Here is a 240,040-nt window from a genome sequence, read left to right as displayed (position 1 = left end):
TGACTCTTTCTTAGAAAAGGGAAGTGTGCTGAAAATTCTCCCCGCCCCAGTCTTTCTGCTTCCTCCCAAATGCAAACCATCCTTCCCTTTGCCAGGATCTGTTCCTGTTCTCTGTATGTATAAACACACACCCTCTGCATTCTTTCAGCAAAGATTATTTGATGCAGCCTTTTAGCTTGGGGTTCTGCCATCCAGCAGTTCGAAAGCACATCAGAGTGCAAGTAGATAAATAGGTACTGCTCCGGCGGGAAGGTAAACGGCGTTTCTGTGCCCTGCTCGGGTTCGCCAGAAGCGGCCACATGACCCGGAAGCTGTCCCTTGTCCAATAAAGTGAGATGAGCGCTGCAACCCCAGAGTTGGACACGACTGGACCTAATGGTCAGGGGTCCCTTTACCTTTACCTTTTAGCTTGGGGTTGTCAGTTGTGCTGCTGGCAGGGCTCCAATGCTTTTAGCTGTTGCACAGGTGGCAGAAATTCAACAGGTGAAGCATTCCCTGCATTATTTATTTTTCACTTTACTTAACTGATGCCCACCTTGATGTCTTTTAGGCACCAGGTAAAAATAATCTTTTCATTATTGAGCATTCATCCTGATTTGCTTGCACAAAAGCTGATGTGGAGGTTATAGGATTCTGCTCTTAATTGAGTGTTTGTTCTGATTTGTTTGTGGGGAGGTCATTCACCCAGGACATTTATCAATATTTATTAATTTTATTGATTGATTTGGGGCTGTAGTTATGTTTTGTGTGTGTATGTTTCATGGATGTGTTTTGCTGGATTTAATACTGGCCTTTAATTTACGATGATATGATAATTGTTTCAAATAATTTTTGTAAGCCATCTTGAAAACTACAGTCAAAAGGCAGGACAGAAATATTTTCAATTCATAAAAATTCACGCCCTACCTCTTGGGCGACAAGGGAAGGCTAAGATCAGACTGAGGTTGTTGGGGCCATGCCCCATTTGCTCTAGTGGACCAGCCGCCACCTCTTCACATCATTCTCTGGGACTTTGAACCACAGAGCACAGCAGCAATATAAATGACCCACTCAGAAGAAATTCCCTCACCTTCCAAACATTTGGTTGAATAGGTTGAACATTTGGTTGAGTAGGAACATGCTCACTTGATGCTTTATTCAGGTGGAATTCAATCACTTATCAGGTTGCACAATTAAAGTTGATCTTGCACAACAAATTTGCTTATCCAAAAAATCAGACTTTTTGTGATAAAGTGACATAAGGAAGCCCACTGGATAACTCGTGCTTTTACACAATATCTTATAACCTCCCCTCAAACAAAGCAGCATGCATGCTCATTAAATAACCAGTGTTATTTAATCTGCCTGGAAACAAATCAACCTTAATTCTCAATAAACAGGTTGTCTGGAAGCACCCACACCCCAACATTAAAGTGGGGGAAAGGAGTTTGGGTTTTTTAATAGAAAAAATGCCAATACACATATCATAATATCATACCTGTTTACTAGTGTTATAAACTAGGGAGTTGTAGTGAGGGGTGGTGCATAGAAAGCTGATTTATCTAACCTTGTCGTCTCATAGAATCAGTTTACAGGGTTCCCTGGAGAGAAGTAACTATGGTGAAATCTGTAGCATAAATGTTGATATGCACACACAAGACCAGAAATGTAAACACTATATACATTCAGCATTTCTAGTTTCTACCACTGGAGGGATCCATAACCACACTGGACTACTTGATCTGCCTTGGACGGTATCCAACACTCTATTAAAGAGTGCAGCTGTGATAGTTTGAGCCTATAAGGGTTCTTCTAGAATCATAGAATTGCATAGTTGGAAGGAACCCCAAGTGTCATCTAGTCCAACTCCCTGCATAGTATATTGTAAACGTATCCTTCAGATCCATTTCTTTTATGTGAACATTGGCATGTTGGCTTCCACCCATTCCCATTTTTCAGTCATGGATGTGGGTTGCTATTCTACCACTTGCCATCCACACGAATGGGTGAAGGCTGATGGAATGTGTCCAGGGGTTTCCCCTGCCCTCCATTTCCTTCTTCTGTTCTAGGCAGACGCAAAGGTATTTCTGTACCTTTAGACACACACCTTTAAATAATTCCCAGGAAGTATGAAGAGCGCAAGAGAAAGTTATACCAAACTTTGTTATCATGTTTCACAATGGGCAGAATGGAGGCAGGGTGTTGTTTTTTTATTAATACCTGTACCATAGTGGTATTTGCCTGACTTAAGCTTGCACATGAATAAGAAAGATGTTTTGTGCAATATTTCTGTATTAATTTGTTTAAAAAGAAAAAACCAGTGTATATACTGCACTTATAATCTATGATATAATCACTCACATGTACTGCATGGGGATAACTCCTACAAACTAGGTTTATATTTCAGGAGTACTTTCAGCATGCAGCAGTTGCTGGAAATGCTCATTTTGTCTGGGCCACCAGAAACAAAATGGCTAGTGTGTACTCAGGAGCAAACTGAAGTAGGAATGTGGTTGGGGGTGCTGGTAGGGCGCCCTGGACTTCAGTAGTGGCCTTCTGGCAGCAGCATCACTGCCACTTACCAGGGCTGGAAAGATGCTGTAGGGTGGAGCTGAGTTCAGAGCAGCATGGGCACACTATAGGAACACTCCCCCGCCCTCACCACCACCACCTCCCATCCCTGTCTAGTGTATGGTAGTGGCATCGCTGCAGGGAGGCCAGCTCCACACTGCCACCCTGATCTAGCTGGCGCTGCGTGTGGGGATAGAGACTACCCATCAAAATGTCACTGCACATGTGACAAGCCACACATCAAAAAAAGTGTGCTGGTGGTATTCAGCGGCGGCAGTGAGTGCAGATTTTAATGGGTTATTTTTATTTATTGGGTTTTCCATGGCAAACAGAAACCTGGATCAAAGGTTTTAAAAGTACAAGCTAGCATTTTGAGGATGGTATGTGGCTCTGGGAGGGTGTGTGTGTGAAAACATGAGCAACGCCAATTTCAGCACCAATCTCGCAATAAACTCCTATCTGGAAGCACCCAGCAATCTGGCTTTGTGGGGAATGGCTAAAAATTTTACAACCTGGAGAGATGCAAAAACTGCCTGCTTCAACAAGCCTCCCTCCTCCCTTCCCACTGCACCGTTTGTAGTTCCTCTCCATTATGTGGCTTTTGTGACTATACACAGTTCATAATAACCAGCCAAGCAAGATATTTCAGTTTCTGCTTTGTTATTATAGCAACAGCCTTCTTGATGATGAGAAGCAATTCCTGTTCATTTATTCCTTGGAGTTTAGCCTCCAAATACGTAGGCAAATGTGTGTACTCTGCCAGGAGAGACCCTGAGATTCCTTCTGTGTCTTAATCTAGACTTAGGTCAAGGAGAGGTCAGTTCCTGCCTTTGCCGCTATTGTTGTCAGACCGCAAGCAGGTTTTTCAAAACTATATTTTCAAGGCAGCTGCCCCTATGTTTACACAGAAGTGTTCTCCAGAGGGAAAGAGAGGAGCGGTGCTTATTAAGGGATTAACCCAGCAGGTGCCTGTTCTGCTGACTGTTTTGAGCATTTTTGCACATGACATTAAAAAAATGACCCTGAGCCTCTCCTGTACTGTTGGTTATGCATAAGTGTAAATGCAAAACACACATTAGAGTTCAAGGACATATTGCAGGAAAGCAAAACATTCAAGGTGGGCATGAAGCAGAGCGGATGAGAGGTGTGGTCTGGGATGAGTCCAGAGGGCAAGACAGGCCCCAAGCCTGAGGCTGGTCTAAGTATCACTTCTGATACCCATTTCTATTTCAGTGAAACTTAGGGCTGAACTCCACATGATGTTAATTGTGTCAAAGCAATTGATGTGCACAGTTTTTCATGCTTAAATACCTGCTGAGGTCCCGTACCCCTGAACAGTATTAGAAGAGTAGGGAAGGGTGCTTTTACGCTTTCCCCATCCTGACAAAAATAATTCCCACCCCGAAGCCCATATTAACCCAGGAGGGAAGCTCCAATCAGATTATTCACATATTGTAGATAAGATATTACTCAGAAAATAAAATAACTTCTCAGTTAGTGAACATTCGTATTAAGTCCCCCAAAAAACTCAACACCCCTGAAGGCAGGAAATATATTTTTTTTAATAATATTTTATTAAATTTTCTTTCAGATAGTCAGAGATTTACAGAATAAAAAGTAGAAAGTGAAGATAAGAAAAAGAAAGAATACATAAACTCCAACTTTCCAAAATACTTTAACCGTTCAAATCGGACTTCCCCACATCTTCCGAATCCTGCGTTCTTTGCAAATAAAACATCAGCAATTTGTTACCTTATTTCATGTCTTACTGTATCTTTCAAATACTATGTTTCTAAATTCAAAATACTGTATCTCAGTTATTTGTACCTTAAAAATAAACATAGTATGATTGTTTCATATTGTCCACCTCGTCTTTCTTATAACTTAGTTTCCAATTCACCTATTCAAGTTGCTGAAGCAAAAGTTTCCTAATTGTACACATTCTTAACATTCATACAACTTATATTGTTTTTGCAAATAGTCCTTAAATTTTTTCCAGTCCTCCTCCATTACTTCCTCTCCCAAATCTCGGATTCTGCCAGTCATTTCAGCCAGTTCCATGTAGTCCATCAACTGCGTCTGCCATTCTTCCAGCGTGGGTAAATCTGGTGTCTTCCAGTGCTTTGCGATGAGGATTCTTGCTGCTGTAGTAGCATACATAAACAAAGTTCTATCCTTCTTTAACACTTTCTGGTCTACCATGCCCAGGAGGAAGGCCTCTGGTTTCTTGGGAAAGGTATACCTAAGTACCTTTTTTAGCTCATTGTAAATCATTTCCCAGAAGGCCTTCACTTTTGGGCAGGTCCACCAGAGGTGAAAGAATGTCCCTTCAGCCTCCTTACATTTCCAGCATTTATTATCAGACAAGTGGTATATCTTAGCAAGCTTGACTGGGGTCATGTACCACCGGTATATCATTTTCATAATGTTTTCCTTCAAGGCATTACATGCCGTGAACTTCATTCCGGTGTTCCATAACCTTTCCCAGTCCTCAAACATAATGTTGTGCCCAATGTCCTGTGCCCACTTTATCATGGCGGATTTTACTGTCTCATCCTGTGTATTCCATTTAAGCAGCAAGTTGTACATTCTAGAGAGTATCTTAGTTTTTGGTTCTAACAGTTCCGTCTCTAATTTCGATTTTTCCACCTGGAAACCAACTTTTTATCTATTTTAAACACCTCTTGAATTTGAGCATAATGTAGCCAGTCTCGCACCTTATTTTTTATTTTCTCCTGGCTCTGCAACCTCCAATTGTCTCCAGTTTTTTCAATTATTTCCCAGTATTTCGGCCAGTAGGCCTCCATGTTGGGTCTTTTTCGAGCCTTGGCCTCCACCGGTGATAGCCACCTCGGGGTCTTGCCCTCTAGTAAGTCTTTGTATTTCATCCAGACCATAAATATTGCTCTTCTGACAATATGGTTTTTAAACAATTTATGAACTTTGACCTTGTCGTACCACAAATATGCATGCCAACCAAAAGCATTGTCAAACCCTTCCAGATCTAGGACATCAGTGTTCTCCAGCAAAAACCAATCCTTCAACCAACAGAAGGCTGCAGCTTCATAATACAACCTCAAATCTGGCAGGGCAAACCCCCCTCTTTCTTTCAAATCAGTTAATATCTTAAACTTTATTCGGGGCTTTTTGCCCTGCCAGACAAACTTGGAGATGTCCTTCTGCCACTTTCCAAAACATTCCACTCTGTCCACAATCTGTAGGGCTTGAAACAAAAATAACATTTTCGGCAATACATTCATTTTTATAGCTGCAATTCGACCCAACAAGGAAAGTTTCAGTCTTGACCAAGTTTCCAAATCTTTTTTGATTTCTACCCAACTTTTTTCATAGTTGTCTTTAAATAAATTCAAGTTTTTGGAAGACAAATGAACCCCCAGGTATTTCATTTTTTTAACAACACTTAATTCTGTCTCTTTCTGAAACCCATCCGTTTCTGTAGGTGTCAAATTTTTAGCCAAAACCTTGGTTTTTTGTTTGTTCAGCTTAAATCCCGCCACCCGACCAAATTCATGAATCAATTCTAAAACTCTTTTTGTACTTGGTTCTGGCTCCTGTAATGTTAAAACCAAGTCATCTGCAAATGCTTTCAGTTTGTATTGTTTCACTCCGACCTGTATTCCTTGTACCATCCGGTCCTCCCTAATCATGTTCAAAAGCACCTCCAGGACTGAAATAAATAACAGAGGGGATAAGGGGCACCCCTGTCGTGTCCCTTTTTCAATTTTAAACTCCTCTGTCACCACATTGTTGACTATCAATTTAGCTTTCTGCTCTGAATAGATTGCCTCTATTCCATTTTCAAACCCCCGTCCCACTCCCATCCCTTCCAAGTTTTTCTTCATGAACATCCAAGAAATGTTGTCAAAGGCTTTCTCCGCATCAATAAAAATTAACACTGCTCTTGTGTTGATGTTAGTTTGCAAAAGCTCCAAGATGTCAATAATATTCCTGGTATTATCAAACAAATGTCTTCCTAGGAGAAAGCCTGCCTGGTCTTTATGAATTACTTCATTCAGTACTTTTTTAAGTCTACTTGCCAGAATATCTGCAAAAATTTTGTAATCCACATTTAGGAGTGAGATGGGACGGTAGTTTTTAAGTTGAGTCTTTTCAGTTTCCACTTTGGGAATCAATGTTGATGAAAGCTTCTTTCCACGACTCCGGGGCCTTCTTCCCCTCCATAATCTGGTTACAAACCTCCATCAAAGGTTGTATCAGATAGTCTTTCAAAGTCTTATAATATTTGGAGGTAAGTCCATCAGGTCCTGGAGATTTGCCTAGTTGCATATTCTGAATGGCACCTTCAATTTCCTGTTGCGTTATTTTGCAATTCAGGATTGTTCTCTTCTCCTGTGTTATTTTTGATAGTCCATTGGTTTTTAAGAATTGATCTATTTCAAACTCTCTCTGTGGCCCCAGTGCATAAAGTTCTTTAAAATATCTCTGGAAACACTTTCTGATTTCTTCTGGTTTCTGAACAATTCTCCCTTCAATCTCTAGGTTTGTAACTGTATTCAAACACACATTAGAGTTCAAGGACATATTGCAGGAAAGCAAAACATTCAAGGTGGGCATGAAGCAGAGTGGATGAGAGGTGTGGTCTGGGATGAGTCCAGAGGGCAAGACAGGCCCCAAGCCTGAGGCTGGTCTAAGTATCACTTCTGATACCCATTTCTATTTCAGTGAAACTTAGGGCTGAACTCCACATGATGTTAATTGTGTCAAAGCAATTGATGTGCACAGTTTTTCATGCTTAAATACCTGCTGAGGTCCCGTACCCCTGAACAGTATTAGAAGAGTAGGGAAGGGTGCTTTTACGCTTTCCCCATCCTGACAAAAATAATTCCCACCCCGAAGCCCATATTAACCCAGGAGGGAAGCTCCAATCAGATTATTCACATATTGTAGATAAGATATTACTCAGAAAATAAAATAACTTCTCAGTTAGTGAACATTCGTATTAAGTCCCCAAAAAAACTCAACACCCCTGAAGGCAGGAAATAAATGAGGCAAACGAAAACTGTCATTATATAAGCTAAATGGGTGGTTAATTTGCAGGCACCTTACCTAGAGAAACAATTTAATTCAGTATCAGAGATAAGGTGTCAAGGAGAGAGAGGGGAAGAATAGCTTTGCCTGCCTGCTAGGGAAGTGGCCATTCAGAACATCTCCAGACTGGCAGTACTCTGCAGGATGAAATCAAATGCATACATGAAAATTTAGGTTTAATGTGATCTGTTGCCCTAGCACAACAAATCAACTTTTAAAAAGAAATTATTTTTATGGCTAGGAAAGTGATGTGGAGATGCATTGAAAAGTTGTGTAAACATCCCACAATCAATTCAGGGTAAATGCTCAATAAATAGGTTGCCTGCCGGAGCTCTTAGAAGGATTTTCAATTCTCCTCATTTTTCTCATATTTATGATTTTCTTAATTCATCCACTATGATTTGTTCTTCTAGATATTTAATGCTCTAACAGTGCTTTATTCCAGTTTACCTAAAACAAATGTTAGGCTAAGAGGCTTAATATTTTCTGTTCCTTCCCCTCTGCCCTTTTAAAAACATTGGTGTTAATTTGACTACCTTCCTCTTCTCTTATAGGAATGTCTATTTTAGTGACATGCCCCATCTTTTTGTTGGAAGATGAATTTTGCATTTGAGTTATTTAATAATTTGGATATATATTGTTTGAACTTGTTAATCTTTAACTGATTTGTCAATTACCCTGGACTTGAACAAAATCTCCTGTTGCTTGTATTTAACATCTGCAGATGCCCTCACAGAAAAAGCTTCAGATGGAATCTGTCCACCAACTTCTGAAGTGTACAGTAATGCAATGAACTCATTTAAATTTATTTGCAGTGCTGGCCCCAAGTTTTGGGGTTCCCTTAGGCAAGGTGCCTTCAGTGCACCGCCTCCCTGAGTGGGCCTGAGAAAGGTAATCTGAGATTGAGAGTTACCTTAATCTAAGATTTGTTAGTTAATATGTTAGTTAATATGTTATTTCCCCTTTCATTGAAAACCAGGTAGAACTTTGGGGACTCGGGGGGTAGTAGAGAAGGTGTTCTAAGACTTTTGAATAGTTTTGTAATGTAACCCTCTTCCTTAATGCTGTTGGCACCACCCATTTACTTGCTCTCTCCCATTGGACCCAATCCACACAAACACACATAGGAAGAAGGTAAGTGAAGGCAGATTGAACAGGCAGCAGCAATAAGAAGGAGGAAGGGGAGTAGAGCTAGGGGGTCTCCATGGGATGGCAGTGGGTTCCCTGTTGTGGTGTAGACCTTCTCAGGTGCCCAACAATACCAACCCATGACACATGGTGCATGTGCCTCCTTCTCCAGTTTTGAGGTATTTAAAGATGCTGCTTTTTTTTAAAAAAAAAAAAAAGGATGGTTCTTTTATCATCCACCAAATGCTATCAGATTTGACATGACCCTGCACCTATTCTGGTGTGCTTTCTGTATTGATCTCCAGTTCTGTGAACATAATAATCTTGCTTACTCATTAAGATTAATTACTTATCTTTAGCATCTCATCTACTTGGAAGGGCAAAAAAATCCATTGCAATCCAGTTTCTTTGTATTTCCTGATGTTTTTTCCTGTGTGCTGTTGACATTTTTTGTTTCAGGGAAGGAGTGCTTATTCTGATCACATCAGCAAGTTTAGACAGATTAGTTATCATAGTTCCTGTTTGTACTGTCTTTTTTGTTCTAAAAAACCTCATCTTGAATTGTTCAGAGACTGAAGGTGCTTCCAGACAGGGACTTGTTGGGGGATCAGTGCTCCTCATGCATGCAGGTTTTCTGCAGTGTCATATTGGGATGGAGAATGTCAAATTTGTTTCTCTTAGTTGCTGTTTTTCCAGTCTTAAATTCACTACTCCACATTTCCACTGCAATTTTCAATGAAAAAAAGTTATAAAAGTTTTCCAGCATTTTTAAACAAATTTATTCTAATAAACACATTTTGGGATGAAGTTTAGACTAATATATACAATTTCCCAAGCAATCCTTAGAATCCACATACTGTTGGCCTCAAAATGCCAGACTGTATTTCTTTCCCCATTTCATGTGGATTTACCCCTTCTAGACAAATTCTAATAAGTCAAAACAAAAAACAAAACAGTTGCCAGAAACCTGTTTGCAATATCTCACTGACACTTCCCATCTGGAAATACCCTCAATCCCAGTCCTCCTGCTTTGAACCTAAGGGTTTCTGTTTTAACTAAATACCTTCTAACTTTCAAATGCTACTTAGGCTACATGTTTATGCACACTATGCCCAGTGCCACAACCCTATGGCATTTATTCCCCAGGTAATCTTGCACTGGGGTGCAGTGGTGTAGCTAGCCACTTGGGTGCCCGGTGTGGCGCGTGCATCCTGCAGCCAGGGGTGCGGCGAGCTGCCCATGGGGGCGGGGCGAGCCAAGGCAGGGCGCGCTTGGAGCCTCTCTGCAGCCTCCTCCTCAGCCGTAGGGTGCAGTGGGCAGCCACAAGCCCTGTGCTACTCGAAAAAGCAGTGCAGCGCTTGCAGGCAGTCTGCCCACTGCTTTCCCTTCAGGAGAGACGCATGGCTCACGCACACTGCAGGCCCCACGGTGTGGCACCCAGTGCCCTCTGCCTCACCTAGCTACCAGTGGCGTAGGAAGAGGTGGAAGAGGTGGGTGGTGGGTGCGGGAGTTATTTTCCCCAAAAAAGTTGTGAGCCCAATTTTTAAAATTTTATTTTAAAAACACATATTTTTGCCATTTTGTCACCCCCCTCAGTGATTACACCTGGGGCGGACCGCACCCAGCACCCCCCCCCCTTCTTATGCCACTGCTGGAGTGTGCCTCATGTTAGGTACTGTCTCTCTCTCGCTGTTTGTTTTAGTTGCTTATTTCTCTTGGTCATGTGGCCCATTCTTCAAAGCGTGTGGTGCTATGCCCCATGCAGGGAGTTCAGCTGAGTTGTTTTGGCACTCCTCCCCAGGCAGCTGGCAACACTGGCTCTGGTGAGAGGGAGTCCAGGCCTGCTGTAATTCACCCACCCAGTGCTCTGCAGGGGTACCCGCTTTCCTGAGCTCCATGTCAATAGTCGGAAACAGTGAATGGCTTTCCTCTTCCTGGCCCGGCTTGCTTTAGATTATCAGCAGGATAAAGAGTGCTCTCAGACTTTTTGTCAGGCCTCCTAGCCCCTTCTCCCTTTCTTCCAAGTGGCCTTAAATTTTGTGTGGGAATTGTTCTGAACTATGGTCACACTTCTCAGCCTAGACTCAAGAGCTAGGTTTCACAGCCAACTCTAAGAAAGTGTCAGCCCTGAGGCACTGTGCACATGATGCAATGCAACATGGGAGCACTTCACATGTTTCACAGTTCCTCGGCACATGTGAGTTCACCACACACGAGAATGTACGTGATGGGATTCGTGCAATTTCTGATTTTACTGTAGGAACACGTGAATTGGTGCTTGCTTCCAGAACTTTTGAAAACTGAAGTCAGTAGGTTATATTAGCATATTTGCAATTCTGCATCCATGTACATTAACATTGTGTAACCCAGAGTGGGACACATCTTCTGGGCAACACTTGAAATAAGCTGTGTCCCTGACTGTGTTGCTGATTCATGGGCATTTTAAGTGAGGAGGTGGAAGGTGGGTAGAAATTGGCTAAGGAAAGGTGGTTTGGCAGCAGCATTGGACTTCCTCCTAAGCGCATTTATTTACCCAAACAGGCGACTGCTATTGTTCTCTGTCTAGCTCCTCCCACCCTCCTGGCCCAAACTTAATCCTGTGTAGACTAACAAAAAAAGGGGTCCCACAGAGCAACATTATGCACTAGGAGGGTAAACATAAGGAAGTAACCCTTCCTCAACCCTGTAAATGCAAGCAACCATGTTTAGGCTCCATGTAGCGTTTTACCAGCCCCAGGACACACGTGCAAACAAAGCTTCATCCCATTTTTCATGAACACATACATGAATCCAGCTGCATTCATGCACTATTTCACATGTTGTGATCTGTGTATATGTGCAGCTTTGAGAACAGCCTGAAGCAGTCATGTCACACGTGTAAGGGTTAAACAAAAGCAGAACTACAGGTCACAAAAGGGGAAAGTTAAGCTCAATATTATTTCACAAGATTACAGGTCTAGTAAGTTTGCCCACAAGGCTTCAATTATAAATGGGGATATTTACCAAATAATGGGCTCATCCACACTGGAGTTTATTCTGTATTCGAAGCTGCTTGTGTCTTTCTATTTTGTATGTGTGCTGCATCCACACAATAGCACCCTCACCCAAGTAGTAACCCTCACTTCCCTCCCCCTGTGAAATCCAGATTTTACTGTTCTGTGACTAATCCAATAAGGGAATAAAATTCAATATAGAATCATATGTTACCATATATATATATATTTTTACATGTGTGATGATGTTTCACTGGGTGCCATTCATTGCCCCACCCTTCCATTTTGTTTCCATCAGCCCAAAGAAAAGGATTCAGTCTGACTTTTCTCACCAGTGTGTTGCTGAACTCACAGTATGGAACATAGGTGGTCATATTAATTTCAGTTACTGCTTTACTTGAACCCAAGGTCATCTGGAGCAGTGTTTCCAGACTGTGGTAATATATGTTTTAAATATTTTTAGAGATTTTTATTTTATTTTATAATTTGCTATTGCTACCTTGGACCTCCTTCAGGAGGAAGGATGGGATGATGATGATGATTTATTATCTGCCCTTAACCAGCAGGTCCCAGAATGGGTTACAATAACTTAAAATTCAGTATTTTTGAAAGTTAAAAAAATTAGTCACGGAAACATCACAGGTTTCAAAGGTGTGTCTTCAGCATTTGCAGAAAGCTGTGTGGTGAAGTTACCAGACACATCTCTGTGAGGAGGGAATTCCACAAAATCATCACCACCATTATCATCATCCTATAAAACCTTCAGCAGGTACTGACCTCTGTTTAGATCATATTGACATCATAGTTATTTGGTCATGTGAATTGACCCACAGAATGTTGGGAAAGTACATCTTTAACAGGTTCATTTGACTTGGCACAGAAGAGGGTCATGCATCCCCCTTTCCCTTTTGATAACTCTGTGGTACATGAGTGAACCTGGCTGATCCACAAATGATGGTTGTGCACAACAAGACAGGCTAGAACTTAAGGCAATACTGCCCATCTGTTGTGATCTGCATGTCTCTTGTTTCCTGTAGTGTGTAAAAAAAGTTTCATAGGCCTGCTGTAATCACAGCCATGCACAACTTCCAGAGGCGGACAGCTTTCCCAGGCTGTAGATTAATCAACTTCAGGACTCCATGATGCCTTCTTTCCTCAGCAACAGTAAACTGTTGTTCCTGACTAGAATCTAAAGAGGCAGAAAGAAAATCACTTCTCTCCCAGACTGGGAGCAGTTTGTTCCTTAGCCTTGGATTTGGAAAACATGACTAAAGGGAGTTTCTTGAACCCTGAACACCAGTGGGGTGTCTCTTCATTTCAAGCCTCTCTCCGTTGGGAGCTCAGTCCAACAACCTCCCAGTGCATTGCTTCCTCCTGCAGGAGCAAGAGACAGGCAAGGAACAATGGGTGGAGAGCAGGAAATGGTGCATGGGAAACAGGATTTCATGTCATTGCTGTGCTGTCTGTGAGGGCCTCTAAGCATCCCTCCCCCAACAGACGCCATTCCTGCTCTGGCTGAATCCCAGCCAAGAAAGCTCTTCCCACTGACTCGCAGCTCTTGCTGTGCCCAGTCCATTCTCACTCTTAATCAGTTCCTGAACTCCCCAGAGGTTGCTTGTGCGTGCGTGTTTGTGTACCCCAGGCTGAAGCACCCCAGGAAGGCTCTACAAGCAAGCATGGAAGAAACAGGCAGGTCATAATCTCTTCTGCAACAACACGTGGCAGGGAACAAAGCGCTGGAATGGGTGGAAGGGCCTTGGAGGGGACAATCTGAACTCCCAAGCAGGTGGACCGAAACTCAGCCAGAGTTTCTTTTCCTGAGGCTCGTAACATACACTTCAGAAAGCAGGAGCGGGATTTTCTAACCGGAGAACCAGAATCTGTCTTCCTCATGGGGTGTGTGTAAACGTCCTTCGAGCTACTCTGACCCATTCAAAGCAATGGAAGACACAGGAGCATCAGGCATAGAGGACGCACTCTGCAAATGAAAAACAACTCAAATGCCCCCATCGTCTTTTCCTTTTCTGGATCCGTGATGTCTGAGCTCTCCTGACACTGTGTACACTCAGGAAAATGAGACTGGGCAGGCTTTGTGTTTTAACTCTCTTCTTGCATCTGGCAGGTAAAGTCCTCCCCCCCCCCCCTTAACAGGTTGGTGGGAGGTGGGTTGCTATTGGTTTTGGTGGCAGAAAGAATGGAACTTGGCGAAGTTTGCAGAGCTCTGTGCCAAGGTAGAACTTATGCTATTGGAGTCCAACAGACCGGGACATAGTGTCAGTAGAACGGTGCCACATAATACTTGTTCCGCATTTGCATGAAACCAGTCTTTTAGTGTGGCAGCACCCAATCTTTGGAACTCCCCGCCTATCGATATCAGGCATGTGCCTTCGCTGTACTCTTTTTTTGGTGTCTGTTAAATACATCATTTAGACTAGCCTGTCCAGACAGGTAGAAGGTTGATGTATTTTAATCTGCTTTTAGGTCATCATTGGTTTTAATTAATTTAATTTAAATGTTTTATTATCTTTTAAAAAACCGTTTTTACTGATAATTTTATTGTTTTATTCTTTTTGTAAACCACTTCAAGGTTTTTTTTTGTTTTCGTTTTCATAAATATTATGAAATTAAATAAATAAATAAAAAAGGGATGGCCATCCCATCTGGCAATTTCTGGACAGGAAGCCACAAACTACTCCTATCTAGAATTATACTGATATTCATTAGCGTATATCCAATTAAGGGTATACTACCGTCTGATGCGTCAGCCTGTTGTCTACTCAGCAAATTGGGGGACCACTATGAAAATACCCAACAATTACAGGCAGTACTGGGAGAAACCTTGAATGGCATGCAAAGGGGGAAATCTTGTTCTGAGCTCTCTGAACACCCACCTTTGTTGTGCTGCATTGCTTCATGTGTAGATGCTGCATTAGCTACCAACAGGACCAGTATTTGAATCAGGTTGACCACCCTCAGCAGTAGTCAGCCCTGGTTAATTGGGCTCTGGGTGAGGAACCCCTGGTGCCACCAGAATGGTAGGTCTGGGATTTAAACATTTTCAGAGATGCTGTTATTTGCAGACCCATGTGCTGTTTCTGCAACATCCTCTTTGTCTCTCCCAACTAAGAGTGGAAAATCTTAGCCATATGGTGAGCAATGGACAAATCATTCAATTTCTGATCTGTGTCATTTTTTTTGCATGAGTGCACTCATAAGTCTTTTCTATCCCATTTTCACATTAATCTCTTATATATGTGTGTGGTGTTGTTGTTTTAGTTTTAAAAAACTACATGGAGTTCCACATCTAGATACATATTTGAGGGCTCCTCCAATACTAGTGTTCCATCGTGAGTGTCTTCTGCAACATGTTCTGGACACAAAAATAGTGTGTTATTAGTGGATTATTTTTCCCCCTATTTCCTAGTTTGTTCTTTGTGATGCTTCCCCAGTGCTACCACATTATTGTTGTCCAGGAAGGTTATAGCGCAGGAAAAGCAGGTATAAATAGTTACACAATTTCAACAGGCAGTGGCAGGATATGCACTGATTGCAAATGAAGCTGGGTGACCACCCCAAAACTTCTGCAGGCCAAAACAGTATTGAAAGCAGAATTATGGTTGACAGTCCCAACAGCATCATGATCGCCAATAATCATGAATATGAAATAAAAAGGACATCTGCAGGGGTCCGTAGACATATTTTCTTTTAAAATTCACACTTTTAAACATATTTTAATGCTGTTGCTGAGATAAAGTCTGTGATGGAGCATTTGGGGAACGTGAAGAGCTGATGGGTAACTAAGTTCTGATCTGAAGATTGGTCTGGAAGGTGTAGATCAGGTTAGTCTGTATTCACAAAGACTGAATTCCATGGCCATCTCCAACCTTTTCCATCCAGGCATGGAATACAATGAATAGAGAATGGAAGAAAAGCAGTTTTGGTAATGCCCGTCAGTGGTATTCCATGGGCAGTGGGTGCTTTGATATCATTCTGACCGCCATTTGTGCTACAAACACACTCTTGGGTGATAGAAAGAACCACCATATGGCTGAACGCAGTTGTTACAGGAAAACTGGGTGATACAGACATTGTTGGCTTGGGTTTACATGCACATTTCTTTTGTCTCTGTTCAGATAAATCTTGCAGAGTTTCGAACCACTGCAATGCCCCGTGAATCCCTTTTCCTCATAAGAGAGATTGCAACGAGTGGACACATCATGTCTGTCTCATACCATCATAGCCTGGAAAAAGCTATTGTGTGTATCCAGTCCCAAAAGGCCACAAATGGATTATTTATAGCCCTGCTCTCTAGCTAAGTTTGTGCATTGAAGCTATACGCAAGCCTGTGTGCTCACATGTTTCTTACTAACACAGGAAATAGCTTCTGAGGTGGGTAGGGTGGATTTTCCATTGGGAAAATAGCACAGGTAAAAGGGTTAACCCATACTGTGAAATGAAACGAAATGAAACAGCAGAAGGGCAACGTCTTCTGTGTTTCATCAGAATATAATTAGCTGTTTTCTGAAAAGTGACATCAGAACATCATATCGAAGAAAGGTTAATAAGAGTTGCAAGCCTTCAGGGTCACACAAGCATAATGAGAGAGACAATCTGATCAATTCAAATATAAGGGTGGCATTCCAGAATATATAGTGTGTAATAGAAGTATTCTGGTAATAGCATCATTGTTATTCCTGAAAAGATTTCTGGATTTCTGTGCTGGAAATAATGTGTGACAAACACATTGATTGTCACATGGTGTGTTTACATTTGTGTATTGTGATGTATGTACATGTAGACAGAAGAAGGCATGCTTAACATGTAGGGATTTTGTCATAATTGACAAAATAATAGCCTATGTGCTATCTCATCATACAAGCGATCTCTATGTTCCTTTCCAAATTCAAACAAATACACGGATAAATATTTTAAGTGGTGGTATAATGATTTGTTTTCAGACCTGTACTGTATGTGTCCCGAGACGGAATAATAATATTGTTTTTAACATATTAGATAAGAACTTCCTGCTGTGTTGCTGAAATGGCAACAGAGGTTGAGCACCATCCACTGTACCTTTGTATTAAAAGAATTTGTGTGTGTGTGTGCGCGCACACACACAAAAATATAAAACAGTTCTACGCACAGTATCTGTTATTAGATGTAAGCAATTAAAAATGTATACATATTCAACTTATCAACAAAGATTCTACGTTCAGTGGCTCTTCCCAGAGGGATGGGATTTACTAGGGATTTACTAGAGAAAATGTCCCTGTTAAATAGGAACAACTGAAGTTTATATCCGTTGAAAGAAAGCACATAGCTTCAAATGTTACTTTCATGAAGAGGAAACACAAGTATGTCACAGATAAGCAGCCCCTGGCTACTTTCACCTGAGTGAAGCTGGCCCTCACAGTGGGAGAGTTCCCTGCTCTTCTTCTAGAGCCTAGGCAAGGCCTGGCTTCGATTGTGTGAATTATGCTGAGATCCTTTGCTCTCCCTGTCCTAAAATAACACCTTCTCTTGTTCTTCTGACGCAGGAGCAATTATGGATATCACCCTGATGGCCAACGTCTTGAGTCCCTCACACACCAACTTCTACCTCTTGTGTGTGACTGGTGAGCGAAATGCCAGCCTCCAGATTGACAGAGACAATAAAATTGTCATGACCCACCCCAGGTCCAGATTCCAGATGTACAAGAACAGCAGCCATGCAGTGCAAATGAGCGGCTTCTCCCGGTCAGACCTGGTGGGCATCACGTACTGCTTGGGGCAGACTGAGTCAGAACAAACCAGGGTGGTTTATGTGCACAACAATGTGGATGGTAAGCTTGAGAGAGATTCAGCATGACACTGGAAAAGATAATATGCAGATATGTGGTTTCTGAGAACTGGGAGCGATATGTACTTTGAAGTTATTCTTTCTCAATGTTAGGTCCTTACATCATTGTGATAAGACCAAGGCTAAGGTAATGGAGTCTTCTCTCTATACCCTCCTCAGACCCAGACCCTGGGGTCATTCTTTCCATTTGTTTGCATACCAGGACAAGGAAAAAGGAAAAATGAGTATTAATCAATCTAGGGAATTCATTTCATTTTAGGCCCAGCCAGATAAATGTGTGTTGGGGTGTGTGTGTGAAATTGATTGCAGCAGCAATGCAATGTATTTATTTATTTATTTATTTATTCATTCATTCATTCATACATACATACATACATACCCACCCTGCCCTCTGGCTGGGTTTTAAAAAGAGGAATGGATGAAAGAAGCTAGAGGAAAAACAGCAGGTCTCAGCAGTGAGTGGGAAAAGATGTTGTCTGTATGCCAGTCTACCCATAGATGAAAAGGAGATCCACAGCAAAGAGGAAGACCTGGAAATTTCTCTGAAGACGGGTCTACCTAGGTCTTGTCACCACTCGGTCACCAGCAGAAGCAGACCGACAGCAATAGCCTCATGGAAAGGGCACCATTGCCACTTACTGGCAGGGGGAAGATGGCTGTGAAGGCATGGCTGCATAGATGCACAAGAATGACTGCCAGTGATATCACTGCCAAAAGGCTATTGTTGTAGCTCCACCCCAATGGGTGAGCCACTCCTAGTCACTGGACTTACCAGAAATGGCAGACCTGTTCTCTAATACTAGGTTTGTTTATTTGTTTGTTTGTAGTATTTACTTTGTCCCCTTGCTGGAAAAAAAATTCCTGCCGACATCTGTGGAAGGGATTCTGGCATATTTTATTTGTTTATATACAGTGGTACCTTAGTTCTCAAACTTAATCCATTCCGGAAGTCCATTCCAAAACCAAGGCGCACTTTCCCATAGAAAGTAATGCAAAATGGATTAATCCGTTCCAGGCTTTTAAAACAACCCCTAAAACAGCAATTTAGCATGAATTTTACTATCTAACAAGACCATTGATCCATAAAAGCAATAAACAATGTGCTGCAGTCACACAATAAATCAATCAGTAGCTGAACTGGATTCCACACAGTCACAAAAACAAAACAAAACAAAAAAGCCGCAAAAACAGACAGACCTCAGCGCAACACTCAAAATGGAAGTGTGGCACTCAAAACGGAGCACATTTGGCTTCTGAAAAAGTTCGCAAACTGGAACACTTACTTCTGGGTTTGCAGTGTTTGGGTTCCAAGTTGTTTGAGTACCAAGGCATTTGAGAGCCAAGGTACCACTGTATATGATTTTCATAACTGTTGCCTACTAGTACTCATAGAATTGCATAGACAGATCTAAACATGCAGCAAATAGGGTATTTGTCTTGGATGCTTTAGTTGAGATTCCTGCATTTCTATAATTCTATGAACTTAAGGGCACACATTTTCCCTGGCATCCTACTACAAAAGAATTTCTGGATGCTATGGTGCTAGTCAGTCATTAGTCATTTGAGCGATTCTTATTGCCAGGAAAAGAGACATCAGTCAGATAATTTAAACAAAGAACCCAGGAAGAATATCTGAAAATTGACTAGATTTTCTTATCTTAGAAGGCCTTTGAAGTATGATAAACATTGATTTGGGTGAGGCAGAACAAAGACACCACTGGAAATCCAGGCTTTGTTACAGATACAATTTAAAGCATGACTTTGGGAGATATGCTCATAATGGAGGGTTTGGAAATAAGAATAAGGATGACGTTAACAATAAGATGCAGAACAATCCTAACCCTAACATTACCTAAAATGGGCACATCAACCTTCACCTCACTTGTTGTATTTTAATATTTTGTTGGAAGCTGCCCAGAGTGGCTGGGGAAACCCAGCCAGATGAGCGGGGTATAAACAATATATTATTATTATTATTATTATTATTATTATTATTATTATTATTATTATTATTATTATCAGGGAAGTTTTTAATAGACAGAGGGCCTTCTTGGTAGTGGCGCCCACCCTGTGGAACAGCCTTCCTTCACATGTGAAGGAAATAAGCAGCTATCCTATCTTTAAAAGACATCTGAAGGCAGCCCTGTTTAGGGAAATTTTAAATATTTAATGCTGTATTGTTTTTAACACTTGATTGGGAGCCGCCCAGAGTGGCTGGGGAAACTCAGCCAGATGGGTGGGGTATAAATATATTATTATTATTATTATTATTATTATTATTATTATTATTATTATTATTTTGTTCTGGACACTGTGAGTTAGTACCTGCACTAAGCCTACATGCTCACCTTTCCCCTTGCAATATGTGTAGAAAATGCCACACACAGTTTGTTCCACCCTTGTAAGGATTTGCTCTTTTAGCCTGGCGGCCTTTGCACTCTGGAACTCCCTGCCCATTGACATTAGGCAGGCATCTTAGCTGTGTTGTTTTCTGTAGCCATTAAAAACTTTTTTGTTTAGACAAGCCTACCCAGATTAGTGAAACTGACATGTATTTTATATATGACACGTGTATAATATTTTAACTTTATTTTATAATGTGTAGTTTTAACTGCTCCTTTATTATTATTTATTTATTTATTTATTTATTTATTTATTATAATAAATAATAATAATATTTATTATTATTTTTAAGATTAAATTGGCTTCAAATCTGACTTCTATCAATAATTTTAATGTATTTTTTATTTCAACTAAACCGTTTGGAGTCCCCCTCCTAATTAAGATTCCATTAAATAAATAGAGTAAAATAGGCAAATATACATGTTGAGCAGGATGAAGTGCTTAGGTGAGTTCTGGAAATCCCAGACAAAGATGGAATGACAGATCTGGGCAATCCAGAGCATGACCCTCTGATGATCAGGGAAGAGAAAATATTGCAGGTCCTGCTTCCTAACCCAGTCTCTGTTTCTGTCTGACCCTGCAGCCAACCTCGTCCCAGAGAAAGTGACCCAGACATTCAGCCTCTCCCAGCCAGCTGTACTTGTTGCCAAGATAAAGCACGGGAAGAACGCAGACATTTTGTGGAAAAGGAATGGCAAGTGCCCCCCTCTCCCAGCTGCACGGCTTTGGGGAGATCTGTCCCTGCTCCAATGCTTCCCCACCCCACCCCATTCCTGGAACAAGGGCCGCCCTCAGTCATCCTTGTCAATCGAAGCTGGCAGTCTAGGCCCAGACCTGCCAGTGGGCTTGCAGCTGGATGCCTTTGTGCTTCCTCAGTTCTTCTCCTACCCAGACTGCTCTGTCAGTGATGTCCTTAGAGGTTGCAGGAGCCTCTAAGCCCTGTCCAGGCCAGTCACAGGCTGGAGTGGATTAGCCTTAGTAGGGCTTATTCAGAGTTCAGTTGTCAGCTCTCATGCTTTTCTTCCTCCCTGCCACTTTCATTTGCAGGGACCTACTATGACACCAAGGACCAGGGGGAGGTGAAGGAGAGCCAGTCCACTCTGACCCTGTCGCCTGTCAGCGTGAGTGACGGTGGGATTTACAGCGCTACATTCATTGGGGACAGTCCTTTGTCAAGTGCCTTCTTCCGGCTGATTGTGCGAGGTAAGATAGTGCAGAACTGAAGAAATGCAGGTCAATAGGAGCCACGGACGTCCCCACTAACGTCTGTTTACATCCTTTGTTATGGGGTGGGTGTGATTCAGTGTCTCATCATTTAAAGACTCCCAGCTGAACATGTACAGCTTCTATTAAAAACTATTGTTTGAGATCATAAGAAGGCTTTCTCTGGTGCCTCTTTACCCATATGCCAGGCGTCACTTTAAGTTGCTGCCAGAGGGTAATGAACACATAGGTGTGAACTTGCCCTGAGCATAGTGGCTGTTGGAGACTGTTAATGACTGCACTGTGGTTAATGCTGCCTCGTGCTGTCCAGAGATCAGGCTTCCTTCCAAATCTTCTTTAAATTTTATTTTATTATTTTATGTTTCTGTCCTGCCTTTCTTCCGTCATGGCACTCAAGGCAGTGACCAGAACCAGACCTGCCTAGTTTCATTAAAGCAGTGGCCTCCTGTGCATCCAGGCAATAATTGTCTGTCTGTCTCTTCCCAACCTCCCAGGATGTGCGGCCAAGAAATGGGGCTCTTCTTGTGACAAGGACTGTCCCGACTGCCTGAATGGAGGCATCTGCCACCATATTGAGGGAGAATGCATCTGTCCACCAGGCTTCATGGGCACCCGCTGTGAAAAAGGTTAGAAGCAATGTGTACATGGTCTTGGTAGGAAGAGATTCCTCTGCTCCATGAACTGAACTTGTAAATCTTCACAAAGAGTATAGATGGTTGCCATTTGAAACCTGCCTTGAAGCCTCTGCCTTAGGCAATGAAGCGTGGGTAGAAGGCCATGGAGTCCCAAATAGCTTTGTTAGCCGCTTTGAGACTCCTGAAGGGGAGTGAAAGGCGGGATATCAAATCCAAACTCTTCTTCTTCTTCTTCTTTCACATCTCGAGTCCCAAGTCTCTTATCTCTGCAGAGGGATCAACTGGTGTTGTGTGAGAAAAGGTACAGAGATCACAGTGGAGAAACCTGGCATCACAATAAAGAGGAATTATGGATTCATTGTAGGATTCGTTCTGATTGTGTGCAGATAGGGACACAGGAAGGAACAAATGTGGTGCAGGGTTGGTGAACATGTGTGGCTTTGTCAGTACAGTGGCAGCAAATCCCTGACAAGAATCTTCTTGCCTTGCAGCTTGTAAGGAAGGCATGTTTGGGCGAAACTGCCAGGAGAAATGTCATAACAAGCAAGGCTGCAAGGGGCTGGCCTTCTGTCTGCCTGATCCTTATGGCTGTTCCTGTGCTACTGGATGGAGTGGTCTTCAGTGTGGCTCAGGTATGTTCCCTGCAGTCTCTTTCTCCCAACTCTATGGCACTTTTGGACACCAAGGTGATAAATGAGATGGGGCGGTGGGGGAAGCTGACCTACTTAGATGCAAGGCACAAGATGCAAGCGTATGGCGTCTGTTCCACAGAACCAAAGAAACTCTGTGCTTCCTTTCCCCTTGCTTTCCATGTTACATTTGGCAGCATAAAAACAAACCTCGTGTAATGCTTGGGGTGCAAGCTTGTAGGCCACCCTTCATTAGGGCAGTTTCCAGCAATACATAAAAACACACCGAGGAAAGAAAATTAAATGTTAAAATAATCCAATTAATAAAACAGTAACAGAGCAACCGAATGAGGCAAACTGGTGGCTACTAGTTAACATAAAAAACCAGGAGAATAAAATTGTTTTTACCTGTCAGCAGAAGCCAAATTTAGGGCACTCCCAGATTGTCACTATTTTCGGGTGGGATTCAATTCCATACCAGCAAATTCAGGTTGCGTAATTATAGTTTACCGGAAGCCCTCACCGTATTAGACTTTTTGCATTAAGGAAAGTGATGGAGAATGCACTGGGATTGCTTGATTCAAAGTTGTATAACCTCCCTGCAAATGAATCAGAACAAACGCTCATTAAATATTGGGCGTCATCTAATCTCCCCACAAACTTTGTGCAAACAAATCAGGATGAATGCTCAACAAGCAGGTTGTCTGAAAGCAACCAGAGTCTCTGCCGCCTGGGCTTCCAGGGAAAACAAACTCCAGAGTTGGGGAGGAAACGATAAAGACTCTCTCATGCACCACCATCAAATTTTCATGTAGTATTTTTAAATAGTAAAAATGGCTTAACTTTGGTCCATTAATTACAATAGGTCTATTCAGAGTAAAACATAGGTGAATAACACCCATGTCTTTCTTTAGAAGGGTGTGGTAGCTCCCCACCCACATGGCCATCATGTGATTGATTTCTTGCTAAACTGAAGCTTCTGACTTCTTCTATGTGTTCAGAGCAGCAATAAAGGTAAAGGTACCCCTGCCCGTACGGGCCAGTCTTGACAGACTCTAGGGTTGTGCGCCCATCTCACTCAAGAGGCCGGGGGCCAGCGCTGTCCGGAGACACTTCCGGGTCACGTGGCCAGCGTGACATCGCTGCTCTGGCGAGCCAGAGCCACACACGGAAACGCCGTTTACCTTCCCGCTAGTAAACGGTCCCTATCTATCTACTTGCACCCGGGGGTGCTTTCGAACTGCTAGGTTGGCAGGCGCTGGGACCGAGCAACGGGAGCGCACCCCGCCGCAGGGATTCGAACCGCCGACCTTTCGATCGGCAAGCCCTAGGCGCTGAGGCTTTTACCCACAGCGCCACCCGCCACCCCAGAGCAGCAATAGGGATACATATATATAAATGTAATGTGACATCAGATCTGATTAACATGTTACTTTTGGATAGGGTAATGTTACCATGAGGTGGTGTTTTTACCCTTGTCTGTTTCACATCGTAAAAATTACTTGTGAAAAGGCATTACCTTGAGAAACCTAATGTTTACCAAGTCTCATTCAAATCCTAGAATTTTTCTTGATACAACAAGTGCCAGTCCTCAGCACACAAGGGAGGGTTCAGGGTGGGGAAACAGTCCTTATGTGAAATCAACACTGTAATCATTGTGAAAAAGGTAATACTGTATGAGAATTGGGGTCATGTGATCTCTCAGAAAGTGAGACGTAATGAAGCCATGGGAAAGAAGAGCTCCTACAGGTGTGGCAAGGAGGAACCATGGATATTGGAACAGTACTGATGAAGGCAAATTTCATTAAATCGCGTAACCAGAGTGCAAGCTTGTGGTTTCATTGTTGTTACTACCAACAAACAGCATAGTCACATTGTTTCCTGAACATCTTTACATGGAAAAGATGTTCAAGAACCCTCCCTTCATCTCAGACTCACAGTATTCCTTAGTATTTTTATTCGGTTTTGGCTACTTTCTCTGCTGGGATTCTGTTTGGCTCGTATCCAGGAGAGAGCCACTTCCTCCCTTTGTTTCTTTAGAATCATTTCCCTCCTGCTTGGCTCCAACAAACCAAAAGAAAAAGGGGGTTCTCATGAGCAGGAAGTTCCATAGCAAAGAGAAATGGCTCCTCCAGACTGAGCTGTTCGTTTAGCATTCTTCCTGGTTTACTTCCACAAAGTACAATAAAGAACGGGCATCATATAACCAGTACAAAGTTCATATGATGCATACCCATTATTGAGCATTCATCCTGACATGTTTGTAGGGAGGATATATGACAGTGGGAATTGTTTGTGTGAAGGTTAGACGTCTTCCCATCCATCTATTGTTATGCACATTTTTCAGTGCATTCCGCTCCCCCTGCCCCGCCCCCGTCATTTTCCAAATCTCAAAAAGTCTCCTTTCTTGTTATGTGTAAAAGTGGGTTTGTTGCAACAGAGCACTTTAATCTACTTCAGTTCTGCAAACCTACATTTCTGGCATGCAATTGAATCTCCCTAGTAAAATCAATGACATTCTGGAGGTGACCAATCCATTTTTTAAAAAGGAAGCCAGCACATTTAAAACTGCTTTGTGGTCTTACGTGCCTGCAAACTTACAATGGGAGACGGGTTAAAAGCAGCATACATGAAATCTGCCAGACATCCTTGACCCAGGCACACACACTATGCCTTTAAAGCCCATTCAAAGCCTGTCCCTCCCCAAAGAATCTTAGGAATTAAAGTTTGCCCTTAACAGAGTTACTATTCCCAATTCAACTATAATTCCGAGTGTGTGTTTTGACTGTGCCTTAAACGCATTGCTTGTATGCAGCCCCAGTCTCTGGGAAATGCTCAGAGGAGATTGACCCGCGATCCCTGTGCTCTTTCCCCAGCTTGCTCCTCTGGGAGGTATGGCGCTGACTGTGCCTTGGAGTGTCATTGCCAGAATGGAGGCACCTGTAACCGGTTCAGTGGCTGCATTTGCCCATCTGGTTGGCATGGACAGCACTGTGAAAAGTCAGGTAAAAGCACTCTGGATTGTGTATCATGGGAATGGCAGGAGCCAGGCCCAGTGCCAGAGAACTGCCAAACGAGTACATGAATGGGGAGGGTGCTGCATAGTGGTTAGCCGTTGTCTGCCACCTAGAGATAAAGGGAGGCAAGGAATAAATATCATTTTGCCCTTTTAAAAAATGCTATTTTATTACAATTGTAATGATGTTTTATCCTTATTCTGGTGTTCTGTGCTAAGATCGGATCCCCCAGATCAAGAACTTGGTCTCTCACTTGGAGTTTAACTTAGGCTCCCAGCCTGTAATTACCTGCATGGCAACAGGCAATCCAATCCCTGTGCGTGAAAACATTGAACTGCGCAAGGCTGATGGAACAGTGATCATGGTAAGCTACCATCATGTCCTGGATCAGGCCCTGTACCATCCCAGAGACCTGGGCTTGCTCTTCCCTCTGCCTCTTTGGCCCCAACTTGCTCTCACCCTACTCATACCTTTCGGTCTTTTTCTCTCTGTAATCTCCCTTTCACCCAGATCAATCTATGAGCACAGGGTGTTAAATTGGGTTTCACCCAGATGTAGATAAGCACACGGTGTTAAATTGGGTTTCTTTGTGTGGGTTTGCAACCCTACCTCTGTTCACACGTGAGGAGGATAAATCATGATCAAACTAGAGGTTATGTTAATTATGCAAGTATTTGGGTGCTTTAGCATAGCAGTCCAATTGTCCTGACACCACTTTTTCTTCTGTTTATATAATTGCATGTGATCTATTCCCTTCCGTGTTGGTACTAGTAAGGATGGGGCTAGGTCAGTTGTCAACCCTACCTACATCCCATGGGACTGTGGTTCCCCACAAATACTCAGAAACAGAAGACTTGAGACAGGATATGACTCTACTCTTCTCACCTCTCCAGTCTCTGAAAGCCATCATGGAAAAAGACTTGACAACCTGTGAATTTCAAGTGCCACCGCTGGTCCTCTCTGACACTAGCCTCTGGGAATGCCGTGTCTCCACTACGGGTGGGCAGGACAGTGGCAAGTTCAAGGTCACTGTGAAAGGTGAGCAGGACAGTACAGGTGGTGAGATTTCAGGGTTAGAGATATTCATGCTCAGCTTCTGGGAATTACAAAATCATCACAGGAAGCATCTTTGGTTGTACAGAACTCGGTTACTGAAATGTTGCCACACAGTTTTTATTTTAGTACCCCTCCTAAGATATTCTGCAGTTCTTGTCTAGGCAAAATGAGGTTCTGATGTCTCTTTAAATGTGGTGCTAGTTTTCAAGCAAAGAAACCTAGAAGGAGAGCATAAATCAGAGACAGGAACTAGGATTGTGCCAGGTACCAATCAGGAAAATATCGCATGAGAAACATCTGGTGCAAATCTGTCCTAATAGTTGCAGTCATCTTTCTCTCAAGGGCAGAGGTAAAATGTGCAATCCCTTTGTCTACTTTCATGTTTGCCTGGCTTGTGATTGACGCTGTTCCCTTCCTTAGTGCCTCCCATGCCACTAAGCCCTCCCAGGCTTCTGGCCAAGCAGAGTCGGCAGCTTGTGATATCGCCTGTGGGGCGCGTCTCAGGTGATGGACCCATCATCTCCATCAAGGTTCTGTACAAGCCCCAAACTGGCACTTCTCAGTGGTCATCCATTGTAGGTAAGGGGTTTGCTGTAATCCAGATGGAGCTGTCGCTCTAATTTGTGTGCTCTCTTAAATCTGCAGGGCTCTCTCAAACCTGTGCCTGCTCTGGCTTCAGTTCTTTTCAACTATACAGACAGCGATCCAGACAGGAGTGTTGTGAGCAGGTGATCTAGGAGGCTGAGCTCTGGGTCTTTTGTGCTGGACCCCAGATCTCCTGCCCTTCCCCCTTCATTTCCTTTTTATAACAAGTTTTATATTTATAGAACAGCTGGGCACACCATGAAGTGCAGTGCCCGTGAGAACCCATTGCCCCGGCCATCTAACATCTTAGTTTGGCTAGGGACACGGTGCATTTATACACTTTTGAGTCATTTAAGTAACTAGCAATGCTTCTTGACCCAGGGGATTCTGCTCAACAGGGAAGCAAAGTATTTTCAGCTCAGCCAATCATGAAGAAACAAGGATTCTCTCAGGCATGTGCTACAACAGGAACAGGAGATCAGGCTCCAAAGTTAGGCACAACTCTTGATCCTGGGATTTGCAGACCACCACCACCCCAGCTACAATTCTCATCTGCCTTAATAAACTGCTGTTTCCAGGATTCTTTGGGGGAATTTTAATTAATTAATTGTACCCCACACATCTAACTGGGTTGCCCCAGTCATTCTAAGTGGCATACAGCAGAATATAACAAAACACAGCAATGTACCAGACATTAAAAACTTCCCAATATAGGGCTGCCTTCAGACGTCAACGGAAAGTTGTATAGTTGTTTATCTCTTTGACATCTGATGGGAGGGCTTTCCACAGGGCAGGCTCCACCACCGAGAAGGCCATGTATTCTGAATGTGCTTTAAATGTATTCTGTGGATATGAAGCAGTCCCTGTCCCTTATCTGTTCAGCAGATAATAGAAAATGGAGGGGACATTAGTCTGAAAGGGAAGGTCACAGAGCTGCAGATCCCAGTCAAAAGGCCCTCCCTGTGCAGTGGGCTCTCTGCAGTAAACAAAAATATGGAGCATAACCTTCAGCATGAGACTCTACAGTAACAGACCCATATTTGATCAACAGTTGACCATGCTCAGAACATCACCCTAATGAACCTGCGACCTGTCACAGCCTACCTTGTTAAGGCTCAGCTAACACGCCCTGGAGATGGAGGGGAAGGTGACCCAGGCCCTCACGCTGTCATGGTAACAGAGTGCCAAGGTGAGTACCTGAAGTTCAGTGAGCCAAATCTGGGAAGTGGGGAGATGAAGAATGCCCAAACCGAAAGAAGTAGATTCTGTAGTAGGCATATGAGTAGTGCTAAGGATGGCTACAGTTTCTGATATCCTGGTTCCCGTATGGGTCTTCTTCAGCCATCCTTCCAGTCAGTAGAGATTAACCAGTAGAGATTGTACAAATACCTACTCTGGTATTCTACAGAGACCAGCTAAGTGCCCTGTTTCTGCCATTACCTCCTCTGGTTGGAGAACAAAATTCCAGTGCCCTATAGATGAGTGGCCCAACCTCTTCCCACCTCAGGGATCCAACTGCCTTCTGTCACAGTATATGACTGTATAAAGTTTACTTTGAGGTGGGTGAGTGGGTGTTAATACCCTTAACATGTGGATAAACCAGGTTAACAACTTAACTTCGGTGCTGTTGGCAAGAGAATCAGGCTGATGGCTTCTTGTTTCTCTATTCCACACAGAGCCAACAGCCAAGCCTGTGATTGAACGCTCATTTGTTGAAGGGAGCAACACGTTGCATGTGAACTGGAACCTGCCCGGTGGTGACACTGTGGGCTCTGGGTTCCTCGTCCAGCTCTATGATGCAGCCAAGGAGCTCGTCCATCAGGAAAACATCACTTCCATGATTGTGCAGTCTGCCTACATTCCAAACCTTAAATTCAACAAGGAGTACAGTCTGGTGGTGCTGGTCTATCACTGCACCAGCCTCGGACCTCCATCTGACCTCTACAAGGTCAAGATTGACAGCAAAGGTGGGCAACGGGATGTACCACTTGGGAGAAATCTGCCACTCTCAGAAGGGAGCAGGGCTGGGGGATCAATGACTCTGGGGTGGGTGGCCTCTGAAAGGTTTTACTCCCAGGTGATCCCTTACAGAACAAGTACTATGTCAGAGATGTCCCAACCAGCTTGATGCTCTTGCCTTCTTTGTAGACAGGTCTAAAATCTAATTACCGTTTTTTTTGCTCTATAACACGCACCCAACCATAACACGCACATAGTTTTTAGAGGAGGAAAACAAGAAAAAAAATGTTCTAAACAAAACAGTAGATGTATGATTTTTGTGGTTCAGACATGTGATCTGACGGTGACTTTGGGGTAGCCCAATGCAAAATACCTGAGGATCCATGTGGATCCATGCTTTGTAACCACGTTTTAAGTGGGGAGGGAAGGAAAAGCACTCAAGGGACAAGGAACACGCGTGGGGTGGGTGGAGAAGGATGCTGTTAATAATGCAGAAGAGGGGTATAAGAGGAGAAGGCTCTCCCGCTTTGCTCCTTTAAAGGCTCTGCTTCTCTCCCTCCTCCCCGGCTCGCTGAAAAAAACAGCTCCGGACTCATGTAAGCGGCTCCTCTCCTCTCCCGCTTTGCTCCTTAAAAGCAAGCAGGCTCTTTGTCCCTCTCTCCTCCCCACTCAGCGGCTCTTCTTCCGCTTTGCTGTTTCAAAGCGAGCCACGGAGGAGGGAAGGAAGGGGAACCATGGATCCTCTGCTCACGACTGCAGCAGATCCCCCCGCCACCCGTAGGCATTCCCTCCATAACACGCACAGACATTTCCCCTTACTTTCTAGGAGGAAAAAAGTGAGTGTTATGGTGCAAAAAATACGGTAACTTGCCTTGGCATGGTGTTAGGTGTTGCGGGCTCTAAGGTGCCTCCTATTCTGCAGGGATTTCTATTTTCTTCCAAGAGGCTTTGAACCTCTGTAAACTCCTCAGGAAGCATTAGCACATGTGTTGCCCTGGAAGACTGAGGGGTGCCTCAGGGACAAACCTACGGCTTGCTCATTGTTTCTTGGCATCGTAGTAGCTGCTGACCAATGTCCTCTCATGCCTATGCCTAATAGGTCCACAACTGCACTGTCCGCCAAGCCACAGACTGCGTTCCTAGCAGTTGTGGAACAGGTCACAATTGCAGAGCCAACAGCTGTACCACTTGCCTCCCAGGTCCCTCATCCCCACGGTCTCTCTCAGCGGAGCCCCTTGCTGACAGCACTGTCAAGCTCACCTGGCTGCCCCCTGAGTACCCCAATGGTGGCATCAACAAGTACATTGTGGAGGTGCAACAGCTGGGGGGTACCAGTGAGCCACAGTGGATGGACACGGACAACGGCTGGGATACCACAAAGATCATTGCAGGGCTGAACACCAGCGCGTTCTACCAGTTCCGGGTGCGAGCCAGCTCCTTTGTGCCAGGCGAGTGGAGCAAGCCTGTGAGAGTTGAGATCGTGGGTGATGGTGAGTGGACCAGGGGCAAGTTTGGTTGGCTGTCCCAGTGGGTGGGGTCTGAGTGGGACAGGAGGCAAGTAATGTGCGTGAAGATGCCTCTGTGATTCCTACAGTCAAAATGCAGGCCAGCCAGGATGCAGGTGTAACTGGCTCCTGGCAAACCACAGCAGCAGCAGCCACCTTGGCCTGAAGCACTGATCTACCCTGGGAGGCAGAACAGTCATAGAGTCCACTCATGGCAGTGGTTCTGCATCTCTATCATGTTGTGCAGTTGCCTTCTCCTCCTTCATCGCAGAGCCAGGCCCTGTTACAAAACGCACTGCTTCCCTCTTTCCCGCAGGAGCCCTGAGCCAAGTGCCCACCTTGGGGAGCCAGAACTTGCCTCCATCCAACCTGGACCAGCAGTTGCTCTTGGCCATTGTGGGCTCTGTCTCCGTCACCTGTGTGACCATACTCTTTGCCCTGCTGGCCCTTTTCCTCATCAAGAAGAACTTCTTTCACCGGCGCCGCACATTCACCTACCAGTCAGGCTCTGTGAGTGATATTGCCCCACCTGCCTCTTCCCACTGATCTTGGCTCCCCACCCTCATAATTCTTATGCTCCACCATGCTTGTGACAGCAGACTGTTGACCCACTTGGTTTGTAGTGCTGCTGCCAACCTCCCCGCTTAACTGATCCTCTCACAGGGGGAAGAGACCATTTTGCAGTTCAACTCAGGCACGCTGACCCTGACTCGCCGGCCCAAGCCCCAGCCTGAGCCCCTCAGTTACCCTATCCTGGAGTGGGAAGACATCAAGTTTGAGGACATGATAGGGGAAGGGAACTTTGGGCAAGTCATCCGGGCCATGATCAAGAAAGATGGCCTGAGAATGAATGCAGCCATCAAGATGCTGAAAGGTGAGATGCCACACGAAGTCAGACTCCCATGCTTGACACAGGAAGACCATTACCTCTCCCTTGCTAGCCAGCCCTGCTTAGGGTGTAAATGATTGGCAGACCCGTTCTGATACTTGCCTCCTTCTTGGTGGTGGGGACTGCATTGACCATCAGACACATATGCATCTACTTTTTTCTGGTGCTCAAGCACCAAAGTATTCAGAGAATGAAGACAGCAGCCACTCCTTGCATATCCCTGTTCAGAAGGCAGGACAATGGGCCTCCTCATGGCACACAATCATAGAGAATATCTCCACCACATACTTAAAATGGTTTCATAGCAATTCCCAATCTCAGGTAGCTAGCACCATAGTGTGCAGGGAAACAGAGATACTTAGCAATTTTCAGCTCTAAAACTACAATTCACAGGATTCCAGGCCACAAGCTATAACCAAGGCCTGCCCTGTGCTTTGGAGCTTGTGATTTGCCTGGGGCAGCTAACATGCTAAGCCAAACCACAGTGTCACACAACACATCAGTAGAATGGCCAAGCAGGAGCAAAGTGTCCATTATCTCCTCTCTGGGAGCCTGCACAGTATTTGTTTGTTCGCACTGACTGATAGTTTTGCTTAGCATTACATGTGAACAAGGGCCTTATGTGTGGTTGTAAAACTGTGACATGTGCATGCAGGAATGTTCATTTCCAATCACATTCAGGATACAGATAGATTTGTAACATGCATGTAGCACACCAAAAAGCTGGGCTTGGCCACATGTACAACAAATGTTCTTGCCACCACAGAATTTGCCTCTGAGAATGACCACCGGGACTTTGCTGGAGAGCTGGAAGTTCTTTGCAAGCTGGGCCACCATCCCAATATCATCAACTTGCTGGGAGCCTGCGAGAACAAGGGTGAGACACCTTGCCAATAGGGCACCCTCCAGTGCTAACTACTTCTTCCCCTGCTCCTCCATCTTTGGGCTCATCTGCACCACCTTTTCCTTTATTCACTGAGGAGGGCTCGTCGTGAGGGAACAACAGACCCGCCCTGCTTCCAAACAACACACACACTAGCACGCAAAGCCCAAAAGCCCCATCCTCTCTTGCCACTCCTTCAACTTGCAAAATATTTCCTTACTCCATTTCCCCTTAATCTCTCCCTGTGGTTAGTATGGGGCAGTGACTGGAATCAGAGCCAACACTTGAGCTGCTTATTCTAGGGTGCCAAGTTTAGTGTTTGCTTGCTGTTGTGAGGGAGTGACAGACAGATACATACCCTTAAAACATATTGCGCCATCTGTGAGCAGGTGTCACAATCTGGCAAAAGTTTTACCACCAGAAAGCAAAGAATGGTAGATCCGCTGATGCCTGCTTCTGTAACTGCAAAGCAGCATAAACACCAAACCCAGAAGTGTTATTATCTTCCTCCTCCTTTAGAGGAGGAAATTATGTAGTTGAGTTTCTCACATTTGGGGAAATCACAGGGGTCAACGCACCCAGAATGCCAGGCATTAACCTCACCCTGGGGAAATCACCTTCAAGGTCACGATATCTTCCCTACCACGAGCTTCTGCCTTCTTTACAGCAGCAATGTACTGAGAGCAAACAACTTGCATGACTGATAGAGCTGATAGCAGGGTGAGATAATGATGGAGATCACTGAAACACGTTGTTAACCAGGCTTGGAAAATAAGTTTAGTTAGATCATAGTAGCAATCTAACAATACCCTTTAAGCACATGGAAGTGAGGGGAAGGAAGCAGAGCGCATGGGTTTTCCTTATTTCTGCTGGAAATAGTGATAGAAGGGGGTGTCGGAGGGTTTTATGGGCTGCTTTTGAAGGGTCCATGGGCAGGGTTTTAAAATGAGCAAGAGGACTTCAGATCTGAAATACAAATAGGCAGAGCATGAGGCCCTGGTACAATAGAATGTGAGAGCAGCAGACAACCCACCTAGGTACAGAACCACCAGAGGGCCACAGTGCACAAAACAGATTTGGAAAGGGGGTTTTCAGGAGCAGTGTGGATGAACCCTGTCAAAGCACTGGCACCACCTAGTGGTTGCAGTGACGCTATCTGGTCTACTATCTTTCATGACCATGCATATTTCTACATACACTCTCCATATTACAGTGGTGCCCCGCAAGACGAACGCCTCGCAAGACGGAAAACCCGCTAGACGAAAGGGTTTTCTGTCGCGGAGGCGCTTCGCAAAACAAATTTCCCTATGGGCTTCCTTCGCAAGACGAAAGCCCATAGGGAAATCTCCGGGACAGCGGGGAAGCGCAGCGCCTCTTCCCCACTGTCCTCGGACCTCCTCCCGCCGCCAGGCTTCGGAAGGCTGCTCCGAAGCCTGGCGGGGGGGCGGAGAGGTTTTTTAAAAACCCCGGGACAGCGGGGGACTTCTCCGCTGTCCGGGGCGATTTTAAAATGCTGCCGGGCGGCAGCGCTGACGCCCGGCAGCATTTAAAAAAACCCGGGACAGCGGGTTTAAAATCGCCCCTGGCGGCGCGTTTCTCCGCTGTCCCGGAGGGCTTTTGAAGGCAGGCGGGGGGAGCAAAGACTTTCGCCCCCCGCCCGCCTTCAGAAGAGGTCCAGGACCTCTTCTGAAGGCTGGCGGGGGCAAAAGTCTTTGTCCCCCCTGCCTGCCTTCCCGGGGGCTTTTAAATCGCCCCGGGACAGCGGAGAAGTCCTCCGCTGTCCCGGGTTTTTTTTAAAATGCTGGGGGTGGGAAGAAAAGCCCTTCGTCCCCCCCCAGCCTTCAGAAGAGGTCGGGGGACAGACTGTCCCCGGACCTGGTCTGAAGTCGGTTTCCCTAGGAACGCATTAATTGATTTTCAATGCATTCCTATGGGAAACCGTGCTTCGCAAGACGAAAAACTCGCAAGAAGAAAAAACTTGCGGAACGAATTAATTTCGTCTTGTGAGGCACCACTGTACTTCATACAGAGGAGGATCTTGTGTGTTATCGCAGGTTCATCTCTGATAATTTTTATGGTCTTTTCTTTCTCAACCCTGCTGCTTCTAACGGAGTAAGTTTCCTGACATGTTTGTCTGGGCCTGACTTGACAGTCTCTCCCCTAATTTTCCAGGTTACTTGTACATCGCCATTGAATATGCACCCTACGGAAACTTGCTAGATTTTCTGCGCAAGAGCCGAGTCCTGGAGACAGATCCTGCCTTTGCCAGGGAGCATGGGACAGCCTCGACCCTCACATCCCAACAGCTCTTGCAGTTTGCATCTGATGTGGCCAAAGGCATGCAGTATTTGAGTGAAAAACAGGTCTGTGTGTCCTCGCCACCTAGCCACCTTTTCCCACTAGTTGGGCTCATGTTGGGCTGAGCTGGCTCCACTAGTTGGGCTCGTGAACCAGTTCTGTTTTTGGGTGGGTGGGGAGAATTAGCAAGCAAAGTCAAGGAGGGGAAAGACAGAGCAGGCCTGTGTTTGTGCTTTCCATTTGTAATGTGTTTCACATACACAGGATGGCTGGTCCATCATCTGAGTGTCTGACTTCAAGCTTGCAATAGTAGACGTGTATTGGAATCATATGCCAATTATATCCTGTATTGCTTCAGCATTCTCTGGTCCTAACTAAGAGCTGTACTGACATGGATAGAACTGGGATAACTTCATGTCAGTACAGCTCTGAGTTAGGACCAGAGAATGCTGAAGCAATACAGGAGGTGAAATGTAAGGCAAGATTTTGAGATGCCTACAGCTTTAGTTTCACAAGATAGCTCATGAGATGCTGTTGTGTGCAGCTGTGGACTAGGATGAATGCCTGAATTCTCTACCACTGCCTATGTCACTCACTGCTGTTTCCTGCCCTCCCCTAGTTCATCCACAGAGACCTGGCTGCCAGGAACATCCTGGTAGGGGAAAACCTGACTTCCAAGATTGCCGACTTTGGTTTGTCCCGGGGGGAGGAAGTCTATGTAAAGAAGACTATGGTAAGTCTGGATAGAGACGATCATGTGGACCACTTCCTCATTCCTCAGGCTTCTCTTCTGCTCTGAGTGGAGCCCAGCTCCATCTCTTCTCTTTGTTCGCCGGTCTACTCAAAGTGGGCTTCTGTAACCCCAGTGATGCTTGTTTTCACAGGGCCGTTTGCCAGTTCGCTGGATGGCTATTGAGTCCCTGAATTACAGTGTGTACACAACCAAGAGTGATGTGTGAGTGATTTATGGGTGGGTGGGCAGGGTGGCAGGGTCAACCGCAGATTGGACGACAGTGATCAGGTGGCAGGTGGTACTTTCTTCAGTTCTTCTCACCAAAGTAGTGATGGCCGCCAACCTGGAAGGCTTTAAGAGAGGATTAGACAAATTTATGGAGGATAAATATTATGTTGTGCTCTGGTTCCGCCTGTGATCTTCCCATGGGCATCTGACCACCCACTGTGAGAACAGAGTGCTGGACTAGGTGGACCTTCACTTAGCCCCTTCGTTCCATTTCCTGGCTAGTAGAATTAGAAAATGTAATGAAGAGGAATGTCATGAGGAGGAGAATGTATGAATGATCCTCTGTCTTTTACTTCTTTAATCAATCCATTAAGTTGCAATACATTTGAATACTATACTACAAAAAAAAGCCTATTGGAAGAAAGTGTACAATAATTTACAATTAACGAAGGGGAAACTACTGGCTTCAGTATTTTCTTTTTTCTCTCTGTATTAGTAGCAGGCCAGAACAAAAATGATCTTAGAAAAGCAGCAAGTTTGCTACAGTAGAGTGGAAAACCTGGACGACCTCCGCCTACATCTTAACTTGTCTTTCTCTTGCAGGTGGTCGTTTGGGGTTCTCTTATGGGAAATAGTTAGCCTGGGTAAGTTTCTGTCTCTGTTGCCCTCACTGTCCTTTATGCTATGCATCCCATTTTGGCCCCATACTCTTCAATACAATTTCTTCATTTCATTTCTCCAACATCCTCTCTGTGAGTGACATCAGAGTGCCTTACCCTTACGTTGGTTGAGGAACATGGAAACAACCTTGAACCAATCTTCCTAACAGGACAGCCAGGATAAAAACCTTCACTTTGGGGAGAAACACAAAATGGGACCATGCCTAGTCTTAGCAGATCTCTCCCCAAATGGGCTGGCTAACCTTAGCAACATCATGGGAGAAAAACTCTTACTGACCTACATAATCTATTCACCTCACCATATAGTTGCTACTGTACCTCTTCCAATCTAGCTGCACTTTGCACTATGTATGGGTGAGGGCAGGACATACAGAGATGGGTGGTTTAGGAGAACTTTGTCCCAGTAGCACCCAGAAGGCTGTGTTACGTGTGCATTGCACCAAGCAGGAGTGGCTAGTGAGGTTGCACAGATGGAGCTATATTGCTTGTCTGGTTTTGCAACACTGTGTGTCGCTGGCAGTTACCAAGTGGGGCAGGGGAGGGGCAAGGCAGTGGAATGCTCAGCCCAGCTAATGCTCAGCACAGCAGCCGAGCTAATTCAGCACTCCCAGCACCGCACCCCTCCCTCCCCTCAACAATGGGAGCAGCAACGTTCAGTGTTAGGAAGCTAGGAGAGCAAATTAGCCCCACCCATAGAGCCCAACCGGCCACTAGTGGCCCCAAGATGCTGGTGAATATGGTGCCTCGTCTGATTTCCTAGGAGGGACGCCATACTGTGGCATGACATGTGCTGAACTCTATGAAAAGCTGCCCCAAGGGTACCGCATGGAGAAGCCTCTCAACTGTGATGACGAAGTGTAAGTGGAAACCCTTCCCCCTGCCCAACACACACATCCTATTTACTCAGTTATCTCCTGCCAGTGGTCACTGGCATACTAGGCCTCAGCCTCTACATCTCCTCACTGTCGCATGCTGATGGAGGAGCAGGAGAGAGAGATGCCCAGTAGATCAAGTGTCCAGTGAACTTGGCAGTTCCCCTTCCCTTGTGTATTTAGCTTCATTCTGATTCTTCACCTTCTCCTGCAGCTATGAGCTAATGCGGCAGTGCTGGCGGGACCGGCCATATGAACGTCCACCCTTTGCTCAGATATCGGTGCAGCTCATCCGCATGCTGGAAGCTCGGAAGGTATCACTATCTAGGGATATTCTTGCTGTGCTCTGAATAAAAACCTCCTGAGCTTTTAGCCTGTGTGCTCTAAAGATGTGGGTGAGCAGAGTTTACAGTCAGATGACAGAACCCAGTGTTCACCATTGGGGGACCCAGCACCCTTACCATACATTTCAACTAAGAATATCCTGTTGTTGTGGGGTCTCAGCTTCTTTCATCAAGGCAGGATGCAGGTGGTCCTTAGAACCGGGCCCTATATCAGGCAATTGTCCCAAGATATTGGGCTGGGGCTTGCTCTGAGCATGATTGCAGTGTAAGGTTAAAATATGAGTTATTGTATTGTCTTTTCTAGTCAGAACCTGGAGGAAAATGTACTCACAAAAGAAGGGGTAAAAGGGAGTAGCCCCCCAACTTGACTCTGTTTCTCCTTTGACAGGCCTACGTGAACATGGCTTTGTTTGAGAATTTTACTTATGCAGGGATCGATGTGACGGCTGAAGAAGCATGAGAGACTTGAGCACTGACCCCACCAACCTGTGGACCCAAACAGGGCAATAGAAGCCTCCTGTACATATGTCTCATGGTCGTGCCACCATCTTTTTACATAGAGCACAGAACATAGCTGAACTTGGCTGGTCCAGAGGATCCTTCATGAACCCATCCCTCATGCCATCTTCTTCCCTGACCAGAAGGGCATGGACAGCACACATCACAATCCAAGACTCTGCCAAACTTAAAGGAAATATGGAGTTCAGAGAAGTGACACACAGCTATAAATTGTGCTACGGGAGCATCTATGCTCAGTAGCGCTATATATCACAAACTCCATGTGCCGATTCCAGCCTGCCTCCAAGATGGACAATATGGGACCCATGCATGAATGGAGGACATGTGGAGCAGCCTTTGACTTGAAACAGAGTGCCTCTTGGTCTTGGAATTTGGCATGGGGAGGAAAGGAGAGGAGAAAAAGTCAAAGGATTACGAAAGAATCTGCATCATCTATATTCATGCATACATACACCACAACCATTATCTCATGCCTCGCAGGAAGGCGGAGGGCAGATCCTAGCCAAAGATTACCTGCTACCTGCATGGAAACACACTTCTTTACACTCCCTCCTCCAGGCTTCATTTCTGCAGAACAAGGCAGGAATGTGGAGATAGTAGCAATTTTCAAAGCCAGCCACTAGGAAGGAGTTTAAATGCTTTCACACTGACCCTTTTCATGTCATCTGCTGCTGCTGCTAAAAGCATTGGCCTGTGCCGTTTGCAGTTCATCTCATATCCTTTCCAAAATAGCCCACTTTTCCCGGGTTCTTTATCACAGCCTGCTGCTTTTCTTTGAACAGGTGCAAGTACTGCACAAACTTGTTAAGCAAGTCCTCCATAATGTTCTGAATTGTAACACCTTTGAACACCTGTCCCAGGAGCAAGTCCTCCTCCACTTCCCCTCTTTTTCTCCCGTTTTGGCAACTTCCTCCTGCTCCTTGTCTAGCAGGCCCGTGCGTGTGCTGATTCCAATTAAGCCTGCTTCTAAAACTAAGAGAATGCGTTCATGCAAAAGAAGCATTGCACAGGACTGGATATACCCTTGGTTTAATCTACCAAGGCCCTCCTTGTGTACAGCATTCAAGCGACACGTTATATGACAGGAGGGACCAAAGCTCAGAGCAGTCACATGCATACTAGAAAGTTCTACGTTCAATCCCTAGGCATTTCAGTTAGAAGGATCAGATAGCAGGCAATGGGAAATACATCTTCCTGAGACCCCGGGGAGCTGCTGTAATTTGAAAGAGAAAATACTGATCTAGATGAACAAATAATCAAATCTGGGTTGGCTTCAACACAGCTAGGTGGTTCTTTTTCTCAATTCAGATCAAAGCTGGTTTGGGGAAAAACTCATCAAAACACAGTATTATATTAAAAAAAAACCAGCAGGATAGATCTGGATTGTGGCTAATGTTGTGTGTACACCCCTTCCCAAATAAGCAGTGGGAGCTCAGTGGATGCAGAGTAAATGGAAGTGTGCACACAGCCTTAGTATAAGGCAGCTTCCTATGCATATAATGTCGCCTGGATGCTTCTCCAAACATTTGCTTTTCAACAAATACCATCAAATACCATGAGGAGTTTTTTTCACTGGGCAAAACAGTGTGGACAGGGATTGTTCATGGAAGCAGACACAACTGTCCCCTCAATGATCTGGCGCAATCCACATGTTGTGAGATCAGTTGCTGGCTGAGAACTGCAAGTCTCTTGTCATTATAGGATGCCAGTGAATAAGGTTTCCAAATCTTTTTATTGAGCCTTCATCCTGATTTGTTTACACAAAGTTTTCAGGGAGGTTTTATGATGTTGGCTGTTTATAGAGCATTCATTCTGATTTGTTTGCAGGGAGATTATATGATATTAGGTCAAGCAATTGTTATAACACATTTTCTAGTGCATTTTCATGCCACTTTCCTTACTGAAAAAAGTGAATGTGTTTTTGTGCAGGGGTGTGTGGTTTTGTTTGTTTTTTGAAATGAGTTTCTTGTGCAAGAGTGACGAATCCACTTTAATTCTTGAATCTTAACTTTGCCGATATGCAGTTAACTCTCACTCACAAAATAGTGATAGTCTGGAAATGCCCATGTATGAATGGCTTATGAAACAAAGGAAATTGGTAGGGAGAAAGGAGCTGAACTTCAAAGAGTTGCTTTGGAACTCTCCTAGAATCCCATGGAAGCAATTCTAGCATTGCATGAAAATGGGAATGTCAACGAGGAGAGCAATCAGTTTTGCTGTGTGGTGGATCTAACCCATGGAGCATATGCTTTCAGACAGGTGCAAAATTAGCAGTACATGATTGTATAGGCCTCTAGCAGTTCTATGCTGCCTCTGCATTAGATTTGTACATAATAAAGGATGCATAAAAAGGATGAAGTTGTGAAACGGGGTATGACAACCTTCCTTGTGTTTTAACAGAAATCAAGAGGTACTCTCTAGCCTCCATCCTCTTACAAATGAATATAAACTGTTTATTTTTGTATGTGCCTCTCAGTAACTTTGGCAGCCATTTTAACAGCCATAAAGAGCTGCTTCTCCCACTCTGCCGTAGGAGGCAGGTGCCCCCCCCCCTTCAAATACTAGCGGTCAGTACTGTTTGCATATTCTTTACCAGAGAATTCAGTGTAGGCCTTTGCCCTGCAGGGAATGCTGGCTCCACTCCAGACATTGCTGACAAACTGTTTTGGTAAGAACAGGGAAGGGAGTGAAAAAATGAGGCCCAACTGAATCAAGAAATAACTCATTGGCAAAGGTAATCAAATACCACTATAACTATTCTTAACTTGGATTTAACCCAGTTTGCCAGGGCGGTACAAATTCACAGAAATATGCCCAAAGGGTTCTGCGTCTGTAAGTGTTGCCAAGGCAACAAGCGAGTTATGGATCCCTGATCCCTTCCCCTTCAGGAAAAAATGTTACCATTCCAGGTGGTGTGTTTCAGTTTCCTGAGAGTAAACCACGAGGGCCCTTGTGAGGTCATGCCACCATTTCATTCAAGTCTCTTTTTATATTTCTTTATGCGACATCTTAGTTTAGCTACCATGTGTGTGACAGGTATTTCCACTTACAAATAAATACAATGGTGATTTCCTGAGTAGGTCATCTTCGGACTGTCAAATTCACAGCCATATTTGGCATATTCAGCTCCATGGGATTAGTATTTGGTATACTGGTGCTATCTACAAAATAGTGCTTTCTGCTCATGGGCAACCAGTTATAGGATATGGAAGGGAAAGTACAGAATATGAGAATTGAAACTTGAGACAGCAGATCCGCTATTCCACGCACATGCAGCAACAAAAAATCATGCAAAATGTTGCAGGGAAGGAAGATTCTCTTCAGCAATAAATTCATATTTCCGTAACTAAAAACTGTTATGGAGCACTAAATAAATAGTGTTCAGGCCAGGTTTTGGTACAAACTGCATCAGCATTTCCCAGCAGTATCAAGAGTGAGGCACTGCTACAAACATTTGCTTGATTGCTTGAGGGCACAGTTTTGTGTTTATCCATGTTTTGAACTCTGTGTGGAGAAAAGCCACAGGGAGGGAAGTTGAAGTAGAGAAATGGTCGCTGAGGGAAGGGTTGGGGCATCTTCCTCTTTGTCTATTAAAAAATTTCCCAAAGTTAGTTTTATGTTCTAAAAAAAAAGATGTTAGGGCTTCATAACATGAGTTTTCACTAAGGATGGCTGTGTTTTGGTTTGCATAAGTAAGCTCTCCTTTAGATGTGAACTAAATCAAATTCTCTGCTATTCCTAGTTTGCATATAATAATAATAATAATATAGTTAAGACCTTCATGGTATCATTTTAAGAATCTCTTTTAAATTGTGGAGAGTTTTTCTCTTGCATACATGTGCAGATTTTGAATGTTGTTATTATTTCATTTATGAATGTCCCAAAGTGATTACAATACAATAAAAACATGCACAGAACAGCTGCATATATAAAAGCAGCTGACATCTGCATACATAAAAATTATATATGCACATAATAATAATAATAATAATAATAATAATAATAATAATAATATCCTCTTACCCATCAGGCTGGGTTGCTCCAACCACTCTTAAAACAACAAGGCATATATAAAATCAATTCAGTTCTGATACTGATACTAAATGACACCAAAGATTTACACTCGGAAGGCTTGTTATAAAAGAGAAGCATCTTCGACAGGCACTAAGAGGGCAATGCCAAAGGTGCCTGCTTGTCAGTTTCTCCTTAGGTGCTCAGTAATGTATGATTCTTTTAGCCTTTACAGGCTTTTAGCCTTCACTGCTTGAATTGTTATCTGTTGCATACTTCCTCGTGCCTGAGAAATAAAATGAAAAGCACCTCTCTCTCACCCTCTCCACCACATTTGCACTCTCCCACATTTGACCTCTAGTTTGTTATCTTCGAGCCTTTGGTTAGCTGTAATCAACAATCTCTTCTGTGGTGTCCACTTTAGCGATGGTTGTCCCAGCAGCCATATCTATGGTAACAGGTGGACTTTACTCAGATCAAATGCATTGAGACGTGAGTGTATTCTGCTACTCATTTAGCCAGGGAGAGCAAACACTGTCTTTAACTTGGTACTTTGCCAAAGGAGTATCTTAAGTAGCTTTTATGGGTTGCTCCAAACCACCTGTTTATTCAGCATTCATCCTGATTTGCTTGCAAAAGCTTATGTGGTGGTTAGGCCACACTACCACACTATGCATTTATAGCACATGGCTTCCCCGCAAAGAATCCTGGAAACTATTTTGTAGCTCTGTGAGGACTAAACTACCAAATGCTGGCTTTATAGAGGATTAATTCTTATTTGTTTATTAGGCAGTTATATTATAATGAGCAGACATCCAGCAAGCATGCTGATTTGCTTGCGGGGTGTTTAGTCATCTTCCTGACTATTGTTTGTTCATCCCATACATTTCAATATCCTGTTATCCTATCACTTTCCTAAATCCAAAGAGTCCTTTGTTTTTAAAGTGTTATGGCAACAGTTTTTAAATCCACTTTAATTGCACAAACCTTTTGTGTGTGCTTGAATCTGTCCCACAAAATAGTGGCAGCCTGGAGGCACTTTTAGTGATCTGGTCCTTGAGTTACATGTTGTGGTGGAGCAAATGAGGGGTGGTCCCAGTACCCATCCGCTGCTTGAAGATTTGCTTGGGGCCTCATTCCCAGATGCTCCTCACAACTTGTGGATGTGAGTGCCTGTTGACTGTTTTCTCCCATTGGTTCCAACAAGAGTTGTTTTCTTAATGTTAACTGTCACACATGGAAGAGGGATATCACAGGAATTGTGGCTGAGAGGGCCACAGTCTTGATAACAGTTGCCACCCACCTCTCTCTGCACCTAGTGGTGTGTGTGTGTGTGTGTGTGTGTGTGTCTGTCTGTCTGACATAAACTTGCTAATCACATTATTGGCATCCCCTTGCTGGGTCTGAGAAAAAAAGGCACATCAAGTGTAGCATTCTGCTCTCTGTGTCCAACAGAATGTCTATGGGAAGGCTGCAAAGGACCCTGGACGGTTAAGGCCAGACAAAGGTGACTATATGGTTATGGCACTTATCTCGCTTTCAGGCCGAGGGAGCCGGCATTTGTCCACAGACAACTTTCTGGCTCATGTGGCCAGCATGGCTAAACCGCTTCTGGTACAACGGGACACCATGATGGAAACCAGAGTGCACGGAAAGGCCTTTTACCTTCCTGCCACAGTGGTACCGATTTATCTACTTGCACTGGTATGCTTTTGAACTGCTAGGTTGGCAGAAGCTGGGACAGAGGAACGGGAGCTCACCCCATCGTGTGGATTCGAACCGCTGACCTTCCAATCAGCAAGCCCAAGAGACTCTGTGGTTTAGACCACAGCATTACCCGCTCCCTTGGGAAGCCCACAAGCACCATGTGGGTGCAATACCACTCTCCCGTTTAGCAAGTGCAACCACAGAGCCATTTCTCCCTTACCCCACACTTGAATTTCCAGACCAGAGCCACCTTCATTTGCCTGGAGCACCCACCCCCCAATTCACAACATTCACAGACTATTCTTCTGAGAGCACTGCCATCTCCTGCCAGTCCTCTACGGCATCCAGTGCTTCCTGCCCAAAGGCCCTGTCCTTAAGAACCACCGCCACAAGGGCAAGCCATACTGCCTATCTGATCATAGCAGCCTCCAGCCAATGCTGCCACTCTTGCAGGCCATGGCGCAGTGGTTTCGGGCTGGGGAAGTGGTGGGGCCCAGGACTGGAAGAGGCCTTTACCCAGGCTTCCTGAGCAGCTGGCCTGGCACTTCCCAGATAAGCTTCCCTTGCACAGGTCCAGCAACAAAGGTTCAGAGCTTACATTCACTGGAACAAAAAGCCAAGCAGTCCCTGTCTGCTACCTCCGCAGGAGTGCGGGCCACTGATGTATCCATGTGTCCAGTGTTCTTCCAGAGCATATACTGTCGACACCAGTACAGAGGGACAAGATTTTGACTTGGGTCTGATCCTGGATGTACCTTCTAGTAGGATGGCAGTTCCTCTGTGCTTGGTGAGGACACTGCTTGCCATACTCCTGCTCATCTCTTTGCCTGTGCTGAACTGTGTCTACATCACAGATGAAGGTAAGATTACAAACTGCTATTACTGTCCATGGTTTAGAGCAGAGCTTTCCAAACTTTTCATGTTGGTAACATACTTTTTAGACATTCATCATTTCACAACACAGTCATTCAGTTTTACTAGCAAACCGGAGATTAAACTAGCCCCTTTCCTGCCCTGGGAGGAGCTTGGGGTACATTAGCAGAACACACCTACACGCTGCAGCTGACACACTAATGTGTCACGACACAGTTTGGAAAGCTCTGGTTTAGGGGAAATTGTGAGGATGAAGGTGAACCAGGCAGGTGAACATCCTTGTGGACAAAGGGCATCTGGGCAGAGGGGGTGGGATGGGGCTTTCTGGAAGCACCACAACAACCAGCTTCCCTGGATTAGGGTTTCCAATTTCTGATCAAAAATGCCCTTTGGGCTTTTGATCACTGTGGCATGCAGATGTCATCTGGCAAGGCTTCTCACAATGCAGTGATGAAAGAAGACACTCTCTTCAACCTATTCTCTACCATGCCCTTATTAAAACATAACTCTGGACTGTACCATGTGGGATCAGGAAACTTTGGAATAAATGAAGCTCTTCCATACTCGTGGATCAAGGTCCACCTTGGCTGCTGCAGAAGGAGGGTTAGGAGAAAACCCTTTCATGTCCTATGCCAGGATGAGGCCCAGCACAGAGAACTATAGATTCCAGAACTATAAGTGCTGAAAATTGTAGCTCTGTTGAGATAAACTACAGTCCCCGTGATCCTTTGGGGAAAGTCCTGTGCTTAACATGTATGGTATATTCACAGCCTCAGAGATCTACCTGCACACCTCCACCAAAGCGTTTCCTCTGTACGTTATTCAGGGCCACCAGTCAACAGAAGAGCACGGAACATTGGTATGCGGAAAGATGGAATAGGTTACGAAGGCTCAAAGTGAATGTGGGTACCGAGAGAGCCAAATTGTTTCCTGTCCAGATCAATGCAGTTCTTTACTAGGATCAGCTATTAAGTGCAGTCTTTCCTGATGATGAGAATTTTCCTCACCACAACTCTCAATTAGGGAGAAACAAGATCTAACTAGAATTCAGGTTTGTTTTTCCAACACCCGTTATTCTTCACTGTCCTTTGTATAGAGTGGTTGTGTTTCCTCCCTTCTTCTGTGGGGGCACCGGGGTGGGGGGACAGGGACATAAAAAAGACACTGACCAAGAGTTCTGTCTATGTTCAAAACTTGAATAGCTCAAAAGCAGATACACATAACCGCTTGATCAGTGAGCTTTTCAGCTTTTGCTGATGGATATGATACTGTTAGAAATACTACAAGGACAGAAACCAAAGTCTAAAGAAATTCTTCTTTGACTTAGCATGAATCATAAACCTTAAATTGTTTAAAGGTAAGATGTGAAATTATTGACTAAATATATACAGTGGTACCTCGGGATTACATACGCTTCAGGTTACATACGCTTCAGGTTACAGTCTCCGCTAACCCAGAAATAGTACTTCAGATAAAGATCTTTGCTTCAGCAGGAGGCCCCATTAGCTAAAGTGGTGCTTCAGGTTAAGAACGGACCTCCGGAACGAATTAAGTACTTAACCCGAGGTACCACTGTATAGTATTCAGATTTCACAGATATCCTATGTCCTGCAGTGTTACTTCCCGAACCCTTAATTCTGATGGTATAATTCATTTTACCTTCTTGCATTGTTTGTTCCTACAGAATGATTGATCCCCTTGATTTCTTTGTTTTCCTCTCAGATCTTTAAAATTAGGGCCCCCTCCAGATGTCCTTTTTATTGTGTATTTGTGATGATTTGTCATTACCCACAATTTTGCCTGCAAAAGTGTCACGGTGAACCTATACCGCTTTGTTTCTAGTCAGTGCATGTCCCATAGTCTCTTGCTTCCCTTTCTCACTGGGATTCTAGTTCTAGATAAAATATTAACCCTTACAAGACACTCCTGAAACACTGTGGGAGGGGAAAGCAGCTAGTGAATTATTTTCAATATGAAAATGGCTCGGGATGGGTTAACGAACCCTGTTACTTCTCCACTCAAAATCTTAGCGTCTTGAGACTACTTTTTTTTAGTCATTGTTTTCATTGCATTTGCGTATAATGTGTAGTTTGCTCCCTTATCTTGCTTCCTCCCACTCTCACTGGGAGTTCTATCTCCCTGGGACAGGAAGCTGCTCCCCCCACCCCAAGTTTGCCACAAAACCACATGGCTATTTTGGGATGTTTGTGAACACTTCCTGGCAGCAAATACTTTGGGGTGGTGGTAATCATTAGCTCCCCCTTTCCCTAATCCTTTCCGAACCCACTCAAACAACTGTGTTGCCAATATGGATGTTCACATAAAAAAACAGAAACAGAATGACAACATTTAGGGTCAGTACCGTTTGCATTTGTGGGTTATGAAAATCAGTACTGTTAGATGGATGTGTGGTGTATAAAAATACATTATAGAAGGGATGAGGAACCTATGGCCCTCCAGAGGTTGCTGGACTACAACTCCCATCAGCCCTCCACATTGGCCATGCTGGCTGAACTAATGGGAGGTGGAGTACAACAGGTCCACATTCTTGCATTATAGAGAAAATGAATACTGTTGGGGGGAGCATTTTAATGAGCCACTAAGCTGCATGGCAGAAGGGGGTCATAACAGGGCCAGTGACTGCAGGCTGCACCACCCACCCACCCCAAGATGCAGGGTGGCGTCTTTTCATGTTACCTGGTACGTACTTTTTCAGAGAACTGCACCCAAACATTCAGGTTGGTGCCAAAGAATGAGAGCGTGGAGGTGTACTTTGAATAACCACAGCCAGCCCCCCACCTTTATTGAGCAACTTCTTGAACCTCACCCCACACCCACTTAATTCAAAATTAACCAATGTTATTTGATCCCTTCATGTGGCTAACTTTTATCTAGATCATCAGCCATTCTCCTCAGCAGAAACTAGTTTGTCAGCTTCTAAGACTGTATGAACCCCCCCACCCCTCACCCCATTTGCTCTGCAGTCATCATTATACTCCCACTGCTTGTTTGGGAAGTGGCAAAGCCCACATTATTCACAGTCTGTATCTCTCTTGTGGTTTGTTATGAAATAAATACTGTGTTTTGGTGCATTTTCCCACACACCTGCTTTGAACCAAATTGAGAAAAAGAACCACCTAGTTGCATTTCAAGCCAGTGATGTGTACACAGCCTAACACACATTTCTCTCCACTGCGGTGTGTCTTCCGGAAATTCTATCAGGCATTTGATTAGGATATTTGATTTTATATCCCTTCCCTCCCCATTATCATAGCTACCTCACCCCCGTGTTGGCAAACAGGATCTCTGCCCCGCCCCCCCCAAGGCTAACTGTAGCATGGAGTGGGGGAAATTTTGTTGTAATCACTAAGGAGAGAAGGGTTCAATTCCCCCACCACCACCCCAGCATGCTGTGTTCCCAATGAACATTGCTGCTTGGCACTTGCAATTAAAAAAAAAAAAAAAATGTTAGAGAAACGATTAGCATCATGTGTAGTTACAGGTAGGTAGCTGTGTTAGTCTGCCGTAGTCAAAACAATTTTTTTTTGGTCTCTAAGGTGCTACTGGAAAGGGGGGGGGGGAATTATTCTGTTTCATCATGTGTAGTTAGGCTCCTAGAAACATAAGAAGCTTCATTAAAGTAGGCCAAACTATTGGTTTATCTGGCCTAGAACTGTCCAAAAGTGAAGAAGCATTTCACATCATGCACTACCTGATTTTCTTAGCACACTGAAGAAAGGCCCTACGGGAGTGGTGTCTTCTCCCCTTCTGAAACTTCCCCACCCCCCAAAGACTTGAGCATGGCTATAAAACTCTTATTCCAAGCTGAATGGAGCCCTGGAGAGAAGTACAACTCGTGACAGGCTGTGGTGACTTACTGGCCATTTGTTTCAGCTTGTGCTTGTACAAACACTTGTACTAATCTCTATGACCACAGTTCTATTTGCCATGCACTTGCTTCCTCTCATCTCACAGTCCAGATGACTTTGGGTATTTGTGGTTACAGTTGTCGCCCTATTCAGCTTGAAGACTTATGCAAGCTTCTTTCTTTCTTTCTTTCTTTCTTTCTTTCTTTCTTTCTTTCTTTCTTTCTTTCTTTCTTTCTTTCTTTCTTTTTCTCTCCCCACACAGAGGCTGATCTACTGGCCAAAACAGCTCAGGACATCTTCTGCTTTTCTCGCACCTTTGAGGATCTCACTTGCTTTTGGGATGAACCAGCACATGTGGATGGGGCATATCGGCGCTTCTTCTATACATACAAAGGGTGAGAGGTTTTTATACATGGCTATGATCCATAGTCCAGGCTGCCTGGAAGGTTTCCAGTAGAAGAATACTGCAGCTCCTTGAGGTTTTCCACTGCCCACTCTCTTCATCTCCACAGAGACAGAAGCCGAGAATGCACTCTGCGGTCAGCAAAGCACAGTGATGGAGGCTGGCGCCATGTCTGCATCTTCCCCAGGAACCATCAGGATATTCTGCTCTTTGCAGAACTCCACGTCGAGGTGTTAGACACCATTAGTAATCACACCACTCGCTCTCAGGATCTCTCAGTGGCGTCTGTTGGTAAGCCTTCCTTCGGATTTGAGAAGCAAGGAAATGTGGTGTGGGTCACGGCTCATCTTGGTCACACTGGGGATTGAACAGTATCCTGAAGTACAATAATCCTCTGCTACGTCTTAAGCCAAGGAGTGGCTAATCTATGGCTCTGTCAATGTGGTTGGTCCCCCAACTCTCACCATCCCCTTTGGCATCATGGCCAATGATCATAGATTAATTGCACTCCAGAAATATCTGGAGGGCCACAGGTTACCAAACAACTTCCTGTGCTGTCCTTCACTGGCATCTGGTGTTCGCTAAGATAATTTTGGTGTTTCTGGAGTTGGGGTGCCTTTACCTCAAACACAACTAAAAGTCAGAGCGGTTGCATTTCATTTACTCCATGATGGGTTTTCATGTGGCGATGTGCGGTTTTCCTGTACAGTAACAATGGGTTACACTGTGTACATGTTTTCTTTATTCATTTAGTGTCACCAGTGTTCATCTTATAGCATTAGACAAGTATTCATTTCTTTATTTGAAATATTTTGAATCCGTCTTTCATGGTGCATTGCCCTCACAAGGCACATAAAAACATGACAATGAGTATTACAATATTATAAATTTAACTTAACATAATTTGATTTATTACCAACCCTTCACGGTAATAACCATGGGTAATAACCCATGGTGGCATTGCAACAATTTAAAATACAAAGTGTGACATTAAAAACAATTTTTAAACGCTTAACAATCACAAAAAATGCAATCACAAAACATGTGAAGGCTCCTGAAAATATGCATCTCAGGTGTCATCCTTAGGACACAGTCCTAAATCCCACCCACCACTGGCAGGGCTTGTTGAGTGGTACAGCCATCACTGCATCAGGGTTTTCTCCTGGGCTCCACCACTCACAGATATACCATTAGCAAGCTTCCTGGCTGCACACACATTTGGATGGCAAAAGGGGGACAGCCGAGTGAAGGGACACCTCTGCCTAATCCAGCCCCCAGCCTGGCAAACAACAACAACAACCAACAGTACTGAGGATGAGGCCATATGTATCTCCCTGGGAAAGAAGTTCAAAGGGGTGGGGCACTGGCACCTGCCAGCCAAACAGTTCTTGCTGGTGGATCAGGGAGCAGAGCCTGCCCTAAGGATCTAACATTAACATCTGAGCATGAGGAGGAAAGCCAGAGGCAAAGGGAAGGATGGACAAAGTGGAGGTCACATAAATAAGAAATGAAGTTACACCTACTTAAGCTTCACACTTGAGGATGTGACACCAACAAATTCTTGCACACTTTCATTTCAACATTTGGCTCTGTCCATATGGCTGCCCTTTTCCTAGAGGCTAAGAAGTAGTGCATCCGGCCAGAATGTGGATGCCTTGATTAACATACCTGTCCCATACCACCAGAGCTTGCCCTTGCTAGCTGGAGAACTGCAGCCCACCTTTCTGCTGCTTTGTTGTTGCATGCTGCAGTCCCAATAAAGCAACCTTGCAGCAGACGCAGCCAAGTCCCCAGCATTCTTGCTTGCCTCTGCAGATTCCTGCACTCCCAGTTGTGACTACCACACAGAGAAGCATTCCACTGTAAATATACTGCATATACAGGAGAAATGTAACAAATCCGCATATTATGTATTTATTAGAACGCTACTTGGGGATTTACTGTTGCTTCAGAGATTGAAACAATGGTAATATTTACTGCACCACTTAAGTGTTGGAATTATATCTTCATCTGTCTTTGTTTGTAAATCCCATAGTTTTCTATCTACGTTTGTAAATCCCACAATTGTCTGTCTATGCTCAGGTCTGATTGCTCCACCAATGAATGTAACAGTGGCGTGGCCTGGAGTGGCACGACAGTTGCACGTAACCTGGACCCCCCCACCTTTCCACTATGCAGACTTCTTGGCCTATGAGGTTCTTTACAGTGCTGAAGGCTCCACGGAGCCACCATCCAGGGTATGCTTATATGGGGCAGGGGAGGTTGTGGTGTATGACACCTGCAGGGCAGCTGACTGTGTCTAAAACTCTAAGCAGGACACCAAGCTCTGTGGCTATCAAGTAGGGCTGAAGGAGCAGTTCAATGCGGTTTGCATTTATAGGTGAGCCTACTTATTCTGCAACACTACACGAACCTTTGAACTCTACAATTCTATGATCCTATGAAATCACAGACATCCTTCCAAATTCAGAATGCTCTGAATTTTGCAGTGCAGTTCTCCAGCCAAATTGTGTGTACGAAAAAACAAATACTAGGCTAAAATGTGCCTACAAATGCACATATTACTGAAAATAGCATACAAAAATGCATTAGATAAGGGAAAACATCTTTGCCAAAATGTGTGTATTATGCAAATGAAGCAGCGTAAAAGGGGAGAAATTTGCAGTAAAATGTTGCTAAATTTTCATGAGGACTTCAGATGAGCTATCGGGAGAAGCTGCTTCCACTAATCCTTACATGTGCCTGATTCCATCCCTCATAGATGGAAGTGAAGAACAGCCATACATGCTGCCTCAAAGACCTGCTCCCTGGGCACTGCTACCGCATCCAAGTGCGCACCAAGCCTGATGGCCTCTCTCTTGATGGGCTCTGGGGACCATGGTCTCCAGTAGTATTAGCAGAGACACCCCATCTCCCTGGTAAGTGTCCTGTTGTTTGGTAAACAGTTGTCATGGGGATCTCAGTTGCATTATTTCGAACAATACACTATGACTGCATACCTATTGTTGCACGCCACCCCAATCTCCAAGCAGTGTGAGTTTCGAGTTGTTTCAGGTGCTTACCCAGGATTTGGTTTCCTCAGAATGAGAGACATTGGAGACTGAAGTGTCTTTAGGATACAGTGGTACCTCGGGTTAAGAACTTAATTCGTTCTGGAGGTCCGTTCTTAACCTGAAACTGTTCTTAACCTGAAGCACCACTTTAGCTAATGGGGCCTCCTGCTGCTGCCGCCGTGCCGGAGCACGATTTCTGTTCTTATCCTGAAGCAAAGTTCTTAACCCAAGGTACTATTTCTGGGTTAGCGGAGTCTGTAACCTGAAGCATATGTAACCTGAAGCGTATGTAACCCAAGGTACCACTGTACATGGTTTAGTTATTCTTTCTATATACAGTGGTACCTCATGTTACATACACTTCAAGTTACATACGCTTCAGATTACAGACTCCGCTAACCCAGAAATAATGCTTCAGGTTAAGAACTTTGCTTCAGGATGAGAATAGAAATCGTGCTCCGGCGGCAGCAGGAGGCCCCATTAGCTAAAGTGGTGCTTCAGGTTAAGAACAGTTTCAGGTTAAGTACGGACCTCCGGAACGAATTAAGTACTTAACCTGAGGTACCACTGTAGCTCTATTTCTCCATATTAACTTATTTGGACTAGTGCCTAGATGTAGAGGTGAAACGGATGCAGGGCGAGGGGGAATTGAGGTTGAATCCTGGCAAGATGGAAGCACTGTGGGTGAGTGGTTCTCGTGTTAATTGCCTACCCTGGGTGGGGTTGCATTCCCCCTGGAGGAGCAAGTTCACAGTCTGTGGGTTCTTCTCAATCTAGCTTTGTCACGGGGAGTCCAGGTAGCCCCAATGGCTAGAAGTGCCTTTTATCAGCTGCAATTGGAATGGCAGGTGTGACCGTTCCTCGACTGGGAAAGCTTGGTCACAGTAGTTAATGTACTGGTTACTTCAAGACTGGGATTCCCCATTGCACTGTATGTGGGGCCTCCCGGGTGCTTAATTCAGAAGCTACAGTTACTACAGAGTGCTGTGGTACAATTGCTGGCAGGAGACTCTCCTCAGAGAGATCTGCACTGGTAGCCAATTTGCTGCGAGGCCAAGTCCAAAGCATTACTGTTAGTCTATAAAGCCCTTAGCAGCTTGGGATCAGTTTACTTGCAAGATTGCAATACCCCATACATGCCCACTCAACCACTTCGATCTGTGGAAATGGCATTTTTACAGGAGTTACATACCATATTTTTCCATGTATAACACCCCCCCCCCCGTGTATAAAACACCCCCTATTTTGGGAGACTCCAAATTAAGAAAATGGGGGGAGGTGGCACAGAGTCGTTTAAAGCAAACAAGCGTCTGTCTGCCTGCTCGCCAACAGCAGCCAGCAATCGTACACCCAATTGCCACGCAAAAGACAATCCAAAGCAACCTTTGCCGCAGCAACCAATCACATGCCCAATTGCCACAATGGCAGCCAACCCAAACAATTAAACTCACTTCCACAGGATGCAAGGGCGGCTTTAAAAGAGGATTAGGCAAATTAATGGCGGGTAAGGCTGTCAATGATGGCTGTGCTCTGCCTCCACAGTTGGAGGCAACAATGCTTCTGAATAGCAGTGGCTGGAAACCAGAGGAGGGGAGAGGTCTCTTTGGCCCAGGTCCTGCTTGTGGGTTCCCCACAGGCATCTGGCTGGCCACTATGGGAACAGGTTGCTGTGTTAGATGGAATACTGGCCTGATCCTGCAGACACTACCAGTTTTTATGTGGTAACACTAGGTAATATGAAATGCTTCCAAGAAGCACTTGTTAAATCTTCAAAGCTTTATTGCTTTACAACAAAGAGCAAACACCAGAATATGCCAATCACAAAAAAGAAATGCTTATTAAACTATGAAAGGTCATATATCAAATGCTTGTTCAATTATGAAAGGTAATAAGCACCTGGACTAATTAAAACAGCATACATCTCCCTGGCAAAATAAGAGATGAAGAGCAATAGGAGTATCTAATTGTATCTTCACTGACTTCCTCAGAGGAAGGTAAATCTCACTGCTGTTGTAATCTGTATTTTGACCCAATAAAGTTTTTCATTAGATTTCTATCCCACTCTTCCTCCCCAAGAAGATCTGGGCAGCTCCTTTTAAGAAAAAGAACCCCATAAAAAGAAGTGTCCAGGCACCAGAATTCCTAGGGGCATATATCTGAGCACCTGTTGCCATCAGGGTGGAACCTATGCCTTCCCCACCGTATTTTTGCCATTTCTTTGTATTGTAAATAGTTGTTTCACCAATGCTGACATAAATTGATATGTGCAGAAAGCAACAACCATTTATTTCCGTCAGGGAGGTGGTAGTGGCAGTAGTAGCTGATCTCTAGTAAGGCAAGGGGAGCTGAGGTGGCCTTGGTAGGAACAGGGGCCTGAGGAAAGAGGAGCAAACTGAGAGGGAGGAAAAGGCCATCCATCTTGGGTGTGCCACAGTGGTCAGGTGAAGGCCAGGATCTGTCTTTAATGTGAGGGTGCAGAGGATGTCCATGTCTTGTCTATGAAGGCAGGGTGGTGTGGAGGCAGAGGACTGGTTTGGGAGGAAATGGGTAGAGGCAGGAACCAGTAGCAAGCAAGCAAGCAAGATCTTCACTGTTGCAACAGAGTCCCCTACCCCTGTCCCGCTGCAGGAAGGTAAGGACCTAGAACAAAAGTGTATAACAGCTTATAAAGGCTTTAGAAATTGCACAACCCCTTAGCCAAAGACCACCCAAAAGCATCATACAACCGTCACAGAAACAGGCAGTCTACAACATAAATTTGAGAGTTTGGCTTGTCTCCCGTTTCTCAAGATACCTGATAATGCTTGCTGACGTGCATTATCTTGGCCAGTCGGGACCATCTTGTGAAATAGTATGTTTCTGAAACCATTGTCACAGACCTCCCTCTTTTGAGTGAATTTGAAGGATCTGTAAGTGAAAAGAACCATTGGGGAAGGTTTTTCCAAGGTATTTCCTTCTGCAGAGAAATATTTGGGGTCTGAAATATCTCGGGCATGTGGTTTATGTACTTAACTTTTATTTATGACACCTTAGAATTCTTATGACAATTCCACATTGTATTTAAAAGATGTTGTCTTACTCCTGATTCCTCTCACTTTCTGTTCTGCCAAGAGGAAATTGGCCTGCAGTGCTTCACTCCTGACCTACGCCACTTGCGCTGCTGGTGGAAGTGGGAGACCACAGAACCTGGCCCCTCTCAAAGCATATTGTACTGGGCAGAAGAGAACAGCAGAAATTCAAGGTGACGCAACAACACCCCTGCCCCAAATCCTGGGCTGTTCTGCTGCTGTAGTTCAGTTATGAATGCTGGTGTCCACCGTTCATCCTCCAAAACACCCCTGCCTCCCCCTCAACTCTCACATGTCCACAATAGGCAAAGCTCTGAATCAGCATCGCCTCTGAAGTCACCCAAGGCTGCCCCCAAATATCCATATCATCTAGTCCAACCCCATACCAAGCAGGGAAATGAGGCGGGTCACTTTTGCCAATGTGGTCTTGCAATGTGGACTTTCTGTTTTAAAGATGTGTGCGCAAGTACCTGTGTAAGAAGTAAAAAGGTAGTGGAGGCAGAGGAGGAAGAATGATTGAGAGGAGGGACAAAAAACAATCCTGGGCATTTTTCATCAGGCTCTGCCCATTAATGCATACAGCAAGCACCAAAATAGCAATGAATCTATTGACTGGGAAGAAACTGGAGTGTGCGGGCATTTGTGAGCCAACCATACATGCAAAAAGAAAACATGAGCTTCAAATGACCTGTTTGCAAGATAATGCCTGTGTGGACATAGCTTCTGTTGATATAGCTGACTCCATCCTCACTCTTGGTTTCCAGAATGCAAACCTGGCAGAAGTGTGAGGGGAAAGAGGAGGAGATTAAGCCCCACTCTGACCGCCATAACCAGACATGCACCTTCCAGCCTAGCAACACAAGTTATGTCTCTGTCCTGGTGATTCTCAGCCAGGGACAACAAGAAGTCAACTACTTGAAAGAGCCATTCCAACTGCACCATGTTGGTAAGAATCTCCAACATGTCTGGGCCACGGCACCACGGCTGCTGTCAGTCTGCATTTTGGGGGTAGCAAACTGTCCTGAAGAGCAGGGGCATCAGGCGGTGTATAGTGCTGTTTGCACTGCATTAGGCCTCTGCCGCTTCTGCAAACTGAGCTGACTTGACCAGCCATCTCTCTCCCTCTGATTACAGTACTCACTGCTCCGCCAAGCATCTTGCAAGTCACTGTAGACAGAGGTGTGCTAAAGCTGGAGTGGGCACCACCACTGGAAGAATTAGCTGAACATCTGGTGTATCAGATACAGTATGCAGTGCAAGACATCTCAAAATGGAAGGTAATATAAAAATGTATGAGGAATGCATGAGAGTATTAGGACCACACATCTATTGCATTAGATACCCTCCCCCTCCCCTTTCAGTACTAGAGCACAACTGGAAACATAGGATAAAAACACATAGCTTTTCCCAGGAAACACTCCCATGTCCTGGCAGCAGCTGAAAAAGGAAAGGAAAGAAAGGCTAATCCAGTTGCAGGCTGCATTAATAGAGCCATAGTTTCCAAAATGAGAAGCAATAGCTCCACTTTATTTTGCACCAGGACCTCATCTGGATTATTGTGTACAGTGCTGGGCTCCTCATTTTTAAGCTATAGACAAAATGTAATGAGTTCAGTGGAAGGCAATGAATCAGTGTCAACAGCATGAATTATGCTCCATCCCCAGCAATCACATTGGTCTAGGAGACAAGCACAAGCTGAAGGGATGTGTATCATTGTTGGAATGTTCAGTCACCAAACTGATCTCTGTTTATACATGTCCTGAGGCATGTGAGACCACAGAAAAGAGCTAAGGCTATAAAACAGCTTTTATAGAACATGTTATTTTTGCAGCTCAGCTACAGTGGCTATGGGGTTCTGACCCAGTTCTTCTGAAGTAGCCAATTATATATCAAGGAGCTCACCTGATCCTGCCTCACCCAACAGGGCCCAAACTTCCATCTTCCAGTCTATGGTGCCCCTGGTCTTTCACTCAGTTCCTCCAAACTGTTCAGTGTTTTGGGGTGAGATGCAATCACATACTGGCAAAATCAAGTTGCACAGTTCAAGTGGATTTCGCGCTCTTGTGCAACACACTTGTCAAAACCAGACTTTTACAATAACAAAAGTGATGCAGAATTGTGCTGGAAAGTGTGGGCTAACAGTTGTTTGACACAGTGTCATCTGACCTCTCTGCAAACAAATTGGGATGAATATTCAATAAATAGCTAATATCATCTAACCATGTAAATCACTGATTTTCAACTGGTGGGTCAGGACCCTGCAGTTCAGCCTTTCTCAACCTTGGGTCCCCAGATGTTCTTAAACTACAACTCCCCTCATCCCTGACCATTGGCCACACTGGCTAGGAATCATAGGAATTGTAGTTCAACAAAATTGGGGGACCTAAGGTTGAGAAAGGCTGCTCTAGTTGACAATGGACTAATCTAAGGTGGGTCACAACAAGAGCACTACCACCATGCAAATATATGGCAAAAGATTAAGAAATGGGTTCTCAAATGCATTTTGGGGTTAAAAGTTGATCCTGAGTCTGAAAAGGTTGAAGATACCTGCTGTAAACAATTCAGAGAGAATGCTAAATAAACAGGTTGTCTGGAAGCAACCCAGGTCAATTATCTTTTATAATTCCACTGCTCCATTTTGTCATTAAAAAGCCTTTGATCATCTTGCCAGGCTTCTCCAAAGAGGTCTATGAACTTTCTGATACAATTGCCCTCAACCCTTGTAGAGCTGTCTTCTGGCAGCAGGATTTCTGGCAAGTTCATGATAAAACCAAGAGATGCTGCCTTTTTTTTTTTTTTTACTAGTTGCAATTTGCGGACCATCTTCAAGGGCAGTGTCACATGCCATACTGCCATATCTGGCTTATGAATTCAAGGCAATCAGCCAGATGGGAAAAGTTTAAACAAAGGGACTTAAACATGCTACATCCTCCAGTTTTTCAAAACAAACAAAGCCTTTCACAAAGTGGGGGAGTGAGTGTGAGAAAGAGACCCATGTTAGAAGTTTGTACTGGGATCAGATGAGTGATGCTTGAGGACCAGCAAATACAGAGCAAAAGCAGTCTCACAGCTCTGACCCAGATAGCACAACTGCTCTAGGTTCTGGATGTGAATCTAACCAGCTAAGCACACCTAATGGGGCTATTCTCTGGGCAGACTCTGCAGGTGCAGTACTCAAACAGCAGTGAAATTCATCTGGCAACCGGGGGCCACTGCTGCCTTCAGCTTCGTGCTCAGCCAGATGGACAGAAGTTCCAAGGGAACTGGAGTGTGTGGTCAGAACATGTGTGCACTGATGTCCCACCTGATTCAGGTAAGAGACCACAAATAGAAATGTAGGGTTGGATACAGGCAGTGCTTTTTTCTAAAAAGAAACGTTTAGGGGTACTCTCATTTTCCTACTCATATTGAAATACTGCCCCTCATAGAGGCCAAACTTAAATTCACAAAATGTTTAGGGTTATGAGTACCTCTGCATCCCCTGAGGCCCAAATGGGCATTTAGAAAAGAGCTGACATAGTTTGGTAACACAGCTTCACTCTTTGTATCTTCCCTAGGTTCAACCATCTTAAATGTGACACCTGCTCTGTTGCTCTGTGCAGGGCTTGTATTGGGGCTGGGCTGCATCTTCCTGTCCATTCACAGGTAAATTTACATCATCTAGCATTCACCTTCAATACTTAGTTTTATTTTGGGAGCTAGTCGCAAATTGGAGAAACTGTTATGGACACCATGCACAGACAATAATCACAACCATGCATATGAATGTACAGTAAGCACACACACTCCCACCTTCACCAGCAATTAGGCTTGGAAAAAACCATTTTTGCTCCCCTGCCTCCCACATCAGAGATATCTTCCTAGAGTGCAGCTGGAAAGGAAGTTTGTACACATGCATCCAGGAAGTTCACTCACATACACATATCCTGCAACAATTAGGTTTGAGCAAAGTCTCCTATTGGAGCCAAGAGAGGACTTTTTCCATTCCTATTTGCAAAATGTCCCTCCCCTGATGCAATTAGGCATGAAAAAAGCCCTCTATTAGCTCTAGTCTAGTAGGAGACTTTGTTCAAACCTAATTGCAGAGGAGGTTCTACTGGGGGAGGAGGTTTAAAGCTGGGGAGAATTAACTCCCCTCCCCAGCTATCACCCTCAACATTGAAAGCTCACCTCACCCCACCGGTGGTGCCATGATTAGGCTACTATTAGCTACAATAGTAGGGTTCTTTCAAGTTTAATTGCTCAGGGTTGGGTGGGTTGGGGTAGATGTAAGACCAGGGGTAGGCAACCTAAGGCCTGGGGGGCGAATGTGGCCCAATCGCCTTCTCAATCCGGCCCGTGGATGGTCTGTGAATCAACGTGCTTATGAGTAGAATGTGCGCTTTTATTTAAAATGCATCTCTGGGTTATTTGTAGGACCTGCCTGGTGTTTTTACACGAGTAGAATGTTTGATTTTATTTAAAATGCATCTCTGGGTTATTTATGGGGCATAGGAATTCGTTCATCCCCCCCCCCCCAATATAGTCCGGCCCACCACATGGTCTGAGGGATGGTGGACCAGCCCACAGCTGAAAAAGGTTGCTGACCCCTGTGTAAGACCAAAACAAAAAACCACACTTTGGGATGGGGCTGTGATAGAGGCAGATTTGCTTCTATTGAGATCAGCTGGGTTCCCTGAATTTCACATGCTCATTGTTCCTTGTTAAGCAGTCTGAAACAAAAGCTCTGGCCGCCCATCCCAGACCTTCACCATGTCCTGGATGGATTCCTTGAGGACAATGGAAAGCACCAGGTGAGGCCTTCCTCTTCTATACAGGCACCAACACCAATGTTGTTGGTGGATAGGATAGGAGACCAGAGTAATCATTTTTAAAGGTGGTGAACAGTATGGCTGCCTTACTGTCTTCCAGTGTTGTTTTGATGGGAGCCTGCTTCAAGCTTGCAAGGCTTTAGTACTGACATGAAAACATCAGACATAAGTTTCATAACTCTAATTAGTCTTTTCCTTGATGCATAGATTTATAAACCCTGAATTGTGATTTGTAAATGTTCTCATAGTGGAAGTTTAAGAGACAGCATACTTTGTCTGAAGCAGCATTAAGAGTTGTTTTAACATGGCCACTCAGAATACACCAAAATAGGGTATCTAACAAAGAGGGCTATACAGAACCATAAAACTGACATTTCTCTCTGCCTTATTTCTTATAGTTTCCAGCAGAATTGTATTAATTCCCATAACAAAACCTCATGCTAATGTTGCTTCTGTCAGCTATCCTCTCCCCAGGGAGATTTTCTGTCTGAAGTTGGGATGGCAAATATGTGCCCCCAGGTATTAAGTTTTGAATAGGAGTGTTAACATGTACACAGAGATAAGTATGCATGTACACATTTACCTCCACACTGTGGATTGGAGAGGGTGAAGCCCAGGGACATTTTTGTGTTTCTGATGCTGCTTCCTTCCCATCTTCCAGGTGAATGCTTTCTTCTGCAACAAAACTTTAGAGGACACGCCTTTGACTTGCCTGCTGGAAGTCCTGTCTGAGATACCCCTGGAAATGCGTAGCAGTAGCCCTCTCCTAGATAGTACTCAGCTGCACCAGGCAGAAAGGGACACCCAGGCTTCTTCACACTTGTACTACATGGTGCCAAGTCCTAGCAATCCCCAAGGGAATAATAATGAAAATGAGTATTTTGGTGACACTGATGATGGACATGACACGCTCTCACTGCCCTTGGAACATGATCTACACATAACTTCGGAACTGAAGGTCCAGCTAAGTATCTTCACCTTGTTCAGCACGCCACTTTTGGCTCCTGACACAAAAGAGGAAAGAAGATGGGAAACTTCTGGGGACGAGTCTGTGTCTGCCACACACATATCAAACCAGTCTTACCTGCTTGTGGGCTGACTGTACATGCTCATTAGAGGGTGGCAACAAGAAATGATGTGGTTCTGTAGATTTTTGCAGAAGATATTCTCAGCTGCTGCAGGGAAGGCATTTTGCCAATTCCTGCACATTGAATCTGTTTCCTGTCCTTAGCAGCTGATTGCATTAGGCTGAGGGATAAGAGTAAAACCTGATTGGGAGATATACCCACATGGCAACTGGTACTCAAGGCCCATCATATATATTTCCAAATGCAGTGCAATTCCTAAGAAACTACACCCTACTGATTTACCCATTTGATTTTTATAGCATGAGAGCCAGAGATAGCTGCAAAAAGCCATTTAGGACTTTCCACAACATGGAGAAGTAAACTGGCCGTTGCATGGGATGTTATGCCGATTATGAGAGCCAATCACAGCAATACGTGGTGAGCATAGAAATGCATATAATCTGTGGCCACTTAGTCTTAATGTGGTAACTCACATCATGTTGATAGGCCACACTGTAAAAATCAACTTAATCTATTCTGCCTTTGACTTCATTTTACATCACGAGCCACAACTCTCCTACAGCAGGGGAATCACTATAATTACTGGCATTTGCATTGTGACCAGGTATTAGTGCATAGAATGTTTAGTAGTGCAACTTTTGTAAAAGCACACTCACTGTGGTCCCCTCACTGCAAAGCCACAGAAATATGTAGGAGGTGGAGTTTTTGCAAGAGTATTCAGGATGGGATGGTTTTGAAACATAACACACAGGGCTTTCCAAAGGTACTCATTGCTCAAACACCTTTTAAAATGTAAGGGTGTGGCTGAGCTTAGCATTTTGCCTTCAGACACATGTATATACTACCTTGTTCTTCATTGTTCTTCCCTGTATATTGCTTTGTACAGTCTGTGTTGGTGATTATAATATAGATAAAGAATAAAATCCCATTGGCTCTGAAGAGGTTTTACTTCATGAGATTACAAATTGCTTACACTGAAAATAACCAGCCTTGCGCTGCACAACACCTTAAAAAGCATTGGTCTGTTTGTGTCAAGCCTAACATTCTAGGAGCAATCTATCCTGGCCAATATTATCCCGCTTCCAACCATAGAGGCTAATTTAGAGCAAAGCAGAAGAGCTTACATTTATTCCCAGCAATTAACCATATCACTAATGCTCAAACTGACTTTCTTGCACTTCAGGTCTGTCTACTGTTAAAATCAACAGGCCTGTTAGTTTAAATGCAAACAGCTGGATTTAAGCAATTTTTGGATCACAGCATGCATTGCACAACTGGTTATCCAGATCTTCCTCAACAAGGCAGCCTGCAATCTCCCCCAGTCTACTCAAGGTTGGGGACAAGACTCTGTTTTTTTTGAGGTGTGGTGCCAGAGTTGGGTTCCCAGGCCAGAGCTGAAAGCGCAGCAGTCTTTGTTGTTTTTATTCCACAGGCATGGAACCCTCTAGTTACTAGAGTCTAGTACAGTGGTGCCTCGCAAGACGAAATTAATTCGTTCCGCAAGTTTTTTCGTCTTGCGATTTTTTCATCTTGCGAAGCACGGTTTCAGAAAAGCTTCAAAAATCACCAAAGTCTTCAAAAAACTCAAAAAAGGCTACCACACCACGTGCTATGAGTTGCTCCTCGAAGTCAAGTCGCAACTGTATTAACGGTTTTAAGAAAAAGGAAACAAACTTGCAAGACGTTTTCGTCTTGCGAAGCAACTCAAAAAACCAAAAACCCTTTCGTCTTGCGAGGCATTCATCTTGCGAGGTACCACTGTAGTTACTTGATGACATTTGAAGGTCAGAAGTCAAGCACATCTTGTACTAGAGATCAAATGCAGCATTTAACTCTCACTGCTACAGGGGAGATAAGGGGCAGACGGATTTATAAGTGCCAGGACTTGACAATCTTGGCTAAGCTCTGCTACTATCCTTGCAGCTTTGTCTTAATAGGTGGTGCAACTCAGAATTTGAGGGGTGGCACTGTAGGCATTCCCTGTTGAAAGTCGGAGCCTCTCCTGAGGATCTCTTAAGTAGCGAGCTCTCAGCACAGGAGCCAACTCCTAGGCGCTGAGGTCCCTTTGCACTCCTCCCAAGTTGATGGGCATTGCCATTCAAATGGTGGGCATGTGCTGCATCATGTGATCAATTGGGCGGGGCGGGGCTTACCTGAGCCCCCCACAATATTTTAGTCAAGTTGCCACCCCTGGCTCTCAGGAAGTGTTCCTGTGGTAGAGCACATGCTATGCATGCAAGAGGTCCCTGGTTCAATCGTTGCGAATTCACATTGGGCTGGGAAAACACTTCGTCCTCAAACTCTGAGGAGCCGCTGCCAGTAGTGTAGACCAGTACAGTGGTACCTCGGGTTACATACACTTCAGGTTACATACGCTTCAGGTTACAGAGTCCGCTAACCCAGAAATAGTACCTCGGGTTAAGAACTTTGCTTCAGCATGAGAACAGAAATCGCGCAGCAGTGGTGCAGCAGCAGTGGGAGGCCCCATTAGCTAAAGTGGTGCTTCAGGTTAAGAACAGAACTCCAGAACGAATTGAGTTCTTAACCCGAGGTACCACTGTACTGTGCAAGGTGGCCCAACGGCCTGAGTCAATACAAGGCCGCTTTCTCCTGTTGCATTTTTTTTCCTGGGGGAAAGAAGAGACGACCAAAGGCAATCCCTTTCCCGAATGGCCCTATATAAATTGGAGAGTTGGGCAGGATCCACCCTACGAATTCCACCACGTGGCTCAGAGTCCTCAGCAGGGGAAGCAGCGTCTTCGGAGAACTCTGACCGCACCACGCGCACCCGCCCGGGATGCCTCGGCGGGAGATGCGCACGCGCGAAACATTCCGCGGCCCTCTCGCGAATGAGCCGTAGCGGACGTGCGGTTCCAGGACTCGGTTGGAATTTTGGAACGTTATTGTGGCGTCCGGCGCCATGGCAACCCCGCTGCCCTCTTCTCTCCCCACTCCCCCTGCCGCCGCTAGGCATCATGGGAAGCGCCTGCACTCAGGAAAACGCCCCTGCTTTATCCATGGAGCCTCACGGCTCCCTCTCAGAGACCTGCCCTAGCGGAGCCCCGCCTCCTCGCCGTCGGAGAGCCAATGAGAGAGACGAAGGCTGCCCGTTGGCCTCGGCTTCCCGGCGGCCGGCGCGTTCGAAACGGCCAATCGCTGCTCGGAGAGGCGAATTTAAATCGTGAATGGCGGAAGGGCTCGGCAGAGTTTCCTCCAGATCGAGAAAAAAGGTGAGTCCGGTTTATTTGCCTCCAGGCGGCCCGCGGTGTCGCTGCTGTGGCCCCTGGAGCTTCTCCGCACCCGCCTGGCTTCCCTCGATCTCCTCGCCGCCCGTAGGGCTTTTTCCTGCCTCCCATCTCCGCGCGTGGCCCGGGTGGGGCTGCCCACCCTGCACGGGGAGCTTCCCGGGGCCGGCGGGCTGGGTGGTTGGGCGGTGCAGTACGCCGAGATAGAAAGAAGGTACCCCTGCCACTCTTTTTAGTGCTGCTGTTGAAAACGGCTGGGGTCGCAAGTCACCTTATAAAAGCAGTGCACCCTTTCAGGAAACCTCCAGGGGTCGTAAAGTACGAAGAAACTTCCTTATTGCTACGTCGTTTCCCCACTTAGATGCAGAACCTGTGTCTGGGCTGTTGTACTTCAGACTTCAGGTGGAGGCTCCCATGGGTCGATGCTGTTGCATGGGGCGCAGAGTCGGGGAGTTCCTTTGCATTTAGAAAAGTAAATTTTGATGGGAAGGGGGTGCAATATGGCCCTTCTTGAAAAACGCAGCTTTCTGTATAGAGGAGCATTCAAACGTGTGAGCCTCCTTCTGATCCAAATTTAGACTTGCTAGCTTAGGGCTAGGCCAAACTGACTGGGAATGGGGAGTAACACGCCTGCTCACCCAACCCTACTGCAGATGTGTATTGCATGGTCTCTGCTGGCCTTTTGTTTGCAGCTGCTAACTTGTTTTACGTCCCCTTTCTGGCTTTATCCTCACAGCGCCCTATTCATATGGCACAGTTCCTGTTTGAAAGTGACTTGCACGGGCTGTTGAAGCTAGATGCCCCTATTCCCAATGTCCCTCCTGCCCGATGGCAGCGCAAAGCCAAGGAGGCTGCTGCCGCCAGCTCTGGACATACCCCAGATGCTACAGCTCCTTCACCCATGAAGCCAGCTAACAGACCTCACAGCACAAGCAAGACCCCCTCCAAGACACCAGGTAAGGCTCCTGTTGTATCTTATGAGGGTGAGGACACATCTTAATGTTTGAGGCTATGGGTTGACCTAGCATATGTCGTCAGCTTGTCTTGTGGTTTTCTCCCAACTAGATCTTGGGAGTGGCAGATCCACTACATCCCTTGATGGCACTGTGGAATAGTCACAGAAGTACTCCTTTCTATGAATCAAATCTTATCTATCAATAGATGCAATAGATTTTTTGCTGTTTCTCCGTCTTGTAGGCAAGTCTGGTTCTAAAGCACAAAACACTCCAAACAAAACTGGAGGGGACAGATACATTCCTAATCGCAGTGCTATGCAAATGGATGTGGCCAGCTTCCTCTTGACAAAAGAGGAGTCTTCTGATGATACCCCCACCAAGAAGGTGAGTTTGTGATATTAAAGAACAACTGTTCCTCATGCAAGCCATATAGAAATGGTGCAGGGAGATATTGACATATAATAACTGGCCAAGAAGGCTTCCTGACAGTAGGTTAGTAGCTGTACAGAGGCAGCTGCTTAATGAGACATGGGATAATATAATACATGCTAGATTTCTGAAACCCAGCCATTATACAGGCCATTTTGCTCATATTAGCTACAAAATCAAGATGACCAGTACACAATCCTAGGCTGTCATTTATGGGTAGCTAAGTAAATAACTCAAGCTATGTGATACAGGGCAGGAGAGCCTATTTCAGCCCAAAGATTGGATTTGAACTTGCCCACATTTCCAGGGGTTGCTTTCTAGCAGTAGGAAGGGCAAACCAAACAAATTCCACAAGATGCATGTGCCTCTTCTCTCCCTTGTCACAGGCAGGTAGCACACATGTATGCTTGCACCTCTGCTAGCTCTTTAGATAGGATCTCTTAAGTTCATGCAGAGAGATTGTATATCCAATCTTAGTGTTAAGCATCACATCAAAGATCAGTTTTTAGGTAAAAGGTAGCATTTCTCCTCATCCTCCCCTCCAGTGCCAATGAGGGTGGATGGAAATGCTGCCCTTTACTCTTATCTCCAATCTTAGGATGGTGGTGTTTAGCTGATAAAATTACAGAAGATTGACAAATCTTCACCTGCTTCCTGCTTTACAGTATATTGGCTTGTGTGGGTGACGATGAGGTAAGAGGTTATGCCATACAAACCTTCCAGCTCTGATTTGGCTCTTGTTGCTCATGTCAGCCTGCAGGCATATAATTGCTTAGCTGTCTATACTGTAAGAGCAAGGGAGCTGGGAACCTTTGGCCTTCCAGATGTTATGGGATTCAAAACTCCCATAAGTCCCTGCCAGCATGGCATGTGGCTAGGGCTGATGGGAATTTGAGGTCAGCAACATCTGGAGGGATAATGTTTTCCATTCCTGTTGTATGACAGACTACTAATTCATTTTTATTTTTTTAATGGGACTGCTTTTCCAACCCAAGGAGCATCAGAAGGCCTGGGCAATGAACCTGAATGGCTTTGATGTAGAAGAGGCAAAGATCCTGCGACTGAGTGGAAAGCCTCAGAATGCCCCTGAAGGTAGGACCAGATGCTTTCCTTGTGGGTGAAAGACACTGAAGGTATTTTTGTTGCTTAGTCGTGTCCGACTCTTCGTGACCCCATGAACCAGAGCACGCCAGGCACTCCTGTCTTTCACTGCCTCCTGCAGTTTGGTCAAACTCATTTTAGTAGCTTCGAGAACACTGTCCAACCATCTCGTCCTCTGTTGTCCCCTTCTCCTTGTGCCTGCCCTCACTTTCCCAACATCAGGGTCTTTTTAGATGGTAGAAATAGCAAGGATTCAAAAGGGATGCCCTAAATGGCTTTGGCCCAGTATACCTAAAGGAGCGTCTCCACTGCCATCATTCTGCCCGGACACTGAGATCCAGCTCCCAGGGCCTTTTGGCAATTCCCTCCATGCAAGAAGTGAGGTTACAGGGAACCAGGTAGAGGGCCTTCTTGGTGGTGGCGCCCATCCCGTGGAAAGCCCTCCCACCAGATGTCAAGGAAATAAACAACTATCTGACTTTTAGAAGACATCTGAAGGCAACCCTGTTTAGGGAAGTTTTTAATGTTTGATGTTTTATTGTGTTTTTAATGTTCTGTTGGGAGCCACCCAGAGTAGCTGAGGAAACCCAGCCAGATGGATGGGATATAAAAAATATATATATTATTATTTTATTTTATTATGCTATGGTGGTGCTTCCTGATAATCCGGTTCATGCGGATGGCACCCTCGCCCTGCTATGCTGTGACTTCAGAGTGAGAATTGTTCAAGGCAATGATGCCTTCCTGAGTGGTAGGAAAGTAGTATTGCCAGTCTGCAGCCTAGCAGTGACTCTGGTTTATAGGCTGCCGCTTGTGTAATTCTGTATTATGCTAGTAAAACAAGGTGGTTTGCTTGCATTTTGTTCAAGCTATTAGGATTGTGCTGGTTTGGGTCATCAACCAGAGCCCATAGCCTTTTACATGAAACAGCAGCAGGGAAGTCCTTTCTTGAATTAGGGTTCTCCTTTTTAAAAAAAAATAAATAGAATTAACCTCCTTGATGCAGTGCGCTCTTGTACATGTTTATTTGGAGGTTTATTTGGAGCTTCTCAGTGGAGCTCTCTCCTACATATGTATGCAAAGGGTTGCACCCTTAGCTGAAAGAGCAGCATAACTCAAGTGCAGTGCCTGTGAGGAGGAAGCTTCTCTTGCGGATGGTTTGATCTGTTCATGGTGTGGTGGTGGCTTACCCCAGTTGCTTTGCATTTTGACAGAATTAGCTGAAAACCCAGATGTGTTAGAAGACTTATTAGGCCTTTCAGCAGCTGGGTAAATGAGCTGAAACTAGATCTATGTCAACTACAGTGGAAGCAAATACATGGCTGACTTTGGTTTGGGCTGCGTAATCATGGTCACTCTTCCCCACCCCAGGATACCAGAACAATCTCAAAGTGCTCTACAGCCAGAAGAACACACCAGGCTCCTCTCGGAAGAATGGTAGATACATAGCCTCCATGTCAGACCGGATTCTGGACGCCCCAGACATCCGCAACGACTACTGTAAGTAGCTACAGTGCTTGTATTTTATAGGATCCCTGTCAGTTCTGTGATGATGTAACACACTGCAGAAGACTTATGCCTCCATGTGTCCATGTGGTATTTGCCTTGGCTACTGTGGGTGGAGAGGGAGGGGTTGTTAGAGAAACTGGAGCCATGTCAGGCGTTACAATGGGGGATGGGGAGGTGTGCAGAGAGGAAAAGGAAGGGGCTAGTGGCGATTCATCTATTGTTTTAGATCTGAACCTCATTGACTGGAGCGCCCTCAACTTCCTGGCTGTGGCTCTGGATAAAACAGTGTATCTGTGGAACTATGAGTCCCGAGAAATAATCCAGCTCATGCAGATGGAACACCCAGATGACTACATCTCCTCCGTGTCTTGGATCAAAGAGGGAAACTACCTTGCAATTGGCACAAGTAACGCAGAGGTTCAGGTAGGGGTTATGTCTCTTTAATGACTTGATTAAGCTTTGTTGACTTTGACCACTTTCCAAGGGGCATGGTTTACAGAGATATTCATGATCTCTACCAGAAGTTCATAGAATCTTAAGAGTTGGGAGGGACCCAAGGGTCATCTAGTCCAACCCCCTGCAATGCAGAAATCTGCGTTATGTGGTTACTCTTTGGGGTCATGATTACCAGCAGGTACCTGGCAGGTTGTGGGAACTACTGAAGTGTGGGTATGTTCGTGGTTGAGACATGACTGAGCTAGTTCCTTTGAGGGCCATGGCTTGGTTGCATTTCTCCAATTGATTTTAAATGGTTTCGGCAAAGTGGGCTTGTCTTGGTATATACTCTTCTCCATTTCCAACCCCCCTGGCAGTACTCGAGTTTAGCCAGATGGCTGTACTAAATATTGTCTGTGGTGATTCTAGTTATGGGACATCCAGCAGAAGAAGCGTCTACGAAACATGGTCAGTCACTCATCCCGTGTGAGCTCCCTGAGCTGGAACAGCCATATTCTATCCAGGTATGGCCCAAATCCCAGACAAAGGGATTCATGAGAGCATTACTTGCTTAGGCTCAGGCTATCTGCAGGACTGTATTCTTCTATACAAACCTGGCTGTGCTCTGAGATCTTTGAGGGAGGCCCTTCTGTCACACCACCCTCACAAGCATGTTTGGTGGTGATGCAGGTGGGGCTTGCAGACTTTGGAGCCCCCTTCCTAGAGAGGCCAGACTGGCTCCCTCCTTGTCCTTCTGCTGGCAGGTGAAGACTTTTACTCCAGTAGGCTTCTGAGAACTGATTGTTTTTTAGGAAAGGGCTTTTAACACTATTGTTGTTTCTACTAGTTTTTAAAAAATATTTTTATGTAGTTTAATATTATTGATTAATTTCCATTTATTATCTGTATCACTTTATTGTCTTTATTCATGCTTGAGGCCTGGTTCTGGGGGGAAAGGCAGGATATAAATATAACAGCAGGAGTACAGCAAAACTGCCTTCTCTGGAACTTTTTTTTCTTTCCAAAGTGAAGAGGTGATATTGGTTGTCCTTAGCACTTGAGTTTGGGTTTATATACTAAATCTTATGCCTCTCTTAACAGCGGGTCACGGACCGGTCACATTCATCATCATGATGTTCGTGTGGCAGAGCACCATGTGGCAACACTTGCTGGCCATACGCAAGAAGTGTGTGGGCTCAAGTGGTCACCTGATGGTCGCTATCTGGCCAGTGGAGGAAATGATAACCTGGTAAATGTCTGGCCAAGCATCCAAGGGGATAGTGGATCATTTCAGCCTGTGCAGACTTTCACACAGCATCAAGGAGCTGTTAAGGTAAGTAGTTCTTTATGTAGGAGGCATTTGACATGTTGCTGGCAATAGGGAAGCTTAACCTAAGACACCTTTCTTCTAGGCTGTAGCTTGGAGTCCATGGCAGTCCAATGTGCTGGCAACGGGAGGTGGAACAAGTGACCGGCATATAAGGATCTGGAGTGTGTGCTCGGGTACCTGCCTCAATACAGTGGATGCACAGTCTCAGGTAGGTTCATCTAGTATTCTCAATGGAAAATAAAGAGCAGTTCAGCATTGGATACTAAGCTGATGCTCAGTCTCTTCAATTTATACATGAGGATGTATTTGGGCTCTTGGTACTCACTGTATTATGTCTGACAGGTGTGTGCAGTACTTTGGTCTACAAACTACAAAGAACTTGTGTCTGGTCATGGCTTTGCCCAGAACCAGCTCGTGGTATGGAAATACCCATCCATGTCCAAGGTCACAGAGTTAAAAGGTAAGTTCAGATAGATGGTATGGAAATGGCTGAAGTACCAGATTTAGCCAACTTCTAATTTGTGGCTATTGCTGCCTTCATATAATGGAAACAGCCACACATGCATTGTTCCTTCCACTTGTCTGCTGGAAATGGCACACCTTTGTTTTTAATATTCCCCAGGTCACACAGCTAGAGTGCTAAGCCTGACTATGAGTCCAGATGGGTCCACAGTGGCCTCAGCAGCAGCAGATGAAACACTGAGGCTCTGGCGGTGTTTCGAGCTGGACCCAGCCCGTAAGAAGGAGAAAGACAGCAGCACCAAGAGTAGCATTATCCATCAAGGCATCCGCTGAGCCCACACTCTAACCTATTGCTTTGTGTACAGAATTTTAAACAATTTAATAAATATTTCACTCTCACTTAAGAAATGGGGTTGGTACATGGGGTTGATATCTAGGATAGGATAAAAGCAACAGACTGATATATCAAAGTGGATTTAATTGTTGCTGGCTATCTGGCCTGTATCATTTGTAATAAACCAAATAAACTACTGATGGAAGACCAGAGTGCTTATCTTAAAGCTAGTGTTTCTGATGTTTCCCAAGAGAATATGCAGCCCTAGCCTATATAGACAACAGGTACACAAAGTATGAGGTGTGTTGAAAATGAGGCTTTTAATGTTTTGAAGTAAACAAATGATAAGGTATCTAGTACTGTGCATCAAGGTGTATGGAAATAGTAATGAGCAATAATCATCTTGGGTGTAGTAGCTAAGGTGCCCATCAGTAGCTGGGCTACTGACAGTGATACAACATGCACTTTCTACCAAGGGCTGTTTAATTCCTTATAGGGCTAAGAAGTGGCTACAAAAGCACTTATGGGGGCTGTAAGACCTTATTGTGGCAGAATAGTTGGATCAAGCTACTCTGATAATCTGGTTTCTAGATTGTATTCTTGTTCAAATGCTTGCAGTATATATTCTTTCTCCCATACGAATACTGTTCTTACCAATTAAAAAAGGATCCTTGCTGCTGTGTACTAAAACTTTGTAAGATTTGAGGCTAAACAGTGTATGGTGAAACGTATACATAGTGCTACATAATACTTGGTGATTGAATCCTATTGGATTCAATCACCATCTCTTTAGATTCCCCACCCACAACCAAAAGCTTAAAACTATTTAATAGCAGAGTAGCAGGAAGTAGAAACTGTTATGTGCACATAGCTGAAGATAGGAAGCGTGGGCCACTTAGCTAGAGTCAATATCAGAAAGTAGGGAGGGCAACAGGGGCTAACTTGGTTGTGCACTTTATCAGATTGGATATTGGAAGGAGGTTGTGCTTCTGGGCCTGGGATGATAGTAACTAAGAATGCCTGTATTTTACTGTGAAAAAGCTGGAGTTGAATTAGTGGAAGGCAGTTTACTACCAGGAACTGAGCTGTGGAGGCAGGCCCTGACAGTGAGGAATGTTTGTCTGCCTCATTCCCTTTACAATTTCCCCCCATCCCCAACTACAAACTGAGGAAGTAGATGCATCCATGAAGTTTTAAAGTCCTTGTGCATCTCTCTTTACAGCATATTTTAATACATGTAACCCGTCACTTCCAGCATATAAACAGATGAGGTAATGATTAAATCCAGAGAATGGGTTGCAGCTCCATGGTAGAGAATCTGTTTTGCATGCATTGGTGCTGGGTTCAATTGCTGCCATCTCTAGCTAGGGCCTGTCTGAAACCACAGAGAGCCACTGCTGGTCAGTGTATATCAGTGGTTCACAATTGGTGGCCTGTGGACGATAGAGGGTCCGCAGCTCCATTCGCATAACTAAAACTACCAGAGAGATCAAAATTTTCAATTGTAGGGGGTCCCTGACTTGGCTTTTGAAAAACAAGGGATCTGCAGTACTTGGCTATCACTGGTGTATATAATGGTTTGATTAAAATCTTCACAACTGGGTAGCTTCTTATACTTTAAAAGCTCATTTAGGTGCCCCCTCACAGTGTGATCCTATACACATCAGCTACACACAGCTCTTTTTAAATGGGACTTGCTGCCATAGCCTACCTACAAGCAGGAACACTTGCAGGATATCTGCTACTAAACTTCCTGTTGTATTTTAGGAGGCATATAGTATTTGAAAACTGTAGATTATCTCAAACAAGACATACTATCCCAAATGTTTACACTAGTCAAATTTGAATAAGCTGCTGTGAGCACTTGTGTCAAGATAGGATACATACCGTAGTTTTCGCTCCATTACACGCATTTTTTTCCTCCTAGAAAGTAAGGGGAAATGTCTGTGCGTGTTACGGAGCGAATGCTTCCCTCCTCTGTGGTTTCCAGCGGGAGAAGAGCCGCTGAATGGGGAGGAGAGAGGGACAGAGTGCCTGCTTCTTTAAAGGACCAAAGCGGGAGGGGAGGGGAGGAGCTTACACGAGTGTAAGCGGCTCCTGTCCGGTTGGCTCCTTTAAAGCAAGCAGGCTCTCTGTATCTTGTCCCGCTTTGCTGGAAATAGCAGGAAAGATTTTCAGCTCGCTAAGGGGGGGGGGGGGGAGGGAGAAAAGCAGAACCTGCTTGCTTTAAAGGAGCCTACCGGACAGGAGCTGCTTACACTCATGTAAGAGGCTCCTGTCCGGTAGCCTCCTTTAAAGCAAGCAGGCTCTCTGTCCCTCCAGCAAAGTTTTTCAGCTCGCTAAGGGGGGGGGGGGGGAGGGAGAGAAGCAGAGCTTGCTCCGCACGTGCTCCTTGTCTCGAGTGCTTTTCCTTCCCTCCCCACTTAAAACGTGGTTACAAAGCACAGATCCACATGGATCCTCAGGATTTTTGCATTGGGCTACCCCAAACTCACCGTCAGATCACATGTCTGTGGCCACAGCATGAACCACAAAAATCATACATCCACTGTTTCGTTTAGAATATTTTATCCTTGTTTTCCTCCTCTAAAAACTATGTGCGTGTTATGGTTGGGAGCGTATTATAGAGCGAAAAATACGGTATGTTGAGCAGTAAATGCTGTTGACTGTTCAGTAGGGAGCACATGAGAACAGCCTATAGTTTTTAATCATAAGACCACGGAGCTCATTATCCCATATTTGCGAATAGACTGGGCAAGGCCAACAGTTCCAATAGAAAGCCATACAGGTAAAGTCTCATTTGGAATGCACTGTCCCATCTTCATTTCATTAAAGTAAAGGGACCCCTGACTGCTAGGTCCAGTCGTGGACGACTCTGGGGTTGTGGCGCTCATCTTGCTTTATTGGCTGAGGGAGCCGGCATACAGCTTCCAGGTCATGTGGCCAGCATGACTAAGTTTCTTCTGGAGAACCAGAAGCATTATTATTTACCAGGTGTTAAACCATAGCAAAATAACAGCAAGAACAGGCATGCATAGTAGAATAAGCATCTTTTACTATTGCTGAGTAGTATATACCTAAATTCCCTTGCATCATAATAAAATATTAATTCAGAACAGTGGTGTAAATGTAGAATGCTGTCATAAGCATTAGTTGAAAGTTTCTCACACATGCACTGGAGGAAGGAGGCAGGACACAGCAAGGGATCAGCAGTGGAGAGATTTAAGTGTTACAAAACCTTGTAATTTAATCTAACAATAAACTTTGCTTAAAAGTTTTTAAAACAGGACCATCCTATCTGAAAACTGGCTAAAATAGCTGGTGGTAAAAGCTGTAGTAGTACATCTAGCATTGCTTATGGCACATAATCCAGGTTATGTGTTAGTCTAGCCCTAGCACTGAGGTAGAGAGAGACACCTACGTAACCAAGTCACTCTGCAAGATTTATTCCAACAAAATATGCATTCTGCCATGCCTTGGATTATTCTATCCAGCAACACTTGTAGCCACATTTAGAACTATCTATAGGATACTGCACAGATCAAAGATCTGCCATTGTTGGCCAATTCTAACACAGGCCTATTTGCAACAGCAGAGCCACTTTTCAGGCTACAGGCAAATAGCACCAAGGAATAGGGCTTCTTTGGGCACAGGATATTTCGCAGCAGCTGGAGCTTGGGCAAGAACATAAATCAGTAAAAAACAGAAAGGCAGCTGGCCTAAAACTTTCCATGTAAGGAAAGGAGAATAAGCATTCCGCCTGGCAGGGAGAAAAGAAAGGAAAGTTAGCTTTGCTCAAGTCGTGGTCCTCTAGCAGAAGGCATCTGAGGCACGACACTACACTGGGCAAGCCAGAACGTGGCCACTACAATACTTCATAGGTTTTTGATCTGAATTTTTAAGTTATCCCCACTCCTTAAACTAACCCCAACTAAGGCACAAGGTAACTGAAGGGGAGCACCTCATTGGAACTGAATGTCAACATCTGTTTTATAGTCAATATGGCCCATGGAAATGTTTGTTCTTCTCACCCAAGCCTGACCAGTCATGGGTCCAAAGCCTTGAAATCAAGAACATGAATCACTACTCTCTTTCTGTCCATTTATTTCTGTGAATACAAGTGAGAAACTCAGGTAGAAGGGAGGCACCTCTCCTGAGTCCTCCCCAAGGCTTAGAATACAGGGAGTGTCTGCCCCTTGGAGCAGATCAGGTAATAATAATAATAATAAAAAGGCACACAGAGCAACAGCATGCAAGCTGGAAAAAGGTCCTTCTCCCTGGGCTTCAGTGCAGCAAAAGTATCTGTGGTCATCAACCCATGGGGAGCAAGAGCCCAGAGTTATTGCTAAGGTTGTGGGATCAGAGCAACCAAAAACTGGGGAGTTATGTGGAGGGATGAACACTGAGGCCAGCCAAGGCAGCAAGAATGAAGCCCTTGGCCTATAGCACCCCACCTGCATACAGAGCAGGAATAGATCTCTCTGGGGGAGTCAGACCCACAGCAACAAGGGACCACTCACATTCAAGTATGAATGGCAGGGCTCCAATGGGGTAAAGAGAATGAACAGGGGGCAACACAAACTTAGGGAAAGCAGAGGAACAAAATTCCCACCTGGATCACATGGTGTACATAGAACTAAATGGAAAGGTGTGTCCCATCTGGCAGAGTTCTGCTTTGGTCCAGCTCTGGAGGGAGCCCAGCCCAGGGCAGACACAGGCACTTTGAAGACCTTAGGCTAAAACCAGCACCAACAGCCCAAGCAGCCTCTCTCCCCTGGGACAGCTGAAGGCCAGGTGTGAGGGATACAGAGCAGTTGGGAAGGTGGCTTGGAACTGCAAGACAACAGTCTTTAGGCACTTGGTCTTGCTAATGGGCCCAGACATGGGTTCGGTTGGTCCGAGACACCTTGATCCCACCCACCTCCTAGTTGGCTTTGGCTTTGCCGTTAGAAATGGCACCATTCTCATGAAAGCCATTCTGCTGAGGTTGTGTCATGACCTTGGGCAGACGCTTGCCTCTGGTGTACGAATGGTACCAGAAGTTGGAGAAGAGGAGGAAGAAGATAACGCCGTAAATCCAGATGAGGTGGATGAAGATTGGGTACTGGTAGCCACAGCTGGGCATGAAGTAGTACTGGGAGATGTGGATGGAGACGAGCACAAACTGCAACTGTGAGTGGAGGCAAGAGAAAGTTATGGAGTAAAGAAGGCAGCTATATCCCCTTCCCCTACCCACGGGAGGAAATAGACAGACCTAGGGACAGGTAGTTCAAGCTGGGAGAGGGAGAACACAGAAAGTCTAGCACAGGAAACAATTGCTAAATAAGTTCCTGTAGCTCTTGCCAAGAGAAAGGAAATAAGTCAGACCAATGTCCCAGGCTGGTTGTACCATCCAAAGCTGGGAGTTGTTGGCATGAGTGGCCTGGTCCTTTCCCTTTCCTACTCACCAGTTGAATGGCAGTGATGTGCTTCTTCCACCACAGGTACTTTTGATAGGCAGGCCCTGCAGCTGACAGCGCATAGTAAAAGTACATCACCACATGTACTATCGAGTTCACTAAAGCATGAAATGAGCCCATTCCTCCTGCAGGCCAACAAATAAGAAAAAGATTAAATTCAAATGGTAAAGGAAGAGCTGAGATATGACCAAGTCCTACATAAATATAAGCAAGACCAGAAAGGAATTCTTCTGGAACATCAGGGACCACAAATATGGTGGTAATAGTCAGAGTAAAAGAAGTCAGAAATGTTTGTTATTGTTGTCTTTGGGGGGTTGGGGTTGGGGGAGGGTTCCTAAGCATTTCCAGTTAGTATTCTGTGAAATGCTATTTTGAAGTGCCCACAACAAATTTAGATTTCCAAATGAGCCCCCAGGCCCCAAAAGTTGAGAATCCTTGATATAAAAATTATACAATATTAACTTTTACCATTCTAAAAGCTCTGTACTTTATTTTAAAAGTTAACAATTCATCACCATCATCTTTCACCATGCAGAGACTCAAGGTGGCTTACAGATAAAATAGAAACAGCTAAAAGCATAGATAGGCCCATTAAAAATCAATTAAATGTTAATCAAATTTACACACACACACACAGAGAGAGAGAGGGGGGGGAGAGAGAGAGAGAGAGAGAGAGAGAGAGAGAGAATGAATACATGCCTTCCCTAAATCTCACCTGGGCCAAATTTGGCACCCCACCACCAGCTCCAGGGAAGCACTGAATGGTGGAACACATGCAGGAAGGTCACCTGTTCATTCTTCTTTCTTAGTATGAAGATCACCTGGAAGCAAGAGATTAGAGAGAGATGGGCTTTTCATTTTGGCCAGTAGGCCATTACTCCAGAATGTATAAAAGAGAGGAAGCACCATTGCAGACTCCAAATAGTAACAATCCAATCATCTTCAGTGAGCTAATAAATATCAACTGTACATACTGCAAGAGAAAATGAACAAAAACCACCCTACCCCAATGAAATACCTACTTGTGTTAGTAGAATATAAAGGTTAGTCACCATTAATTTGCACAAATGATCCATGTCAGAATAAGTAGGAATGTCTGACCACATCCAGTAAGTGTTGTTAAGGCCAATACAAATGTGTAGCCATACCCATTTCTGCTCCAAACAAGATACTGTAGGCCTCAAAAAACAAGCACTTACTGTGTCAAGCAGTTCAATGTACTTGGAGAAGATGAAGACCCAGGCTACATGGACCATCTACCAAGAAAGAGCAATGTCAGAAATCCTAGTCATCAAAACATAAAGCTCCACCCTACTTTTCTACCCTCATTTTTTCTTCCTTCTGAACCCCCGTTTCTCCTCTTGGAGCAATCCCACCACAGAATTGCAACATTTGCCAAGCTTGTGCCTACATTAAAAACAACAACAACAACAACACTCTCACACATGGAGGAATGTGAGACGAGATATGGGGTTGAAAGAATGAAAGAACTTACCCGAAGGGCCATGGGATTCTGGGATTGGTCCACAGGGTCACACCTCCAAGTGTAACCAGTCAACCAGCCTGACATAAGGAACTGCAACAAGGAGCCACCATTCAGATATTTCTCAATGATACTACATTCACCAGCTCAGCTTTGTAAACATACCCACAAAAATTACAAGCCTAAAATTTGTGTTACTAGTTTTATAAGAGGCTAATCAGCTACGTTTCCATGCTCACTGAAGAGAAAGAGAAGCTTCTTCTCTATGGTCAACATTAAAATGCAGGCAATTATCCTATTAGCAGGAAAATTAAATTAAAATAAATAAAATAAAGTAGCTTGCTATCGCACAGGCTGGAGGAGGACAGACAAAGCTGAGGGACAAGCTTTCCTTCCTTAGCAGCCACCACAAATCAAGCAAACCAGCAGTCCATTCATTCATCTGCACAGAATTCCTAGGTCACCAATGGCTACCAAGCTAGTGCTGAAATGGAAAGTTGTACAAGGTACATGTCATACAGCTTCTCTGCCATGCAAATCTCTCTTCTAGGCACTTCTATGAGCAGCCATTGAAACAAAACCCTGTGGAATTTTCAGCTGTCACAGCAATCCAAATCCCTTTTGCGCTGTGTTGTGTGTGTGTGTGTGTGCGCACGCACACACATACATACTGGAGAGGTGTCCCTTCATCCAGGGCTGCCAGCCTCCATAAGCCACCACCTGCAGAGTAACACCAGTGTCACTGCTGACATGGCGTTCCTCTTTCTGCCCATTGAATGGGCAGGCAGAAGGGCTGCTGGCAGCAGTCTACAGAAAGCCCCCAAACAAGGCTTTGCAGGGATGGGGCTGAGACAGCCCTGCTCCTATCATGTGCTAACAGCACTGGGCCCAATCTGGGTCTGATTGCTGCACCAACTCCATGCTGCCACAATATCCTACCCCAACTTCTGTTGCAGCCACCATGCTCAACAATTAGGTGGATGGGGTGCTAGCTCTACTTCTTCAATAATCCCCACCTGGTTAGGTGGTGTTGTAAATAACTAACTCTGATGTAATTCTGCATACTGACTTAATATATACACACACTTAATCTCCCCATATTTATAGTTTTAAAATTCAGCTTATGTATGTAGTTTTGTCCAGCAATGCCCTTGTACATCCAGCTGCTACAATGCAAGTCCAATAGACTTAATTTGTAACTTAACACTTTTAAAGAAGAGGCACTTCTTAAGATAATTCTCCTGACTATTGACCTGAGCAGGTAATGCTACCCCTGCCAGCTTTAAGAAAATGGAATACCAGTAAGCATGATGTACTCCATCACATAAACACTGACAGAGAAAACATATTTACTGGGAAGGGGTTGTGCAATTCCCAAGTCACATGTATGTACCATTCTGTATAAAAAGCTACAATGGAGACACTAGACAACTGTTGCATGATTATGGCCAGCTGGTATATTTAAGTAAAATACAGCTAGTAGAAACTTCTACATTGTCTGTTAAGCATAGCCTTGCTACACTTCTAGGTCATCATGTGAACAATTCCTGATAGGAAGAGTGAAAGAGTTTATTCATGGAAATTAGCAGCCTCATAAAAAAACCACACCCTGCATGAACATTAACACCTTAATGTAACCAGACCAAAGGCCCATTGCACAAATGGTTTCCGTTGTCAGGATCCGTTAGGTGCATCCCACCCCAAAACCTCTTAACCCCATAAAGCTTTACATATGCCAGGGTAGGAGGGAGTTTGAAACAGACACTGGGGATGCACCACAAACAGTAACAGCCACATCCCACCAATGGCTGCTAGAACTAATCTATCTAGGAGATGCTTACCTCATAGACTATGTAGAGCGACAGAGCTACCATGGAGGAGTTATAGACAATCATGAACTTCCTGAGGTTCAGAGGTTTCCGGTTGGCCATGATGCGTGGCCCCAATGACAGTACAAAGTAGATATAACCCAGCAAGATGCCCGTCATAGGCAAAGGTGAGCCCATAAGTGGATACGAAGAAATCCGTGGGTCTGAAGGGAAAAGTGAACTGTTCAGAGGTATGCACTGTGCCCAACAACACTCCCTCTGTTCTTTTATCAGCAGCCCTATGCATCTAGGGCAGGATAAGTTAAGTGTTTGAGTCACACCGGGACCCTCAAGCTTTTGTTACCCCTGGGGCAGGGGAGGTAGCATCTGTAAGGCAGCCAGAAAGTTGACTACTTCTCTTCTTGAGGCCCCAGTGGGTCACTTTGGCTGAGTAAGCCAAACTCACCTGCTTTCTTTATGAAGTCTTGATACATGTTCACCAGTGAGTCCATGGCAACAGTAGTTCAGCTGTTCTGCACAAGAAAGAAAGAGTGAGTCACATCAATAGTACTTGAATTATCTGCAGGTCCAGTCATACAATGCTTCTACAGCACTGCTCCCAATCCTGCACAGAACTGTCAACTATTTTAATGAAGTAGGCAATCCAATCACTTCCTCTCAGAATCTTCCAACTGCCAACTTTGCCCTCCTCATATGACCAGCTACAGAGCTGAAAAATGAGAGATCACATGATCCTAAAGACTTCTTGCTATTAGGCAGTATGATTTTGGGAATTCTGTGCCTCTTGCCCATCTGAACTCTGCACAAAAAGCATTTGCAGCAAAATGCATGCCTATACAGATATAGGAATAAACTGTTTAATCAGGCACAAGCATCTCTCTATAACAGCCACTCTTCCCCATCTTACAATTGTAGTTTAGAATCACTCCAAGCACATGCTGTACAAGTCACAAGCACATCCCCAATACTGCTCTGCATGAATTGCAGCACAATGCACCTCCCCCCACTCGGTGCAAAATGACAGGCAGTCCTGAATTACCCAAGAAAAAGGAAACGCCTTTTTCAAAATGTTCTTTCACCAGCAGGTACAGAACAAACCTCCTCTGAAGTCGTAGATTAGGAAAGCAACACACATGCCAACTAGACTCAAATGGTGAAGGCCAGTTCTATCATAAAAGCCCTACTTGCCCAGCTTTTAAAAGAATTTAAGGAATTGGCTTGTTGTGCCGATTCACAGAACATCCTCTTGCTTCTGGCCCCATGTAAAAGATGCTTGATTCCTGCACCCCAAGATGGCTACAGGATATTTGCATGGCCAACAGCGCAGCCTCAGCAAAACCTATGTATCAGGTTGCAGAAGATCACATCTGTTATTTCAATTCAGGTCCACTAACACATGTGCACACACAAAGCTTGTTGCCCCTAAAGTCTGGAGTAGGTTCAAAGACAGCAAGGAAAGTTTAATGACCCAACTACAGAAGCTCTAAAAAGTTGAAAGTAGTACAACTGATTGTATGGAAAAAAGGAAGGTGATTGCCAAGAACAACTGTCCATGGCATAAGGTCAGTTGCCTGCATCATACAAGGGACTGCAAATTGGAGAGTTCAAAGAACAATTTAAAATAAAAGTGCATAAAGAATAAAAGAAACAAATGTAGGATTATCAAACAGCAATAGCACCTAGAGATTTTTAAAGGTTTTCATTAGAACTTCAGGCTCACTCTTCGCTTTGAGGTACCCCCACCAAAGAGGAAAAGAAAGGTTGAAAGTTTGCCTCTTGAAATTCCATTAGACCCTCTGATCTGCTTATTAGACCCCTATAACCATACAAAATCCAGATTCTACATATCATAATCCCTGCAGGATTATTACTGTCAAAGCTTGGAAAAATACCCATAAACCAAGTGAACAATCTATTGTTAGAAAGATATATGAATAGTTAAGACTGATTAAATTAACAATAATTGTAAAGACTTCCTTCTCTATTGCAAAGGAGGTCTGCAGACAGAGGGGGAGGTTCCTCACCAGTGTAGTGTGGCACAGCTCCACTGCCATTCCAGCAGTAGGAAGGTCAGAAATTAGGGGGCGGGGGGGAGTTGGGGAGAGACTTCAGACACCGAATCCCAGGCCTTCTCATTTCCCTGATGTAAAGCCAAAGTTACCTCAGCTTCTCCCACTGAAGTCAATAGGGAGAGAAAAGAAATCAAGAGCTCCTCCCACCCCACTTTCCACAGTGTTCGTAGTAAGCTGTCAGGGAATTAAAGGCAATAGTTTTTCCACCATGGACTCCCCACCCTGCCTAACAGAATCAGTGTATGAAGAAGTCAAGCTTATAAGCAGAATAAAATGGAAAAGTTAACCCAGGAAGGGCAGTAGCCAACCAGGAACACTCATGTTTACAAGGGGATCATAATAATTTATTTGTTTGTTTAGTCAAATATAAAATGATTGAATGACGCTAGATTTGATTAATCATCTCTAGCCATATTTTCCTATAGTTTCCAAGTTACACCCACAGATGTTCAAGCAGCTAGGGTTTGGTATCTTTTGCTTCTTCAATCCTATACAAATAGTCCAACCAAAGACTCAGGGGGCAAGAAGCAAGTGCTTCAGGAAGTCCAAAGGATACTGACAAGCCTCATAAGCGGGGTCAATAAATTAAGAAAAACTCTAATCAGTTCCTGAAAAATATGTCTCTCTCCCACTTTGCCAACTGACCCAAGTTTGAAAGGTGCTACGAAGGCCTAACACATGCCTGGTAAAACCTAGCTAATCCCCATAATCTTACTAGGTTTACCAAGAGTAAGCCCCAGACACTGGCTGCTAGTGCAGGAAGAGGGAAATAGTACTAAAGTGCACAAAAACCCATCATACAACAGGCATAGCAAGGGAATTAGGGATAACAATATTCTGAGGTAGCTGACCGATTGTTCCTTGCAGAAGCTGAGAGCTAGTGAGCAGGAAAAGCCCAGAGGTAAGAGAAACACATTCCAACAAGCCAAAGATTCTACTCTTCGCTCCCCTTAAATTGGGAAATCAACCAGGAAGATGAAAGAAAAGCCCTTAATTGCAGCACAGGTAGAAGAATTGTGGTAAGCAAACCATGCCTGATATTGGTAGTTGTTCTTTCCAATCTCCAACATGATAGTTGAGAAGATACTCTAATAGCTGGAAAACGTAGCCATAGAGGATGGACAAGGAGTTGCAGAGGTGCTTAAGGGGCATTTCTGAATATATTACCCTTACACATCATCTACATGGTTACAATTCAGCACAACCACCTTTATGAGAACCAGGAAGTTCACAGAGCAAAAAGGTCCTGGCTATTGTAGAATATGACTCTTGCCTAGGCAATCTAAGCATTCCTCTCAGCACCTGAAGCACACCTCTCAGTACAGTGGTACCTCGGCTTAAGAACTTAATTCGTTCTGGAGGTCCGTTCTTAACCTGAAACTGTTCTTAACCTGAGGTACCACTTTAGCTAATGGGGCCTCCCGCTGCTGCTGCGCCACCCCTGCACGATTTCTGTTCTCATCCTGAAGCAAAATTCTTAACCTGAGGTACTATTTCTGGGTTAGCGGAGTCTGTAACCTGAAGCGTCTGTAACCCAAGGTACCACTGTATTGTATTTCCCAGAGACAGGAGGTCACAACAACTACCCAGGCACAGTATATGGGCATTCCAAACTATAATCATTTAAAGCATTCCTCTCTCCACAGAGGCTTACATATGACTGTGATAAGGCAGACTCTGCCCCCAGGCATACAATCCAAAAGAAGTTGTGACACTAAAGGCTTACCCAGGGCAGGACGATTTGAGCATATTACGCCAATCCTGGCATGACTGCACAGGCTGCCAGTGAGTTTCCAGGCCCAGTTTCCAGTGAGTTTGAAAGTGCTGGTTTTGACCTACAGTATAAAGTCTTAAACGGTTCAGGATATCAATGCCTCTACGACTGCCTCTCTCCATATGAACTCACCCAGACCCTGAGATCATAATTCAGGGCCCTCCTTTGTGTGCCTACTCCATGAGAGGTCCGAAGGGAGGCAACATAGACCTTTTCTGCAGTGACTCTCCCATCCGTGGAATATTCTCCCAAGGGAAAGCATTCCTCTTCTCCCAGTTCTTTGACTAATTAAATTATACAGTCATACCTCAGGTTACAGATGCTTCAGGTTGCGCTTTTTCGGGTTACAAATTGCAACCTGTGCATGAGCAGACGTGCCACTGTGGGTTGCGGACGCTGCGGGTTGCGAACGTGCATCCCACTCGGATCACTTTTGCAACCCGAGCATCCACTGTATAAGGCCTTTTAAACTATGGGGGCAGGGTTATTGTTTTTGTTTGTTACTATGTTATGTATTTTTCTGTTTTTATATTGTAAACTGCCCTGTGATTCTCTGAAGAAGGATGGTATAGAAATTTAATAAATAAATAAAGGAAAAGAGACTAGAAGAGAAGAGACGAAAAATTCAAGCACCACTTCTTAGTTTTTTTAATTACCAGTCAGAATGGAAAGCTTTCAAGAGGAGGAACCAAACACTGCTTATATCTCAGCAGTGAATGAAGAGACCCTGAAGTACCTTTTAACTTTCTCTCCTTGATGAAATGGGCACTGCTCATTAATATGTTAAAATAGCTAGGTTCTCCTATGCCTTGATGATCGTATGATTGAAGGTTAAGTCCCAAGTCTGGGAGGTCCTAAGCATAGCACCAAGGCTACTGGCTTGCCAAATCAGCAACGCACAAAGATGCAGGAATTGCTGTTCTTCCTCTATCCTATATTGGCCCAACCTGCTCAGCCTGTTTGGGAGAAGGAGTGAATTCAGCTCGGCACCCGCTCACACAGCAGCAGCCCAGCCCCACTGTAGCCTTAAGAGCAGCTGTTTTGTATAGTCAGACAGAAAATACAGCACAGTCTTCCTTATCCCTTGAGTAAATGGGGAAATGCAGGGGAGACTGCAAAAATCTCAGAAGCCCGTTACCATTCAAAATATGGCCATATTGTATTGTCCAAGTACCATCCACCTCAGTCCACTACATAACCAAGTTATCAGGTCAGACTGGAAGGACAGCCAAGGTAGGAATCCGCCCCAACTGCATTCTGGCAGGTTGCTGTGAGGGGTCTTAAAACAGAATCCCAACCAGGGCCTGGGGGAGAGAAGTGCTTCAGTTGAGATAATCCTCCTACTCAGTAAAAAACGAGGTTCTCAAAAAACCAAAAAAACAAAGCAAGTGAGATGATCAAAGAGCAAGGGTCAGGCCACCATCAAGGAGGATGGGAATCATCCCTCTGAGCTGTGACTACAAATGCAAGGGATCATGGCTGTAATTCAACAGGAATTATATCCACCATGTGCTTCCCAGTGGGAATCCACAGAGATTAACTAGACACACACATTGGGATTAAGTTCATTTGTGTCTCTACTTGTACTACTGCAAATTTTCATATGTGGATTCCAGCTCCACCCACCTCTGCAAACAGGGGCCTGGCAACTCTCTGATACATCCTGTCAGGCCCATAGCTTTGTTGCATCTCCAACCCACAGACGTTCCATAGCCAACAACACAAAGCCCTGCACCCACATTAGTGTCTTGTATACAAGTGTTGTGCCTGGTACTGCCACCCACATGGGAGCAGGGAGGAATCTCTCAATAGCATATTGATGCAGAGATGGGGGAGGGAACTGGAATGCTCCTATGATTGGCCTGCCAAGGGGCTGCACAAATATTCAGAGCAATAGGGAAAAGGCAGCCCTGGAAAAGCAACACTGACACAGAGAGTTGTCAAAAGCCCACATATTACTCCTATAAATCCTAATGATCAATCTGGTCACTAAACACACGTCTGCCATTGAACAAGCCCAATCATATATCCCAAAGGCTGATACCTCTGTTTAATAGCAAGGCATTTCTTAGAATAAGCCCTTAAGAGACTTCCCTTAGTTCTCTAACGTGTTGCAGGCTGTGTTAAAAATCCTTACAGACTATAGAAAGGGGCCACAACAGGTCCAGACAGCCATAGTAAACTACAAAAATACTTTAAGGTCAAAAGATAACTGCAGTGGCCATTTGGGAGGCCTGAAGGTTGCAAGGCAGGAGTATGTGTGGCTCAGTTGTCTATTCAAGCCCCATGCCCCTTTGAGATTTAACATGCCACTACAGTGGACCCTCTGGATATGAATTTAATTTGTTCCGGGGGTCCGTGTGCACCCCAAAAAATCCATATCCAGAGGCGCCGCTTCTGCGCACACGCGCAGCGCGACAGAGCACTTCTGCACATGCGTGAGCGGCGAAACCCAGAAAAATACTTCCAGATTTGCCGCTTTCGCAACCCGAAGTTTATGTCGCTCAAGAGTAACATAACCCAAGGGTCTACTTATTAGCAAGACATGGCTCCCCACTATGTACACCAAAGGAGGCAGACAAACCTTATGACATTGGAAATATACACCTCCTTAAGCAGCTATCTGGCTCATATTAGTGGTTCCCAGATAGACACACTCAGGAACCAAGCCTACAAAAATTTATTTACGAAGGAGACAGAAATGCATTTACTGAAGACTTTCCAGACCCCAATTTCTCATACAACTCTCCCAATCTTCTTATTACTCTGAAAACCCCCCAACAGATTTACATCCCAAGGCTCAGGAGGTCATCCTAACCTCAAAATGTAACATATCCTATGGGAATCTTGAACTAAAATTAAAATTGATATATTTACTAAATAAATCAAAATTACTTCCAATGGAGGCCACCATTCAGCACTCCTGGGTCACGCCATGCATTTCTCCTTCACCATTTTCAGGCATGACTTTCCCTCTCCAGCCTGGTCATTATAATTTTGGCTAGTATTCACAGCCTTTTAGGAATAGGATACTATTATTTTGTATTCTCCAACTCAGTGAAAAGTTGCAAGGTCACACCTAAAGGAAAGTCATTGTTCTCATCAATTATCAGGGGGAATTCCCAAGCACAAACAGGAATAAGTAGCATTGGCTCTACCAGCAGAAGCCAATCAAGGTTGCTTTCACCTCAAGTGTCCTAGATAGGTACGGTACCTCCACTAGTTCTCCACCTTGATATGGCAGCCACTTGTAACTATACTCTCTCTCCTCCTCCCAGCTAGTACTCATGGACAATGTCAATAATTAAAGTCACATGCGTTTCCCGGGTGATAATCCAGGCTTGGTTTAGACAGAGATCTTGCCTGCCCTAAGGCAAAATTATTCAGAGAAACTAACTGCTGCTGAGCAGTTCAAACTCTTATAGCCTTGAGAGCCAAGCTGTACGTAAATAATACTTAATACTTCTTAATAAAAAATAATACCTAGTACGTAAATCTCTACTTAATAATGTTTCAGATAAGGAGCGAGAACAGGCAAATGCCACAAAACATGCCTCTTTCCCTCCATACACAAATATCCATTATGGAAGGGATGGGGAATCTGAGGCCCTCCAGTGCTGCAGCAGGAAACAGACTAGCTAGAATACTGTAGGCAGATGAAAGTTAACACACATCCAAAGTCAAACTCATTATAGACCTCCAGGTGAAATAAAGTAGGCCCATGACTCAGGGATAGCCTCTGATGGGATGATCTTGTAACATGAATCATCCATGAGTCTGCTTGATGAGAATGCATGATCATGGTAACCAGGCCCCAAAGCCACATATTAAGATTGCCATATGTCCTCTTTTTCCAGGACACATACTCTTTTATGGGTATGTAAAATGAGAGCCATCATAGCGATTGATAGTTAAAAGTAGAAGTCAGTAATGTGTCCCCTTTTTTGATCTTCAAAATATGGCAAGCCTAATAGCAGACTGGAGAGAGAGAAATCCCAGCCATCAATAAATTTTACACTAGCACAGAGAAAATATATTTTCGAGTCCTGCTTCCTAGTGTCCCCAGTCATGTTATGTTTCTTCTAGATAGCAATGCAGACATGGGCAGTAGCAAGACTGGCCCTAGACCAAATGGCACTACAGGAGCAACTCTGGCTCCTTTCCTTCTTATTCATTCATACCTTTCTATTGCATATGTAGCTCATTTCATGACTTTATAGTATACTTTACATGCATAAATTAGTCTCTAAAAAGATGCTAGAATCTGTAAATCATATTCATGTTATATGAACCATTTACTATTTGTTTCAGCCAGTGTTAAAAACTAAAGATATATAAGCTAGGTGCCAAATGGCTCCTTAAACCAAGCTTGCAACTGCCAAAATGGAATGTCTAGTTGCCATTTTGGGGCAAGAAGGCTCTAAAGTCTTATTTTTCAAAAAATGGACTGACTGTGATTGGTTCTTAAAGAAAACTTGCTTGATCCAGGGACAGTCCACATATATTGTCCTATTCCAAGTTCTTTTTCTTAATGGTGACTGCTTCTGCTCAGGCTGAACAGAAAAAGCATTTGGTTCCAGAAACTCATTCCGATTGTGCAGATAAAATGTAACTGATAGAATTCTAAAGGGGGGGGGTATTAGTGTGTGAAATAGTGTGCGAAGTCCAGATCCAATGATTCCCCAGGCATGCACCTCCAGATGGTGATGTCAGGTGCCACAGGGTGGGAAAGCTTCAGCTGCCCACTACTTTCTCTCCAAGTCCATTGCCACGGTGGGAGGGGGGAGGTATTTCAAAATCAAAGTCAGGCGTGGGCAAACTTGGCCCTCCAGATGTTTTGGGACTACAACTCCCATCATCCCTGATCTAACTGCACCACCACTATATACAGGTGAAACTCGGAAAATTAGAATATTGTGGAAAAGTGCATTTATTTCAGTAATTCAACTTAAAAGGTGAAACTAATATATGAGATAGACTTATGACATGCAAAGCGAGATATGTCAAGCCTTTATTTTTTATACTTGTGATGTTTATGGCGTACATCTGATGAAAACCCCAAATTAACAATCTCAGAAAATTAGAATATTAAATGAAATCAGCAAAACAAGGACTGCAAATAGAGCAATATTGGACCTCTGAGAAGTAGAAGCATGCACATGTACTCAGTACTTGGTTTGGGCCCCTTTTGCATCAATTACTGCCTCAATGCGGAGTGGCATGGATGCTATCAGCTTGTGGCACTGCTGAGGTGTTATGGAAGACCAGGAAGCTTCAATAGCAGCCTTCAGCTCTTCTGCATTGCTCGGTTTCATGTCTCTCATCTTTCTCTTGGCAATGCCCCATAGATTCTCTATGGGGTTCAGGTCAGGCGAGTTTCCTGGCCAATCAAGCACAGTAATCCCATTGGCATTGAACCAGGTTTTGGTGCTTTTGGCAGTGTGGGCGGGTGACAAAGTCCTGCTAGAAAATGAAATCAGCATCCCCATAAAGCCCATCTGCAGAAGGAAGCATGAAGTGCTCCAAAATCTCCTGGTAGATGGCTACGTTAACCCTGGACTTAATGAAGCACAGTGGACCAACACCCATGTTGATTACAATCCCATGGGATTACTGACCAACACCCATGTTGATTGCAATCCCATGGGATTACTGATTAAAGATGAGAGACATGAGACCGAGCAATGCAGAAGAGCTGAAGGCTGCTATTGAAGCTTAATGGTATTCCATAACACCTCAGCAGTGCCACAGGCTGATAGCATCCATGCCACGCCGCATTGAGGCAGTAATTGATGTATGCCATAAACATCAAGTATAACAAAGGCTTGACATATCTCGCTTTGCATGTCATGAGTCTATCTCATATATTAGTTTCACCTTTTAAGTTGAATTACTGAAATAAATGAACTTTTCCACAATATTCTAATTTTCCGAGTTTCACCTGTATACTGCTACTTTAATTTTATATACGTAATTTTACCCACCCAGCCTCAATTTAATCAGTTTCACCAGAGACTGCAGGTAGGGTGGGGACAGCAAATGGTGGCGGCCAAGTTAGATTGATACCTATGTGGTTGTGATTAGTGGTACTAAACATTAGATGAACCAGGGAAAGATTTGTGAATAATAATTATTTTAAATGCAAGCTTGATTTTGATTTAACTTCTCTTCCCAGCAGCAAAATTTGTTAATATGGCGCCCTGAGCAAGGACAAAATTTGGTCCCCCGGCCCCATATTTCATATTTTCACAATAATTCCTTCTGGTACAGTTGCTTTTTTAATGAATCTTCTCAGTTAAATACCCATATAAATAAATGTATTGCTATTAATATTATATTGTGCCCCCCTTGGCTTGGTGCCTTGTGCAGGGGAACTACATGCACTACTCTAAATCCAGTGCAGCTCTTTCCACAGAATTGGAGTTACGCTTCTCTGACCCAAGTACAGTGGTACCTCTAATTATGAACTTAATTCGTTCCGGAGCTCCGTTCTTAACCTGAAACCGTTCTTAACCTGAGGTACCACTTTAGCTCATGGGGCCTCCCGCTGCCACTGCCCAATTTCTGTTCTGATCCTAAGGTAAAGTTCTTAACCCGATGTACTACTTCCAGGTTAACAGAGTCTGTAACCCAAAGTGTTTGTAACCCGAGATGTTTGTAACCCAAGGTACTACTGTAAGGTGTTGGTCCAGCATGGCAGAGTGCCAGTAACAGCAGCATTTCCCACAAGTACATTCCATGCACTCACCTAGAACACTGAAGACAGGCAAGGCAGAAAGCCAATAAGGAAAGAATCGCCACGTCTGGAAGGAAGCTGCTACAGACATGTAGAGATAAAACCTATACCATACATGCAACACCAAACCTGCCTAGCTATGTAGCTAGCTGTGTTCTATTGTGAATCAGGGTGAGTGGCAGAAAGTCTAGTAACCCAAAAGAGATATCATATTCAGTGTGACATTTATAAGTATACAGCAAGTCATAATAAAGTCAATGGTAGGGTTTATATTACTGCACTTTGGATTTAGACATATTGTCTCTAATTGGCCTGGTGCAGTTACTGATATAATCACATTTTCATTTTTCTTGACAAATTAGGAAGAGGTGCTCCTTTAAGTCTTTAAATTCTGGCAGGTCATTACAAGAATTCTGTAACTAAGAAACACTGCCCAATTTTTAAATTTTTACCTTTACCTTTACCTAGTTTCTTTTAGATTGTAAGTCTGAGGGCAGAGACTGTTTTGTCACTTCTAAACTACTATCCAGGGAGTCTTTTTTTTATTACTAAAATGCAATATAAGAATGCTTTACATAAATAATTACTATCTACATAGTACAGTGGACCCTCAGGTTACGTTACCTTTGGGTAATGTAACTTTCGGGTTGTGAACGCAGCAAACCCAGAAGTGTATACTTCCGGGTTTCGCCTCGCATGTATTCGCGAAGCACTCCACGTGCCTCACACACAATTGCGCTGCGCGTGTTTTTGGGGTGCAAACGGACCTCCAGAACGAATTAAGTTTGTATCCGGAGGATCCACTGTAGTTCTAACTTTACATAATTTCTATTCTAAATATGCAAGATCTGACCAAGCCTTTGGAGCTGATGTGGCATTTATCTCTGGTCTCACCCATAGGTTTCCTGGAAATTGCCAATGCCATGTCAGCATTTTAACCCTACACAGCCAGAAACAAACCTAGAATCATATAACTGAAGAGTTGGAAGGTACACCAAGCGTCATCTAGTTCAGGCATAGGCAAACTTGGCCCTCCAGATGCTTTGGGACTACAACTCCCATTATCCCTAGCTAACAGGACCAGTGGTCAGGGATGATGGGAGTTGTAGTCCCAAAGCATCTGGAGGGCCGAGTTTGCCTATGCCTGTTCTGGTCCAACCCCTTGTGTTGCAGGAACAGAGTTTGGGCTCACAGGTAGGGTTTGAAGTAAGCTCTTCTCCCACCAACAGCCTCCCAGAGGTGTTGGGAAGGGCTGTAGGTCAGTGGTATTGAACAACTGTTTTGCATGCCAACTCCACCCAAGTGGTTCAAATCTCTACTCACTTCACTGGGTACCATTGGGCGAGTCACCATCTCTTAGCCTAATCAACCCTGCAGGGTTTTGTGAGAGTTAAAATGAGGACTATGCATTTCCTTCTCAGAGGAAAAGGTGGGCTATAAATCAATAAAATTAGTAAGTGTTGATGCTGCACCCACCTGTCTCATTCATACAGCACATTGTTCAAATGTGCCCATGAAACAATCTAGGGTGCCCACCTAAATCAGTGTCTTGAGTAAAGGTGTCCTGGGTGGCAAGCAAGTGGATGCCTCAGAATTGCTGCAGGCCACTAAGTTTACCAGCCAGTGTGTATGCATTTTATGAAATAATTAAAGGGGGGGGCTGCTAGGAGGTTTTGGAGGATTAGAAGGAAAAAATACATAGGATGCTCCCTCCTGAGTCAGACTACTGGTCCATCTAGCTCAGTACTGTCTACACTGACTGGCAGCAGCTCCTCAAGGTTTCAGATAGGGGCCTACCTGGAGATGCTGCCAGAGGTTGAATCTGGGACCTTCTGCATACAAAGCAGATGCTCTCCCACTGAGCTATGGCCCCTCCCTTAAAAATAATGCAAGATTCTGGTTCTTATGGCTTCAAATTAAAGGCTGGTTTAAATAGGGACACAGAAAGCTGCCTAATGCCTTATATATAGGATGAGCTCTACTGAGTCAGACACATTGATCCATCTAGCTCAGGAGTGTCAACACTGACAGGCAGCAATGGCTCTCCAGTTTCAGGCAAGGAGGGTGACACCTCTAGCCCTACCTGGACTGAACTTGGAACCATCTGGAAGCAGCTACTCTGCCAGGGAGCTACTTCCCTTCCCAAAAAAATCAAAGCTCCACCAGACAGGGAGAGAACAGACATCCTAGCAGGGCTCAGAAGCTCTCCTGGATGGGAGCAAGACATGGTGAAGAGGGTAGCCTAATGATGACACCTTTCTCTTCCAATTAGTATACAGGGTCTCCAACACCAGGCAGGGGTTATACCATATTTACTCGGATCTAATGCACCATCGAATCTAATACGCGCCTCATTTTTCAGAACCTTGAAATCATAAAAAGTACTTGCTGGCAAATGTAAATGAGTCATCTAATCTAATACACACCTTAATTTTCGCAACATACCGGTAATTTGGCCAACGAAGCTGAGCATTAGATTCAAGTACCGTAAATACTGTATTTTTACAGTGTATGCTAGGATAAAATATTTTAAGATACGCAATCGCAAAGCTTGCTTTTGAAATTCAACTCCAATCTAACAAGAGTTTCACATGTAGGCAGATCAGGGAGCTTGCATGCATTCTTCTAAACTAGATGCAACATGTTGTCTCGCACATCTTTCTCAAAAAAAAATTATTATCAAAAAGCACCTGTCTGGTGCTTTTAAATGCCTCCAGCTGCTTGGTAGCCACTGAAGAAGCCATCAGCCTTCCCCTGCAGATGTAAGAGGAAAGGGCTTGCTCAGCAGAGCATACATTTTGCATGCAAAATGTCTCAGGTCCAATTCCTGAAATCTCAAAGTAGGATTGAAGCCCTGAAAAGCCATTGTCAGTCAGTGTAGTGAACTAGATGGACCTATTAACTTGTGGCCTTTCCTTGCCAGAAGATCTAAGGCCTATACCCTGTGACACTCTGGAAGGGTTTAACAGGGGACAACCATTTATTTAACTGTGCATTTAAGTGGAATGGAGATCTTTAGCGCGTGCGTGTGTGTGTGCGCGCGCACACACAAAACCACTGCTGTCTTCTCTCATCTTCAGTCTTTTGTTGGACAACAAAAGAGGTTTAAAGACCTCAATGCAAATCTTTAAAAATGTAGCATAAGCACTAATAACTGGGAAACACTGGTCTGCGAGTTCTCCAGTTGAAGAACAGCCTTTACCAAAGGTGTCACGAACTTTGAAGAAGCACAAACTCAGGGCAAAACCGAGAAACGAGCTAAGAGGAAGGCAAATTTGGCAAACCCTCACCATGATTGCCTCCCACCCGGAAACCTATGTCCCCATTGTGGAAGGACGTGTGGATCCGGAATTTTCCTCCAGTCACTTACAGACTCACTGTAAGACTGTGTTCATGGAAGACAATCTTACTCAGCTACAAGTGGTCACCAAAGAAGAAGACATCTTCAGTATTCCTATTTTGCAAGTATAGGGCCTGTTTTGGAGCAGATGCTACTTGGCATGCACTAACTGAGCAGGAAAAGAGCTACCAGAGCCAGGGTTAAGCAGTCCACTATTTCTCTACTTACTACAAGGCATCCACTAACTGCTTTTCATTGTGTTTTAAATAATAGTTACAGGGAATGATGTAAGAGAGTAAGACACAAGATCTCAGGTGTTGCAGGACACAGCAGGAACATTTTTAAGCTACAAGGCAGGAAGAACTGTTATGCCTAAAAATAAGTTTGATTCTTTTTTTAAAAAAAGGCATGATTTTGAATACCATAGAATACATGTTAAAAATCACAATTGCCAAGATTCTTAGAAGGTTGATGCTGGCACCTAATCTTTGAAGCACCAATTTCATCAGATGATCACCTCCCCAAGATGGCATCCAAGGCACCAAGCTACTGAGTGACATCACACTGTGCGCCTGTGGCGTGACTTGTCAGATCTACGAAAAGTAACTAAAAGCAGTTAGTAATATCCTGGGTTTGAAAGATCTTCAGAATGCAATTTTTTGCTGTATAAACACAAATACTGTAAATGCTTATTTAATCCTGTTGCGCTTACTTCTTTGGAACAAGGTTTAGGTGGAGGCTGTATAGGGTAACTAGAAAACTACTCCATTGGAAGTAAGGGGAAGGGAAGGGTACGCTCACAAGTTATACCCATCACTTATCTTCCTCTCCTAAGTGAATGAGGGCTGTAAACTGCTCTACCTACACCTTATTCTTATTTCCATCCCCAATTTATGTAATTAGCTACATAGTACAATTTGTGCAATAGGATCACAAGAGGGGATTGATTTGTGGCGCAACTGGTTTCTCTTACAGAATCAGCTTAATTTCATTCTTGCAGGTGCAACTAGTTCCATCATCTCTGGAACCAAATTTGACAGCAAAGCATGAATGCTAAAAGGATAGGCAAATGTTTAAGAGAGAAGAAGCAGAAGTGACAGAGATTAGCAAAACTCAGCTACAGGAACCCCACACAGAAGTCTCGATTCCCACATTACGGTAACTTGCCTTGCCACTTTCACCCTGTACTACAGTTCCTGTGCTTTTTAGGTAAGCTAAAACCTCACCCTTCAGAGGCATCCGAAGCCTCGCTCAAACCTCGAGGCGACCTAAAGGCCTCCTTTTGGCCTCTACCACAGCAACCGACCCCAAGGTTTAGCCTTCCGCAAGAACGAGCGCGGAGCCCCTCGAAACTACCCTGCAGCGCTTACATCCCTCTCGCCGCTGAGCCTTGGCGGCCGCTCCTGGGAAAAATTATTTCCCCTCCTCGTTCTATCCCGAAGGCAGGCGCTGCTGTCTCTGGGGAAAGGCGGGAGGGAAGCTTCCTTGGCCCACGGCCGGGGGAGCTAAGCAAGCGGCGCTCCTGCCTCTCTTGAGGCCCAGGAGTTACTCCTGTCAAAAGTTGCCGAGACGCCCTGCGCGGCCTCTGTCAGGCGCCGCTAACCAAAAGGAAGCCACTTTCCCCGTCGGCTCTGCGAAACCGCAAAGAAAAGGGCTGCCGGGCGCGGCTCCCTACCGTCCCGACGCCTGGCAGGCGAAGCGCCGGGGCCCGAGCAAACAGGGCGTGGCTGGCTGGCAGGCAACGGAGGAAGGCAGAAGCGCGTGAAGCCGGACACCGGTCCCCGGCGCCTTCGGGACTCGGGAGATGCCCCCTCAGCGCCCTCCCTCAGCCTCCGTCGGAGAGCGGCCCGACGACTCACCCGCCTGAGGACGAGGAGAGAACCGGCGCGTCCCTGAGAGCTGCTTGCGCGGCTACTATTTCCTCCTCTGAAGACCCGCTTCGGAGTCACCCCAGAGTTAAAGGGGGCCGCCCCGAGCGCTCCGCTGCCGGTGATTGGCAGAGCGGCGCTGACTACAAGCTACCTCACTGAGGAGGAGCCAGTCGTCTTGCTCGCCCCGTAGGAAGGCGCGCTCGCCGGGTGGAGAGGCCGCCAAGCTGGAGGGCGGTGGTGGTTGGTTGGGGGGAGGGAGAGGGCTGTGAGGCCTCCCTCTCGCCCTCGGATTTGGCTGCAGGCGCTCCCCGAGGGCCACAGCGTGCTTAGTGCACTTGTTGCAGAACTACTGAGCGCTGCTGGCACGGCTGCTCCTCCTGCACCCGCTTCAAGGTCCTGGCGTCCGGTCTTAAAGACCTCTGCCGCTCCGTCCTGTTTATTCGCTTCCTTGGGGCGAGAGCAACGCTAGGTGTGACGCACGCTACTAAAGTGACTCGGGTTTTTTTGTTGTTTTTAATGTCAGGAAGGAAACGGAGGACTCTTAGAGCAGGGCGGCAAAAGAGGAGCGATTACCCCCGGCCCACCCGGCCACCAGGCCGTGGTCTCCTCCCAGTTGCTTCTCCCGGTAGAGAAGCTTTCTTTGGCAACATTTACTCCCACTAAAATGAGAGGCCCCAGCTATTTCCAGCTTCTGAGGATCCTAAGCTTTTATATATATAGTTTTATAGTTTTATATATATATAAAAACACACGAGTAAAACAAAAGAAGGCAACCCCCCCCCCCAAGAAGCGACACGATTTGATTTATTATTAATCAGTAACACTTTTCTAGCTGAGGAGATGTTTTGTGGCACATCATACCAAAACGTGATACAAGTTATGAAACTTTTTAAAATGCCTTAAAATCATCAAGGGTCTAAATCTGAGTAGCCCTGTTGAGCTCAACGTCCTTAGGACCCCCTCTGATCAGCCATGATCTGGATGGAGCTTGCTAACAAGTCCTGGGAATTATTATTTTTTTAAGGAACATTTTCATCATTATTTTAACTATTAAAGTTTTTTACCCCACCTTTCCATCTCTAAAGAATGTCCAGGGCGGTCAACATTCATACTTTAAGAATAAGTTTGATGAATCAACCAAGTAAAAAACAGTAGCGCTGCCCCAAATATTTGTTGTTTAGTCGTGTCCGACTCTTCGTGACCCATCACTAGAGCACACCAGGCACTCCTGACTTCGCCCCAAATATACCTTGGCACAAACCATTTATTGGCAAAGTGAAAAACCTGCAAGAACAAAAACATCTTCAAAGAATAATATCAAGGAGAAGGGCCAGTCAGATCTCATTGGGCAGAGTTCTACCAGCTGGGTATTTGCAATGGAAAAGACCCTTTCACACATATCAACTGTCAATCTACACAGGGAATGTCCAGTAGATTCCACAAAACTTACTTCAATAATTTGGCCAGTTAGAGGCACAGGAAAAAGAATCAAACAGCCTGTGTCTAACATATACAGATGCAAGTTCCAGCTCCCACATGAAGTATATGTTGACAGGTAATGTTCAGTTTTTGTCACAGGTGGCGCTGTGGGTTAAACAACAGAGCTTAGGACTTGCCGATCAGAAGGTCTGCGGTTCGAATCCCTGCGACGGGGTGAGCTCCTGTTGCTGGGTCCCTGTTTCTGCCAACCTAACAGTTCGAAAGCACATCAAAGTGCAAGTAGATAAATAGGTACCGCTCCGGCGGGAAGGTAAATGGCGTTTCCGTGCGCTGCTCTGGTTTGCCAGAAGCGGCTTAGTCATGCTGGCCACATGACCCGGAAACTGTACGCCGGCTCCCTCAGCCAATAAAGCGAGATGAGCACCGCAACCCCAGAGTCGGTCACGACTGGGCCTAATGGTCAGGGGTCCCTTTACCTTTTTAATGTTCAGTTTAAAAACATAGTTGACTCTGCAGTTGCTGAAAATACACAACTTGATTGCAAATTCCCTTTCTTTGCACTCATCTCTTTACGGGCCTAATGATGTTTGAATCCTCCTGTACAATATTGTTAATAGGAACACCATAGAAATAGAATCTTGCAGAACCTCCTTATAATCAAAACATGATAGCACAACAATAGAACTAATATTACAACAAAATAAGATCACATATTGGAGTATAAAAGGAAAAGGTAAAACCATTATCCAGCTAAAATAAACAAAAAAGAGTAGACAATCTTTTTGGCTTTGAGGGCCACATGCTGTTGTATACTGGGAACCATTCATTCACATCTACGTGAAAGAACAATTTCGCCTACATTGGGAACTCTGGGGAGTGGAGGCTTTAACTGCACTCCCAGTGCCGAAAAAATGTTGCCTCTGCACTGCTTGATAGACCGCACAGAAAGCAGCCAGGGCTGCATACGGCCTGCAGGCTGGCCAAATGTGAGCTAAAGACCAAAAACAATCATGCAGCAGAGTGAAAAATAATCAGCTGATTAGGTCAAAGTCCTGCCAGAAGAACAATGTATACTAGTGAAAAGCCATTAGAGGGGTTTAAATGGGCCTCCAAGAAGACAACCCTTAGCACATTCTTAAGAAATTTACCTAAGATGGTGGGATGCAGAGAAGATCATCTCCAGAAGAACTTAATATATGGGCAGGTTTATATCGGAGAAGATGGTTCTCCAAGTAACCTGGTCCTAAGCCACTTAGGACGTTAAAGGTAATTAGTACTTTGAACTGTTCCGAAAACAAATATTTTGTATTTTTATGTGGTGAACCGCCCTGTGATCTTCGAAGGAAGGGCGGTTTCCAAATTTAATCAAATGATTGAATAAATAAATAAATAAATAAATAAATAAATAAAAGAGATCCCACACATGGGTTCCCTTTTGAATGTTAAAGTTGAAACATCATTTATGCATCACATTGTCAGCATGTGCTGCACCAAAAGCCACGCTAAGTGGGGGACTTGGCTGATCATTCTCACCCTGTAAGGTAAACAATGCAAAGTTATAGTTATAAATTTTGAAGACTGAACTCATCTTCCTACTTATATGATGAAATATTGACTATCTTCCACTACCACCCCATATTAACTACAAGCAACTAGGCATAAAGCAGATCTAACAATAAAGATACATTGTCCTGCTAAATGGTGAAGATAACCGTACCATACTTCTGAAACTGATAAGATATTGAACAAGTGATTGATAAAACTCACTACTTGGCAGGACAGTACAAACAACCAGTGATAACGTCCACACTGGTACTACTTGGTAAATGATTATTTATATTCACTCACTATTTATTCTGAAGGCAATCTCAATGAAACACCATGTGAGTATACAAAGTTGTAAGTGGGACAGGGGGAGGAGAGGGGGAGAGGGGTTAAATATGCTCTCTGTTCCTGTTTTTGAAAATGCAAATAATAATAAACACATTTTAAAAAGTAAATAAACACAATGTAAGTAAACTGCCGGTCTCTGTCATAAATCCAGGGAACAACATAATTGATTCCTACACTCGGACACAGTCCCAGGGTCTGGGTTGCACAAGAGCAGGATTAAACTAACCAGCTTTCACACTGACACAATTCAGGATGCTATCTCTTCTGTCACGTATATTCTGACATTATGGACAAGAACTGAAAACTAAAAACATATTCTCATTTATCACTGTCACCAACCTTTTTTGGATCTGGGGGCACACATGGAATTTGAAAAAGATGCCAACAATGCCAGTCACAAAATGGCTGCTGCCAGGGGGTGTTGCCTAACACAAAATGGCTGCCATCTCCAAAAGCTTCAGGAACATAAAATGGTTCAAATAAAGAAAATCTATTCAATTGTGTTGTCGCTTACAATAAAAGTTTGAAAAAAGTATTGGTTATTATGTTGTCTATTGCTGGTGTGCTGCTATAGATTACAACTAAAAATAAAAGATAACTGAATCTAGAAATAATTTTGAATTACTATAGCTAGCCCATGGTCACTAATAAACAGACATAAATTATGATGGCTGGAAAGTTTCTTGGTTTGGTTTTTTTGTTTGTTTGCTTTGTTCTTTTTATGGAATAGAAAAGAACATAACTACAAGAAAAAACACAAACTTTAAAAAAAAAAAAAACTCACCAGAGTAGTAATTCATCAATATTAGCCCAGACTAGTGTGATGTCTCTGCCTTTGCACTATGGTCTCCCTGCCCCAAACAAATTGGGAGCAATCCCTGCTGTGGTCCAGGCAGGAGGAATAGGTGATAATAAAGAGGACACCTCTGAAATGGAACCTCCCCAATAAACAACTTGGACCAGCAAAGAAAAAGGTAATAATAATGATAATAGGTTGCATTTAGCTAACTTTCACCCTGAGTGGACTCACTTTAGTTAATGGCCATGGCTGAGATGGATTTCCATGCTTCCCCTACACACTCCCCCCCCCCAAAAAAAACTTCTTAAGTAGCTGTTTAAAAGAGTACCTGAACATTTTGTTTCATAATACACCCTCCTTCCATCCAGAAAATCTAAGTAATTACCAGCTAGCTGCCATGTTCCCCTTCTTGGGCAAGGCCATGTGTGGGTGGTCACAGATCAGATCCAGGTGCTCTTGGAAGAAACTGATGTTCTTGACCTTCTTGACCTTGACCTCACTTGATCTTCAACTGAGGGTTTAGGCCTGGTTTTGGCACAGAAACTGCTTTGGTCACACAGTATGATGACCTCTGTTGGGAGATAGGGAAAATATGTCCCTGTTAATTCTCATTGACCTCTCTCCTCAGTGCAAAAATTAGGAACATTGCCAAACATTTCTTCAAGATCTTTGCCTGGGGCAGGCAGAACTTTCACTCCTATACCACAGTTCCACAGTTCCACAAGAAGCAGGAATAGGGTTACCTATTTAAGTTGATGGTCACTCAAAATGGTTTGATCAAAATTGCTTCTATACATTGTGAAGCAAAATAATTATTTTATCAGCTTTCTTTAAAATTAAAAAGTGGAGCAAGCGCACATTATCTTGGCTTGGCCGTATTGCCAGAGTTAAAGTGATGCTACTGCTATGCCTCCTTGAAATTATCATAAAAATGACTCAAGCAATAGCCAACAATGATACTTATTCATTTATTCATCTAAATAGGAAGCCACAGCTACCTTGCCACCCATTGTACAGTGGTGCCTCGCAAGACGAAATTAATCCGTTCCGCGAGTCTCTTCATCTTGCGGTTTTTTCGTCTTGCGAAGCACGGCTATTAGCGGCTTAGCGGCTATTAGCAGCTTAGCGGCTATTAACTGCTTAGTGGCTTTAAGAAAAAGGAAACAAACTCACAAGAACTCGCAAGACGTTTCGTCTTGCGAAGCAAGCCCATAGGGAAATTCGTCTTGCGGAACGACTCAAAAAACAGAAAACTCTTTCGTCTTGCGCGTTTTTCGTCTTGTGAGGTACCACTGTACAGGCCCACAGCACAGGGAGGTGTGGCAGTAACCATTTTGAAATGATATTGTGATGTGACCAATCTATACCGCGCACATACCCCCCCCTTCTGTTGAATTCTTTAAAAAGTGTTCTGGATAACAATGGAACGTTAAATGGGCAGGGAATAGCTGAGGCTAACCATTCCAAAAATTATCTGTACCATCTCTAGACAATTTCTCAAATCCCTTTCGGAGCTCAAGGTCTGGAAAGAATGGGCAAACAAATTCACTCCTTTAATGTCACCCATGGTGACCCATTCTTGATCTTTCACCATGGAATTACTATGTGCTAACACTCCTGGGGCGTTAGTACAAAACCAAATAGCTCTTGACAAGCTCCAACTTGAAATTCATCATAAAGAACTCCTGAGGTCTCCCTGGCAACCTTATGAGATGCAATGAAGGCCTATATCAGAAGTAATAAAGCCTTATGACAGCTAAACAGGTGCTCCTAGGGTGAATGTGGACTTCCCTCTGGGTCTGCTGCCACCTTCACTCTTGAGGCTTGGGGAACAAAGGAGAAGAACTGGAGGTCAAAGCAGGGCTCAGGATGTGTCTGGAGGAGTCACTGGGGGGCTTCACTTTGCATTTGCCACCACTGATGCACACACAACAAGATCCAGCAGGAATAAGTTGGGTTAGAGCTCTAGTCCATGGGCACACTTGCCATGACAGTGAACATTTCAATATTATCCATCTCTCTGAGGCAGATGTGATTTCTGTAGTGTTCCAGCGTAGAAAGAGACTTGAAGCATTTCTCAAATTTTACAAGTCATGGACTATCATATGTTACAACATTCTTTACTGCTGACTTGTGACAGGGGCAGATTTTGGTAATATGGTGCCCTGAGCAAGGAAACCCGCCCCACCCCACCAAATATTTTTTTAATTTCACAGTAACTGTACAATGGTACAGTTGCTTTTTTATGGATCTTCTCGGTATTACTATTTTGCGCCCCCTTAGCTTGGTGCCCTGTGCGCAGGAACTGCCCACGCCACCCTAAATCTGGTGCTGTTTGTGATACTGTCTTTGAGAAAAGTAAAAGTAGGAATGTCTGAGCACTGCCTTCTGGGGAAATCATGAAGAGAAAGGGGTTTGTATTTTTTGCTGCTCTTAGACCTGGAACTGAAAAGGCTCCTGATTTGGAGGGTAGCTTGGAAGTACAGAGGAAGCATTGTCCTAGCAGTGATTTTTCTGGTTACACAATACACTGGCTGTTTCTTTGTGAAATCAAGCTTTGCCCTCATTTTCTGCTCTCACACAGAGTTGCCTGTAGCTCTGTCAGTGGCTGGGGGTGCTTAGGAAGTGACTGCTATTGTTTATTGCTGTGGCATTATTGTGAAGTATGGCATCACCACTCTGATTGACACAAGTCCAAAAAGCAAAAAGACAACAAGATAGTTAGTGCTTGGCCTGTGGGAACTGTGATAGCAATAGCAGAGCCAGCTGCCAAATATGTAGTCGTACATATGGTTTTCGAACGCCTTGTGCTTCAAACGTTTTGGCTCCCAAATGCCGTGTTCCGGTTTGCAAACTTTTTTTGGAAGCCAAATGTCCAACGTGGCTTACGCGGCTTCTGATTGAGTGTAGGAAGCCAATCGGAAGCCACACCTTGGTTTTCAAACGTTTTCGGAAGTCAAACAGAATGGATTCCGTTTGAGAACCAAGGTACGACTGTATTAGCATTTATATACCTACCAATTAAGTATTCAATGTGCTTTATATAGGGTATCCTGATGATCTTTGTAGTAATTATGTAATAAGGTTAGTACTCCTGCCCTCTTATTGCAACAATCCTTAAATATACACCAGTACTGCTGTTCTCATAATTCAGCTGGGAGTCTGAGAGAAAATGATTTAGTTAGTTTGGGGCTGTGTTGAGATTTATGAGTCGCATACCTCCTAAAGGAGGGGTGGGGAACCTGTGGTCCTCCAGATGTTGTGGACTAAAACACCCATCATCCCTGACCCCTGGCTATGCAGGTGAGACAGTTCAGTTACAGTCTAATAACATCTTGAGAGTGGCAGGTTCCCCATTTCTCCCCTGAAAGATCACGCCTGTGTCTTGGGGGTATTATTCGACCAGACTGTGCACAGATGCACAGGTGATATCTGTGGCCAGGAATGCTTTCCTCAGACTTGCCTTTCTATGCAAACTGCAACCTCTGGAAACAAGAACCTGGCGTCTGTGACCCAAGTACTGGTGAACTCAATGTTGGCCTACCACGATGTGTCCCACATAGGGCTTTATTTGAAGAGTATTCAGAAACTGCAATTGGTCTAGGGTGCGTCGCTGAGACTGCTGGCTGGCACTTGGCTACAAGACAATATAATATTTGTTCTCTAGGAACTATGCTGGTTACTAGTTAGTCGCTATGATCAATTCAAAGTGTTCTTTAATTTGTGATTTGACTGAACTCTTGTATAGATTGATGTTAATTGTGTGGGTGACTTTTGGAATAGGCTATAAATGAGAAGAAAATAAAAATGAAAGGAAAGCTGGAAACATCCCACCCTATAGCCCCCATTCAACCATTACATTATACCAGTTATTTCATGCAGCTTTAGAAACATGTAGATCGAGCCAAGGTAAGAAATTTATTCTGTGTGAAAACAATGAGGGGGCAAAGGTATCACCCAAAACATGTTTGTTAAAATAACTATGTCACACGCCGTAGAACCAGTTGTGAAACCACAAAAAAAGTATGTGATGTCTTGCTCAATACAAGAGGGCAATGCTTCAAATTACGGAGGCAGCATTATGCAGGATTACTTCCTTTGTAGTAATTTTGAAATAAAGATGTGGCAAAACATTGACCTGGAACTAGCAGCTAAGGCGTACCTAAATCCTAAAGCTCCAGAAAGGATGATGCTCAGGTCAGGTCAAGGCACCAAGAGAACAGAAGCTGGGCCCTGCTGTTTCCTTTCAACAATACCATTCAGTAAAAGCTGCAATGCCTGTAATAATGGAAGAACTAAGAAAGTATGGTAAAGTGGCCAGATTCAAAACCAATGAATCCAAATCAGAAATAATGTATATGGGTATTTCTCACTCTGATCAATCAACCACTCAAAACAGACCAGTTGTAAAATCTGCCACAAGGTAGATAGAGTGCCCATAACTAAAAATCTGTCAGCAAAGGAACTAAACTTCACACATTTACTTTTACAGGTACAATGGGATCATAGATCTTGGAAATACCGGTACCTGTATTCATCATGGTCAGGTCACATAGCTGCTGTAAAGATTGCTATCTATCATTCCAAAATTGTTGTTTATATTTCAAGTGCTGCCAATTATCATTACAACCAAATAATTCAAAATTTGGCAGTGCTTAATAATCAAGCTCATACACAAAGGGAGGGGAGCATGACTAGGCTACAGAATTATATCTGGAAGTGTTCCAACTGGTGGGGTTGGAATCCTACACCTGCAAACTTATTACAATGCCTTTCAACTAAAGGATTTGATGTCATTGATCCACAGATAATATGGTAAACAGTGGGTGGATATAGAAATTTTGGATCCAGTATGTAAAGCATGTCCTTTTCTACCCTCTTCACTTGCTAAAACCCATACCATTACAAATCCTTTCCTATACACCGCACTGAATATTTGGAAAACAAAGTTTAAAAAAATGGCTGCTCTGATATCTCTTTGCTTTTATCCATCTTACAATACGATACGATACGATATCTTTATTGTCATTGTCCCTTGTGGAACAATGAAATGAAAACTACATAAAACTACATAAAAACTACATAAAACTACCACAAAGTTACATAAAACTACATAAAAACTACATAAAACTACTACAAAAGTACATAAAACATTCAAAAACCCCTAAAAACTCTAAAACCTCATTTTAAAATACACTATACTACAGAGACCCCTTATGCTGCGTTTAGAACCAGAATTGCATTAGCATAGAAACTGTTTTTCAGGCGGCTAGTCCTGGCCTTTATAACCCTATACCTTCTTCCAGAAGGCAGAAGCTGAAAGAGATGCGTACTATCATGTGCTATCTCTGCCGCTTTCTTATGGCACCTGGCAGCATAGATTTGATCTAAGGTGGGAAGAGTGCACCCAATAATTCTCTCTGCAGTCTTTACAACCCTGGATAGCATTGTTTTTTCCCTGGCCGTGCAGCTCCCAAACCACACGCACAGACCATAAGTTAGTACGCTCTCCACAATGCAATGGTAGAATGCCATCAACAGGTCCTTTGAGAGATTGTTTTTCCGGAGGATTCTCAGAAAATATAACCTCTGCTGTGCTCTCTTCACCAGGTCTTTGCTGTTCTCTCCCCAGGTTAGGTCGTCTCTCAACTCCATTCCCAGAAATCGAAACACTGAGACCTGTTCCACGCACTTCCCCTCAATAATAAGTGGCTGAATATTCAATTTACATTTCCTAAAGTCCACAATGATCTCTTTTGTTTTCTTTAAGTTAAGCAGTAAGTTATTTTTCCTGCACCACTCCCCCAACTTCCTTCCTATAGGCCGTCTCCCCCTCTCCAGCCGTAATTAAACCAACCACCATTGTATCATCTGCGAACTTAATGATCTTATTACTGGGGTATTTGGGGGCACAGTCAGCTGTATAGAGCATGTATAAAAGTGGGCTCAACACACACCCCTGCAGCATCCCCGTATTCGTGATGAGATCCGCAGAGACGTGGGAACCCAACCTGACCCTTTGGGAACGGTTTGATAGAAAGTCTAATATCCACCTGCACAAACATGGTGGAAGTCCCAGGTCTAATAATTTGGGCACCAATCTATGCGGAAGAATAGTATTAAATGCAGAACTAAAGTCTACAAATAACAATCTCGCGTAGTTCCCTTGCTTCTCCAAATGAGTCAGGACAGCATGCAAAGCCATTGCCACAGCATCCTCTGTGGATCTCTTTGCCTTGTACGCAAACTGGTAAGGGTCAAGTCCCACTGGCAGACAAGATAAGAGGCGCTTCCTCACCAGTTTTTCGAAACATTTCATTATGGGTGTCAGCGCCACAGGGCGAAAATCATTCAGACTGTCTATCTTTGATGTTTTTGGCAGGGGTATAATGGTAGCGGATTTCAGACAGGGTGGAACAGTGGCTTGGGCCAGAGACTGGTTAAAAATCTTCGTAAAGATTCCTGCCAGTTGGTCCGAACAATCTCTTTTATTGAAGCGAGGCAATGTTTAGATTGGAATGGCTGGAAACAGACAGGCTTTTATAGACTTTTATGCAAATGGTATTCCTCTACGAAAAGAACAATTCACAGGGGACATACCAAATCTTAAATGGTTGTGGTACCATTTCAATCAGGCAGAGGGCCTTCTCAGTGGTGGCGCCCGCCCTGTGGAATGCCCTCCCATCAGATGTCAAGGAAATAAACAACTACCGTACCTGTCTTTTAGAAGACATCTGAAGGCAGCCCTGTTTAGGGAAGTTTTTAATGTTTGATTCTATTTTTAATATTCTGTTGGAAGCCGCCCAGAGTGGCTGGGGAAACCCAGCCAGATGGGCAGGATATAAATAATAAATGATGATGACAATGATGATGATGTTAAGTTTCTTGTTAAAGCCAGACACTTCCACTCAGGCAAGCACACGTTTTGCTAACCTCTTTCCATTCTCTAAGGGCATACCTTCCTTGATTTTTAAAGCTGTAATCAATCTAGAATATGGCAGTCCTTTGTACCCCAAAATGCCAAGGGAGATGGACCTAGAAGTGCATATACCAAATGAAATACGGACGGCTTTGTGGTCCAAGAGACCATTGAGATAGGTTTCTGCAAAAATCAGGGAATCCTCATTAAAACTTCTGCATAGGTGGCACTTTACACTGGTGAGGTTATCCTGAATATCTACTAGATTTGTCATCTCTTTAACTGTGCACAGGACCGGCCACCCGCCCAATGTCAATTCACCAGTTGCTCCTTCCTGCCCACCTGCTGTTGCTTCTCCTTCCCTCTTTTCTTCTCAGTCACTACTGACAAATCTAGTCCCTCTTCCAGAGCAACGTAGGGAGCTAGTGCCCAGGCCACTGCTGCTTTGTAAGCAGGGAGATGTGGGCGGCTGGCTAGGAGGGAGAAAGGGAGAAACGTGGTCCCAGTGCTTATCACAGCAGGCAGGTAGTAGGAAGTGGCAATGAGAAAGATGGCAGAAAGCAACAGTAAGGAGGCGGAAACATGGCTGGGCCAGTTTCTGGTTACAAAATGTTTTGTGCTGGCCCTGGCAATAGATTAGGTGTCTGATTAGATTATTATAATGTATGCTTTGTGAGGTTGCCAGCCTTGGCAATTGGACATTTAAGCTGCTTCAAAAGGTTTTAACTGGTGCCTATAGTTCTGATTTTAAAACCACAGCATTACATTGTCTATTTGGCTGCCAAATTCGTTCCTGGCCTAAATTCAAAGTACTGGTCCTTGTTATGTATTGAGGTTCTCACCCTGGCCACCAGGGGTATTGTGTATATAGTTTTCATTCAGGTCCACGTCAGTTACTTTAGGTGGGAAACCCTGGAGTGTTGTTGCTACAATGTTGATAGCCGGCTGCCTATAAAAGCAGGCCGGTTGAGCTGTTTGCTGTTCAGTTCTGTTCCAGCTTACAAATAAAGAGCTGCTTTGGAAGAATCGCTGTGTCGTCTGATATGTTCACCCACAACTTAACACTGGCAACGAAGGTGGGATCGACGCGGCCACCCTCTGAGATGAGCTGAATCATGGAGCTGAAACACTGAGCGAAATCACGGAGCAGAATCAATTCAGAGCTGACTGTTCTGGCTAGAGCACGGTGTTCCATCCATTGCCTCCACATCGGCATCGGAACCATGGCTTCACTCGTGCCTCTACCGTCATTTGCCCAAGCCTCGGAAGAATCGCTGTGTCGTCTGATATGTTCACCCACAACTTAACACCTTTAAAGCCCTTGTCTGTGGTAAGAAGACCTTAACCACTTTCTCCCCAATTTGAGCCTTAAGTTCAATATTACAGGCCCTGCTCTGTGTCCACTGGCATTAGATTTAAGAGTGGGCACAAGGGATACCTGTCTCTTTTCTTTAATGGTGCCTTGATTACAGAACAGCCCTCTCAGGGAAGATCCAATTGGCTTCCGCTTCGCTTGGCTCATTTATTCCTGCAGGGTTTTGTTTATCATATATTAATTCTGATCTGCAGTTGTTGCCGTTTGGTTTCTATTCTTATGCTGACAATTCTCTTTAATGAAATTTATTTTTGTATGTTTTAAATAATTCTTCTATGCAGTTTATTTATTGGTCCTGTTTAATACACAGGTCAGTGGCTGTCCGATTCCTGGGGGTTACTTTAAAGCTGCACATTTGGTAGGAGCAAGCTGGTAGACAATTTATGGGACTTCAGTTGGAGTAGGAGTAAAGAGGCATAACAGTTTTGGAAGTATAACGATCACACTTGAAATCTCTCCTAGGATTCCAGTAGAATACAGCGGTATTGTTATTTTTTAGTGTACTTCCCTCGCTGTGCAATGATCTATTTAGCTAAAAGGGGGGAGGGGAAATATCAGTGGATCAAAACAACACAAAGATGTCAATAGAATAATTATTGCCTGGACACTGCTCCTTCGTTCAAGTTTTTCCAACACCTTTGCTCTAATTGAGCTAAAATTGCTTGCAGTTAATAGTAGTACAACCCCTTCCTCCGTTATGTAAACAGGAGGAGATTTTCTATCTATTTGTGGCAACAGAACTTGAAGATATACTGGCATTAGGGATCCATGGAGGTATAGCATCAAACTTATGCTAGCATAACATTACTCTGCTATAACCGGACTTAGCTCCACCAGTACTTAGGCACTAAAAGGCAATAATTTGTACAAACACCCAAGGAGAATAACAAATATTGGTATATTGCTAATATTCATCTTCTCAGAATCCGTATCAATAGCCTTCCTCAGTATTCCAGATCCAAATCCCTCATAGGAATTTTGGTTCAACTCCAACATCTGGGGATGCAAGGATAAGGCACCTCCTTCAGATAAGCAAGAAATAACCCATGCTTTAAAGTATGGCTGCTGCAAATGTCTTCTGTTTTATTCCTCCCCTTTTATTCCTCGCAACATGGAGAAACCGTATTGGAAAAACAATCCTTCCCCTTCAACAACTAGTTGCAGTGTCAGGCTTAAGTATAAGGTGTGCAGAAAACAAGGGAGGTGTTGGCCTCAGACTCCAAAATGAAGATAAATTCCTACCATGCACAGATGAAGGTGACAGGGAAAAGCCACTTTTACAAAGAGCAGCAGGTATTCCACCCAGTTACTGCTGGTCAAACATTAAAGGCAAAAAGTGATAGCAAAGTTCATTTGGTTGGGTAGGAAGGCAAGCGTGAATAAAATAGGAAGAGAAATTTGTAAGAAAAGAGAACTGGAAATTGCTTGCTTGGAAATATATTATGAAACATGGGTGATGAAAGTATTTTAGAGCAATGGAAATCAGACAGTGCAAACAAATATAAGTAGACATGAGTGCCTAAATAGAACAGGGAAAATGGTGCAATGGAGAAAATTACATTGTTAATGTGGGCTTAAATATATGGGACAAGCATTGAAAAGTTTTGACACCTAGCACATTGGCAATAGCACCCATACTAAGAGGGTGAAATATGGACATTTAGAAGATTTAGAAGATTTCAGGATATGGCAATAAAGAGATATGAGTAAATGTGAGGAGTGGGAGAAAATAAAATGGGAAGATTTGTACGAGACAAGTGCCAATACTGCCTATTTTCCATTTTATTCAAATAAAAACCTTTTTAAATACGTTGAGACAAAAGGTTTACGCAATGTTAGTTCTACTCAGAGTAGACTAATGGAAATTAGTGTACATGACTCTGTTGACACCATTAATTTCAACAGGCCTATTCTTTGATTGGGTAGAATATTGCCTGCACATTTTCCTTCCCAGTAAGTCATTTGGTAAGAGCCTCCTTGTCTTCATACCTGAAAAACAAAAACAAGCACACCAGGAGATCTTAAAAAATCTTCCCGTTTGTCACTGGCTCACTGTGTGGTATTGGGAACACTGCTCTGGTATCTTTTCAATCAAAGGGGTAGCCATCTAGCCAGGATCATGAATTGCACTCTGCTTAAACCTAGGCAAGCTTGCCCCAGCAGGCAGTCAAAGACCTACATGCCAAGTCCATGTGTGTCATAGTCTTCTTTATAGTTTAGGATTTCTTTCACGATCCCAGATCTGGGCACCACATTGAAAATCAGGGGTGGGCAGGCTGGAGAGAGCCCTTTTCATTTCCTCACTCCTAAAACCATCCCCTACCAGTCTCCTTTTTCTGGCTGGTTGGTTCCATGAAGAGGGGCCCTCCTTTTATAGAGTAGGGATTAACTGCAATATTTTGTTGCCAGTCTCACACTTGTTCGTATCCTAACCCCTTGCCCAGGCTGTTCCATTGCACCCCTGCAGGCTATTTTAGTAAAGTCCTGCCCTTAATTATATTTCCACAGAGCCCAGTACAGTGATGTCCTGCACCTGTTCATCAAAAACAACAGGGAATGACATCACTGCTTCCACTACAGCAAGACACACACAGAGATTCAGACAGGCACATCAGTAATACACCAGAAAGAGGACTTATAGGCAGAAGGAAATGACAAAGATCAATTGTGGAGTCGCACGGTCCATGCAAGCTGTAGAGAGTGTTTAGAAATGCTACAACAAAGGTGCAGATTAAATGTGGTCTTCAGATAAACAGAAGGAAATAGCAAACTAACGTAGAATCCACAATTGCTCAGTACCATTGCTGCAATTTAGTACTACTAAGGTATTTCAAACTCTAGGTTAATTTTACTCACCATGGGGAAAAGCAACTGGCGAGTGAGGATTAAAGTGAAAGCAGCAAATGGGGAAAGGATTTTAAAAAACCCTCATGACCACTTATGTGCTGCACATAGTGCTTCCCCTTGCACCCTGCAACCCAGATTTCCCACTCCAGGTTTGCTACTGGACATTTAGCTTGGCACTCCTTCACTTCCACAACAGTTGTCTATTATTTTTCAGCTGTTCAACAGAGATAGCTCAGAACAGATCTGCAAAACCACCTTCCAACTCTGCCACCTTCCAACTTGGTGTAAGTCCCTGTTACGCCAGTTACATATGTGGATTGGGTCATAGGAACTTCAGAGACAAGGAGAAAAAAGATTTTCCTAAATCAGTAACAGTTTTGAAGAGATTATAGGGAAAATATAGAAATAAAGTAAATGTTCACAAATTGAAACAGTGTGGTATCTTAAGGTTTTATGTTGAAATCGGTGCTGCTTTCTCCACCCCCGTCCCATTTAAATAAAACTTTAAGCAGCCAGACAAGCAAAGATATCTGTATTCTTAGTGTAGTAATTAATGATTCACAGGAAGAAATTCATAACAAAGAAATCTGAAGCGGGTATATAATCATTTAACTCACTGAAGCAAAAGGTTTTAATAACAGTGAATGGATCTCAGTGTTACTAAATGCTGACATGTGTGAAGTAGTTCATCATGATAATAAATAGTAATTGTAGATGTAAGGCTGACTTCTAACTGAACTAGGACCACTCAGAATAGATGTCTTATACTGTAGTCAGCTATTTGCGTCAAAATTATATATTTGCATTAAAAAGTAGACAAATGAAGACCAGTATTATGGCCTTTTAGATCATAGAGACTCCAAAATTAGAACAGAGTGGTCTTTACTTCAAAATGCGGCAAACAGGATCACCTCTGCATAAAATTATCTATTAAAAAAAGTTTCTTTTTCATCTATCTTCAGGCATTTGTTCCATTTAACTAATCCTAATCCACTCATATTTCTTAGGCTTTTCTCATTATTCCACCCCTGTCTGAAATATGCAGCTCCGCGGTATGTTTTGATATTTAAGAGGCTTGGCAAATGACAACAGGACTTATGGTAATTGTTTCTTCCAATTAGGAGCTTTGGATGGGGGCGTTATGAAAGCCAAGTACATGAAGTTTACTTAATTGATCCTATGGACATTGGCATTCAAATGTTTCAAAACATTCTGCAAGGCTGGTAAAGCCAGAATACCTACAACTAATCTGGGAGATCTGTGACATGTAAACAAAGCAGACCTATACTTAACACAACCCTGTCATCTTAGGCTCTAATTCCCAATAAAGCTACACTGGCTTCTCTCTGATCTTTGCACTCCCTGGACCACCGTAACTTTACACTCAGTTTGTGCACTGGGAAGCATTCATATTGCTGCATTGTGAAAGCACTGAAATAGCAGTATGTCTTGATGGCGGCACACATGGAGTGGAGGAACAGTGTCCAGTCTGAGACAAAAAGTCTGCACAAACTAAGAAAAAGTTAGCACGTCTCAGATCAAGACCAAGTAATTCTTAGTGCAGGAAAATAGTGTATTATAAACCTGAAATTCTCCAAAATACTAAAACTAGCTAAGGAGGTAGGCAAAAGTCCAATAGCCATTGAAGAGCCATGTGTGATTTGCAGTACCTCTGGTGATAGTTTCAGAATAACATAAGGTGCAAACTTTTCTGAGAGATTTATGGGCAATGGTTAAGAGGCACAATACAAGGAGACAATAAGCATTAAAAAGAATTGTTGCAGAATGGTTGGTAACAGGTGGGTCTTTATAGATTGCAAGACTTTTATGCAAACAGTATTCCTCTACAAAAAAAATTAACATGTGACATAGCACACCTTAAATGGTTGTGGTACCATTTCAATCAGCTGCTAAGATTCATGTTAAACCCATTTCCACTCCAGCAAGCAGGAACCTAATAGCAGTAGAGCACATCTTTGTCACCCCGCTCTCCATTCTCTAAAGGCATAGTCAGTTTATAAAGCTGTAATAAACCTAGAATATGGCAATCTTTTGTACACAAAAATGCTGTGGGAGATGGACTTAGAGTTGCCAATACCAAATGAAATATGGGTGGCTTTGTTGTCCAACAGACCACTGAAATTAGTTTCCTCAAAAATCAGGGAATCCTCATTAAAACGTCTGCATAGGTGGCACTATACACCAGTGAGGCTACCCCAAATATCTACAGAAGTCAATCTTAATTGTTGGAGAGGGTGTGCTTTCAAAGATACATATTTCCATATGTGGTGGTTTTGTGACATCATCAAAGCTTTCTGGAGTGCTGTTCTCAAAGAATGAAGCTTGATAGATAACAAAACAATTGAAATGTCTCCTGCATTAGCACTACTTTTAGAAGACATCTGAAGGCAGCCCTGTTTAGGGAAGCTTTTAATGTTTGATGCATTACTATATTTTAATATTTTGTTGGAAGCTGCCCAGAGTGGCTGCGGAAGCCCAGCCAGATGGGCGGGGTATAAATAATAAATTATTATTATTGTTATTATTGTTATTATTATTACTTGGCCTTAAGATGCCACCTGCTCAAGATTACCCTAATGATGATCTGTTAGGCTTTCTACTGATAGCTGCCCATATGGAGATGACTGCATATTGGAAAGCTGATGTTGGGCTGAACATTTGATTCTTGGTGTACGAGTGTATGGTCTAATAGCATTGGCTGAGAAACTATCATGTCAGGTCAGAGCAGCAAAGGACAAACACAATCTCTATTCTTTTTAATCACATATGGCAAGTAGCTACTACTTAGTTTCCGGGCCCAATTCAAAGTGCTGGTTTTGACCGACAAAGCCTTAAACAGCTCAGGACCTCAAGGACTGCTTCTTTCCATATGAATCTACCCGGACCCTGAGATCATCCTCTGAGGCCCTCCTTCATGTGCCTCGTCCTCAAGAGGTCCGGAGGGTGGCAACATGAGAATGGGCCTTCTCTGCAGTGGCTCCGTCTGTGGAATGCTCTCCCCAAGGAAGTTCACCTGGCGCCTTCATTATACACCTTTAGGCGCCAGGCAAAAACATTCCTTTTTAACCAGGCCTTTGGTTGATTTGACATGACATCCTATGCCATTTTAAAATGTGGTGTTTTTTGAAGGGCAGTTATTGTTTTTATTTTGATGATATATTTTGATGTTATATATTTTGATTTTGTTCTGTGAACTGCCCAGAGACTTTTGTTCTGTGAACTTCCCAGAGGCAGATAATAAATAATAATAATAATAATTTATTTGTATCCTGCCCTCCCTGGCCGAGAGCGGCTAACATCATAAAATAATAATAATTTGTTGATTACATAAATTGCTCAGACTGTGGCAGGAATCCACCCAACATGGGTAGGAAAATGTGGCATTATCTTTTAGAGTAATCAAATTACACCTAATTACATAACTTGTCTTGATAAAATTTCAGGCTTGTCATGCTATCTGTTGTTTAGTGTTGCAACTATTATTTAATCAAAATAAATGAAAACATTATACAACCCCCCCCCCCAAAAAATATTGCAAAATACTCTCTACTGTAGGGATGGGTAACCTCAGGCCAGTGACAAAATGTGGCCTTCCATGCCCCTGTGTCTGGTCTTAAGGACTCTTCCCAGCCTACACCTGCTCCTCGGCCCTAGCCCCTCCCTCAGTGGACCTGCTTAGCACCTTCCTTGAGTATTGTTGCATGGCTACAATGTGTCCTTGAATTCTGATTATGTTTCTTGCTTGCCTGAATGGAAGATGGATGTGGGTGTGGGCGAGTGCATGCATGTAGAAACTAGCCTATTGTACAAGGGAAAAATTCACACTTTGTTCTGCCAATTGCCTAAAAGCAAATGAGGGCTGACAAAAGTTGCACACCCCTGCTCTACAGGGATGGGATCGTCACTCAAGCAGAGTGCATCTTCATGCACCAGCTTTAAGTCTTTAAGATGACTGGTAGAATAGATCATTGGGGTGTTTCTTCTATGAAAGTACCAAGCCTCTTGGGAGACTACAGGTGTAGAAAACTGTGCTGAAGTCAGCAAGCAAGGACCAACAGCTAAGAAATGTTTATAGAAAACTCTTTGAAATATTACATCTGTGCTGCAGCACCTCTCTTCCCCGAAAGCAGTGGCCAATGTTCTTTTGGATAAACCTACTTCTGGAACTTTTACCTGAGAGCTTCACTGGATAGCACCATGTTATAATGGAAACATGTATCACAGTAAGGTGTCAGAAAAAAACCAGGTAATCCACAGAGTTTGCAGCCACCTGAAAAGTTGCAGTACCGCACATTAAAGAGTTGTGCACAGGGGCTCTCAAAACCCACAACCACAAAACCAAAGTTCAGTAACTGGAATGAAATAAGCAAGTTGGATTATCTACACCTGGTGTTCCCAAACTGTGAGATCTGAAAGCATTCTGGTAGTCTGCTTTGTGTTTGTGAATTTGTGACTGAAGATCGGGGTGGACACATCCAGTGCAATAAATATTCATATTAATTGTGATTTGTATTTTTATTGCTTTTAAGTTCAAATAATTCAAAATGCAATACAATAATAAATGTATAATGGGGGAAATCCCCACTTATGTGAGGGTTCCAGTCTATGACACGCGCAAGTGGGGATTCCCCCACCCCCTTCCGCTGCTGTTTGCAGCGCATGTGTCAATGGGAATGTGGGTGCTAATGATGCTCAAGTGGGAAAACACCTCCATATAAGAAACAAAAGAAGCAATACAAATATAATGAAAAATATAGCATCTAGCACAGTGCATTACAATTGTTACAATAGGCAGAAAAATCATTAAGTGGTCCAGCAAGACCTCAGCAATTTTCAAGGGGTCTGGGGTAGGGGGAGTTTGGGAATCATTTTTGTACACAGCTATGTATATTATGGACCCAAATAGTTTCTATCAGACGGCTGATACTCTGGAAAAGTTAACCACTAGTGAAAGGAATGCAGGAGACTGCATCTGGTACACTGGTGGGAATTGGATGGAAGTAAACCACTGGGCAGACTGCACTCTATCAATGTACTGCAAAGAATTCATGAAGGCCAAAGAAGCATTTTTCCACACATCAAATTAGATGCACCTGGGATATTTTAAACTTCCCTTGCAGTGAAGAATAGTACAGTTCCTTCCTTTGAGTCAGCTTGGTTGCTCTCTGCATTACAGTGATTTCCAACGTTAAGTTTCTTGCATCCTCCCTGTGGAAGACACTGAATATTGGGCTTTATCTTATCAATGGCCAAGGATCAATACATCTGCAGACATCAAACTAGATAATAGCTTGATCCAATGTTACTGGACTTAGGCGATCTACAGAAAATACAAAGACAAATCCACATTGTTTTCCATGACCAGACCTAGGAACAAATGCAGGATTACCATCCATTCCATCTGGTTGCAGCAGAGAGAAGGAAAGCAAAGGTATTCAGTCTGCTCTACTGAAAAACCAGCTGCCTTTGGTTCTTCTGCCACCTAGTCTGCCACCTAGCAGTAGCAATTCTCTCAAACTACTTGAGAACTACATAATGGCCCAGCTGGCCATTATGACAACTGTAGCTTTTAAAAAATGATTCCTGAGTTTGCTTTCTCCCTACACACCTTTTTCCTTTTGTATCATGTTTTCAGATTGTAGGTTTGAGGGCAAAAAATATCTTACCTTCTTTCTTTTTTAAAAAATGTAAACTGGTCTAGGAGCACTTTCAGCTTAAGAGCAAGAGGTAATAGTTTAAATAAATATGTAAATGAATACACAAAGCAGAACATCTGATCTTTATTAAACAAAAAACCATAAAGAGTACATCTTGCATGTCTACTCCTCCACCATCCAATTCTAATCACAAAAGCACACTCCAAGACAATCAGGTTTCATATTTATATGTGTAGAAAAGAGTCAAGATCTGATCCTCATCCAGGCCTGGTTCATCGGCAGATGTGTTCTTCCCAAAGGAATGCCTATGCCATTCTGTATGAACACACTGAACACTTCTGAGTCCCAAGTGATAAATGCAGCCGTGTAAATAAATTATCTCAATGAGAAGGTAATTATCTCAGGAGACAGAACTTTAGTCAGTAATCTTGCTGTTGAGAGTGAGCTGAAGTCTGAAAGGCGGTCCAGAAGCAGCAACAAGCCAGAATATTTCCTACTCACCTTTGGTAGGGGTGCATTGAAGCTGATTTGATATTGGTTTTTATGCCGCTGGGCATTTTACCTGGAGAGAGGAAAGCAGCTGGGCTTAGCAATGTGTTAGAACAGTCTACATTTTAGGGGTGATAAACATATAAGTGGGAACATTCTCCCCACTTCTTCCCTGGGGTTCATGTCAGAATCTTCTTTGCACACACTTTCTAAGTGAGGTATAGCCTCTCTCACTGTTTAATTTCTTCTACTTCTGCATCCCCTCCCCATATTCACGGTGTGAAAATCTATCAGACTTGTTTTGATCGATAAAAACATAAGAAGAGCCTTGCTAGATCAGACCAAAGGCTGATCTAGTCCAGCATCCTGTTTCCCAAAGTGGCCAAACACCTACTTCTTGAGAAGCCCAAAGGAGAAAATAAGCTCAACAGTCTTCTCCTGCTGCTGTTCCCTAGCAACTGGAATGCAGTGGGAACTGGTATAGTAACCAATGGTAGTCTTGCACAATGCAAAATTCCTCTGCATCAGCATGCTCCATTTAAGAGCTCAATTCTTTGAAAATAATCATATGTATATAGGTTATCATACCTGCCCCTTCATCCCCACCCCCAGAGTGTGTGTAATGTAATCCTTCTGGACATCCTCATTAAAAAGTTGGCTGACATGAACCTTTCTCCTACCATCTGTGACTGGATTAAAGACTTTTTGATAGATCGGACACAAACAGTGAGGATTGGACATGTAACATCTAATTCCTTAAAAATCAGCATGGGCACACTACAGGGATGTGTGCTAAGTCCCTACCTGTATTCATTGTATACATATGATTGTGTATCATCTGACCTGTCTACTGCAGTTATTAAGTTTGCAGATGACACCACCATAATGGGTTTAATAACAGCTGGAGACGAATCAGTGTATAGAGGGGAGGTCCAAAAAATATCTACATGGTGCCTAGGGAACAACTTGCACCTTAATATCAGCAAAACAAAGGAGATGGTGTTGGACTTTCAGAGGAAGAGAGGAGAACTAGCCCCGCTGTACATCGGGGAGGGCTGTGTGGAGAGAGTCTCTTCCTTTAAATTCCTAGGAGTTTATCTCAGCGAAGACCTTACTTGGAAAATAAATACAACCCAGGTGGTTAAGAAAGCCCACAGAGACTCCATCTCCTCAGAGTAATGCGAAAGAACGATGTCAATCAACATTTGATGATCTCCTTCTACCGGTCAACAATAGAAAGTGTCCTTTCACACCACATCACAGTGTGGTACGCTGGTTTGACATCAACTGATAGGAAGTGTCTACAGAGGGTGGTGAATACAGCACAAGATATTATGGTCTGTCCCAGTTGTATTATGAGGTGGTTTGCCTCTGTTGGTTAAAGGAATGGATGTTGCTAAAAATACAGATTTGTTGGATTTAGAAGGTTATGATAATAGATTTGGTTGGCATGCATATTTATGGTATAACAAAACAAAAATCCATAAAGGATTTGGTAATCATATATTTCGAAGATCTTTATATGAAGTATGGGATAGGTACAAAAAATTATTAGAATGTAAAACACCGTGGTGGTTATCTCCATTGGAAGCAATGAGTGTGAAAAAGATAAATATGAGTAAAAACTGGGTTACCTATGAGAAATTGTTGGAGGGAAATGGAAATAAATGGAAAATGAAACCTTATGAGGTTAGAGACTATGTGAATGATTGGTTGCACTATTGCCAAGTCAATGAAATGTATAAACAAGATTTTAAAGAAAAAGGATTTGATGATAAAAAATCAAAATTTGAAATAGAAATATTAAACAATGAATGTAAAATAATATCTAAAATGTATAAAATACTGTTGGAATGGCATTTGAAAGATGATACATTGGGCAAAAGACTTTGGATATAATATACAGCTTGAAGAATGGGAAAGGTTGTGGAATGAAAGGATAAAATTTACAGTCTGGAATGCTTTGAGAGAGAATATGATGAAAATGATGTATAGATGGTATATTACACCAGGGAAATTAGCTAAAATATACAAGACAAATAATAAATGTTGGAAATGTAAAGAAAAAGAAGGAACATTTTATAATATGTGGTGGGAAAGTAAAAACGTAAAGAACTTCTGGGAAATGATATATAATGAGATGAAAAAGATGTTGAAATATACATTTTTTTTAAAAACCAGAAGCATTTTTACTTGGTATTATAGGTCAGGACATTAATAGGCAAGATGTTAAATTGTTTTTATATGCAACAACTGTGGCAAGAGTATTGTTAGCCCAGAAATGGAAGCAAGAAGAAATTCTGACGAAAGAAGAATGGCAGACGAAAATAATGGACTATGCAGAATTGGACAAAATGAAAGAAAGGATTCAAAGCAGCAGGAGGCCCCATTAGCTAAAGTGGTGCTTCAGGTTAAGAACAGTTTCAGGTTAAGAATGGGGGGCCGCTAGGGAGAGGGGCCACTAGGGGCGCCTTGGAAGATGGCCGACAATACCATCTCTCCAGCTCACACGAGGTAATTAAGAGGCTGATATGGGAGTAAATCAGCCTCCTGAAATTCTTCCCGGGGAAGGGAAGATGCAGCCTCGTCCGCGGTTGCCCATAACCCCCAAATTCGAAAGAAGGAGGGGGTGAGGGCACTGGACGGAAAGCCCTCGAGTGAGCTCTGGATCTCCCGGATGCTGCTTCTGAGAGCAACATTAGTTGCATTACTTAAGTTAAAATCTTCGATATAAAAGTAATTGCACATGCTTCGAGCGAAGAAAAGGGTTTATCAGCTGCTAATTAAGCCTGCCACTGAGAAATTAAGAGTGATGGAATGGACTGCACAGAAGATAACATCAAAGAATCACAGCTATGTCGGTATGTTGAACTGGAACGGAAAGGGGGGAAAGCTTCTTCTTTTTATTATGATATTACCTAACAACCCCTCCCCTAGAAGAACCGTCACATGACTGACAGCAAGTGAGATTAGAAAATAAACTGTGTGGAAATAAAAATAATAACTAAAGGTTATTACTAAGCTTTGTTTGTTTTTTGGAAGATCTGGAAAGAAAAATGAAAGGCTCTCCTGTGACGCAGTTCTTAATCGGGATCCGCCATTATGAGACAGACTATATTGCGAGATTAACAGTCAAAGGGGGAGGCGAGCCACTGCTTTGATGTTTGGATTGTAAATTTGATTTGGCAAAATCTCCCCTGGAAAGACTAATTTATGGTGCAACTGGTCTGGGAAAATTAATGAGCAGACGCTTAGAATTTATTTCATCGGAACTGACAAAAATGGCGCCTGCCGCCCGAGCAGGACTTTTGGATCAGCGTGTGATGATTTACTGTAAATAAAAGACTTACCAGCTTTAAAAAGAAAAGAAAGGGAGAGCCTTACAAAGTTCACACGGAAACATAATGATGCTTGCTTCAACTCGCTTGTGGAAACAACTCAGAGGTGATTAAAAAGAAAAACGATAACAACAAGAAGATCGGAAGATGGGACTTGTGAACACCAAAAGCAGGAGAAATATGAGATTATTGGACCCTTACTGAACTTGAAGCATGGGAACCCCCAACAAAAATTTAAAATTTGGCAAAATATTTGGACTTAATGATATGTATTGGTATAATTTGGAATAATTAATGTGATATGATTGGATTGTTAAATGGAAAATTTAATAAAAATTATTATATATTTTTTTAAAAAAGAACGGACCTCTGGAATGAATTAAGTACTTAACCTGAGGTACCACTGTATATGCATTTAAATTCCCCCAGGCACCGATTCCTCTTGTCTCAGCATAGCTCCCCACTCGCTACACCCGTACATTGCACTTCCTTTCCTTTTGCATTTGAGACACTCCAATATGACTGAATGCTTTTATTTACCTGGCTGTCCTGCTTGTGTCATCTGCACTCCTCCAAGCATGGACTGTGGCTGGCTTGATGCTCCAGACATTTGTACCTGCTGCATAGCAGAAGCACCTGCTATGATGGGGTTGGCACCTGGCTGACCGGACTGTACAGGCCCTGATACACCGGGTGGGCGTCTGTTTGACAGACCCTTTCCAAAGGCCACAGCTGCAACAAGTGCATTGGTATCAGCAGGGTTGAATGTCTGCTTGTTCTGCCGTAAACCTGCACAACAAAGGAAAATTTATAGGGCACAGTCTTAATACCATTATGCTAATCTTGGCTGCTGTTATTCTACTATTTCTGTTTCTAGGACTACTGGACTGTGTACCCCCTCTAACACCTCTGCTGTCCCTCCTGCTTCTCCAGTGCCATACCTCCACTCTCAGACTCTCGGTCTTCTTTGTTGATTTTCTCCAATAAGTTTGAGCACATTTTGTTTAAGCTTTGGATCTGTTTCTGCAATGATAAGATTTGCACAGTAAAACATGTAAAGGAATTTGTGTTGCCTTAAAAAAAATAATTACAACCTTTAATAGACTGCTCAATAAAAAAACTATTTGAGTATTTTACATAAAACAGTATAAAAGATTTATTAAAAATATTAATAAAACCAGCTTTTAAAGGTGCACTTAATAAAATTATCCAAAATTTAGATAAAATCTGCAGAATTTTGACTTTCAACAAAACCTCCCGTTATATTCTGGTGGAGAAGCTGGTAAAATGTGGCCTAGATGATGTTATTGATAGGTGGATTTGTAGCTGGTTGATTGACCAAACCCAAAGAGTGCTCACTAATTGTTCTTCATTTTCCGGGTGGGACGGAGACTGACCAGTGAGGTACTGCAGGATTCTGTCCTGAGCCCAGTGTTGTCAACATCTTTATAAGTGACTTGGATGAAGGAATTGAGGGTCTGCTAATCAAATTTGCAGAAGACATCAAACTGGGAAGGGTAGCTAATACTTCAGAAGACAGAATCAGGATTTAAGAAGACCTTAACGGATTGGAGAACTGAGCCCAAACAACTGCTACTGTTACTGCTGCTGCTGCTGCTGCTACTATTCCTATACCATCCTTCCTCCAAGAATCACAATAGAAAACTAACAAAATGAATTTCAGTAGGGACAAATGTAAGGCTCTGCACTTAGGCAGGAATAATCAGACACACAAATATAGGATGGGGGACAACAGACTTGACAGCAGCACATGTGAAAAGGATCTAGGGGTCTTAGTAGACTACAAGCTCAACATGAGTTAACAGCTTGATGCAGTAGCAAAAAAACAAAACAAAAAAAACCCCCCAACCAATGCAATTCTAGGCTGCACCAACAAAAGTATAGTGTTCAGATCAAGGGAAGTAATAATATCACTCTGTTCTGCCCTGCTGAGACTCCCACCTGAAAACTGCATCCAGTTCTGGGCACCATAGTTTAAGAAGTATATTGACAAGCTGGTGAGCCTTATGAGGAACAGGAGGGAGTTGGGTATGTTTAGCATGAGGAAGAGCAAACTGAGAGGTGATGTGATAGCTATCTTTAAATATCTGAAAGGCTGTCCCATGGAAGATGGAATAAACTTGTTTCCTGCTGCTTCAGAGAGTAGAACCCAAGCCAATAGATTCAAGTTACAAGAAATGAGATTCTGACAAAAAATTAGGAAAAACTTTCTGATAGAGCCGTTAAGCCGTGGGAAAGACTACCTCAGAAAGTGGGGGTCTCTCCTTCGTTATAACAGAGGTTGGATTGCCATCTGTCAGGGCTACTTTAAGCTGTGAGTCCTGCACTGTAGGGGATTCCAGTAAGTGAACTTTTGCAACTCTGATGCAGAATATTAAATGTGAGAATATGGTGGTAGAGAGAGATGCAAAAGACCACAGGATTCCTACATATAAATATTCAGCAAGAGATATTTAACAACAAAAACCTAGGAGTTGAGTATACTTAAGCAGCTGAAACCCTTACCAGTGCCGCATCGGTACCAATCCGAGCCGCGTCTGTGCTCAGCTGCTTCTCTTGCTCCTCTACTTCAGGATCAGGCTTGGTTCTCAGGTGATCAGGCACGACCTCATGGCTGAACACTGGCACTCGGCCTTCTGTCTGCCGCTGGAACATCCAGACCATCAGTGATCAAAGTCATACTTTGCCGCAAAGCTACAGAATACGAAGTTGGCTCTACAGACCTGATATAGGTTACAGAGACCCAGTTGTTCCTGGGAATTTAGGCCCAGGATACCCACCAGCAGGATTCTAGCAATTAAATTACTAATGAATAAAAAGTTTAAGCAATGAAGGTGAGCAGAAACTGTTACTTCTCTGTGTTGGCTTCTTTACCATCAGCTAGCAGCTGAGTACCTTGGTAGCTCCTTCTGACTATGAAGGAAGAGTCTAAAATTGGGACTGTATCACCAGCCAACAGGAGCCAGAACAGATTGCCATGTATACCCTTTATATTTTATCGTTCTGTGGATTTGAACTGTAAGCTGCTTTGGCGGCAATATTTTCTGAAAAGCAGGGCAAAAATAAAATGAATGTGTATTCTGTGAGAAACTTCAAACTATGGTCTTCATGTTTATCTGAAGACATGCGCTGCGTAACACTAGTTTTTGGAGAACTGATTGAGCAACATTGTTTAAGACATGACCTAGGAATGTCAAACAAGCCTCTGTAATCCAGGGGTTGTAATCAATGTAGAGCTAAGGAGAATGTTCTGTCAGCATTCTCCTTGTATAACAGAAGGTCCTCTCTTTTTCCTCCCACCCTCACCGGTATTGTGGGCAGCATGGGTGAGGAGAAGAGCGAATGTCCCATTGTGGCAATTTAGTTGCCCCATAAGCTAAGATGTGGCATACTTCCTTTCTAGGCTGCAGAGGCATGACACCCTCGTGTTTGGTGTACGGTATACACAAAGTCCTAGCTAAAAGATTCTTCCAGTAGCAAGGTTGGCAAGGTATGAGGCTGTGACAGAAATCAGGGAGAATGGGAGGAGATAGAGGCCAACACAGAATAGAGCATGAAGGAACTGAGGCTCAATTTGTTACATCCCTGCTTTCCTAAAGATCCTCTTTTCTCATTGGTTTCTGGCTTAGTCAACATTTGCAGCAAAGTGAAGTGATGTAATGAAGTGTACCACTTCAGCCTACAGGTAGGAAATGCCATTTTTAAAACTCCCCCAAATAAAAAACTGGAACGTGAGCAATCTAGTCTAATCCATTACGTGCTCTGCCATTTATAATACAGTAGTACCCCGCAAGACGAACGCCTCGCAAGACGGAAAACCCGCTAGACGAAAGGGTTTTCCGTTTTGGAGGCGCTTCGCAAAACGAATTTCCCTATGGGCTTGCTTCGCAAGACGAAAGCCCATAGGGAAATCTCCGGGGACCTCTTTTAAATGCTGGCGGTGGGGAGCAAAGCCTTTCCCCCCCCCTCTGGCCTTCAGAAGAGGTCCAGGAAGGCTGGCGGGGGCCGAAAGGCTTTGCTCCCCACCGCCAGCATTTTAAAAGCAGTCCGGGATAGCAGGGAAGCGCTTCCCGCTATCCCGGACGGCTTTTGAAGGCAGGAGAGGTCCGCGAAGCCTGGGCGCGCTGATCTCAGCGCGCGCAGGGTTCGGCATGCCGGCAACACTCAGCAAGCAGCGGCAGCGCTGCCGCTGCTTGCGGAGAGGTCCGCGAAGCCTGGGCGCGCTGATCTCAGCGCGCGCAGGGTTCGGCATGCCGGCAACACTCAGCAAGCAGCGGCAGCGCTGCCGCTGCTTGCGGAGAGGTCCGCGAAGCCTTGGCCGGACAGCTTTTGAAGGCAGGCGGGGGGGAGCAAAGACTTTCGCCCCCGCCAGCCTTCAGAAGAGGTCCTGGACCTCTTCTGAAGGAGGGCGGGGGGCAAATGTCTTTGTCCCCCCTGCCTGCCTTCCCGGGAGAGCGGAGAAACGCAGCGCGTTTCTCTGCTCTTCCGGGAGGGCTTTTAAAGGCAGGCAGGGGGGACAAAGACTTTTGCCCCCCGCCAGCCTTCAGAAGAGGTCCAGGACCTCTTCTGAAGGCTGGCGGGGGGCAAAAGTCTTTGTCCCCCCTGCCTGCCTTCCCAGGGGCTTTTAAATCGCCCCGGACAGCGGAGAAGTCCTCCGCTGTCCGGGGCGATTTTAAAATGCCGCCCGCCAGCATTTTAAGATCGCCCCGGACAGCGGAGAAGCCCTCCGCTGTCCCGGGGTTTTTTAAAATGCTGGGGGTCGGAAGAAAAGCCCTTGTCCCCCCCCCCAGCCTTCAGAAGAGGTCGGGGGACAGAGTGTCCCCGGACCTGGTCTGAAGTCGGTTTCCCTAGGAACGCATTAATTGATTTTCAATGCATTCCTATGGGAAACCGTGCATCGCAAGACGAAAAACTCGCAAGAAGAAAAAACTTGCGGAATGAATTAATTTCGTCTTGCGAGGCACCACTGTACTTAAGGATTGAAGGTGCTACTATTCTCATTTAACCAACCTGTCACTCAACTTTTTCACCAGCACTGGAGCCAAGAAATGACTTGTAGCTATAAAATAGATTGTAATAATCAGCCAAATCCTTACCATGATCTCCTCATCACGATCTGGAGACAGCACTAGTGGAATTATGACCTGATTGCGCAGCAGTGGAGTCTTCTCATGTTTTAGCACTTTATTCAGGGTATTCAGCTGACCTGAGAGCAGAGCGAAGCTGTCTAACACTGAGGGCCTGAAGCAGAGATGGGGAAATGAAAAGGACATGAGGCACACATAGAGCATCCCTACCTCTGGCTGTGGGAAGTTCAAATCTTCACTGTTGAATTATTTTATTACATTTACATCCCGCCTTTTTTCCAAGGAGCTCGAAGTGGCATTCATGGTTCCCGCCCCCTGCACCATTTTGTCTTCACAATAAATCTGCAAGGTAGTTTAGTGAGCTTCACGGCTGATTTGGGACTAGAACCCCAGTCTCCCAGGTCTTAGTCCAACACTCTTAGCACCACTATGTCACACTGGCTGTACAGTGGTACCTCGTGTTACAGACGCTTCAGGTTACAGACGCTTCAGGTTACAGACGCTTCAGGTTACAGACTCCGCTAACCCAGAAATAGTACCTCGGGTTAAGAACTGTGCTTCACAATGAGGGTATCTGGGTAGAGAAGAACTGTCTAGAGCAGGCATGGCCAAACTTGGCCCTCCAGCTGTTTTGAGACTACAACTCCCATCATCCCTAGCTAACAGGACCAGTGGTCAGGGATGATGGGAATTGTAGTCCCAAAGCAGCTGGAGGGCCAAGTTTGGCCATGCCTGGTCTAGAGGGATTCTGCCCCATGACAAGATGGGAGACTTGAAATGCATTCTTGTTCAGACTTCCGCTTGAGGCGCCATGGAAGGTGACTGAAAATTCCATCGCTCCGGCTCTCATGGGGTAATTAGAGGCTGAGATAGGAGTAATCAGCCTCCCAAAATCTTCCCAGGGGTACAGGAAGACACAGTCTCATCTGCGGATGCCCAACAAACTAGCCCCAAATTTGGAAAGAAGGAGGGGCTGGGGGCACTGGATGGAAAGCCCCCAAGAGAGTCTGGCTCTCCTGGATGCTGTCTCTGTGAGCGAATCAAGTTCGATTTCTTAAGATGAAAAATTGGATTTAAGTTTTGGGCATGCTTTGAGCGAGGAGGGAGAAATTACTCTGCTAATTAACCCAGCCACCGAGGTGCCAGAAAAGACTGAGTGGAAGAAGGACTAACATTTAAGTTGGTATGTTGGAATGGAACAAAAAGGGGTGGGAGCCTCTCTTAATACTGTACTATGCTTTATTATATTATTTGGCAAAAAAACCCCAGAAGAACCGTTTACATTAACTATAACAAGCGAGATTGGAAAGTTTTGTATTTGTTGATATAATATGGCTCTAAAAATATAAACTGTGTGGAAATAATAATACTATATAATTAAGGCTTTCGATCTTTGACTTGCTTGGAAGGGGATAAAAGATTCTCCAATGTGTGGACATCAGACAGAAGCAGAATCTCATTAGCCACTGGAGAGATGTTAAAAAAACTTGGACGGTTTCCTGGAATCTATGTGGGAGTTGTGTTGCACTTGAAATCCGCCAAGATTGGAAGTCAAGACCTGGCTGCAGAATTACAAATAGTCAAAGGGGGAGGTGAGCCTTTAATATGTCATTATACTTGTGTTTCCAGTTTGATTTGGTAAATCTTCTCTGGAAAGGCTAATGTTTGATGCAACCGGTCTGGGAAAAGGAGACGCTTAGATTTGATTTTATTGGAACTGAGTGAAGATGGTGGCTGCCAGCAGCGAAAAGACTTTCGGATTGGACTTCCGGGTTGGTGCCTCTGGGCAATGGCGGATTTCCTCTGACCGGGAGGAATCTGCTCCGTGGAAATTTGGGTCTGGCCGCTACGGCGAAAGCGGAGACCCGTTAAAATCACAGGCGGGAGAAGCCTGTGAACGTGGGATTCGACGGGCACCTTTTGCGCCTCCCCTACTCGCAGGGAAACCCAGTTTCGGGGATCCGGAGCGACGTGGGGTGAGTGGCGCGGTGCTTCGAATTGTCTGCTTCTTCCACGGAGTGAAGCCGCATAGCTGTTGCCGGAGAGCACTGACTTTTTCCTGTGGACAATTTGGACTCTAAAGTAATTACCTGTGAGTAGAGCTGATACGGGAGAATTGGATTTTAAACGTTTAATTTGGCATCGAAACGGGGAGGTTCAAAACAGGAAGTCTGCCTTCCCTATTTGTAAATAGAGTGAGGCAAGGAGTCTCTAAGCTGAAGTCTTGGAAAGCCTTTTGTAAAAGATTAAATTTCCATCGGCAAAGAGTATAAAACCCCCCTTGGAGGCAGGAGAAGAGGGGGGAAGTTGTGGACTAAGTATGCCTGCAGGAGAGAGTAAAGAGAGGTAAAGGACTGCCGCTCTGACCCTGGAAACGGGCTGCTAGTAGGACTGACGTTTTGGAATGTCCATTGACAGCACTTAGAACGTTCCTTGACAGCTAGCGAAATAAGAGAGATATATTGTTTCCACTGTCTCCCGCTGCTTCTAAAAAGGAGTAATAAAGTAACTGAAAACTGAAACTAACTTTGGATTGCGCTTAAAGGTGATATCGTTGATTATTATAAATAGAAACTGTTTCCCCCTAGTGGAAGTTTCTGAAATTGGTTACTTTTTAAGAGCTGGGCTAGGGGAGCTTCCAGCTGCAAGATAAGAACTGTGTGACTCAGGGACTGACCTTGAATCTTTTAAGTGTTATGGCAAACGGAAAGGAAAAAACAGATGAAATGTCAACAGAAGAGGCCTTTGTGGCCGCATTATTGAAAATAAATGATTTGCTGGAACAGCTTCATAAGAAAACAGATTTGATGAATGAAAGGCTGGTGAAAGTAAATGCTGCAAATATTAAAATTGATTTAATGGCAGAAAGTTTAAATAATCTGGGACAAAATGTGAATATCAACACAGAAGCCGCCCAGAAATGGACACAGGAATCTACTTTAACATGGCAAACTGCGGGTGAAGTCAGGGAAACCTTTGCTTTTCGCCCCTGGGCAATTTGGCTCCAGGGACCACGCATTCGCTCCATAAGACGCACAGACATTTCCCCGTACTTTTTAGAAAGAAAAAAGTCGTCTTATGGAGCGAAAAATACGGTAATTGCTCTCATCCTACATTTATGGAAAATATCACATCAAACAGAACTATAGGGATTTCACACAGTCTTCAACAGGGTACCACAAGCAAAGCTGGATGAAGGAAAACTGCTTCATAACTGTTTAACAGTCTGGATATACACATAATTACTCAGAAACAAGCACTATTGGGTTCAATTAGATTTTTCCCAGGTAAGTATGCACAGGGTTACCACATTTGACAAGGGATGCTCCAACAAACTGGCAAAGCTAACAGAGATGCTGCAATGACTGTCGGATCATAATCCGATTGTAATGGAATTAAAGAGAAGAGATGAATCATAGTTTACATGGAGAAGGAATGAACGATTACTAGATGATCAGAAGATTATGCAAAGGGCACAAGAGACTTTACCAAGAGTATTTTGAATTGAATTTGAATAAAGAGACAGAATAGATATGGTATGGAATGCAAGCAAAGTGGTAATGAGAGGTTTCTTTATACAACAAAATAGCCTTCAGAAAAGAGTAAGAGAAAAGAAGGAGGACATATTAAAGCGTATAATGGAAAATGAAAAGCAATTAATCAAAAAACCAAGAAGTACACAAATAAAACAAAATATTAAGATGCTGCAAACCCAATTTTCAATATTAATTAATCAAGAAGTCGAATGGAAAATAAAAATGCTAAGGCAGAGGAATTCTGAATTTGCCAATAAACCTGGAAAATTATTAGCTTGGCAACTGAAAAGGAAACAAGGACAAAATACTATTAATAAGCTAAAAATAGAAGATAAAATAATAGAAAACCCGAAAGAGATCAGGAAAAATCTCCTAAGATTTTATAAAGAATTATATAAAGCTGGAAAAGAAAATATAGAAAAAAATAGAAAACTATTTGAAACAGAACAAATTACTGAAGATTCTGAAAAATAAAAAAGACCAATTGAATACACCAATAACAATAATGGAAGTACAATCAGCAATAAAACAATTAAAAATAGGTAAAGTGCCAGGACTGGATGGACTCACTGCGAAATACAACAAAAAACTGTGTGAACAACTGATGTCACCCTTAAAGGATGTTATGAATAATATTTTGTGCAGGGTGGGGCACTTCAAAGAATGGTAAAAAGTATTATCAAAATTTATCTGGCAGGGGAAACAACCAAGAATTAAATACAAAATCCTAACAGATACAAAAGAGGTGGTTTCTCCCTGCCAGACTTGAGAATATATTGTGAAGTGTGCTGTCTATGTTGGTTGAGGAATTGGATTTTGTTAGAGAACACAGATCTTTTAGATTTGGAGGGCTATGACAACAGATATGGATGACATGCATATTTATGGCATGACAAAGTAAAAGAGCATAAAGGATTTCTGAACCACACAATAAGAAAATCAATTTATGAGGTGTGGAATAGATATAAAAATTTATTGGAACGTAAAACCACTTGGTGGCTCTCTCCAATAGAAGGAATAATGGTAAAAAAGTTAAATATGAAAGGAGAGTGGGCCACGCATAGAGATTTATTGACAGAGATAGCAAGTCAGTTAAAATTAAAAAACATTTGAAGAAATAAAAGAGTTATTGATGGATTGGTTGCAATATCATCAGGTAAATGATGTGTTTAAGGAGGATAAAAAGAAAAACGGTTTCAGTACACTAAGATCTAGGCTGGAGATAGACTTATTGGGTGATAAGAGGAAAATATTATCGAAAATGTATAAACTATTATTGGAATGGCATACTAAAGATGAAGAGGTTAAAGTGGTGATGATACAATGGGCTTAAAGATTTTGGATATAATATTCAGTTAGAATCTTGGGAAAGGTTGTGGAAGGAAGGTGTTAACTTTACTGCATGCAGTGCACTTAAAGAAAATGTTATGAAAATGATGTATAGATGGTATTTACCATCACTGGGGCCTGGTAGGTACCCCAAGATCTCCTGCAATGCTTTTGCAAAGTTTTTTGAAGATAAAGTCGTTCAGATTTGGAAGGAGGTAGACTCCACCGTGGGAGCAGGGCTGGGGCGGGAGAGTGCTAGAGTCATGTATAGTCATGTTACATGGGATCAATTCCAATCTGTTACCTACGAGGAAGTGGACAGGCTGCTTGGACGAGTGAACCGACCACCTGTCTCCTTGATCCTTGCCCATCCTGGCTAATAAAAGCGAGCCGGGAAGGGCTGGGCGATGGGCTCTGTGGGGTGGCAAATGCTTCCCTCTGCGAGGGAGGCTTCCGAGACCCACTGAAAGAGGCGATCATTAAACCGCTTCTTAAAAAAGCATCTTTGGACCCAGCCAATATGGCCAATTATCGCCCAGTCTCAAATCTACCATTCTTGGGCAAGCTGATTGAGTGAGTGGTTGCTGAACAACTCCAAGCACGCCTGGAGGATGCGGACCATTTGGATCCCTTCCAAGGCCTCACTATGGGACTGAAACTGCCTTGGTCGCACTGGTCGATTATCTCCAGTGGGCTAGGGACAAAGGTGAAAGCTGTTTCCTGGTTTTGCTGGATCTCTCAGCAGTCTTTGACACAATTGACCACAATATCCTTCTGGACTGTCTGGAGGGGCTGGGAGCTGGAAGCACTATTATACAGTGGTTCCGCTCCTTCCTCCTGGGCTGTGTCCAAAAAGTGGTTTTGGGGGATGAGTGTTCAGACCCCTGGGCTCTCACTTGTGGGGTGCCTCAGGGTTCTGTCTTCTCCCCCATGCTTTTCAACATCTACATGCAGCCGCTGGAAGAGATCATCAGGGGGTTTGGGTTGGGTGTTCATCAGTATGTGGATAATACCCAGCTCTCTTTTAAATCAGAACCAGTGAAGGCGGTGAATGTCCTGTGTGAGTACCTGGAGGCGGTTGGAGGATGGATGGCGGCTAACAGATTGAGGTTGAATCCTGATAAGACAGAAGTACTGTTTTTGGGGGACAGGGGGCAGGCGGGTGTGGGGGACTCCCTGGTCCTGAATGGGGTAACTGTGCCCCTGAAGGACCAGGTGCACAGCCTGGGAGTCATTCTGGACTCACAGCTTTGGACTCACAGGTTAATTCTGTGTCCAGGGCGGCTGTCTACCAGCTCCATCTGGTAAGCAGGCTGAGACCCTATCTGCCCACGGACTGTCTTGCAAGAGTGGTGCATGCTCTAGTTATCTCCTGCTTGGACTACTGCAATGCATTCTACATGGGGCTACCTTTGAAAGTGTGATGGCCTAGGACTTGGGCTCGGACTCGAAGGAGTCTCGGTCCGGACCAGAGCCTCTGCCTCAGGCGGCATCTGAACCAAGTCTGGGGACTGATTCTGAAGAGCCTCAGTCTGCACAGGTTCCCTTGCAACAAGCACCAGCTGAGCCGAGTCAGGGGCCTGAGCCTGCCCTGGCTCCAGATGTGGGGATTACTTCATTGCCCTCTGCTGGGCAATCACGTGCAGCTGCTCCACTACCAGTTGGGTCAGGAGAGGCTGTGGCGGCCTCTGGGTCTAGTAACCCACCGACATCTCCCGAGCTGCAGAGACTCAGGTCTGAGAGAAGGAGAGACCTGAGTACTCACAGCAGGAGTGATCGCCTTTGGGCAAAACGGGGAGGTGAGTCACTGGGGGATCAGGACCGGCCGTTACCCCGTCAGAGATAAAAGGCTGCCGGAACCCGCCCCAGGACCCCGGCCCTGTTGGACTGAGTCCTCATGGAATCCCTTGGATTCGGGATCGGACCTGGACCGCGTTGCTTGGGTTAACCCCCGGGCCAAGCACAGAAGGTGACTCGGAAACTGCAATTAGTCCAGAATGCGGCAGCTAGACTGGTGACTGGGAGAGGCCGCCAGGACCACATAACACCAGTCCTGAGAGATTTGCATTGGCTCCCAGTACGTTTCTGAGCACAATTCAAAGTGTTGGTGCTGACCTTTAAAGCCCTAAATGGCCTCAGTCCTGTATACCTGAAGGAGCGTCTCCACCTCCATTGTTCAGCCCGGACACGAAGATCCAGCACCAAGGGCCTTCTGGCGGTTCCCATTGTGAGAAGTGAGGTTACAGGGAACCAGACAGAGGGCCTTTTCGGTAATGGCGCCCACCCTGTGGAACGCCCTTCCATCAGATGTCAAGAAAATAAGCAGTTATCCTATTTTTAAAAGACATCTGAAGGCAGCCCTGTTTAGGGAAGTTTTAAATATTTAATGCTGTATTGTTTTTAACACTCGATTGGGAGTCACCCAGAGTGGCTGGGGAAACTCAGCCAGATGGGCGGGGTATTATTATTAATAATAATAATAATAATTATTATTATTATTATTATTTAACACCATCAAAACTTGCTAAAATGTATAGGACAAGAACTAATGAGTGTTGGAATTGCAAAGAAAAGGAAGGTATCTTTTACAATATGTGGTGGACTTGTGAAGAGGTAAAGGCTTTCTATGAAATGATATATGAGTTAAAGAAAATGTTTAAAAATACTTTTGTTAAAAAACCAGAAGCCTTTTTATTGGGTATAGTGAGTGAAGATATACCAATAGAAGTTAAAGGCTGTTTATGTATGCAAAAACAGCGGCAAGAATTATTTTAGCCCCAAAATGGAAACAACAAGAAGTACCAACGAAAGAAGAGTAGCAGATGAAAATTATGGACTGGTGAAGCTGATGGGGAAAATCCAAAACCAGCATGATCAAGTATTCCAAAAGGACTGGAGTAAATTTATACGATACGTGAAAGATCATTGTAAGCAATTAACATCACTAGTAGGGCTGTCTGAAGATTTGTAATGAGAAATTTCCCCCTTTTTTATATTTATTTAAATTTTGAGATATTTTGTAATGAGTGTACTGTAATTAGAATTGAAAAACGTATAAAATACTATGATATAAAGGTTAATTTTGAAAGCCATGAGGTGGGAGGGAAGGAAGTCGATAGGCTCTAGAGAGCCAGAGAGGTAAAGTAGATAATAATGTAATTATATATCGCTAAATGGAAAACTAATAATATATATATGTGTGTGTGTGTGTGTGTGTGTGTTTTTCCAAGATCAAAAAAGAAGTAGATGCTGCAATGACAGCTCCCACCAACAACCAAGAGTAGCCACACAATTTTCTTCAAAGCCTCTTACCAGGTAAGTCGGTCATATTCATTTTCCAGCTTGTAAATGAAACCGACTAAGGAATTCTTCAGGTCAGCCACTTGACTGATGAGAGCCTCAAGAGATAGTTCAAGCTGCTTCTCCTCTCTCTGGAAAGGATAGAGTAATAACCAATTTTCTAATTAATGAGTGTTCAGTTTACAGGGCCACTTTTGGCTTTATATACAGTGGTACCTCAGGTTACATACGCTTCAGGTTACATACGCTTCAGGTTACAGACTCCGCTAACCCAGAAATAGTACCTTGGGTTAAGAACTTTGCTTCAGGATGAGAAGAGAAATCGTGCTCTGGCAGCGCGGCAGCAGCGGGAGGCCCCATTAGCTAAAGTGGTGCTTCAGGTTAAGAACAGTTTCAGGTTAAGAACGGACCTCTGGAACAAATTAAGATCTTAACCCGAGGTACCACTGTAGTGAACATAGTAATTATTATAATTATTTTTAGTATAGAAAGATTATTGTCTCTGACAAAGCATTTGACAAATGCGTGGCAAGAGTAAGGAGTGCTAAAAGAAAACTTGCTAGACTGAAGTCATGCTAGATAGCAATGATGATATTCTGATTCAGCTGAGTCCAGAGGTTTAAGACATGGTGCCTGGTGCATGACCTTCCTTGTATTTCACTTGTGTTTGCGCCTTCTTTTTGGGTGCCTCTGTCTTAACCCTATGGGCTTAAAGATATGTGCACAAACATCGGGACTAGCATCGGGAAGGAGTTGATGAATTTCTGGATCTCTGCCATGATGTTGTATTCACTCTTAAGAGAAGCAACTCTTAAATATTGGCCACAGATATTTCCCCAACATTTCCTCTTTTCAGGGTTCCCTTTGGGTGCTGTTCAAACACTGCCTTTGCATTGTTCCTTGCTGGTGAATGCAAACACTGGGTATCCCTCTTGCTACATCATACTTGGTGCAAGTATGTCAATAGCATTCCCAATAAGCTTGTTTGCACTGACGAAATATCTTTGAAAGATTATCTGGGGAGGTAATCCTGCACTGATTACTTTTATTTGTAACCTATGCTGCTCTGGTATATGATCATTAATAGCTGTATCAGATGGTTGAAAGGAGGACAGTTGCACAAATCAAAGTTTGTAGGGTAGGTCAGGTTCTGACCGTTCCGGATTTATAGGGTTGTTCCCTACCTTTCCTAGTGTAGGGTTGTGCCTTTGATCCAAATTAGAGGCCTTCAACAAGCAAAAACTTACGGAGCTGTCATGGTGTGTCTCAAGCACTGTTATAAAAACAAGGGAAGCTGAGTGATGGGATAGATATAAAGGGTTTAAACTACATGATACTACAGTGGTACCTCAGGTTAAGTACTTAATTCGTTCCGGAGGTCCGAACTTAACCTGAAACTGTTCTTAACTTGAAGCACCACTTTAGCTAATGGGGCCTCCCGCTGCCGCCGCGCCGCCGGAGCACGATTTCTCTTCTCATCCTGAAGCAAAGTTCTTAACCCGAGGTACTATTTCTGGGTTAGCGGAGTCTGTAACCTGAAGCGTCTGTAACCCGAGGTACCACTGTACTGGGGTTCTTTAAAATACAGGTCACATTCCAGTAGCACATGCTTTCTGCCTTGCAAAGCAAACATTTCAAAGGAGTCAAGATTTGTTTTAACCACAGTTTTGACATCCATCATATCTGAATCAGCCATTCATGATGAAAGGTTTGGGTATAATTCTGTGTGTTCAGATAAGTGAAATTTTGGATAAACATTCCAGAAGCAGGAACTGCATGTAGTTATGTTGGAAAAAATTGTCCTCTGTAAGACAGTGGTGTAGTAAGTACTTGGTAGTGTAGTAAGTTTTCTGATGTCACAATTCTTACAACCAAGTTCACAGCCCCCTAGTATACCGTATTTACTAAAGTCTAATGCACCATCGAATGTAACGCGCTCCTCAATTTTCAGAAACCTTAAAAGAAAGAAAAAAGTATTTGCTGGCGAATGTAAATGTGCCATCGAATCTAATGCACACCTTAATTTTCGCAACATAATTTGGCTAGAAAAGGTGAGCATTAGATTTGAGTAAATACGGTATATCACAAAACATGCCCTTTGAAATTAGGCCAATACGTTTCACAACAATTAGCAATGTACACGTTTCCTCCAGACACTTAATTGTAAGCAGGAACATGTGATTTTACTTTATACTAGGAAGGTGAATAGGATAGGAAAAAAGTAAGGACCCAATGAAGTCTGGAACATTCTAGAAAAAAAATCTTTTGAACTACTATAAAGTTGTAGAGAAGAAAGGGTAGGAATAAAGGCAATTTCCAAAATGGAGAGAGAAGCTATGAGGTCTCATGAGATTCTATATCGATTTCCACCACCTCCCGTAAGATTTCACAAAAGCCTTTTCATAATACAATAAGATAGAAGAAACTAATCTAAACAACAACAGAGAAAGAAAGGGGGGGACACAGAATCCTCTCTCAAAGATAGCTCTAAAATATAATAATAATAATAGTAATAATAATAATAATAATAATAAATAAAAAAATAAAAATCCCACTCTGGGCGGCTTCCAACAAAACACTAAAATACAACAACAACAATAAATTAAACATTAAAAGCTTCCCTAAACAGGGCTGCCTTCAGATGTCTTCTGAAAGTTTGGTAGTTATTTTTCTCTTTGACATCTGGTAGGAGGGCGTTCCACAGGGCGGGTGCCACTACTGAGAAGGCCCTCTGCCTGGTACCCTGTAACTTGGCTTCTCGCAGCGAGGGAACCACTAGAAGGCCCTTGGCGCTGGATCTCAGTGAACAATGGGCTGAACAATGGAGGTGGAGACGCTCCTTCAGGTATACTGGACCGAAGCCGTTTAGGGCTTTAAAGGTCAGCACCAACACTTTGAATTGTGCTTGGAAATGTACTGGGAGCCAGTGTAGGTCTTTCAAGACCGGTGTTATATGGTCTTATCCAGTCACCAGTCTAGCTGCCGCATTCTGGATTAGTTGTAATTTCCAGATCACCTTCAAAGGTAGCCCCACACAGAGCACATTGCAGTAGTCCAAGCGAGAGATAACTAGAGCATGCACCACTCTGGCGAGACAGTCTGTGGGCAGGTAAGGTCTCAGCCTGCGTACCAGGTGGAGCTGATAAAGAGCTGCCCTGGACACAGAATTGACCTGCGCCTCCATGAACAGCTTTGAGTCCAGAATGACTCCCAGGCTGCGCGCCTGGTGCTTCAGGGGCACAATTACCCCATTTAGGACCAGGGAGTCCTCCACAGCTGCCCGCCTCCTGTCCCCCAAAAACAGTACTTCTGTCTTGTCAGGATTCAACTTCAATCTGTTAGCTGCCAACCATCCTCCAACCACCTCCAGAGACTCACACAGGACCTTCACCGCCTTCACTGGTTCCGATTTGAAAGAGAGGTAGAGCTGGGTATCATCCGCATACTGATGAACACCCAGCCCAAACCCCCTGGTGATCTCTCCCAACGGCTGCATGTAGATGCTGAAAAGCATGGGGGAGAGGACAGAACCCTGAGGCACCCCATAAGTGAGAGCCCAGGGGTCTGAACACTCATCCCCCCACCACCACTTTCTGAACACGGCCCAGGAAGGAGCGGAACCACTGTATAACAGTGCCCCCAGCTCCTCTAGACAAAAGGATGTTATGGTCTAACAAAAGGATGTTATGGTCAATGGTGTCAAAAGCCGCTGAGAGATCCAGCAGAAATAGGAAACAGCTCTCACCTTTGTCCCTAGCCAGCGGGAGATCATCAACCAGTGCAACCAAGGCAGTTTCAGTCCCATGATGAGGCCTGAATCCCGACTGGAAGGGAACCAAATGGTCCGGTTCTTCCAGGCGTGCCTGGAGTTGTTCAGCAACCACTTGCTCAATCACCTTGCCCAAGAATGGTAGATTTGAGACTGGGCGGTAGTTGGTCATATTGGCAGCATCTAAAGTTGGTTTTTTTAAGAAGCGGTTTGATAACCGCCTATTTCAGCGGGTCCGAGAAGGCTCCCTCACAGAGAGAAGCATTCACCACCCCGCAAAGCCCATCGCCCAGCTCTTCCCAGCTAGCTTTTATAAGCCACGTGATCACTGAGATCGGTTGTCCCAGTGCATCCTCCCCTGTAGAACCTGCCCCAGCCATTTTGTAAGATGATGTTGATCAGAAGGTGACATGGGTGGTATCCAAATTTGCCTGTGACATGGCAAGTATTCAGGATTGAGGGAACCAAAGCAAGCTATGAAGTAATCATCATTTTACTGTTATGATTTACAAACAGACACCCTTTATAGAATATCAGCTCAGAAGAGTGGCTTATTAAAACCAGTAGATGAAACCAGATTTATTACTAGCTCAGAAGAATTATGATTACAAAAGACAGATGTGTACAATAAGCCCTCACAAGCCTTCTGAGCTAGTATTACAGTAATGGTGCCTTTTTGTAAACCATTAACAGTTAATGATGATCTTTAATCCAGAGAAGGAACACTTTCCAATGTGAACTGAACATTAACTATGCAATTACATCTGTTTGGATATATAGAACTAAAACTGTTGTTCTGCAGTGGGGACAGCTCTTTACGGTCCTTGGCGTTAATTATGAACTGTATGATTTTTTAACTGCACATTTTTACCTGGAGCAGCCCACTAACATGCTTTTGTCTTTATTCAAATTTGCAGATGATTATTGAAGGTAACAGAGGGCGGCTAATTAGTTGGGTCCAGAGTGTGGTTAATGAGGGTGGTCCCTGCCACATTGAACGAGGCAGTGGTGCAACTGCTTCTAAAGAAACCGGCTCTGGGCCCTTTGGATTAGAACAACCAGTATTGACCAGTTGCAAATACAGTACCTCCTTTTTTAAGAGAAGCTGGTGAAGCGGGCTATGGTGGGGCAGCTGAAAGCATTCTTGGGAGGGCAGATTATTTAGATCCATTCCAACATGGATTCAGGCCTGGACACAGAACTGAGTCGGCCTTGGTCACCTTGATCTCTGCAGAATGGGATCGGGTGTGTGTGTGTGTGTGTGTGAAACTTTGCTCCTGCTTCTTGATCCTTATCTCCAGTGCTATTTAATATTTACATGAAGCCGTTGGAAGCCATCCCTATGAGTTTCTGGGATAGTGCTATCAGTTTGCTGATGACCCTAAGCTCTTATTCTTCAGTTGCCACCAGCTGCGAGGAGCAGCAACAGTGTTGACATCATGTGATGTCTCTGAGCGTGAGACAGGAAGTCTCAGCCAGTTCTCAGTGTAACCGGGTGGAGTTACTGAATGTTGTTTTTCTTTCGCTTCTGTACAGAAGTAGAGTCGAGTTGGAGACTCTTGAGTTCTGCTGCTCAGAGAGCAGTCATGATTGTACAGTCTTAATAAAGTAGCTGTTAGACTACGGACTGTCTCTTTCTTCTGTGATGAGATGCCAGGAGGAAGTGAGTGTGCTTCTCTCATGAAGGAGGGGTCGCTTATTACCGGTCTCTCTGGACTGAGAGAGAATTCCAGCCAGAGAGTGACCACCGGAGAGAAGCCCCGGCGTCTTGGGAAGCTTGGCATCTTTCCCCGGGGGCGTTTTCTCAGTGATTAGAAGTGCCTTGTACCAACAGCCATTGGTTCAACAGCTACAGCTGTTCCTGGAAAGCCTGGCTAGAGTAGTTCATGCATTCAAGAATGGATTATTGAAATAAGCTCTCTGTGGGGCTTCTATTGTATTCTATTGCTTCTATTGATCAGGAGGCTGCAGTTAGTGCAGAATGCTGCAGCAAAATTGCTGCCAGGAGTACAGGCCTCTGTGCTCAGAGATCTGTACTGGTTCCCTATTTGCTACTGGGCCAACCAAGTTCAAAGTATTAGTATATAAAGCCCTTAACAATTTGGGACTAGTTCACCTATGAGATTGCCTTATCCCTCATGTACTCAGTCAACAGCTTCAGTTCGTGGAACTAACAGTACTACAGGTGCCACATAATACCTATTCCACATTTGTAAGAAAATGATCATTTAGTGTGGCAGCACTCACAATTTGATAACCATAGGCAGGGATTTCCAAGCAGGTGCCTTCACTGTATTATTTTTGGCTCCTGTTTTATCTTTTATGTAAACCACTTGGAGGCTTTTAAATTTTTTTTACTACCACTCATATACATTTTATGACATAAACATCAGAAATAAGCCTGTAGTTCTATATACCGTATTTTTCTGTATATAAGACTAGGGGTTTTTTAACAAAAAAAATCAGGTTTAAAATTAGGGCTCATCTTATACACGGGTAGTGCTGAAGGGTGTTTTCTTAATTTGGAGTCCCCAAAAATAGGGTTGTCTTATACATGGAAAAATACAGCAATCTATGCAAATTTGGAAACTGTAGAAAAGCTGGAAATAAATTATGTCTTCACTTGAATAAAACAACTTTATTGCCAACTGTGTGTGGTGTTCCTTCTCTAAAGCAGTGTTTCCCAACCGGTGTTCCGCGGCACACGAGTGTGCCGTCAGACGTTGCCTCGTGTGCCGCGAGATGCCTGGAGGGAGGCGGGCGAGTCGGGCGGCGAGAGGCGGGGCGGCGGCGGCGAGGAGAGGCCGCGCCTCCTGCTGCTGCCTGGCGCTCCTCCTCGCAGCCGGCAGCGCTGCCTGGGCGCCTCCGCGCGACTCTGCCTCGCTGGGTTTGGTCTCCCAGCAGAGACGGGTCACACGCGCCCCTCCCTCCCTCCCTCAGCCTGCGCGGAGGGAGAGCCAGAGAGAGGCATCGCTCCTGCGCGGCGGGAGAAAACTTTCACTTTTGTGCGTCCCTCCCGGCGTGACGCTGCGCGCTGACGTCACGGGGCGGGGCTTTAATGGTGGTGTGCCGCGAGATTTTTTTTCAGTAAACAGGTGTGCCGTTGCCCAAAAACGTTTGGGAAACACTGCTCTAAAGAGTACTGCTTGTGCATGGCTCAAGGCAGAATCCAGTTTGATATAATCTTGTAATTCTTTTAGCACATGGAAAGGACACGTGAAGATTCCAGAAGAACTAAATGATTACAGAGAATGACAACATATTTCATATGGCTCATAAGTAATGGAAGATTAACTGTGGATGACTGGAGGGAGGGAGGACTTTTGATCTTTTCTATTATTTGTGAAAATGTACAAACAGAGTTATATCCAATGTTGTGGAACAAATGTTTCACTGATGCAATACAATTTCCATTTCCTCTCCTCTCCCATACACCCCCAAAATCTGCTCCAGATGGTTTTGAGGATGCACAGGGGTGGAAGGGGCAGGAGTGGGGAAGGAAGCTCTGTTGTGCTTGTGAAAGTATATTGTGCCAGGAGAACTGTGGTGTTGGATACTGCCCATATTTTTTCCTGGCCTTTCAATTCTGGTTTCAAATTCTAAGATGTGCTAAGCCTTAAGGATAGAGCCAGAGGAGAGAGAGAACACCCCATGGTTACTCTAGTTTTTGTGGAAAACGCATTCTGAATCGGACCAGACATGGGTTAGAGCTCAACATTGAGCCTACCAAGTGGAGATAGCAACGGCGAAGAGGACCTTCTTTACCGCCTCTATTGCATCTGCAGAAAACAGCAGGAGGAGACTCTTTCAAGTGGTTTGCAATCTAACAGAACCACCTCCACCACTGGGGCCTAGTGAGGACCCCAAGATCTCCTGCATTAGATGTCAAGGAAATAAACAACTATCTGACTTTTAGAAGACATCTGAAGGCAACCCTGTATCAGGAAATTTTTTAATGTGTAATGTTTTACCATTTTTAATGTGCTGTAAGCCACCCAGAGTGGCTGGGGAAACACAGCCAGCTGGATGGGGTATAAATAATAAAACTACTATTATTACTAATACTTTGACTAATAGGCTCTGGGACCCAAGGAACATGTAACATTTATTTATCTCCTTACCATGATTAAGAGATCTCCATTCCCTTTGAGTTCATATTTTCCTCTGTCTCTCTCCCCATATCCTATGAATTCTCCCTTTTCCTTTTTACTGCTAGACACTATTGGTCTTCTATCTATACCAGGGTTAACACTAACCATGGTTATATCAGGGAAGTTGGGATATAAATGAAAGACATGAATAATTTTAAGATGAATTAATGAGTTAGGGCATGCAGCTAATTATGAGGAAAATCTCAGCTCCTACAGGAGGCAAAGATACACCAACATATTTTACATTATGGCTGAACTGTAATTAGCTTTTAAAAATGCCATTTAAATCCACCCAAGAGTCCTATTGCAACTGCGAATACCACTCCACCAGTTTAGCACCCCAATCCTTAGCACATTTTAATGGAACTTTCATGTTAAAGTGTTGCTATCTGAATCTTAAGTTGGCAGATAGTCTGTTAGCTAAAGACGAATCAGTTGTAAAAGATAGCAAGGCTCCAACACTTTTTAATAACTTGCACAGAAGAGAATTTCAACTTTTCCCAACCCTTCACGAAAGGGTTGCATGCAACTTACTGAGATACCTTGCACACCTATTAAGTTATAAAAATGCAAGAACCCTATTCACCTTTGCAGCTGCTTTCCCCAGAGGAGGGGTGGGAAACTTCAGGCACCGCGACCATGTGTAGCCTTCCAACCTACCCTTGGGCCACACCCCCTCAGAAACCCTGCCCCCACGCCCTCCTGGCCACAACGAGTTAATGAATTCCCAATACTGGTTCTTGCTTGCCTGGATGGAGGACACACGAGGTACGTGTGCAGAAACTCCGACTTTCGTCCGGCTAGCACGCAGCTTCTAGTACGCACACAGTTAAGAATCACATCCATTTTCTCACCCGCCATTAGCACGCCCCCCCCCCCCCGGGAGGCCTGCAAAAGGGAACCGGGCCCTTGGGCTGAAAAGGGCTTGTTACGCCTGCCCAATCTCTGCAGAAGAGCATTCTCACTATTATTATAGTGAAAAGAGCATTTGTACCCCCCGTTCTTCAGCCAAAAAGGCAATGCATTAAAACAAGCCAGTCCCTACCCGCAGGCTTACAAAGGGGGGGGGGCAAGGGAAAAGGGGCAGGGAAGGAAGAGGAAAACAAGGTAAACTAAGGGAGGGAAAGGTTCCTCAGCTAGACTACTGAGCTAGAACTAGCCAGTTCCCAAGAAAGATGCGGTCCCAAAAGGCCCCCGCGCCGCCGACCCACTAACCCCGCCCGCTTATTTCACCTGCATAGTGACGGAGACCCGAGACCACGATATAAAGAAAGCCTCCCTCGGACGGCTGCTTATTCGCGCGCGCGCTGCTTCCTCTTCCGGGTTGGTGCGTCAGGAGGTCGGAGGTCACGGAGTTGGAAAGTGCTGGCCATGGCGGCCTCGGAGAGACCCGAAGCAGAGGTAGCGCGTCTGGCTTTCCTGTGCGCGCGGGGCTGGGGAGCGCGGGGGGGCCGGGCCGTGTGCAGCGGCACGCGCTCGCTCGCTTGCTTGAGAACGCTCGAGCTTCCTAAGGCAGGGCTGCGAAGGGGGCGAGAGGCTTTGCGGGGATGCAAAGGGAAGTCTCTGCCTCGGGGCGCTGTGTATATGTGTCGGTGGAGTGAGCGCGTGGATGCAAGGGAGCGTATTGCATTGCGTACAGACACGGGGCACAGCCCTATAACGGCTCACTGCCACTCCTAGATCTTGTTTACTATGTGTTTTTTATGTATCTGTTTTGCGCTTGCAGCCCGCCCTTCACCAAACGTTCCACAGGGCAGTTTGCAAACATGCCGTGAATGAAACAAGTCGCAACTTAACGTTGCAGTCACAAAAGCAAAACCGTCAAGCAGCCTATGATTTAAAAACAAACCCAGTAACACAGGAAAAAAACACCATGGTACAGTAGTGTTGGATAAGTGTCTGGCTGTATATTGCACCTAACCTGAAAGAGATTTCATGAGAACACGTGTATTCGATCAAAAGCTCATCCCTACTTTGACCAACAGTTTTGCAGTCGAGGGTGCCACAAGTACAGAGTCCCTTTGCTACGGAGAGGTGCCTTAGAGAACAACAGAGCCAAATGCCTCTGGCAGAGGAAATGTTTAGACGTAGGGAGATGTGCTGGACTCTGCATGCCCATTGTTGTTACTGCATCACCTACCCACACGCAGCCCTGGTATTTTTTGGGTACTATTAGTGCACATGTGGTAGCATGTTCAAGTCGACTTGCTACTCCTCCACTTGTCTACACAGCAGCCTTATGGATGCTTGCTCAGAATTAAGGCCTAATAGGTAAATAGAGCATATGTCTAAGGATAGCAGCCTTGATTTGCCATTAAGGGAGAAACAGGCTTTTTGAATAAGAATAACTGGCCATTTTTGCTCTTCCTATCTCTGTGACCAGGTATTCCAAGGGAAGTTGATATTAATGTAACAAACATAAAGTAGGCAATATTATATACTCATTGTATCACCTGTTGGCTGTAAAAATATGAAACCTTTCTAGTTCCAAAAAACTCTCATGCTGTAATCCTATGTGTTTTGTCCTCTGTAGTTTATGTAGAAATGCATTACAAACTCAGTTAGTTAATGGCATAGCAAACTTATTCTTGAAGAGCCCTGAAAGCCTGCGCAGATTAGTAACAAACTTTTCCAGCCAGGCCACACCTGAGTCAGCTCTCCAGGCTCCCGGGTCATAGCTGTTTCTCTTAAAGGGCCCACATGCCAGATAGTTAGATGATAATGCATTTGCACACAAATTTAAGAGTAAACTCAACTGAAGTAGTTAGAGCTTTTTTTTAGTATTAAAGAGAAATAAATCATTTACAACATTGTACACTGAACATACCACACAGACTTCAGTACTAATTCCAGTGATTTAACATACTCTTAACCAGCTGTTGAGAAAAAGGGAAATAATAAAGCAATTGATTACAGTTACAAAATCTTGAAAATATTATCATATATGTCCATGTGGAATTCTCACATGGTACTGGAATTTTCCATAAAAGAATGTCAGGTCTTATTCTTTCTCTAATTCTGTTGAAAATGTAAGCTTTAATTTTAGCAATCTGCCAGTGGGACTACCAACTAAACCCTCCTAGGATCACATTGTAAATTGCATAGTGGCAGTTCCTGTCAAATAGTAGTGGACATTGCTCCCTGGTTGTTGTGCTACATGGTTCTGTAGGGCGCTATTTTGTCCCACTGCTAATTAACACATACATGGAGTGGCCATTAAGAGTTTTGGAGCATGGTTTCACCAATACAGTTGTACCTTGGAAGTCAGACGGAATCCGTTCCGGAAATCCGTTCGACTTCCAAATCATGGCTTCTGATTGGCTTCAGGAAGCTCCTGCCATGAAAGCCCTGTCGGACGTTCGGCTTCCAAAAGAACGTTCGAAAACTGGAACAGTCACTTCTGGGTTTCAATCATTCGGGAGCCAAACCAATTGAGAACTAGGCTGTTCAAAAACCAAGGTATGACTGTATACTTATGGCACACAGCTCTGTTTCTTCATAACATCTGAATTGGGAGTGGCTTTTCAATCCCTGAACCAGTACATGAGTGCAGTGGTGGACTGAATGAAGGCCAATAAACTGAGTTTGAATTCTGGAAATATGGAAGCTCTGTGGGTAGGTCACATTGCTAATTGCCTGTTCTGAAGGTGCAAGTATGTAGCATGTGGGTATTTCTCTATATATACGAGGTGCAAGTGACTTCTATGGTTAGGATTTCCTTTCGCTGGCTTCATTTGTATGCTAGATACAGCCGTATCTGAATCAGGTTAGCTTGGCTTTTGTAGTCCATGCATTGGCAACCTCAGCACTGCAATGCACTTTGTGTGGGACTGACTTTCTGCTTGGTCCAGAAGTTTCAGCTAATGCAGAATGCAGCTACTAGATGGCAGACTCCATGTGACACCTCTGCTGAAACATCTGCAATGGCTGCCCATGTGCTAAATGGGCCAGTGTCAATATTATTTTGATAAAATACAAAGCCCATGACAACTTAAGGACCACCTGGGCCCTTATATTCCAGCCTGATCACTGAGATCATTCAGAGAACAGCTGTTTGTTGTCCCCTGTGTCTCAGGAGCCAGGCATCAGAGTCATGAGTCTCATTCTATGGATAGTGGGTGGGCCTTTTGGGATGTTATGTCTCTTGGGAACTGGACAGTTCTGGGTGGGGGCTCCGGTAGCCTCCTTGCCAAGCAGCAAAATAGACCCTAGGCTGCTCCTGCTCCTCTCCTCACAATCTGGTGTGATTCCCACCTGTCATGAGGAGGTCTCATAAAGTGTCCCTTGTCTGGTTGCAGAACAGCCACTGCCTCTTAAAGTTGTGCATGTGAGTGTCCCAATAATTTAGGGCAGGGCTGAAGAACCTCTCCCTTCCTTAATTTACTAGGAACCTTATTTCCCTCTTTCCTTCCTGCCCCTTTTCCCTAGTGTGTTGTGGTTTTTCCAGTTAGTAAGCCTGCAAGTAGGGACAGTCTTGTTTTAATGGATTGTATGTAAGTCACTCTGGGAGCCTTTTGGCGGAAGATCAGGAGTACAAATGCTCTTAATAATAATAGTAATAATGCTCTTCTGCAGAGATTTGGCAGGAATCTTTACTGGTAACTTTGGAACATCTCTTGAACACCTTTTTGTGCTGACAGGCCCATTCAGCTGTTTAATATCCACTACCCCCAAGCATAGGGACGCGGGTGGCGCTGTGGGTAAAACCTCAGTGCCTAGGACTTGCCGATCGCATGGTTGGCGGTTTGAATCCCCGCGGCGGGGTGCACTCCCGTCGTTCGGTCCCAGCGCCTGCCAACCTAGCAGTTCGAAAGCACCTCCGGGTGCAAGTAGATAAATAGGGACCGCTTACCAGCGGGAAGGTAAACTGCGTTCCTTGTGCTGCGCTGGCTCGCCTGAGCAGCAATGTCACGCTGGCCACATGACCTGGAAGTGTCTGCGGACAGCGCTGGCTCCCGGCCTATAGAGTGAGATGAGCGTACATCCCTAGAGTCTGGCAAGTCTGGCCCGTACGGGCAGGGGTACCTTTACCTTTACCCCCAAGCATAGCGTGGATTGCCAGTGCCCAGGGTCACATGGAGGGGTAGGGTGGGTGTCTGCATCACCCAGGAGATGACAGCCACATAGATAAGAAAATGAGAGATCAATTCCTGGTTCGCATGGAGAAGCCGTTTTCAACAGAGCCCAGTGATGGAAGCACGTAGCTGTATTGAGGCAGCACCAGGTGTTGAATTTTTGTGCCCCTAACAGTTTTACACCCGGAGCAACTGCCCCTGTGGCTGCCCACGCTATGCCACTGCCTCCAAGATTTGCCAGTCATTATGATTTTGTATTGCTTTATGCTATTTTATGTTTAATTGTATTTGTATGTACTGTTGTACACTGCCTTGATATTTTATGAGTGGGTGATGTATGTTTCTGTAGATAAAATAGAAAATAATAATTAATAAATAAATATACCATTTTATTTTATTTTTTGTACATCTTAATCTTTGGGCTCATGCAGCATCTTACGGCAATTGTTGAGTGATATAATCTTTGCCTGTTCTGGCGGTATAATGACAAAGAACAATTGGAGACAACATGTGAGTTTCTTACGAAATAATCAAGATGTGAGATTACAGTTCTTTTTTGTTGCTTGCAGGTAGAGGAGGCCGGGCAGGTCTTTCTCTTGATGAAAAAGGATTATCGAATTTCACGCAACGTGCGCCTGGCTTGGTTTCTCAGTCGTTTGCATCAGGTGATCTGGGCAGTGCCTGAATCTGAACTGGTAAGCAAGCTACACGTAAAGTTTACTTCTGTATGATGATCTCTTAGGCCAGTCAAAGTAGGAAAGCTTTGGACTGATGAACAACATTTAAATTTCTGTGATGTAGGTATGATGTATCTGAGGGGTGGTCTTAGGTTACACCCCTTCTGTGATGTATGTATGATGTTTCTGGGGGTGGTCTTGATCTACAGGATGGGAATTTCAAAAGTCTTTATAAGCCTTTGCACACCATTTTTCTGGGTCCTCCTACTTTCCTGCGTGTGAGGGGAGTACCCTGTGGCAACAGATCAATAAAGATCAAGCTTACTAGCTGCTTTGCTTCTCAATAGTCTCTGGTTGGCCTCTGTTATTTTCTCCTACCAATAGGGAACCTATGTAAGGACTCTATATGGGCTCTTGGATACCCCATAAGGGAAAAGGGCAATTTTTGTTTACAACAGCATCTAGGAAGGAAGATACATCTATAACCGAGCTTTACCCTTTCGTTGTGTCCTGCCTCCATTCCCCCCCCCCATTTTTTTTTTAAGGTACATTCAGATAATGAGTTGGATATTCTCAGCATCCTTCCAAATAGCTGGCAACCTGACGAGCCTGTTCAGCCCAGGCCATATCTCCTAGTGCCTTCTACACAAGTCACTTTCCTTGCGCGCCAGTACCGTTTTGTGATTGAATTGGATTTGAGCCCTTCTACGGGGATTGTGGTAAGTGTACTAGTTCCTCATCCTGTGTTCCCTGAGCATTTCTGTCATCCTTTTTCCTCATCCTTGCCCTAGAAGTGCTTCTTCATTAAAGCTTGTCTTGTCAGCGATAGCATATCTTTGTCTTGGAGAAGAGTCTCCCAGGCTCTATTTTCCTAGGAGTTTTGTCTGCTGGGTATCCTGACTTATTCCTAGTAGAGAGAGCACTTCATACATGTCTCCAGAATATTACATATGGAATGCTCCTATTATTTATTGAATTTATATACTGCCCTATACCCAGGGGTCTCAGGGCGATTCACAGAATAAAATCAAGATACAAAACCACAAAATACATAATAAAAATAAAAACAACAACCCAATAGCACCCCCCAAAAACACACACACATTTTAAAAGGGCATAGGATGTAAATCAGATCAACCAAAGGCCTGGCTAAAAAGGAACATTTTTGCCTGGCACCTAAAGATGTATAACGAAGGCACTAGGTGAACTTCCCTGGGGAGAGCATTCCACAGATGGGGAGCCACTGTAGAGAAGGCCCGTTCTTGTGTTGCCACCCTCTCAAGGAGAAGGCACACAAAGGAAAGTCTCAGATGATCTCAGGGTCCTGGTAAATTCATATGGAAAGAGGTGGTCCTTGAGGTATTGCGGTCCAGAGCTGTTAAAGGCTATATGGGTCAGAACCAGCACTTTGAATTGGGCCCAGAAACTAATTGGTAGCCAGTGCATTCAGACCAGGATCAGTGTGATATGCTCAAACCATCTTGCTCCGGTGAGCAACCTGGCCGCTGAATTCTGCACTAGCTGAAGTTTCTGAACCGTCTTCAGAGGCAGCCCTACGTATAATGCATTGCAGTAATCTAACCTTGAGGTTACCAGAGCATAGACAACAGTAGTTAGGCTATCCCTGTCCAGATAGGGGCGTAGCTGAGCCACCATCCAAAGCCAATGGAAGGCACTCCGGGCTACTGAGGCCACCTGAGGCTCCAGTGACAGCAAAGGATCCAGGAGTACCCCAAGCTACGAACCTGCTCCTTCAGAGCAAGTGTAACCACATCAAGAGCAGGTGACCTCCCAGCCATCTGGTCTAGGGAACCACCCACTAACAGTGCCCTCAGTCTTATCTGGATAGAGCTTCAGTTTGTTGTCTCTCATCCAGTCCATTACCAGTCCAAGACAAGACACTGGTTCAGCACTTCCACTGCCTCACCTGCAGGTGTAAAGGAGAAATATAGCTGAGTGTCATCAGCATACTACTGACAACATACTCGGAACCTCCAGATAAGCCCACCTAGCAGTTTCATGGAGATGTTAAACAACATAGGGGATAGGATTGAACCCTGCGGAACCCCACGTTGAAGGTTCCATGGAGATGAAAAGCATTCCCCAAGTAATACCCTCTGGGAACGACTATCCAAGTAGGACTGGAACCACTGCAAAGCGGTGCCACCCACCCCTAGTTCAGAGAGTCGCTCCAGAAGGATACCATGGTTGATGGTATCAAAAGCCGCTGAGAGGTCGAGAACAATTAACAGGGACATGTTTCCCTTGTCTCTCTCTTGAAAGAGGTCAGTGTTTGTGCCAAAACCAAGCCTAAACCCCAATTGAAATGGATCCAGAAAATCAGTTTCTTCCAAAAGTGCCTGGATCTGGTCTGTGACCACTCACTCCAGAACCTTGCCCAGGAAAGGGAAATTAGCAACTGGCCGGTAGTTAGCTAGCTGGAAACTCCTGTCTCTGGCACAACTTCAGTAGAAGCTTGATACTATGTCATTTTTCTTCTTCAGGATGACTCTACAGGGGAGATAATTTTTGATGAAGTGTTCTATGCCCTGTCCCGGTGTTTAGTGGGGTTGTTAAAGCCTTTTCGGATCCCAGGCTCGGACATTATCTACCAACCTGAGATCTTCATCACCATCCAAGTATATTCTTCCATCATTGGACTGCAGACACACCAGGTAGTTATTATGTCTTGTGTTTCACAAGGCTGTTAACATGAGAGACTGCTGATAATGAGAGGTTTCATTACATGTCTAAACAATTGAACATTTGAGCCAGACTCTCCTGTGACATAAATTAACACACTAGGGTGGAAGAATATCAGGAGCTCTAAGCAAGTGTCCTCCTGTTGGCAAACCTTTTTTAATTAAGTCATCATGTTCTGTAAATGAGATTGGTTTGCTAAGGATTAGATTAGTTCTGTGTCTTCTCATTTAATCCCACACCCATTCCACTGCAAAATCTGTTTCCAATGTCACATTATGTCCTACGGCATGGGTAAGGCTGCTCTTTCTACAAAGGTGCATTTCTGCAGCAAACAGGCAAAAATCCCATTGTTGATAAACTTTACCTGTGTTGAGTAGTGCATTCATATTGAATTACAGTGGTACTGGAGTTACAGATTGGTTAACTCTTTATTTTATACCGTGCACATCTTTTTTTAAAAAATGTCAAAATTGGCAATGCTTTTATGAACCCTGTATATACTATGCAAATTGAACAGGATCGCATGTTTTGTCATATTTTGCATAGCCTTTTAAATTTATTTCTTATTCATTTCCTATCCCACCTTTCCTCAAAGGTGGTGGCACACATGGTTTCCCCCTTCCCCATTTTATTCTCACAACAGCCCAATGAAGTAGGTTCGGCTAAGAGACAGTGACTGGACCATGGTCACTCAGTGAGCTTCCTGACTGAGAGGGGATTTGAACCCTGGTCTCCCAGGTCCTAGTCCAACACTCTAACCACTACAACCTGTTCTGCTTCTGCCAGTCATAAGGGGCATAAGGAGTTACTCAGGAGTGTAGAAATCCTTTAGAAATCCTTTGTAGCCTCTCCTTTACATACTGAGATCTCCCAGAATGGCCCACACATTTTCAAGCTTATTTTTCACAGCTATAAGGTTGGGGGGGAACCTGCCTTTTAAAACGAATATGGAGATTTTCAAGTTGATGAATTCTGTGCACACGATTGATTTGTGAATTTCTGTGTGCACAATCACAAAGCTTGAATATGCTTAACTCTGATTATTGTGAGGTGCTGAGTGTAGTTGGGCTTTGCCTCTCCTACTCCTGGCTGCTCTTATTAGAGCTGGGTGGCAATTGTAAGTGGTTCAGTTATTATGAACAGCATTTTTGTCCACATCCACAGCATTTAGTAAATGGTTAGTATTCATACATTCATTACTTGGAAATTATTATCAACAGTTTCTTACTCGTATATTCATGATTAATGGTGTTTGTGTGTTTGGTCTTCCTGCTTCGCCCTCTAGCTACCAGGATAGCTGTGTATGATTTAGAATATATATTTACTTTCACTTGTTTCCTTGATTTGTTTGATTTATGTATCAGGTTGTATGTATACTTGTTGCTAATTTTAGGAGCCTAAGGCAGACAGTGAAACCAAATAAAATGTGGGGGTGCTGCAAGTTTTTTGGTGCGTAGGTGTCAAAAGCTATTCTGTGAGTATATGCATAGTCCTGTGTATGCAGAATGCCAGAATAGCCAGCCAATATTAATGACTTTTCTTTTTAGTAATAGAGCTACTTCTTCATCCCGTTCAGTGATCTTTCTTTTGCATGGTGCCTGATATTTGTTTGGCTTCCTCATTTATTTACATACAAAATGCATGTGCCAGTTTTTCCACTGCGGTGTCCAAAGTAGTTCACAGTATAAAATTTATATTCCACAATAGTAACCAAAAGATAAGACCAATAAACATTTAACTCCTTTCCCCCCTTCCCTTCCTGACTGCCATTAGATTGGAGGATTTCCCCCCAGTGTTTTCCTTCTGTGCCAGGAAAGAGTGAACAAGAACCGCACACATTACAGACTTAGTGCTCCACTGTTCTTTCGACAACCCCATGAATCCATGGGAGCACCAATTATGCAACAAACCAGCATTCTCTGTCAGAAAACAAATGGGAAAATAGCTACAACAGGTCAGCCATCCATGTGTAGGCCCTGTTCACCTATGAAACAGAATGGGAGGAGGTTGCTATTTAAATGAAAAAGAGCATGGAGTGAACCCCTCCCTCTGCTTTACCACACCACCACTTTGTGTCATTTTTTCCTAGACCAATTCTAGTTCCAGAAGTACACTAGGTTGGGAGCAGGGTGGAAAGAAAATCAATGATTTTATATATCTATCTATCTCAGATTTTTTAAAATTTTAATCGGATTTATTTATTTTTTAAATCGTGTTTTTAAAATAAAATGCTTTTGGAGGAAAAATCTTTCATTAAGTTACATTATAGTCCAAATGCTATTCATCAGGAACTAAGGATTTGTTTTAAGTTTTTCATGTGTGCTAAAACTCAGTCTAAGTCTTTTTATTATTATTATTGTTTAACCCCATCAGTTAACAAACACGGATACATATGCTATAATGTTATTTTTTAGTTAAATAAATTGTTATTAAGGAAAGGATTATTTTTCTCTTTCCAGTAAAGTACAGCAGAAAAGTTGTCCAAATATAAACAGTTAACTTATGAAACCTTGCAGTAATTTCATAATTTTCTGTCTATGTATTTCTAATAGTATAACCAAATCAGTAATTTTTGATATAACTGTAAAAGCTCTGAAAATTTATTATTCCAAAAATGAAATCTTCATCTGGTTTTAAATATTAAGATTATACCAGCAAGAATGTCTTACTGTAAAAAAAATCAAGTCTTTAAATCAAGTCTTACTGACTAGTGATTTAAATCGTGATTTAAATCAAATCCACCTTGGTTGGGAGAAAGTTGCATATAGCAGCAGAACACAGCACACTTGCTTTCATCTAAGGAATAGTTCCCACATTTTATAGGCAAATGAGACAGTTGCATGAATGAAGCTTACATTATCAGTCCTGCAACACATTATATGTGGCTGCCCTTCCTTGTCTAGTTAGGTTCAGAGAGACTGGAGAGACAACCCTAATTTGTTGACTGCGCACAGTCCTAAGAATGCGTCTTAAGGTTCTTGAAATCCAAAGATTCTCACCCACAACAAGGAATCAGGTTGAAACAGTGGCGTAGCGTGGGGGGTGCAGGGGGGGCCGGCCGCACCGGGCGCAATACCTGGGGGTTAGGGTTAGGGGGCGCAAATCCACGGGTTAGGGGGCGCAAGTCCACGGGTTAGGAGGCGCAAATTACTTGCCTTGCCCCGGGTGCTGACAACCCACGCTACGCCACTGGGTTGAAATAGCAAAGCTTTTGTTAATTATGGGGGGGAGGGGTAGAAAAGATACTTAATTTTGAATTTATTCATGCAGTGCAGCTTATAAAGATTAAATCTCGGGTGTATTTGATCTAATACCCCATATGCATTTGTAACCTTAAAGACAAAAAATAAGTTCTTTCAAAGGAAAAGTTAATATTATATTAACAAAATATTTTTAAAAAGGATGGGGTGAAAGCACACCCATTTGATATGGAAATCCAGAAGACAGAACAGAGATTCAGTTATACATCCAGTGCTCAGATGATAATTCCTGCAGCTCTGTACGTGTGTTTGTAAGCCTGGACCAGAAGCTCGGTTCCAGAATCTATGCCTTTTAGGATGATACTCAGCTGTTTTGGTGGGATCGCAAGCCCTGCTCCTAGAAACACAAGAAGACAACAGAATCCTTTACCTAAGCTGTTTCATCAAGTGCTGCAATGAGATGCAGAGCATCCCGTAGTTAGGAGAAACGGGTATTACTGTAAGAGGCCAACATTTGCCCTTGCTCTAGGATTTTGGGTCTTATAGGTTTGTATAGAAGAGGGGGAGGGGTTTTGTGATGTTGGGGAATCAAGAAGAGCAAGGAGGGGTTTCTCTCAACCTTCTAAAAAAAGGGCAAGGTTCAAGAAGTTAAAAGGTAAAAACATCCCAGAATGCCCATGTGATATATTTGATGTTGATGCCTGGTTTATCAAGAAACTTGAAGTAACCTCTGTATGTATAGCCAGTTCTTACCAGTTCCTGCCTTGTTGCAACCCAAAGTCAGGCAGTTTGATTTTTAAACTTGTGTCACGTAACAAGAGTAAGGGTCAAAGAGGGAGTGATCCTAGCATGCTGCACTGGTCTTGCCAACTTCTCAGACTGTCTGTGAATCAAAGAGTAGGCTACCCAGACTACTGTGATAGTTCTCTGCCCATGATTCTCCACTTCTCTTGTCTATAGAATAGAATGTGGCGGCAGGCGATAGTGGAGGTGAGAATCTGATAGCTGGCTTGGATTCCTGGGTTATATTATTTCTGGCACATCTTCTAACTTAGTCATGCAGTGCTTTAGGGGTAGAATAATAGTGTTCTTTTAAAAGATTCCTTGAGGTTGTTAACATACCTAGTGCTTAATTCAGCTGGCACAGAATGTTGGTTCCTGGCATGGTGCAAAGTAGCCAAAGTGAGAAACTGCAAAAATGTGGAAGTCTTCGACGAGCAAAGGAAAGTCTTCAGCTTCATTTCCCATATCTGTCACCTGGTAACTCTGCTGAATGTTGAAACACCAAAATGAACCTTGGGAAAATTAGGTTGTAAAATGTACATGCTATTCTGAAACACGATGAACCCAATTTCTAAGGCAGCCAGCCAGCCAGAGGAGAGAAGTTGCAACACAATGGCTTGTTTGAAGACGGGGATATTTGAATGAAAATTGGCATTCATTTTCAGGACATAGCCATGCATTTCAAGTTCAGACATCAGGTTGACTCCCATGGCTATTTTAAGGAGAGGGAAGAGAGGCGCAAAATATAACATCGTCATCGTTCCGCCTTTCTCCTGTGTTCAGGCATGAGTGCCCTTGCTTGTGCATCTAAAGCAGCAGCAGCAGCATCCACACACAAGCAAATTTGAGGAAAACTCAATACTTGCAGGAGTACCCCCCCAAAAAAAATCTTTCAGAAAACCCCCAGCAAGGCAGACCTCTCAAGCAGCCTGAGGACTCAACATGCTTAGTTGCCAGGGAATGTGGATTGACTGGGTTGGGGATGTGGAAGAAGGAAAATAGGTAGCAGGGGGAATTAAAAAGAGTATCCTGGAATACAGCGTGACTGGCTTGCTGGAACACTGAACAAGAACATTCCACTCTGCAACGTTTTATGGCAGGTCCCACCTGCAGTGTTATATTTAAAGGAACAATTCTTGAAAACTGATTTGCTAGCATAATATACAATGTTGTAGATAGTTTATCTCGATGCTTTTTGAGCTGGAAATTATTTCCAGGAGATATAATTTACTGATTTGTCTTGGGAAACCTAGTTGAAATTTGCCTATATGCCATAGCAGCTTTTGTAGGAAGCTTTTATCTCCCTAAAATTTTGTGCATTTCTGGCTCAAAACATCATTTGAAATATTTGTAGAATTTGTAGAATTTCACCTTTTTAAAAAAGCAACAACAAAACCAACAACTGCTTGCTGGTGAATTGTTGCAGTCCACTGTTCAGATTTTCTGAGGTTTTGATGGTGTACCACTTGCCTCACTATGCAGCAGAGTACTTTAATTGGAACAAATAAGGATTTCCATTGTCTCTGGCCCAGGTACTGTTCCAGGGTTGTCTGTTGGATGAGACCAAAACAGAGACCTTCCTGCAACAGGTTTATACACGGCTGTGCACCTTTGAAAACAAAGTGGCTGAGATGCTCCAGCAGCAGTATGAGCCCAAAACTCAGGTGAGAAGACTACTTTCTGCTGCTTTGAACGAGTGGGAGTTTTTGTATTATTTGCTCATCCAGTCTATGAAGCCACCCATCCCAAGAGTAGCCAGCATGGTACACTCTGGATGTATGCCATTGGCTGTGCTGGCTGGGACTTGCATAAATGATGAAAGACCTGAACCAGTTATTTCCATAGAGAGAGTGGGTTGTTTCTTCTTCTATTCTTTTTTAAGGAAAATGCCCTTTGTGTAGGGTTCTTGTGCAGCCCTGCAGATAGGTATTACCATATTTTTCCATGTATAAGACGCCCCCTATTTTGGGGGCTGCAACCAATCACCCGGCCCCACAATGCACTGCCCATGTATAAGACGAGCCCCATTTTTAAACATTATCTTTGAGTAAAAAAACCCCTAGACTTATACACGGAAAAGTACAGTACTTATTTGTTTATTGTATTTACTAGCAGCTTTTCTGAGAATGATAAATGCATATAAATGACAAATACACATAAATGACTTAATTGAGTAGCTGAAAAAGAAGGGTTACGAACTAACTTGCTTGCTAGTATACATGATGCAAATCTCACCCTAGCCATGAACTAACTAGGTGCCTTTTATACAGGCTGCCATCTTTCAGCCTATGTTATTGCAATAATAGAAGCCTACCTTACAGGATGGTACTAAGGAAACTGAAGATGGCATTGTAAACTGCCCTGTAATCTTCAGAGGAAGGCCTGTAGAGAAATTTAATAAGCAGCAACCACAACCACAACAACAACCACAACCACAACATGTGGAAAAGGGTTTAAACACATTTAAAAGTACTTTGTAAATGCTATGTAACAGTAACTCTCTTCCAGTTTACAACTGTTTCCCTGCTTGGTCACCTGTAGGTGATTATTGCATCCCCATAACCAACCAAATAACTGCCCTGCCCTGTATAAGCATAAAGTTTGGAGATGCCTGGGCAAGTGCTGGTGTCGCCCTCACTTTCCCTTGCAGCTTAGGCATTAAATTTTACATAATTGAATGTCATTGCAGCAAAAATTGCTTCCTGTTAGGAGCAAGACACATGCTCATCAGAGATGCTCCATAGAAATGCTGACTAGATTACTGTGAAATCAAATTGTTGGCTGGAGAATAGGAAAGTTCTTCAAGCTCCTGTTGAGAATTAGAATGAGCTTGTTCGGAGAAGAGTTTTGTTTGGGAGGCACAGCACTGCACCTGAAACAAATGATTTAGCTGCATGTGTGTGAAGAGGAATTAAAAAGCAAGAAGGGATTTTTGATAAGATCCTGAGAGCAACCGCAAAGGTTTTTTTTTTTATTAAAGGTACCTTGAATCCTCTACACGAGCACATGACTTAACTGTCCTTTCATTTTTCTGTGCTGCAGACAGATGCAACACCTCTATCCACTCTCATTTTTGGAGCTGGCTTACAAGTTGTTGTATGGAGAGGTAGCTTCCCCTGTGGCTTCTGGGGCAATTGCTTTGAAAGCAGAGTCTTCCTAAGCACAGGATCAACATAACTGAAACTTAGTAGGATGGGATGTGGAGTTGTTGGCCTCAGGCAGAGGCTGTGCCTGAAACTGTTGAAGCATGTGCTGACACCAGCAACCGGCAAAAGTAGATGACTCTATTATTTCCCAAATGAAAAAGCTTGTGTGTCTGTCTGAGGGCTGTCATGTGTGCTGGGGTGGGTTTTCAGGTTTTTGCTGATGCTATTGTTTCCCTGCAGAAATCTTGCAATAAAAAACCTGAAGGTAACTGTGGATACTAACAATACAGGTTGGGGCTGTCAGAAGTTGCTCAGAACAATCCCGCTGTGAACAATCCCACTTGATTGATTTGATTAAAAACTTGCTTCTCCCTACAACTACCCTTGGGTACACTTTGGTATAGACCCAACTCCCCTCTGTTTTGGGGACTGTGGATTAGAACACCAGGGAATGTCACTTCATACGGTTCTAAGCAAAGGTGGTCCTGAAAATTCTTTCCCATTCACTTTATAAACCTGACTTTGGAGTCTACCAGATGTGCAAGAGGCACTTGTTGAGCCTGGGTGTGTGGAGAGCAGGGGGAAATGGGCTTTACTTGGAGGAGAGGCCTTTGGGCACTTGCAGGTGAGCGAAGGGAAGGCTCACAGTTTTAGCTCATAAGAACGTGTCTTGTTGCAGGTGGACCTGTCCTCCCTTAACCAGGAACGTCTTTGTGACCCCCAGGAGCCCTCCGGGAGGAAACTGGGCGTCTCTATGGTCACTGCTGACATCGGACTTGTCACTATGATTCGGCAGGGGATTCTGGCACTTCAGCTCCTGCCATCCAACTCCAGTGCAGGTTAGTTTAAAGGTCTTCCTGAAGGTGGGATTGCTAGGGAAAGCAGGGGGGGGAGTTGCAGAAGTTTCAAAGCCATCCGTTACATGTGAATGACCCAAGGGAGCTGAGAGGAGCCTTAGCCTGGCTCTGCCCAAGAGTATACAAGACTGAAAAGGTGATCCACTTTTCGAGGGTTAACAAATCATGAGGTTTTGAGTCTTGGCCTTTCTCTGAAAGTCAAGGTTGTTTCCACTACATCGGACTTTACCGCTTAATCGTCTTGCCTCGGGCTGCTCCCTAGGTGCTATCTAAACAACGTAGCAAAACTTTTCTTAGAGCTTTCAGTCTACCTGGGGAAAGGTAGAACTTTTCCTTTCTTTTTTCAGAATTGTCACATATGCATTTTGTGGGTCTTTCTTGGAATGATTATGTGTGTGTGTGTGTGTGTGTGTGTGTGTGTGTGTGTGTGTGTATACATACATACATACACACACACACACACACACACACACACACACATGCACACACACAGAGAGAATACATCCTCTTGTGAATCTGAGGAAGCTACTGCATGCCTCCTCTAGAATTAAAGTAACCATTCTCTAACCCCTATCCATCAATTGTACGTCTCCCTTGGGATTTAACTCTTAGATTCCTTTTAGAATGCCTGCCCTCTCCCACTGCTAATATTTGTTTGTTTGCAGGGATTATCGTGATCACAGATGGTGTCACCAGTGTCCCAGATGTAGCAGTCTGTGAGACTCTGCTCAACCAACTGCGCAGTGGGACTGTGGCTTGTTCCTTTGTTCAGGTACTGTGGAAGTGTGCTGGTGACAGGCACATTACTTCTTTATTGTGCATGCACTGTGATCAGAGCTGACCCAGCCAGCCTTCAGGGGAAAACAAGGCTGTTGCCTGTGGTGCCCAGCATTCCAGAAATCTCCACCTTTGCTACATAACTCTTGGCAACAGTTTCCTCTTGCATTTCTGGATTTACCTGCTTTCCCAATGCCTGCTAGGAGCTGAACTGGGACTTCTCGTAATGCTGCCTAGGAATCTGGCGGGAACACTTATTCCAGATGGATTTTTGTGGCACACAATTGTGTGATAGCTGAGGCTGAAATTCTATAATCCTTACCTAGGATTAAGTCCCAGTTGCAGCCCTGCACTTGCCTGCAAGTAGATCCCATTTGAAATTCTGTATATCGGGCTTGCTTTTGAGCAGGCATATATAGGATTGCACACCTAGCTACTGAAAAGAAAAGCCTAAGTAAGAAAACAGTTTTTTTTGTCAAGTCTTGATTTTTTAATATGCTGTTAATCTTACCCAATATATGGTAGAACATGGGGAGACCAGTGCTCCCCCCCTCCCAGAAAAATAGCTGCCGGTAATCACTGTGAAGTTGTTGCAGTAAGTGCCACACTTTTTAGCAAGGAAAAAAAGAGGCGCTGGGCCTGCGTACACTTGAGTACCCCCGGGGGGGTGGGGGGAAGCACTGAGAAGAGGAATTTCTGTTTGCTTACAGCGGGGGGGGGGATTAAGAATGGATGGGGCAGTCGCCTGACAGCTATGTAGATGTTGCTTACTAGTGCAGGGCTGCATCAAGGTTTAGACCTCCACAGACACCCCAGATAACTTTGCAGGTGTGTCCATGAAGCTTCAACCACACTGCCGCCTTGACACTGCCATGTCCCAGTAAGTGGCAGGAACACCAGTCTTGGAAGGGCAGTGGCACAGCACAGCTCCTCCACAGCAGCCAGTCTTGGCATCAATTGTTCAGCCTATGTACTGTTGAAGAATGAGTGAGTTCACCTATACGCCTTTCTCCTGTATCCTTCAGAACATTGTCTTGAATAATCAGTGAAATTTAGAAATTTGAATTTGTGCATTGCCTATTACTGAGGTAATGACGCCTTCGGTTTTAAATACCTAAGCTTTTTTTTATTAAAAAAAATCAAACCCAACTACTCAGATGTGACATGTGTCAGCACCTGAACTATCCTCCCTAAAGCAGTTCATATTTTAAGCAGCCCACTAAATAAATTCCTAACCGTTTAAAACAGCAGCCTGCACCCTGTTCCAGGTGAATTAGTGAACTGCTTAAAGGTAAAGGACCCCTGACAGTTAAGTCCAGTCGCAGACGACTCTGGGGTTGCGGCGCTCAGCTTGCTTTACTGGCCAAGGGAGCCAGCGTTTGTCCACAGACAGTTTTTCCGGGTCAAGTGGCCAGCATGACTAAGCTGCTTCTGGCACAACAGAACACCGAAACCAGACCAGCGCACGGAAACACCGTTTACCTTCCCGCCGGAGTGGCACCTATTTATCTACTTGCACTTTTTGCCATGCTTTTGAACAGCTAGGCTGGCAGGAGCTGGGATCGAGCGACAGGAGCTCACCCCGTCATGGGGATTCGAACTGCCGACCTCCTGATCAGCAAGCCCAGGAGGCTGTGGTTTAGACCACAGCGCCACCCCGCTGTTCTAGACATTTAAAATTTTATTCTCATGCCCAACTCCCTGGATCATTGCTCCAAGGTATCCACTAAGCAGGGGCCTATAGTACCTTACTTTTCAGGCCTTCGTCTAAAGGCAAGAAGAAATACCTACAGAAGGAGCTAGGAGTTGCAATGCTCATTGTCACATATAAAGCCAATCCTCTTCCTGTAATTTGGGAGACAGGATGATTGCGTATATGTAGACTAATGTGAAATGGGCTTGATGAGAAAATTGCTTTGTGTGTTGCAAACAGGAAGGTGCTGTCGTCTTCACTTCTGGAGCACAAAGTGAAATAATTGCATGGGTTGAAGCTGTAGAATTTTATTTTTATTTTTTGCATTGTGCACCCAGCAGTTTGACATACACTTCGGCAGGATGGGTTGAAATTGAGTTCATTACAATATAGGTGGCAGGAGCTGTTTCAAGGGGAAAGTGTCATGTGATTTTCTTTCCCCAGGTGGGTGGAGTCTACTCTTACGATTGCAGTTTTGGTCATGTTCCCAATGTGGAGCTCATGAAGTTCATTGCCATGGCAACGTTTGGTACATACCTCTCCACATGTCCTGAGGTGGAGCCTTCTAGTTTGGACCTGAATGTCTACCACAAAGCTTTTCTGCTGTACTCCTTTCTGCGCAGCGGGGAATCACTGAACCCTGAGTATTACTGTGGTGAGCTTATTCTGCATGGAATTCAGAAATACTCCCCATCTTACCCACCCTGTCTTCACTAGTGCAAAAGGCCCAAGAACCTTGAACATGTTTGAGATGTGTGAATGCATAGTAGGCCACCTTTGCAAGATAGTGGGTGTGATGGATGTTGCATGAGATTGAAGGATGAATAAGCAGGACTGTGGAAGCTCTCAGCTATTCTTGGCCTCATTTTTAAAATAACAGTTGGCCTAGAACCAAACAAAATCAAACAAAACAGCACGGTTTTGTTTCATAGACCTTTTTTCAGTTTTATACATTTATATACCACTTAATATTTAATATATTATTTTGTGTGTGTGTGTGTATAAACCATAGCTGTATCATATCTGAAATGCAACAGCACCATATACAGTGGTACCTCAGGTTAAGTACTTAATTCGTTCCAGAAGTCCGTGCTTAACCTGAAATTGTTCTTAACCTGAAGCACCACTTTAGCTAATGGGGCCTCCCGCTGCTGCTGCGCCGCCGGAGCACGATTTCTGTTCTCATCCTGAAACAAAGTACTTAACCTGAAGCACTATTTCTGGGTTAGCGGAGTCTGTAACCTGAAGCGTATGTAACCTGAAGCGTATGTAACCTGAGCTACCACTGTAATATAGTGAAATCTTAGTAAAGCAGCACACTTTTAAAAACATATTGAGGGTTAAGGAAAGCTTGTCAGAACAGATGTATCCTCATTTGAAGCTCATCAAATGTGCCTGCCATACTGGGAGGGAAATCCAGAGGGTCAGTGCTGTCACAGGGAACACCCGCTTCTGATAAATTATTAGATGACAATCTGTTGGTGACCAAGTTGTTGGCAGGCCCTCCACTAAATATCCTAAGGTTCAGCTGATGAAGAGGTCTGCATTACAGCAGTAGTTCAGGGCTTCTCCGTTCTGCTCCTTTTAAAGAAGAATGTGGTCAATTCTGAGCATGTTATTTTAAGCATCCTACCAAGTACAGTTTGTCTCCGTCCTAGACTTCTAGCCTTAGCATTTCAGTTGTGTGGTTGACTCTTCGTAGTAGCTGCTGGAGGCCCTTGCAAAGTGCCTTGGGACCTTCTGTTAAGGGTGGGAATAACTGGCATAATTGTCTACTGTCGTTGCAGTGTCCCAGCACAGGCTGTTCAATGAACACCTTGTTTCCGCAAGCAGCAACCCTGCCTTGGCTATGAGGCGGAAGAAGCATACGGAGAAGGAAGTACATGCTGATCTTATCAGTATCATCTCTGTCCGGCTGCGAGAGGGTTATAGTATCCGCGAGGTCAACGTCACAAAAGGTGACTTCCAGTAATCTTACTCTGCTTTGTGAAGTGTGGCCAGTGTTCATCTGATGCCCACTCAGACAATACCCAGAGCTGGTTCTGGGGGCCAAATGGAGTCCTCCAATCCCCTCAGTTTGGTCCTCAGGACTTTCCTCTGGCCACATCCCTTGATAGCCTTGCATTGCACAGCTGAGTGTTTTTCGAGTTTTGCCTGGCTGCAATGTGTCCTTCGACTCTGATTGTGCCTCCTGCTTACTGGGATGAAGGATAGGGCAGGGGTGTACGCATGTGTGTAGGAACTATCCTCCTGTACAAAGGTAAAATTCGCATTTGCTGCTTTTGCTTCTGTCCCCACCCACCACTAGTGTGTGATCCCTGGAAAGCTCCCCCGAAGGTAATGTGGCCCTTGGGCTGAAATGTTCCCCATCCCTAATCCAGAATATAGCTCAAGCCCACTTACTGCCCCCTAAGAGCTAGGGTGCTGGGACGGAGCTGGGTCTGAATGTGGTGACCTCAGGTTCACATTCTAGCTCATCGGTGAAGCTTGCCAGAATGTCTTGGCTCTGTTTGTCTATCCATGTATCCAAGAAGTTCATATAAATCAGCATAAATATTGGGCACTCATGGACTATGGGCCAGTTTAACACACCATCAGTGCGCAAAAGCTTGTAACAAGCAAAAGCTTGTAAGCATGATGGAACAGTATATATATCTTCTCCCCATCCCTCCCACATTGTACTCAGCTTAAAGCTGCTGTGGGAACCTGTGGCCCTAAAGATGACTGTAGATTCCAGATCCCATCAACCCCAGTGGTCAAGGGTGATAGGAGTTGTATTAGAACAACATCTGGGTGGCTGCAGATTCACTATCCCTTTCTTAATCCCATTTTCTAGGTTGTTTTTTTTGGGGGGGAGGGTTCTGTTAAGAAAAAGATCTTGTCTCCATAGAAGCTAAAAATATCTTTTTTAAAAGAAAAGGGAAAGGGGGCAAGGAGCTGAGTTTTTCATCATCAAATCTTGTGCCATGCCATATTCTGACTAATATATTATGTATATGGACACAATGGAGCTTTTTGGGCTGTTAGTGTGTGAATAAAAAGTAGAAAGCTAGAAAAGAGACCAGAAACCTGATGCAACGGAGGCCACACAGTGCATAGAAACTTCTTTTTCCAGAGTCCCAGCACATTTTGTGCTGTGAGGCCAAGTATTCTTCAAGGGAATACTTGCTGCCAAATGTAGCTGCATGAATAAGAAATTCAAGCATGCACAGCAGATAAGTGGATGTTTCTGTGTTAGAGTCAGAAACATGCAATTTGTCTCAAATGCACTGGGATTGTTAGTCTGTTGAAATAATAAATATTATACTCTTCCTATGTGGTGCATGGTCCATGGGGTCTAAAAACGAGATAGTTGCTATCATCTGGGGTGAATGAGCCAAGTAAAATTATTGACCATGTTATCTTTCACGGAAAAGCACTTTAATTGTGTGTTCCTGATCTTAGTCGGCTCTGTTAAAGGTCCTGAATCTGTGCCTCTTCAAGCAATGATGCATGTACATCCATCTCAAGGTGTAGTGCAGTGGGGGTGGGGCAAGATGGGATGCTGACTATAACCCGTTTCTCCCAATCTTACTGCATGCTTATAGGTGGCACTCATCTAGAAGTGAAGTTAGTTCTGTTGTGGAAGCACAATATGAGAATTGAATACTTGGCAGTGGCCCCATGGCCCTTGGACCCTTCGAAACGTAGTACATGGGTGGAAGTGACTATGGAGGGCAGCTATGACATTTTGCACGACATCAGCTGCACCATGCGGAAACCTATCACCAGCCTGTACCGCACAACTGTGATACGCCGCTTCTGGAACACTTTGCAAAGGTAAGTCTGCTAGCGCCTGCCCCTTTACTGGGGTGGTGGGCCTCCATATTTCCTTCCCAAAGGCATCATGGGCAGTATGCATCTTCTTCTTCTTTGAAGCTGTGTATTCACTCTTAAGGAGCAGTGCTTCTACTGCTGCTCTTAAACATACCGTATTTTTCGCCCTATAGGACGCACTTTTCCCCCTCCAAAAATGAAGAGGAAATGTGTGTGCGTCCTATGAGGCGAATGCAGGCTTTTGCTAAAGCCTGGAGAGCGAGAGGCGTCGGTGCGCACCGACCCCTCTCGCTCTCCAGGCTTCAGGAAGCTATCCACAAGCCTTGCAAGCCCAGCGGGAGTTCCCGCGGGCTCGCAAGGCTTGCGGGCAGCAGCCTGCAGCCCGAAGCACGGGGTGCCCTCCGGAGGGCGCCCCGTGCTTCGCGCAGATGTCCACAAGCAAGCCCTACGGGAGTTGCCGCCGGGCTTGCAAGGCTTGCGGATAGCAGCCTGTTCTGGGGGCTGGGGTCGGGGGAAGCTCGGGGTTCCCCCGCCCAAGCCCCGCGGCTAGGGGAGGAAAAAATAATTTTTATTTATTTATTTCCCACCAAAAAACGAGGTGCGCCCTATGGGCCAGTGCGCCCTATACGGCGAAAAATACGGTATTGTTTTCCATCTCTGGTGCTGGACAGTGGCTGGGCACAGAAGACAATTTCACTACATGAGCAAAAGAGTTGTCGCTGCTTGTAAGGAAAGTATGAGTAGGATATGGTAATTGTCTCTGGTAGATCAGCATTGACAATGCACTGGTGTAATGTAAATGTCACTGGTGGGGGTTATGTTGTCTTTTCAGCATCAACCAAACAGATCAGATGCTGGTTCACCTACAGTCGTTTGACAGTGTGCCAGAACACTTCACAATCCCTGAAAGCACTAGAAATGGAGTGCCTCTCTTCTACATTCCTCCAGGATCCACAACACCGGTATGTTGTTTGCTGTCTCTGATCCTTGACTGAGATAATAGAGGCACAGCTCTTATATCTAATATAGCTGCCTGCCTGCCTGCCGAGCTCTTAGAGTTGGCTTCCTTATGCTGATTTGCATGTCGAGGGGGAGAGGGAAGTATGGGTATTTTGTTCATCCTACTTTCAGGGGTGGATGATATTCTGCAGCTTTGTATTTCAATTATGTTGTATCTCTTTGGTAGGGTACTGCATGAACCCGTTCTGTTCTACTGTGTCTAAAGTCATACTGTTTCTTAGGTATTCCCTTCTGAGTTATCCCAAGTCAACCTGTATAGATGTGTATTTTTTAAGACCATCAATTAAAGATGGTGTGTGTGTGTGTGTGTGTGTAGGTTCTTGACTATATAGAGTCATTGCTTCGTATGCAACAGTAGGTTGCAAGCAGTAGACCAAGGGTCACCAACATCTGGCCTGGGGGCCGGATAAGGCCTGAAACCCTCGTTTATCCAGCCCGTGGCGACCCCCCCCCCTGTTACCGGTGCGGTGCGGGGACCCACTTCCGGGTCGGAGGAGCACTGGAAACAGCTTGTGTGCATGCGCAGGGGCCTCCTACGTGTGCGCAAACGCTATTTCCAGTGCTCCTCTGACCCGGAAGTGATGACCCAGGAGCCTGCCTGGCGAAGCAACTGGGCTGTGTACGTGACTTGTGAAGAAAGAGAAATGGAACAGGGATGCAGAGGGGTGGATTGATCAAGAATCATATCAAAATAGTTTAAACCCAGTCAACCCAATGCTTTCATTGCTGACACAGATGGCTTACTCTGTATTTGTTATAATTCCTCATAGTAATCCCACCTGACCCCACACTCTGGATATTTGCACTCCTAGATCGGAGCTGGCATGATTCATAATAAAACTGAAGGTTTGGGATCCCCCTTCCACCCCATTCCTTGTTTGATACGTAATGATTTTGCTCACTAGGGGCCTCTGTCTTCCCTTAATAAAGCCATTAAGCAACTTTTGCCATTGTCTAATCACTCCATCATCCAACCAGATGGGGGGAGCATGTGGAATAAGAACAAGAATCAAGGTAACAAAGATGCTTTTACCGCTGAGATTCTCTCTAACTAGGTGAGATTGAGAGCTCCATCTGTGTAAGTCGGTTTTGACATCTTTCACTAGTGAGTAATAATTTTTCCTTTTGAGTTGCTGAAGCAGTTAGATGATCACTGTCCCCAGATACTTTAAGCACCTGGGCTGCAAAGTAAAACTGCAAGTGCTTTGTAGTTGATCAGCTAGTGGTATGCCTATACATAACATAACATACTTACCACAGTTCACTTCAAGACCAGTTGCAGAGTGAAAGGGGTCCAAGACTGTTTGGATCTCAGGTCAGACTTTGATCGGATCTTTCAGAAAAAGGAGGCTATTGTCAGCAAACAGGCTGAGTACATGCTCTCTGCCATTTACACCTAGGCCTTCCACGTTGTTATTGTTGCATGTTAAAATTAGTCAGAGTTTCCATAAACAGCAAGGGCGAAAGGGGGCATTCCTGTTGAGTGGCTCTGCAGAGGTAGAAGAAAGGAGAATCCAGGCTGCTCCCCCTCATTGCCACTTGTGATTCAAAAACAGAGTTCCAAAGTTAACTTAGTCAGCTGAAAGGGCTACTATATCCATTTCCTTGAACGCAACTTAGGAGACTAACACCACCTATGTCTCTTGGTGTTGATTAATCTCTGTCAAATTAAGAACCCCATAGATCAGGTCAGACATCTGTCTCTGAGGCACAAGCCCCTTTTGATCTGCCCCAATGTAATGGCCAAAAACAAGTTCAGTCAGGATGCCAAGACCACAGAGGAGTAAAGGCGTCCTGATTAAGCAGTACAAGCTAATCTTTATTTGATCTTCTTGAGGCCCCAAGGCAGCTGTCTTGAGTTTCTGAGCCGTTGTTCATCTCTCATATTAATGCTAGCCATCTGTCTCCACATGCCCTCTCTTCCAGCTTCCCCTATAGGTTTTACCTCGCAGCCCATTCTTAGCACTTATTCTTCTGTTTATATGTAGCATTTTCTTTGAGTAAGTACACTTGTTGATTTCCTGCACCATGCATTGACAATCTAGCTTGTTGCAGTTCATTTTGACCATTGCATATATAATGTCAGGCTCTCATGTGGTCTGTCTTAGGTGAACAGTCAGAGCTGCTCTTTTCGTTGCTGGTTAAAAACAAATGGGGTGCTAGATATTCTCTCAGTAGGAAATTTTGGGTGGTATTCTACTATTTCCATCAGCACAAGGATTACAGTTAACTGAATACGGCTTCCACCTCTCCTCTCTGCACATATGCCCTCCCCAGATCTGCTCCAGAGAGTTGGAGGAACCCTTAGGGCAGATTTGGGGGGAGGAGAGGGAGGTAGTTTCATTATGGCACCCAGGCACAGCGATGGCAGCAATTTGTGAGTTTGTCCTTGGTGTCTGTAACTTCTGATGAAGATGATTTTGAACTGTTTCAGGGGAATGGCATAATTTGACCAACCTTGTGCTTAACCACCTAGCACGATGGCTTTGGGGGGCAGAATGTGCTGCACTCCACCGTAGAACCAAAGGCAAAGGCACCAACAGAGTACTATTTTCCTCCCTTTTAGGTACTGTCGTTGCAGCACAGCAGCTCGGACTCCTGCCACTCGCAGTTTGCAGCCTATTGGAAGCCCATTCTGTCTATGGATGCCAACTTCTGGCAGAGGTGGCTGCACATGCACCGCATCGTAATCCTCTTGGAGCATGACATGTATGTGCACGCTGGGTTGCTGGGTGTCTCATGGTTGGGGGAGCATGCATAGAGATAGCTGAAGTACCCCAGCCACAGTGCAAATCTTGCTAAGTGGCTTAGCCTGTGGTTTTGCTTGTTCTTACCGATAGCATCCAAATGGCTGAGGGAGAGCTCTCACATGTGTGTTTTGCCCAAGAGTAGAAGGATGAGGAACCAGCAGTCTATCCTGGACCATGAGTAGTAACCCTTTGATGTACTTCCCAGGCCAGTCCCAAAGCATTTGCACACCCCAGGCAACAATGGCCGCTACAGCACTATTCAGTGCCGCATCTCGCACTCGGCGCTGACTTCCTTGCTGCGTGACTGGAGTAGCTTTGTGCTTGTGGAAGGCTACTCCTACGTCAAGCTCATGCGCAGGTAAGGCACTTAATAAAGAGCTGGGGATGAGACGTTGTATAAGGTCCGCACCTTAGATTGGGGGTTAAGGTAGAAAAAGTTGTCAGTTCTTGTGTTGATGCTTCTTCCACCTGCTGTTTGTCGTTCTCAATTCTGCAGTTCTGAGGATCAGCCTCCTTTTTCATTCTATGTGGTGCGGATCATTTCCAAAGCTCCATGCATGGTCCTTCGTCTGGGGTTCCCCATTGGGACACTTGCTAAGATCAGGAACAAAGTGAGTACTGGATTTCCTCAGGTCATAGTAAGCATTTAGCAAAACTGCATTTACACAGCAAGAATCGGTTCAGTGGGTATTTTGGGGGTAAGTAAAAGCCTTCAGCACTACCAAGCAGCAGTATGTTCTCCTGTACATTCAACAGCATCTGAAGTCCTCCTTGGGCTTCATAGACTAGAAGCCTTGTTTCTAGGCCTAAATAATATTGCAGTTGGTGGGCAAAGCTAGCTGGAGGGCCCATCCCTCCCACTCTCCTCCAGTAATGCAGCAAACTTGTCTAAAATTGCCTAGGCATATGGTATTTCTGGAACTGATCCAGGTCTTGATGGACATCTAAAAGGCAGGCTGTAGTCTCTTTCTGGGCTGCTTTAAGTAAGGAGGCTTCCATGGGGAATTCCCTCGTGGGGCTGATGTCTTAGTTTTTGGGACATCAGGTAACATTGCTGACAAAGACAGACCAGTATGCCTGGGGGATTTTGGAGCCAGAGTTGCAGCTTCTACAGAGAGAACAGCAGGGTCCAAGGAGCTATGAGGGATTCAGGTTCCACAACAGCAGCTGTTCGTATGTAAGGGGCAGCCAAACGTTCTGCTCCAGTGTTTGTGCCCATATACTTTTCTCCCAACAGATAGTAGAAGAATTAAGAGATCGTATCCTTCAGCTGCGCTTCCCCCACAGAGTCCAGAGCAAAGAGGCAACGCCAAAAGTGAAGCGGAAGGCCCTGGGCAGCAGCTCCCCATCAAAATCTCCTCCTGTGCCTGGGGCCCAGCCAGCCCTCTCAGACAGGCCTTGCCTTATTGTGCTGCACAAGCCTCTGGAGAAGCTCCTGATTAGGTAACGGGGACAGGACATGCAGAACATTTGGTACCTTAGAGCTTCAGTAGGCCTGGAACAGGCAGACCCTGGCATATGATTTGGCCACTGTGGAGGTTGTAAGTATCAGAAGTTGGACTGGACCCCAAAAGCCTTCAGGGGTAGCTAACCTGGTGTTTGGGGCTACAGCTCCCATCACCCCTTCCCTCAGTCAGTATGCCCAATGGTCAGGAGTCATTGGAGTTGTAGTCCAAAACCTCTGGAGGACGACATGTTAACTACTTGTTGGTCTAGGTCAGCAAGCTAGCGCCTACAGGGAAAAGCACAAGCAGGGTATGAGGACATCAGTGCTCTCTCACTGTTGTGGCCCAGCCGCCGCTATGCAGAGGCATGCTGCCTCTGATCCTGTGGTTTAGTACTAAATAGCTGTTATCCCCCATTAATTAACCATCTTTTGAAGCCAACCAATTTTGTGGCCAGTCCCACATTATGGGGCAGCAGATTATGTAACTTAATTGTCAGTTGTGTGTAAAGGTACTGAATCTCTCGCCCTTCAGGCTTGGTGGAGAGCCCTGGATTCTTTAACATTATGAGAGAGGGCGACTAACCGGCTTGGGCTGTGGGAATTTGACACCCTTCCTGCTTAGGGGCTGCAAAGGTTGCAGGCAGGTGTGGTAAACAAAGCAGAGTATGCTTTGTAATTCTGGGAATCTTTTCACTTTAAAAAGATTCCCCCCCCCCCACAATTAATTTTTGGTGGGAAAGCTGAAATGTTTAATGGAAGTTGAGCATGAAAGGCTCATCGGATTAGGCTTCTGGGCTTGTTTTCAATCCTTCCTCAAAAAAACCCACCACTTCTGCTTTCCCATATTTGCCAATCCTTTTCCTACAGGTTCCACAGTCCTATTATCCCTGCCTGCCCTCTCCTGTGTTATGCAATCTGTGGTTTTTAATTTGTTTTTACTTTTTAAAAAACTCCAATTCTTTGTGGAATTTAAGAAGCACTGCTGATTATATGCCCCTCCAATAAGCCTACATAAATTAAAATGGAAATTAATTAAAAAGGAAGTTTTGTGCCTGCAGGAAATTCTCTTAATATATGGTGTGTTCTTTTGTGATGTCTTTGCCATTGTGTACACATGCCTTTTTTTCTGCACACTGGGGTGGGCTTGTGTGGTGGGCCTCAGGCTGAGAAGGCGTAGAGATGACTCACTGGCGTCTCAAAAGTGTTCTCCATGGGGCCAGTATGAACGCGACAGCCTCCCAGCTGTAGTCCTGTTCACTTCCTCTCTCCACTTCCTAGATATGAGAAGTTGCCCTCTGACTATCGTGTTCCATGCCTCCTGCCTCTGGAGAATCCCCCCATGTCCGGCCCTCTCACCATGGTGGCCAACCGCACAGCTTCCTCCACCCTGGCTTCCTTGTCTCGCTACTTCTACCACCAGCGCTGGATCTGGTGTGTGCAGTCGGGGCTGGTACCCACAGTGCCCATCACAGCCGTGGCGCAACTGCTGTCCACTCTCACAGAGTAAGTGACCATTTCATTGCAAAGCCTGAATCTGAGCCCACCCAAAGAGCTGCGGAGGTGAAGGATAGTTGTCACACTTAGGTTATTTCTGTCAGTGTCAGATAGATGGGTGTGACTGAGCTCTTGATGATGGGGGGGGGGGTTGCATTATTTTGAGAGAGACTATGAAGTGTTAGAGTGTGAGGGTGAGGGTGTTGTAAGAACCTGGTAACCTGCCATAGTTTTCCTCTGGGATGTGCAGGGTTCGTCTGTCCGAGGGCTTTCACTTTGCGTCCAGCGGCGATGGAATTATCAGTATGGTGCTGGAGTTGCCCATGAAGGTAAACACCGTTTGCTCTTCCCCTTTGGTTTGATACCCTTCCTCTTGCCTCCAGTGTTGCCACATCATCGTGCTCCCAGTAAGGGCTGATCTCAATCTGTGGGTGGCATGGGGCGGATGCAGAGACACCTGTGGCCAGGCCTAATGCACCTGTGTTAACTCCCTGACCCTGACATGTCAAAACCTATTTTGTGTGCCATTCTCTCAGGAGTTTTCCTGATGGTCCTGTTTACAAGGGTGCCTGCCTTGTGACCTGCAGGCCACATCTGGCCCACCGCCCACCCCGATATTTTTCATGGTGCTTCAATTTGGTGCTTTAATTTGTCATTAAAAACATGGACTGCTTCTGTGGGCTATGATGCCATGGCCCTCAGCCCCCAAAAGGCTAGTCCACCCATAATAAAGAAGGTCAGCAGGTGGAAATGGCATCCAGCTGATGCTCCTCCCATGGCCTCTGAGGAAGGGAATGAGAAGTTTCCCAATGTTACAGCCCAGGGAGGGGCAGGATAAGATTTGCCTGATGAACATCCTCCCAGTTCTGTTCTGTCTAGCCCCCTCCTCCATGGAAAGCCAACACCAAAAGAAACATTGAGCCCAGAGTGTGTGCGGGCTGGGCCAGATGTTGTACTGCTTGGCTGCTTCTCTCCAAGCCTCAGACGTGCCTTAGGAGAGAGGTGATGCAGCAGCAGGATAGGCTCACGTAGATTGTTCTTCCACAGAGTGACTCCTCAAGAGAGAGCGGCAGTGAGAAGCACAGCTGCATTGTCCAATACGTGCTGTTCCCTCCACATTCCACTTCAACCAAAGACAGGTGAGGGTAAGGGATCGCCAACCCTGGGGTCATGCAAGAAGTCCTGCCACTACAGGAAGCTTGCAGGAACAGGGACTTCTGGGTGCAGCTGGAGGGTCCCCAGGAAACGTCGGGGTTGTGGATTAAACTGCCAAATATCAAACATTAACCCTTGCTTCTGGTCTGCCGCTGCTTACAGCGACAAGGGGGCTTCTGGTTGGGAGTGCCTGGGTGTCCTTCCTACCCAGACAGGTTGCAAGCATCACGTTGTGAGAGCTCAAAGTCTTTCTCTGCTAAGTGCCTTGCTGGCACCCCAGATTGTGCTCCCCAAAATAAGTACTGTATGTATGTGTGAACACTGCCCCAGTCTATCTGGGCTGGAAGCCAGTTCTTCCAGGGCCTTTATTGGCAGTGCTTGTCCAGAACCCAGAGTTCTCCAAAGTACATGTAAAGAACCAGGGGAAAGAATCACTGGTTCTGTCGTAACTGGAAGTTGATTAGCTTGCCCCAGTTTCCCTTTGCACAGCACTCAATGCCTTATAGTTGTTCAGCAAAAATGTGGGGGTGGAAGTCAGCTGAACAGACTAAGAGGAATGCATAACAGCTGCACAACAAGTACAAAGCGGATGTGTCAAACCACTGAGTGTTCCCTTGGTGTGGTATTTCTTGTATTAATACCTCATCACTCCAAGGCTACGGAGGCTTTAAAAATATTTGAGGCTTACTTGTTTTCATGGCCCTGATGCCAAGCCAAAGAATGTGGAAGTGGCCTCCTTTTTGTGGGTGCCTAGTCTAGGATCTGGGACGCGGGTGGCACTGGGTTAAACCACAGAGCACAGGACTTGCCAATCAGAAGGTTGGCGGTTCGAATCCCCGCAACGGGGTGAGCTCCCATTGCTCGGTCCCTGCTCCTGCCAACCTAGCAGTTCAAAAGCATGTCAAAGTGCAAGTAGATAAATAGGTACCGCTCTGGCGGGAAGGTAAATGGCGTTTCCATGTGCTGCTCTGGTTCACCAGAAGCGGCTTAGTCATGCTGGCCACATGACCTGGAAGCAGCACGCCGACTCCCTCGGCCAATAAAGCGAGATGAGCGCCGCAACCCCAGAGTCGGTCACGACTAGACCTAATGGTCAGGGGTCCCTTTAGTCTAGGATCCAGAGAGAGCTGGGAAACTTGTGAGGCATTTACCTCGATGAGGCATTTTGAGAAATGTAGACTCCATGCATCTATCCTTAACGTTAAAGATTATTCCATCTGGGTGTATAGCTCCCTTTCGGCTACCTAGGAAGAAAAACTTTGTCAGCCCTTCGCACAACCTAGTTCAGCCTAGTTTCCTTTCCACAAAGGCCCAAGGCCCATTTATGCCCCTTAAGAACCTAAGAGCTCTGAAGGATCAGGCTAAAGGCCATCCTGTTCTTACAGTGACCAACCAGATGCCTATGGGAAGGCATACAAGGGCAGTAGTGCTCACCCCACTTGTGGTTCTCCACAGCTGGTACTCAGTGACATACCGTGTCTGGCACTGGAAGCAGATCACGGCCGTTGTGGCTAGTAGCGTCACAAGACAGGCTAAACGATGACTTTGCTTATGCGCAGTGGCCTGGCCAGGTATGCTCATCAGATGATGGGAAAGACTAGTCCCTGGACAATTCAATACTTTGGGGATTCAGGCAAATAATAAGCAGAAGCCAAGGAAGTGTGAGGAGCACTCACTGATGCCCAAGCCATGCTTACAATGTTTCACTTGCTCTCCAGTTTCTCCACAGATGATGACAACGATACAGAGGTGGAAGCTATTGAGGTGGACATGGAGCTGAACCTTGTTACAGAGTGCTGGGTGGAGCCACAAAGTGGCTGTGTGAATAGTGCGTCAGACAGCTGGCGGCACTTACATGGCCTGCCTTACCAGAAAATTCCCAAAGCGGTATGTTCCTTTGGTGGTGAGGGAAAGGGAAGGCAGCCTCTGGGACCATTACCTTGCAGGGACCATGACTGACAGCTGGTATTTCCTGGCTTTTGGTCTTGGGGGGCCAGAATGGGGGCTGTCAAAATGCTTTATAGGTGAGGAGCCTCTGTCATGATGCTCTCTCCAGCCACCATTATTGTTTGTTGTGAAGACGCTACTTGCTTCTCCTTGGGGAGGAGTTGCTTTTTCCCCACTAGGATTTTTCTCATCAAATAATTATCTGAACATGAATTTTACTCCCATTGGAGTATATATGGACAAGATTTGTATACCTGGTCCAAGTTTATCCTTGGCATCTCTGTGTCTTAACGGAGTGGTATTTCTGAAATGGTAAAGTCTTTGTGTTGCCAAGCCCTGCGTCTTACTTCAGATCCCTCTTCCAGCTTTACCCTCGAGATCTAATGTGCATCCATACCATGCTTGCCTTTGAGTATATCAGCCAGCTGTGCCAGAACAAGGACTGGGTCTTCCCAGCATGTGATCCAAGGCCCACTACTGCCGAAGGTGATTCTCCTAGCATGTGCTTTCTGGGCATTTTGAGATGGGGCTGTTTCTGTGGCTTGACCGAGATTATACTCCTACTTTTTGCCGTAGGTTGTGGTGCTGGAAGCGGCTCCCGGGTACATGAAATTCCATTCCAGTTTGACCTCATGAAGCTATTGCCAAAGTGTCAGCAGATTGAAATGTCCTTCCTGATGCTGACAGGAGGTAAGTCAACTTAGGCCTGAAACTTTTGCACATTTCTCCGGGGGAAGGGCATGACTGGGGCTCAGTGCTTCTTGTCTCCAGAATAGCCAAAGTGCGTTAACCAAGAGCGCCTCTGGGCAATGCAGGCTATGTGTGCCTTTCTTCTGAATTACCACAGTCTACACTTCTGGCTTTGTAAACCACTTTGACGGTATTTTCCTTACAAACAACAGTATATACATTTTTTACATATATGTATGACACAACATAATAATATGTATAAGTATATACACTTATATATAGGCAACCCCCAGTTTGCGTGGGGGTTGCATTCAGGGTCATTGTGCATGATGGCAGAGCACGTCTAAGCCTGCCCTGTTATGCCCCCGCCCTTGCCCTATTCTGCCTCCTTTTCCTGCCGCCTCCGGGCTCACAGTGATGCATGCATGCTTTGAATACGTGCAAAATGGTTGTTGCCTGTATACGCCTTCCAGTCAGATGGTGCAGGAGACCTGGTCCCTCTTTTAAAAAAACTAGGAAAAATAAGATGAAATAGTGAAACCAGTAGAATTGGAAATAAACCTCATAACGGGAAAGATTAAGGAAAGTGATGGATAATGTAAATAATAAGAAGCAAAATGTATAAGGAGATTAATATAACAGTAGTTGTAAATGAATACAGACAGACGACAAGAATTGTATAAACAGGAGGATTTATTTGTTTATGGATATACTATGGACAAATATGGAAAATGAATAACAATATACAAAATGGATGAAAATAATGCGATAAAATTATATGTGATATAAAAAATCAGAAGAAGGAAGGAGGAAAGTCAGCGCTTAGGAGCAAGTATAAATGTCAAATGGAACACATTATGCGTATGTGGAGCATGCAACCGGAAAGCTAATAAAGATTATTGGGCGAGGGGGGGGGGGCGGACTTCTTGCCATATCTGTCATTGAACATGAGATGTAATGAAGCAGTAGGAAGGGATCTTCTTTTTGAATCACTGGAACTCCTTACAGACCCCATTCCTATTGCTTTAAGCTGGGCCAGGGAGGTTGGGTGCTCTTGTCTGACTTGGTCCCATGAAGCTGTCAGACCTGCATGCACAGTGGGTGGGTGTGCTAGGCTGGGGCGACAGAAAAATCGGTTTGCTCGAATTTTTGGTTTTCCACCTATAGAGGATGATGGGATCCCAAAGGACTCTTCCTTCTTGCCCAATGAAATGCTCCTCAGCCTCTTCCATGGCTGCCTCCAGCATGACCTCAGCGACAGGGAGATCATGCTATCTGGCACAGATCATACAACCTTCATGGAGCAGGTGCTGCAGCGGGACAGAGATGGCCACCCAGCCCCATTTATGCTCCCAGTGGTCCAAGGTAAGAGGACATGCATGCAGCTGTTTCTGCCTTTCTCCATTCCCCTGATGGCTTCTGACCATTTTACGTCCCTCTCAACAGAGCTTCCCAAGGCCTCTGTGCTCCCTGAACATCGGGATCCAGCCAGCACCTACCATTCTGTTGGCAGCAAAGACAGGACTACCTCTGCAATTACACAACAGGTACAGCATCCCCTTGACCTCTGTATCAAACTTCCAAGGATGCCTTACCCCAGAGAGCCCCCTGAACTTGGGAGCTTCCATCTGCTATTCTCTTCTGAAGGAGATCTTTCTAGGGGTGATCTCAGTGCACATGGGCAACAGTGAGTAGGCAACCAAATCCGCTCCAGTAGCTTGACTGAGTTGTAACAGTTCTGTCTCAATCGGTCATTATGTTTTTGGATCTAAAGGGCTATGTGAATGACTGGCGAGAGAGTTATCTACCTTTGCTAGCAAAAATGTGTGTCAACACACTTTGCTTGTTAAATCTGGGTGAGGAGCAGGGTTCCTATGTCAAAATGCCGTGGCCACGTTCAATTTGACTTTACTGTCTTAGGCTCCCAACAATGCAGAGGGGTCAAGAGATGAGATCTTACCAGCACCTGAGGACCTCTTCCCCCAGTGGCGATGCTATGCCAAGCTGGTAAATCCACAGCATCTTTTCCTCACCTTCCTACCAGCTACATTTCCAGGTAAGGGAAACTGTATCAGAAAGGGAATTGGACACCTGCCTGAGGAAATGAAGTCGTACAGAGATGAGACAGGTGCTCGCCAGTATTCTGTAGACTGTAGGCTGTGCCAAGGGATGCTGAATCCTGCTACAGGTTTAAATTCTCACTCTTTAAGGACTAGAAGCTTGTTGCTTTGTTTTCTTTAAGAGAACCACCTGATTGCTTTCTTGTGTGGTACAGTAGGAAGATTACGGCAGATGCGATGTTCTGACCACATATCCCATGAATGAAGCCGGGTGTGATGACAGCAAATAATGTGCAATAAACTCTTACCATCTTTTCCAGACATACAGAGGTTGATGGCTCATGGGACAGATAAATCTTCCAAAGAGCAGGAACCAAGACTTTCCCAAGGAGAAAAGGAGCTGGAGACTGCAGGGGTGCTTCCAACCGTCAGTGTTACGCCAGCCAATGGTACTAACCTTGTTTTGGGCTTCCTTGCACCACAGCCAGTCTCCTGTGTTTGGAATCAGACGGGAGATGAAGGAGATAATGGAGGTTGCATTAGGTTCTGGTTATAGATGTTTGGGATCATACACTTTTAGCCAAGGGCGCAAACTTGAATAGGGTATACTTAATAATTTAAGATCCATACACAAGCGTATCATTGGGAAGATGTGCATGTTTATGTCAATCTCTCTTGAACCCTGACAAAGGCTTGCTGGAGTGGGTTGGGTGAAGACCCTACTGTACCCCAGAGGACATTGGGGATGTTTACACATGCTGGGTGGGGCTGATTGTAGTCAAACAACACCTGCAGGCTGGGGAATGTCAGTCTATGTTTCTTGTGACTGCCAGCAGCTCTCTAGCAAGTCACCAGCAAAAGTCTTTCCTACTACCTGCCCACAAGATCATTTTAAAACTGGGAATCCATTAATACCTTCTGCAGGCAGAGCACATGCAAAAGGGCAGGGGGAAGTAAAGCACTAACTGAAGTGCCTTGAGGCAGAGGAAAGGCTGTGCTGCTCTGAGTCATGCAAGGTGCTCTGTGTCCCATGTCAAGGTGCATAGAAAGGGCATCATTTCCTTCTTGTTTGAGCTGTGAGCTTGAGGCTGCTTCTCATCCTCCAAGATGTATCCCGTCTACAGAAATTGGCCAGGACTCGGGAGATCCAGACACAGTGCCGAGAAGAGAAGGGCGTATCTCCTTCAGCCGCCAGACATCTCAGCTTGACCTGGGCGAGAGCTGCCGAGCCCGCTGCCCTGTCTATGTCTACAGCTGCTCCTTGGAGCTGTTGCGGGAGCAGATGATCAGTCCCAGGCTAGATAAGCCTCTGCGGGACATCTTTTTCAGGTGAGTTTAGGGGTAGAGGAAACTCGACAGCACCTCTGCACTTGTTGGGCAGATCTTGGCCTTCGCGGTTGTACAGAGACAATCGCTACTCAGTTTCCAGCCATTTGGGCAGGGATATGTATAAACTCATGTATATTAGGCCAAGCGCTAGTATTGCGGGCAGAGCCTTAGGAGAGTGTGCGATCTGGAGGGAGAACTAAGGTGAGGGAGGAATGTGGGCCTTGTCCTAGAATCTAGATGGTCAATGTTGGATGATTTTGTCTTCCAGAAGCCAGTCAGTGGAGCGCCCCACCAGCGCTCCCTGGCTAGATGCCAAGCACAAGGAATTGCTGAGTTTCTGTACCTTGCTGCAAGAGCATTCCCATCAGTGCTATGTGAAAGGTAAAGGATAGATATACCCAGGTTGGGCTGCTGTCTCCAGAGTGGGAGGAAGCTGGCTTTTCTGTTACCCCTCTGGGCCTGACTTCCTTCTGGAACACCAGGAGAAGCCCATGCAGCTGTGGCAAACTTGCAATTCCCCATATTTAGAGTGAACCTGATTGGTGGCTTGGTGGTATTTAAATGGGCCACAGCCTCCGCTAGCAAAACCTGCTGTGTTATTCTGCTCCCCACCCCCCACGTTCATCATTTCTGCTGCTTGCCATGTTGCTGTTTCTGGGTGAATCTGCAGGGCCAGCTAACTCTCTGATCCTCTGATTCTTTGCAGGGCTGTTCCAGAGCCTACAACAGGGCCACAGCATTAGCTGCCCTGATCTGCTCATAGCCATGGATTATTGTGAGGAGCTCTTGCAGGAGATAGACATCACGAGCTTTCTGCTGACTCTGTGCAACCACGTGCGATCCTTCTGTGAGCGCCACCAGCACCTGCCCACCAACTTGGAAGGGGAATTGGCGCAGGCCCCCCGTGCGCGGGGTGTGCTAGTCTCTGTTTCCAGGTGGGATGGCTGCTTCCATATAGAGAGATCAGAATGAATTGTAGCTCTGGGGTGGCCTCGGCAGTGTTGGAAGAAGAATGTATCTTGCGGGGCTTCCCTCTGCTGGTCTTGTATGTAGTGGATTATAGCCTAATAGGTTCCTTCATCCATGGCCCCTAAATGTCAGAAGTTTGCCAGAGTCCCACTCTGCGCACTAAAATGGTGCTCTCTCTAATGTTCCAAGCGGGATTCTGATTCTGGAGCCATACAAGGCTCTGTATGGGGAAGGGAAAAACACAACCAAGTCAAATGCACATAAGCAACAAAGAGGGCTTGCGGACACTTTAGATCAGAGATGGGTTTAAGCTTTTTCAGAGCTGTTTTTAATAGGGTTCCTTACAGTGGTGCCCCGCAAGACGAAAAACTTGCTAGACGAAAGGGTTTTCCGTTTTTTGAGTCGTTCCGCAAGACGAATTTCCCTATGGGCTTGCTTCGCAAGACGAAACGTCTTGCGAGTTCTTGCGAGTTTGTTTCCTTTTTCTTAAAGCCGGTAAGCCACTAAGCCGTTAATAGCCGCTAAGCCACTAATAGCCGCTAAGCCGCTAATAGCCGTGCTTCGCAAGACGAAAAAACCGCAAGACGAAGAGACTCGCGGAACGGATTAATTTCGTCTTGCAAGGCACCACTGTATTTGTTTTTTAAATATTTCTATTTATTGCATGTTTTTAGTTGTGTCTGTTTTAATTTATGTTATGAGCCTTGTGGGCTGCATTGGAGAAAGGCAGGACTATACATAAAATAAATAAATAAAATTAATTAGGTAGGTGTCAGTCTATAATGTCAATGGTCCTTGGTTGAATTATTGAATATCCAGCCTTCTGTTTTCCATCAAATAAGCAGTCAAATAAGGATCAAGATTGAAGCTGGGCAAGGAGTCAGATTACCAGGTCACCCAGTTCATGTGCATTTTTGTAATTGCTATACTCAAGGAATCTCTCATTCTGTCATTTAAAGAATTTCACCTCCTTCCCCACCTTCTTTTAATTAAAAAAACACACACAGCTTTTAAGCTTTTTCTTTTTTGCCTGTGGAAAATGAGCTTGCAAAAAAGAAGTGTAAACAGTGCAGGATAAAATCTCACAGGGCACAGTTGGGCTGCGTGGAATTTCCAGCAGTCAAGGAGCAGCATTTAAAAGCTTTGCATAGCTTGCAGGAATAGAATAAATTATGCAAAATAAGCAAATAATTGCAGAGTCTCTTAACATTTGAATGATCTCAATATATAGTGTGGATATATTTATGCAGATCAGATGGTCCTTGTGTATTTCCTTAACCTATCAAGGGCAAAGATTACTTACAGTCATAACTTGGTGCAGAAAAACTGATTCTTTGAACAGCAATCTCATATTTTTTCCCCGTGGGCAACAGCTATTCCTGTTGTTTTCACTGAGTGGCATGTAAAAGCAAATGCAGTAAATGTCACTGCAAAAAATGAGGAAGGACATATATTTTGTAGGAAAACGAGATTCTGTAACCTGAAGTATAAATGATCCCAGGCTGACTGCCACATCCCTCTGCACATGGAGAAGATAACTCAAGCAAACCTGTAGAAATGAAGGAATTTGTGCCTCTGTAGTGCAATAGAGGAGAGCAGGAAGGTTTGGCTTGCAAACTGAAAATGGGGCAGCGAAATGGAACTAGAATGAGAAAGGAGAGGCACTGCACCAGTTTAAAACAGTACAACTAATAAAACCGATATAGGAACACAATATCACAGGTGTAGCTGATATTTATAATCTGTGGAAAAGGACAAGCCATATGCCAACCATGAATACGATCTATGAACGCAGGTGCCACAAACTAACATAAACACCACCACCCCTTTTCACCAAAGAACCCCCAAGTGAGATGGATTGATTGATGGCCTGTCTGTCTTTTCCCCAGAACCTAATGCAAGGCGGCTCACAAAAATTAAAACAAAAACAGCTTTACACTCTCATGTTCTCTATGGGTTCTTAGAAAGCCTTGTAGTGCAGCAAGCCACTCCAACTTTCTGGTTTGTGGATGCATAAATCAGTAGGAAGGCTGAGCACATCTAGCTACAGTAGAGATTTATTAAACCACTCTTCTCCAAGTGCCCTAAACTGGAAAACTGTGCTTTTAAGGATTCCCTAGAACAGACATGTCCAAAGTCCATTTCAGGGGGCTAATCTGGCCTGCCGGTAGGTTTAATCCAAACCCTGTGGCAGTTTAAAAGGTCAACAACTTTGGTCGGCCCTCACAGCCCTTCACTTCATCAAATCTGGCCCCCTTTGAAAAAGGTTTGGACACCACTGCCCTAGAAGTTAGGGTTGGATTAGATCATGATTTGTAGGGAGCCCTTAAACCAGAGGTTCCCAGTTCAAGCATAATGGGAAAGAGTGTCTGCATCCTTTTCCCCACTCACTCTTTCAACATTTTATATTTCCAACTCCAGGTAAATTACATATGAAACTGAACAAATCAATAAAGTTACAATGACTAAGTTTAATTACAATAAACATAGTTTTATTAGTCAGCTTATTAAAACATATTTAAGTGATTGCATATTAAGCACAACAACTCACCTTCCTTCACTATTTGCGTTACTGTCTTCCGCCAGTTATTCTTCCTCACACTTTCTATTTGGCTGAATCAATAAATGCGCATTGATCTGCATTTAAGGCGTTTATCCATTAATCCTCCCCTAATCCCTTCATAGCACATAGGTTCTTTTAAAAATCAATCAACTAAACTTCCATCAAATTAGTTTTAGACAGGTTTGATATAACCGTAGTTTAGATAATTTTTGAGATTTTTCTCCCATCTCTAAATGCTATAAAATGGCTCTCTGAAAAGTGTGGCCTGAAGGAAGCATTGAGGGGAGACGTATATATGTAATTATTTTGTTTTGTTAGTTTGTTCATTCATTTTGACAGGAGGAGAGGATTGGAATGCCCATGCAGGTGAACCAAGAGCATGCACTATTTATTGGCCACACTTAAGGCTGAGCAAAGCTGATTCAAACACAGTATTTTATGCCCGTGTGTTCATGGTCAGAACTGGCTATCCTTGTGGAGTGAATCTGTGAGCAGGGCCCTAGATTTCTGCTGAGGTTCAGTTCACAGACCCAGCTCCAATAATTCCAATATATATTTTTTTGCACATGAAGCAGTTCTATGTGCTCCTGTGCATAACTCTTTACAGTGGTACCTCGGGTTAAGTACTTAATTCGTTCCGGAGGTCCGTTCTTAACCTGAAACTGTTCTTAACCTGAAGCACCACTTTAGCTAATGGGGCCTCCCGCTGCCGCCGTGCTGCCGGTGCACGATTTCTGTTCTCATCCTGAAGCAAAGGTCTTAACCCGAGGTACTATTTCTGGGTTAGTGGAGTCTGTAACCTGAAGCGTATGTAACCTGAAGCATATGTAACCCGAGGTACCACATATGTGACCCATTGGTGATCTTAGGATGTATGGGGGAATAGAGGCACGTAGGCTGCTTCTGACTGAGGAACCGGGGGAGTTAAGGTTCCATTATTGGGAGCACAAGTAGACAGAGCTGCTTGTGACTGACTTCACTCTTCCTTGAACCTGCTGTGCAGTGCTGAGACGGAGGATTTTAGTGAGCCAGAGTCCCATGTTTCGGCCTGCCCTCCCCAAGAACCCAACCCCAGCTGCTGTTCAGAGTTCCCCCTCTCTCTGCTAAAGAGCAGCCAGCCTTGCCAGGAGCAACCGGACTTGCACAGGATCATCCAGGTAAGGAGCAAAGTGCTTCCTCTGGGTGAGGTGAGAGGGTAGCTTTGATGGCCCAAGTATGTTTCCCACTGTTCCTTCTTCCCGTTCTAGGAAAAGTTCTTGGAGATTGGCAGCTTGCATTTCAAGCCAGTGCCGTCCAATCCTCACTATTACTTCTACTGCCCTCCTTCTGCCAAAAAAGAGGTAGGAGGATATGCTTGTATCTTTGCCTCCTTGCCCAGGGAGGCTCCTTTAAGAGGGTCTGGAAGGCTGTGAAAGAGCCAAACTTGGAAGGATGCGGCACCCAGACTTGATGCACGTTGCACATATGGCGGCTTGTCCCTGTTTTAGGAGGAGGCCTCTCGGGACCATACAGATAGGAAAGGCAGTGAAGACGTGGAAAGTTCAGAAACTGAACTGGCGGCGGATGAAGGTAAGGGAAACTCTTCCTCACCCCGCTGTTCTCAGGATTGCTGTAACGATTGGAGATGCCATGGCATTTGTAATCTAGTGACATTGGATTTCTGTTTTTTAAACCCTTAAGTGGACTAAGGAAATTTTATGTTGGGGAGAGTGCAAGAGTCCTTGAGGACCAGTGCACTGTTTCCCCCTGGAGCTCAGCAAACCATAGAGCAGGTATGTGGTCATACAGATATTCCTGGCCCCCACAGTGCAGCATCCATGGCCAAGGGGTGTTCATGAGGTTTGTTGGGAGTCCATCAACATCTACAGATCCCTGCTATCAATGCAGGGGAGAGAAGCGTGGAGGATCCTAGCTTTGAGCTTTCTGGAAGGGTTGAGACGAAGGAACTGCTAAGATTAGGTCCCTCCTTTTGGCTCAGAGGCACCCCAGTTCTCCCAAGCTGCAAATATTTTGCATAGATTTCTAATCAATGGTGCTAGCTGTATAGTTTCAGCTTTCCTAGAATTGCTTGTTTCTAATTTAAGAGGTGAACTCGATTCATAGAATATGTCCCACAGTCCATGATGAGGACCATGCAATGTCCTCTTTAGCAGCCAGCCAGCTAGAGCCCAGGTACCTTACGTTGCCTGGGCCTGAGTTTTTATCAGCATTCTTGCAACCAAGAGAGGGGACGTTGTCAGAAGAGGGTGCAGGATTGTCTAGAGGGAGGTTTTCACAACGCTTCATAGAATTGGAAGGGACCATGAGGGTCATGTAGTCTAACCCCCTGCAATGCAGGAATCTTTTTGCCCAACATGGGGGTTTGAACCCATGTCCCACGACCCTGAAATTAAGAATCTTGTGCTCTTACCCACCGAGCTGTCCTGCTTGCAGCCTGTTGTACTGCCAGGCCTTTACTGTTCCACTGAAAGCTACAAAGGCCAGCTTTGCCTTCTGCATGGGAGAATGCACAGAGATAATTCCAAGCTCGGACTAATATTCATTACCACCTCTCTTAAAAAAATTAAAATCAATCCATTTACTTATATCTGACCACCCAGTCGTATTATCAGTGCATATTAAAGTAGTTACCCAATATTTTGTCTCAATGTTTTTCCTCCTTATGCCCATAAATCATGTTTGGTGATAGTTTGACACTCCTGATATATTACTGAACATATATCTCTGTATATGTTTATTTTATATACTCTAATTAAACCACTTAATATATTCCTGACAAAAGACTCACACATTTTACAACGCACATTTCACAAGGCTTTTCAGTCTAGCTTCAGGCATTTCAGGAACTTGGCCAGCCAGCAGTGCCAGCCTCTTGTGCATTCCGCTGGCAGGGCTTCCCGTAACATCCAACGCCAGTCTGTCTCCCTATTCACAGAGTGAGTGCGATTGTAGTTAACCCTTTCAGGATAAACATTCTTGAGGCCTGGTGCCTTTCACCAAAGCTCCATCGCTCCTTGAAAGCACTTTGGCTTTTTTCAATCTTGCCCGTAGGCAATGCATCCGCCTGTGGCATTGGAACGGAGAGTGACCCCGAACTGGAAGTAGAGTATCGGGAACGGCTGGACCACGAATTTCTAGAAGCCGACTCTCTGTCTGACTCCAACACTGTTAACCAGGACGAGGACTCCTTCAGCGTGCTGGGAGACTCTCTGGCAGAGCAAGAGCTGCTGGAACAGGACATGCCACCGCTCTTTGTGCACATGACATGCTCTGTGAAGCTGCGCAGCCAGCACAGTTCCATGCCTGTTCGCTCGCTGCCCACCTGCCTAGGTGAATGGAAATGAGCCCTGGGGTTTGAGGTGGGGGGGGGGAGGGGTGGCAAGGCTAGGGTGGATGGGCTGCCGGAGGGAAGATTGGTTTCAGCCTTCAAGCAAGGAGTGGTGGGTGCTGGGGAGGGAGGGATCATATGCTGAGGCCCAACCTCCTTGGGCGCTTGGCAAGGAAGGCTTAAATTAGCACTGTCTAACTCAAGTAATATCTGTTGCTTTCACTAGGGGAGGTACTGGGCTGCTTTGAGAGCTGCAAGGCGCTGCACACCATTGACCTCTCGGACCTGTGTGTGACCCTCGACATTTTTGTTCTGACCCTCCCCCTGGAAATCGAAACGGTGAACGATCTGCATCACAATAGGTGGGACTCCAGGGTTGCAGTGTGGGCAGGGGAGTTTGGAAACCACAACATGCATGTGGCCTTGGCAAGACACAAGGGCTGAGCCTAGTAACTCTTTCCCTGTCCTCGCTACAGGTACACCTCTGAGAGTAGCGTCTCCTTCACCCGTTCCCCAGGGCGGCCCTCCTCCTTCCGCTCCGATGAGGAGCTTATGCACACCTTGGACAGGTTGCCCTCCACTGTGGATGATGGGTATTTATCCTCTCCATCATGTTGTTATGCTGGGGTGCAGAAATAGCGAGCCACTGTTCTTGACCGTTGCATTCTTTTTTTCTCAAGGCACCCAGCACTTTCCAATCTTCCTGGAGTGCACAGACAAGCCGTTGAAGCTACCATGACAGAGGTGAGTTCATGTGGCCCTTGGAAAAAGAGACTTGCTCTGAGACTAGATTAATATCCCTCCCACTCCTCAGCACCCAGCACTGTGTCCTGACCAAGCACCAGCATTGTGTACCTTGCTCAAAGCAAGGCCGCAACAGGGTTTGCACTTTACTTAGGATCTAGACCCCACCATGGCTGCTGTCTTTACTGTCACAGATCCGCTGGCTTTTGGATGACGAGATTGTGTCTGCCTTGCGCCATTCACGGACAATTACCTCTGGCACTTTGAGCAGGGTGGCTACCCATGTTTACAGTTCTCAAGGCCGTCCAAGCTGCCACTGCGAAACTGTCCCTTTGCAGTTCGTGTTTGGGCCTGAGAGCTCTCTGGAAAAGTTTCGTGAGGTAAGTGATGTTTCAAGCTATTGGTATATGAAGCACTTAACTTGGGGCCAGTTTACTTGAGCAGCCACCACTGATATTTTATGGGAGGATGCTGTATATAAATACATTTATAAATATATTTTGCTGCGCCATACTTAGTCATTTACATTTGTGGAACTTGCACTTTCACAGGCGTCATATAATGTAAATCTTTAGCATGCCTTGGAACTTCCTGGCTATTAATATTAGACTCACACCCTGTCTATATTACTGTACATTCCTGGTGAAAGCTTTTTTATTTCAGCAAACCTACTGAAACCATATACTTCTTTTAAAAAAAGTTTAACTCATCACCAAACTGGGAGGGGTGGCTAATTCTGCAGAAGACAGAATCAGAATTAAAAATGACCTTAACAGATTGGAGAACTGGGTGCAAGCTAACAAAATTAATTTCAGTAGGCACAAATGTAAGGTTCTACACTTAGGCAGGAAGAACCAGATGCACAAATATAGGATGGGGAACACCTGGCTTACTAGCAGTATATGTGAAAAGGATCTTGGGGTCTTGGGGGACCACGAGCTTAACATGAGTCAACAGTATGATGCAGGAGCAAAAGAAAAAAAGAAAAAGCAAAAAAGCTAATGCTATTCTAGGCTGCATGAACAGAGGTATAGTGTCCAACTCAAGGGAAATTATAGTACCACTCTATTCTGCCTTAGCCAGACCACACTTGGAATACTGTGTCCAATTATGGGCACCACAATTTAAGAAGGATGTTGATAAGCTGGAACATGTGCAAGCTGATCAAGGGTCTGGAAGCTAATCCTTATGATGAGCGCTTGAAGGAGCTGGGTATGTTTAGCCTAGAAAAGAGGAGACTGAGAGGAGATATGATAGCCATCTTCAAATATCTTAAGGGCTGTCACATGGAGAAGGGAGCATGCTTGTTTTTTCCTGCTCTGGAGGGTAGGACTCGAACCAATGGCTTCAAATTGCAAGAAAGGAGATTACGACTAAACATTCGGAAAAACTTTCTGACAGTAAGAGCTGTTCGGCAGTGGAACAGACTCCCACGAGAGATGGTGGACTCTCCTTCCTTGGAGATTTTTAAGCAGAGGTTGGATGGCCATCTGTCATGGATGCTTTAGCTGAGGTTCCTGCATTGCAGGGGGTTGGACTCCTTGACCCTTGGGGTCCCTTCCAAGATTCTATGATATCTATCTATCTATGTCTTTAGTGATGATTTTACTATGTGGGCCTTTTGTAGTTTTCAGACTAAGCCGTCTATAAATCTTTATAAATTTGTTTCCCCCCCATATGACTTCAGTTTTCCACAGTCATTTGACCTTCAGCTCATAAACCCTAAACAACACCCCCCAGCAACACACACACACACACACACACACACACACACACGAGCTACCTTGATGCTTCTCCATTCTCGGCCATTCTGTCTTGCTTTATGCCTAAGAAACACGCACCTGCCTTTTGCTTGTTTCTAGACAGTCACCCTGTTCTTCTTTTTTTCCATGCAGGAGTTCCAAAGAATAGCCCTACCAGGCTATGTGCTCAACGCTGAAGACAGTGATTTCTACTATGTTTCCATCAGTCGCCTACATGCCCCCAAAGATGGGCCTAGCCCCACAGTAACGCTTGAGAGCACCATGACTGGAGGCAGGTGTGAAAGCAGCATCAAAACAGAAGGCTCTTTGCCCTGCTCCACTCCCCCTGAGGAGGCTCATGGTCTCTGGGCATGGCCAGCGAGTGAGAACAAGCAGGAGACAGAAGAATTCCTGGACGTAAGTAGCCATGCGCATGCTGAGCTGGTAGGGTGACCTGGAGATGTGTTGTTTTTTTCTTAGGTGGATTATTGATGCTGTTTGGTAAGGGTGATTATTGGGAACTTCACGTTATGGATTGCATTCTGGTGATCTCTGCCACTTCTTTGCTGTGATGCAGTTGTCAGATGAAGTTCCACAGCCGGATCAAGCCCATACTTTGGAGTGTGGCTCCTTGGATGAGGAATCTGCAGTGACCCAGCCACAGCCTCTCCCATGCTCCTTGGAGAAGTGGAACAGTGAGAAATCTCCCTTAGCAACACCATCTGTGGCGAGCCTGGCAGACTCTGTGACTCCAGGTAGGGAAAATGAGCAGGCATCTCCACCTGAATTTGGGAGCAGGGGCTGGGGAGTTCAGCCGTGTGGGGCTGCTTTAGCTTATCCTGCCCCAAACTGGTGCCCTCCGAGGAGATTTGGACTTCAACTGCCATAACTCCAGCCCACATGGCCAATGGAAATTGTAATCCACAACATCTGGAGCGCATTGTGCCATAGAAGGCTGATTTAGACAAACACTACCTTGCTAAGCAGTTCCTTTTTAATAAATAAATAAATATACTTTTCAGTTTATACATGTCACTAATTTTGTACATTTCACCAATTTTAACAATCATTTTAACATTTCAAACCTTGACTTTCTTCCCCCTCTTTCTGCAGTTCCTTAAATTTATTTTTAATATCCTCTGCCTATCCAAATTAACTGAATTTGCTCATTTATTCATCTACTTTAAATATATACTCTTATAAAACTGCAGGTTAGTACAATAATCCTGGCAATGGTCTTATCTGTTTATAATTTATCTTCATTTCTTATTCTTCTGGTAAGTTTCACCATTTCTGCGTATTCTATAAGTTTTTGTATCCTTTTGTGGGACTTCTGCTTCTTTCTGTTTTGGGGCGAGTAACATTCTAGCCACTGTAGTAGCATACATGAATAAGTTTCTATACATTTCAGGTAGTTCTGTCCCTATAATTCCCCAAAGAAAAGCTTCTGGGTTTGTTTTTTTACAAAAGTTATTTTATAATAATAATAATTTATTATTTATACCCCACCAGTTTGGGCGGCTTCCAACAGAATATTAAAATACAATAGTCTATTAAACATTAAAAGCTTCCCTATATAATAATAATTTATTATTTTAAACATCCTTTTCATTTCATTATATATCATTTCCTAGTTAAGCTTTAATCTTACTACAAGACCACCATATATGATAAAAAGAACCTTCTTTCTTTTAAGCAGTTCTGTTTAGCTGAGCTATAATTGGTAGGATTCCACAATTCAAAGTGCTGGTTATGACCTATAAAACCCTATATGGCTTGAGCCCAGGCTACCTGAAAGTTCGTATCTCTCTATAGGAACCTGCCCAATGTTTGAATCCTCAGGTGAGCACCTTCTCTTGGTCCCATCAACATCAGGGCACCAGAGAGAGACATATCTGTGGCTGCTCCCACACTGTGGAATTATCTGCCAAGAGAGGCTCCCTCTTTGTTATCCTGCTGGCAGGCTGAGACCTTATTCAGAAAGGCCTTTGAAAACTAAGATGCAGATGGTGCTGACCCCTGGACAAAACTGTACTTTGATTTTAAATGTGCTTCATTGTCTTTTAAACTATTGTTTTAGCTGGTCGGGGTGTTTTTTTTATTAATGCATTTTAGAATGATTTTTAATGTTGTGAGCTACCTTGAATCCCCTTCTAGGAGAAAGATGGGATATAGATATAATAAATAATGATGAATAATACTTGGGAGAGGCAAATAAAGGAAAGTGCCCTCATGTATCTGGGGCCAGGTAATAGTCCTTTGTGCTCCATGCGTAAGCATGTGTGTTGCTGGGGCCATAACCCTTATTTCGCCCTAATAGCTCATGGCCCTCACCCCAAGGTGTTCTAGGTCTGCTTCTCTAGGTTATATGGGCATAACAAGTTACTCATGCTTCCCCCTGCCCCCTTTCCGATTTCAACAAGGATTCTAAAAATCCTGCGGTTTACCAGTGCTGTCCAAAATTTGCAGAAATTCAGGAAAAGCACATTCTATAATGTTACAAGAAGCCATGCAAAACCAGTCTGTGAAACTGGTCGAAAAGGAGAATTCCTGGGGCAAAGTTTCCTCAAGCTCTTCATGTTTCAATCCTAGATATATGAAACTAACTGTAATAATTTTGTACACCCAATCTGCTAGCGTTTAAAAAAGGTGTGTGTGTGTGTGTGTGTGTGTGTGTGTGTGTGTAAAAACCGAAAGGCACTTCAGAACCTAGAGGCTGGCTGGGTGCTTCTTCTTCAAGGGACAAGTGCTTCCATCAGTCTCTGAGGCTGCAGTTGATTGTCATTGCCGTTATGCTGTCAGTCCAAGATGGATTCTCCATACTTCTGCTGCCACTGGGAAGCTGTAGGAAGGTGGTTATATTTGTTGAAACATCGGAAGAGTATTGCCGAGGTTTCGTGTGGAATTTGGCTCATGATGATCCTCTGAAAGCGATTAAGCGACTGCCTTTTAACGCCATATAATGGAACTTCTCTGCCTTACCAGTTCATTAAGCTGGCTTTATTGCCACTCTGTTAGGTTTTGTTTCAGTATTCTGTTGTGTGCAGGTCAATCAGCCTCTCTTCAGAGGAAAAACGCTTTTCAGGTCTCCCTTTTGTGGAAATAGGATTAGAAATGTAAGGATTACATGGGGAAGTGCCAAGTACTTGTCCATGCTCCTTTTTAATATGCAAATGCCTTCCTCGTTCCAAGGAGTGTGTTGGTTTCACCTACTTCATCATTCTTGAGAGGCCTTTTACTTAAATACACCATTTGCTCCCTCATATTTTCAATTGTGCATTGAGATTGAACAAAAATATGCCATTTCACACTTGCGAGAGAACGGCTGTTTATTCAAGTTAGCATTTTCACCCCAGGCCTGACTGTAATAGCAAAGTCTCTCCCTCTCTTAGGGGTGTCCATTAAAGTGCCTTTCTTTGTAACTATGCTCCAATATTGATTTTTCTGTAATCAAAACCACTTTAGTGCTGTTGGGCTCATGAGATTGTAAGCTCTAAAAGGCTGCCATGTGTCTTGCTGTCGGGCTTCTTTATGAAGTCAATCTTGCTTTGTTTCTTACATCAAACAACCCATGCAGCAGACGGGGTGAAAAAAAGAAGCCAACCGCTTTGTGACACGCTGATCCCCTTTTTCTTCCTGGGTTTGTTTCTTGTTGCCTGGGCTTGTGCATGCACAGTTTGGGGGGGAAAGGCCGGTGCTTAGATTGAAATCTGGCCCCAGAGCAAGGAGAGAATTGGGGGGACCTAGGAGACCTCAGAGCATTCTCTCAATACCTCTCCTTCCTTTATAGGCTGTGGGAAGCAGCGTCCCAGTCGGGTACAGAGCCTGGTATCGAGCCAGGGCAGTATGGATTCCGATCTCCTAGGTGAGTGGATGAGCCAGGCCATCTTTTTGTGTGGAAGAGACGGATAAGTCAGTTCTCAGGTGGAGGCAGGTTTGTGGCAGAGTGACAAGTTGCTCAGCTGGGATTATTTTGCCTTGAGGTCCAGGTGCATCCACTTTGTGGAGATGGGACTGCAAGGGAACCACCATGAGCCTCTCTCTGCCCTTGGCTGCTTCTTGTCAAAGATGGATTGGCCGAGCCACTCAGCAGAGGCGGTGCATTTTCATTTCTCAGGCTATGATGGCGGGAGCAGTGATTCCGAATGTGAGGAGGCAATAATGAGTGACCTGGAACCCAAGTGCCCTCTCATGCCTGACTTCTGGCTGATTGTCAAAATCCACCAGGACCGGGTGGAAGTCTATTCCCACACACGGTAACGTCCCCTTTCCCATGCCCTGCTCCCCCGGGGATTCTGGTTCCCGAAATGGCAACTGTGGCTTTTACCCCAAGCTCTGCATCCAGTTTCTCCCAATCCCCCTGATCTTAGCCTTGTGTTGTATAGCTGGCTTCTGACTTCTCCAGGCTTCACGTGTGCAATCTGTCTTGCTTTTTCCAACATGAAGCAAGCTGCCCTTGTTCCTCTGCCAGTTTTGTGCTAATCCTGGGAAAGGGCGAAGAGCTCAGGCCATGCCAGTCATAGATCCCTCCCCCCAGTACTCATACATTTTTAAGCACTTGCCAGTGATGTTTTTTCTCCACCCAGTTTTTCATTGTTGACTGTGTTCAGTTCATTACTAAATATTGAGCAGGAAAATATATTGTGCATATCGTCTGCTGTTGTGGGAGCTCTCTCAAAAGTTCTTCTGAGCAGTCTCCCTTTTCCTTTCTGTACAGCAGCTTGAGTGCGGTGAAAGCAACGCAGAATGAGGAAGGGGAATGTGTGCATCTTCACCGTACAGTGGTGAAGAAAGTTGGTGAGATCTGCCGCCTTGTTAATCAGGTAACTCTGGCACATTCTGTCTCTCTACACTGACTCCTTGGTAGCAGGACTATCTCCCTACTAAGTTCCAAAAGTTGAATTTGGCAAGGTCACTCATTAGCCAACGTGTTACGAAATATTTGACAGCTACAGCTTTGGCCACTGGAAAAACCACCCAGATCTTTTCTGCTTGTGGAGCCTTTAAAGAGAAACTTCATACATATATATCTATGCACTTTTAGATATCTTTTCACCTTAAACATGAGGACTGAGATACTGACATTTTAAATGAGGAAGCTGGGATGTACCAGCTTCATCACATTCTGGTATGATTACAATTGTGCAGACAAATATTGCCCTTGAATTTCACCAGTTTCTTCTACAGCCAGGCCTCCTGTTGTGAGGAAGCATTAAGTCCATCTCTGCGGCCCTTTTTTGTCCACAGCGGCTGCTGCTACAGGATCTGCACGACAGTCATAATTGCAATTCCCTGCTCGTTGCTGAGAGCGAAGAGGATATCTGGAAAAGTGAAACGCCGTACACCTACCGGCAGCGCACTGGGCCTGATGGTAGGAGTGCAAAGCGGTATCCTTATCCACAATAATGTTGTGCTGAGCCTTAGAGCCTAGAGCAGGTGTAGGAAATCTTTGGCCTTACAAAAATTACAACATCCCTTAAGTGGGGCTGATGGCAGCTGTAGTTCAGCAACCCCTGCAGGGCCAAGGGTTCTCTACACCTGACTTAGAGACTCTGCTTTCCCACTAGTTTGGCTGTGCCCTAGTTATATTAGAGGCAGGCTTCCTACAGACCACAGGATGAGATTCCTCTCTTACTCTGCCCGTTGTGGCAGGGCAGTACTTGGGGAAGTGACAGCTGATGAATCCTTTTCATTTGCCGTTTTGTCGCCACTTTGGTGGTGATGCACCGTCCTGCTTTTCAGGGCAAGCTCTGTAGGTTCCCTGTTTAAGGGTATGTGTGTTTGCCTTTTAATCTTGTGGCACAACTGTACATGAAGGAGGGAAGTGGGGGTTGATAGTCTCTGTGTTGTATAGATGGCTTTCAGAGAACTCTGTGGAGGGCTGGCCTGCTGAATTGCCTTTCCCGCTTGCAGACTACCCTGGAGAGGAGAGCTACCAGCCCCATGACTATCTGGCAGCCACCATGCAGTTCATACCTGGACACTTTGCTTGCGACGCAGTCTGGAGCACCACCATCCATGTACATTCACGACTCAAGATGGGGCCCAATATGGGTGTTGCACGCGGTGGGTATATGGATGCAGAGAGCTCTGGCTGTTGGGGAGGCGTGTGCGGAGCTATCCCCAGACTCCCCGTCCCTGGGCAATGAGTTCTGTCCTGTCATGGTGAACTTTCGCCCCCAGCTGTGGCACACTGATGATACAAATTAATTGTTAGGATTGGTTGTGAGGGCTGGATTAGCCAAATAATGTGGAGGGCGGCCTGAGTTAGGCTACAAACAAGGTAGTTCTGCCACAAGCTCCTTACAGGAAGAAGGAGCCACAAATACGGTGATGATAAAATGCACAGAAGGGGGAACTTGTGTAACAAGTGGGAGAATTTTTCAGGAAGTGACTTTGTGTTGGGGGGGAAAGGGAAGCTTTTAGTATAAAAATCTGAGCAAGTTCATTTATTAGAAGAGAGCCAAGCGTTTCATCACGGAATGAGCTGTATTAGAAATAGCTCCCTTTTTAACTCTGTTATAAAACCCTAATACAGGTTAGCTACGATCTAAAAGAAGCTCAAGTGTTTGAAACAATAAAGAGACTTTTTCCCCTCCCAAATATGCCCTGATAAGGAACACCTTAGCTTGAAACATACAAGGATTTGATATTTCTCCATTGGATATGCTTAGTACATATTTATCACAGCCACCAAATTGCAGTGATCTTTTTCAAAAAGTGGGTATGTTGAGAATGGGCAGTAGTTATGAGGATTAGGCTGGATTAATATTTGGGGAATAAAATTGAAGAGGGCGTGTGCTGTGCTGGTTTTTGAAGATAGCAGTGGGTGGTACATTTGGGTCAGACTTTTCAACTTGTAAGCCATCTCTCTCCCCCCTGCAGCCATCCAGGCTCTGCGTTCTGTGCTCAATGCTTTCTCAGTTGTGAACAGGAAAAATATGTTTGTTTACCAGGAGCGCTCAACCAAGTCTGTTTTCTATTTACGGTAAGTTCGCCATCCTGTCATACGGCACCCCACAAGCAAGGGGACCGCCTTGACCTGTGGTGTCTTCATCTCCTCTGCTGGTATCTCCTTTTGGAATGTCCTTCAAGCCCTTGGTGGTGTGGTGTAGTGGTTAAGAGCTGTAGACTCGTAATCTGGTGAACTGGGTTCGATTCCCCGCTCCTCCACATGCAGCTGCTGGGTGACCTTGGGCTAGTCACATTCTCTGAAGTCTCTCAGCCCCACTCACCTCCCAGAGTGTTTGTTATGGGGGAGGAAGGGAAAAGAGAATGTTGGCCGCTTTGAGACTCCTTCGGGTATTGATAAAGCGGGATATCAAATCCAAACTCTTCTTCTTCTACTACTACTTTACCCTCTCCTCTTTGTTACTCTCCTCCAGACTCTCTGAGACCACTTCCAGTGGGAAGGGTGGGGAAGCTGAAACCCAGAGCCTTCCATGCCGTTCACTGGCCCTTTCGCGCAGCCAGGAGCCCATATACATGGAGGACCTGAGCGTGAGTCTCTTTTCCTCCCAGGGAACCCCTGCACCCTTGCTGCCGAGAGCACAAGAGCGAGCATGCCAACTGCACACAGCGTGCTCTCTGCTGTCTTTCCAGGAGTGTTGGGAGGCAGCTCCATCTTCTCAATTTCTTCCATTCTCCTTTGATAGGGCTCTCGCTCCTCTTTGGAGACAGCCTCTTTCCGCAGTGTGGACTCGGCCCGCCCGGTGAGCCAAGTGGACAGGCATATCCAGCTGGTGGTTCATGGAGTTGCACCGGCAGGTAAGTTGCACATTCATTCAACATAAAGTCAGAGGTGGGAGGCTTATTGAGATCTTGTTGCTCCTATCAAGCTACCTGTCCCCTGAGGTGTTTAAAGACCAAACGTTAGATTTAGTAACTTTGTCTCCTTTAAGGTGTGCTTTCCCAACCTGGTGCCTCCCAAATGTTGTGTCGTTGGACTACAATTTCTACCATCTACTTTGCTGCCTGGGGCTGATGGGATTATAGTCAAAAACATCTGGAGGGCACCCGGTTGGGAAAGCCCACCTTAACAGGATTTTTAAAATATATGTTGCATTGTAGCCCTTTCTGCAACAACAAAGGGAAATGCAGCCTTTTGCTCCCTTCCCATTCTTTAGTTCACCAGCTCTCCGGAATCTTGTGTTAATGTTTTGTTTCCTCTGTAATTTAATAACAAGCCATTGACATTCTTTTCCCTTGTGGTTTTGCTGCTTCTGGCTTTTCCTTCAGACAGCCGTCAGTGGGAAAGCCTGGCTGCTCTCTTGTGACATAGTTTACTGTGCAGCACACACAGATCATTGATCTGGAACACAACTAATGTAGCAGTTGCAAAAAGAAATAGCAGGTGGAAACCTGCAAAGGCACATAGGTAGCTTCCTTTTTTTTATATACCGTCCCAGACTTTGGTCCATCTATTGTCTACACTGACTGGCAGCAGATTTCCAGGGTTTCAGACAGGGGTCTTCCCTAGCCCTACCTGGAGATGCCAGGTTTGAACATGGGACCTTCTGCATGCAAAGCCGTCGCTCTGCCACTAAAGCTGCAATTGTAGGAGGGAGTGGATAGGTGCTAAGGTAACCCTCAGGAACAGTAGCCAGACTGCGTGGGCTGTTGAAAAATGGAGCATGCTGGGTTTGGTATGGGGTGGCTCAAGCGTATAAGGGCTCAGCATCTTGTATGAGACAAAGGCTACATACTGCAACTCTTCTGCTCCTATAGGACCTGAGATCACAGATGAGCTAGTGAAGGTTCTACGCAGGCGCCTAGATGAAGCCACCCTGGACATCATCACAGTCATGCTCGTGCGGAACTGCAAGCTCACCCCTGCTGATGTAGAGGTAAAGGCCGTGCTTCAAATAGGACAAGACCACCTTTTATTTCTTGGCTAAATCTCCAGGCCTCTGGGTCAGATGTGCTCAGGCTATATCAGACCACTGACAAGTCCTTCTCTGTGCAGTTCATACAGCCTCCAGGAAGCCCTCCTACTGAAGTGTTGCAATTCACTCTGCCCCCCTCGTGCCTGCCCTGGCTCCCAGCCATAGCCTGCTACCTGCGTCAGAACCTGCTGATCTTCCTGCACACACCCAAGTACACAGACAGCAACATTGAGAACCATTTCAAGGTGAGAGGACGGGTACCTGTGCCTGGCCTGGTGCTGCCTATTCAGGAGGTGACTTCAGTGTTCGTCTTTTGTGGAGGACTAAGGGAATATGTGCAAAGGGCAAAGGCATGATGAGCATCCCAGGGGTAACAAGGCTAGGCATGGAGGTGTAAACAGATCATAGCATGCTCTGTTCTGGAACAGAATGAGAGGCACAAACTAGGATGAGAATTTCCGGCAGCCTCAAACATCTCTGCCCCTAGCTTGATCTCAGTCGCTGTGGACCAGTCATACAGGGACTGTTTTTATGGTTATGTGTGATTTACTGCTATGTATCCTTCAATGGACTGTAAAAAAACCCCAATGTCTATGACAGTGTTCTATGCTGGGAAATTCTCTGCCATAAGAGTTATAGATCATTCACTGAGATTAAGAGCCTACATGACGTATCCCACACTTTTGGTATTCAGGGACCTCAAAGGCAGCTCTCCATGTTGATGAAAATGCAGCTCCCGGAAATAGTCTGATTTAACTATTCTTGCCTTCCTTTTCAGCACTATTTCCACCAGAGTAGCAGCAGCAGCCATGACCTGGATCTCTATCTGTACAACAAGCCTGGAGGCCAGGGCACTGGTGGCAAAGGTAATAAGTGTCTCTGTCGTACCCCGTAATTCTATAGAAGAAAATGGTCCTTTGCACCCTCTCTGAGGACAGTGGCATGCTGGGGTGTGGGCCTGGCCTAGGTAGGTTACCCAGTTGCCAGAAAATGCTGTTGAATCTACATGCTGCTTAATCCATGTGAGTTAGCTGACTAAGGCCCCTTCTTCCGTTTTGTCTACTGCTGTGCCAGCCAGCAGCAGAGTGGAGAGGAGTTCATAAATTAGTGAGCTCCACTCCCCAAAGGCCTTATGAGTTGTGCAGTCATGGTGGCTCCTGCTCATTGGAGCTCATCAAACATCTACCGGGGGGGCTAAAAATGAACTGACTTTTAGGTGAGAGCACAGTGATGAGCTCTAGGCAGACATCAAGTGGGGAGTCATATGGTACTGTGGGCGTCAGTTGGCAGCCTATGGACTGTTGGGAGCTCCCAGTGGTGGGGTACTGTTAGTTTGTGTGTCTGTGTGTCTGCATTGTGCCATACACTTGCCTCATTTCCCACCTGCACTGTGGTCTGGTTGTGTGGGTAACGCATCACCTCAAAGTGTGTCTGAACATTCTTCTGTCATGTAGGTTCCATGCTGGATCTTGTGCAGCACCTGTTTCCACCTTCCCAGTTTCAAGGTAGTTTCTGTAGATTCCAGTGGTCCGCTGTACTTTTTCCAGCGCTGCTCCCATCCTCATTTTGACCTTGTGCCTGCTGTTGTTCTGGCTTCTGCTCTGATGCCTCCTGTATCACCCACTTTCCCCCTTCTGTGTAGCCACCCACATCTTTTCCATTGGGTAGTTTCCTAACCCATATGCTTTGGCCACAAGAAGACCCCCCCCCAATTGGAGATGACTCAGGTTAAAGAAATCACACTGATTCCAGATGGAAATGGTTGCAAATTTGCTATTTGCTTTCAGACACACAGAGAGAGAATTTCACTTCTGTCATAGCCTCCTTAGTTGTGGGAGCGAAAGGTCTTGTGGGTTTCAGAAAAGTTGGATATATTTATGGAGCATTATTTGTTGTGGCGCCTCATTTTGTACCTTGGGATTAGTAAAATCTCTTGCATAAACTTGGAGCAGGGAGAAGAGCTCCGTGAGACTGTGATGTTGCAGCTGGTGACATCAGCTGCTGGATAGATTGAGATGACTGACCCTGGTGCGTATTTGGGGATGCACAGTAAACACCCTTATAATTGGTCTGAGTAATTTTCATATTGGGGACCAGGCAGAACATTTTATCTGTGCCATATTTACCCAGGGTACTAGAGGTGGAAGTTGCTTCATTCAGTAGCTTGTGAATTGGCTTACCTGATCCCTTGTGTCTTTGTTAGCAAGCTTTCTAGTTGCGGGCTATGGCTGTTCTGTAGCTATTTAGGTAGCTGAATGTAAGAAACCACCTGGTTTTGGGATTATATGATTGGCAGGGAGACAGTTAATGCCGCTTGCCCTTCCTCCTTTCCCTCTGTTCTCATCTGGCTGCCAAGTTCATTGAGAGCAGGGAGAATTACATCTGTGGGGACAATTACTGTAAGCCTGGAGTAGACTTCCCTTCCCGGCAGGCACTACTGCAAGCATTCATTTTCCTTCCATGTGACCCCCATGCAGAGGTAAAGCTGACAGGAGGCAGGGTTTTTTGGGAGCCTCCTTGAAGATGGGGACCTTTGGGTGCTATCTTCTCAATGAGGTGATATGGTATACAGTATTTTTCCAATGTCGTGCCCACCTTCTGCTTAGTAGGAGACTCTCTACTTCTGCCTGTGACTTGTTAGTTTTCCATTTAGAAGCCTACAGGGCTTCATGGGGGTGATGTCCAGGTCCAGAGCCCTTAAATCCTTGCATATCCTTCTGCATGTTGTCATGAAAATGTCAGTAAGACGTCATCCCTGGCAGTGTGTGATTCCTAGTGCAACCACCTCGCCTTCCCCTTTCTCCTCCCCTGGGCATTAATCAATGTGGCACATCAGCAGTCAGAAGGAAGGTTAGAGGAGCCCAATCGGTGCCCCCTCATTTATTCCACGGAACTTCCACCTCCCACTTTTCTGAGGGACTCCTGGCATGATCACACTGCACAGCAGTGCAAGCTGGAGCTGCCTCTTGGCACAGGGCAGGGGCTGAGCTGCACCAGGAAATGATACCCAGAGAGATGTGATCTGTCTCCTGTCCTGTCCTTGGTGCTTTTGCTGGTTGGGCTTTGCTGAACCTGTGATGAATGCATCCTTTCCTTCAGATGACAGCTTGCAACCCACATCCCCAGCAAGTGCAGGCCTCTTCCCTATCTCCGTGACTGTGGTGTCTTCCTTGGCTACATGTCTTCCACCCCAACCCCTCCTTCCCACCTGTGACTTGTTTCCACATTACTTTTTTTAAAAAAGTCACCCTGAGTTGCATTCCAAAGGATGGCTGTGTGTCTGTAACAAGTTCCCTAAGGCTGTGGTCTCCTAGGAGCTCTATGCTAGTGGAGGGCTGGGCCTCTGGGACTCAAGCAGCCCTTTGACTTTCCCCCTGCAGGCATTGCATGCATTGCCCTATCCTTTGTGGACGACCGTGGAAATCCCATCTCATTGACTCGCTGGGTGAGACCACCCACCGCATTGCTGAGCACATCCTTTCTCCAGGAGGCAGATTTCGAGAGCTTGACAGCTGTCACTAAGCACCAGGCTGAGCCTGGCACGTCACAGCCAGGTGAGAAGGCAGGGCTTCTGTCTGCTCTCTAGGAACGGTGGCATCAGATGGGCAAAGTAATCGGGCTTGAGTCGGCTTGCCTAGAAGCCTAGGGAGCCTGGCTGGTAAGAGACCAGCATTGCCCTTGCCTTTTCCAAGGTACATCCTCTTGACGCTGGCTTTTCCTCCAAAGCGCTCTGTCCTCTGGTGCGCCTGGACATTTGGGAGAAGGGCAACATCAGCCTGCTGCAGCTCTCTGAAAGGCTGCGCAGTGCTCTGCGCCATGCCCTCTGCGACGCCCTCATGGAGTTCCGTGTGCTGCCCAACCCACTGTGTGTCGATCCATCTGCTGAGCCAGAGTTTCCAGGGAGTGTTGGAAGCCTGCGCCGGACGATGTCAGAAACAAAAGGGTTGACGCCGCCTGGCAGACGCCGAGGAGCGTGTCCTCCTGCCCCGCATTTCACTGTGCCCACTGCAGCTGCTGGTGAGCCGGTCACACCCACCAACAAGTTGGGGAGACGAAGCTTCTGGGACATGCGGGTAAGGACTCTGTCCAGGGAAGATGGCGGTGGGATATGTATGCTCTGGGGGTGGTGAGAAAGAGAGAGCCCAGAACCAAGAGCTCTGGATTCAAGAACTGTTACAGCAAACTGCCAACCTGCAGTGACTTACAACCCCCAAGTGAAACACAGTTCACCAGCCATAGATTGTGATCTGTCAGATGTTTGGCAATAACTCTGTTTTTTGTCATGCCAGACAAGCGTTTTCCTTTATTTTCCTAGCTTGTTGGATCATATATGGCTTTGCTCTGGCATAGTAGCTAAGAATATGAGCTGCTCTGCCATGAGGTCCATGAAGGAGCTTCAGGCAAGCCTTCTGGTCTCACAGTGCAACCCTGTGCCTGTTTAAGCAAATTTCACTGTGTTTGTTGTGACTTACTTCCTAGTAAACATGTTACAGATGATAGCCACAGTCTCCACCCACTGCAATTAACGTATTAGGATAAGGATGCCTAGCCGCCTTGGGGCTGAGGGCCACTTTGACCCACAGTCAAACCTCAGGGGGGTTATTGTATAAATAAAGTGCTATATATATTTTAAAAAAGCTTGTGCAATACAGATCCTTGCTGGCCTGAAACCATCTGTGCCAGAGAAATGGGAAATAGGCCCATGCATTTCTTTCTCTGTCTCTTCATGACCTTGTTTTGTTTTTCCCCCAGAGCAAACCAGAGGCGGTAGAGCAAGGGAGCCCCAAGACCACGGATGACATAGTGCTGGAGCGGCCTGAAGAGAGCCGAACCCGCCGCCGCCACAAGACAGAGAGTGTGAAACAGCCCTCGAGCCACGAACGTGTTGGGGCAGCTTCCGAGCAGGGGCAGGCCCAGAGGCAAGCGTCCTGGCAGTCTTTCCCCACCCTCTTAATCCAGAGGGACCTTGTGGGGAGGGGGAAATGCCTCAGTCCAAAACCCAGCCTTTAATCTATGAACTGGATTGTGTGTGCTTCTGCACGCACAGGAAAACTCCTTCCCACACCCCCAAGGCTGGCCTTCCCTGCATACTGCGAGGACAGCGTTGGTGCTGCCAAGTACGGATTGTGCAGGATTGTGGCTGCTGGCTTCTGGGCACTGTTACCTTTCACACACTTCAGGGGCCTGGCTTTATACTGCCCAGGGTCCTTGTTCTTTCCCTTTGATTTTAACCTTGGCAATGGATCTCCTCTTCCCAGGCGCCGGGCCTGCCAGCTAGAGGAGGGGGATGTCGGAGTCCTGCACCCAATTTTCAGCCAGACCTGCCAGTCCTGGATGGCATTCATGAACCGCCTGGGTATGTACTTAGTCTGTGCCCTAATCCTTCAGTGCCTCAGCTAGTCCTACCTTCACTCAGCATGGAGAGATTCTACCTTCAATTTGTGTTCATGAAGAATATGAGATCCCGAGCTTCTTAGAAAGGAAGCAGAGCCCCATGGGCAATACCCAACTAAGACATACGTGGGGGAGTTAGACCCATTAGACCGAATGGTGGTACACTAAGTAACTTAAGTCCATTGATTAAATGGATCTATTCTGAGGACGACTAGCATTAGGTATCGACCTATGTCTAAGCTCTCTGTTTGGGGAGAAAAGCTTGCAAACATGAGGTTAATTGGTTAAGGCTCAGAAACCAGATTAAAAGCAAATAAGTGTGGCTTTGGCTTGTGTACCCTGTTTAGTATATGCGCCTTTCTTTTTGACCACATGCTTCCCTGTCTCGCTGCTTATACTATTCCGAGCACGGAATTTGGGGCTCTTTGACCTAGAACATGGAAAGGTTCGTGCAAGCTCGGGGTACAGGTCTCTCTTTCCAATAGATGCAGGAATGAATGCAGGTGCAGTGAGTGCTGATTGGTTTGGCTCCATTCCCCCTTGTCGGATATTTTGACTCAGGACAGCAACCACCAGGCTGATGGTGCCACAAAATGGCCCAATCTTTCTTTTTTTTAAATAATGCTTTGGTGCAGCAAAACCAGTGACCCACTTTGTATTTCCCTCTGCAGGGTGTCCCTCAGTGCAGCAATGTGCCACGGAAAGTGTGTCCCGTTTCCTGCTCCCCTCCATCATGCTTGAGGTAGTGAACCTAGTCACTACTTTGGCAAATGACACCACTGTCAAAGTGTTTGAAAAAGTCAGGTAGGTGCTGAGGCTGTGCTCCCTTGAAGAGTAGCTTGGTAGATCAGCTGAGAGGCAGCCACTGGAAATGGCCTAGGGGTGCTTCCTTAGCAGGGTGGGACTATTACGTGTGGGAGAGGGGACTGGGTCTATAGGACGGGTGTTCTTGTGCCTTGACTTAGCTGCTTGTCCCCTGCTGCAGTGGTCCCCAAGGGGTGTCCTTTGTACCACATTCCCTGACACCAAGCGCCAGCACTCGGCCAGCTGTCATTCGACACTTCGCCCTGCTTGGACGCAGCTTCCACCAGTGGCACTGCAGCACAGAGCAAGGTGAGTTGAGAGTGGGGAGCCAGAAAGGGGCAGCGGGTTTTTTAAATATCTCTGCGTATAGGCAGGAATCTTGCAAACTGAACTCAGCTTTGTGGTGGTGTCTTGTCTCATTCAGCCACCAAGGGATTGCAGCGTTTTGAGGCCACCGAGCTTGGGTCTGCAGAGAAAAGTTGTGATGTAGCCCCCCGGCAAAGATTCCTTTTCATGGAGATCATTGACAAAAAGGTGGGTATTGGCTGAGTTAGTGATGCAGCCACTGCAAAACCTCTGGGCTCAGTTAGAACTTGGGAGTCGTCCCAAAAATAGAAAGAAGCAGAAGTCCCAGCAAAGGAAGAATAAGTACAAATACTTATGGAATATGCAGAAATGGCAAAACTTACTGGAAGAATAAAAATTCAAGATAACATACTTTATATAAGAGAATGGAAATGGTTTATTGAATATTTACAGATAAATTGGAAACAGATAAGAACATTGGCAGGATTATTGTAATAACCTGCAGTTTCGTAAGCATATATATTTAAAGTATATTAATAAATGAGCAAATTCAGTTAATTTGGATAGGCAGAGGATATTAAAAATAAATTTAAGGAACCGCAGAAAGAGGGGGAAGGAAATCAAGTTTTGAAATGTCAAAATGATTGTAAAATCAGTCAAATGTAAAAACTTGAAAAGTGATAATAATAATAATAATAATAATAATAATAATAATAATAATAATAATAATAATAATAATAATAATAGAAGAAGAACTTGGGAGCCATCCCAGTCTTGATCAGCAGCCTGAGTCTGGTCTTGCATCGCTTTCCTTTCCCCCTCCAGCTGGTGCTGCATACCTACAACTGGTCAGTGGACCAGGGCAGTGCCCTGAGCAGCTCCCTCACCCGCTTGCTGCAGTGGCAGAATGCCCGCGCCCATGTGGTGCACTGCCTGATCAGCCAGAAGCTTGGGCTCTTCCATCACTACTGCTACATGGACACCCCATGGCATGAGGACAGCAAACAGGTACGCCCTGCTTTGTGCATTCCTATGTGCAGGGCGCTCTGTCCACGACTGGCTCTCATTGATTATCTCTGTCCAGGAGCAAAATCCCTTCCTGAACTCAACACTGGATGTGGATCTCCTGATCCGGAGCCCTAGCGTCCCCGCAGGCAGGGAGCCCGGTCGCCTCGGCAGCTCTGTCCGCATCCTGCAGCCTCTGCACTTCCCTCCGGATATGGTGCCCTTCGACGAGGCCCTCCGAGACGTCTCGGTCAACCAGCCTACCCTTCATAGCCCAGAGATGGCCACGCTCGACCGTGTGGCCCAGCACGGAGCTCAGTTTCTGGAGATCAAGAGCATGGAGCGGAAAGGTAAGTGGGACAGGGACAAAGGACTGCACTCCTTGCAGCTGTATCCTAAAGGGCTGTTACAGCTCTTAGGACCTTTGCACAAGTTTTTGCCCATGAGGGGTTTACCAGGGCAGCCAAAAGCAAGGCAGTGACAAGCTGTAAGAGCGAACAGGGTGGAAAGGAATGGCTTAGAGTAGAGCCATTCTCTCTGTCTGCTGTGCATATGTGAGCTGATGTGAAACAGTGAGGTGGCTTGAGTTGTCTGCAGGGAAAGCTTGCCAGAAAATGAGGTCTTGTTTGAGGAAGGGCCCTGGGGCTCTGGTCCTGCTCTCCTCAGCCTTTGCTCCTGTTCCACAGAGCTGGAGAAACAGATGAAAATTGAGAATCTCTTTGTGACGTGGCAACAGCGGTCTGCACAGTCCAACATGCCCATCACTGTGAGTTGTGGTTTTTCACGGGGGTGGGAAAGAGGCTGGGATGTGGGCAGCACTTAGGTGCCAGGGCCTTGACGCTGCTTCCCAAATATTGGGGTGGGGCTTGTTCTTGGGAAACAGTGAGAGAGAAGGTGGAATGGGATGGGGTGTTCTTCCCCAGGAAAAGGCAACATCATATGAGGCTACAGGACCTAGAAAGTATTGTGCTTCAACACCTGCCTTTTAAAAAAGCAGAACCCAAGACACTGTTAATGCTTCGCACATGGAAGCCATCTGCACAATTCCTCCTCCCACCTTCAGCAGCTGATCCGAGGTTATGGGATGTTAGGTGGGGTTGCGTGTTGTGGAGGGACATAGCAGGAGTGCACAAACGCCACTGCTTCCAGTGGAAATTGTACCTGCACTGAGAAGGTCTGTTTGTGCACTGCGCTACTTCGTTCTTGGCTATGTTCAGGGAAGGTCAGGTGGAATGACATGAAGGCCGTTCCCCTCTATGATCCCTCTGGTCTTTCATTGTTGCCGACAGATGAGAATATGTACCTATGTACCATGTAAGCAGATGTTTTATAGTGTAAATTGAGAAGCTGACGTAAGGTGCCTCAGATGCTATCCTTAACATGCTCATGGGATGTTGCAATCTAGACTGAGGTAGGTAAGAGATGTCATCTTGCATAATAAGATGACATGAGCATGTCAGTGTCGAATCTCACAAGGATAGAGAAATGAAACTGGGCTGTGCGTGCTTCTCTTAGCAGCCTTTCTTAATGGGGATGAGGTGGGTCTTTGTTTTAATAAGTTAATGCATCGCTTCATATGGAACTTCAAAGGAAACATTAGGCTTAGGGCATGTCTGCAAGCAGGATTAGAGCACAAGAGCCTTCTCCCCTCCTGTGGCTTCTAGCAACCAGTATTCGGAAGCATCGCTGCCTCCAGCTGTGAAGGAAGAGCAGAGCCATCATGGCTCTTAGTCATTGACAGCCCCCCACCCCACCCCCCAGTGCTTTCAGAAATGAAGAAATGGGCACGTCATCTAAATACCACAAGATCGGAGCTGTCTTGTCAAGCTGCCAATGCCATGCTTGCCTATGTTTTCTATGGGCAGGAGCAAAACCCTTGGGAACTGAGCTCATGATCACTGTGTAACTCTACCAGCTCCACTTTTTAGTCTCCCAAAGTTTTTACGTGGCCAGGGTTGGCACTTTGGGGCCATAGTAAGAGCCATATGGAATGGGCCTGGAGACCTGTCATAGTTAACCTCCTGTGTCTGTGTCTGTGCAGCTTGCAGATCTGGAAACGCTGAAGCAGTCCTCCCGCCTGGTCCATTATTGTGCCACGCCGTTGCTCTTCGATCCCACCTTCCGGCAACAGATTCAGGCTGACCAGCAGAACAAGCCGGAGGGGAAGGTGAAGTGGGGGGTGGGGAGAGGGGAGAGAGTCCTTCATAATGCTGTCTTTCCTTCCTCCCATATTCCTTTTCTCCCTGGCTATACCGGGAAGAGGCAGCCGAGGAGACACTTACAAGAGGCCTTTTCCATGGGTTAGAAGGAGGTTGGCAGAACCTAGGTGACAGAGTTGAGAGTCTCCTAGCCTTTGGGGGCTAGGAGTGGGGCAGGACCCTGCTCTGTATGTATCCCCAAGTTTTATCAAAGCTGATTTCTGGGGTGGGTTTGATTTTTTTATTATTAAATTTGTATACCGCCCTGTACTCGCAGACCTCAGGGCAGTTCACAACATGAAACCACAATATTGAAAAACACAAAATCCATAATAAAAATAAGAACAGAAGTAAACCAATAATCTCCCCCTTCCACAGCTCCTTTTTAAAGGCATTGGATGAAAACCGAAAGCGCAAATATCACTCTAAGGCAGGAGTGGCTAATCTTTTTTTTTCCCACCTGAGCTACATGCATCCTTTGCCCAACCCTCCTGAGACCACAAAGGTGTGTGTGGCTGCACATGCAAATGCACATCACCTGAGAAGTGGGGTATAGGCCCTCCCTGCCCATTAAATTATTGATCTGATGACTGGATTTGGGAGAGGGGGGAGGACTTTTGCCTCACTGCAAAATTCAGTGGGGTCTTGGGGATAGGACAGAATAATGTGCTTGGAAGGCCACTCCACCTCCTGAACAGGCAGCTAGCCACCCTTCCTCTAAGGCACTTTTTCTCTTGCCTACTCAGAGGAAAAATGCCAATTCTCCCCTTACTCCTTTGCCATTCAGAAGCGACACCGCTCAAATGACTCCACGGCATCCGGTAGGGACCGCAGCCACAGCTGTGACTCCGCAGAGGGGCTGCCGTGTCGGACCAAGGATGAGGCCTGGCTGCTGGAGCTGTGCCACACTTTCCTGCAGCAGTACATCCAGTACCTGCAGAGCATGGGCTTCATTGTGGTGCAGGTGCGCCCGCCGTCCCCCACCCGCAGGTCAGTGGGGATCGTCAGAAGGGCACAAGGGGTAGTAGTAAATATATGGATCCACCCTATTGTGGCGACTGTAATTCGTCCGAAACAGTTTTTGATATTGTACCTTCAGATGGCTACAACTCACTCGAACACCTTACGGCAGGGGTTGGCAAAGCTTTTGTGGCTTGGGCCGGTTCACAGTCCCGCAGACGCCACGGTGGGCCGGATGCATGTGCAAATGCTATTTCCGGTGCGGAGGAGGTATGTGCAGCTTCCTATTGGCTGCAGGAGCTTTCTGCAGCCAATGGGAAGGCAGGCAGCATCGCGGAAGGCGGTCCCTGCTCTGCTCCGCGCCGGTTTAAGCGCTGCACACGGGAGCTGACCGAGTGGGCGGCAGGGGCCCCTGAGCGGGCAGTGGGGGTCCATGAGCTGGGTAAAAAACCCCAATGGGCCGCTTGTGGCCCATGGGCCCTTAGGTTGCCAACCCCTGCCTTACGGTGAGGGGTGGGTAAGACATCAGGTTAAGAATGATGGCAATGCTGCTTTGGGCAGCAGCAAGTTTATGGCAGCCATGGACATGCTTGCTTAGAGAGAGGGGGAATCAGCAGGAGCTCCATGGGAAGTGTGTCGTAGAAGAAATGAGATGGGGTGTTCGCTCGCGGATCCCAGTCTGTTTCTAACCCCCCTTGCATCAAGATGTGTTGCCAGCACACCCTTGTAGATCCTTAATCTCCCCCCTCCCTGTCTCTCTTCTGCTCTTCAGTAGCACCAGCAGGATCCGAGCTCTGGCAGCAATGGGCATTGAGGGCCGGGCCTCTTTCTCATACACCAGGCCAAAGGCGGAGGGGAGCCCAAAGGTGAGCAGCCTGGCTTTTTGAGTTGGGGGGACCTTCTGGCAGGGAGAGGGGGCTTGGCCATTGGAGAGAAGGGTGGAGCATGTTCCCTAGGCATCAACAAAGGGTCCCAGAGCTTGTTCCAGCGCAAATGCTTCTTTTCCAGAGCGCCAGCCCTCCTGTCACCACGTACCACTTGCAGAGAGCTCTGCCTGGGGGCATCGTGCTCATGGAGCTAGCTTTCCAGGTGAGTGGAAACAGGTTTTCCTTCCGTGCTAAGCACAACAGGCCAGACCAGTTTGTTTAAGGGGAAGCAGCCATCACGCCAGTTGGGTGAGGTGGGTCTAAGTTAAAGGTATGGCTAACCACTCAACTGACACACGCACACTCAATGGGCATTGGGGGAGGGATACAGCTTGAGACAGCCTGTCCTGAATGAAAGCAGGAATTCCACCTCTAAACAGTTTTTAAAGCAGTAGTTAACATTGTAGATGCCGGTGTGTAGTTGTTAGGGGCAGATGAAAGCCAATATCTCATCCGGTGCCGTTCTCCTTAGGGCTGCTATTTCTGTGTGAAGCAGTACGCACTGGAGTGCTCACGAATCCCCATGGGGCAGACTGTCAACTCACAGGTAATATTGCTATGTTCACTCTCTTGCCCTGGAGGTCAGAACTGGATGGATATAGAAGATATTGAAATACACATGCATGGAATCCCTTGAGAAGGGGGTGTAGGAGTTGAGCTTGAGGACTCAATAAGGCCACATTTTCCCTTGGCTGTGGCTTGGTAATCTTCCCCATTGTGTTTGCTTGCTTATGCTGTGCCTCAGCAGAGAGAAACATTGATTGCCACTATTCTTTTGCGCTGCACTGAGCTTTAAGCTTCCTTCAGGACTTGGGCGTTGCCCCCAGGATCTCTGAATAACAGAAGGCATGCCTTCTCCTGAAGATCTAGACATGCCTGACCCAGGCAAGAGAGGCTTCCCCTACTCTTGAATATATGTGAGGATTAGAAGTGCCAGCCTGTACCCTTCCCAGAAGGTAGGGCTGGCAACCTTTTGAGCAGTACTTCTGCAGCAGGCATAGCTTTGGTTTCTGAAATGGAGAGCATCTTGGTTCCTGCCTGCACGCTGCTCAACAACCCTTCTCAGGTTCGTAGCTACAAACAGCCTCTGTTATCTCACTAGGTGGAGCTGACGCCAGAATATGAGAGGATACGCTCCCATTTTGTCTGGGTTTGTTTTGTGTTTGGTCATGCCTATTCCTGGTTTAGCTGGGTCTCTTAATTCATTATGGGGTGTCAGACCATAGCACTGGGCACTGTGAGAGGTTGGGGGAAGAAAGCTTGTCCTACAGAGTTCCATTCCTTCCTTCAAATGCAGAAAATAACTTGCCATCTCCTCGCTCTGTCTGGGGTTTGGAGACACCCACTGACACCCTGAATTCCAGTGACACCGGACACATTCTGCAAGCAGCAGCGAGTTGCCTGAGCAGCTCTGTAATCTAGCCTGAGCAGATTATAGTATATGAACTGCCTGCACTAATGTTAGCAGCAACTGTGTACTGTAACATTTAAAGAGATCTTGACACATGCAGCCACTACCTGAGCTGTGGAAGTCTGGCATGTAGATGCTGTAAGTGTAGATGCCAGCACAGAGGCTAAGGATATCTGCTGCATGAGGTACAGTTAATAATAATAATAATAATAATAATAATAATAATAATAATAATAATAATAATAATAATTTATTATTTATACCCCGCCCATCTGGCTGAATTTCCCCAGCCACTCTGGGCGGCTCCCAGTCGAGTGTTAAAAACAATACAGCATTAAATATTAAAATCTTCCCTAAGCAGGACTGCCTTCAAATGTCTTTTAAAGATAGGATAGCTGCTTATTTCCTTCACATCTGAAGGGAGGGTGTTCCACAGGGTGGGTGCCACTACCGAGAAGGCCCTCTGTCTGGTTCCCTGTAACCTCACTTCTCGCAATGAGGGAACCACCAGAAGGCCCTTGGCGCTGGATCTCAGTGAACAATGGGGGTGGAGACATCCCTTCAGGTATACAGGACCGAGGCCATTTAGGGCTTTAAAGGTCAGCACCAACACTTTGAATTGTGCTTGGAAATGTACTGGGAGCCAATGCAGATCTCTCAGGACCGGTGTTATGTGGTCCCAGTGGCCACTCCCAGTCACCAGTCTAGCTGCCGCATTCTGGATTAATTGCAGTTTGCGGGTCACCTTCAAAGGTAGCTCCACATAGAGCACATTGCAGTAGTCCAAGTAATCAAACCTTGGTTGTTGAATGTAATCCGTTCCGGAAGCCCGTTCAGCTTCCCAAATGTTTGGCAACTGAGGCACGGCTTCTAATTGGTTGCAGGAGCTTCCTGCACTCAAGCGGAAGCCGCGTCAGACGTTCGGCTTCTGAAAAACATTCAAAAACCAGAGGCGTTTGGGAGCCAAGGTTTGACTGTACCAGTGTGGGGAAATGCTTTTTTCAGTGGCTTCCACATAGAAGCTGCTGTTTTTAAATCTGCTTTTAGTCAACTGTGAAACAGAATTCCACAACTTAAACAGCTTAAATTTGCTACAGCTTCACAGAAGACTCAACAAATTATGTGAACGTTGGATTACTTGATTACCTAATTTTCATACACCAGGCCAGCCCATCAGCAGAAGTTAACTGCTTAGAGAAACATGTCAGGTTGCCCTCTTCTGTCTTAACTGCACTGTTAGAGGAGGAGGAAGAATGGGGCTCGTAGGATACTGACACGTGGGAGAGGGGAAATGGTGAACTTTTTGAAGCATATTTAAGTCACTTTAGCACTGGGCACTTTTTGGTCTAAGCATTTAGGAGATGCTGGCGTAGTCTTTACAAACTCATTCTTCCAGTCTTTGGAAATGAGCGTCTGCTTCTCTTTTTTTATATAAAAAAGAGACGCTGGAATTCTGACAAATCAGACAGAAATATTAGAACGAAATGTAAATAAAAATGCTTGCAATTGGGAATCGGATTGGAACTGTGTAAAATGCACATGCCTTATTTGTAATTATGGGAACGTCACTTGCGCAGACTTCTTAAACAGCTTTTTAAAAAGCAGATCTTTCCAAATTTTTCTTCCTGTGCCTACTTAGGCATCTGCTCCCATTTATATGTTTTCCTCCTGAATTAAACCAAGCCAGCACCTCCTAAGTTGCATTGAATCCTCACTCACCCAGAGAGCACCCTGGGTGTGCACAAAGGGGTGAGCTCCCGTTGCTCTGTCCCAGCTCCTGCCAACCTAGCAGTTCGAAAGCATACCAGTGCAAGTAGATAAATAGGTACCGCTGCGGCGGGAAGGTAAACAGTGTTTCCATGCACTCTGGCACTTGTCACGGTGTCCTGTTCAGCCAGAAGCGCTTTAGTCACGCTGGCCACATGACCTGGAAAGCTGTCTGTGGACAAACATGGGCTCCCTTGGCCTGAAAGCGAGATGAGCACCAGAGCCCAAAGTCGCCTTTGACTGGACTTAACCGTCCAAGGGTCCTTTACCTTTACCCGTATAAGCCTTAAATATGTTCTTTAAAGAAGGGCCACACAACTTGTTTATTTGATGGCAAGATCCACTGTGATGGCTTAAATTTATCCTAATTGTATCTCAGACGCATGATTCTGTACTTGGAAACCTCCAAGTCTAATGGCGCAGATGGGCGTTTTATTTTCCACTCTTCTGTGGAAATTGGCGTATGGCCTTTGCCTCCACCTCCCACAGCCACAAAGTTCCTCTTCTTCCACATATGTTGAGTAGAACTTCAGGGGTGGTAGCACCTCACACATGGCCCTGCATGGTCCTCTTGAGACAGGAACTACAGGAGCCAGTCCTACTACATGCTGCCGCACCCCAATTTTCCTATAGCGGGGGAGGGTTGATTCTCCTGCTCACTGCAATAGGGAAGGCTGTGCAAATCAGACTTGCCACTGCTATCCTCTCTGGTAGAGAACCTCCTTGCAGTTCCAGACCTCCCTAACTCCAAGAGGTAAAGGACCTTGGCAGAGTTCTGCCAGACTTTTTAGTTTGCCTATTTCTATCCTTTCTCTACTTTTTTTTGCCCTTTAGGAGTGTTAAGAGTAGAAAGTTTTTTGTTTCCTTTTTTTTAAAGAAAAAGGTTGCTGAGGCAATTTAAACTGATCACAGAGACACTGCTGCTTTGATGTTTCTCATCCGGGCAGGGGAGATCACCCCTGTGTTACCGATGGAATCTTTGGTGGATCCCTTTGAAAGGACCTTCTTCAGCAGAAGCAAATGGAGGACCCACATGGAGGAGTCCCCATGAGCCACTGCTGTATTACTGTGCCCATTTTACCTGCATCTGAGATTGGCACAGTAGACAATTTAGTAGCCAGGCATGGTCCTCATCCAGCTAGCTCTCCTGCAGGTTGAAGTGAAAGGGCAAAAGGGCTAGCATAGGTAAAAGGGCACCCGGGGTTCAGTGGCTAGCGACAGGGGCACTCTGGTGTTTTCTGTAAGGTATGACCTAGCTGCCTAGGTTGGATAACATCAGGCTACTTCCCTCACTACTTCCTTTTCTCTGTACTTTTCTGAACCCCCCTCTATACAGCACCATACAATAGTACTGCATCTTCCTTAGGCAACTGGCTTCAGGTCTGATTTCTCTCTCTGTTCGCCTTAGCTTTCTATGCTCTTCACGGAGGAGTGCGACAAGGTGCGTGATCTCATGCATGTGCACTCGTTCAGTTATGATTTCCACCTGCGCATCGTGCACCAGTACCTACTTGGATCCCATATGGCGCTCCGGCAAGGCTATCACCTCACCAGCTTTCTGGAAGACTTCATTGCCCAGCACCCTGACATCCCCAAGTTTGGACGCAATCACATATTTCAAGGTGAGAACTTCTGGGGGCGTTTGAGGAGACTTTAGACAGCTATAGCTCCGCACAGCCAACTGCACCTGTTCTGTGGCCCCAGTAGATGGCTGTATTCCGAGCAGGGACGCGGACTTATAAAAAATATTGGGGGGGCCCGGGAAAGCTCATGAATAATAAATAAGCTCATGAATATGCAAATAAAGTGGCGCCGCCTCCTCGTGAGCGAATAGGGGAGAGCGTGCTGCGCCTAGCCCCATGGAGTCGGCGCCTATGAGAGAGCCAGAGAGAGAGAGAGAGAGAGAGAGCCCGAGAGAGAGCGAGAGAGAGAGAGAGCGCAGCCAAGCCCCCTTCACCGCCTGCCCCCCCCGCCAGCCCCCTCTCCCCTCCTCCCTAGGCGGCAGCTCCGCCATGACCACAAACGGCGGCGGCAGCAGCAGCAGCCGCGCGCGGCCCGGGCTCCCCTCGCCGGCCGCGGGAGCCAAGGCGCGCGATAATTTGCTTAAATTATGTCAGCGGCGCCCGGCAGAGCAGCCCTCTCGGCCACGGCAGCCCGGCTCTCCCAGCCCCCGGGGGCCGCCCTCCTCCCTCGCGCAACCGCAGCGTTCCCGCCCGGGGAGGCGGCGCCCCCAGGAGAGGCGGCAGCAGCAGCCGCGCGCGGCCCGGGCTCCCCTCGCCGGCCGCGGGAGCCAAGGCGCGCGATAATTTTCTTAATTATTGGGGGGGCGGAGCCCCCCCAATAAAATTTTTGAGGGGGCTCGGGCCCCCTCAGGCCCCATGGGGTCGGCGCCTATGATTCCGAGAAGTCACAAAGGTCCTGTCATCATCTTCATCTCTGTCTTGGGACCTCTTGCTTTGCTTATAAGCTGTAAACCAGTCAGGTCCTAACAGCAATGAGCTTTCCAATCTGACATAGACAAGTGGGAAGGAGGTTTTACTCTAGTAGAATAAAAACTCTAGTGTTGCTGGCCCTCCTTTAGCACACTTGGCTCCACATCGCTAAAGTACCTGGTTACATGAGCACAGGAGTATGCCAAAAATTTAAAGGACCTATAAAACCCTTCCTGTTTTTAACAACAGAAGGGCCTTTTGAACTCTGGAACCCAGTAGCTAAGAACCAGGGAGAAGCCGACTGTGTGGGCTTAAAGAGCTATTTTAATAAAACACTGTAAAGCAAGTGGCACTCAAACAAGAAGTTGAAGGGAAACATTTTAGAAGATCATTTTAGAAGATCAGCAAAAAGGAAAATAAACCCAAAACAGCGTGCTGACATAAGTAGCCAACAACTAACGGTGATTTAAAGGAACAAAGCAGGCATTTCCCTTGACCAGCTGAGGCTAATGTTTGCTGGCAAACATCTGGAAGATGGTTGCACTATCTCTGACGACAGCATCCAGAAGGACTCATTTCAGGTTTGTCTTGTGGAGCAGATAGACCTCTGTCCCCCACACAGACTCCCAGAACCAAGCAATCCTACGGCCGTAAGCAAACATATGGTAATCCTTCCGCTTCTCCTACAGGTGCGCTGACCTTGCCGACCAGCTCCATTACAGCACACCAGCTGTACAACTATATAACTGACCACGCCAACACCTATCATATGAAACCACTGCGCATGGCCAAACCAGGAACTAGCGCTGAGGGCAAGAAGGGCACTCCCAGCCCTGAGCAAAATGAGTATGCCCTAGTCTCCATCTGGAACAGGCAAGTGATTTCCATGCTGCTCTGATAATCTCTTGTCTCAGTGCCACTTACGACACTTGTCTGTGAGCCCCACTCCCTAAACTTCATGTGCCATGCATCTTCTTCCACCTTCGTCATTCAAAAGGCCGCCAGGTATCTCACCTTTTATGTCTTTCTGCAATGATGATGATGATGATTATGAGGATGCACCTAACATAGCTAGGCACTGCACAAAGATTAAATAATTCAGGTTCTGCCTAAGGCTTTATATTGTGTTACCTAGGACTTAACCCACTAGGTCCAGGACTGGCAAAAATGCATTTTGAATGATTGCAAATGAATTATTTGTTTTATGTGATTTAGGGGGAAAGAGATTTTTATTTGCAGAAGTCCAATAAGGTACTGTCAGTATTTGATTTACAAAGGAAGTTTTTAATTTCAGGTGCTACAAGAAGGCATTTCATTTTGTACTCAACTCTTTAGTCCTCCACAACTAACATCCTTTATTATAGAATAAGCTTTTGTAGGCTAGAGTCTATTTTTTTCAGATGCATGGTGGCCTGGAAATGCAGACCACACTTCTCCGATGCTGTTTACCTCTCTAAATTTTTTACTTTTAAATTTTTTTTTTTACTCTAGTCATTATTATTATTCCTAGTCACTTACCTAAATTTTGCTTATTGCGGAGTCTCGCATTGATTCTCAATCAGTCAAAAGCAACCAAGGACAATCCCGCCAACCAATTTTTACTGCTGCTGACAGTTGAGGAGAGGATACGGATAAAACGTTTGCCTCTAGAGACCGTGTTTGTGTTTTGCTAACATAGAATTTCTGATTCTTTTTGAGAAACCTCATGTGAGCAACTTGGCATTCAGATTACCGACTATTGTTTTCCTTCCTTGGATTGAACCGACTCTTGTCTCTTTGGTGCCACATTTTTTAACAGCTGCCACCAGAATCCCATTCCCACAGGGTGCTTTATCCTCTTCAAAAGAAATCCAATTTTGTCAACTTCTTTTGGAATACAACACAGCCACACTGGCTCCAGGTATGGCACAAGTAAGCCTAGCTTTTGCCTACCTGCATATTAGGTTCTTGATTGAAACACCAAACATTCTCTTCCAGGTGGCATTAGCTTTTTGATCTCACACAGGTGGGACAAGGTCCCACAACTTTTCCCAGCTGCCTAGTCCTTGATACGGGATGCCCATGGATTTCCTAGATTTGCTTTTCAGGATAGAACAACCTTCTTACCAGCTTAGCTGTGACATGCTGGTGTTTTATGCCAGTTGCTCTGAAACTAGACAAAGCAGTCCATTAAAAGACTTGAGCATTCAGAGATGGAGGAAATGTCAAATGTGGGGCATTTTTCACAAAATACTTGTGTGTACAAACCTTTTCTAGCACTGGGGAGGCTTCAAACACTAGCTTTCTGCATTACCTGGCTGCTGCAGTTACCAATATCTGTTTGCAAAACAGTCATGATTATAATAAAATAAACAAGACACAAATACAAAGTTTGTTATGCTGCTTGGATGGTAGTATAAGGTGCAGATGTCTGTTCTGGGGCATATATTCCTGGACTGAGAAACTTGACACAGAATGGCCCTATTCCTAGCCACTGATTTTTCTCTCCTAAATTGCTTTGATTTTATTTTTGCCTAAACTGTACTACATGGCAATGGGGCTATGAACCCAAAAGCTGACACGTATGTCCAACTCTCACTCACATCATTCTACAGTGGTGAGTCAAGTCACGGGTGTAACACTGCTGTTCTACACCCCCACCCCCCTCACTTGTAGGAAGCAATAGGGTCTATTTTTGGTTCAGTTGAACTACCCGCTGCAATGCAGTCCACACTGTGGCCCAAAAGGACTGCAGCTGCTTTCTTGACCATGTAGAGAACCCCTTGCACTCTTCCCTTACAGCTCTGGCTCCTACAAGGATTCGGAGGGGTTGCGTCACCACGACGACTTCGATGTCTCCATGCTTGTGTTCCACAATGCTGCTCCCTTTGAGGAGCAAAGTGAGTCAGAGCGACATATGCTAAGGTAAGAGATGAACTGGGAAATTGCAAGTCAGGGGGAAAGCCACTTGTCTGAGCAATTACAAGGTCGAACAGCCTTGACTGTTCAGACATGCAGTGTGCTAAAAAAGAAGAATTGAGCAGCTTATTGGCAGCTGGGTGATTAATAATAATAATAATAATAATAATAAATTTTTATTTATACCCTGCCCTCCCCAGCCAGAGCCGGGCTCAGGACAGCTAACACCAATAAAATCACAGTAAAAACATAATAGGGGGCGGGTAACCAATTTAAAACACAGGTTAAAATGCAATTTAAAATGCAGCCTCATTTTAAAAGTAGCCAATAAATCAAGACCATAAGGGGAGGGAAACATAAGGGTCAGACTGAGTCCAAACCAAGGCCAGGTGGAACAGTTCTGTCTTGCAGGCCCTGCAGAAAGATGTCAAGTCCCGCAGGGCCCTAGTCTCTTGTGACAGAGCGTTCCACCAAGTCAGGGCCAGTACTGAATAGGCCCTGGCCCTAGTTGAGACCAATCTAACCACCTTGCGACCTGGGACCTCCAAAATGTTGTCATTTGTGGACCTTAAGGGCCTTAAGTTTGGGCTGCAGGGAACCAGTCTAGGCCACGGGTTGACCAGGTACTTAATGGACATGTGGAGAGCAGTACAATTACTGTCTATCCGCAAGAGGCCACACTGTGGGGCTGTTGGTGAGCGAGACAGGCAATGAGCTGCAATGGCAACTGTTCCCTTCCTCCCAGGTTGCACTTCTACGTGATCATGACAAGCCAACGGGAGCTGTTTCCACGACTAACGGCCGACATGCGCCGTTTCAAAAAGCTGCCACGCCTGCAACGGGACACGCTGGAGCCAGTTCTGGGACGTGCCGCCTGGGAGACGGCAGAGGGAGGCTGGCAGCGGAAGGAAGTGCCAGAGCCCTGGGAGGAGGTGGAGGACAGTGGGGAGTTCTATGCAGGAGGTCCCCAGGTCAAGGTGGGCCCCGGGCTCTTCTACACATCCCCGCTCTTCCCACTTCTTGCCTCCGAGGTGGCTGCTGCCCAGAAGCAGCTCAGCAGCATGGTGCAGCTTGCCAAGTGCCACTGCCGCCGAGACAACCTCTGGAAGAGGCTCTTCCTGCTCGAGCCGCTGGCCTCCGACAAGCTCAAGCTGGGCAAGCTCTCCCTCGGCGAGTTGGAGGAGCTGCTGGACGCCGTGCACAGGAAATCAATTGCTGACATTGATCCTCAGCTGGTGAGTTGAGCTGGTTGTGTCAGTGGGGGTGCGTGTTGTATGGGTGTACGCACACTTGTGACATACTGTGGCGGGCAGAAAACACTCGAGGGACCCCAGCATGGTCCAAGCTATGAGACGCTAAAGAACGCGAGAGCCCTGCTGGACCAGACCAGAGCCCATCTAATCTAGCAATCTATTCTCTCAGTGGACATCCGGTGGCTTACGTTCATTTCTCTCTCTCTTTGTGGCAGAGTTGCTTCCTCACCATGACAGTCTCCTGGTACCAGAGTCTTATCAAGGTGCTGCTGAGCCGTTTCCCCCAGAGCTGCCGCCATTTCCAGAACGCAGATGCTGGCACTCAGTACCTGGTAAGTCCCTTCCAGCATCATTTTCTCCAGCTGTGGGCCTCTCCCTGCTAACCCGTTTCCCCGTCAGTTAAATCAAGAGTGAACTTTGATCATTTTGCTTGGTCAGGTTTGGCATTCTCACGCATCAGTTCCAGCTCCCCTTGGCTCGACAATGGAAAGAAATTCTGAAATGCAGTCCTTCAGGTTTCTTTCCTTACTAGAAGCTGCCCTCTAGTTACTGGAAGGCTGTTTCAGTCCAGGATTTGGAGGTGGGTGGGTGGGATCAAGAGGCTTTATGGACTTCTGTTCCCCTTGCCCACTGGTTTTTTCCTACCCATCTGCCCTACCCCCCAGAAAAAGGTTCTGACCCTCCCAGTGGGAACAATGCAATTATTGCCTTGCTTCCTTTAATGTGGCGGATGATTCTTTCTTGATGCAGCGCTCTTGCCCCCAACTCTGCAGGTCGTGCTGAACCAGAAATTCACAGACTGTTTTGTGCTCGTATTCCTTGATTCCCATTCAGGAAAAACGGTAAGACCCTTTCTTCTTCACAGCTCAGCAGTTCAAGGGGGGCGGGGGCAAGGAGTGGGGCTTCGGGGTTACTCAGTACTGATGACATAAAACTTCTGAGCCCTGGGGCTGCTGTTTTGGCTTTGAACGTCTAGCTCTGCTAACTCAAATGTCCTGAAGTTATCCTATCTGAACAGCCTTCCCAAGAGGAGTCTTTGGCCTAAGGAAAGGCTATCGGGGAGCTTTGTTGCTTAACTATGGGCAGATGGCTAGATACCTTGCTAGTGCCATTAGTTAACCCAGCTGTCTTTCTCTGCAGAGCCTGACCGTGGTGTTTCGAGAACCATTCCCAGTCCAGCCCCAGAACAGCGAGAGCCCCTTGCCGCAGCTGGTGTCCACGTACCACCACCTGGAATCGGTCATAAACACAGCTTGCTTCAATCTCTGGACAGGGCTGCTCTAGTGTTGGTTGGCTCCTTCCACCTGGGGCACGCTGCACAGGCCCAGCTGGGGCGAAGAGAGCACCGCAAGTGGCAGAAGCACACATGGGGGACCGTAGTGGGTGGTGTGAGGCTACAGCTGGCTGGGTAAGAGCTTCGTTAGGATATTTTGATGAGATGAACAGAATCAAGGAGGGGGACCGCTCTGGAGACCAGAGCACAGCCTTAAGGGGGGGCGGTAAGCACCTTCCCTAAGAAACTGCAGGATGAGGCATATATGGACGGATGTGCCACCTTCGCTTGGGCACTTTGGCGCCAGGGCTCAAAGGCAAGTGGAGCTGCTGACGTGGCCTGGTGCTTTTAAGAGTGACTCACTGGATGGGTTTTAGCAAGAGGGAACTGCACAATGATGGGAAATTTTATATATATATGAAGTGAATGTACAGTAAATTAAATAAAATGGATCATTAATTATAACAATAAAAATCTTTTGTCATAGCTTTTCCCCTACAAGCTGCTGAGTTTATCCGTGGCGCGAAGCGAAGTAGGTTCCCACCAGCCTGCCAGAATGGCGTGTCTGCCAGGATGCACTGCAGGGACCAGTGCCAAGGTCTTACTCCAGGCTTGCATGATGGTGCCAGTTTCTTTTCTAAGGAAGTTGGTTCTGGCTCAGATTGAATTGTGCCACTCGTGTCTCCCTATGGTTATACGCTGCAGTGTAAGATCTGGAATGCAAGTAATTTAAGCGGCAGCATGTAGATAGAACCTAGAGGCTAAGATGCACCTTTAAATCTAGGAAATCTCATCCGGGGCCACTAAGTGGTACTAAAGAGCTAGATCTGAAGAGGCAGGGACTTCCCTTCCTTTGCACCACACTAGTCCCCATTCTTGTGAAAGGCATGCCAGCATCATTGCTTAGCGTGATTCCAGGAAGGTGAACTTTCCTTTTTAGTGGGTCAACCCTTATTATAACTGCAATGAGTAATTAAAAAAAAGATATATTTCTTACTTGAAAGACCGGGCAGGAATGTAATTTGTTCAGAAACACAAAGTGACACAAGAGTGAAGCCTTTAGCCATTCCAGGACTTGAGTTGGAATGCTATTTTGTTTTATTAGGAGGCAAAACGCATCCAGAAGAGAGACAAACAAAAGAACATTGCCTTTCCAAGTTGGCATGTAGTGATTGCGCTCCACCTCTGATGCTCTTTAGTCCAGTTTTTCAGCTGCTGAACTTAACCCCTCAGCTTCCACTATCCAGTACACCATGACTCTTCCAGTATGAGTGCAGCCAGCCCAGCCCCTTCAGTGTGCCTTCTGTAAGGGAAGCCACAAGCATCAGCAACACCAAGTTTGCACTTCTTCAGCACCACCACCCCGCCCACAGTTTTGGCAGTTGTGAAGCAGAGAAACAGTGGGTTATATCAGCAGCCTAACAATTTCCCAGCTACAACGCTTCATTTCACACAGCAAAATCTCTCCCCATTCCCTTGGGATAATTTAAGCAGACTTACCTTTGGGCTTGTACTCGCATCCCACGAAGCCACTGTAACTCATTGACTCCAGCAGCTGGAAGAGGTAAGGGAAGTTTAATTCACCAGGGCTGTCGGGCTCATGCCGTCCTGGTACCTGGGCAAACTGAACGTGTCCTGCAGAGAAAGGAGGAAACCATCAGGGACCAATGAATGACTAGGCATAGGGGTCTGACTGGAACTATTTTGATGCTACAGAAGCATCTGCCCCTTTGCTTAGGAACAACCCCTGCAAGGGATCCCAGTTTTGAAGCCATACTAGGGAACAACTGAACCTTTCCTGTCTTACCAATAATTGGGAAGTACTTTTCCAAGTTCTGAGTCAGGTTACCATCCATGATCTGGCAGTGGAAAATGTCCTGTGGAGTAAACATAAAAAGGCTCAGTCTAGCTGCCTTCCAAGAGGCTGGACTAGGCCTCCCATCAGCCCCAGCCAAAATGGCCAATGGGGGGGGGGGGAATCTGGAGGGCAGTAGGTTGGGGATGCCTGCTGTTTAGCCTCTCTCATCCCCTCTGGTGGGCTCTTGTTGCACCAACCAGTGTAATAGGTCCTCTAAGCCCAACACCCACTTCTATGGCTGAATCCAGGTTTTCCTCAGTGACACTCACCAGCTGCAGCTTCAGGCTGGGGCTTCCCACCTTCTTCAAAATGGCAGCAGCTGAAGAAAAATGGAGATGCACAATATCACAACTGATTCTGGGGGCAGGGGGAGCATTTTGCTCCATTTCCTGTCATCGTGCAGTCCCAAAGCCCATTCTCCAGCAACTTCTAGAACATGAGTGCAGAACCTGTGGCCCTTCAGATGTTGCTGTATTCAATCTCCTATTGGCCCCAGTCAGCGTGGCCAGCGGTGAGGGATGAAGAGTTGTAGTTCAGCAACATCTAGGGGAGTCACAGGTTTCCCACCCTTGCTTTAGAATTGTGTATCCAAAACTTGGGGCTCTTGCTGCTTTTGAACTGCAGTTCCCATTGTCCCTGACCTGCTAGCTGTGGATGATGGGAGTTGTAGTCCTAAAACAGCTGGAGACCCAAGTTTAGGAAACACCGCTTTAGAAGGACAATTCCCTATCTGTGGAGAAGGGAGGAGTCTTAGGCCATGGCCTACCTTGCTCTGGAGTAGTCAAGAAGTAACGGGGATCAGTAATCCGGCTATTAATAGGCTCCAATAATCCAGTGATCTTTTCCTGCAATACCAGAGCAAGGAAATGGAAGAATATCCACTCAGTGCCTTAGGCTAGCAAGCAAAGGAAAATTGCTGCTGGGCAGCTCACCTCTTTTATATTATTTCTTGTCACTGGCCAGTTTCCCAACCACTCCTGTGTGCCCTCCTGCCAGGCCTGACTAATAACTGGGGTGGAGCTTCTTTAAGCAGGTCTTGCTAACACTTTGCCTCTTGGGTTCTCTGGAGCTCAGGAAAGTGTCTCACCCCCAAATGGAATCTGTTGAATGGGCACCTCACCCTTCTGATGAAGCAGTACAGCATGCTGCTTAACAGGCATCTATCTACCCAGCCCCTACCTGAGCCAGGATGTCAGCAGCATATCTGAGGTTCTCAATGAAGGTGGCTTCCATCTCTGCTGACACTTCCTCCCTCTTAGCACCCAAAGGAATTCGCCCGGCCATAATGTGGATCCTGTAAGCAAAAGGCTGGATCAGGATGGAAGAGGGACAGAAGCAGCGGTGCTGACGGCTTTCTGCCCTCAAGGCATCCACGATGCTGATATGATGCTACTGAAGTGAAAGCTGTCTCATGCCCGCTTTAATTTCCCCCTGAGGAGATGCACTGACCCACGAAGCCACCTCCAGCACTCAGCAATCAACACACATCGCTACACCAGGGTTTCAGCTGGGATAAGCTAACACCTGCGACATGTAATAGGCATGACAAGAACGTCTGTATCAAAATCATACAAACTATACTCTCTTATTTACCATGAGCTCACCTAGCTTGGCATAGATTATGAGCTCACAAACAGCACCCACAGGCCAGATATGCAAAATCACTATAGGCAGACTGACAGAACCTTAGTAGTATTTGATCACCATGCTGGACACACACACAATCAGTTGGTTAGGAATGATGATGTGCTTTCACCATTTCCATGCATGTGTTGCTTGAGGATGAATGGGATTTCTAAGTAATTGGTGGTATCTAAAATAGTTAGTAGTCATGCGTAGTCAGTGGCTTAGTCATGCTGGCCACATGACCCGGAAGCTGTATGCCGGCTCCCTTGGCCAATAAAGCAAGATGAGCGCCGCAACCCCAGAGTCGGCCACGACTGGACCTAATGGTCAGGGGTCCCTTTACCTTTACCTTTACGTACTAAAATCATACTTGGAGTGAACCCACTAAAATAATTGAACTTGCATTAGTTATGACTAATTTATGTCTGCTTGGTTTCAGTGTGTCTGTTTCACAGTTTAGCAAAATGCCACACAGTGTTGCCGAGTATGATTGCAAAAACAGACTGGTGTTAATTTTCCAAGTTAAAAGGGCATGGTCTTACACAAAATAGCCAGCTGCACCACTTTGTTCTGCTTTCTTCGTGTAACGCAAAGCGCCATGCAAAATTGGTATTGCCGGTGAGCTTTTGGAAATGTCCCAACATCTGTCATTCATTACTAGCCTGCGTCTTACTGCCTATGTTTTCTCTCCCTCCGCACTCAGAGGTGAGGTGTCTCATTCTCTTGGACAGCAGAGACTGCAAGCAACACTTCCATGCTCAGTAATGCCCCTAAGTGGGGCTGCCTGGGTTGGTTCATCCCTTTGATGTGGTTACTCATTTGAATCTCTGTTAACTACACTGCTAAACATCCCATCCAGAAGTTCATGTCCACTTGAGATGAACATGGGAAATTACTTTATATTGTTAGGTTACTGGTCTGTCTAGCTTAGCATTGTCTACACCAGCCTTCCCCAACCTTGTGTCCCCAGAAGTTATTAAACTACAACTCCCATTGTCCTTGACCACTGGCCATTGCTGGCTAGGAATGATAGGAGTTGTAGCACAACAAGTTCTAGGGACCCAAGGCTGAGAAAGGCTGATCTACAGTGATTTGCAGTGGCTCTCCAGGGTTTCAGGCGGGTGTCTCTCAGCACTACCTGTAGATGCCCGGGATGGAACATTAGACCTTCTGCATGCAAAGCACAGAATTGTAGTGTTGGAAGAGACCCTGAGGATCATCTAGTCCAACCCCTTGCAATGCAAGAATATGCATTTGCTCTTATCACTGAGCTATGGCTCCTCCCCCAATGGGTTTGCCTTGAGAGTGATAGACCGGCTGCGTCATGTCTAAAGATGCCACTGTGTTCAGAAAATAAAAGCCTTTAAAATGGAAAAGGTGTTCTTATTACACTTGTCTTTTAACTAGTGAATGAATAAGCAAGGTTTTAAAACAAAACCACTCCGGGCAGGAAAGTAGCTAGTTTTACCAAAGGTGCCAATCTCAGCGCCAGGGCTGGGGATGCCCTAAATGGGAGAGAATGTGCGTATTCACTAATAGAAGGATCTTGATCTCCACTGTTATCACCAACAACACTTGACCTCTCTCCTCCCTTGCATCCCCTTATTCCACCTTGCTGCTAACTGTGTGCTTTTGTTGTTCTTTAGGTTTTGTTCCTCCTCCCTATATTTGGAGTCAAATTTCCACTTTCTGTCCATCACACCACCCTGCTTCAATCCTCCTTAAAACCAGCCCCTCCCTTGAAATATTACATGACTGTGCAAAAATTATCTTCCTATAAGACTCTCTTCCCTTTTGCTCATATTTGGCCTTTAATTGCCCTTCTCCTTTTTAAAATATTTATGTACTACAAGACTGTCCTAATAAAGGCTGCATGCTGCATATTTTAACGCAGGAAGACACTACCCTGAGCAAGGGAAGATTTGCAGCAGCAGCAGGGGCAGTAGCTATGGTAAATCAGATGTCTTTTTGTGGAACAATCCTGCATTAACTCGTGCCTCTTACAAGATTTATGGTTTCCTTGCATAAGGCAAGAAAAAGACTATGGAACTATGGACACGGAGCTATGGGAAGGGGCTAGATCCTGTGCCTGCTTCCTTAGCACATTTCCCACCTTTAGCAAAGAAGACCCCAAAGTGGAGTGGGGGCAGGGGGAAGATGAGGAAAGATGCTTCATTTCAATAAAGGATAGCAATTGATTCTTTCTAGCATGGCTAGCAGGTATGCTGACAAATAAGTAAAAAAACAGGCAAACACATAACTTGCCCTTTGCTTTCTTTCCAGGTTTGAGGGCCTGCTTTTGCATGGGTCTGTGATGAAAAAGGCACTTAAATTATACCACTTCACTTTCAAAGTGCAATAGTGAGGAGACGTATAACTCAATTACAACAACCACTACAGCAATTCTGATCATTCCTGTATTATGGCACAAGGATGACACTGGTGTTCAATATACATATATCTTAACTACTTAAAATACTACCTTGGACATTTCAGGACCTTGCAGTACTTCACAGCCAAAGCCAGGGCCTCCCGGAATTCATGCTGGCGGCCAGGCACTGCCCCTAAGCCCCTGTCACCATCTTGGTTTCCTGGGGAAAGAGCAGTAAAATTTACCATATATATATATATATATATATATATATATATATATATATATATATGTACCTTGGGTTACATACACTTCAGGTTACAGACTTCGCTAACCCAGAAATAGTACCTCGGGTTAAGAACTTTGCTTCAGTATGAGAACAAAAATCGTGCAGCGGCGGCGCAGCAGCAGCAGGAGGCCCCATTAGCTAAAGTGGTGCTTCAGGTTAAGAACAGACCTCCAGAATGAATTAAGTTCTTAACCCGAGGTACCGCTGTATACACACACACACACACACCAGTTGCAGGGGACAATAGTAGGAAATAGATGTCTACCATAAATGATACCTGCTGTCCTATATGTCAACTAAGTGCTCCTATGTTTGGGGTCAGGAAGAGGTGAGAGGTACAGAACAAACAGCTTTATTTGCTTGGTCTTTGGCAAGCAGAAGGGCAGTCTATAACCTCTACTAGGAATATCTTCCATTGAAACAGCCACTGTTTTGAGTGTAAGGGAAAAGGTCATTCTAGGAGGCAAGCAGGGCTTAGGGGGCAAGCCTGTGAAAGAGACATCCAGTGTACAGTGAAGTGAGAAGGAGGTGTTGGTCACTATCTTGGGTGCCAAGGTTGATACAGAGAAAGAGGAAAAGAGGTGATGGACTTTGCACCTGCAGGAACCGGTAGCAAGTTTCAACTGGTAACAGGTGAGGTCTACAACTTTGGGTTTGTTTTTTTTAAAAAGGTAAAAGCTGTACAGCAGCAGGCAGAAAAGAGATTTAGTGTTTCCAGAAAGCCGCGGAGACTATTAAGCTCTACCTGCGGACTTCTGCCTGCTTGCCTTTTCACCCTTTCCGTGAAAAGCCGACCCCGTTGTAGTAGTGCCTATGGAGGTCATGGGAGAAGGCTGGGTCCGGGTGGGGAGACCGTATTATGTCTGCTAGCCACGGGCAACTCGGTCGGGTACCTGGCGGGGCGTTGAGCAGGACCAGCTCCAACCTGGCCTTGTCTGCCGCCTCCCGCAGCTCCTCGGCGCTGCAAGCGTAAGGGGCGCCCAACTCCGCCGCTCGGAAGCCGGCCTGCGCAGCCGCCTCTATGCGCTGCGGCAGCGTCGGCTTCTCCTGGAAGAGCCACGCCAGGTTGGCAGCGAAGCGCAGCGGAGCCATGGCGGACAGCGCAGCGCCTGTGACACCCAGCAAAGGCCGCGAGAGGAGGGGCGGAGGCGGCGCCCACGCCCCCGGCCGGCAGGCAGGGGAGGTGTCCGGGCAACAAGCCCTTGGCGCCCGCTGCGCGCTGCTGCTCCGCCTCCGAGGAAAGAGGCGCCGCAGCAGGAGGAGAGCTGGAGCGCGGACGCTCGCGCCGCGTGTGAAACAGGCGCAGGGGCCTGCGGGTCGCAGACTTGCCGCGAGGGGGCGTTCGCGGGTTCTGCGCCGGCTCTCTTGCCCACCCCGTTTGCATTCTGGTGTGTCCGGAGAACACGTGTCGCATCGCTCGGCTTCTCTCGACCAGACCGGGGGACGGGGACGGGACGGGACGGGACACATATTTTTTCATATTGTATAAAAACACCTCCTTTGGCACTTCATTTCCTCTGTCCATACACCAATGTGCACCACCTTTACTGGAGCCCTACCCTAGATTGCATTGCCCCTAGATTCTCACCCTGCTGCTGCCCTAGGAATATATCATTCCCAGTTTCTGAAGACTTCCCACATGGATGATACTATTTCCCAAGAATGCATGTTCTTAGGTTCCACCTGCTCTGTCCTGGCTGGTTCTCCAGGAGCAACATGAGAAGGATGTCACAAAGGCCTATCCAGCCCAGCATCTTGCTTTTCCACAATGGTCCACCAAATGCATTATGACAAGTCCATAAGAACAACATGGGCACAACAGTCCCCTCCTGCTGTCGTTCCCTGGCAACTGTTATTTAGAGGCATGGTGCCTCTGATCCTGATGCATATAACCATTGCAACTCCTAATCATTTATGGCTTTGTTCTCCGTTAATTTGCTTAATCCCCTTTTAAATGCATCTAATACCTGTATAGTTCTTCTCCTTGCTCAGAAGGTAGACCAATACATGCTTTCCGGCCACAGCTTGCGCAGGAAGGAAACACACAGCAAGACAGGTGGAGCCACGTAGCTCAAGCAATCAAGTCAAGCCAGGCCCCACAAGGGAAGGGGAAAGGCAGATCCTTGCCAGAAACTGCTACCCCACAACCCTGCCCTTGACTCCCTTAGGTCTTTTTCCAAATAATTATTCAAAGTCAAGGACATCTCAGTCACATGGATCTAGAGACTGAACTTAAGTGGGGTTTTTTTGCTCAACACCCTGCAAGAAGATTACACACACCCTCCTAACCATGCACTTTGCAATTCTTAGCTGCTCTGCGGCACTGCTGTGCCCAGCCTCTGCTTTGCATTTTGCACACGGCTCCTCTGTGGCCCGATGCATGCTGTTTGTTTGCTTTGAAGTGATGTATAATCTGCGCTGATAATTAAAGAACGTCATTCCAGGGTTAGTATTTATTGATACCAATTTAACTCGCCTCATACATCAAACACCAACCATCCATTGAAATCCCTGGTGAATTTCTGCATCCCAGAGACCTTGTTTTCATTACCCAGAACTGACAGGAATGACTTTTGGGGCACTGGTTCTTCTGCTTTGCCTGAGGCTTTGTATAGGCCACCTTTTTCGTCCTTCAGCACAGGCAGAAGCAATTGCTGCTGTTCTGGATTAAATGGGGTCTGCAGTAGGGCAGTGTGATGCTTTTTTATATTATTATTGCTACATACTGTATGTGAGCAAGTCTCTCGGGGTACAGGTTCAGGGCTCTGGAAATTTGGGGTGCATTGTATTAGGGAACAAGTTCAGTTTTTCTAGACTGAATATTTAGTGTAACTAATGTTTGCTGAATCAAGCTCCTGATAGACATAGAGGAGACAGGGACTGTTTCAGTCTCATGATAGTCCAAATCACAACCCAGGGGATTTGTGGCGCCAGCATAAAATGGCCGTCTAAGCATGGAATTGCCCAAAGACCACACAAATCCCATACACACCTTTGCACCTCTTTCTCCTCTCCTCTTTCTTGTTCATCTTCTGCTTCTGATTTAACACTTATTCAGGCAACTAGCAGAACTGGAACCCGTCAAAAGAACATAAGGAAAGCCTGCTGGTTCTAGTCCAGCATCCTGTTCTCACAGTGGCCAACCAGATGCCTGTGGGGGAAACTGCAAGCAGGATCCGAGCGCAAGAGCCCTCTCACTGCACCGCTGCAACTACAGTAGCTCTGTCATGTCACTGCACTGCTGCAACTACAGTAGCTCTGTCATGTCACTGCACCGCTGCAACTACAGCTGCCTGGGGCTGATGGGAGCTGTAATCCCAAACATCTGGATGGCACTATGTCATCAAAAGCTGGTCTATAAGGCAAGGCTGTCCATCAGTTGGCTCTCTTTACATAAACCAAATCCCCCTCCTTTCTCCAGAATCAGAAGAATAATTTAACACATGAAAAAGCCCTGCTAGATCAAAGCAAAGGTCCATCTGGTCCAGCATCCTGTCAGCTAAATGTCTTCAGAAACCTCACAGGTGGAGCATAAAGAGCCCCCCCCCTTGTTGTCACCCCCCCCCCTCAGCATCTGATACTTGGAAGCAGGCAGATTCTGAATAGAACTCCTAATAAAAAATAGCTTTATTTAATTCCTGCCCCTCCCAATACATATTTGAGATCATACACGTCTTTTGTACCATGCTGTAAACATTTTGGCCTCTTTCACGTCACCTTGCACAGAGTGCCCTCTGGAACATGTTTCTGAGCATTTTACCCAAGCCACCTCACTTTAAGCAACCTCTCTTTATACAGTTGACAACTTTGTCAGATACTAGTTCTACGCACCAATTCACTGGCTTTCCTCTTAACTTCTATATAATATATGTATTATTAATCTCCACCTGCCTTATGTTTTTTGGGGTTCACTGAGTGAACTTGACGGTGTGAGACATGTAATTATTAAGTGATTTTCCATTTCAGAGACATCATTTCACAGTTTTGCACATTCATTTCATACATCAGATCATATAAAGCATCACATGTTCTTGAAACTCCATATGCACAACAGTCGCTTTCTATAACCTGAGGCAGGGAATAACCCAGGGTGTTGCTTCAAGCAGGTATTTGGAATTTTTTTGTGTGAATATCTACAACATTATTATGGGACTGTCACCAAAAAGGGATATAAATAAGGAGGGTGCAGTTTATCTAGGCTTCAGCACATAAATCACAGAGAAGGCTACAGAAGTAACTGGTTTACTGGTGAAGAGTCTCCAGCTGTTCAGAATAAGCTGCAAACAACACATATGCATACACAGTGTTGTGTGTTTGTGTGTGTTTGCTTTCCTTTGTTTCATTAATTAGCCATACAGGAAGCCTTTATGGCTGAGGTCGGCAACTGGCAGCACCCAAGCTCAGTTCAGCTCCTGGACAATTGCCAGTTGGCCCATAGACCCATTTCCTCCCTGTTGTTATTCCTTCCCTCTCACTTGGCAGTCTGCTTGCTTGCCTGCTGCTGCTGCTGCTGCTGCTACAGCAGCCAGGTTGGACTTAAAAGCCCGCTCCCAGCATGTGGCAAACAAAAGGAAGGAGAAAAGCAGGAGAACACAGCAACCATCCATGAAGTTGTCCATTAATTCTGCATTATCCAGAGACAACTCGTGTGTGTGTGTGTGTGTGTGTGTGTGTGTGTCCCCCCATGTGGTTAATGGTTAACAGTGACTCAGGCAGTTTCCATACCTTCACCTTCTAGCCTTTTGGAGTAAGCTTTCTGCCATCATGGAGGATGTAAACTATCAGTGCATCCAACCACAAGGGAGAAGGAAAGGCAGAATAAAAGGTGGGCACAGTTTCTACCCAAGGAAAGCATGCTCTGTCTGCAAGTAAAGGCTTCCTTAGCTAACAGGTTTGAGGCCCAGAACTTGCCCCCAGCCATTCCTATCTGCTAATTAAGGCACTGACTTCTGCCATATGGCTAGTCTATGTTTTCTGTGCATTTTTTGTTTCTCCAGTGCCCTCGGGGAATAAGGACTTTAAATTACACCCTGGGCTTGCCCTCCTTTTCATTGGACATTGTTTTCTCTTAGCCTGAGCTGAGTAAGCATTGGCAAACAAGCAATCAGCCGTTCTGCTGTTTGTGTTACCCTCAGAGAGGTTAGAGCAATTTCCTTCTTGACTTAGGGAGGTTCATTACAACATTGTATGAGGACCCCTGCAGTGATGGGATAACTGCTGTATAATTATGTAACTACCGTAAAAGCTTTGCTGAGATTAGAATATATTGTTTGAACTGATTTAGTGCACCGGCTATGTTGCTTTCAGCACCACAAAAGGTTGTCCTATTGTTCTCTGATATTAGGCGAAAGCTTGCAAGCTTGTCAATTTACTGCCAATGAAATAACTCAGAAGCTGTAACAGGAAAGTGTTCCTTAAAATACACTCCAAGGAGGAATGCAACAGCCAGAGAGAAAACGAGATGAAATGCTGGGCCACTAAATGAGATAATACTGTTTAAAAGAAGCAAAAGGCCAAGTGGAGGCCACGGGGTGAAGGACTGCCATTTAGAGGAAATGCACAGTAAAAATATACAGAAATCCAGAGAGGCTAAAGAACTATGAAAAACAATATCTAAATGCACCTGGAGTTAATAAGGAGCTTTTTTTGCAACAAGAGAAGGAGGCTTGTTTTCTCCAGATGTCATTGTTGACTAACTCCTTGGCTGCTTTCCCTCAAGCTGGTAGGTGGAAAGGCATAGCACAGCCTCCCCAAAGACCCACTGGTGCCAGTGAGAGCTCCCCATCTCCATGCCAAGGCTAACAGAGGTATAGGGAGAGGGTGATCTTCTTGGAAATCACAGCTGAGGAAAGGGTTAAACCTCACCACCACCTGTGGTGTGGCCCCAGCAAAATTACTAAATTTAAAAATCAACCTGGCATGCTTTCCAATGGTGCACTTGACATCCTGTCTAGTTGACCGTAAGCATTTGGTCCTGCTACAAGTAGACACCCCAGGCTATCTGCTGCCATTGTCTTGGCCACACCCACTGCTGATGTGCAGTCCCACCTCCCAGGAATGGCCAAGAGGCAGGGCAGCCCTCAAGCCCATCCTCATACGGATAGACCTGTTAGGAACATTTGCAGAATTCTGCCTCATTGTAGAGTGCGGGAATAGATCTGCTCCCCAGGGGAGCTGCAATTCAGGGCACCAGGTTGGCAAAGGCTAGGTTAGATGGCCTTTGGTGTCTTCCAAGCCCTGTATTTCTTTCTGTGTGAGGGGCACCTGCCCACAAACCCTCCACAGTGGTTTGATTTTAAATACAGCAGGCTCTGCTTCCTTGCTGTCGCCCATTCAAGCCAATCTTCTGGAAGGAAATGAAAAGGGCCTAAGGCTGTACTCATTAGTGGGGCTAGACCACCTCGGCTGCCCCCTGGCACTAATTATACCACTGTGTACTAGGAGATGCTGCAGCTCAGCCGTACCCATCAGAGATGCGGAGGGTGAGAAGCACCGAAACAGTCCAGCTCTCTCTTCTCCTGCTCATTACAGTAACACTGGCATGACAGCCAAGCAGGGAGGGGGTGGAGACAGCACAGCGCAACTGGGTCTCCAGGGCACCTGGCTAATCCATGGCATCTAGTTCTGTCTTTAGTAATAGGCAGCAGCCCATAAATGCCAGCTCTCCAATTAGTCCTGGCCCCTGGCCCCATCACTAAGGAGGATCTCCTTCAAACCAGTACAGGACAAACAAAAAAAATCATTTGGCTCAGAGGGAGAAAATCTCACAGAGCAGATGAGAGAGAACCCAGGGCTGCTTTGTTGGGGATGACAAAACGGGATGGGAATCCCCCCTTCATATGTTCCTGAGCTCTGCAGAGGTTGAGAGCAAAGCCCCAAGTTCCTCTAGCCCCAGCCCCCAAGGGTTGCTTTTCATGTTACTTCTGAAGATGCAGCTGTGCTTCCCTGAGCAAATGTCTGCAGATGGGTGCAAAGGTTATGCAGTACAGTATCTGAGTCTTAGTTAAGACCTGTGAAGGGCAAGACTCTGCCAGTTGTCCTGCATTTTGCAGATGTGGCTTCTCAGGTAGCTGTGGGCATGTCTTGGGTTTCTCAGTTGAGTGAAGCAGCACTACTGCAGCACCACAGTAAGACCACCACTAGCAACTGGGAACACCTGGAAGTCTTGGGGAAATGTCTCACTGGGTAAAGGGACCGCACCCTCTTTGAACTGCACTTAAGCCAGGCTGGTGTGGCCCCCTTGGAGGACACTAGCAGCTGGGAAGGTAAGGTAAGATTGCAAGATTAAGCAAACCATCTAAGAAATTGACTTTTTGTGTTTAGAAAAGTGATGGGAAATACATGAACGAACAAGTAATGGGAAAGGCCTATGAATGATCTGCATGTAAATCAGGATGAATGCTTACTGCCATGAAACTGCTCCGCAAACAAATCGGAAGAAACATTCAATAACGACCAGATAGAAGCTAGCCTCCGCATAACCTTTTGCAAATCAGGATGGATGTTCAGTAAACAGGTCGTCAGAAGGAGACTTTAGAGGGTGGAGCTAAGAAGAAAGGTATCAAAACAGGAAGAAGCAAGAAGGCAAGAGTTAGACTTGGGAGGCATTGGATTTAGAAACAAGGCGAAAATGAAGAAAAACAGAGTAACAAACCTAGTGGTTTGGTGGGAAAGTTGGGTAAAGAAGGGAGTGAGTCAGCCAAGGGCCAGGAAGGTCAAAAACATGGAGGAAGGAGCTGGATATTGTTTTTGTGGAGATGTTAAGGAAGGCAGGAGAGGATATATGCATTGGGAGGACATTCTTTCCTCCCATTCATCTCATCCTACCAGGTGCTTAAGAAGGTTGAGGATTGTGTGCAGCCTTGGAGTTGCCTGAAGAATGTATGCTGTGTTGAGCATTGGTGGGCCCACTGACTGACCTCTGAGCTTCAGTGAGTGCCCCTTTGGCAACTGCTAGAACTAGCCAAACTTCGGGTGACGTGAACCAAGTAGGACAAGTGGGCAGACCCAAGTTTTCAGTGCAGCCTATATTTTATTATAAGCAAAGGAGTTTGTCCCATGTGGGGTATTGGAGGAGTGAATCACATTGCAAGGAATTGCATTTCCACAAAAAGTGGCCAGGTGTTAGCCAGATGTATCCAAAGAGGTGTATTAATTAGTTTCCTGGGGAGCTAGTCCATAACAGCTCATTAATGGAGAAAGTGTTTGCTCTTTTCAGTTAGACACTGCATATTTTATCGTAAATGAAGTGTCTCAGATGACACAGAAGTAAAATAACTAAATTTGCACAGATGCACAAACACACACAAACTAATGTCTGTTGATATGTAACTATGCAAGTTTGGGGGTTGCATAGATAGCTGTAGATCATCTTTCATCAAACATTTTCCTATACTGATATTAACCCCAGTGGTTGGGGTGGGGTGAGGTGAGGCGAGGATTGCAATTTTAAAATGCCCTGTTCCTTTGAAATGGCACATTTAAAAAGTCAAACACTAGAAGTGAAACACTCCCCCTCCTTCACATAAATGTCAATGCTTGCATTGGAAAATATAGCATTAGATCTAGCCCTAATGCCATTTGTGTTGAACAAGGTTATGTACTGATGCAAATATGCTTTGTCACTTCAGATAAATGGTAGCCTAATCAGAAATAATGTGAAATATGTGACACAATGCATTGAAGAGTAGGCCTGCAAATTGCAGTGATGACCTAAGAAAAGGAGGATCTTGTGTCAAACAGTGTTAAGCCCTAGATCCCTTCATGCTCAGAAATTAGGACTTCCCATTCAGAGCTCCTGTTCTGCAAAGGCAGAGCAACAGAAGCAAGTGGCTGTGCCCTGAACTCCAAAAGGAAAAGAAAGGTGCGTGGCTTGAAGATCTTGCAGATGTGATTCTAGGGAAAGTCTCTGTTGTATGGTCACTGGAGTGTGTGTGTGTGTCTAAGAGATAGCATGGCTGGCTACCTCTGATGTCATGTTGCCTTAATCAACCTCAAGGTAAGCAGCGCTGGGTTTAAAATCACAATCATGCAGTCTGATGTCCTCCAATGTATCAGGATGTGAAAGCTATGTCTGGCTTTGATGGTACAAGGAGCATCTCGTTAAAATTGTGAGACCTTTTCTCTAACCCTCACCAAATTTCTCTGGCTAATAAATGGACCTTGAAAAGCAATATTGTCAGCAGTAGAAGCTAATGTTCAGAATGAGAATCTTTCAGGACCAAGCCAAAGGAATCACCTCCCTCCATTTTTCACTAAAGGATCCTCACTGGATGAAGAGAACTCTATCACTATAAAATAATTGGGGGGGGGTGTTCAGTGGGGATTTAAAAGAGCTTGGATAGACTGTCCAGCCACACTGTCCTTCCTCCTTTTAAACCAAAATGACTTTATTTCTCCTCTCAGAAACAGAAAATCTGCTCAAGCCTTGCTTTCTGCTTATGAACTTGGACTGAAGCCCATGACCGACCTTCATGATCCCAATGGCCTCTTCTGCTGCATAAGCAGTTTTCTACAGGTGAGTGACTTGGGTCAATGTGTGCAAGGGGATTAAAAAACAAGAGCCAGTGGGCTATCCATTAAAGAGCTGCAACTCAATTAAGGCTATTGATTAATCAATGAGCGCAAGCATGACTCCACTCCTCAGCAATAACAAAAATCTTGGCTAGTGATGGACAGCTGCAAATTTTAGAAAGAGGAGCTGGTTTTCAGGGCAGACCATGAATGGTGGTAAAGGGGGTCTGCTGAAGATCACCAAGGGTCTAGTTAGCCAGACATGAGCTTGTCAGGCCTACTACTACTGATGCCAATGATTCTCACTTCCCTTTTATTCCAAAACAATTACAACTTTTCAGATTGTTGCCTGGGATGAAGAGCTAGAAATGCAACCTTTTCCTCAACTCTGTGAAGAGTAAAGTTGCCAGATGCAGAATCTGAACTGGTTCAGGTATCTGCATAGGCAAAGCGTACATTTAAAAAATAATAATAATGTGGTTTTTAAGAATTACTCAGGTCCAGTCTTTTGCATTACAGCCTTGTAGTAACAAGGGAAACCAGAGCTATTGGAATTTCCCATTTACTGCTTTAAAATATTGGAACCCTCCAGCAAGCTTGGTCGCTAAGGAGATCTACAGGTTTCAGGCTGCAGGTTCATTGATATATGGTCATCCATGCAAATCCACACCTTCAATGGCATATTTATTCTATGGTGATGGGTTTTCCTCAGGCTCTGGATTGTGTTGAGTTTTGGCAGAATGATAGATACACATCAGGCAGAAGAGAATCCATTGCAATTCCACCCCCCGAATTCAGTGTTGGGCTATACTTTTCTTTCCGTAGTTTGATAGGAGAAAACAAGCAAATTCACAAGCAGAGCTAACTATGCTGTCATCAGGTCAATGAGCAATCTGGTGCAATGTTTTGCCAAAAGTATTTTTTAGAATTTGTGCTTAGAAATCCTCACCTGCTTACAACTCAGTAAGCACATTCTCACATTTGGATGTTTTGTATTGTCACCATTTTATTGTCATGCAACAGCTCATTCCCAAACCACTAAAGTATTCAGAAATGCAAAATTCAGTACTCGAGGACAAAATTGTCATTAGGTTCTGTTCCTGAATATAATGGCCTGCAACTTGCCAACTGGACCAGTGCAGTAGCCCACAGTTCTCTCAGTGTTATTTATATTAGGTTTGTTTATATTTATAGGCCACTTTTCTATGCAAAGGACCTTGAAGCAGCTTACAACAGCCAAGTAGCTCACAATAAGAAACACTGATTACAATATGATGCAACCAATTATGAAACAAGTCTAAAAACTAAAAAGTGCAATCACTAGGTAAATTCAGCAGACCTCAGAAGATCAGAAGGCATGATGGAACAGACAGAGTTTTACTGATTATCTAAAAATGTCAGCCAGCAAAACAGTAAACCAAACTCATAATGAGAGAACAGATACTGTGCTTATTGAATAGGTACAATGTTCAATACATATAGCTGGAGGATGTTTTGCTGTTCCAGTGCACAACATGCAACTCTGTGTTCTACAAACTCTAGCCACTTCAAAGCAAACACTGAGTGCAGTGGTACGAACGACATTTTGCTTTGCATATTGTAGGTCCCAGGTTCAATCCCTGATATCTCCAGGTAGTGCTGGAAAAGACTCCTACCTGCAGCCCTGACGAGCTGCTGAACTGGGTGGCCCAATATTATGGCTCAGTACAAAGCAGCTTCCTATGTTCCAAGGGATCTCCAGGGAGCCAGTGTGGTGTAGTGGTTAAGAGTGGTAGACTCGTAATCTGGGGAACCGGGTTTGCGTCTCCGCTCCTTCACATGCAGCTGCTGGGTGACCTTGGGCCAGTCACACTTCTTTGAAGTCTCTCAGCCCCACTCACCTCACAGAGTGTTTGTTGTGGGGGAGGAAGGGAAAGGAGAATGTTAGCCGCTTTGAGACTCCTTCGGGTAGTGATAAAGCGGGATATCAAATCCAAACTCCTCCTCCTCCTCTTCTTCTTCTCCTCTAAGCATTTACCATCTCAGCCCAGTATGCATCTGCCCAAAGAGTGCCCTAAACTTTGTTCTTGTGATGGTGGTGCGAACTGGATGTGTGTGAATAAGCAGTAAATGCAACTGAATGAACCCTTGAAATCTCTTAATTGGAGATTCCAGGATCTCCCTTATCCTGTTCCTTCAGTGAGGGGCTGGTTTCTGCCAATCCTCATCCCTCCATCCCTTCCCTGAAGATCCAGATCTGCTGCATGAGTTCTTATCCCCAGCACCGGATTATATGGTTAAATCGGCTGCAAAAAAAAAAATGCAAGACTTTGTGCTAGCAAATGTCAGGCAGAAATATTAAAGGAAGATGTCAATTTAGCCCATTAGTGTTCCAAGCCATGGACACTGTCCCTGATCTTTAGAGCTTATACCTCAATCCTTGGCAGGCAGCGTTGATGAGTCCTGGGCCTGGAGAGTACGTGTACAGAATTATCCTAACCAGGTTTATTTGGAAGCAAGTCTCATTAATTTCAATTTGCATCCAGTTTCAAGTAATTATGTTTAGGATTGCAGCCCAAGTCTGACTGGTGATTTAGAAATGAAGCCTCTCCAGAGCTGCAAGAGCGTGACTGTCAATAGCATGCAAACCTCTGACCAAGAAGTCAAGGGAAGAAGGGATTGCCAAAGGCAATGTCCACTTGCACCCTTAAATACCAGAGATAGGTTGAAGCCACCCTGCTTCGTACCCTGTTCCTCCACTGTTTCTCCTGCTGACCATCCTCTTCCTCCTGATCACAAGTTCAGATTGTGTGTGAAATGCGAACATTGCATGAGATTGGCTTAAGTAGCAAATTTGGGGCTTTGTTTCTTTACCATCTGGTACCTGGGCCTGACAGTTCATCTGCCACAGTTCCCCTGCTACTACTGTGGGCACCTGTTACTGTAAATCATTCCTGGACCTCTTAAATGCTGAAATTCTCACCCTTCCAGAGGGAGCTGGATGGTTTTAATAGGACTCAGAAATAACCATGTCATTGAGCCCAAGCAGATGCCCACCAGTAGACTCCAGCCAACCAATAGCCTGATGTTGTTAGGCACCCTTAAGTCAATCTGAATCAATGGACTTTGTCACATCTACACAGGACAAGGCAGCAAAAGCTGGAGGTGAGAACAGGAAATCCATGATCTTTAGCTGAAGGAGAAAAGTCCATCAGCCCAAGTGTGACTATGAGCCAGGAAGGCATCTGGAATTCTTCCTGGAGAGAATGGCTAGACTCCCTCGCTGTAGCCTTTGCTTTTGCCTATCTAGCCATTTAGTTTTTTAGTCCAAAGGCTCCCTGGCCTAAGGAATGCTGTGAAGCAGGGAAAGCGCTACGGACAGATCAAAAGGCCACTTCAGTATCACTACTTTTTATTAGCTCAGTGGCTCTTTCTTATTCCCGCTTATTCTGCTCTCCTTAACAGGGCTAATAAAAAGATGCCATGCACCCGCAAGGTGCCCAGGGCTTGTAGTCGGTCCTTGGGATTGCGAACCTCGGCTTGGGAGAGGACAGAGGAGATAACTGAATGCCCAGCCTAGCCCCTGCGGCAAAGGCAAAGCCATCGTCTGCTTTGCTTTTGCGTCTAATATCCTGGCAAAAGGGATGAAGGACTCTGCAGGGAGATCAATCTTGTGGCCCTCAGTTTATTAGCTCGCTCTTATCTCTGGCTATATTTCAAAACACAGCTTTGATCATTTTCGTCTTTCTTTTTCTCTCTTTCATGCAACGTGATTTAATTTAAATAGACTTTTCTGTGGGCATGAGCTGCACATTCCGTGAAGAGTTGATTCCAGCACAGCAGTGAAAGAGGCCAGTGGAGAGTATTTGTAACTGGGTGCAGAGCCCTGCAAGGTTAAGGAAGAAAGAGGGTAGAACGAAGTGGCAGGCCGTCTCTGGCTTAACCCACAGCTGGGCATCTGCAGGACGGCTGCTGATTATCCAGCAGTGCTCAAAAAACTTGTAAGAAGTCTGGACAGTCTGTTTCTCTGATGGATGATTTCTAGCAGAGAAATAGCAAGGGAGAGGGGGTATTAACCCTTTGCTTGACCTGCCACTTTTCTGCTGCAGCAGCTCCACCACCCTAAACAGCAGGGATCAAGTGTTTAGGGTGTGCTTAGGCATTCTCAACAAGACCAGGTGTGAGCTTTCTGTTTGAAAATTATCAGACGTCCAGAGTTTGATACTGGAAGGAAGGGGGCTTGGCAAAGCAGACAGAGAATGCTTTGTGTACTGGATGGTGCTGTGTTCTTCAGGAACAGAGAAAGTATTTCTGTCCAGGTGAGATCCCTCACCTTACCGCCTATCTCCCAATGAGGGTGGCCAAGAGCTGTAGCTGATGGAAACAAGTCAGATGGACTGATAGCAAAGACCAAAGGCAAAGTACAAACCACCTTAATCCAGTTGTTTGTGGTGGTGATCAAAGCAGACTTGACAGATACCTGAACCTGTCCATTTCTGGAAACTGTAAGGCAGCAACAGGCCTCCTTACTGTGGGCAGCAGAGGGAAATTTGCTCGGGGCAGTCTGTCCAGCTCTCCAGCCTACTCAAAGTGGTGGTGGTGAATCACCAGTCTGTGGGCCTGATGCTGCTCATCAAGCCTTTCCCATCACCCCTGACCTGTAACCAGTGGCCACTGGAAAAACAAAAACTAAGTGCTACTAGGAACTCTCTCTCATCACAGCAGATAGGAACACCCAGGAAACAAAGGAACATTCAGTGAAGAGGGGAAAGGTGCTAACATTCCAGTAACTTATTTAACTACTAAAAGTAGCAGGTGCTTGTGATGTCAGCACTATGATCCCACACATACTAAAAAAGTGGCTCTTTCTTCAGTTTCACCTAGATAAAGCAGCAAATGTGCTATGCTCTGGACTTCAGGGATGTAGCTCAGAAGGTCGCAGCTTCAGTCCCCAGCATCTCCAACTAGAGTTGGGAAAGACTCATCTCTGAAACCCTGGGGGACTGCATCCAGTTAGTGTGGACCGTGATAGCCAACGTGGTGCCCTCAAAATGTTGTGGACTACAACACCCATCATCCATGGCAATTGTCCATGCTGGACAGGGTGATGTGAGCTGTAGTCCATAGCATCTGGAAGGTATCAGGCTGGCTACTACTGGTGTACACAATACGGAGCTAGATGGACAAATGGTTTGCCATGGTATAAGGAAGCTTCCTAGGAATACCTTGGGACTTGTAATAAATATTTAGGACTTGTCGATTCAGTAATGTAAGGGCCCTGTTCAGCTAATGCACATTCCCTTGAAAGATCCCTTGAAATAATCACCAGAGAAGTTGACATGTGTTCCTTTAATAAGGAAGGCATGGTACAAATTGGGATACATTAAAAGAGAAGCAATATTTGTTCCAAATAAAATCAAAACTAAACGGAACTTGACAGTTTCTTAAAAGCAGTGCACTGTAAGCAGAATCATTAACTAAGAATAATGTTTAGGATTCAGATTCCATCGGTATATCACCACCCCCATCCGATTCACTACAACTGTAGACACTATAGACAATCATTAACAAGAGTTCACCACTTCATAAATCAGCTGTTTGAGCCCATGCAGACCAAACTTCTTTGGGGTGAATAAGGGGGGCTTTGGGTAGGTTGTCTGTGCCACCCT

General features: G+C 45.1%; 7 protein-coding genes and 1 long non-coding RNA gene across 22 annotated transcripts; 5 read left to right on the top strand and 3 right to left on the bottom strand.

The window, feature by feature from the left end:
• Window positions 1–8,670: 8,670 nt before the first annotated feature.
• On the top strand, window positions 8,671–40,393 carry TIE1 (tyrosine kinase with immunoglobulin like and EGF like domains 1). 4 transcript variants are annotated; one of them, XM_028733791.2, is made up of 23 exons: window positions 8,671–8,754; window positions 17,279–17,563; window positions 20,567–20,677; window positions 21,031–21,186; window positions 21,702–21,833; window positions 22,334–22,474; window positions 25,348–25,476; window positions 25,707–25,852; window positions 26,382–26,526; window positions 26,965–27,123; window positions 28,181–28,318; window positions 28,806–29,096; window positions 30,288–30,578; window positions 30,910–31,103; window positions 31,257–31,467; window positions 32,249–32,359; window positions 34,538–34,728; window positions 35,283–35,396; window positions 35,548–35,618; window positions 36,228–36,268; window positions 37,065–37,161; window positions 37,391–37,490; window positions 37,909–40,393. In XM_028733791.2, exons 2-23 carry the CDS (start codon window positions 17,287–17,289, stop codon window positions 37,978–37,980), a joined length of 3,318 nt encoding a protein of 1,105 aa, XP_028589624.2. In that variant the 5' UTR covers window positions 8,671–8,754; window positions 17,279–17,286; the 3' UTR covers window positions 37,981–40,393. The 4 variants fall into 4 exon arrangements, with proteins under 4 accessions (XP_028589624.2, XP_077784958.1, XP_028589622.2 ...); XM_077928832.1 differs by lacking the exon at window positions 8,671–8,754 and adding an exon at window positions 12,071–12,178; XM_028733789.2 differs by lacking the exon at window positions 8,671–8,754 and adding an exon at window positions 13,209–13,863.
• A 3,431-nt stretch (window positions 40,394–43,824) lies between these two features.
• Window positions 43,825–61,861, top strand: MPL (MPL proto-oncogene, thrombopoietin receptor). Of its 2 annotated transcripts, none has more exons than XM_028733794.2 (12): window positions 43,825–44,617; window positions 48,762–48,894; window positions 49,012–49,193; window positions 50,985–51,139; window positions 51,664–51,820; window positions 55,067–55,196; window positions 55,788–55,969; window positions 56,158–56,300; window positions 58,180–58,336; window positions 58,581–58,668; window positions 59,735–59,816; window positions 60,496–61,861. In XM_028733794.2, the coding sequence occupies exons 1-12, from the start codon at window positions 44,419–44,421 to the stop codon at window positions 60,931–60,933; spliced, it is 2,046 nt and encodes a 681-aa protein (XP_028589627.2). In that variant the 5' UTR covers window positions 43,825–44,418; the 3' UTR covers window positions 60,934–61,861. The 2 variants fall into 2 exon arrangements, with proteins under 2 accessions (XP_028589627.2, XP_028589626.2); XM_028733793.2 differs by having other exon boundaries at window positions 59,732–59,816.
• A 2,156-nt stretch (window positions 61,862–64,017) lies between these two features.
• On the top strand, window positions 64,018–70,935 carry CDC20 (cell division cycle 20). 3 transcript variants are annotated; one of them, XM_028733796.2, is made up of 11 exons: window positions 64,018–64,152; window positions 64,904–65,123; window positions 65,365–65,507; window positions 66,548–66,644; window positions 68,025–68,153; window positions 68,389–68,585; window positions 69,027–69,121; window positions 69,699–69,930; window positions 70,010–70,135; window positions 70,270–70,387; window positions 70,550–70,935. In XM_028733796.2, the coding sequence occupies exons 1-11, from the start codon at window positions 64,108–64,110 to the stop codon at window positions 70,720–70,722; spliced, it is 1,575 nt and encodes a 524-aa protein (XP_028589629.1). In that variant the 5' UTR covers window positions 64,018–64,107; the 3' UTR covers window positions 70,723–70,935. The 3 variants fall into 3 exon arrangements, with proteins under 3 accessions (XP_028589629.1, XP_028589630.1, XP_028589628.2); XM_028733797.2 differs by lacking the exon at window positions 64,018–64,152 and adding an exon at window positions 64,182–64,254; XM_028733795.2 differs by lacking the exon at window positions 64,018–64,152 and adding an exon at window positions 64,286–64,381.
• Window positions 70,936–74,810: 3,875 nt separating this feature from the next.
• Window positions 74,811–99,037, bottom strand: ELOVL1 (ELOVL fatty acid elongase 1). Of its 3 annotated transcripts, none has more exons than XM_028733786.2 (8): window positions 98,960–99,037; window positions 79,940–80,006; window positions 79,507–79,697; window positions 77,678–77,758; window positions 77,382–77,438; window positions 76,898–77,003; window positions 76,171–76,307; window positions 74,811–75,893 (listed from the first exon to the last, which is right to left on the bottom strand). In XM_028733786.2, the coding sequence occupies exons 2-8, from the start codon at window positions 79,983–79,985 to the stop codon at window positions 75,648–75,650; spliced, it is 864 nt and encodes a 287-aa protein (XP_028589619.1). In that variant the 5' UTR covers window positions 79,986–80,006; window positions 98,960–99,037; the 3' UTR covers window positions 74,811–75,647. The 3 variants fall into 3 exon arrangements, with proteins under 3 accessions (XP_028589619.1, XP_028589618.1, XP_028589621.1); XM_028733785.2 differs by lacking the exon at window positions 98,960–99,037 and adding an exon at window positions 95,276–95,425; XM_028733788.2 differs by lacking the exon at window positions 98,960–99,037 and adding an exon at window positions 95,276–95,424 and having other exon boundaries at window positions 79,940–80,001.
• A 17,311-nt stretch (window positions 99,038–116,348) lies between these two features.
• On the bottom strand, window positions 116,349–142,629 carry MED8 (mediator complex subunit 8). Its single transcript, XM_028733782.2, has 7 exons — window positions 142,492–142,629; window positions 133,351–133,469; window positions 125,183–125,327; window positions 122,592–122,732; window positions 121,007–121,088; window positions 120,606–120,854; window positions 116,349–116,800 (listed from the first exon to the last, which is right to left on the bottom strand). Exons 1-7 carry the CDS (start codon window positions 142,495–142,497, stop codon window positions 116,736–116,738), a joined length of 807 nt encoding a protein of 268 aa, XP_028589615.1. The 5' UTR covers window positions 142,498–142,629; the 3' UTR covers window positions 116,349–116,735.
• On the top strand, window positions 142,569–219,209 carry SZT2 (SZT2 subunit of KICSTOR complex). 7 transcript variants are annotated; one of them, XM_077928815.1, is made up of 72 exons: window positions 142,569–142,659; window positions 146,903–147,028; window positions 147,556–147,729; window positions 149,515–149,685; window positions 155,229–155,360; window positions 157,567–157,681; window positions 158,365–158,471; window positions 160,614–160,824; window positions 161,957–162,127; window positions 163,757–163,988; window positions 164,818–164,947; window positions 167,572–167,714; window positions 167,961–168,113; window positions 168,252–168,366; window positions 168,993–169,198; window positions 170,481–170,705; window positions 170,947–171,025; window positions 171,744–171,835; window positions 173,570–173,738; window positions 174,164–174,284; window positions 174,375–174,488; window positions 175,656–175,853; window positions 175,935–176,035; window positions 176,409–176,544; window positions 176,869–176,997; window positions 177,673–177,877; window positions 178,146–178,258; window positions 178,584–178,812; window positions 182,413–182,566; window positions 182,657–182,749; window positions 182,897–182,978; window positions 184,461–184,739; window positions 184,964–185,099; window positions 185,214–185,330; window positions 185,418–185,481; window positions 185,676–185,861; window positions 187,377–187,640; window positions 187,801–187,978; window positions 191,014–191,088; window positions 191,341–191,479; window positions 191,941–192,046; window positions 192,471–192,594; window positions 193,137–193,289; window positions 194,109–194,211; window positions 194,609–194,723; window positions 194,879–194,990; window positions 195,951–196,069; window positions 196,189–196,353; window positions 196,887–196,974; window positions 197,563–197,613; window positions 199,489–199,662; window positions 199,835–200,181; window positions 200,861–201,027; window positions 201,367–201,464; window positions 202,174–202,306; window positions 202,488–202,615; window positions 202,731–202,840; window positions 203,438–203,620; window positions 203,697–203,967; window positions 204,304–204,383; window positions 205,659–205,784; window positions 206,603–206,805; window positions 207,548–207,641; window positions 207,784–207,864; window positions 208,174–208,248; window positions 212,288–212,501; window positions 214,001–214,184; window positions 216,093–216,215; window positions 216,955–217,444; window positions 217,678–217,794; window positions 218,236–218,304; window positions 218,603–219,209. In XM_077928815.1, the coding sequence occupies exons 1-72, from the start codon at window positions 142,630–142,632 to the stop codon at window positions 218,744–218,746; spliced, it is 10,641 nt and encodes a 3,546-aa protein (XP_077784941.1). In that variant the 5' UTR covers window positions 142,569–142,629; the 3' UTR covers window positions 218,747–219,209. The 7 variants fall into 7 exon arrangements, with proteins under 7 accessions (XP_077784941.1, XP_077784939.1, XP_077784940.1 ...); XM_077928813.1 differs by having other exon boundaries at window positions 157,522–157,681; window positions 191,944–192,046; XM_077928814.1 differs by having other exon boundaries at window positions 157,522–157,681; window positions 207,551–207,641.
• Window positions 219,210–219,786: 577 nt separating this feature from the next.
• On the bottom strand, window positions 219,787–226,097 carry HYI (hydroxypyruvate isomerase (putative)). The gene is made up of 8 exons (XM_028733781.2): window positions 225,773–226,097; window positions 224,702–224,810; window positions 221,773–221,887; window positions 221,360–221,438; window positions 220,863–220,912; window positions 220,543–220,612; window positions 220,236–220,370; window positions 219,787–220,038 (listed from the first exon to the last, which is right to left on the bottom strand). The coding sequence occupies exons 1-8, from the start codon at window positions 225,969–225,971 to the stop codon at window positions 219,965–219,967; spliced, it is 831 nt and encodes a 276-aa protein (XP_028589614.2). The 5' UTR covers window positions 225,972–226,097; the 3' UTR covers window positions 219,787–219,964.
• LOC114599138 (uncharacterized) lies at window positions 224,955–234,537 on the top strand. The gene is made up of 2 exons (XR_003707259.2): window positions 224,955–225,512; window positions 234,285–234,537. It is a non-coding gene; the product is annotated as an uncharacterized LOC114599138 (long non-coding RNA).
• Window positions 234,538–240,040: the final 5,503 nt, after the last annotated feature.

Source organism: Podarcis muralis, chromosome 5 (genome assembly GCF_964188315.1).
Source record: "Podarcis muralis chromosome 5, rPodMur119.hap1.1, whole genome shotgun sequence".
NCBI classification, from domain to species: Eukaryota; Metazoa; Chordata; class Lepidosauria; order Squamata; family Lacertidae; genus Podarcis; species Podarcis muralis.
Note: the sequence above shows the minus strand (reverse complement) of the source record. Positions and strands in the feature narration are given on the sequence as shown.

Coding starts and splice junctions, on each gene's coding strand:
- TIE1 (XM_028733789.2), top strand. CDS start 13,815: ATGAGACTGGGCAGGCTTTGTGTTTTAACTCTCTTCTTGCATCTGGCA. Junction 25,477..25,706: donor ACAGCACTGTGAAAAGTCAG/GTAAAAGCACTC, acceptor TTCTGTGCTAAG/ATCGGATCCCCCAGATCAAG. Junction 29,097..30,287: donor GGTCAAGATTGACAGCAAAG/GTGGGCAACGGG, acceptor CTTGCCTCCCAG/GTCCCTCATCCCCACGGTCT.
- MPL (XM_028733793.2), top strand. CDS start 44,419: ATGTATCCATGTGTCCAGTGTTCTTCCAGAGCATATACTGTCGACACC. Junction 48,895..49,011: donor TTCTTCTATACATACAAAGG/GTGAGAGGTTTT, acceptor TCATCTCCACAG/AGACAGAAGCCGAGAATGCA. Junction 58,669..59,731: donor ATCTTCCTGTCCATTCACAG/GTAAATTTACAT, acceptor TTCCTTGTTAAG/CAGTCTGAAACAAAAGCTCT.
- CDC20 (XM_028733796.2), top strand. CDS start 64,108: ATGGCGGAAGGGCTCGGCAGAGTTTCCTCCAGATCGAGAAAAAAG. Junction 69,931..70,009: donor AGCATCAAGGAGCTGTTAAG/GTAAGTAGTTCT, acceptor CCTTTCTTCTAG/GCTGTAGCTTGGAGTCCATG. Junction 70,388..70,549: donor CAAGGTCACAGAGTTAAAAG/GTAAGTTCAGAT, acceptor AATATTCCCCAG/GTCACACAGCTAGAGTGCTA.
- ELOVL1 (XM_028733786.2), bottom strand. CDS start 79,985: ATGGACTCACTGGTGAACATGTATCAAGACTTCATAAAGAAAGCAG. Junction 79,698..79,939: donor AGACTTCATAAAGAAAGCAG/GTGAGTTTGGCT, acceptor TTTTCCCTTCAG/ACCCACGGATTTCTTCGTAT. Junction 77,759..79,506: donor CGCTCTACATAGTCTATGAG/GTAAGCATCTCC, acceptor TCCTTGTTGCAG/TTCCTTATGTCAGGCTGGTT.
- MED8 (XM_028733782.2), bottom strand. Junction 125,328..133,350: donor GAATATGACCGACTTACCTG/GTAAGAGGCTTT, acceptor TCTCTGCTTCAG/GCCCTCAGTGTTAGACAGCT. Junction 121,089..122,591: donor TTGGTACCGATGCGGCACTG/GTAAGGGTTTCA, acceptor TTATCATTGCAG/AAACAGATCCAAAGCTTAAA.
- SZT2 (XM_077928812.1), top strand. CDS start 142,630: ATGGCGGCCTCGGAGAGACCCGAAGCAGAG. Junction 184,740..184,963: donor CTCGCTGCCCACCTGCCTAG/GTGAATGGAAAT, acceptor TGCTTTCACTAG/GGGAGGTACTGGGCTGCTTT. Junction 203,621..203,696: donor GGCATGAGGACAGCAAACAG/GTACGCCCTGCT, acceptor ATCTCTGTCCAG/GAGCAAAATCCCTTCCTGAA.
- HYI (XM_028733781.2), bottom strand. CDS start 225,971: ATGGCTCCGCTGCGCTTCGCTGCCAACCTGGCGTGGCTCTTCCAGGAG. Junction 221,888..224,701: donor AAGGTCCTGAAATGTCCAAG/GTAGTATTTTAA, acceptor TTTTGCTTACAG/GATCCACATTATGGCCGGGC. Junction 220,371..220,542: donor AAAGTACTTCCCAATTATTG/GTAAGACAGGAA, acceptor CTTTCTCTGCAG/GACACGTTCAGTTTGCCCAG.